General features: G+C 35.8%; 7 protein-coding genes and 3 long non-coding RNA genes across 15 annotated transcripts; 5 read left to right on the forward strand and 5 right to left on the reverse strand.

Moving 5' to 3' along the window:
* Positions 1-34,587: 34,587 nt before the first annotated feature.
* LOC123874917 lies at positions 34,588-172,986 on the forward strand. 2 transcript variants are annotated; one of them, XM_045920480.1, is made up of 18 exons: positions 34,588-34,797; positions 55,597-55,599; positions 91,625-91,764; positions 118,868-118,986; positions 122,511-122,644; positions 123,897-123,994; positions 126,031-126,168; positions 157,059-157,247; positions 157,519-157,657; positions 157,729-157,964; positions 158,044-158,619; positions 158,712-158,939; positions 159,087-159,291; positions 159,370-159,552; positions 159,670-159,908; positions 168,568-168,681; positions 168,782-168,879; positions 169,857-172,986. In XM_045920480.1, exons 1-18 carry the CDS (start codon positions 34,626-34,628, stop codon positions 170,020-170,022), a joined length of 3,177 nt encoding a protein of 1,058 aa, XP_045776436.1. In that variant the 5' UTR covers positions 34,588-34,625; the 3' UTR covers positions 170,023-172,986. The 2 variants fall into 2 exon arrangements, with proteins under 2 accessions (XP_045776436.1, XP_045776437.1); XM_045920481.1 differs by lacking the exon at positions 55,597-55,599.
* LOC123874922 (alcohol dehydrogenase class-3 chain H-like) lies at positions 46,135-46,994 on the reverse strand. The gene has a single exon (XM_045920490.1). The coding sequence runs from the start codon at positions 46,858-46,860 to the stop codon at positions 46,135-46,137; it is 726 nt and encodes a 241-aa protein (XP_045776446.1). The 5' UTR covers positions 46,861-46,994.
* Positions 68,600-89,789, forward strand: LOC123874923. Its single transcript, XR_006798034.1, has 5 exons — positions 68,600-68,997; positions 69,049-69,322; positions 72,832-72,833; positions 77,924-77,933; positions 89,780-89,789. It is a non-coding gene; the product is annotated as an uncharacterized LOC123874923 (long non-coding RNA).
* On the reverse strand, positions 69,173-80,461 carry LOC123874926. Its single transcript, XR_006798037.1, has 3 exons — positions 80,447-80,461; positions 69,476-69,511; positions 69,173-69,271 (listed from the first exon to the last, which is right to left on the reverse strand). It is a non-coding gene; the product is annotated as an uncharacterized LOC123874926 (long non-coding RNA).
* Positions 172,987-180,288: 7,302 nt separating the features above from the next.
* Positions 180,289-184,705, forward strand: LOC123874925. The gene is made up of 3 exons (XR_006798036.1): positions 180,289-180,299; positions 181,544-181,545; positions 184,138-184,705. It is a non-coding gene; the product is annotated as an uncharacterized LOC123874925 (long non-coding RNA).
* Positions 181,239-196,261, reverse strand: LOC123874919 (dolichyl-diphosphooligosaccharide--protein glycosyltransferase subunit STT3B). 3 transcript variants are annotated; one of them, XM_045920484.1, is made up of 15 exons: positions 195,956-196,261; positions 195,652-195,870; positions 194,822-195,065; positions 193,956-194,154; positions 191,859-192,030; positions 190,098-190,276; positions 189,414-189,598; positions 188,701-188,891; positions 188,245-188,347; positions 187,632-187,874; positions 186,725-186,822; positions 186,167-186,295; positions 185,443-185,527; positions 184,734-184,757; positions 181,239-183,350 (listed from the first exon to the last, which is right to left on the reverse strand). In XM_045920484.1, exons 1-15 carry the CDS (start codon positions 196,135-196,137, stop codon positions 183,276-183,278), a joined length of 2,328 nt encoding a protein of 775 aa, XP_045776440.1. In that variant the 5' UTR covers positions 196,138-196,261; the 3' UTR covers positions 181,239-183,275. The 3 variants fall into 3 exon arrangements, with proteins under 3 accessions (XP_045776440.1, XP_045776443.1, XP_045776442.1); XM_045920487.1 differs by having other exon boundaries at positions 184,722-184,757; XM_045920486.1 differs by lacking the exon at positions 184,734-184,757.
* A 400-nt stretch (positions 196,262-196,661) lies between these two features.
* LOC123874920 (BTB/POZ domain-containing protein KCTD3) lies at positions 196,662-206,689 on the forward strand. Its single transcript, XM_045920488.1, has 13 exons — positions 196,662-196,835; positions 196,979-197,292; positions 197,539-197,695; positions 198,301-198,377; positions 198,931-199,024; positions 199,437-199,654; positions 200,034-200,246; positions 200,793-200,909; positions 201,521-201,660; positions 202,237-202,411; positions 203,302-203,398; positions 203,677-203,885; positions 204,511-206,689. Exons 1-13 carry the CDS (start codon positions 196,789-196,791, stop codon positions 204,648-204,650), a joined length of 1,998 nt encoding a protein of 665 aa, XP_045776444.1. The 5' UTR covers positions 196,662-196,788; the 3' UTR covers positions 204,651-206,689.
* A 756-nt stretch (positions 206,690-207,445) lies between these two features.
* Positions 207,446-212,723, reverse strand: LOC123874921 (CAAX prenyl protease 2). Its single transcript, XM_045920489.1, has 6 exons — positions 212,479-212,723; positions 211,341-211,585; positions 210,942-211,109; positions 210,519-210,587; positions 210,338-210,400; positions 207,446-210,228 (listed from the first exon to the last, which is right to left on the reverse strand). Exons 1-6 carry the CDS (start codon positions 212,592-212,594, stop codon positions 210,026-210,028), a joined length of 864 nt encoding a protein of 287 aa, XP_045776445.1. The 5' UTR covers positions 212,595-212,723; the 3' UTR covers positions 207,446-210,025.
* A 1,386-nt stretch (positions 212,724-214,109) lies between these two features.
* LOC123874918 (F-box only protein 11) lies at positions 214,110-232,558 on the forward strand. Of its 2 annotated transcripts, none has more exons than XM_045920482.1 (14): positions 214,110-214,530; positions 217,911-218,151; positions 219,786-219,953; positions 222,714-222,918; positions 223,495-223,672; positions 224,041-224,265; positions 224,392-224,636; positions 225,224-225,550; positions 225,931-226,125; positions 226,444-226,749; positions 227,359-227,539; positions 228,135-228,282; positions 228,971-229,069; positions 229,650-232,558. In XM_045920482.1, the coding sequence occupies exons 1-14, from the start codon at positions 214,434-214,436 to the stop codon at positions 229,777-229,779; spliced, it is 2,745 nt and encodes a 914-aa protein (XP_045776438.1). In that variant the 5' UTR covers positions 214,110-214,433; the 3' UTR covers positions 229,780-232,558. The 2 variants fall into 2 exon arrangements, with proteins under 2 accessions (XP_045776438.1, XP_045776439.1); XM_045920483.1 differs by having other exon boundaries at positions 223,498-223,672.
* Positions 232,559-235,894: 3,336 nt separating this feature from the next.
* Positions 235,895-243,430, reverse strand: LOC123875220. Of its 2 annotated transcripts, XM_045920936.1 has the most exons (10): positions 243,135-243,430; positions 242,870-243,052; positions 241,955-242,085; positions 241,274-241,373; positions 240,986-241,126; positions 240,074-240,194; positions 239,120-239,264; positions 238,982-239,038; positions 236,995-238,564; positions 235,895-236,362 (listed from the first exon to the last, which is right to left on the reverse strand). In XM_045920936.1, exons 1-9 carry the CDS (start codon positions 243,246-243,248, stop codon positions 237,022-237,024), a joined length of 2,535 nt encoding a protein of 844 aa, XP_045776892.1. In that variant the 5' UTR covers positions 243,249-243,430; the 3' UTR covers positions 235,895-236,362; positions 236,995-237,021. The 2 variants fall into 2 exon arrangements, with proteins under 2 accessions (XP_045776892.1, XP_045776891.1); XM_045920935.1 differs by having other exon boundaries at positions 235,895-238,564.
* Between the last annotated feature and the right edge of the window lie 378 nt (positions 243,431-243,808).

Genomic DNA, 243,808 nt, shown 5'->3' on the forward strand with positions numbered 1-243,808 from the left:
GTAAAATCATGGCTCAATACGCATTAAAATTCAAGCCCACGCGCGGCACGCTCCGTGTAATTTATTCACAATGTTTTGACACACAATCAAACTTTTATTTCCTTAATCTGTGAAATACTGTAAATTGCGATCGGTTTGTTTTTGTTTCCAATACTAAAGTGAATTACAAAGCAATTTGTTTTAATGGATAAACAACAAAGGTAAACAGCAATAAATTAATTAAGCAATAAACTAATTTAGTTTTACCTACATAATAGAATCCATATCTATATTTTAATATTATAAATGCGAAAGTGTGTCTGTCTGTCTGCTACCTTTTCACGGGTCACCCATTAAACCGATTTAGACGAAATTTCGTACAAAAATAGCTTGCATTCGGGGAAAGACATAATGTTTTGGAAAAAGAAAGATTAAAAAAGCTGAATCTACGTTTATGAAATCAACTATTTAGTATAGAGAAAGCTTGCAATCCGAAGACAGATAAAGGCAACTTTTTATCTCGGGAAATCAAAGTGTGCCCACGGAATTTTTTCAAACAGAAATTTAAGCTGACGAAGTGGAGAGCATTATCACTTTAGAAAAAGAAACTCACTGCCTAATATACCAACGTACAATTCAAACTGCTGGACTTAGGAACTGAGATTTTGCATATACTTAGGTACTTTATATCGGAGACCCCTCCAAAATGATTTTGCGTAATAACGGGATCATTAAAAACCTTAATCCACTCTGACGAAGTCGCATAGAAAGCTAATAGTTTTATGGTAAAAAGCTGTTTTACACTTAACCTTTGCACTTTTATAAATGTCCGTTTTTAGCGACCTGAGATTAAAATGACCTACGTAGAGTAAAGCGACCGTCGAATATAAAAAGTGTGCCCGCTTAATTATTCATAAGGTTTCCCTGTAATCCCCTTGCGAAGTTTCGCCAGCCCTGTCACGGCCTTGAGTGACAAATTACAAGCGAGATCGAAGCAGTTTTTTTATATAAAAATTAAATTAAAAATTTAAAAAACCCCCGACACATAAACCTCTAAAAAGTAAAAAAATAATAGGTAAGTATGTATGGGCCCTTTAAGAATAGTATAAATAGTAAAGTTTTTATCCAAGCGTTCGTTACGCCAGGGGACCGCTACCTATCATAAACTATGAAAGTCATCTGTTGTAGAAAGAATAGTCTTTAGCGGTCCCCCGACGCAACGAACGCTTGGATAAAAACTTTACTATTTATACTATTCTTAAAGGGCCCATACATACTTACCTATTATTTTTTTACTTTTTAGAGGTTTATGTGTCGGGGGTTTTTTAAATTTTTAATTTAATTTTTATTTCACGCTTTTTAAACTTTTATTCATAAATTACCGTTTATTTGTGCCATTCTAAAACCCAATTTCTATAATAATATAAATCCAATAAGGCAGCTAATATCTCTTCAAAAGTAACATCAATGTTATGTTAATTATATGTTCCATGAAATATTTTTGACCGAACATCACTAAATCAAGAATTATCTAAATGACTCACATAGTTTAACATGACCAACACGAAATATCTGTTTCTAACATGTCGTTGCTTTAAAAATGTACCCATTTTACGTAGTCGTATAATAGTTCGCTTTTCAAGATATACCTACGATTAAATTGAAATCGACTTTCATCCGATGAAATAAGGAATAAAGTGGCTTGTATTTCATTTTGTTTGTTATTGTATGTCAAATTTTTATTTGACATAACTTTCAAAAACCGGTCAAGTGCGAGTCTGCCTCACACATGAAGAGTTCCGTACAAGTTTTTTTTATGTAATGACAATTCAGTTGTCGGATTTTACTCTTTACTTGGGCCACAGGAGTAGAGTGCTTGGGCTATAAGATATTGCTACCTGCCTTTCATGATTCTACGTAAACGGGAAGTACCCAATTTATAAGTTTTGATTCTCTTGAAAGATGACACACAGACAGACAACGAAGTGGTGAAGGAAAACACCGTCAGGAAACCTGCATGCTTGAGAGTTGGCCATAATGCTCCCTCAAAGGTGCGTGAGGTGTGCCAATACGTGCTTGGCCAGTGTGGTAGCTTCTCATTCTGAGAGGAGACTTGTGCTCAGTAGTGAGCTGGCGATGGGTTGATCCGGATGATGATGAATTTTAAACGTATTTTGTCAAAGTAAATAAGCTGAGTTCAAACAGATAAAATAAAATAAAGGGACTACGATGCGGGAACCTCAGCCGCGCGGAGGGTCATCGCCTCCTACGATATTTAATGGTGCCATGCACACCTACGCGTCTACAACAGTCGAGGCTACAACATGTTTTTTTTTTCAGATACCTACTGTACCCTAAAAATAGTTTGACTATGGTTTGGGTTTGGGTTGATTGTTCGTGGCCTTTGGTTGACTGTTGGATATTATAATTGAATTGATGTTTTCTCGTTTAACTGTGATTATAATATTTTATAAATTAGAAACTCCGCGCCTACGATCCAAAGTATCGGAGTTTTCCAAAACATTATTTTCAAATAAATAATTATGTATCTAGGCAACGTCCATCTTGACAGCTTGACATTTGCCAATTGACATAATATTATGAACCTCTGTTACAATAGTGAAAGATCCCAGGGCCACCAGCCGTCACGTATTTTCTGACGAATGAAATGTGGACGATTGAGTAGTGTTAGTATGTACTAAGAACGCCTGCCTACAGACCTGCTAGCTTGCTTAGACGGCCAATTTTCAGGTATCAGGTAATCAAGGTACATAAAAACATTACTTACCTCGCGTAAATTCTCCAATTTTTTTAATTTTTAGCTGATTTTTTTTTAATATTAATAATTAATTGACATAAGTAAACTATAAGAGAGTGAGAGAGAAGTCAATATATCCTAATACATGTCTTACTCAGTCTCATGCGCGTAGATAATGATGCCCTCGCGCTCAAACCCACAGAGGAATTAAAATTTAATTTAGGGGATGAATGGCCCTCTGGATCGGTCTGTCTTCTTGTAAAAGGTTTTAAAATAGTTGTCTGGTAGACATATATAAAAATGGAGCATCAGAATTTACGTGCAGTTAAGTAATTACTTATTTTGGGAGCTTTAAAGCGTCTGCAAAGCAATACGGCCGACGCGGGAAGTGTCTGAGAGTATTGGCGACACATTTTAAAGGATATTGCCTAAAATATACGTAAAAATCAGTTTGGAGAATTTACGTGTGGTAAGTAATGTTTTTATGTACCTTGATTATCAGATACCTGAAAATTGGCCGTCTAAGCAAGCTAGCACGTAGGCTAGGCATGCTTTCTTAGTACTTACTAACACTACTCAATCGTACATATTTCCCGTGTCAGAAAATACGTAACCTCTGGTGGTCCTGGGATAAAAGTAATAAGAAAACCAGAAAAGAGCTGATAACTTCCAAACGGCTGAACCAATTTTTTTGGATTATAGCTAAGAACACTCTCGATCAAGCCACCTTTCAAACAAAAAAAACTAAATTAAAATCGGTTCATTCGTTTAGGCGCTACGAGGCCACAGACAGATACACAGATACACAGATACACAGATACACAGATACACAGATACACAGATACACAGATACACACGTCAAACTTATAACACCCCTCTTTTTGGGTCGGGGGTTAAAAAATATCCCACTTTTATCTCACCTCACTTAAGTTGTATTTCTGAACGTTTCCCACCGAATTGATGGATAGCTGTTCGTACTTGGACGTCAAGATAAATACGCTGTCGTCGACAAAGCTCCGAAGTTTGAAGTAAAATGTTCGAGTCATTTGAATGAAATTTGAAATGAATAATTTATATTTAAATTATAAACACTACGTTCAGAAAGCGTTTATTGTCAACGTTACTTGAATTTTAATTACGGTTTTTCATCAAACAAAAATATTTTAATTAAGAATTTCAATTTGGGAAGTTACATTGCTGCGTATCTAGAACGATTAGCTACGCTAGCTAATATACCTACTATATTTTTCCGATTCAAGACGAATCGTAAAATCAAGACGAGTTTATAATGGAGCGTGTTCCAACCAACGTGGTTTGGTTCACATTTGAATATTACCTGAATCAAACCCAATATTATGTAGACAGATAAGTTCTAGATATTAATCTAGGTATCTATAATCTATTGTTTTTCAGACATAATTGTGTAATTTCAAACTAACACTGGCTCAAATTATACATGATACATTTTTAATTTTAAAAGAACCATACTACGTTTGTATGAAGATCGCTGCGAAACGCGCTAGGAAAACTTCTCTTAATTGTCTTCTTTTATTGACTTAATATTATATTCACGTATGATTCATCTAGCCTGATTCGTATAATTCATTCTACGTTACGCTCTGACGAAAGAATAATTGTCTGGAAAAGCATACCACACTCACAATGGAAAAGGGTTTCAAAGAAAAAAAATATTTGACGTGAATAAAAACATCGCGAAAATAAAAGGCTTTGTGTTGTACGGGATTTGGTACGACATGGCCGCGAGGTGAGCTTATCGTATCGGTGTGTCGCGCCCTTGTGTGTGTATTGTGTATGTATTGTGTGTGTGTGTTGTGTATTTTATTGTATTTGGATGTACTGTACTAACAAAAGAGGGAGTTTTACCTGTCTCTTTATTGTGTAGGTACCTATTGGAAAACGTTAAATTACATATTATTTTTAACCCCCGACCCAAAAAGAGGGGTGTATAAGTTTGACGTGTGTATCTTTGTGTCTGTGTATCTGTCTGTGGCATCGTAGCTCCTAAACGAATGAACCGATTTTAATTTAGTTTTTTTTTGTTTGAAAGGTGGCTTGATTGAGAGTGTTCTTAGCTATAATTGAAGAAAATCGGTTCAGCCGTTTGAAAGTTTGTAACGTGGTGGAGCAGTCGACGGTTAAACGGCAACTCCGCCACGTGCATTGTTAGGAATTTTCCTATCTAGATTATTACGAAAAGGGAATTTTCAGGAATGAAACTCAAATCGACTCTATTATACAACCAAACTATTTTTCATAGCCTATTACAAATTGTGGTTATCAGCTCTTGTCTAGTTTTCTTATAGAGGTTTTTGTGTCAGGGGTTTTTTAAATTTTGAGTTATCGCATCTCTTTTTACCTATGGCTGTCTTGTCAATATGCCTTTAATTGATCTACAATTACTTACTATTCAATTTCCAAAACTTAGATGCTGTTATTAGAAATTGACTGTTAACTATTTCTTTACATTTTTTTCCGTACTTTTGTGTACCTATAGCAAGTACCGATATCAAATGCGAGTATATCAATGTAAGAAGAATCCTACTATCTATGAATGCATCATAAGCTGCATAGACCAACTTTTTTCTATTCGCCTTCTTCTAAACGCGACTAAATCGGTCCTCGTGTATTAGGATTTTTAATATTGTGGAAACTTAAAATCTTTTCTTAATGTTAGTTGAAATCTCAAGAACCTAGAATCAACAGTTCTACCTGTACGTTAATAGGCCGTCAGTATTTTTTTCCTTTTCGTAATAAACATTGAATTAATTTTATTCGTTACGTTATTAAAAATCACAGCAAAAAGCTCTCCGTAAATAAAGTAAATAAAAGATAAAAGCAAAATACGCCTTTGTGCCAAACTGTTGGATTTTACACGTAACCGCGAGGTGGGCTTATTGTATCACAAGTGTTTATGTTGTATCAGTTATCACTTTATATCTGTGCCTATTGTACCTTCTGACAAAGGAAAAACTTACGGAATCGTATTGTATGCTTACACGCCTTAGCTATATACAAGACTAGCTTCTGCTCCCAAATTCTTCCGCCATGACTACACAATTTTCAAACCTCTATTTTACCCGTTTAGGGCTTGAATTTAAAAAATCTTTCTTAACCGATATAATAGCTATCTGCATGCCAAATTTCAGCCCGACCCGTTCTGTAGTTTGAGCTCTGCGTTGATAGATCAGTCAGCCAGTCAGTCAGTCAGGCAACTTTTCCTTGTATATATTTAGACTAAAAGTCTTTACTTTTAATCTAAATATATACGTAGAGATACCATAAGAAGTTCGGTATCACGTATTCGATCAAACAATGATTACATTCATTTCGTTGATAATATACCTTATGTGTAACGGATAAGTATCACGATTGGTTCGGTTACTTACTGTTGACAACTGCAACTTCTCAGCACTGCAGTGACCGGTGTCCCTTTGTGATCACAATCAATCAATAGTACGCGACAGATTGAGATGGCAATCGTAAGTTTGAGTGGCAATGAGGCGGGGGAATGCTCTGCACACCAGCACGATACCCGCGCTATCCCGCACCGGGTTACCGCGGAGGCTATGCGGGTGTGCGGGGCGTTCCCACCCCGATTGCCATCTCGACCTGTCGGTGACTATAACTGGGTGTAATCAGTTGACTGATTGTTCTTCTCTTTAAATACCTACGTCAGATAAGTGTATATTTAATGTTAATCAAAATATAACCTCTTAGAATAGACTTGAGTTGAGTTGGTGTTCTTAGCCGGTTTCTGATCATGAAAATACCTTTCATGATATGAAATGACTCAAGACGCGTCTCGTCGCGGCCACGTTTCGAATGCTAAGTACGGGTTTAGCCCCCACAAATTCCCCCCCTCACCCCCGGCTCTCATGGCTAATAATAAGCAATGATGAGGTCTAAGTTAAAGCGCGCTTGCCTTGGAGATGTCTCCTCACTCTTGCCTTAAAAGTATGCAGGTTAGACTTGGCAGGAAATACGGACGCCGCCGGAAGGGCATTCTACACCTTCGATTGACTTTTCGACGATTCGACGACGGGCATCATCGGTAGGTTTATCATACTATTGGTGTCACTCAGAAAAGCAGGTATTATTTAAATATTTTTATCGAATTATTGGAATGTCCTCTCAAAACCAACACAAAAAACACAAGTTCAATGTGTAAGGTTATCCGAGAGTTTTAATCTAAACAAACTAATGCCAAAATAAGTAACTTAATTAGAGCGTGATTGCTATCACAACATCTAATTATCCAGTTCACAAATCCAAATACCGAAAATATGCGATATCGCTCCGAATCTCAGAAGGAGACTCCACTAAAACGTTCAAAACACCCGTATTTATGCAAGTTCAATCTTGTCGGCCTCCTAGTAACAGATTGTATGACATCGAATGAGCCAAATATCGATTTTATCAAACTACCTTCATCAGATAAATTAATAATTTTATATTATTTTTGACAACTCGAATCAATTTTTAAAAATAACCTTACAATACCTATATGTTTAACACATTCTCTTTTAGTTTACAGAAGTTTAAATTTATTATATAAGACAAGCCCATACAAAGCAGGGTTAAATCAGCTAGTACTAGTAACTTAGATGGCATAACAACACTTACTTTAACAGCTCGTTTCCGTAAATAGAATAAAGAAAGCTATTTGCGAAAGCCTGTCGGATATAACGTCCTACGCAGGACAACTAAGGATGTCACAATATAAAGATTACTGCCAAGATATCACGTCCTAAACACGCTTCTCAAACACGCGCTTAATATCCGCTTACGTTTTGGGTACATAACTGAAAAATACAAATATTGACTCTTTATTACAAATGAATAGAGTTTATTTTGGAACACATACCCCTTTATGACACAAAAAAGTAACCTTCGTATATGTTTCTTTTCTCAAAATACAAAATAGTTCTTGTAGCTTTAGAATAAAATTAAGTTTTTCTACTTTAACGGGTTTGAGGAATTTCGAGAGCGAACCCGCCAAGTTTGCTTTATTTATCTTTGGAGTAGTCTCCAAAGATAAATCAAGCAAACCTTACCTTAGTTAGTTAGATAGTTACTTTGGTATCAGTTTTGCTACTCAATGATAGATTAGCAGAGACATACCTACGTCTTCTAAATTCTACTTAGAAATATAATAGTGAAATTATTAAAATATCATAATTAGCTAATAAAAATAACAGCAATCTTGTTTTAGAAATGGCAGTGATTATGGTAAAAGTCAAACCTCAACAGAGTTTAAAAAAGAATTCAAATAATAGTAAAATTAAAATAAGATTAAGAATAAAAAAATGTTTATTTTTCTAGAATATGGTACATAATTTACATTGGTCTTTAAAGATTAGGTGAAATCGCATGTGCGTGCAAAATTTATTGAATTTAGTCCAGCATTACATCCAAAATCTATTATTAGTTATTATTAGATCTTTGACAGAAGCTTGAAAGTGCTGAAAAGCAATCTTGTCAGCATACAAATTCACTAGAAGCACAACAATAAAATCGTTCTTTTCGAAACTGTCTAACTTTGATCTTAAACCTAATTAAAATGAGCAAACAAAAACAATTTCGCAGATAACCCCAGGCATCCGACATTGTAATACTGCCATGCCTGTGCTCGTACTAAAAGCCTATTTCCATACTAACCAACCGGCTTTTATGACGGGAACCGATATTTGCATTTAAATGTCACTTCAACGCACCCACGTACCTACTAAAGTTGTATAGTACCTACAGCTACATAGAATTGCTACTTCTGCTTGTCTGTACATGTAATTACATTCATGATCATCATCATCACCCGCTAGTCATCCACAGCTGGACATACTCGTAGGTCTCTTGTAGGGACTTCTACAGGCTACGGTCTTGCGCCGCCTAAATTCAGCGGCTCAATGCAACTCGTTTGATGTCGTCCATTCCACCTTCGAACGCTGCATGATCCGGGGCGAAGCCGTCATTCTAGTATTTTGAAACCCCAACATCTAGCGATATTTCGAAGTGTACCCTACATATTGCCACCTCAGCTTCGCAATCCGCTGATTTCAGTTACTCTATTTCTCCTACGGATCTCATCATTTCTGATTAGATCATGCTCCAAGCATAGCTCTCCGCATCGACCACTGAGTGCCTCTGACATTTCCTATGAGGCCCATTTTATAAATTACATTCAAGTCTTATTGCCTTTGTCATTATTTTGACAAACATGACTGCTAAATCTATAAGTGCATATAAAAAAGAAACTTAAAATGCACGCAAACCCGCACGATTAAGAGAAATTCCCACGGGATTCTTAAAAAATTTGAATCCACGCCGACGAAGTCGCAGGAATCAACTTACTAGCTGATTCCTATGACTACGATTATATTAATTATTGATATGATATAGTAAAAAATACCTCGCACTTTTTGCCTGATTGAATTTTTTCCAGAAAATGTAAAACCGGTCGACCTCTAACCGGTGTGTAAATTTCACAACTACAGTAGGTAGGTATAATATAATCAAATGGTATCTGAAAGAAAAAGTAATCTTTTACAAGAAGTAATATATTTGAGTTTTCTAAGTTGCTTTAAATAAGTCTCGAAACTAATTAATTAGAGGGCTCACAAAAGCACCTTTCATTACAATGTAACCAAGCAACAACCTTCAAGCGTACTCTATGGGGCAACTTCAAGGTTTTTATGTCAAAACTACCGTATCGGGCGGAATCTTTTGTTACCATTTCACCGTGGGAGACGCTGTCGTATTTGATATTCCAGTTTCTTGGAATCGATCCAGCGGCGTCGTTTAGGATAAAAATGCTCGTAAAAATAAAGTGACTTGGTTAGTGGAACGAATTAATTGAATTGCTAAACTGTAGGGATGGATAAATAACTCGTTTATCTGTTTTATTAGTAGGTAAACTAAATAATAAATTGTTTTTACATTTTAAATCTAAAGATATTAAAAAAGAGAAGTCTTGACTCGCTCAAACCATTGAACCAAGAAGGCTGAGATTTTACACATAGGTTCTTTTTATATCTAATATTATAGACGACATAAGACCAGATTTTATTCACAATTTTATTCAGGTAGCTTGTGATACCTACTAATGTTAACTGCAGTTTACAAATATGGCAAACTAGCTGATGGCCGCGACTTTGTCCGAATGGATTTAGGTATTTCAAAATCCCGTGGGGACTCTTAGATTTTCCGGGATAAAAAGTAGCCTATGTGCTAATCCAGGATATTATCTATCTCCTTTTCAAATTTCAGCCAAAACCGTTCAGTAGTTTTTGCGTGAAAGAGTAACAAACATACACACATACATAGACACAAACTTTCACCTTTATAAAATTAGTGTGATATGGTTTGTACTGATTTAAGTATGTATACATTTGTATTCTTGGACAGCTCATGGTGGTAACAGAATACTTCATGACATTGGTGAGATGCTGCAATCTGCCAACTAATAAAAGGAACAAAGCAAAGAAAGAAGAAAATACTTCATAGTACGTGAAGATACCGTAAGATAAAACACTATTCTTTAAGTAAAATTTGGCAGCTTTACAAAGTCATAATTGGCTTACCGTTTTTCCTGTCAAACTGCCTTATATCAACCTGAATCCCTTCTTATCCATCGGTTTACTAGTTCACTTTCGGGATACTGCCGTTTCTTGGACTCAATCCAACAACTTCGTATAAGATAAAAACGTTCATGAATTTATAGTGTCATGAATAGTGGATTAAATAGGTAGATACATTGGCTTGCCCACAGTTTGACAAATAAAATATGGCTCGTTAATCGTTGGATGTTAAGTATCTAATTCATATAGGCGGGTTCAGATTTATGTAACGTGTAATTATGTAACCTGAAATGTAACGCGAATAGTCTAGATGGCACATGAACTCAACACGAATATGTAAAGTCCCTTGTATTCCAGAACTGTTCCACTCAGTTGAACCGATAGCCGACGGATCAGTGAAAACACTGCGAACTACTACGAACAATACGTAGGTATTGTTCGTAGTAGGTACAAATCACGCGCAGAATTCGTATTACATTTCACGATACATTACATGTTACACAAATCTGGACTCGCCTTATAGCACATCCTAGTCCCGCAACAATTTTTGTATTAGTATCTACAGAATATGAGAGTGACGGTAAACGTAAATTGCATGATTAGAGGTAGCCCAATGACCTCATTGTACCTCTAATCTTCTCATCTCTTTTCCTCTTCTTCAGCGTTTCTTCGATTCGCCCGATGTAGCTAAATTTTGCTTCTGACGTCACATAATATATGCACCTCTCACGGCTCTGGCACTCTTGCGCCTCTTGAGGCTCGTTTCGTGATATGCGATCACTTTAACATGAAAACGGAAAAATCTCGAGATGTATAATAGTAATTTTATGTACGTGTAATACTTGCTTTGGGAAGCCTGTTATTGACATATTTCCTGTTGCCGAACATTGATAAAGAAGAATATTGATGTTGTACTATTAAAATAAATATTCAATATTGAGATGCTCGGATGTAATGTAAATAACTTGACTTTTGTATCGAAAAATGCTTGTGATTTCAATTACGAAGTTTTCGGGAACCGAATCCAAATAAGAATGTAATAAAAGCCTATTTTATTGCAATATACAATATATACATACAATCTATCTACGCTATATAATATCTATAAAATATGTCTCTTTATACGATCAAATCAGGAATGATTAGATCCAGGAGAACCAGGGTAACTGACTGGGCTCAACGGGGCGCGAAGCTGAAGTGGTAACGGGCAGGGCACATAGTTCTAAAACCCGATAGACGTCGGGCTCTCAAGGTACTGGGATACTGACCTCGCAGTGGAAGACGCAGCGTTGGAAGATTCCCTACAAGATGGACAGATGACGTTAAATGAGTCGCAGGGAGCAGCTGAATTCAGGCGGCGCAAGACCGTCTCGTGGAGTTCTTACAGGAGACCTATGCCCAGCAGTGGATGCATATCGGTGACGGTAATAACGGTGATGTTGCCTGTTATTAAAAAAAAAACTTCAAGCAATATTTTTTAACGTTAAAATATAATTTTAGCACCATTTTGCTAATTTCCTGACCTCGATCTCGTATCTGAGCTCAACGATGCAGCTTATGGCTTAATAGGGCAATTTAGCATAATGAATGCGGTCGCCGGGAGTCAGCCATCTTTGAACCGTTTTATTTTAAAGAAAATGTTTTTTTAGGGTCCCGTACCCAAAGGGTGCCAACAGGAGCGTATTACTATACTAGATGATGCCCGCGACTTCGTCCGCGTGGATTTAGGTTTTTCAAAATCCCGTGGGAACTCTTTGATTTTCCGGGATAAAAAGTAGCCTAGTGCTAATCCTGGATATTAACTATTTTCATTCCATATTTCAGTCAAATCCGTCCAGTAGTTTTTGCGTGAAGGAGTAACAAACATACACACACACACATACACAAAAAATTTCGCCTTTATAATATTAGTGTGAAGCCTCTGCTGTCAATCCGTCTGTCCGTCCGTCTGGCTTTTAGCGGGTTATATCTCATGAGCCGTAATAGGTAGAGAGTTTAAATGTCCACAGAGTGTGAATTTTGTCAAGTGCGAGTCTGAGTCGCAACCGGAGGGTTCCATACCATCGTAAATGAAATAACACTTTTAATTTTTTTAAATATATTTTCATGGCGGCCATTTTCGAATTTTTATTATTACACATTCTGTGAAAATTTCTCTCTACCTATTATGGTTTACTAGCCTACTGACAGACAGACCTATGGACGGACGGATAAATAGCGGAGGCTTGGTTGTCACCCATCCGATACAGAACCCTAAAAACAAGATGGCAAATTGCAAAAATCATTCCATGCGGGCATGACTTGTATATTGTTATCATCATGGTCAAATCGCTGGTTCACTACAGAGCACGAGTCTTTTCTTTGGGAAAGGGGTTGGCCATAGTCCACGAGGCTGGGCATGTGCGGATTTGCAGACTTCACACACCTTTGACAACATTATGGAGAATTCTCGGGCATGCATGTTTCCTCACGATGTTTCACTTCACCGCTAGAACAAGTGATATTTAATTGCTTAAAACACACATAATTCTGAGAAGTTCGAAGTGCGTGCCCAGGATCGAATCTCCAACTTCCTGAATAGAAGGTGGGCATCTTAATCACTGGGCTATCATGGCTCAAGCAGGATCACATCATCTCTTTAAAAGTTAAGTTATATAATAAGTATAATACCTATTATAAAACTTTACTCAAAAATATTATAATTTTCGCTAATTTTGTTATCTGACCTTAATTTTATCTGAGCTCAGCGATGCAGTTTTTGGCTTAATGGGTCAATTTAGCATAATGAACGCAGCCACCGCAAGCCAGCCATCTTTTGGTCGATGTTTAAGGCAAAAATTTCAGCCAAAAGGTGCTAACTAGCTGCCTGTGAAAAGTTCCGATTCACTGCAGCTTTATTAGTTTAGGTATGTATAGGTATTTTTCAAACAAGATTTTTGTTCTTTTTCTTTAGGGAACTGTCATAGAGATCACAGATTCATCCCATACTAAAACTCACTCTTCAGTCAGTCATAAAAACTAGCAACATGAACTTTTTTTTATTCAGATTGTTCTGTACAAATAACAAACTTTTTTTTTATTCTGAATAAAAAAAAAGTTTGTTATTTGTTGTAAAGTTGTGTGCCCTTGACTGCAATCTTACCTGGTGGTAAGTAATTATGTAGTCTGAGATGGAAGCAGGTTAACCTAGAAGGGGTATGAAAATGGTTTCTACACGGCATCGTACCGAAACGCTAAATCGCTTGGCGGCACGGCTATGCAGGTAGGGTGGTAAAAAGCCACGGCCGAAGCCTCGTACCCAGACAAAAACTACTCTTTATTCATATTAAATGACAGCATTTACGTAACTAATCTTCCTATTTAAGCTATATTAAGCTTTATGAGATTATTTTCTTTTAAAAATGTTTCTCATAAAGGTGCCGGCTACATCAATTACGGCAAGACATTATGATGGAACGCTACAAGCGCTACAAGGACGTAATAAAGCCTAGTAGTGGCGCTATATCCGTTACAATCAGGACAGATGGGTCGAATAACGAATCGTCGAAAAAGGGAGAAAAACGTGAGGAGGTCAAGTTATTGCTGTCTGACTATATGACCTGTACACTCTTTCTAAACTTCTTATTGCTTGTATAATATCTATAGTCTATACCTACTACTTAATATCTAATTAATGCAAAAGTGTGTCTGTATGTTTCACGGCTCAACCGCTGGGCTGATATTGAAGGATCATGGTTCATTAGCTTAAATAGCTTACTAGATCTTCGTTCAGTATATTCAGCCGTTGACTCTAAATCCTGAATATTCAGACCTGGATATTCAACAGTATCTGTGAGTTTTTTTAAACTATAAATAAAGGCTACATAACTAATATTGATATTAACCCAAACTATTTACATTATTATTTTGTCTCTTCTTATAAAAACATTTTTTTAATTATCGTTATACTAACGATCTATTTCAATTTTTTTTATGTTCTATTGAAAGACCTTTATCTGTGCCTATTGTCCTTTGTCGAGAGTACCATTTTGTCGTAATTATTTGTTTTAATGTAACTTGATTGATACGACAGCGACCGCTGCGTGATAAATTGTTAAACGAATTAAAGAGAAATAGGTCGTGTGGAATAATAACAGAAAATAAATTAAATTTATACCAAGTAATTTGCTATGGTTCAATTGCTATAGAATCTTAGTGGAAGTTTTGTTCTTAGCTGGAAAATCTTTACCTTTTTGCCAGGATTTCCTGTAAAGCCTGGGATTTTCCTTTTGTTAAGGTCCACTGCAATTTCCTACCTCTACTTGACTTTCTATGCTTTTCACTACATTCTCTAAGTATACCAACAACCTTTATGAAAGCATAAAAGTAAACCTATACCTGAAAATATCATATAGTTACCTTGCATAGCCATACTTATAATATTCAAGCAATTCCCAACTAAAGGGTTAAGAGTCGGATTAATAAAGGATACCTTTATAAGTATAAATAAGTACCTACTATGTTATTTCGCCTATATACGGCAACACCTGGGAAGAGGTCTCACTAAACGCGCGCATAGATGTGTACGATTTGTAATAATATAAGAAGTTGAATAAAGGTAGACTTCCAAGGCACGCGGCCGAAGATCAAGCGACGCGCGTGACTGACCCTGAAGCTGATGTGACAATACTAAACACTATAATTAACGGAACCCTAAAAATGTATGGCGCTGGTTCGAAGCCCCTCGCATCAGACGCGTACGGGTGACGCTACACTGACAGCGTGTCATGACGTCAACATGGCATAGAAAGCACTTCCCATTGCAGTGCGCGTCAGCGACGGCGAAGACTGCTCCAAGCAACGCGGTCAAGGTGCTACTTTGAATACAAAAACATAGTATTTTAAAAAATAAATTATATTGAAAACGGTTGCGCAATGTATGTAAGGCTTTAAATAAGCAGTTATGGTAAAAACAAACATGCAGAGGAAAGTACAAACGTTCCTTTGCACGTTGACACCTTTTTATCACACGCACACATTGTGGCATAGCATTTTGCAGTAATATCGCCTCGATTGGGTCGTAGCTCACCATAACGAGGCTTTACTGCCCTCCCTTGGCTTGTAAATTTTGCACACTATTCTTTTCCCAATAGGATTTCCAAAATTTATTCCGTCGACGCTGATAGTCGCATTTATTTTCACTTGACTTAAACATAGTGATATTGTAGTAAATTGTTTAAACTGCCTTATTTATTTTAAGGTCACTGTTTTATCAGCATCATCATCTCAACCCATCGCCGACTCACTATGTTTTGAGCGTGGGTTTCCTCTCAGAATGCAAAGGATTTATGCTACAGTCTGCCGTGCCGGCTAAGTGTGGATTAACAGACTTCTCTAGACATAGAATGAAGATCGTTGGATAGCCCGAATCAGCTTTGCATCTTCGCTAGAAGTACAACTCTTAACATATTATAATTGTGTGGTAATTACTGAGTTGGTTCAGCAACTTTAACTTCATTCGGTAACTGGATGGGTAGCCACTTATACTTATAGGTTACAGTGAATGGCTATCTTCACGCATCGAACTATCAACGACGTCGTTATTATTTCAACCCATCCGTTGTTAGAGATAGGTTTAGTATTGCTTGTATTCAACAGTTTCTAACAACTCGCTTGATATTGTCTATTCGTTTTCTAATCCGAGGTCGGCATACTCTTTATAATTTAAAGTAGTAAAGAAGACTTAACAAAAATTGTATCTATTAATATATTCAGATTCACCATTTGGTAACGTTGGTCTAAGTATAAAACTATATAAAATACTTATCTTAAAAATTTCCTTGGCAACGCTTCATTCCATGTAAAATAATGTTAACGCTGCCGCCAGCTAAATCAATCAAGCTCATGCATTCTAATGAGGATAAAAAATACTGAACGCAGAAGCAATTGCCTTGCAATTTTTCGCTGAAGGGATATTTACGCGAACATGCAGATATTACTTTCATGCAAAAGTTTTTAATGTTGCAGATTCTGACCCAGAAGGCCCGCAATTTTTGCACATTATCTCATCCCCGTTGTGGCCATTAAATTCATTATCCCTTTTTAGTAATGATTTTACTTTATACTTACTTTGCTTCTCACTCATCAACAGAGTATGTACTAAATGTAGCTATGCTCTCCCATCCTCTCAAGGATGAGTGAATTGCAATGCACTGCAGTATGTGATCAGCATTAAACCGTTATTTAGAAGAATATTTCTATTCTGAGTTTTTCAAAAATTGGTACCTAGATAGGTATAGGTATATTTGTTTGTAAAACTACAACTCTTCAATATTTTACATTGTATAATAATACTAATAATACAAATAAAAAAACGTTAAAATAAGTCACTTTACGCTAATTACTTGACGAAGTAATATATATGTCGAGTTGCTTGTAAATCAAGTCGTGACATTTTTATTTACGGACTCGGATGCCCTAATTAAGACGTGACCCTACTCGAGAGGGTCCCGAAATACATTAAAAGTCCTTTCATTAACAGAACGCCTCCATTTTTCCTTCCTAGTGAAACGAGAAAAATCTTTAAGGTAAAAATGGCGTTAAAAGAAAAATTATAAAAAACAAGGAAAAATTACAGAACGAGGCTCTTTAAAAGTGGAAATAAATTAAAAATTAAATAAATAAAATTGACAAGCAACAACAACCTTAATTCGCTACATTAGCAAATGATAATATTATACGAACAAATCAGTATGGTACCTACAATGTGTAACATGCGATATGCCAGCCTTCCCACTACTAAACATGCAGGAAAAGTAAGCAACCAAGCAACCACCACACTAAAACATCTAAAACACATGACATACTTTTCACTCCGACACTGAAGGAGAGAAGCAGTGAACGTTGGTCTCCTTCTGTGGTCGACCATGCAATCTACTTATACGAAACGTTTTTGCTCTAAGTTAGCTCTAAGTACCGATAAGATGTAGACTGGCCTTCCGGCTTCGTATTTCCTGCCACGTAAGTGGTGACTTAAATATCTTCAAGATAAGGGATAGGCATCTTCTAATCAAGACGTGTTCTACCGCCTAGGCCTCATCATTGCTCTTCATTAAGCACGATTGACAAGCCAATCTTGCAATTAAAAAAAACCGGCCAAATGCGTGTTAGACTCGCGCACCGAGGGTTCCGTACTCGGGTATTTTTCTGACATTAAACTATTATGCTTAAAAAAAAAACTGTTTTAGAATGTACAAGTAAAGCCCTTTCATATGATACCCCACTTGGTATAGTTATCTTACTTTGAAAATTTAAACATATTTTAATATTTTTTTTTAATGATGTAACCACAAATTCACGGTTTTCGGATTTATTCCTTTTCTTGTGCTATAAGACCTACCTACCTGCCAAATTTCATGATTCTAGGTCAACGGGACCCTATAGGTTTTCTTGACAGACACGACGGTTGGACGGACTGACAGACAGACAGACAGACAGACAACAAAGTGATCCTATAAGGGTTCCGTACCTCGAAAGGAAAAACGGAACCCTAAAAAGATTTTTACAGTAGTTCCTTGTATATCATGGACTACCGCTAAGTAACACCTATTTCTATCAAACAATCAAAAATCTAAACTCTATGAGCCAATATCGCTAAATCTTCTTGCAGACTGTGTCGCGCCATGTTCTTCACTCGTCACTCTGCAATAGAGCATCGTGATAAGTACCTAATACCGAATTTCCTTCCCCGTTTGTTATCGAAGAACTTTTAGTACCCAAACAAACAACATGGCTAACACAGCCGCTTCATATTTTATCACATCTCCGTAACATACCATTGCACGTGCCTGAATTGTTTTGCCGTGGATTCTGATGGTAATAGAAAACGTTTTTGCTTTGCCAACGACAATAGCTTGGAACAGTTCCAAATCTGCGAGTTGTCCTTTAAGACAAAACATCCAGAATGTTACGTAACGCTTAATGTTATAACTGGGAACAGCAGACGTGGAAATGCGATAAGATTATTTGATCCGAAGATTTGTAGCAGCAATGTAGCAAACAGGTGAATTAAGATAACACAGATTGAAGGTCTTTTTCTTCATTCATTTGGATTACTTATAGGATCTTGGAAGACGTAGATACATTAATACGATATTCCTAAGTTAATAATATAAAGTACATATACTTGAGGATGCACGCGACTTCGTCCGCGTGGATTTAGGTATTTAAAGATCCCGTGGGAACTGTTTGATTTTCCGGGATAAAAATTAGCCTATGTTCGTCCCCGGGACATAAGCTAACCCTGTACCAAACGTCAGAATCGGTAAAACTGTTGGGCCGTGAAAAGGTAGCAGACAGACAGACAGACACACTTTCGCATTTATAATATTAGTATGGATTATTTTGTGTAGTACTCAATCTAGATCCATTCTATAAAAAAATAGACTTAAATGTATTTAGAACTTACAAGATGGTCTTTACAGCGGTTGCTTTGATTTTTTTGCATCTTAATTGAACACCAGCGGAGTGCTGTAGGTTCTGCTTGAATCGTTTATCACACACGTGCCATGTTCAGATATTTACCTTTTGTCATAGAAGCAATAGTTGTCTCAGTTGGTTACCACGTGTAATTGACCTAACAGTTTACTCTGGTAAAATCACAGCGATAAAGCAAACCTAACATCTTTGGACCCCTAGAGGCAGGTCATAATATTTCAGACATGTGTGTCAAATAATATGTAACCCATGCAAAATTTGGGAACACTTTTAATTTAAGGTCGGGATTGGTATTTATTTGTATATCAAGCCATTAAATGTCACTTGCTTTAAAGGTAAAGGAAAACATCGTGAGGAAACCTGTACACCATAATATTCTCAAAGGTGTGTGAAGTTGCCAATCCACTCTTGGCCGATGAGGCGGACATAGGACCTTTTCATTCTGAGAGGAGACCTGTACTCAGTAGTGGACTGGCGATGGGTTGCTCACAATAATGATGAATGGTATCTGCACCAAAGCACAATAACACTTAATTTTTTATTGCAAATGATATGAATGTACTTTGAAAGTACTTTCAGGCAGTGACCGCAATAAATTCAACCCTGTAATTGAATCAAATTGTCCTCGTGACAGCTTCCGCGATAATGGACGATTTATGATCCGCATTGTCTTTCTCTAAAGCCTATGGCAGTGTTACCTTTGTATCTTCACTTTGGTTTTCTCTATCTGTTGCATTATGTAGGTATATTTATATTAGTGTAGATTAATATAGGTTAGGTCTGAATCTGAAATGCAACACGTTTTATTAATAAGACCGAAAAAGAATCAGGATGTTTCTTTTTCGGTCACACATTCTTGACACAATATTTAAGGGTCCCAAAGTACAGAATACATAATAGTACAGGTACCCGAAGTCACTAGAATAGACTAATATCCAACTTTTATCTTCATCACGGACTCTCTTGCAGCCACGAAAAAGTTTTTCCATTTATAACAGTTATAATATATCAATCCACGATTTAAATCTGTCCTATACATTGAAAAAGCTTAAAAGAAATGATCTCGGATTTTTTTCAGTTCCTTCCAGCAGACTCCCAGTAAGCAATCAGATTATGGTCTCCTTCGATAAATAAGGTTTTCACATAATGTCATGTAGTAGGTATACGTGTACTTGAAAGACTTATACTTTTTTATATTTACTCTGGCTGATGACCGCAGTTTTTTTGCTGTTTGCAATACAAGCGTAAATTAAAAATGTATAACACCCCCGACAAGTGAAGTTTACAGTAATTGGAAAAGAGCTGATAACTTTCAAACGGCTGAACCGATTTTCTTGGATATAGCTAAGAACACTCTTGATTAAGCCACCTTTCAAACAAAAAAAAAAAACTAAATTAAAATCGGTTCAGTAGTTTAGGAGCTACGATTCCACAGACAGGATACACAGATACACACGTCAAACTTATAACACCCCTCTTTTTGAGTCGGGGGTTAAAAATGTTTACTATCGAGATAGTCAGTTGTCACGAAAAATCTAGTAGGTAAATGAAGATAGAAAGTAATGTTTTATGAAAAAGCGATATGAAGACATTACACATTAAATCACAGCCCGAGTGGAGTATAATAACTCAAAGAAATACCGCCATAACTGTCCCAAGCATCTCAGGGGTGATTCACGCAGTCGTTAATATGAATGATGATTTCCTGTTGAGGTGATATTGCACGAGACTACATGCAAGAGGTAGGCGAAGCAACTTTCAATAATGAAGCAGCATCGGCTGCATCGAAGACATACTGATGACGGGAATAAATAGCGACTGTTACGACGCAATAAATTGCAATTCAGCTTGAACAGCGCTGCGGCCCAAATTTAATAAACGCCTCTCCTTCTATCACGTAACTTTAATCTCACGTATATCTCCCTCTCTCGTAAGAGGTAAGAGTTATGCGAGTCTTATCGAAGGTGTGCGCTTCCATAAGTATAATATTTTTCAGGTTACGTGAGCATGTTCCTGTTCCTATCTATATATTCGTATCACATATCTATGTTCGTATCTAACACTATACTTGATCATCTGACAAAATCATGACCTCGCCACGTCTGCGCTACTTGTAACTACTATATAAATCAAATAGGAGTAAAGTCATAAATAAGAAGCGGAAGTGACCCTAAATCGTCACAATGTCACATGTAGGTCACCGGATGAAGCGTCAAATCCACAAAAATTAGACAAGCGGACAGCTCAGTCCCGAATTCCCATTCCCATTCGCACGGGCCATTTAGCCAATAAATTTGGCCCATTACCCGTGTCCAAGCGGCACCATAAACCGTTTTAGAACGGCCGTGTCGTTTTGAAAACTCGTTACACTTTTTTGGCGAAGACAGCAATGAAATTAATTTTGTATAATTGGCCCATTACAAAACGGTTGGACGCCGCTTTGTCCGCGTAACGAGTCATTAACCCAGTCACACACAAATGTGGTAACTTTATTACAGTTTGTTGCATCGGGGAGATTACTACTGTATGCTTTACTGAATGCGGGAAAAATGAAAACATTAGCGCCACTGCAAGTGATTTAATTGGTGTAAAATTATTATCATTCTCTGTCACATGTAAACTGCACTGCACACGATCTCGTACATTTTATAATAGTGAGAATATTGCTCTACCATAGGGTACATTTAAGTTCCATTCCAGCTGAAGAGTAAGGCCAAAAATACGAGTACAAAACGCATGAGAGTAAAAAAGATAGATATTCGAATGTGGTCCAAATATTATAGTTATATATGCCATCATTTTAGAAGCATATGTATTTTACAAAATATCTTAGACCACACATTTATGGAAATAGATTAAAAACTTTATTGTTTAAAAAGCACTTTTAATAAAACGCTTTTGAACATAAACCTACTTTTTTATAATTTAGAAATTTCTAAAATAGCGGAACTGGCAGGTTTCGAACCCAGAAACAATTTCACTTGACTCAAATTATTACCTTCAGTACAAAACTAAAGTATTTGTTACCTTCTACAAAACTATAAATATAGCAAAATTTTTATACAGAACAAACTATAAAAATCAAATCATCACAGTAAAAAGTGGGCAAGTTACAATATAACAACAATTCGTCATCCTACACTAAATAAATTACATTTTCAATTTCACATAATCAATTTATAGAGACGTCCTCTGTTTTTCATCGAATTAGTTTTGTTTTGGTAGTTTTGTAAATAATATTATTACAACATTTATATTCAGCAATATTTAAAAGCGGTAAATGAACCGAACAATTAGCCCTAATTCACACGAGCGTTATAAAAGCGTTGGCGGGTATTAGCGTTGTACGCGTTAAAAAAGCGTAGATGTGTGAACAGATACTTGGGAATGCATTTGTTCTATTTGAACGCTTTTTTACCGGACGTTAAAAAACCTCTCGTATGAATGAGGCCTAACCCTGCCCATTGACACGACTTCTGATTCGCAACCCATTGAGGTATTACATACATTGATGATGATGAAATGATCCTATGTTTTTATTCAGCGAACCGCATGCACTTGCATACATATGCCATGTAAATGTAATATTAGTACAGTACATTCAGCCTATGTCAATATCATTATTTGTCGGAAAACGTATGCGATAAAAATATTGCTTGTGCAAGTCAAAACACATGGTAAATATGCAACAAGCGGTGGTAACGAATAGCCAATAAGTGCATGAACTAAATGCGTTGTGCTGTATTCATCAAATGATTTTTATTTTTGGAATGGGCGTGATTAAAGGATTTTGATTTTCGTACGGAGACTATTTTATTACAGTAATTGAACATTTCTTTTGAAATGGACACCTTGAACAGGATGGATAACCGTGTAGACCATAGTTTAGACGATGATGATTTGATAAGATTCAAATACCCATGCGATACAGTTACAGGATAATTTCTTCTAATTAAGCTTTTCCTATTTCCTATATCTATGTATCTGTGTATCTGTCTGTGGCATCGTAGCTCCTAAACTAATGAACCGATTTTAATTTAGATTTTTGTTTGAAAGGTAATATAGGAAATCAGATACACAGATATAGGAAATAGGAAAAGCTCATACATACGAATGTATGAGCTTTTCCTACCTAGAGTTATCTATGTCTTTAAATCTGACATAGATCTTTGAAGATGAAACAGATGATAGGTATAATGGTCAGTTCAGTTCTACAGTATGGTTTTACAACGACCTATTTGAAGAGACAAGTAAGTACTAAAGTTTAGTTTTGTGAGAGATTCTAGAGTTCTAGAGTCTCTGGCGAGAAACTCACGGGTAGTTCGAAATGAACGTGTAACTTTGTGTTATAAGACTGTATGTGCAGTCATCCGACTTTGCAAGTTCCTTCATTTCTCAGCAAATTGCAAACATTCGGTTAAGTTATCTATGTGGGTTTGTTTTCCCATATATGACTCGGACTAGAATGGAACTAGCATTAGCTACCTACTAACTTACTAATTCACAAGTGTAAATTAAAAATTTATAACACCCCCGACAAATGAAGATTACAGTAACTAGAAAAGACCGAAAAGATCTGATAACTTTCAAACGGGTGAACTGATTTTCTTGGACTATTCCGCGCCTACGATCTAAAGTATCTGAGTTTTCCAAAACATCATTTTCAAATAAATTATTATGTATTTAGGCAACGTCCATCTTGACAGCTTGACATTTGTCAATTGACATAATATTATGAACCTAACAGTTATCTAACCTTCTTTTGTACAAGAAAACTAGAAAAGAGCTGATAGCTCTTAAACGGCTGAACCATTTTTTTTGGATTATAGCTAAGAACACTTTCGATCAAGCCACCTTTCAAACAAAAAAAACTAAATTAAAATCGGTTCATTCGTTTAGGCGCTACGATGCCACAGACAGATACACAGATACACAGATACACAGACACACAGATACACAGATACACACGTCAAACTTATAACACACCTCTTTTTGGGTCGGGGGTTAAAAATGTTATCAGTTAAGCTTAAAACTTTTAGCTAGAGCATTTAATTTAAGCAGATTTTAATGATATTATTATTTATAGATACACTTCAACTTCTTTAATATTACCAATCACAGCAAGTATCGTATTGTTTATTTTCGTAACTACTTATTCCCTTTTGTAGACTGCAATGACATACCTACAAAAAACTACAAGTGTTTGTAAAGCGGTAAGCATCTATCTCTTCATCTCGTGCGGGCGTATCTTCTATCTTACTCATCGCCAAGCACAAATTTTATACGCCATGTAATGTAAACGCCGAGATTGTGAACGCAATATGTCTATGGGGTGATGTCATTGAATGTCGTCAAAAACTTAATAAAAAAACAGCACAAAAATTTCATCAAAACTCGATGCTAACATCAAAGGCAACTAAAATCAAAGGTAAAAAAAAAATGTATAAAAGTATATACCATCAGGCAACCAGAGTTGGTAAATAGAAAACATTTTTTGACTTACTGGAAAACTGACGAGTTATTATTTACATTCCCCCTCGTATCATGTATCTATGTGAGCGGAGCGTAAATATTGAATAGTAAATAATGAAACTTCGATACGGGGAATATTTTGGTAGAATAAGCCGCGTGTATGATGGAAAAAGGATTATCGCTGGCCGAAATTCAATAACCGCATAAAGTATGCATGGATGGTAAATCAATATTTAAAAGCCTACATTTTATCCCTACATTTAAAATACCTTATACCTAATCCCTCGTAGATAGATACCTGAATATAATATAATACGAGTATTACATGGTCCCCATGACTTCATCCACGTGGATTCATGTTAAAAAATAGGTCCTGCCTTGTAAAGATAAAACCATCGCGAAGATCTCAAAAATAATTGGCCTAGTATAAATTATTCAATTCTAGTCACTGTAACCTAGCTAGCCTAGCCTAGCCTAGCTACCTTACATTATAGCCTAGACGTTGGCTACCTAATCCGGAAGTCCGACTTCGATCCAGAGCACGCAATTCCAACTTTTCGGAGTTATGTGCATTTAATGTCACTTACTTTAACGGTGAAGGAATACATCATAAGGAAACCAGGATACCTGAGAGTTCTCCATATAATATTCTCAAAGGTGTCGGAAATCTGCCAATCTGCACTTGGCTAGCGTGGTGTACCATGGCCTACACCCTTTTTGTTTTCTAAGAGGACACCAGCGGGATGACTCGCTGACTAACAATGAATGATAGCTTAGGTTGGTTGATTTTACACTGCTGCTTCTCTGGGTGATATTTAAAAAAAAATCGTAGAAAACCTTCGATGGATTCAAAAATGAGCTCGGTGGCTATTTTTCAGTTTTAGAAACTGAGTTAGTGAATCACTCCGCTGGAGACTCGTGCCCAGAAGTGGGCGGCGATAGGTTGAGTTGATAAAAGCAGAAATTATTAATAGTTATTACTTAATATAGTCTGAATGTATAAACAGACTGTTAAGACTACGACTGTGTAACTTCGCTTTCCGGCTTTCATAATACAAAATCAATACAGTAAGCTTCAATTAATCGGTACCTTAAGCCGGAACTGGCAATGCTCACAAGTCTTCCTCGTCTTGTGTTTGCAATTTCCTATTCTACCTAAAGTGCATTATCTATGTATAAGATTTTAGATTATGCAATTCGAAGTTGTTGGTAGTTGCCTTGATAAGTACCTACCTAAGTATGCCTTATGGTTCTTTGGGATAATGTACGAATAGTCGTATTGTCGTAAGGTCTACACTTAGGGTAACCGTAGGTTAGCGCCTGCTCCTAGGACTGCAAGCTGAAGACGTTCGGAGCACCCACGTCCGAAAATCGGTGACTGATTTTTTGGTGGCAAAAAATGAAACATACGGATCGCAATATTGGAACGCACACGTCCTACAAAAAGTCGATCGAAAATCTATGTCGGTCATAAATTTGAAATTATTGGCCCGATTAAGTATGGTACCTGCAAAGAGTCTGACGTGGGCGGAGCGCTTAAAGCTGCTTTGGTAGAAAATGGTTCATTATGATCAGCTATAAAGCCCTCACTATGCATCCTAACACACTTCTAATGTAAAGGCAGCTTTAGTCTTGGTAAGAAAGAAAATGTGGATTATTATCAAATTTAAAAAAGGAAGCAAAATGTGGACTACGTTTTTGGTAGCTTTTCGTTAAATATAAAGAAGAAAATTAAAAATAGAGAAGAATAATTTCTAAACGAAAAAATCTATTTTTAATTTTCAAAAACAATAATTTCGTTAATACCGTTAAGTGCTTACGATATTAAACTATGTATGAACTTGGTGTATGAAATTAAATAAATTAATGCAAATCAATTAGTGCCTCTGTGATAATGACAAAAATCAATCTTCGGAAAGTTTCGAAAGCCGGTTCTATTGAACAAAGCCGGCAAGAAGATTAAAAATGTTTACCGTAAAGTTTGTATTAAATTAAAGTCACTGTGAGAATTAAGTAGCAGGCATCGCATACTTCACACTAATATTATAAAGGCACAAGTTTGTGTGTATGTGTGTATGTTTGTTACTCTCTCAAGCAAAAACTACTTACTGAACGTATTTGACTGAGCGGAAATTCAGAATGGAGATAGGATATACCCTGGATCAACACATAGGGTACTTTTTATCCCGGAAAATCAAAAAGTTCCTACGGGATTTTGAAAAACCTAAATCCACGCGGATTCAATCAAGTCCCGGACGTCGGCTAGTCTTTTTTTTAAAGAATATTAGCCATGCTAATCATGACTAATACTCCCCTTTCCCCCCAATTAAGCGTAAAGCTTGTGCCAGGAGTGGGTACGACAATAGTGCAACGGGTGGGGTTTGAACTGCCGACCTTTCGGAATTCGGTCCGCTCCTCAACCGTTTAGCTATCGAGGCTCTTTTATATAAAGCATATCCTTAATTTTAACATCTCCCCTTAAATATTAATAATCCGGGATCAGAAGTAGCAATTAGCAGTATTTTATCGTAAGTCAATAGCTGTTAATCCAATTTGTCCATCCAGCCGGAAACGAACGGACATTAATTAGTGGAAATATCGTATATTTGTTGTAAATTAATCTCTCACGAGCCTATTGATTACTACAACGCGAATATTATAGGTTCGCTGATGTGAATTGTATTACTTTGATTAGTAAATATTATTAGCACCTACAGGGATTTTCCATAAGGTTCTCAAAGGTATATGAAATCTGCCAAACCGCACTTGGCCAGTGTGGTGAACTTGGGCTGCACCCTTCTTATTCTGACAGGAGACCCGTGCTCAGTAGTGGGTCGGTTATGAGTTGAAATGATGATGACAGAATAACAGGAAATTTTTAGTTTAGCTTATTTTAGAATTTGTATTTACTCGTACCTACATCCTGATGCATAAAAGCCTAACTTTTCATAATAATAATATTATTATGAATCCAAATGATCTTGTATGTATATATTGTGATATGAGCTGGAGAGTAAACATTGAGTAAACAAGGCTTTGGCTGTGCCATAGAAAATGATTCCTATAGGATGTTGACGACATCGCAGGCCAAACTAGTTTTTTGATTTTTCAAGGTCTTTGTTCACCTTGGTCCCCGAAAGAGGATCGTGGTTAAAACACTCCTGCTGATAATAAATCTATAATCTGTACAATATTACAAAAGTACCACTTTCGATCTTCAGAAATTACTTTTGTAGTATCTAGGAAAAAAATACCTACAAAAAAATCATTCAAAAAAATACTTTGAAACAATTATTATACTCCACGCATAGAAAAATAGATAATATCGAATTTTGTTAAAAACTGCACATGACAAGCCTGGTTATGTTATGTTAAAAAAACAAATGAAGCTCGCCGAATCAACAGCGAAGGGAATTATGTTTCCATTAAAAAGCTCATGCGTTGGAAAAAGCGAACTCGCATCTATGATTAATTGAGGCTTACTGTATCGATTTTGTATTATCTATCCACAGTATAAAAGCTCATGTAATATTTTGTGTTTTGTACCTGCAAAACTGTTGCACCAGTTTGATATAATTTTAAAATATATAGGTTTTTAACTAGATGATTTAGGTTTTTTTTAAATCCGTGGTACCTCTTCGGTTCTTTGGTGGTTTAGTGGTGGTTCTTTGGTTTTCCGCGATACAAAGTCGCCTATGTTCATCTCCAAGATTCAAGCTATCTTTGTACCAGGTTCTGTCAAAATTGGTTAAAATAGACCGTGAAAGTGTAACAGACTGACACGCTTTTGCATTTGTATTTATATTAGTAGGTATGGACTATATTATATGTAATTATATTTTATCTACTCTCATATCTTAAATATCTGATTATGAATGACTGCATATTATACTTACTCGCATAACATACTATACTATATTATGCAAGTGTAAATAACGATTATAAAAAAATACATAACAAAACTTTAAACAAAGATCATAAAAAAGCAGAAATGGTCGGCTTGAGACTAATAATAATTTCTTTTTCGTCCAAAATGGTTCTTTTTAAAAGCATAATGAGTTTTATATTATAATTTTGGTTAGGCTTTTATAAAAAATGTGTTCATATGTTTGAATTTTTACTATAGGTTGAATTTTACTTTATGCACCTTTAATATTAAAATCACTTCACATTCAATAAAAAATAAAAAATAATAGTACCGTGAAAAATGAATATCATATGAAGAGACTTATCCGTTAAATATCTGTCAGTGGAGCCACTCGTCAGTTTTTTAAGGGAGATGTCCTATTTCTAGCGATTTTTAAGCTTATTTCGTGGTTTTGAGAGGGGTTTCTCCGTCACTGGCTTCGTACAAACGTAGTTCCAATTTCATTTGAATATTAAGCAACCAAAGTCCATGAAATTTTGCAGACATATTCTAGAAACTAATATAATATGTCTGTGGTTTTCCAGATTTCCTTTAAAATATTCGGTTTCAAAGTTACGCGGTCTTAAAAATTTACATACAAATCTTTGAGTCCCTGTAATTTTAAAACTACATATTTTTAGAAAAATCTAAAACACCACAGACACAGATATTAGTTTCTAGAATATGTCTGCAAAATTTCATGGACTTTGGTTGCTTAATATTCAAATGAAATTGGAACTACGATTGTATGAAACGAGTGACGGAGAGAGCCCTGTTAACGACATTATATATTGTAGATAACTCGTGTGTCGGAACACATCAAAGCGGTTAAAAACAACGATCCTCAAAAGTCTATTCTAAAACCAGGCACAAAACATTGGATTGAACTTTTTAGATCCTTACTATAGTTTTATATGTTATAGGTAATTTTATGGTTACCCCATATCCAATATAATGCAAACAATTTCACATCCACATTTTAGTGCCTATAAAAAATATTCCTATATTTTACGGCATCATGGAAATTTTGGCGATTTTATTTTTCATGCCTCACTGATTTGGTTTTGTCCGATAAACGGACAGGACATTCCGGCAATGATGTCCCTTTCACATAATCCTACATAAATATTTCACTGTGCGGCTTGTATTAAAATAGCTCTACTTAGAGTCTCTACTTTTATTTTAGTCTATCTCCCCCATTATATACAATTTGGAATTTTAAAGACATTGTGAGAATTTTACTGTCGTCATCGTTATCGTTTCCATAGATGATTTCCACTGGACGTAGATTTCTTGCAAGAATATATGCATTATGCAATATTTCTATTATATATTTTATAGTTGGCCTTGTCAAAGCTAGTACTTAACAATATTAGTAGTATACTTACTATAGCGTCTATACACGCAAAATGATTTCCTTTCCATACATAAGTATAAGTTCGGGTAAAATCAAAGCTCGTTATTCAAAATGACGAGGGTCTATATTGTTTGTTATAGTCGTGAGTACCAAAGCATAATAGGGTGTAATTATCCACGCCATTATTACTCATACTCATGTCAATAATACATAGAACCACTGGAAATGAGGTCAAACGTGCGAAAAACTTGGGTAAAATTAGCTGAAACATCAAAGCCCAACCAAAGGATTACAACCTATATTAAATATGTATACTATTATCACAGTTTATTAATGTTACAGTTAAATAAACGACCAAGTTGTGCAAAACATCATTTTCTGAACAAGCTCCTTTGATAATTCTAAATTAAAAAAACCCCCGACATAAAAACCTCTATAAGAAAATTAGAAAAGAGTTGATAACTTTCAAACGGCTGAACCGATAGCTACAGGACAGATACACACGTCAAACTTATAACACCCCTCTTTTTGGGTCGGGGGTTAAAAATAGTCACATGCGTCTTTAAAATGTCAAAATACCGGTTTGGTGGCGGCATGATGGTGGCAATGGCCGGGATAAAAAGCAATGCTCTACTGTATGGTTGCCAAACTATGACAAAATATATAGTCATGCCTACCTGGTACACTAATGAACATCTGAACTCAATTGGGCGATACACGCAGTTCGATTAAAATCTACGTAAGGTAAAATGATCGCTGTTCGTAATCGCATAAGGATCAAAAAAGCGTGCTCGGTTGAAACAGGACTTTTAGTCCTAGTGTGCCTGTATACATGCACTGTTATATATTATGGTTGCCACGGCGGGGAGCCATTTGCGAACAATAGGTGAGCTTAATCACACACGCGATGCTTAATATCATGTTTACGGCTTGTACCGTAACGAGAAAAAATAAAAGAATATAATATATTTAGATATACAAGAACGTAGATAAAGAAATATGTACCGTAACGAGAAGAAAATAAAAGATAATATAATATATTTAGATATAGGTAGATAAAGAAATATCTATTTCTGACCTTTCTATTTGATATTTTTCTGACCAAAAAAGTACATTTCTAAACAGTAACCATAAATCCAAAACAAAAATTAGGTCCTCTAGTTTGATTAGTTTTTAGTCTAGTTCATCTCTCTGTCACTCATTTAATTTTTAAAATGCACACTTTTACAAAGTCAATGCAGCAGAATAATTTACGGAGTTAAAACCTAGTGATATTTGTTTACCGTAACTTAAATGCGCCCTTGTCTGATAATAAGCCCATAACCAATTCGGCAGGTTATTAATTTTAAAAATATTTACCTATCAATACCTCCTTTCATCTTTAGGTACTTTTATAAATAGGAGATAGGTTTGTATGCAATATTTTTGATAGATTATACCACTACTAGCTGATGGCCACGACTTCGTTCGCGTGGATGTAGATTTTTAAAAATCCCGTGGGAACTCTTTGATTTTCCGGGATAAAAAGTAGCCTATGTGCTAATCCAGAGTATAATCTATCTCCATTCTAAATTTCAGCCCAATCCGCCCAGTAGTTTTTGCGTGAAGGAGTAACTAACATACACACACACACACACACACACACACATACAAACTTTCGCCTTTATAATATTAGTGTGACCAGCGCTATGCACCACTCTATCTGAAATATCTAATTTAAACCGAAATGTCGGTTCAATAGATACAGTACAGTGACCAGATATAATTAGATCATGAAGCGGTATGCACTTCTATGATCAATTTAGTGCTAGTAACATGTCAAACTGTAACTGTATTCCCACTTGACATTCCAGAAAACAGAATACTTCGGATCTGTGTCGTATACGGTCTAAGTAGTCTGAGTCAAATCAACTCAAATAGAGTTGAAAGGAATTTCTTTTGGACTTCGTCTCTGTGATGGCGTTTGCTGGCGCGCGTGCTGTGCTTGTTTGGAGTGTTTTTTTTTGTTAAGAGTGGCTGGTTTTTGTGTTAGTTGGTGTTTTTTGGTGGTGGAACTGACTGGGAAGCGCTCTAAAGGGGCGCCGCGCGTATGTCGGCGGGCGCCGGCGCAGACGGAGTCCATACTTGTATAAATTCAATAACTTGAAAATATCACAAACTTGACATTGGCTAATCAGAGTAAAGCCAGATTTAAAGAAAAAAAAAAAAAAAAGGAATTTCTTCTCTAACTTGCTAAATGAGTACAAATTGCTCACTAGATTTTGCGTTAAATGTTAAAATTGGTCGTTTCAACTAATAGAAAAGCATAGATGGACATAGTAACTAGGTCTCCTACAAGGTCATATCCAAGAATTGAAAAATAGTTATATGCCTGACTTGACGGGGTTCCTCGGCACTAAAATTTTGCCTTACAATAAGATTTTTAAAAAAAAGATTCCGACGAATTGAGAACCTCCTCCTTTTTTGAAGTAAGGTAAAATTCAATAACAAAAGAAAACGCAAGTGCAGCGAGCTGAAACAGTTCTGTTTTAGTACAGAATAAACAGCACTGTACAATACTGTACAGAGTATAGTAGAGAGAGATCTCTGTTACACCAAAAGTGATTTATTTCCTGTGGAGATTGCAACTTTCTTTGTGAGTAAGTATATCCATTTTGCAAGGGGAAAATAGTCTGACGAATGACCGTACCACTCCAAGATGTACCACCACCACCTGATGTGATACCACCGTACCACACGCGGTGATCGACCACTGCCACCATTTACATGTGTAAGCGAATCCCAAGCTAGATATTAAGTACCAACATACACTAGTGAATGGTCAGCGCAGAAAGCAAAAAAATCGTTCCCGAATCTGTTACCACATACCTACTTTGGTATTAGACCTGCAATTGAAAATTAGCCTGCAGATGGTTTTACAGGAATTTTTTGGTTTGCAATTTTTATTTTAAGTACATACTACTTATTACTCAGAAAGATTATATTAAAAAAACTGTTTCCTTAATATTTCTTAGTAACAAATAACTCGCAAGTAGTATTGTATGAAACTGCTGTTTATACAGTTAGCAAATGAATATTACATAGTATTGTTCTATTACCATCTACGCTGATGGCACTATTCCCATTTCCGAGATTAGCGTAATATGTGTCTAATGACATTGTTCCAAATGTATGATTATATTACTCGTTCAATAATAATTTGACCTATCTGACGGAACGAAATTAGTAGCTATTATGACGTAGATGTCCGCTTGGAAAGTATATTTGAAAATTCAATTCCCTAAGGGGGTAAAATAGGGGTTTGTAATTTGTGTTGTCCACGCGGACGAAGTCGCGAGCATAAACTAGTTAAAAAATAAAATACTAAAACTATTTAATTTTCAGCTGCCATGATAGTTGCTCAATTACCGACCCATAATTGCTCTGATGGTTAACGAAGTATGGGAATATATTCTACCTGAAAACATATCTGAAACTCTATCCCTCTTGTTTTAAGAACTGATTTCGCGTGAATTAATAGACGCGTCACTCGAGCCCCTATAACAATAGTTTCCATTTACCGTTGTGTTATACCAAAAATTGCAACCCGTCAAGCGCTTATCACGCTGTACTGGTATTGATCGAACATATTGACTTGGAACATACAATGTTTCTGAATCATTTCGATGACAGGCAATCTTGACGATATATTCTAAATTCATTTCTGATAAAAGAGCAGTTAAGTTGTGAATGAATTTCTTAAAATATTGTCATGATCAACCTATCGCCAGCGCACTACGGAGCTCGGATCTCCTCTCAGAACAAGAAGGGTTTGACCATAATCAAACATTACACAGTTTTGAAAATATTATGGAGAACTCTCAGGCATGCAGGTTTCCTGATGAGGTTTTCCCTGCACCGTTAAATCAAAAGATATCTAATTGCTTAAAACGCACATAATTTCGAAAAGTCAATAGTGCGTCCCTGGACCCAACTAGGAGGCTAACGTCTTAAACACTAGGCCATCACCACTTTCTTATCATCAGTCCTAGAGCAATTCCTACTAACGCTGTATTAAGCCTGACTTCATTTCCGAATCCAATGGTTATGGTAAGACACAAAATATAGGGTCCTCGTACGAAGCCTTCCATCGATGCTTCCAAAGTCGATTGACATGGCGTACTCTTCTACGTGACCAGAAATCATTTACATAATACAGCAAGGCTAACATAGAAGTTGTGCAGAGATATGGATTTCTCGTAACATTCACGAAATCACGCAATATCTCAGATTATTTTTTATTGCTAGATTTTACCAATGGCTCTCTGTCACACAAACTCACAGACACCTGGTATCTCTTTTCAGAACAAAATATTAATGATTTCATAAATTGACTTGTTTCCTTAACTCATGAATCATGATAAATGGTAAAATTAATTATTCTGCGTTTCCAATTTACTTCAACTGACTTACTCTTGCAAATCACAATCGAAATTGATTTATTATATTAAGTTCCTCGTTTTCAAGAAAAATGGTTCTTATTTACAAAGAAAAACATTAAAACGAGAGTAAAACTGCAAAATGGGATATTCGCAGCTTTGCAGCGCCCATTTTTATTTTAGACATGCAAAGAGGTGTTTGCAAATGCATATATTTTAGAAGTACTGTTAATAAAATAAACAAAAATGTGGACTCTTAAGATTTTACACCTATTATTATCAGTTGTTAGTGATAATAACTCTAAAGTCGGTCATCTATTCACTTACTAATCGGTAAATGTCGACGTCGCCTAACAATCTCAATCAACTCATACAACTAGAGGCCTACCACCCATTAATTTTGGCCTAGTGCCTAATTTTCGTATCTTTTTTGTCGCAGTTGACGGCAACGCGGCTGCCAATGCCGGCGTTCTCGTCGCGCGCCGTGCTGATGTACAGCGCGGCGGTCGGCGGCGAGGGCGTGGCACTGCAGCTGCGGGAGGCCACGCCGGCCGAGATCGACGAGCGGCTCGCCATCGCCTGCCACGAACCCGAGCTGCTCGCCGACCTACTACACGCCGCTGCTGATATAGGTAAGCTGTGACGACCGGCAACGCGGCTGCCGATGCCGGCGTTCTCGTCGCGCGCCGTGCTGATGTACAGCGCGGCGGTCGGCGGCGAGGGCGTGGCACTGCAGCTGCGGGAGGCCACGCCGGCCGAGATTGACGAGCGGCTCGCCATCGCCTGCCACGAACCCGAGCTGCTCGCCGACCTACTACACGCCGCTGCTGATATAGGTAAGCTGTGACGACCGGCAATGCGGCTGCCGATGCCGGGCGTTCTCGTCGCGCGCCGTGCTGATGTACAGCGCGGCGGTCGGCGGCGAGGGCGTGGCACTACAGCTGCGGAAGCCCGAGCTGCTCGCCGACCTACTGCACGCCGCTGCCGATATAGGTAAGCTGTGATGACCGGCAACGCGGCTAATGATGCCGGCTTTTCATCACAGTTGATATTTCTGTCAATTTGACTAATATGCCGTAGCTAATTGCTACGTATTCGTAGCATCTGGCGTAGCATACGTTAAAAACGAATTTATCTGTATACTATGCACATTACAAAGGCGTATTTGTTATTTTGTGAGTGTATATGGGAGGAGCATAATCTCCGAAACTAATTCTGAAAAAAATGTTTATAGATAGCCACATTATCCCCGAGTACTATAAATACTATAAATTTATATCAAGAAGACGAAGTAGTAGGCAAATGGTAATCAATTATAATATTTCCATTACCTTCAAAAATATCATGTACCTAAAAATAAGCATATTTACCTTCTTTTAATTTTTCTTACAAAGAAAGTCACTATGATTGGACGCAAAAAGTACAAAAAAACGTCTAAAACAGAAGCCGTCCCACGGGAAAAGTGCTGTCAACAAAATTGGCATCTAGTTGGAGTTAAACCAACTTGTTTTATTTGACTACGGCCATACTACGGCAGAAAGAATAAGCTAAGCCGAGAGCTGGTGAACAATTTTACCACAATGGTCTCCTGTTCCTTTGCGGCGTGATTGAAGGACCAACAAACACTTTTTCTCATTTATAGTATGGGTAGTGGTTGCAGCATTGCAACTCCATACAAAGTTATGACTGGTATAATTTCTTCTCTGTTTTAGTGTTTAAACTATCGTGAGTCGCTGCCTATGAATACCGAATCCGGTCAGGTCTTTAACTAGTTGGGCATAGGTACTCCGATAAAAAGTGGGTATGGACCGATCTTCATACCTACATACAAATATTAATTATAATTTCTCCTCTTTGTCTTCTATGGTTCCTGAGTCCCCCTTTCGTGAAACGTAGACACTATGCCATGCCAAGCCAAACCAAGCGCTAGTCTATAAATTAAAAAAATGCCTCTCGATTGCGACCTCTCAGTGGACATGCGTTTCATCTGCATTCAGCTCCAATCTCCAAATCTTATCTTCTCCATTACCTTTATTACCGCTACAACCAAGTGCGGATTCATCGAGATTGTTCTGAGTTTTGTGTTTTCCCTGAGTTCAAGTATAAAGTTTGTCCGGAAACGTGGTCTTGCGTCAGGAGGCCAAATCACTTCGAACTCTGACCAGTTTAAACCCTTCACACATATCGTTCCCAAGCTCTCGGGTCTCGAGTAGTATACTTCCTGGGATCCGGTATGCCGGGTGTTTTGAAATTCAAATCAGAAATTTTGCATTTGAAACTGGCGTAGAGCATCGCGCGTTTTCCGTACAGCATTACCATTTACTGCGGCCGTTTCGGGATGACCATCATTTTTATTGTTAACTGTATAACTGATTGTATGCTGTCGTATATATCGCGAATTTTTGTCTGAGCAGATATTTGACAAGTGTAAATTAAAAATTTATAACACCCCCGACGATCCAAAGTATTTGAGTTTTCCAAAACATCATTTTCAAATAAATAATTATGTATTTAGGCAACGTCCATCTTGACAGCTTGACATTTGTCTATTGACATAATATTAAGAACCTAACGGTTATCAAACCTTCTTTTCTACAAGAAAACTAGAAAAGAGCTGATAATTCTTAAACGGCTGAACCAATTTTTTTAGATTATAGCTAAGAACACTCTCGATCAAGCCACCTTTCAAACAAAAAAAACTAAATTAAAATCGGTTCATTCGTTTAGGCGCTACGATGCCACAGACAGATACACAGATACACAGATACACAGATTACACAGATACACACCCCTCTTTTTGGGTCGGGGGTTAAAAATAGTTTCGACAGAGATTCTATTGCTTCTATTGCTTGTCATGCAAGTTGCAACAGGATCTTAGAGTTTGATCATGTCATGTGTTTTAGGATTTGGTTACTGCCCCAAATAAATAAAACGCGTTCTCATATTATTAGAATGCCAACCAAAATCATGAAAGTACATCATTTAACTGTATCAATATGGTAACTTAAAACCCTCATTAGTCGTTTGTAATGTTGTCAATGCAAACTAGTATTAATTGCATTGAAACACTCAATGGAAACCGATAAAACAAAATTACTAAACCTAATGATTTGTGCGAATGCATTATTTCAATTTTGATCTATGTACATGTTCGTGCTAATTTTACTCTAAGCAAAATCTATATTTCAAATGTATCTAATAGCCATGTTTATACTACTAGCAGTGGCAAGCGTTTTCGTTCGCGTTGTATGAACAATGATCGGGTTAGCCGTAGGTATATCAAAATCCACTTATAAGTTTAGAAGTTGTAAAGACAGAAACAAAACTGGCCTGCTATTTTGCATTGAAAATCCTGTCAGAACTCTTTGATTTTTAGGGATAAAAAGTGGCCTATGTCCGTCTTCCGGATGAAAGCTATCTCTGTAGAAAATTTCTTCAAAATCAGTTCTACGGATAGGTCATGAAAAAGTAATAAACAAACGGACATAATTTTGCAATTTATTGAGTACTAGCTATTACCCGCTGCTTCGCTCGCGTGACTCAAGGTTTTAATAATAATTGAGGTTTGTTATAATATTTTTTGGTGCTAGAAGCTTAACAGGGCTCTCTCCGTCACTCGTTTCCACTCGTTTCATACAATCGTAGTTCCAATTTCATTTGAATATTAAGCAACCAAAGTTCATGAAATTTTGCAGACATATTTTAGAAACTAATATCTGTGTCTGTGGTGTTTAAGATTTTTCTAAAAATATGTAGTTTTAAAATTACAGGGGCTCAAAGATTTGTATGAAAATTTTTAAGACCGCGTAACTATGAAACCGAATATTTTAACAGAAATCTGGAAAACCACAGACATAGATTTTAGTTTCTAGAATATGTCTGCAAAATTTCATGCACTTTAGTTGCTTAGTATTCAAATGAAATTGGAACTACGATTGTATGAAACGAGTGACGGAGAGAGCCCTCTTAAGTTATTTTATCATGTGTTAAAGTAAGCTATCCTGCGGGAACTGTTTGTTTGTTTTGAAAGAAAATTACCCTATATCAGTTCTTAAGTCTATGCAAAAGACGACGTCAATACATAGGCTCTGTTGCGGCGTTATTGAACGACAAATGCGTGAAAGATACAGTGCTATCCCGCGGAAACTGTTTGTTCAACGGTTGAGCCAGTTGACAGACAGACAGATAGACACACTTTCGCATTATAATATTAGCATGAGCTGTAGCCATAGATATGTAGCAACAGCTACATATCTATGGCTACAGCTCATACAAAAAGCTTCAAAAGCACCTTACGAAAATATACGTTCGTAATAATTCGTTCAAAACATACGGGTACAATGTAGTTTATCAGTTTAATATGCAAGCTATTCAGGCGAACGCTGGAATCAAAAGTAGGTTACATGGTGGCAGCGAAACCCGCGGAACTTCGGTCATCCATTTAGTTACCGACTGCAAACTAGTCATACCAGATTTAATGCAATTTGAAGAACTAGCACAACGGGCGCAAGAATGCTACCTCGCGACTATTTCATGGATTAAATCAGCTTTGTATAGACTTATAGAGACAAACAGTTATTGTTTATACATATGTAATGTATACTGTGTCTTGTTAGCTATTACAAGTATGCGACAGTTTGACATGGCAATCGGGGTGGGGACGCCCACGCACCCATACATCCCCCATGCTAACCCAGTGGGTGTGCGTACCCCCCTGCCTGATATTCCGATTGCCATCTCGACCTTTTGGGTCACACATTTGACATGAATGTCAGTAGTTTGTTATGTCTATATCCTACCAAGGATACTAAAGTCGCATTGCATCTTGGTGGGTTCCGCTTTTCTACATTTCGCCACCCACTTTGTCCAGTCTTGAGTATCCGATTTACTGAGTCTATTCCCTCTCAGGTCTGGTCACGACATCCAGCCAGAGCTTTCTTAGGTGAACTTGAAAAGCTCCAGGGACGGCGATGTTAAGACATCTTTCACCGACGTAGCTTTGTAGTTTTCGTGCTATCGTGAAATCTTGGAACTTGTCACCGATGCTGTTCGATTTCTGTGCGGCATTAAACCGAAGCGCTATACCGCTTGGCTTGGTCTTTGCCAATGGGATGGTAACTAGCCACGGCCGAAACCTCCCACCAGATCCAACCACAGACAATTTAAGAATAGTGAATTCCTAAATTGCCTCTGCCAGGAATCGAGACCACAGTCTTCCACGTATAAAACACAGCGCTCACCACTACGCCAGGAAGTCATCAAACATTGTTAGATATGCTAAGTAACCTTTAAACGTACCCATTAAGTAGTTTTAGTAACTATATTAATGACGTATAATATTCATCGATACAACATGAAGCGTATTAATTAACGGGCCCATACAATAGTTTTAATATTTTAACAAGTACTCACGTACTCAATTAAGCACATGATGTTACGTTAATACCACTATAGTGCGGGTTGTAGGATTAGTGGGACTAATATGTCCTGATACAAATCATTACGTCTCAAGTTTAGGATTAGAATTAAGCTAGAATGTATAATAAACAAATATATAATTATATCTACTACTAATTATATTGAGCGAACTAATTATAGGAGTATAAAAAAGTCTTTGCGCTTATTCTTGTCTAGCATTCAGGTAGCTAATTTGATTGTTTAAACAATATTTTTCCATGAGTATTTCCATTGGTTAGCAGTGAGTTTTTAACGATATAGACTTGCGCTATCTGCCATCACACCAGTAGATAATGATGCAGCCTAAGGTGGAACACGCTTGCCCAGAAGGTGCTTAGATTCACTGTTCTTTTGAAGGTTTTCTTAACTTCTCTTTTTCTCTAGCTAGGCAGAATACTTCTCTGCTTGTTTTTGTTTTAATTTACGCCCTTGTTTCATAGACGTGACTTCTTCCTTATTACCACTCCTCCTTTTGCAACCATATTGTTTGAACAATGCGTTGATCTTGTGCATTACTCAAAGATTAAAAAAAAATATGTTTAAATACTTTACTAAAATTATTTGGTGAAAAATAGATAGGTACCATTAGTTGAGTCTACGCCTTATGGTACGGGGCACACGGGGCAATCTTGCAACCTAAAGGTCCGTTCAATGTGAACGTGTTTCGAGATTATTTTGACAAAGCAACGTTCGAACAATGCCGAGGCTTTGACTTATTTAAATTACTGACCGGTCATTTGACAAGCCCTTTTCCACTTGCCATGCACTTGAGACGACATAACCTAATAACTATAAATAAATAACTCTCAAAAACCTATTACAAAAGCTGATTAGACTCTTAAAACAGCCGCCTCCAGTCTTTCATTAAAACCAAAACGCCAGAGGCCGTGCCGCTTGTCAAAAATACCGCCGACTCTCGTTACGCTTAAAAATGCTAACTCATGCAAACGAGCTACGAAGGCCTCTAATTTAATTAGATTTTCTCAAGTAAACGATGAAATATTCCCCTCCATTATTGGACTCAAATTGAAAAGATCCAACTGTTGTGCATTTCAATCGCGAACTTGTTATTTGATTTAAAAATGAGAAGCGGTAGTGTCGAAATTGCGGAAGTTTTGTCGAGTAATCTCGGGATGATGCTTTTCAAATGTCACTCCAATTATGTATTTTTATTTGGTAACTCATAGTCACTCAGCGGGTGATAGAGATAGCTGTTCGGAGTTTCTCTACGTGATCAAGTTAGAAATGAGGAGACCTTTAGAATAACCAAAAAACCAACACAGCTCAATGAGTTGCGAAGCCGATTAATTAAATAATCCTTTCCATAGAATAGGATTTTTTTATATACATTGTTTTCCGATTTCCTCTTCCATCCACTTTCCTCTACTAAGCATAACTCACTGCTTAAAATAACGTGGCCTAAGTAGAATTATCCCTATTAGTCTCTTTGCCATCTTCTGACAGGTTCTTTTTTCTTTCATTTATTTCTTAAAAAGGGTAAGATTAAAATACATACCTACATTTTTTTTTATGAGTATTTGTTATTCAGTGAGTGAACTTTATGTTATCAGACCACTGAACAACCCCGAATATAATAACCACTGAGGGATTACAAAATGTTAGGCACATGTTAATTAACCACTCTCCAAGGGGCACCTTAATGGAATACCGAGTATTTGCTTACTACGATAGCATTCCGGTAGCTAACTAAACAGTAGATGGATTTAACGCACGGGAATACGAGTATGTAAAGTTTTATTCAGTTTTGTCGGTGCGAATGGATGCAAGTTTACTTTGTATAAAAAGCTAAAACAAACGCTTTAGTTATAACTGTAGAGACCGGATTATATGCAACATAAAAAGCTTAAAATATACACGAAAAGTGACAAAAAATGCAACATTAAATAATAAAAAGTTGTGGTATTTTTTGTTTCAAAATTACTATTATTAGTTAACTACAGTAATATACCTACTGTGTATTTTTTTTAATACTTTATACTTTTGAAAACGTTAACAATCAGGTATTGTATCAAATGTTCGGTAATGAGGTGGTGCCTTCGATCACTCAAAATGTTTAATACAAGTTGAAAAAGATCGTTCCACAATCAGGTGAGTTGACTAGGCAGTATTTGAACTGAGGTGTTATGTCGGGTTATTGTAATGTAACTGGTTCATTAACTTATCCTGCCCTGAAATATTTGAAAAATAGCGTAGATATGCATCATCACAAGATTTTTGGTGAAATATGAAATAATCTATGAAGATAGGTCAAAAATGCAAATGCATATGCAAATATGCAGTTGCATATAATCCGTTCTCTAGTTATAAGGATTTAACGTTCATATACATTGTAAAAAAACACAAAAAAACTTTCTATTTATAAAGATTTGTTTTTAGTCTTTATTTATGTTATTCTTTGCCATGGTAAATCTTTTTTTCTGCTTCAGTTGATTCAATTCTAGGCGTTGTTACGTTAAAAGAAAAACAATCAACAAGCCGCAATAAAAACCGTAGCAAACAAAATAAAATATAAGTAGTTGTATATTTTATGCAGCGGGCGGCGTAAAGCTCTCACAAAGATGAATTGTCACTCCGTGAATTGTTTCTAAGGCGGGCTTGAATCAGGGACAACGATGGCCGACGGAGAGAATTTCTTTAAAAAATAGCTCTTTTATAACTTATAAGAGCAGCTTTTTAAAAAGTTTGCGCAGTGGGAAATTGACTTCGATGAAAATTAAGTTTAGTAAAGACCATATTTTAACTAGCATTTTCATGCAGCTTCACAAGTGCCAAGTTAGTTTTATTTTCCAGCAAACTAAGAACTAATGAAGCTCCGCGCAAAAAATAGCTAACCTTAAATTAAGGCGGCACCTACACGAGCGAGCACGTCGTTTTGTCGTTGAATAAACTGTACTTCAGTTTATGAACATTCATCTGTCTTTATACGTACCTACCCACCCAGTTTTTCTAGCACTGAGTGATTTCCCAGAACTAAAAGAAGTTACAACACTAGCAAAAAATATTAATTAAAACTTTAACTCGTTCACAAAAACATTGGCTATATGTACTATACTATAACATAGTATACTATAACATAGTGTTGGCTATTGTAGTAAACAGTAAGGATAAAATAGTTCATTTACCAACATAGAAAAGCATTTTATCTATGGAAAATAGCTACATCGTATTATAATAATGTATAGATACAGCTACGCATTCATTTTGTATTTCGCATGCACATTTCAGCTTTCCCATGTTTGTAGAAAATGCCTATTATAGTAATCGATGTTTATAAACGTCAACTTATGAAGAAGTAAAATTGAACAGCTGCGTGAAGATGCATATACCTACACATGTGAATTCAACTGTTCAACTGTGAGTGCAGATAAAAGGATAAGATGATTAGAGACAGCGAGTTACATTCTCTTTTTTCTCCATCTGTATCCAAGGTATAATCTATCTCCATTCCAAATTTCAGCCAAATCCGTCCAATAGTTTTTGCGTGATTGAGTAACAAACATTCAAACATCCTCACTTTTATATTTATAATATAATATTACTAGCTGATGGCCGCGCCTTCGTACGCGTGGATTTACGTTTTTCAAAATCCCGCGGGAACTTTTTGGTTTTCCGAGATAAAAAGTAGCCTATGTATTAATCCCCCTGGATTAATCTATTTCCATTCCAAATTTCAGCCAAATCCGTCCGTAGTTTTTGCGTAATTGAGTAACAAACATCCAAACATTCAAGCATCCACACTTTCACATTTATAATATTATAGAATATTAGAATTAGGATAACAAAAAAATATTTTCAGTTGCCGTATTCTAAAATTGATCATCATCATCTGAACCTGCACGGGTCTCCTTTCAAAATGAAAGGGTAACCCTTCTCATTCTAAAATTAATGATCACTAATGTACTTGTTATCTAAAATAATTATAGTATTCTCTAATAGCTCACTGGAGCGTCACATTCTCGCTCTTGCGCGAACCTACTCACACAGACGAGACTGCACGCCTCTATTCAATTACCGTGGAAATCAGAATTCGACGCGACGACGTCTTGAGAATTATTAGATGCAAATTCAATTAATCGGATTATGTATAAATTTTAATTAGACGTGAGTTATACATAGTTCTCTTAGATCCCAAGGGCAATGTGGTTTAGTGCCGATAATGATTGCTTCTTATTAGAACCAAGCAATGCAGCGCTGCCATTTTTTGAGGCATGCTCGAAGGTATCGTTGACACCTCGAGTACTTAAGAGGGGTCTCTCCGTCACTCGCTTCATACAAACGTAGTTCCAATTTCATTTGAATATTAAGCAACCAAAGTCCATGAAATCTTGCAGACATATTCTAGAAAATAATATCTATGTCTGAGGTTTTCCAGATTTCTGTTAAAGTATTCAGTTTCAAAGTTACGCGGTCTTAAAAATTTACATATAAATCTTTGAGCCCCTGTAATTTTAAAACTACATATTTTTAGAAAATCTAAAACACCAGAGACACAGATATTAGTTTCTAGAATATATCTGCAAGTTTTTGCTATTAACTTGTCTAATTATTTTTATTATTTTTTAAATTATAATATCAAGGTGCCATCAAACAGTTTATTTAAAAAAAAAAAACAAAGCTTAGTTATATTTTAGCGTTCAAACTATCGTGAGAGACAGAGTACAGCCGGATTCTTCTATATTTATAAAGGCTTAGTTTCTCAAGTTACAAGTAGGTTAACAAAAACCTTATCCTCCTTATGGTGCAGTCGGATAAAAATATACAGCAATTACACAGGGGAATCGTTCTGCTCTGTAATTAATTGTTGTGTATATGGCATGTTTTATCTCGCAGCGATAAAAAAAATATATAGTTTTACATGTCCAGTTACAGTAAATAGCCAATAAGATTAGCGTACGTCGTAATTGGACCCGCATAAATTCGCGAGAGGTCGCTTGTATTAAATTTTACGACAAACACGGACCCTCATATAACTTTGTTATTACGGTTGCGAAATATTGCAACCAGATGCGAGAAACTTCCTATTTTGGGTTTAAGATGATACTGTTGTTCTGTGCTGTTGTCTATTTATTCAAAATCACGATTTCTCCGTCACAGCTCTGAATTTCTAAGCAAAAATCCACACATGGTCTAGGTGAAAGGTGTAATTGGCTGTACCAACATCTTGTCGGCCAATAATTTCACTTTTTTTTTATCATTGCATGATTTGCAGCTTGCGTTATAGCGGCAATAGATATACACTATGAAAATGTCAACTCTCTACGAATTACGGTTCATGAGATACAGCCCGCTGACAAACAGATGGACGGACTACGGAGGCTTAGTAATAGGGTCCTATTGGTGCCCTTCGGGTGCGGAACCACATAAAGCACTCTGCTATGGCTGCTGATGGAATACCGATTCCCGCCGAGCGGAAAATAATTCATACTAGACCTTCTAGTCAAACTATGCAACAACAAATCCATACTAATATTATAAATGCGAAAGTGTGTCTGTCTGTCTATCTGTCTGTCTGTTACCTTTTCATGTCCCAATAGTGTAACCGATTCTGACGCAATTTGGTACAGGATTAGCTTATATATCCCGGGGATGGACATAGCCTACTTTTTATCCCGGAAAATCAAGCAGTTCCCACGGGATCTTTAAAAACCTAAATCCACGCGGACGAAGTCGCGGGTATCTACTAGTTTCTTATAAAAATAAATTTTGTAGAGACTGTAGATGTAGACCAAAATCTAAGTGCTTTTTTACAAGTTTTGTCGAAAACTAGTATGACAACTTGCTTATTAGTGTAAACTAGGCTTAAGATATTAATTGGAAGAAATAACGACTTGGTCATACAATTATGCCAGTATGGTAATAAATGTGGGAAAACCTCTTACCATACCAGACTTAGACTAATTTGCAAATAATAAATTGACCCATCCTGGTGAACCTACAGAAATAAGCGAAATTCGCTTTGCCAGTGAAGCAAAAGCAAATTAAAAAAAATGAAAATGCAAAATCTCCGTATTATCTCTTTTCCTAGCGAATTTTAATGAGAGAGATGGAGAAAAAGGATTAAAACTTACTCATTGCTGTGTGAAACAAAATGTTGACGCAACTAAATTAAAAGGCTTTCCCGGTTTCTTTTGCACCGTTTCTAGTTTTATTCTCTTAACTTATCTCATGTAGCTTTTCAACTCTTTCGCGTAATTTTCTGTGGGTAATTACAGTTAACATACGCACGTATAATAAACATAGCCTTTTACTAAAACATTATGTTTTATATTGCTTTAAATAAAAACATTACCGTTACGCGTATAACTTTACGCGTACTTAGCTAATTCCATATAAATATGTCTCATTATTCTCTCATGCCACCTATTTATTATACTTTGATGGTACCTATTTATTATATTATGTGATAAGTACCATTGGGGCCACTAAAAATTGTGAAATAAAAAAGTTTCAAAAAACTAAAACTGACTTCAATAACCACAAATTACAAACTTCATACACTTTATACATACATTACACAGAACAAACAAAAACAAAACAACAATATAAGAATTATTATAATTATTTGTTGTTATTGAAGTCGATTTTAAAGAAATTCGCTTCGATTTGCTGCTAGTAGGTATAAATCGACCCTAAGTAGGTACACGTCTACACATATTCATAATTTTTAGGTTTCCGTACCTCGAAAGGAAAAACGGTCAAGTTACACCAAATTTCCTAGTTGCATATTCAAATTTGTCCGGGTTAGTATCCACACCAATTATGCGATTAGCACCAGAAACTTTGCAGCCTAAAGCGACAGCCAGACCGACGGCTCCTAGACCAAATATAGCGCAGTTAGACCCAGCTTCAACCTTTGCCGTGTTCAGGGCAGCTCCGTAACCAGTGGTTACTCCACATCCAAGCAAACATACTTTTTCAAGAGGGGCCTTTTCGTCGATTTTGCATAAGGAAATTTCATGAACAATGGTATATTGACTGAACGTTGAGCATCCCATGAAGTGGAACAGCTCCTGACCCTTGCAGCGGAATCGCTTGGTACCGTCCGGCATAAGGCCTTGCCCTTGCGTGACCCGGACTTTTTGACACAGGTTAGTTTTGGGGTTGAGGCAGAACTTGCATTTTTTACACTGCGGGACATATAGAGGTAGCACATGATCACCTGGCTTCACTGTAGTGACACCTTGTCCAATGCTTTCTACGATACCACCGCCTTCATGGCCCAAAATCACCGGGAACACACCCTCTGGGTCTTTCCCCGATAAAGTGTAAGCGTCGGTGTGGCAAACGGCGGAGGCAACTATCTTTATCCTCACTTCTCCAGCTTTCGGTAGGTCAACTTCGATTTCTTCGATGGAAAGTGGTTCCCCTGCCTTCCACGCCACCGCAGCTTTGCATTTTATCACTTGACCGACTGTCGACATTTTCTCACAATGTCTACACGTAATTTAACGAAATGCAATCAATTCAATACTAAAAACATTACACCACAGTTTTATAGCGATAAAAGAATAACGATTATAATTCCCAATAGTAATAATACGAACCGAAACGAATGAACTTGACCTTGAAAATGATAAAATATGACATCAGCAGCTCGATTGCGCGTACAGTGTAGTAACAGAGAAACTATATTTGGTTTCCTTGTTTTTGCTCTACAAATCTAGTAAGTAATAAGATACGAACAAAAAAAAACAACTAGGCATATAAAATATATAGAAACCATCATGGGCGGATCACTAAGGTGAACGCACACTTATCCGAGCCGACGATAACGAACGAGTCGAACAAAACGTATTCAAAAAGGTTTTCAAATCGTCGGATTCTTTTTTTTATGTAAGGTCCCCGATTACTCGAAGACGCCTGGACCGATTTGAATTGTTTTTGTTTGAAAGAGTATACTTTCCAGGTGGTCCCATATAAATTTCGTAAAGATCTGATGAATATCTTCGGAGATGGAGAACAAAACTCCTTAATAAATAGGAGCAAATTGCTCGCGATCAGTTTAAGAGCTAAGTAAACAGTAGGTTCTTAACTCTTTATCTTAACTTAAAGGTTAAGAGCGTAAAACGCGCGCATCGATAACCTATACCTAATAATTGATGAGCATATTATAATTAGAAATTATTATAATCAGGTCGTTGACACAAATATTACTTTAAACTGACCGCTTATAGCCAAGAATGAGGTGAACATTAATTACAAAGTGAACTCAGCGGTCCAGTTTCGCCAATTCTCTTTGTCGGTTTATTCAGCTTAATTAAATGACACTAAGTAAATAGCGGCCACGAATTCCGAGCACAATTGTACGAGCACTTTCCAAGTTTCAGCATAAGTCGAGTGGGGAGCAATATAACGTCATTTGCAATTTTATCACAGAACATTTTCTGCAGGCTCTTTGACTTTATTGGCCTTTCCAGGGTTCCGTAGAAAAACCAAAGATATTATAAAAACTCCAGAAAGGCAAAGCCCATACATTTGCATTTTAAAAAGTAATGACAAATTCGTACGCCTGTGTATGTGATATAATCTACGCACAGACTACATAAATATATGTGTGGGGTGTATATATCTCTTGACATCTACGAGGGTGCTTCAAAAAATTGCCACCCGTTAACAGGGTTGAAGAAAACTATAAATCCGTTACAGTTTCGTCCAGTCTTGTTCGTTTGTCCATCAATCCGTCTGTGTCCGAGCCATTCTAAAACCTATAAGAGCTTTAAAATAATGCTTAGCACAGTTAAATAAATCTATTACAGCTACACAAAGATATATTATAATTATGAAAAATTACATTTTCAGAATCCTCAATAAACATTAAATTATCAGGTTTCATAGACAGTTTCTGCAAAAAAAAAAAACAGTTACAAAACAATGACGCTAAAGTTTTTAGCAACTAGCATGGCTACTGAACTGCTTATACGTGTTCTGACACGCACTTGACCAGTTTTTAGGGTTCCGTATCTCCATAGAAAAAAGGGCCCCTCCTAGGGTCACGTCGTTGTCTGTCTGTCTGTCTGTCAAGACCCGTCAAGGGAATTAAAACCTATAGGATACTTCCCGTTGACCGAGAATCATGAAAGGCAGGTAGCAATTTCAGCACAAGTAAATGAAAAATTTTAAAACCGTGAACTTGTGGCTACATTACAAAAAACTGTTTTTTCTTGTACTCTGGTACGGAACCCTTCATGTGCGGGTCCAACTCGCACTTCAGCGATTTTTATGAAATATAGAACTACTCCTACTTGGAATCTACATTTTCCTGGAGATAGAGCAGCTAGAATATTCACGCCTCTCGTACACAGGTGCGATATTTTGGCTCAAATTTTCGTTATGCGCCATTGCAATATCTTTTCTTGATACTTTTAACAATATTCCTATAGTTTTTGTCTTACCTGGTAAGTATATACAATTCTATATAATTGGTCAATTTTATTTTTGGATTCTTAAACTATAAAGCAATTCACGAGTATATTAATGTTCTAAAAATATTACTAGGCATTTTTAACATGTTTCCACTTTTCCTACTAACTGGCGTTGTGCTACAAGTTAATATGCCCATATTCCAGTGGGTGGGATTTAAACCTAAAACATTTCTGATTTTTATCCGCTACTTAATAATCCGTTGAACCATTGAGGCTTAAGATGCCCACGCACTCGAACTGAACTGCAGCTGAACTGCGCGTCGCGGCAGCGCCCCGCACGATATTCTCTCCAGCCGCGACGCGCTGCAGTGACGCGCTACGCGGTACGCGCGTCGCGGCGGGAGACAATATCGTGCGGGGCGCTGCCGCGACGCGCAGTTCAGCTGCAGTTCAGTTCGAGTGCGTGGGCACCTTTATTGTTCCGGGATTATATCCGTCTCCGGGTTGCAAGCGGTAACAGACAGTCAATGTGTACCCATGGAGGAACGATGTGTACATTGTACCAAAAAAATAATAAGCCTCGTAGAACAGCTTCCATGGGAGATAATGTGAAGACATAAAGAATTTGTGTATAACTCCAATTAACAACCCCCTAAATAGCTGATCGTGAAAAAGATCTTATAAAAAACTCCTATGAACTCCAAGGACCGTTTGAATATTTTGTCAAGTAGCAGAGACAACAAAAGATTCTGTGGCACTAACTATACATTTTATACTACCACTTTTGTCAAGTTATATGGTTTATCAAACACGTTATATTTAAGTCAAGGGACAGTCGTAATTAATTATTACATTTTGAGGTCTGCATTCCAAAGCCAATTCGTATTGTGTATCAGCACAAATCGAATCGTGTGCGATACTGCCTCATTTGCAATTTTATGACTGAACATTAGCCTCGGATAGTGTGTCGTCGGTCTCCAACGATGCTTTCCTTCCATTCTCCGTTATTATTGATGTCACAAAGATCGTTACGACTATGTACGAATATAGACTACCTATATACACACACACTATACAAGGAACCAAAAGCTTAATTTTCTATAACCCGCTAAAGCAAACAAATCTGTATGGTGCAACATGCAGCATGCGACATGCACCGCCCGCCCTTCCACTGATAAACATGCAGGAAAAGCCAGCCACCAAGCAAGCCATACGCACCACCACCACGCAGCACCACACAAATCTCAAAACCACTTGACGCACGTTTCGTCCCGACACCGGAGCATCCTCAGGAGATGTAGACCTTACAATACCTAATTTTGCAATTGTTCCTTGTATATCATGGACTTCCGCAAAATAACGCCTGCTTCTATACTACATATAGACTGTATATTATAGCCTAGTGGTTAACACGTATCTAACATCCATATCCATACGTATCTCTCTAAAGCATACAAGGTTGTGCTTCGCGAGCAAGTGCTTTATTACTTCATTTACAACTTTATGACTGCGGAGCCTTATCCTACGTCTTATAATGTTGCCTCTTCATAAGATAATTGAGTTTTAAACTGTAGCTTCGATATTACAATGCAGTGTTAGGGCTAGCGTCCACCATTGCAACATATAAATCCGCCATAAAATGTAGTACTGAGTAGATATGTAAAAACAGACCAAGTGTGAATCGAGCCTCACTCTTAGGGTTCTGTACATAGTAACGAAAAACATTATTATTTTGGGTGTATGAAATCATTATAAGTATAATTTGGGTGTAAGGTCATTTCCAAGCTAGACATCGCAACTTACCGTGAAAGAAAATCCCAAAAATGTTCAGTTGTTTTGGTCACAACCATAATAAACTGAAATTCCAAAACTAACTAGTTTCATTTTTGAGATAGACCCCATCACATAAATAGTCTAAAACTGACAACTTGACGGCCTCCTCATTTCTTTATTTTTAAATATAAAAAGTAATAAAAAATGAATTCATACTCTACTCAATGAGTTCTATACAATAATACCTCACAAGCTAGGGTAAAAATAAAATTCGACTCCCTTTTTATATACGGGAGCCCCTTGAAAAATAATTTAAATGAATAATTCTAGTTTATGTAATATTCGGTTTTGGGTCAACATTCTACACCAAATATCAAAATTTCAGAGCTGTAACTCATTTCGTCCACGAGTTAGAGACCTGTGATATGCGGACAGACAGATAGACAAACAGCAGATTGACACTAATAGGGCTCCGTTTTTACTTTTTGGGTACGCAAAACCACGCACCGAAGCTACCCGTCTTTAGTGGATGCCTTTCTTATGGTACAATTTTGACTTTTTTGCTTAGTTTATAAGTATTATCAGAACACACAAGCCTCTAATGGTCGACTTTCACGAGGTCAGTATGTGACTACACAACAAAAAGCCCTATTACTATATTAGGAAAAGAAGAACTACAATAACTTTTTGCATTGACAAAGGCGCTTTATATCTTCTAATTACACGTACTATGTATAGACACTATGTATCTAGAAATAAGTTAGGATGACCACACCATCCGAGAGGTCGGTCAACATTTCTAAGTAAACTCTACGACGCCAATTCACTTTGTAGGTTTATTCAGTTTAATTAAATGACTCTAAGCAAATGACGGCCTCAAATTCCAAGTAGCTGCGAGCACATAGTCATAGAGGCACTTTCCCAGTTTCTGTTCAGTCGAGTGGAGTGCAAATATTAGGGTTCCTACTTCACTAAGAGATGCCCGCGAGTTTAGTACTAGAAATGTTCTGATTCTCACCACACTTCAAATTTTTACCCGACTACCGCGGCAAAGCCAAAAGGATGGGTTATGAATGTATGTATGTATGTATATATGTATGTATGTCTGTATGTATGTTCGTATCCAGATTCTGTGTGTTCCACCGTAGCGACTAAATAACTGGACCGATTTGGATGAATGAGGTGTCAATTAATTCTTCGTAAAAGTCCGGGTGACATAGGCTACATTTTATACGAAAAAAATTGACCTAACGGATGCTACATCAAAAAGTGGGGGTCTCCAAAATATTTTATTCATTAGATGTCGCTATGTTACATGAAGATATGGACACCGAAACTTACTATGAACATTTCGAATAACTGGCATAAAATATACACGTAAATTCAGAAACATTATCCAACGTTTATTCAAGCAGCTTACGTGGGCATTACATTTGAGATGCACTCGAATTAGATCGTATCAGCAGATTTGCTCGCTTATCCGCTTATTTTCCGCATGCATTTATTCGATAAAGTTTGCCAAATAATAGGGTTGCTACTATCTGTTTTGTAAGCCGATTTACTATCACTTTACGCCAATAATAATTTATTTTTGATCTTATACTGTACAACATACGCATACCTTTTTTTTTTCTTTCTCGTCTGGCTTTACAAAGATTAGCCAATGTCAAGTTTGTAGTTATTTGTAACAAGTTAGTTAAACTATACAAGTATGGACCCCGTCTGTGCCGGCGCTCACCGACATAGTACGCACGGCACTCCCTTAGAGCGCTTTCCAGTCAGTTCCAAAAAAACACTCCAAAAAGGCAGAGCAAGCCCGCCAGCTAACACCAACACTGACGAAGTCCATACGAATACCTACACATTATTTTGAAATATGTCAAAAATAATAATATGTACGTGAAAAGCATAGGTAACTAAGCAAATTACAACTTCTGTGATTTGCACCTATGGCAGAGTAAACTAAGAAACTACTACAATGTTTAATCTGAGAATATATTTTTAAAGAGAATAATTTGCAGGATATTAGGATATGACAAAACAATAAGGTTTGGTTTAGTAGACACAATCATAAAAACTAGGCTGATTCGCACACAATTGACAACCCTACGTGTAATCTGCTCGCGGTTGCATAATATAACGGACAAAATGTTCATTTTTAACCCCCGACCCAAAAAAAGGGGTGTTATAAGTTTGACGTGTGTATCTGTGTATCTGTCTGTGGCATCGTAGCTCCTAAACTAATGAACTGATTTTAATTTAGTTTTTTCTTTGAAAGGTGGCTTGATCGAGAGTGTTCTTAGCTATAATCCAAGAAAATCGTTGTAGCCGTTTGAAAGTTATCAGCTCTTTTCTAGTTACTGTAAACTTAACTTGTCACGAGTGTTATAAATTTTTAATTTACACTTGTATTATTGTTAGTTGTTACCTAGTTGTTATATTTGTGGCTGGTGTAGGTACGTTAAAATATTAAGTAAGTATATTGATATTTTCCTTTCGAAACCGTGGAAGATTTACATCAAAAGTAGGTAGGTGCTCATCAAAAGAACCCGCGAAATCACAAAAAAAAAAATAGATTTAATAGCTCACTTTTCGTCGAGCGTTAAAAAATGAATTAATTATAACATGAAAGCTCCCGTAAAGATCAACAGACTAGGCTATTTGAGTCTTACTTAATTATAAAATGGCCGCCGGCGAGACTGAGAAAATATCTCAAATACCATAAATAATTTATAGGAATTTGAAGCTGCTGAAGTTTTGAGAGCCTTATGATATTTCTAAGAGAATTTACTCACTTTCTTTCTTTAAACAGACGTTTACCTTTTTTTTTTTTAAGAAATAATATCGGCAATTAGAATATTCGTAGTAAAAACACTGCAATGAAATAATATTTTAATGCATAATATGTACATCTAACTAGTTTTTCAGGTTCCGTACATCAAAAGGAAAATAGGAACCCACTTCGTTGTCTATCTGTCTGTCATGTCTGTAAACCAGGGCAATCAAAACCTATAGGCCCGTACTTCCCGTTGACCTAGTATAATGAAATTTGGCAGGTAGCAATGTCTTATAGTAGAAGTAAGAGAAAAAATTGAAAGCCGTGAACTTGTGGTAACATCACAAAAAAAGTATTTGTTGCCAAGTAATTAGTTTACTAAATGACATCATAGATGGCGCTGTCCGTCATTAACTTGCAGTGTTGTACAGCTGTTTGAGCGATATTTTTTTTATTGTGCACCGGAAAATCTATTTATTACCAAAAAAAGAATAAGTAGGTATGCTTCCGCAAAACCTCGAACGGAAAATCTTTTTTATTTCCATGCTCATTAAAATGCCATGTATTTGGAAGCCGAGCATTCCCCGAGTGATAATTTTCCGCACTAATGCTAATTTCTGTGTAGACAGCTAACAAGGGTAATTTCGTTTTTTTATATTATTTTTCTAAAAAGCTTCGGAAGTTCGAAGCGTGGAGTTCTAAATATTCTGTTTTATTTCCAAAAAAATGTCTAACTTTTGCTTTATTAACACTATTTGAATAGTACCTAAATCAAATTAGCTATGGCTAACAAAGGGTCATCTATACACGTTTGCCTTGCAATCACACTAATATTACAAAGGCGAAAGTTTGTATGTGTGTGTGTGTGTGTATGTTTGTTACTCTTTCACGCAATAACTACTGAATGGATTTGGCTGAAATTTCGAATGGAGATAGATAATATCCTGGATTAGCACATAGGCTACTTTTTATCCCGGAAAATCAAAGAGTTCCAACGGGATTTTAAAAAACTGAAATCCCCGCGGGCGAAACCGCGAGCATCTTCTAGTTTGTAATATTTTGCGTAGCAAAGTTAGAGACAGATTTAGGTCGGCTACATATTACTCGTACTAGAATTTTTTTGTCAGAAAACTTTCTGTCTCAAACATTTTGGGAGCATCAGAAGCTGTACAGCCGAATCCAGAGGATCTCATACTTACACTCCGGCGTTCATGTTGGTTGTTCGTCATAAGGCAGGTCATAGGTAGAGGTCTTATAGCACAAGTAAAGGAATAAATCTGAAAACCGTGAATTTGTGGTTACATCACTGCAAAAAAAAAATTAAATGTGTTTTAATTTTTAACCGACTTCCAAAAAAGGAGGAGGATTCGTCGGAATCTTGGAATCTTTTTTTTTTTTTATGTATGTTCCCCGATTACTCAAAGACCCCTGGACCGATTTGGAAATTTTTTTTTGTTTGAAAGGGTATACTGTGCAGGTGGTCCCATATAAATTTGGTGAAGATCTGATGAATATCTTCGGAGATGGAGAACAGAACTCCTCAATGGATAGGAGCAAATAGCTCGCGATCAGTGTAATAGCTTAGTAAACAGTAGGGTTTTAACTGGGCATAGCATATTATAGTACAGTGGGGCCACTAAAAATTGTGAAATAAAAAATTTTCAAAACCACAAACACTAAAAAGTAAAAAATAACTTTTGTTTAGCTACACTTGTAATGTGCCTAGGTATGAAGTCGGGCCAGCTTCACTCTTGGATTTCTAATTTTGTTTCAATATGCTCGCTCGACTTCATACCTAGGCACATTACAAGTGTAGCTAAACAAAAGTTATTTTTTACTATTTAGTGTTTGTGGTTTTGAAGTCGGTTTTATTTTTCTTTTTAAAATTTTTCAAGGTAAGATAACTACACTAAGTGGGGTGTCATATGAAAGGGCTTGTACATTCTAAAACAGATTTTTATGTATTAATTTAAACACATTTTAATTTTTTTTAATGATGTAACTAAAAATTCACGGTTTTCGGATTTATTCCTTTACTTGTACTATAAGAGCTATCTACTTGCCAAACATGATTCTAGGTCAACGGGAAGTACCCTGTAGGTTTTCTTGAAAGACACGACAGACGGACGGACGGACGGACAGACAGACAACAAAGTGATCCTATAAGGGTTCCGTTTTCCTTTTGAGGTACGGAAACCTAAAAGTAGGTTTTACGGTACTTACTGTCGTATATTTATTGTTAACAGACGGTGAGCACGATGGTCTAACAGCACTGCTGGGGGCATCCTCCCCTGATCTAGCATTCGCGTCAGACGCCTCAGACAGCCTACCACTGCCAGATCATGATAACGGTAAGGTGTCCATTGTTTGAGTTCTGCCCCGTGTGAAGATGGCATCGGAAGTAACACCAGCAAACCAATACAGGACATTGGGAAATTTAACATTATATTTAACTTGAACAAACACTGTCTTTTCTGGAATGCGCACGTTCTCGTCTGTCTCTACTCTACAGTATTCTCCAGATCCATGTTCTCCAAAATAACTTCAAGAACTTTTGATTTATATGGCTCATCAAGGTAGCGTTCAGCTTTCTTCTAATGCAGATATCTTTGCCCACCCGAAACATACCTAACCCGAAACCACTCGTATATTTAAATTCCTTCACAGTTACATCAATCAGGTTATGTAACTGAGAACGTACGACAAGCGCCGTCTTTAAACGTTATTAAGCTTCATGTACATAAATAAACACAAAAAAATGTCAGAACCCTTCTATGTAATGTAATATCACAGTCATTTATTCGTAAGTATTAAGTAGGTATGTTTCTTTTTAACCCCCGACCCAAAAAGAGGGGTGTTATAAGTTTGAAGTGTGTATCCTGTGTATCTGTGTATCTGTCTGTGGCATCGTAGCTCCTAAACTAATGAACCGATTTTAATTTAGGTTTTTTTTTTGTTTGCAAGGTGGCTTGATCGAGAGTGTTCTTAGCTATAATCCAAGAAAATCGGCTTAGCCGTTTAAAAGTTATCACTCTTTTCTAGTTACTGTAACCTTCACTTGTCGGGGGTGTTATAAATTTTTAATTTACACTTGTCTTTTAATTCATTCACTCGATCTACGCACTGTTTCTATCACCCTGTACCCATCAAAGGTTCACTGGAAGAGAATACTTCCAGGTATTAAGTCCGCTTATGTTACATACTACATTATATGCAACATTTTTTAATGTTTAAAGTATAACTTTAACAAGGGACTTCGTCTGTGGTAGTGTTTGCTGGCGCGCGTGTTGTGCCTTTTTGGGGTGTTTTTTTGTTAGAAGTGGCCGGTTTTTGTGTTCTGCTGGTGTTTATTGGTGGTGGAACTGACTGTGAAGCGCTCTAGAGGGGCGCCGCGTGTATGTCGGCGGGCGCTGGCACAGACAAAGTCCATATTTATACATATAGTTTCCGTAACTTGTAATTAACTACAAACTTGACATTGGCTAATCAGTGTAAAGCAAGACGAAAGAGAAAAAAAAACTTTAACATGTAATTTAGCAGGAAACTAAGCGTTTATAGGCGTTAACACCTAAAATACAGTGTAGCGGAGTAGGTATTTACTTGCTACCTCGTACCTCTCCGAGAGTTGTTAGAGTCAGCTTTGTAACTGTATATGCAAGTGACAAATACACAGTGCCACTCGGCTCTCGAGCCTTACCTACTGAAGAAGGCTCACGTGTCACTAGTAGGTACAGTAACAAACGATTTACTCGGCTTGCAAGTGGAAAATTCTTGGCAACGATATTTTTAAAGCTTGAAATTTATTTAAAGTAATTATTTTGGATACTTTGGCAAGTAATGAAGCACAAATCTTAGTAAGCATTCACTTCATGATTTATTGAAGACTAGAGGATGCCCGCGACTTCATCCGCGTGGATTTAGTTTTTTGAAGATCCCGTGGGAACTTCTTGATTTTCCGGGATATAATTCATATGTCAATTACAGGGACGCAAGCTACCTCGGTACCAAATTTCATATAAATCGGTTAAGTGGATGAGTTTTTAATAATCCCGTGGGAAACTTTAATTTTCCGGGATAAAAAGAAGCCTATGTCCGTCTCCGGGATATAAGCTAACCTTGTACTAAATTTCGTCAGAATCGGTTAAACTGTTGGGCCGTGAAAAGGTAGCAGACAGACAGACAGATAGACACACTTTCGCATTTATAATATTAGTATGGATTTTTTCATGAATACTTCACAATAAACCATGTCAACTAGAGAAGATATTCAATTTTTTCATGTGCACAAACTAGAAGAAAACGAAGGAAGGTCCACAAAAAAAAAACGTAAATTCATTTAGTACGAACAGACATACGTCGTAAGTTGACATCTACATGCGAAGGTAGATTAACGTCCCTCCAGTGAGACATTTTTAACCCCCGACCCAAAAAGAGGGGTGTTATAAGTTTGACGTGTGTATCTGTGTATCTGTGTGTCTGTGTATCTGTGTATCTGTGTATCTGTGTATCTGTCTGTGGCATCGTAGCGCCTAAACGAATGAACCGATTTTAATTTAGTTTTTTTTGTTTGAAAGGTGGCTTGATCGAGAGTGTTCTTAGCTATAATCTAAAAAAATCGGTTCAGCCGTTTAAGAGTTATCAGCTCTTTTCTAGTTTTCTTGTAGAAAAGAAGGTTAGATAACCCTTAGGTTCATAATATTCAAGTGTCAATTGACAAATGTCAAGCTGTCAAGATGGACGTTGCCTAGATATACATAATTATTTATTTGAAAATGATGTTTTGGAAAACTCAAATACTTTGGATAGTCGGGGGTGTTATAAATTTTTAATTTACACTTGTATAACATGATTTGCACATAGGGTACCTACTAGTATAATATATTATTTAATATACCAAAAGCCTTAAGCTGCCAGTGTTTTTTATTGCGAGATAGGCTTGCGCTTGACAACAATTGTGCTTAACTAGAGGATACCCGCGACTTCGTCTGCGTGGATTCAGATATTTATAGATCCCGTGGGAACTGTTTGATAGTCCGGGATAAAAAATTGCCTCTTTCGATTACAGGGACGAAAGCTACGTCGGTACCAAATTTCATACAAATCGGTTTAATGGATGCGTCTTTAGGAATCCCGCGGGAACTCTTTGATTTTCCGGGATAAAAAGTAGCCTATGTCTATCCCCGGGATATAAGCTAACCCTGTATGAAATTCGGTACCGAAGTAGCTTGCATCTCTGTAATTGACGTAGCCAACATTTTATTCCGGAAAATCAAACAGTTCACACGGGATCTTTAAAAACCTAAATCTACGCGGACGTAGTCGCGGGCATCCTCTAGTAGACAATAAAACATGCGTTTACTTTCAAATTGCCTGAAATATCTCTATTTACATTTGAGCATAATATGCTCAAATGTAAATAGAGATATTGCGTGAGATATTATCTCACGCAATTTCAGTTACAAACTCAAAAGTTCTTCTCCGAAACGGAAGCGACAAACATGGGCGTCGCTGCGTGAAACTCATCAATCTCAAACTTGTGGGGTTCAAGGGGAGACAGGGATCCTACACAGAACCCGACAAATCGTTCCATTTGTCACAACAACTATGACTGTATACAATCCATTACAATAAGGCTGTGCTTATTCTTTACCCTTATCGAGGACTTGTTTCATACGATTAGTCGTAGGTTGTAATTAGCTTTCAATGTATATTCTACGAATTTTGTCTTATTAAGTATGTATTAAGTTTTCAAAAAATATACAGTCTGTACCTATACTAAGCTTTTGAATCGTCAAAAGGAATAATATTCCCAAACATGACTGCCCAAAAAGTAGTGTAATATTTTCAGCGTTCATTTACCTACATTTATGTAATATGTACGTTGGTAAGCATATATACTTATGTTCCAACATAACTTTTAAATTCCAGAACAGTTTTTAATCCCCGACCCAAAAAGAGGGGTGTTATAAGTTTGACGTGTGTATCTGTGTATCTGTCTGTGGCGTCGTGGCGCCTAAACGAATGAACCGATTTTAATTTAATTTTTTTTGTTTGAAAGGTGGCTTGATCGAGTGTTCTTAGCTATCATCCAAGAAAATCGGTTCAGCCGTTTGAAAGTTATCAGCTCTTTTCTAGTTACTGTAACATTCATTTGTCCGGGGTGTTATAAATTTTTAATTTACACTTGTATTATATTTTCATTTGTTTACTAAACACACATTAGAGATAATGAAGTATGAATATTGAAGTGAGAGCCAGACTACGTTTACCTTGAACATGCTACGAATAAACCCCTTTTAATTATTGGAAATTAATCATGATTTAATTAATGTATGTCGCTTCAAACTTAAACATTTGCAAACAATTATGAGTTTGACTTCAGTCTTTCGTGCAGCAAAATTTGAAATTAAAACTCCGTAAAAGTGGAACCAAGCGCTTTGCTTTGGAACTCTGTTACTAAATTAAATAAAGTGAAAATTAAACATGCAAGATAATAATATTATAATTCCGTATGTACGGTACGGTGGTTTTGTACACAAAGAAAGTAAATGTTCCCATTCAGTAACAAAATGCTTTGCTTTGCCAAGATTCCTATGCAATATTAATATAACATTAACAAATATAGCAGGGTGATTAACCCTACGCTTTATTGCATTGTTCTCATAACAGCGTATGTTACTTTTTAATCCCCGACCCAAAAAGAGGCGTCTTATAAGTTTAACGTGTGTATCTGTGTATCTGTCTGTGGCATCGTAGCTCCTAAATTAGTGAACCGATTTTAATTTAATTTTTTGTTTGAAAAGTGGCTTGATCGAGAGTGTTCTTAGCTATAATCCAAGAAAATCGGTTCAGCCGTTTGAAAGTTATCAGCTCTTTTCTAGGTACTGTAACTTTCACTTGTCGGGAGTGTTATAAATTTTTAATTTACACTTTATTTATCTAATAATACGTATACTATTTGAGTAGTTTGCATTTTCTTGCACTAAACATTGTGTTAAAATGGAAACGGTCAGAGAACCAACCGCCGCAGTTTACCAACTACGCAGTGTGACGATTGCAATCACCTCTGAGTGAACAATTGAGATTGATTGATCGGCAACAATGATTGATGCCGCTTTTCCGTAATCGATCAGCTATTTTCATGATAAATTCACTTATGATTAAGTGTTAATTTTGTAGTTTAACCATTGATAAGGAATTTGATCATGTCACTGTGTTTAGCGACTTAAGAGGGGTCTCTCCGTCACTCGCTTCATACAAACGTAGTTCCAATTTCATTTGAATATTAAGCAACCAAAGTCCATGAAATTTTGCAGACATATTCTAGAAACTAATATCCTGTGTCTGTGGTGTTTTAGATTTTTTTAAATATGTAGCCCTGTTAACTGTGTGTAAATCTGTCATGTATAGAAATTAAGTGTCGGCTAAAAGGCAATTTTTAATAACTCTATACAAAATGTCAGATCTTCAGTTACAGTTAACTTTATGACAAAAAAATACAAGTAACTTTTACATTTTATATTTCTTTTTGAAATATCATAAAGTATAAAATGTCGACACATTCCACAAAACCGCGTACAATTGTCTAAAACACTGAAATGTTCGGGTATGAAAAGTGTGCCAACCGTTCTGTCGTCCAGGCCGCTGGGCTTTATTCATGTGAGCGGACCGCCCGCCGCTGTTAAGTTGCCAAAAATGAAAGGTTGCCATTAAAAATTTAAGCCCCTAACACCCGAATGTACACAACGGTGCATTTTCTGCTTTAACGGGTACTTTTCTATTTCAGGAAACTATATTTTTACTGTTATACCTATTATTCTATGACTATTAACTTTTTCGGTTTATATACCGACTAGATGATGCCCGCAGCTTCGCCCGCATGGACTTAGATAGTTAAAAATCCCGTGGGAACTTAAGACCAGTTCTTAAATCCCATCAGCTTTGGTGGTTAGGTCCCCTGCAGCATCAGGATTGAGGAGTTGGAATCCAAATTGTTTATGGAACAGTGTCGCAAAGTTTTTCTATCGATTAAAAAAAATACGCAAATCGGTTCAGAACACTCGGAGATTTGGTGTAGTGTAAAAAACGCAACTCCTTTTTTTGAAAGTCGGTTAAAAAGTAGCCTATGTTACTTTTTGTTTAATCCTCTACTTGTCTGTGACAGTCCCGTCAAAATAGCTTCAGCCGTTCCGAAGATTAGCCCGTTCAAACAGACAGACAAACAGACAAAAATTTTAAAACTTGCGATTCAGTTATGGTGCTGTTCTATGTGTCTGTCCATACCTACTAATAATAAAGACACATTTTGTCATTTACCGCAAAACACATTTATATAACGTTAATTAAAATTTATAATGGCTTTCGGTTGCCTTCTCTGAAACACGCATGAAAATATACCACTATATTTTATAGTGGTATATTTTCTATTTATAACTTGAATCTAGCATTTTTTGTGTGCCATTTTTCGAATAAATAAAATTAAAGATGATTTAAGTACATAATATTAGTAGGTAGATGTCTTTGTTTAGCGCTTGACTGTGTCAAAGTGATGACACAAGATCCGCTTGCTTAGAAGATTTCACGCTTATTTTGTTTGAAAGAAAAAAACCTACACGCCAACCTATTTTTCATTCGTATCCTATTCGTACCAAACGTCCCGCAAACAATATTTATAACCTAGAAATGAAACATGCATGAGTCCGCCGCGGCACCCGTGAGATTTTAAAAGAACTTTATGAACACAATCTATGTACAAACCTTTGTACGTATAACTGGTACGGCAACTATGCATATGTCAGGATGTTATATTAAATGCAGGTGTACAAGTGTATGGTTTATAATGTAAGGAATCCTGTGAAGCACGCTACAAAGCAAGGCGAGGGAAGTGCATGGCTCTGCCTGAATTTCAATGTGTAAACGCCTATAAGTTCTTTGAATAACAATTTCTTAGAGCCGCGTTGATCACGTTAAATCACGTCACGTTTGATCACGTCTCGTTCCTTAAGGTAGGGTAGACCTTGAACTACGACACCAAGATGTGTAACGATGGCACGCCGCTCTTAAAAGGTGATACTTACTCTCTGTGTTATATAGAAACTAAGTGATGCCCGCGACTTCGTCCGTGTTTATTTAGGTTTTTAAAAATCCCGTGAGAGCTCTTTGGTTTTTTTGGTCTAAAATAGCTTATGTCCGTCCTCGGGATCTAAGCAATTTTGAACTTTTATCAAAATTGGTTAAACTCTTGAGTCGTGGAAAGCTAACAGATAAACAGACACACTTTCGCATTTATAATACAAGTATGGGTTTAAAGTATTTGAAGTGAGCGACTGAAACACAATACATTTAGCCATAGATATCAGTTAGACGCGCGACACAGTATCGTGTGACGACGCTGTCGCACGTGGTGGTCGCATAGCGCAAAGTCTACCTTTACCGTCTTCAGTGTGTTTCACGCTTTTATGTCACTTAAAATGTAAAACTGAGTATTCAAATCGTTTGTAAACCTCGTGTAATTGTGTTTACACTAAACAAATCCAAATCACGTTACTTGATTTCGCATACGCCAAGCAATCTGGTAACATTGTTCCAAACTTCAATCATGACAACTTTTGCGAGTTAATATTTTGCACAGGCTCATACCTACACGTAACTTTGCCGGCGGCAATTTTGGGAACTAGTGTGTCAAGCTGGGAAATAAAGTTCAAAATGGCGGAGAAATTGTTAAGCAGAAACAGAGAGATGCTTATTCTAGAGCCGGCGATGTTCCATAAAATGACCTCCTCCTACAGGTGGCCAAAAGGATCAGTAGCTTCTTTTTGTCTTTCAGTAGACTGACCCTCCTGAGCTTATAAAAAAACTTACAAAATCTCACATTTGTAGACCCTGTAGTTTAAACTTTTTACTGATACGACCCTATATATAGATGGATATAGATGGATTTAGTTTTTCCTGGGTGCACTTTTTTATGGCTGATGTACATGAGGTCTGCAACTCTATGGTCCATGCTCTATGAACAGATGACATCAAACAAAGCTATCCTCGCCAACAAAGTTAGATACCTATGCATATGGAACTGATTTGAAGTGTTAGTACGCTTACAATGTGGCAAACGCGTGCTACAAATTTTACAGCTTTCGATTTTATATCATTGTTGCTTACGATCCCTGAAAGTTATTGTAACAAAGTTGAAATAAGTAATGTAGTTCAAATTAACGTGTTGGACGGAATATAAAGTTCATACTTATAAACTAGGTTCTAAAGGATAGTCTTACGAGGCTGTACCAAAATAAAATTGTATGTGACAATTTTTTGGATTTTTTCCTTTACTTGTGCTATAAGACCTACCTACCCGCCAAATTTCGTGATTCTAGGTCAACGGGAAGTACCCTATAGGTCTTCTTAACAGACGCGATAGACGGACAGACAGACAGACAACAAAGTGATCCTATAAGGGTTTTCCTTTTTAGGTACGGAACCCTAAAAACCTACCAAATTAAGAACCTGTTAAACAAAACCAATGCATATGACGAACGCTGCTGTTTCGATTTTTAGTGGACTGACATGTCAATTCATAAATACTAGTAGAAAAGAAACTATTTTGGATTTTTTAATTAAGGCTCTAAAAGTAAGTACTTATACCAGTTAGATAATTTTATAATTTATATTTCGTTAAATCAAAAAGTCCCAGGTTCTTGCAATTGCATAGCGTGAAGTTTGCTCACAATTTTTTATGGCGCACGCGATGCTGTTGTTATCACTCATTTATTCTTATCTATGTAGGTACATATCTTTGAGCTTCCTGTGAGCTAATTGTGACTGTGAGCAATCGCCTTAAATTCGCACGGGCATTTTATAATTTATATTTCGTTAAATCAAAAAGTCACAGGTTCTTGTAATTGCATAGCGTGACGTTTGCTTACTTATGGCGCACGCGATGCTGTTGTTATCACTCGTTTATTCTTATCTACGTAAGTACATATTTGAGCTTCCTGTGAGCTAATTGTGACTGTGAGCAATCGCCTTGAATTCGCACGGGCATTTTATAATTTATATTTGTCACAGCCTGAACTGTCTCTTACGTGAGAGACGCTGATAAATGGCGCAACAAAAGGCGCTATGACAATCCATTACTTCCATTAGCCTAATGGGTCTTTTTAATACAATGTACCTAAGTGAAAGGCTTAGAGCTTAAACCTCCACCTGCCTCAGGTAGGTATAGAATATGATCCTGAAATAGAAACACAAAGAAAAACTGTTTTTCTCGTACACGTTTCTCTTTCGGTTGAGCGGATTATAGCAAAACAAGCTTGTTGTACCTTGAGTGTCATGGACCTTTCAAAAGTATAACGCCTACGCCTATCCATGAAAAAATGTTCCGAACCAATGGTATCCTTTGGTAGCGACTCTATCACGTGTTTACGCAGACAAAAATAAATTAAAATGGACTAACAAGACTAAATTAAAAATTGATAACACCCCCGATAAGTGAAGGTTACAGTAACTAGAAAAGAGCTGATAACTTTCAAACGGATGAACCGATTTTCTTGGATTATAGCTAAGAACACTGTCGATCAAACCACCTTTCAAACAAAAAAACTAAATTAAAATCGGTTCATTAGTTTAGGAGCTACGATGCCACAGACAGATACACAGATACACAAATACACAGATACACACGTCAAACTTATAACACCCCTCTTTTTGGGTCGGGGGTTAAAAAGAAAACTAGGCTTTTAGGCGAGCTACCTACGGGGCGGAGTGGATCGCAGCATCTATTTTAACTCAGCTTTATTTGCTTTCACATACAGTTCAAATTGGTTCGAAGAAAATAAAACACGAAAGAGACTCAAAACGCGGCGAGCTGGCACCATACGCCATTTTTTTTCTCCTTCAAGTTATTATCACACTATCACACTAATAATATTATAAAGGCGAAAGTTTGTATGTGTGTGTGTGTGTGTGTGTGTGTGTGTGTGTGTGTATGTTTGTTACTCCTTCACGCAAAAACTACTGGACAGATTTGGCTGAAATTTGGAATGGAGATAGATAATATCCTGGATTAGCACATAGGCTACTTTTTATCCCGGAACATCAAAGAGTTCCCACGGGATTTCAAAAAACCTAAATCCACGCGGGCGAAGTCGCGGGCATCGGCTAGTGTGAATATAAATTAAAAGTCCTTTTGCTTTATGGATTTCGGTAGTGCATCTTCAGGCTTGGGCCATCGATGTACCAAAATATACCGGCAGTATGTTTAAACCAACTACTTAGACTGGTGGCTAAAGCCACGGGCAAATATTGTTGTTATCATATCCATAGAGCTCTGTGTAGTGTATGAACAGTGTATTGAAATTGCAACTATACGATAAACTATTACGTTTCCTATTTGGTATAGGTACATAATATAACTTGTAATAACTTGTGTTTACAGAAGTAATTATCAGTTATCAGTGTACCCATAATATTATCCGGTAGAAACATTGAGACTTCAAAGCAAAATATGGACCTAATTAATATTAGGTACATCCGGAGTTCATGGAAAGGAATTTTCCAGTAGCAAACAAATAACGTCCCTACAAAGTTAAAGCTGAATACATGTGAAAAGAGCCAGTCTCCTCCATTAGCAAATAAGGCCAACTTAGAAAAGTCCGTGTTACAAAATAGAATCATTTGAACACGTAGACTGTGAATATATGCAAATGTCAGCAGATTGAGTTACCCTTGCGGAATTCTCTGTTATTCCAGTAATGATAGACTCTAGGGAATAAACTTGTTCTAGATAGTTCCATGTCATTCAATAGCGAAATATTAATTTCACTTTATTTTTATTCAACGCCTACCTACCTACCTACATCTTTGGAAGCAATACCTTTGTAGAACCCGTTTCGGTTCGTGATGACTATAATAATGACACATCGGAAAGAGATTGGTCGAAGTAATTATAATATGTTTCTAATGTGTTTCTTTCATAATATTAGAGATCTATCAAAAATAAAAGGATTCTAATTTTAATAAAAACAACTGACTTAATCTAATGCTAATATTTTAAATGAAGAATGTGTCTATTTGTCTGTAACCTTTTCACGGCCTATCCGTTTAACGTTTAAAATTTTGTAGTAGCTTGCATTTCGGGAACGAACGTAGGCAATTTTCTGACCCGGAAAATCAAATTTCCCACGGGATTTCTAAAACCTAAATCCATGCAGACAAAGTCACGAGGTCATGTAGTTTGACATACAATAATCACACTTTAATATTATAAAGGAGAAAGTTTGTATGTGTGTGTGTGTGTGTGTGTATGTTTGTTACTCCTTCACGCAAAAACTACTGGACGGATTTGGCTGAAATTTGGAATGGAGGTAGATAATATGCTGGATTAGCACATAGGCTACTTTTTATCCCGGAAAATCAAAGAGTTCCCACGGGATTTCGAAAAACCTAAATCCACGCGGGCGAAGTCGCAGGTGTGAGATTTTTGGGTTATATAGAGTGGGCTTAAATGATGATGACTAATAAAAGTTATCACCTATCTACCTATCTTTTATTTCAAATGTAGGTAGCTATGATTTTGTCAGGTAAAGCCTAAATGTTAAATCATTTAACAATTAAGATCAAGCAAAGCAACTACTGTATTATTTAGTAAAAGTAAGAATCCTAAACTGTTTTCTAAAATAAAATAAGTTAAAAACCTAACCTATACTTTCACTTCAATAGATAAAGTTAATTAATTACCAAGAGAGGGTAGGTAGTAAACACAAGAAAACCAACCAAGAACAATAAATAATTAATCGTTTATTCAGATATCTTTCTGACTTTAATCTTTATAGATCTATCTGTATTTTATTGTATTGTTCAGCATAGATCTATTTATTTAAAGATGACTCTACCGCCCGTTTCGCAAAGGTGTTTCGTCGTGTAGAAGAAAGGGCAAAGAAACTCCACGACACACGTCTTTTAAAAACCATTACCACATACAATAAATAGTTACAAAACATACTTGGTACACATTTATAACAATCAGTTATAACCAGCAAATAGTTATCAATTATATCAATATCAATTTATAATAAAATAATATAAGAATACTTAACTTTGGTATAACCTGCCGCCCTTGTTTGCTTTGGCATCAAGAACTTCACCGTTTGTACCAGACTGACTTTACTATTTGAATTATATCACAAGACTATCTTAGACTGAATTATTACACAAGAATGTCGTAGACTGAATTATTACACAAGAATTACGTAGACTGAATTATGACACCAGAATGACCCCCTCCGTCGAGGTAAGGGTCCTTTTATAAACTCTGCCATCGCAAACAAGGCGGGAATCCACTGTGTCGTCCATCTTAATCTTTATTTAAAGGTTGGTACAATGTACCAACCCAATACAATATTTAATTTAACATAATAATATTATTAGTAACACATATTTATGGTTTACATATTGTTAATTTGACAACAATAATTAATTACATAATAAATTGATGGTTTACATATTATATCACATAATAACTATTGACAACTGTATATTGAATCCAGCGGTATCATGTCAACCCTAGTATAGTGACAGTATTTAATTTACAATTAATAATTAGTGACATGTATCGATAATTAACATCATAATATTTTAGATATTCTCTTATTCCTTATTTTACATAATAACTATTGACTACTGTATGATAAATGTTAAATCCAGTAGTATCATGTCAATCTTAGTATATTGACAGTATTTATTTTATAATAAATATTTAGTGATATGTATTGATAATTTGCATCTTAATATTTTACATATTGTCATATTCCTAGATACCAAATTAAACGATGATGAATAATATAAGACATTATAACAATATCATACTCCTGTTAGATGGCAGCACATTGGCAGTGAAACTGTCGCGGAATAATAATGTTTCCGTTTAAAATATTAATTCAGAATCCAAGTTTATGATTGGGTCAATTTTAGCATAATAAATATCGACTCTAGCATCATAAAATTATCTTAATATAACACGGCCATACTGACAAGTACTTCGCTCCCGAAGTACATAGGGAAAGATAAATTTTATCATATTAACACAAACGTCATTCTGAGATGACATAGGTAAATTTTAAGCAAAAATATAGACACAAAAATCATTTTGATTGACACGTTTGATTGGCAAGTACTTTGGTCTCGAAGTACACAGAGACAAAGAAATTTTAGCAAAGAAATAAAAGTCATCCTGAGATGACAGATAAATTAAAGCATAAATATAGACCTTACATACATAGGGACAGAGAAAGAAAAGAAAAAAAAAATGTACCTAGCTAAATGCAAAAAAAAAATATCTGTGAGCTAAAAAAAGATCTATAAGCTAACAGCTAAACTATCAGTTACTGACCCGCTCTCGGTCCTCCCACCTGCTGTGCGTGAAGATCTAGACCGAGTGGGGCAGTAACCCAGCAGACTCTTGCCTCCGGCCTTTATTGCAGGGTACCTATTCCCCTGCTGGTGGGACATAACGGCAAAGCAACAGGGCAGGGCACCAGCAGCCTAACAGTCCCTAACTGGCTGCGTCCCCCATAAATGGGTCTTGTACTAGACTCTTGCCTAGTACAATTGTACTAGCACCGTCCGAACAAGTCGTCTAACATTACTAGTCCAATGTAATATTATATATAAATTTTATTATTATTATAAATTATAATTATTATAAGTTTTTTTTTTTTTTTTGCATTAGTACTAGTAATGATTAGTGCCGGCAGCCCTAACTAACTGGCCTAACTGCTGCCGTCCCCCATAAATGGGTCTTGTACTAGACTGTCGTCTAGGCGTTTAGCACTAGCACCGTCCGAACAAGTCGTCTAACATTACTAGACCAATAAAATATTCATTTTTTTTTTTAAACATTAGTACTAGTAATGATTAGTGCCAGGCAGCCTAACTACCCTACCTAACTGTCTGCCAGCCCCATAAATGGGTTTTGTACCAGTGGACAAATACTAGATCTAGATTGCCAGGGGGCAACTGGTCTAGCATTGTCCGCACAAGCAATCTAACATTACCCGACCAATGAAAAAGAAGATAATATCATTATTTTCCGTTTACATTTCGGTACTTGGTAATGATTAGCTCCAGGCAGACCTAACTAACCTAATCCCCTTTGTCCCATTCGGGAATCTTACCATTTGTCCCATACAGGAATCTTACCATTTGTCCCATACGGGAATCTTAATATTTGTCCCATAACATATTTGTCCCATAACATATTTGTTCCATAACATATTTGTTCCATAACATATTTGTTCCATAACATATTTGTTCCATAACACATTAGTCCCAAAAAAAAAAAAAATTTTTTTTTTTTCTTTCTCTTTTTTTTTCTTTTTTTTTTTTTCTTTGTGTGATTTAGCATTTAGGTTATTAGTATATTTTATATATTGCTCGGCCATTCTGATAAGTACTTCGCTCTCGAAGTACATAGGAAAATAGAACATTGTAGCCAGTGAGACTAAATCAACTGCGGTAGTAAAATACCGATATAAAAAAATATATAAAATGATGTTATTCGTAACAAGTTACCGACGTATAAAAAGAAATTATATATTAATACGATTGTGTCATTCGTAACACAATTAATATTCAAAGATTCAATGTCAATGTTACTGCCATGAAAACTATGATAGCTAGACGTCAGACCGAAATTGGATTATTATAGAATTTGTTTTATTTGTTGTTATAAAACATTGTGCTTATCTTTTGCTATGTGAATAAACATAGTCTTTTTTTTTTGTTATTGTATGTGATTTCTTCCTTCCTTCCTCTTTCAAAACAACTCGAGAAAACAAAAATTATAAAATGGTATAATGTAGTTGTTCCTAAAATAAAATGGATGTATTACTATTAGTAGGAAGACTTATTAAAATTAGATATCTATATTCTATATACTTGATTGGTTTGCTAAATATAGAAATAGTAAGGATATTTTATTAGTAAGATTAAAAATCTAACTATATTTAAGGGAAATAATTTTTAAGCAAAGTTGTTTGAAAAGAGACAAATGAAAATACTCGAGTGACAAAAAAAAAATACGTAAATTGTTTTAAGAGAGAAAAGAAAGTGAAGATAAAATAGTTTTTTTTTTAATGCTTAGGTTATGTAAATCATAATTTTGAAAATACACACAGCCTTCAGACTTTTAGCTGAAGTAAATGGATATGATAATATTCTTGAAAGCAAATCTATTGTTTTGTTCTTATTTGCTTTGGTAGAGTAATATAATTTTGTAATTACTTTACAAATACATTTTATATAAATCGTTCGGCCAATCTGACGCCTAACTAGCTTTGCTATTATCTAAGTAAAATTATCTTAATCTAAATTTGTCTTATTGACTAAAACTTTTGTAACCACCTTCACTAAAAAAATAAACACTAGAACTTAGCTGTAGCATTGAGTTTCACCAATGGAACGACGTTTTAACTAGCGGTGCTACACAAGCACCAAGTGCCACTGACGACAGGGTTGCCCATCGCTCTCTGGCCATCGGATCAACAGCACCAAATGCCGTTGACGACAGGCAGCAGCCTGTCGCTTCCAGGAGAAGCCGCATCCACGATTACTGAAAGCATTTGAAAAGTATTAGTATCTTGACAAGGAAAGATCTTATCGTATCCCACTTCTGATGTGAGATTTTTGGGTTATATAGAGTGGGCTTAAATGATGATGACTAATAAAAGTTATCACCTATCTACCTATCTTTTATTTCAAATGTAGGTAGCTATGATTTTGTCAGGTAAAGCCTAAATGTTAAATCATTTAACAATTAAGATCAAGCAAAGCAACTACTGTATTATTTAGTAAAAGTAAGAATCCTAAACTGTTTTCTAAAATAAAATAAGTTAAAAACCTAACCTATACTTTCACTTCAATAGATAAAGTTAATTAATTACCAAGAGAGGGTAGGTAGTAAACACAAGAAAACCAACCAAGAACAATAAATAATTAATCGTTTATTCAGATATCTTTCTGACTTTAATCTTTATAGATCTATCTGTATTTTATTGTATTGTTCAGCATAGATCTATTTATTTAAAGATGACTCTACCGCCCGTTTCGCAAAGGTGTTTCGTCGTGTAGAAGAAAGGGCAAAGAAACTCCACGACACACGTCTTTTAAAAACCATTACCACATACAATAAATAGTTACAAAACATACTTGGTACACATTTATAACAATCAGTTATAACCAGCAAATAGTTATCAATTATATCAATATCAATTTATAATAAAATAATATAAGAATACTTAACTTTGGTATAACCTGCCGCCCTTGTTTGCTTTGGCATCAAGAACTTCACCGTTTGTACCAGACTGACTTTACTATTTGAATTATATCACAAGACTATCTTAGACTGAATTATTACACAAGAATGTCGTAGACTGAATTATTACACAAGAATTACGTAGACTGAATTATGACACCAGAATGACCCCCTCCGTCGAGGTAAGGGTCCTTTTATAAACTCTGCCATCGCAAACAAGGCGGGAATCCACTGTGTCGTCCATCTTAATCTTTATTTAAAGGTTGGTACAATGTACCAACCCAATACAATATTTAATTTAACATAATAATATTATTAGTAACACATATTTATGGTTTACATATTGTTAATTTGACAACAATAATTAATTACATAATAAATTGATGGTTTACATATTATATCACATAATAACTATTGACAACTGTATATTGAATCCAGCGGTATCATGTCAACCCTAGTATAGTGACAGTATTTAATTTACAATTAATAATTAGTGACATGTATCGATAATTAACATCATAATATTTTAGATATTCTCTTATTCCTTATTTTACATAATAACTATTGACTACTGTATGATAAATGTTAAATCCAGTAGTATCATGTCAATCTTAGTATATTGACAGTATTTATTTTATAATAAATATTTAGTGATATGTATTGATAATTTGCATCTTAATATTTTACATATTGTCATATTCCTAGATACCAAATTAAACGATGATGAATAATATAAGACATTATAACAATATCATACTCCTGTTAGATGGCAGCACATTGGCAGTGAAACTGTCGCGGAATAATAATGTTTCCGTTTAAAATATTAATTCAGAATCCAAGTTTATGATTGGGTCAATTTTAGCATAATAAATATCGACTCTAGCATCATAAAATTATCTTAATATAACACAGGCATCGGCTAGTGTTAAATAAACTAAAATAATAACACAAAAGGCTGTGCAAGAGTTTAAAAAGTAACGAATCGCTTACTATGCATGACATAGTTCCCCGACCGGGAACTACAAAATAGCTAAAAGAACATGCAACTGTTCCTGCATTCGTAACATTAAAAAATGTTACTTGCAATTTATGTGATGCATGCGCGCTCTCAAGAGAAATAAGATGAATTCCCTCAAGCTTTATTCACACACATAAAGAACTTTCTTCAAGCAATTAGGAGTTTGAATGAAGGATTCACTAAGCATTTCCATTGCATTCAAATACCAATTCATTGCTTTAATCCTGAAGCTTCTTGAACCGCTTTTGTGGACGATTAAGCCCGCTTAGAGTGTTTAACTTGAGTGTTTATGCGCTCAATTCATTACAATTTTATAATAGGGATTAAGATTCATGTTTAGATATTATATTTGTCAAATAATCTCACTGATCTTCATGATTCACCAAATAGATACAATTTATTTCTTTCATACTTGTATGGGCTTGTATAATATGATTGAAGTCATTTTAAATGCTCCAGTATACCATGGTCCAACTCTAAACTAAACTAATTCCTAGTTCCACGGTCCAATTCGCTCAGCAAGTGTCAACTGGTGTATAAGTGATGTTTCCGAATTGCGCCAAGATCCTTTGATATTTATTTCAAAATCCACAAAAATCGGTAAGCCGGCCAACGCTGTTCAAACGTGATAAATTGTTTTGTACATCAAGTGGCATTATTTCTCATCATCATTTCTCTTCCAATATAAAGCAGATAATGAAATTTGGTTTAACACGAAACTCAATTAAATTAAATGCACAAACGATTTAGATTCAATTATTCGAGATTTGTAACTTCTATGCTCAATGGGCCCATGTGTATTGAGTACCTTAGGATAGTGACATAAAATAATACTCACGAAACAATGTCATCAGATTTCTCTTCCAATATAAAGCAGATAATGAAATTTGGTTTAAACGAAACTCAATTAAATTAAATGTACAAACGATTTAGATTCAATTATTCGAGATTTGTACTTAACAAGTAACAACAATTTGTAAGCGTTCCAAAAGTTGTTATAAATCTCACGGCGTGGAATACTACATCCATATTTCATTTCTATATTAATTTTATGTGTGGACTTGTTAAGAGAACATTTTACAGCGTTGGATTTACTTTAAAGACTGTTTTACGCCTACTCTATTTTATAATATGGTACTACCACTTAGAATCAGTGGCGTGCACAGGATTTAAAGCCAGGGTAGATGAACTTATTTTCTGGCAGGTCATAATGGAAAATAAGTATTGATTTATTACAACTAGGGTAGGCAAGCCCCTGCTTAGAATGTATGTTTATGTAGTAATAATTTTTTTAACAAGCTTTTTTTTAACTTGCCGTATTTATTATGTAGTCAAAACAAAATAAAAAGGCAATTTAAACAAATATTCAGTGTTTTATCTCTTCAAAGGCAGTATCGTCATTCAAAATGTTCCTTCAAGCGAGGATAAAGGTGTGTGAAGATTTCGCACATTTGGTACTATGCGGTGAGTCAGACCAACTTTTTCTTATACTCCCTTAGGTACACAAGGACAAGGTCGCCTATTGTACAAAAATCTATTTTGTTATTTATACATTCTTGTCTTTCATGTCTTGGCGTACAATAAAGAATATTTAACTTTTACTATAGGAGGATATTATGCCTGAGGATATTACATCTAATTTGACCACACAAACATTGATTTCTTCAACCCCTTCAGATTTCAGTCATTACTAGAGTAGATACCTAATACCCAGTGTCTTTACATCTAGTTTCGGCTATTTTTGTTTAATCTAGGTATTACGTCAGTTAAAAAAAAGCCCTGACTTACTGATGGACTGATCCACGCCAACCCATTCCCTTGGACCTAAAAAGCGGAAGTAGGTACATAATGTAGACAAGGAAAAAAAATTCGAAATTTCCACGGGATAGGAAATTAAGAGATTTAAGATGCCAAGCCAAGCTGAAGGCGACGTAATATTAACTTGTTTCATTGTAATAGGTACTTGGTACAATACTTTGTCATGGTTTAGAAAATAGAGCTTTAAAAGATATAACCTTATTGCGCACTCGGCTATTCAGACTTTAAAAAAAAATCCGTAACATAATTTGGAACATTTAAACAGAAATTTCTACCTATTTCAAAAGCGCAATAAACATCATACAACTTCGTTATGATATTACTGTATACCTATGTATCCAGTACACATCAGTAAATACTAATTACGTCAAAGACCCTTGAGATGTGCTCTAAAATATTATTAAGTAAGCTGAAAGAACGTACATACACTTTCAAAGGACCAATAACACAAAGTCAGCATAGAGCGTACGTTTGCATAATATTATGTATGCATTTCAGTTTGTCTTACTTAGATATTAATATACCAAGGGAATTCTAGCAAAAGAGTTTAAATTAAGTTTAGTAAACGTTTGCTCCAGCTACTTTAATCGGGAAAACATTTTACCATGATGTGAAAATTCTCTATGAAAATAAGGATGTTTTACACGACTGTCCAGAAAGAGGAGTGTAATGTTTTCAGTGTTCATGTATGTATGTTTGTATGAGTTTCGTTATCAGTTAGATAAAATTGATCTGGTGGTTGTGAAACAGAGTAAGATTCAAGGAGTCACAATGATTGTAGTTAAGTACCTACACGAAATAGTGATCATTATTTACCCATTAATGATAATGACGCGGATACCGTCTCACGTTGGCAGCTCTGATAGATCGCAGCGCCCTTTGTTTGCGAACCACGGAGCCGCAAGCCTTTAGTGTTCCAACTTGGTTCATAATTTATGGCGAGTTCAATCTACGAGTAAAAATTATTTCTCTTCTTTAACAACTTAATAAAATGTCCTACTTTAGCGTTTAAATTATCGTGAGTGATATCCATTACTAATACTCATTCCCACTTCGTGGTTAGTGGTTAGTCGAAGCCCGACTGGTTTCGAACCCATCTGGGGTCCTTTTTCAAAGGACACCTGCTCACGACATGGCACGAATTAGACTTACTTCTACTAACCACGTGAATCTAGCCGGTATTCGCTAAACGTCCTACTATTCATTAAATTATTATCAATAACAAGGAGCTAGCAAAATGGTGTAATTACACATGTGATCAAAAAAAATTCTTTAATTACCACGTTTTGGCCCACTGTATACAAATCTGAACTAATTTCCAAGCAGAATGGCGTCACGTGATATGTAAGGATTCTAATGATACACCACACATCCAAATCTGTTCAGGCGTTTAGAAGTTATGATGGAATAAAGAAAATCACATACATACAATACATACATGAAACCTGAAAACATTACAACCCTTTTTAACCCCCGACCCAAAAAGAGGGGTGTTATGAGTTTGACGTGTGTATCTGTGTATCTGTGTGTCTGTGTATCTGTGTGTCTGTGTATCTGTGTATCGGTGTATCTGTGTATCTGTGTATCTGTCTGTGGCATCGTAGCGCCTAAACGAATGAACCGATTTTAATTTACTTTTTTTTGTTTGAAAGGTGGCTTGATCGAGAGTGTTCTTAGCTATAACCCAAAAAAATTGGTTCAGCCGTTCAAAAGTTATCAGCTATTTTCTAGTTTTCTTGTAGAAAAGAAGGTTAGATAACCCTTAGGTTCATAATATTCGTGTCAATTGACAAATGTCAAGCTGTCAAGATGGACGTTGCCTAGATATACATAATTATTTATTTGAAAATGATTTGTCGGGGGTGTTGAAAATTTTTAATTTACACTTGTTTAGGGTAGTCCATCGTGTAAAAAGGTACCTGTCATTTTTGTTATAAGGTGTAAACCAGCGGACGTAAGTTGAAAAATGTTCTTTCAACCAGAACATGGCATCGTTGGAATGAATAATGAAGCGAGTTGTAAAGTTCTTGCCCTTCCTGCGGTCTGCGGTCAAAGGCAGCTAACAAAGGATGCTGTGATCTATTAACCTCGTCCGCATTTGTAGGACGACACGGGGCAAGAGTAAACAATGTAACATAATGCCTTAAACTAACACACAAATACAAAAACGGCTTTGAACATTTGACATCAATTCTGACAAAAAGTTTTCGCCTCAAGTGTTAAAAGCGTTATTTTTAACTCCCGACCCAAAAAGAGGGGTGTAATAAGTTTGACGTGTGTATCTGTGTATATTCTGTCTGTGGCATCGTAGCTTCTAAACGAATGAACCGATTTTAATTTAGTTTTTTTTGTTTGAAAGGTGGCTTGATCAAGAGTGTTCTTAGCTATAATCCAAGAAAATCGGTTCAGCCGTTTGATAGTTATCAGGTGTTTTCTAGTTACTGTAACCTTCACTTGTCGGGGGTGTTACAAATTTTTAATTTACACTTGTTAATGTAACGATAGGTCGCTTTATTATGCAGGTAAAAAGCAAAATTATTATTCCGCTTATTTGAATAAAAAAAAGATACTTCCTTAGTACCATAGATAATACACTAGTGCTTAATACACTTTTACGGACGATTAAAGTAAGCAACAATAAACGAGAGCAATGTTCCATATTCGAAATTGGGTCGGCAAAAGGTTTTAATTATCATGCAATAAATATATAATAGTGTTATGGGATTAACTACTCGGTACTTTAAACCACCTCGATAAAAGATGGCGGCCACAGAACAAATGCCCTGTTTGGCGGGAGTGATGTTTGAACGTTACTTCCGTCTGAAAAAGATCTGAGTTACTCTAAAGTCGCGGCTAAAGAAATTTTACTTGAAATGTTTTCATTCCCTCGCTAGTCGCTGCGTCTATTTCAAGATGTTAGTAAGTTCTTGTCAAAGCATGTTGCATTTAATAAACGAAATCAGAACTATCTGCATTGCTCGTGTCACTTGTACGGAATAGCTGGCTTGGGGGTTATTTATCAGTCACGTCACGTGTGCTGCTAAATTTATCGCGTTTTAGTAGAATTTCGCCCGCGTCGGGCTTGACTGTTACACGACGTGAAATGTACATTATAAAGTACCCAGAAAGCCCGCTAGATTAAATGGGTGACATTTTGTATAATACTTTGTCAGGTATCAACTCTCGGTTTAATTCGAAGCCAAACATATTTTTACCCGATTGCGGCAAGGCCAAAAGGAAGGGTTATGATTTTAGCAGTGTATGTATGTATGTTTGTATCCAGATTCTGTGTGTTCCACCGTAGCGCCTAAACTACTGGGCCGATTTTGATGAATGAGGTGTCAATTGATTCGTTGTAAAGGTCCGGGTGACATAGGCTATTCTTTTATACGAAAATCCATGAAAATTGGTTCAGACGTTTAAAAGTTATCAGCTCTTTTCTAGTTACTGTAACCTTCACTTGTCGGGGGTGTTATAAATTTTTGATTTACACTTGTAAATGTATGTAAATAATATGGAATGTATATATAATAGGTCGTATTTCTAAATCGTTCATGAAAATTTCGGAGCCCGTGTTATGATCGATGATTGTTTGTTTCGTCCTACTCGTATGTTGGACGCTAATATTTACATTTTTATCATTTTGTATTCAACACGTATTCAATCTTGTTATGATACGGTTACATGTAATTTTTTTGTTTGTAGGAGTAGGATGGATGTGAAACATCACTTTTTTATAAAGTGAACATTGGTTTTATCTTTTGTGTCCGGAATATAGATAGAGGACCCAACCTCAGGTTACTTAAGTCCGTGTCATTTTACTGATCTTGTCAAAATTTAGAACGGAGATTGCTGGCACCCTGGAGACATGTTCCAAATTTAAATTTTGTCCTACCTATGCCTATAGTATACAAATACAAATGTAGGTATAATTTAATAGGTCACTTAGTAGAACTAATTAGGAACTAAGTAGGTGGAATAGATTATAGATTAAGGAGGAGTAGTCTTAAGTTGAAATACTCGAAAACTTAATTTCAAAATTCATCTAACCATTAAATAGTTGTTTAACTAAAATATTCGAACATCTGAGACCAATCCGAGAATAGTTCTTGTAATTACTGTTGTTGATTATAATATAGGTCACTTAGCACAACTAATTAGGACATTAATTTAAGCGTTATGTAAGACATTACCTAGATTAACTATAACTTGATTCAAAGGTGATAAGAAACATTTTAATAACATAAATTATGTAACATCAAAGATATTACTTATTTCGCCGGCTCAGTAATCCAAAAAATAATCAAGTGCCTGACGAAATACGCGTAAAGGAGGATTCTGTAGCTATGCTAGGTGCCAAAACTTTGCCGGTCGTTATTTCATAAATGGTAGTTTGTTTATCTAAAACTCATGATTTTGCCATGGACTACTGGAATCACCTTTTTTTTCGTTTTTAACTTTTTAGGTTCAGATGTGTTCAGGGGATACTTACCCTAAAAAAACTTTTTTTATTTCGTTATGCCTCTGTGTAACTGGTTTTTATAACTGTGCCAAATCAGCTTTACAGCCCTTAATTTTAAAATGGCTATGACACAAGACATGGACTGGACGTAACTAATCGCATAAGGATTCTTTGTTTTATTACGGAACCCTAAAACGGGTTCATCATTATCTGAAGGTTTGCAGGTCTTTACATAAACTTCGACTATCCAGCGAAATCTGGGGCATTTCAACTCCCAACAACGTATAGGTTCTTTCTCAAAACGCGATCCTCTCCTATCCCATTTAGAGTTCAAGCCACTAGAGTCACTATCACGCCTATTTATTTAGTCTTTCTCATAATATTACAACTCTACCCGTTCTTTATCTCCTGGTTCTTTCTCTACCCTAAGCCTTGCGTTTAAGGTGCAGTTAATACAGAAATGAAGAAGTGAAAAAAAAAACGTGGTGAACAAAATTCTATTTTTATCTAATTCTAGTATTTAGAATACTAGAACAGACAAATTCAATTCAAAACAAAGTCATATTTTCATTACAATGCACAAAACAGTCATTGAAACTTCGAACCAAAAGTAAAACGTGATAGGTACTCCGCATATCAATTACGGGGTCCAAATGCAAATGAACAGCCCAAACTCACCCAGTATAATGTAATGTGACAGTATAGTATTGTAATTCTAAACACTTGCAGGAATATCCATTGGTTACGAAATAGATATAAGTTTCCAAGTGCCTCAGGGCGGGAGGCGACCCCTATGACGGGACCCGAATATGAATAATTCGCGACCCAAGTTTTAGGTTTCTTACACATCGGCAACTCTGTAATATTCTTGAATATTTGTAATAGTTTCGTGGGTTTCTTAGTATGTAAGTTTCTACCAACGATCAACACGTACGTTTCTACTTTTACGGCCGAAATTAATAATAATAATTTAATTAATCAATCTTGTACCTAATCTAACTGTCGCTTTGTACTTTGTAATTGGAACTGTTTGTACATTGGAATTGTAACTGGAAACTTTGTAATTTGTCAAAAAAGACCATACAATTTTTGACAAATCGCAATGATAACTTGTCGATAGTTTTCAGATAGGACTAATTTAATAAATAAATCCTATCTGTAATTTTTGATATTTTTTACTTAAAATTATAAATTAAAATCAATCAAATAGAACCGGTTAAGTGCGAGTATGATAAAAACTTGCCAGTTAATAACGGACTGCGCCATTCCTAGGTCAACGGGAAGCCCGAAGCACCCTATTCGTTTTGTTTTCCCTGAAAAACAAACAGACAGACTACGAAGTGACCCTTTATGGATTTGTTTTTTCCTTTTGAGGTACGGAACCCTAAAAATAACAATAATTTTTGATAAGATAGTTTGTTGCTGGCTTTTCAGACCAGAGTTTGAAGTTAACGAAAATATTTATTACTATCATCTCTTGTATACAATTGGCACCACAATTTTTTTTTTGACGCTATCTACTGATACAATAATTACGAACGATCTAAGTGAAATTGTTTGATAAAAAAAATAAAGCAAGTGTGTATTAGCTCTCTAAGCTACAATTGTTTCGTCTGCTCTTTGTTCAGAGACAATTTTATGGGCACAATAAAAGCCTATTTTTATGCAGCGTTTTGGCCCTCAACCAATAGCCGATTTTGGATTTGAACTTGTGACGTGTGAAATTGAGTTTATATGGTAATTTCCCACTAGATAGTGGAGATTTATTCGCGTTGTGTTTACGGATTTCCAACGATAGATATCCTTATTTATTTGTATTATTTTATAGAGGTTGTCGTTTGAAAAAACCATCGAACCAATTTTATTTCGCCTTCAATACAATCAATGTAAGATCGTTTTTCTTTAGTTTACTAAAAAGATAAACAAATCACAGAAATCTTCTCGGAGAAATGCGTAAGCGACGCTATTTTCCCGAAACCTTCTGGGTTCAGGCCTCAGGGTTCTCACTCGTACTTACCAGTATAATGATTTTCATTGTAAGTTCGCAGTAAGAAGATCGTATAGGCTGCGTCTAGAGCGCCTCTTACGCATTTCAGCGAGAAACTACTTGTTTATCATTAAAGTAAGGAAAACTAGAGTATAGTATTAGATGCTGTTCGGGAATTTGTCCGCTTGGATAAAATCTAATGAGTACTTTTTAATTTACTGGGATAAAAAGTAGCCTATGTCACTCTCCATGTCTTTGACTATATTCATGGCAAAAATCAAGTCGACACCTTGTTGGGTGCGATGTGATTGAACGACAAACCAATAAAAAACATTTCCATATTTAAAATAATATGGTGGTAATGATGGATATTGTGATTGTTTGTGGGCTCTTTGATTTAACTTTTAATATTTTACTTTAAAAATCTTACCACTAGCTTGAGTGATTTTATTAACAACAGTTATAAAATCAGATTCTAAGGATACAAATCCATACTAATATTATAAATGTGAAAGTGTGTCTGTCTGTCTGCTACCTTTTCACGGCCCAAAAGTTTAACCGATTCTGACGAAATTTGGTACACGGTTAGCTTATATCCCGGGGACGGACATAGGCAACTTTTTATCTCGGAAAATGAAACAGTTCCCACAGGATCTTCAAAACCTAAATCCACGCAGACGAAGTCACGGGTATCCTCTTGTTAAATATAAATACCAATGGATTTGAAATATTTCTTAGCAGACTAATTTTGACATTTGCCGCTTACTAGATCGATAGAAAAAAAGTTTCACTCTTCAAAGCTTGGCCGCTCAGATGATATTGAGGTCAAATCTAAACTATTTTAGCAAAAGAAAAGAACGATACACCGACATAATTCCTCTTAGGTACATGTTAATCAAGGCCTTCGGAAGTCCCCGAGGAGCGTTTTCATTAAGTCATACAAGTTTCGCAGCTCCCTCGTTATATAAATGGAAGGCGAACTTTGGTGTTAGACCTTAATCTACGTCACAATTACTAACGTTGACCCTTGGTCTCTAACAATGGTTAGTAATTGACAGACAATATTCCCAACCCTTTTTAGTTCTATATAGATCAAAGTTTGTGAAATATCCCTTTTTTAACACCCGACCCAAAAAGAGGGGTATTATAAGTTTGACGTGTGTATTTTAATTTAGTTTTTTTTGTTTGAAAGGTGGCTTGATCGAGCGTGTTCTTAGCTATAATCCAAGAAAATCGGTTCAGCCGTTTGAAAGTTATCAGCTCTTTTCTAGTTATTGTCACCTTCACTTGTCGGGGGTGTTATAAATTTTTAATTTACACTTGTCATGGAAGCTTTTACATTTGATCGCTTGTTAAGGTTCCGTACCCGAAGGATGCGAACGCGATGTTATTACTAAGCCCGTCCATCTGTCAGCGGCCTGTATCTCATGAACCATAATAGATAGAGAGTAAAATGTTCACAAAGTGTGTATGTCTGTTGCCGCTATAACAACAAGTTATAAAAAACCAAAATGGCTGCAATGCAAATTAAAAGAAATCTGAATTAATCAAGATACATAGGTTTATATTATTATCTTCTACGGGTGGTACGGAACCCTCTTGTGCGAGTCCGACTCGTACTTGATCGATTTTGTCCCAGTTTACTGCGTCAACCTTTGTTTCGACGACAACTTTATTAAGTGCTTATCTACGATCACACCTGATGGTAAGTGATGGCAGCCTTATAGAAGCGCACTACTGGTTTATCTCAACCTTCTCAGAAAATATTGTTGTGATCCTCTTGTCAATAACAAGTGTAAATTAAAAATTTATAACACCCCCGACAAGAGAAGGTTACAGTAACTAGAAAAGAGCTGATAACTTTCAAACGGCTGAACCGATTTTCTTGGATTATAGCTAAGAACACTTTCGATCAAGCAACCTTTCAAACAAAAAAAACTAAATTAAAATCGGTTCATTAGTTTAGGAGCTACGTTGCCACAGACAGATACACAGATACACACGTCAAACTTATAACACCCCTCTTTTTGGGTCGGGGGTTAAAAACAACCAGCTACCATCTCAAAATTAGTGACTAATACGGTAATAATGTCTTTTAGTCCTCACAGAGAGTTTTCATTAACTGATACAAGCTCTCACATAGCTCCCTCGTTGGTAGTAAAATTCACGTTCGAGTGAACTTAACAGTCCATGACAAAGCGTTTTTACTGAAACAATTCTTTTAATTAAATTATTTTGTAAAGTTAAAATAAGTCCATTACTCGGTCTCCACGTGTACCTATGCCTGCTTGATGTACATTCAAGTTCATTCAAGCAAAATCGAATGTGTTTTCGCTACGACGAGCATTGCTCTACAATCAACATTATAAACCATCTTTTGCATGGGACTATATCCACGTGGATTTAGTTAAACAAGAATGAGCCTCGATAGCTCAACGGTTGAAGAGCGGACTGAATTCTGATAGGTCGGCGGTTCAAATCCCACCCGTTGCACTATTGTCGTACTCACTGCTGGCACAAGCTTAACGCTTAATTGGAGGGGAAAGGGGAGTATTGGTCATGATTAGCATGGCTAATATTCTTTAAAAAAAATATTGATACCTATTGTTTTCATCAAGCATCTCAATTAAAAACATTTCAACGCAGTTAAAGTAAACAGTGATAATTTTGCTTGTTCTATCTCCTCTGTTCCATGCAATTCCCTACCATAAGTAGCTATAGAATTGACCTAAATAATTTGGTCCTAACTTCATGAAATGTATTCAACGAAACAAATGAAAACATTTGCTATTTTAAATGTACCTAAGTACTTGTAAATAAATAGCTGTAGCAACAGTCGTCTCAATCCTCGTCACTCGCTAATCCGGGCTTCCTGAAGTCCCTGAGGAGCGTTCTCATTAACTGGTAAAAGCTTCAGATATCTCTCGCTATACCTTAAAATTTTACCAAAACTCACCATAAATAGTTTCAGTTTCTTATTCGAAGGAATTGTTTGATTTTGAAAGTAAGGTTTTGATTTTGAACCCTGATTTTAATCTCTTAGCATCTGATATCTAAAGTTCATTCAAAATATACCTACTCTTTTTGTAATGCTAGTGTGCAAATAATTTTAAAGACGAGCGTCGTTTTACTCTATATTCTTAATTTAAAAGAAATATTATAGCATAAAAGTTCTAATATTTTCTATTTCCATCCGATAGAGCGTCATTAATTTTATTTTCAACTAGCTGATGCCCGCAGCTTCGCCCGCGTGGATTGGTCAGATCCCCTGCAGCATCAGGATTGAGGAGTTGGACTCCAAATTTTTTATGAAACAATGTCGCAAAGTTCCTCTATCGATTAAAAAAGAAATGACGCAAATCGGTTCAGAAATCTCGGAGATTTCGGTGTACATAGGTAGAAAAACACAACTCCCTTTTTGAAAGTCGGTTAAAAAAGTAGCCTATTTTACGCCCTGGTCAATCCTCTACTTGCCTGTGAAAGTCCCGTCAAAATCGGTTCAGCCGTTCCAAAGATTAGCCTTTTCAAACAGACAGACAGACAGACAGACAGACAGACAGACAGACAGACAGACAGACAGACAAAAATTTTAAAAACGTGTGATTCAGTTATGGTATCGTTCAAATAACCATATGAGCTTAATATGAGGTAGTTATTTCGAAATTACAGACAGACACTCCAATTTTATTTATTAGTATAGATAGGATTCGGTTGGATCCATAAACTTTAGTAAAATATATTGCTCTATTCGCTCAGATTTGATCATTCCGGTGAATTGATTTACCCGCATTATGTTACTCTATGTTAGTATAATATATTTATTATATGTTACTATGTATATATATATATATTATATGTTACTATACTAAATATATTATATAATATATATTATATGTTACTATAGCTTACTGTCGAAACCGTAGCGGCAAGTCACATAAAAAGATTTCGGTACCTACTTATTCCCTTATTTAGTATTCCCCCCAGTCCCTTTTCTATCCTAAGCGCAAAGCTTCACTTCACTAAGTAAAAGTTCAACAATATTTTAGTCCGTCCTTTTACAGAACGGTCGGTATCGAGGCTTTCATTGGCTTATTATGATCGAAAAATATGTGGTTTCACGTATAATATAACTTGAGTTTAAACAGGTTTCGATCTTAGGTAAGAACTTCTATAATTAAAACAAATTAAAACTCCAAATTAAATGGAATTTTCTGGGAATATATTTATGAATATGTTTAACCTCTTTTGTGTGAATTCTACCAGGTTTAAATTAATATCCAACGTTGAAAATTAATAGCAGCGTAATTACATTCACGGGTAGTTATCAAATTTGCCCTCAGTATCGAAAATATAGTAATCGAATCGCTTTATTTAAATCTAGGTAAAGTTTGGTACAGTCAGCTACAGAAAAGAGTGAGTTAAAAGAAACTAATTTATTTTCAATTATTTACCTAAATTTACTGTCATTTTGGTGTGATATTTTAAATACAGATAAATGATTTCAACCATCAACACAGTAAAAATTGCAATAACAGCTTATGGCAATAAAACTGTGTAAAAGTTGTAATGAGAAGAAGAGGCGAGGCGCTCAAACTATCTTCATAACACAAAATTTAATAGAATAAATTTTCATCATTTTCCATAGTTAGTACAGCGTAATCAGTCATCAAATTCCGATTCTTCTCGGTACTATATACTTTCTTTACCAGTGGTTAAGTACTAACTATTATTCGCCTGTAATGTAAGTCCCACTTTACTTTACACGTATAGTATAAAAATGTTTTGATAATACATTTTGGTTGTTACTGTTGACGAAATATTTGGTGCTGCCTGTACATCGTTATGTAATGTTCCATTGTTTCCATTGAAGTCATAGTGGTAATCTCTCTATTTACGGATTTTCGATTTGTTAGCGAATTAACTGTTATTGCCCGTGTTCCCATTATCCAATTTGGTATTAACTATGAATTATTCAAATCTATAATAATAATTGGAACACTTTCCACTTTAACACGTGATAAATGATAAATATACGAATACTTTCTAGCAGCACATTTTGTCACATGAAAATATACGTTTTTAAATTATATTAATGAATGTACTTTGTAATAATACTTATAGCTTAGATACCTACTTAAATGTAATCTAAACTATGTATTACAAGTATAAGTTTGACCTGTGGCTGCTCCCAACTTTCAAGAAAACCGGCATCAATTTCTTTATTTATTTACTAACTACTTAGTTTATGCCCGCGACCTCGTACGCGTGGACAACACAAATTTCGAACCCCTATTTTATCCCCCTTAGGGGTTGAATTTTCTAAAATCTTTTCTTGGCGGATGTCTACGTCATAATAGCTATCGGCATGCCAAATTTAAGCCCGATCTGTCCAGTAGTTTGAGCTGTGCGTTGAAAGATCAGTCAGTTAGCTTTTCCTTTTTTAACCCCCGACCCAAAAAGAGGGGTGTTATAAGTTTGACGTGTGTATCTGTGCATCTGTGTCTGTGGCATCGTAGCTCCTTAACTAATGAACCAATTTTAATTTAGTTTTTTTTTTGTTTGAAAGGTGGCTTGATCGAGAGTGTTCTTAGCTATAATCCAAGAAAATCGGTTCAGCCGTTTGAAAGTTATCAGCTCTTTTCTAGTTACTGTAACCTTCACTTGTCGGGTGTTATAAATTTTTAATTTACACTTGTTTAGATGTGTTTTACTCTTAAACCAAAGAAAAGATAAAGGTGAGTGGAATGTAATAGCTATAAGTACTTTAGATTTACATTTTTAGTAGCATTATCTTAACCCATCGCCGGCTCACAAATAATCACCAGTCTCCTTTCAAAATGTGTATGAGAAGGTTTAAGCCATAGTTACCACGCTGGCCACGTACGGATTGGTATATTTAGTCTTCATACATCTTTAAATAACTTATGGAGAACTTTCAGGCATGCAGGTTCCCTTACAATAATTTCCTTCACCGTCAAAGCGCGTGACAGTCAATTGTTCAAAATGCACATAAGCCTGTGAACAGATACTTGGGAATGCATTTGTTCTATTTGAACCATCGATGTATATGGATAGGCCCTTCGAAGATAAAAAACGCGCTCAAAAAGTCAATAGAATTTGCAAAAGTCTTACTTACTTTGTCAATGACTTTGCAAAAGTCTATTGACTTTGTCAATGACGATGACGTAAGATTCAAGCGTATTTTTGCGGACGGGATTGTATGGGAAAGGCTAATCCATATACATCGATGATTTGAAAGCTTATTTAACGGACGTTAAAAAAGCTCTCGTGCCAATGAGGCCTAACTCCGAAAAGTTGAATTGCATGCCTGGGGTCTCCTCAACCTCGGACCCCCTAAATTGTTAACTACTAGGCTATCAGCGCTTGAGATAAGTATCTACTTATATCAGCGTGATATTTATATAACAGGACAGCGTAGGTATATTATTTGATTACCAACGTTGACCAAAGTTGGTAGTCCCTTAGTGGTATATGAACTTCAATTTAAGGAGGCAAAATTAAAAAATTGTTAACAAAAAGGCTTGTTACCAAAAAATGTTTACCAGGAACTCAGTAATTTATAGGTAGGTACATACCTTTGCCAAACATACACCATCGACGTATACAAACTCATATCTCATGCGTTTGTGTGCGATTAATCAGAAATAATTATGGCGGGCGAATATACATGCAAATCTGATAGATAGCGTTCAAGCGGCTCTGAAAGCGATATGCCTGAACGCACAGAGACTGGCTCTGAGCCTCAAAGATATTAGATGGCTTAGAAACCCATACATAGGCTATGGTATAATATGAGACGAGGCATCGCCTTTGGCCTATTTTTATAAAGTTAACGCAGTATAGGTACCTAAACTTTTAAAAAACTGACTCCATATACTTAATTTTATAAAACTTATTTTTTTTAAAGGTATGTCTATCTGTCTGCTAGCTTTTCATGACCCATCTGTTTAATTGATTTAGACTACTGGTACAAAGATAGCTTGCCTTCGCTTGGATGAAATATCTGAAAATACACTTAGAGTGGCAGTCTATGCCTACCTCATAAAGAAAACCTACTTACAAAATAATATCAAGTTTCTAATCTAAACCCAGCGGTTCAAACTAAATATGTTGATATGTCAGTCAGTTTATTTTTTTCATTAATATATTTTGATTGACGTCAAAATATTATTTAAGCATCTGAAGCATAAGAAAATCTGTTAGCATAGTAGTTTCTCTTATACGTCTTATAAAATTGCGATAATTTATTCCTTACTTCACTTCACCAGAAACCAACGCGAAACCTTCTCAGTTCGCAAGTACGTAGCTTTTAAAAAATGATAGAAAAGACAAATTGAAATCTACAGTTCCCTATTACCAATTCCATACGTGTATTTACAAAAGCCATTAACTGTAGTATATATTTACGTTCCGCACATCATTCCCGTCCGTCCGAGTCCAATGACCACTAATGGAATGGACGAAAAATGACATACTATCACATTGGTAGGAGCCAGGCAAGCGTTACTGAGTGCCTTTCACTGGCACCGTGATAGATGTGGCCGCGTTGGATCCTTGGAGCCACAAAGAAAGGCAATGGCTTTTGATATTACGACGAAACTTTTAAGGAAATTGGGGAATGAATTTCGGGGGTAATTTATTTAGTAATAATTGTAAAAAGCTTCTTTGATAAAAAAAAGAAAAACTAAGCTTTGATCTCACAGTTCTAAGATTCAGAATTCATTTTCAAACCACTAACAGGCTGATAAACTGTCAAATCAGTAAGCAAACAAATACAATAATAATTTCTACTGCTTTTCACTGACCTCTATTATTATAAGTCCATTTCAGTGATTGCTTTTGGATCGTCAACTATTTCCTTAACGTATTTGTCTTGAAATGGTCCGTTTTTAACCCCCGACCCAAAAAGAGGGGTGTTATAAGTTTGACGTGTGTATCTGTGTATCTGTCTGTGGCATCGTAGCTCCTAAACTAATGAACCGATTTTAATTTAGTTTTTTTTTTGTTTGAAAGGTGGCTTGATCGAGAGTGATCTTAGCTATAATCCAAGAAAATCGGTTTAGCCGTTTGAAAGTTATCAGCTCTTTTCTAGTTACTGTAACTTTCACTTGTCGGGGGTGTTATAAATTTTTAATTTACACTTGTGATAACGAAACTTAGTCGAAAACTTACGAATATCAAAAAGTTCCCACTGGATTTTAAAAACCTAAATTCACGTGGATAAATTAGCGGACATATTTTACTTGATACATATAGATTTATATTAGCTTAGTATGCATAAGGCTGCTTTTTTTCCCGAAAATCAAAAAGTTACAATAGAAAAGAAGTTAGAAAAGTTAGAATAGTTCAGTAGAAAATCAGAAAGTATGCAATTAAAAAAAACTATCAACGTGGACGATGTCGCAAGCATCGTCTCTAGTTATATACCTACGCTCAGATTACTTATTATTATAATAGATAGATTAATTAATTAATTATTATTGTACAAAGCAGAATCCAAATAGAGAGTAATTTTTTATGTTATAAAATAAGTAAGTGGTTTATTATAGAGTTATATTTTACGCAATGAGTACACTAGGTAGGTAACAGGTATGTATAATAATTATCAAAACTGAAAAAAAAAACCGCCATAAAATGTTCATATATTATTCACAACTGCAGTAGATACTTTTTAAACCGGGACGCGGAATTCCGAAATGAAGTTAATAACGAATTTTCCGGAGTTTTGCTTAAATATTCCGTTTTATTATGATGAAATTTATGAGGAACATTCCATTTGCCGAACTGCATATTTACCAAACAAATAATGAACGGCATAGGTAAATAATGCATTAATTACTTGCAATTTAATTTAAAATACTAATTAAGTCGCAGTGGTCCGATTTGTTTGTTTGGACAGTGAATCGTGTCAAATTGTTTTTGTATTTAAAATATTTTGGGAGCGGTCTTTTCATAAATCATTTCCAATAAGTTGTTTTTATACAGAAAGCTATAAACATCAATAATTTGCAAAAGGCCGTTAAGAAATATTAAATCTATTAGATAAGACGTCCTTCACATACATGTATCTAATGATCCTGAAGGAATTCTTAGATTGGTTTTCTTGGTACTCTATGATTTACCGAGATAAAGTAGCCTATGTGCTAATCCAGGGTATAATCTAACTCCATTCTAAATTTCAGGCAAATCCATCCGGTAGTTTTTGCGTGAAGGAGTAAAAAACATACACACACACATACACACATACCTACCTACTTACACACAAACTTTCGCCTTTATAATATTAGTGTGAAGTGTGATTGGTGGTGCAATAAAATGAAATAAAAGGTTTATTGCCATCTTTCCGAACCGGCGCGGGGCGCGGGGATAGAGTCTTGATGTATCAGAAGAGACAAGCTAGAGCCATAAACTGATTACGGCCTAAGATACTACAATACATTTTTAACCCCCGACCCAAAAAGAGGGGTGTTATAAGTTTGACGTGTGTATCTGTGTATCTGTCTGTGGCATCGTAGCTCCTAAACTAATGAACCGATTTTAATTTAGTTTTTTTTTGTTTGAAAGGTGGCTTGATCGAGAGAGTTCTTAGCTATACTTAATTCAAGAAAATCGGTTCAGCCGTTTGAAAGTTATCAGCTCTTTTCTAGTTACTGTAACCTTCACTTGTCCGGGGTTGTAATAAATTTTTAATTTACACCTTGTAGTTTTTGAATATAAATCAAAAGGTATGCTTTTCCAAACGAAATTAAAGAAAATAAATAATGTAAATATAAAATAATATTTTCATCGTTAAAGGTTCAAGGCTTACCATATTTTGTGTTTGACAAATAACCTACGTGTTACCTGTTTGCCAGTGCGAAATATTTCGCGTTGAAAAATGTTGATGATTTGTTTAATCTGCCAGTTTAGAGTTCCCTACGTGGGCGGGGAGGGCAAAGGACGCTTAATATCGAGGTCGCTTTTGCTTGCGAAAGGAAATTTTCTACTTACGGAATTTAAACATTACCTACTTACTCTTACTAACAAACACCCATAATTCTTTTGATTTACTTCTTTTTTGTCTGTTTTTGGTGATTGTTTAGCATGAACGACACAGTTGGTACACATCGAACCTGTCAAAACTGACCAATAAAAGATAAAAATCGGCAAATATCTTTTTTAACTAAGTTGTTATTTGTGTACAGATCCAAGTTTTCACATAGATGAACGCGGAACGACTGCAAATTTTTGAACTCAGAATTCCTCAGAAGACTGAGAGAGGCTGTGAAATCGATGCCTTAATATTCAATAATCAAAAGTTTAGAGATCTATTTTTTTTTTTGCAAAATATTTACTCGAATTTTTATTTACGAATTTTGTTTCACGTTATTAAAAAACATCCACTCAAAGAAAACTTCCTGCTGGATTGTTTTCTATACTATCCTTACTTCTATGCTAATACATAATAAAGAATTCAAGTTTGTTAGATTGTTTGTAGAAAGTAATATCTGGAATTACTCAACCAATTTTGAAAATTCTTTCAACAGTAGAAAGCCACATTATTCCTGAGTGGCATGGACTATATTTTAATTACAAAAAAATTAGAGATCCCTGCGAAAATTTTAATGAGCGAAGCCAGGATAGGTTGCTCCTATAAAATATATTAAAGAATAATTTGTCCACAGATTGTACAACATCATCATCGTCGAGCCTCAGCGGCATCACCAGGGTATCGGTGGCGGTAACGGGCATAGAACGGCCATTGGCAAAGAAGGTCCGACCTAAACCAGCTTCGCCTAATCGACAGGGACCTCAGCAATGTCAAGTAAGATGCTTTTTACGCGACCATACACCGAATACTGCGGCTGCGGCAAATCACCTCTGATTGGTTGACGCTCGCTCACCATTGGCTGCAATGCATTGTTGCAACAAGAATACCATGAACTTAATATTTAAGTCTAGCTACCTACCCTCAGTTGAATATAATTATCTTTAGGTTTTTTATAAGAGCTACGGCAAACGACCATTTTTATGTCACAACGATTTTGTCTGATAACAGGCGATTTTAGGCGGAAAACTGGTGTGTGTACACTGTCTAGCAATGTATGATAAGTAGTAAAATATCATTTTCAATATTGCTCACATTTTTCGCACCAAGCTATTATCGTTTGTCTGCACAGTCACCAAACAAACCTTTTTGTGGTTTATTTGACGCCTATTTACCCCTCATTTTATGAGATACTTTTACATAGCGCATCCTACGTTAAAAAGCTCCCAGAATGAATGGTATGAACCTAGATATTGTTATTCAAAACAAAATGTCAAAAACCTCCATCGAATGCCGCTATAAATTTACACGGGTTCAAAAGTCACCCGTAAGGTCCTTCGCGAAATGTCTGTAATTTTTCCGAAGTTGGGACTGAAAATTGTTTGAGTTCCTTGGGTATTACATACCTACAGTATTTGGTCGTAACTTAGGTATTAATCAACGCTATTTATGCTTATGCCGACTATTCAAAAATAATATGATATCCAGCAAAAAAGATAATGTTGATGAATGACACCATATCCATAAGAAGACATACGGTTAGCAAGGGCGCATAATAATTTATACCTTATTAAAGAAGCTTTAAGATCTTTATTTGTTAGATAACAGTATCGAAGAAGCATTATAGGAAAGAAAGTCATATAGATATTGTATATAGGTGTTCCGGTTAGTTTCCGTCCCGTTACGACCGATAGACCATGGCGATTGCTTCTATTTGTCTTGTGACGTTTTGAGCAATACGCACACATGCGTGAAACCCCTTACTCACACATTACTACTATAGTATAATAGTATAATAGTATATTATAGGTACATAAATGTGTATTAGTTATAGGTAATACCCCAAGCATCGATATCGAGGTATAGGTATCGAGTATCGATCAACCTAAGGGTGGTATTAGAGACTCTCATATCAATAAAGGGCCAATGATGCTTCGTCTCAATGCTTAAGCAATTTTAATTCACCTTACACAAGACGATCTCCGCGACTTCGTCCGTGTGTGTTTGGGTGTTAAAAAGTAGCTTAGGTATATCACTCTCAAAATTTTTAGCTATCCGTGCAAAAAATCACATCGATCTGAACAAACAACAAACTAACAGACCAATAAACACACTTTCGCATTTATAATATTTATTACTAGCAACCCGCCCCGGCTTCGCGCGGGTGCCTTATTACAATTTTCATATCTCTATTTCTTTTTAACCGACTTCGAAAAAAGGATTTTTTATTTATTTAAAAATACAGTATAGCCTATGTCACTTCGGAATAATGTAGCTTTCTAATGGTGAAAGTTTTTCAAAATCGGTTTAGTAGTTCCAGAGATTATTATTTCCTACAAACAAACTTTACCTCTTCTTTATAATATTAGTAATATTATAAGTAGTGATTGCTAGTTATCGATTGCGCTTGATTTTAAAGGCACATCCCACACTACACAGTCTAAAATAACATTCTTTGAAATCTCAAACTTATGCAACAAAAACACACCTAATCTCTACTGAAGAGATTCCTTGTAGTAAATAAATAACTTTAAAAAAGTGATTTGAGCAACTTTAACAGCTTTTCTGTTGCAAAACAAGTAGGGACGCATTTATGTACCTAAAATACTCATGAGGACGTAGAAAGGACAAATCATTACTGGAAGAGATTCCATCTAACATTAAAACTAAGCTTCCATATAACTTCAGAAATCTAATCTGAATTACTGACAGCTCATCCCTAGCAAATTTACAAGTATGTAAATATATAAATCGAGTAGCTATTCGGGTTGAAGCCGTTCGAACGGACGTAACTATTATCAATTCTGACGGTACAACGGTTAGTACGCGCGAAGATACGGCTGGAAGTGCTTGCTTTTATAGCTATTGATATTACCCTATCAGGGTTAAATTAATTAGTTGGCAGCTACTAACTACGTACATAGGTATTTTGCAAAATGAGCGTATCGCTTTTATGGTTCCGACACACTTCACAGGATAATAATACGGAGTTTATACTTACTTTAAAAAATACTGTTACCTTCAAATGTCACGCAAACAATCGCAGTGGTCCATATTACATACATTAAAAAAATATTAAATATTTATCTAAAGTGAAGACATTTGGGTCTAAAAGCCTATTTACCTATTAGAGCGCTATCTCTTTTATTCTCTTGTGTTCTGTATCCTCTGTCTTACTTGTAAGTAAGCAATATATCTATATAATATCATTGAAGACAACGAATTCGGTAGAAAAATAATAGAAAGTTGCAATAATAGAAAATAATAGAAAGTGAATAATGTGATAAAATTATCATAAATTATTTCTAGGAGAGGGAAACTTGCAAGGGGGGAATCGGAAAGTTAGGACAGCTTCGTACACGAGCTCAGACAGAAATGGATTTTGCCGGATAGGGACATACTTTTAACATCACACTCACCCGTACCCCAAGACTCGCGATACGCGTAGATATAAATACAATATAACAATTTATTTGAACAGAAATACTTCAAACATTCGGCAGCTGACATAATATACGATTTTTGCAGTGTCAAAATCTAGTGTCTCCAATAGCAACTAATATCTAGCGTTAAAACAAGATAGACCGTCGTTATTTATTATCGTCAACGAACGTTATATGAGTAGTATACCGAAAGCTGATTTAATGATGTATGCAGACAATACTGTAATATTGTTCCATGACACCTCCATGGAGAATGTACAAGAGACAACTGAGAAAGGACTGTGTACAGTAGGCTCCTGGCTGGAGAACCACTTGCTAACACTAAATACACATAAAAGCTCATACATGTGTTTTAGTAATAGCAGACCCGGCGCTGCAGCCACAAAATTTAATATCCAAATACACAATATATCTTGCAGTAGTCTCAATAAACCTCAAATCTAAAAAATCATCAATCAACTCATTGTCATTGCCACTTTAGGCGCCTAGTTAGTAACCATGTCATGAGTTGTCAAATCACTACCTGCATTTAGGCGTTCATATTCATTGACAGATTTACGCCTACTTCAATGACATGTTCATTGACTAGTAACTTATACACCGGATTACATGGCATAAACTAAACCTACCATGATTTGACTGAAAACTCGGTAGCGTTTTTCAAGTGTGTTCAGCCCCTAAGAAGTGAATTGAGAAACTGTGTTTATAGGTCAGTCGAATACGATCAAAAGGCTGCTAGGGGATGCCAAGGGTGACGTCACCCCTTTCGAATCACAGAAATATATCCCGTTACGATTTCCCCCTTATTTTACAGTAATGAGATTGTTTGGAAGGACACGAAATTTGATAACATTTCAAGGTCCGTAATTCTGTTTGTTAAAAGCAATCAAACCGAGACGGATAAACAAAACAATCATTTTAACAAAGCTAATCTTAATCGGAGTGCTGAGTTCACAGTAGGTATCTAATTAAGTATTATTTTGTTTTATTACAATATGTATACATTTCCTATCCGTCTGGCGTATTAGTCATCCTTAAAAAATATGTAAAAATGCAGCAGCGCCCATCTAATTGATTTTATCATCAAATGAGACTAAGGTGAAAAGCAAACCTTGTAAACAATAGAAAAATTATAAACTAGTGCAAAAACTATCCCCTTTAATCCTATACATGTACGAATCCCAATAGTTCACAATCCTAATACTTTATAAGCTCGCATCGTTAAAAATATACCCAAAAGTTGAAATTCAAAGTATTAGCAAACTCCTTAAATCATTAACAAGCAATTCAATACCCCTTTTGTATCCCAAACGTCAATTTTCATTTCATAACTCCAAGCCAAACCAAACTTACAAAGGCCCATAATAAAATTAGATACCAAACTGGCTTTTCTTAGTGATGTGATTCAGATTTTATACTCGCTACAGTCCTATTCGATTATTTGGTTTTATCTCGATTCACGGGAATGATTCAAGGGGAAATTATCGTGATTTTCTTTAAATAATTTTATAATACAATTTATTTTAGTCTTTATTTGACTCTCCATGGTATAACATACTGAAGATTTATTTGACACTAAGTGTTTTGTTGTTGATCAGAATTTGGTTTGCAATAAAATAAACCATCACAAAAACAAAACTTTATTTTGATTGAGCTATTGAAAAATTGAAAAAATGAGCTATTGAAAATTTACAGAATGGTCCGTATTACCCCACTAAATTGAAACGTTATTTCGATAAATTTTATTGTTTTCCTAATATTTCGTATTACTCGAATCGATTAATTTGCGAAACACTGCCACGAACTGACTCACTACCACTATGAAAGACTCGACCCATCACTAGTTTTTATCGTCGGAGATTCGAACTGATACTGCTAATTGGTGGGCTAATAGCCTTGATGGTCGTTGGCAATTAAAGCTTATTGATGTCGCCGTGGATCTCCGACCCTCGTCTTGTTTTAACCCCATCTCGCTTGCCTAATAATTAATCAGGCAATTATCCGCTGATCGAAAATATTTCCATTAAATAATACGAAATTATTCAAAGTAAACTATGATGTTATAAAAATGACGCTCTTTCATAAGAGCGACCGAACGAATGAATGCCAAGTATTATATATAGTATAATAGCTACTGAAACATCCCAAACGCTTAGACTATTTTTTAATACTTTGTTGTGTAAACAAAATGAAAATCAGGGCCTATATTTCAACGCCGCAAAGCCTTAGGAGACATGTCAGTATTCGAACTTAGGTACTATAGAAAAGGATAAAATAAATCACTCCTAAGATTAATATGTTCAGTTATGTATATATATTATTAACAGTATATCTATGTATAAAAGTAGGTATCATTTATTAAGGAAAATTAGCCCCTTTACATAGACCCTTCATATACAAATACAATCAAGGTCTTTCCGTATAGTAAATCGAATTTGCTGATATCTTCATTTTTCATTTGAGAAAATCATAGCTGATTCTTATTTCATTTAACAGTCCGTGAGTTGGTCGCTGAAAGCCTCGGACGCATGTCGAATATCCAATGCTATATTTTTAACTAATAAAAATCTGTACCTTGTTCCTACTTACAAGATATTGCGTATTTTTGCGCATCGAATAATCGACACGACAGCTAATAGTATATTTAAATAAAGATAATAAAGAAGTATCTTGAGACGCTACGACGACGCCCAGGTCGGGCCATGAAATTGATTTTGCTGAACTATATTTTATTGGTCTTGATCTATCTCACCCTACTTAAAGGAACTTCAGTCTAAACCACGCACCAGACAGACAAGCAAGTATATATGTTAGTCTCAAGTCAGGACTTCTAGGTCTGAGGTTGCTGCCATACAAATTCTTATGAGAAGTTTTCCTATCGCGCTTTCATACAATGTAATTTGGTCTCATTTGAATTAATAATAATCAATCAAACTCAATTACGTTGTAGAAACAAATATCTATGTCTGTGTTGCCAGATCTTCGTAAAAATATATAAGTAGTTATACAGGCTCAAAAATTTGTTTCTTTGAGGCTAAGTTACTTTAAAACTAAACATTTTTAAACAAATCTGAAAACCATGGACATGGATAGTTGTTTTTAGAACGTATCCACAAAATTTCTTTGAATTTGATCCAGACTACGTTTATTTGGAGTGTGTTAGGAATAAACTCAACACTTTCATGCCTCTGCGGCCCACAACAAGCCTGGAACTGGTTATAAAATAAAAAGTTCTTAAATCACACTTTATTCCAACCTACTTTCTAAATCCTACGTGATTGGCACTACCACTGACACAATTCCCAAAGTTTCTAAGACATAGTTAATCTAATGTTGGACAAGTCTTATCGGTTGGCGTACACCCAAGCCTGCGCTCATGCCTGGCTTTGCGTCAGACCACGGCTCAAGGCGGGTAACTTAATACAACCACATATACTATATTACATAGAAAAGTAAGTTTAAAGCAGATGCGGTTTTCTGCGACGCAAGCGTATATATAGACATTAGGTAGTCAGATTGATAAAGTTTTAGAAGACAAGTTTCTCAAAATAAATTAAAACTATACTGCTGTTTACTGTTTGTTAGTTTGTAAACAAATTCTAACAGGTATATCTCCATGTCAAATGAGAATTTAATGACAATAAGATATTTGCCACTAAGTGCTTGCTCTATCTACTAACCGATTAAAATAATTTTAGACGCAATACATTTACTTAATAATTACCGCCATTACCTACTGAGTGACAAATTCTGTAACGATTTGTATTTTTATTTCATTTATCTTTACTATATTTCTACTTCAATTAATTAATTGCTATTTGATTGAAGATGCCTATATATTTTGTCAAGTTTATCGTATTATATCAAGTTACCAAATAAATAACGATCAAACTTATTCCTAACTTCAGTTGCCAAAAAGCTAATTTTTATGTCATAGAAGCCTAAAAAATATTTTTACAAATAAATGTTTATCATTTTTTAAATCCTTTAATTACACAACGACTTCTCTCAGATAGAATTCCTAAAAATCGTTATAAAGAAAATTATGCCAAATGTCAAATTTCTATAAACCCACACCAAGCAATTAAAGCTATAGTTATGTCAGTCAATCATCGTTTATTTAATATAGTACTTTTAATCTTGGGTTTATTCTCTTATGTACTTAAGGCTATCCTTGCCAACGATCCCCCGTCGATTTCCTACGTATGATATTATTGTTCTTATCTCTATCTGCCCTGGTTCGTGCATTCTCGGTTCCTAGATCGGTACATTTGTGATAACCAAATTTCAAATTGCTGTGATTGGCTGAATTTACCATGTTCTTGCTGCGACAGTGAGTTTGAGCCACTAGCGGAACAATGTTAGCCGGTCAGAAATGATTGCAATTAGTCAACCTGTTTGACGTCCGTGTTCTATTTTCGATTACAAAAAAGAAAAAATTGTTGTTGCAATCATCAATTTTAGCAAATAGTGAAAGAGAGTCGGCCAATCAGAGGTCACAACTACCGTCACACTTTCTGTCACACTATGGCAGTAGGCATACCGAGTAATGAAAACAATTTTTCATTCTGTCTAGGTCGAAGTAGGGTTGCCACCTGGCTCTTTTTGATTTACAGGCTACCACCATCAAAAATACGGGGTTTAGATTTGAAGAAATTTGAAAATTTGAAGTATTTGAAGAAATAGGCGGTGGTTCTCTCTGAAATGCATGGAAAGCCTATTTAGATATTTCAGTTTATTTATAAGTTTTATATTTTTTCTCTGTATGTTGCTGTATCTTGATTGGTGAACTGTGTTTGCAATGTGGTTTTAAATAAAAGATTTATTTATTTAAATAGCTTTTAAAAACTCTTAGTGTTGTAAAGCAAAATGTTATACATTTGATGCATACAATCTTCTGGACAGGAACTGAATCCTGTCATGAGGAAAAAACATTCGCTCAACTTTATGGGCTAATTACCTGGTTAGTGGAATTTCGCCTTTCAATTTGACAGTGAGATAAAATACAACAATAAAAAAGCGCGAGCGCAGTGAGCGTAAGTGTTTTTGGTTCAATACAGAAAAAATTAAAGTGAACGGGAAACGAGTGTAGCCATAGCAAGATTTTATTTTTAAAGCTTCCTATCCATACTAATATTACGAATACGACAGTATATCTATTTGCCTATCTATTTGTTACCCTTTCACGGCCCATCTTCTTTACCAAAATTTTGGTACTTACTATTCAGAGGTAACTTGCATCCCAGACATTTTTTTTAGGCGGCTTTTTAGCCCGGAAAATCCCCCACGGAATTTTTAAAAATTTAAATTCATGCAAACGAAATTGCGGGGTTTACACCAAGTAATAGAAATTCAAAGCGCGAGTGAAGTGAGCGCGAAATGTTTGATATATTTCCAAAAAAAAATTGGTAAGCAAATGCAAGAAATAGTGTAAGTATTATTTTAGGCTTAGGTTTTTGACGGCTTCCCAGGCGCAGTCGCCATTTCAAAATTTCTGGTCTGGTGGGAGGCTTCGGTCATGGCTAGTTATATGGTTAGTATGGCCCTAACGGCCAAGAAATTAGACTGCATCATCACTTACCACTAGAATAGATTAAAGTCACGGGCTAACTTGTATAAAAAAAGGCTTACATCCTCAAACCAAGCCCCGCCGCCTTGGCTACGACCATGATCAATATCGAGTGGGTTTCGGCTACGCATTGCCGCAAAAGGAAAATATTCTTTCTACTGGACATAACGTCAGTGTTTGATTTCGCCAGCCAGCTCCTACTGAATTTGTAAAAAACAGGCCAAGTGCGAGTCAGACCCACGCACCGAGGGTTCCGTATTCGGGTATTTTTTCCGACATTTTACTCGAGAAATCAAAAACTGTTATGCATTAAAAAAATATGCATAAAAATAAATAAAAATCTGTTTTAGAATGAACAGGTAAAGCCCTTTCATATGATAACCCACTTGATATATGTAGTTATCTTACTTTGAAAATTGAAAATACTAATATTTGTTCATGAACACATGACAGACGGATAGAAGGACAGATGGACAGACGGACAGACGGAAAGACTGACAGACTGACAGACAACGAAGTGATCCTATAAGAGTTCTTTTTTGCTTTTGAGTTACGGAACCCTAAAAATATTTAGTTTTATTTGCCCCGTATTTTATTTTCATAATTACAGGTTTCTGTATCCTGAAATACGGGGTAACCAGTAAAATACGGGGCCTCTGGCAACCCTATTCGGAAAACACTGTCACATTCAAGTTAATGTCAAATATTTTGTTTTCAATTACAGAAAGCTGCATCAATCATTATTACAATATTTTCTTTGTTGTGATTGGCTGAATTTTTGAGTTTCAGCCAATAAACAGACTGTTTGCCAATTAAACGTCATAACAATATAAATGCCAGAAAGTTTAACCAAATAAAACAAACTTAATGAGAACCTAGTGAGAATGCAAACGGCACACAATTTATAATACATATTATGTTAGTCGTATATAATAGATATTATAGTAGTCGTTCACTTTGGTAATAGTCAGATTGTCATCAGTAAAATTGATATTGGTTGATGTATCGTAAATTATTGTTTACGTGACAAATATTTTTATTATCTATTTATCTTTGAACAGAATGGAATAGAATGAAATGGAATGGAATACAATGATAAATTTTTATTCCTGTAAACTTTTAGGTAAACTTCAAAGTGTTTTTGGATGGTCAGAAAAATTTACCACTGGTTCGGAATGCCGATCCTACGTTTTCTAGGGTTTCGTACCTCAAAATGAAAAACGGAACTCTTATAGGATCACTTTGTTGTCTATCTCTCTGTCTGTCGTGTGTGTCAAGAAAACCTCTAGGGTACTTCCCGTTGACTCAAAACCATGAAATTTGGCAGGTAACCTAACTGCGTAATTTTGGGTAGTTTTTTTAATCGATAAAGAAAGTTTGCGACATTGTTCTATAAAAAACTCCTCAATCCTGATGTTGCAGGGGACCTGACTACTAAAGCTAATGGGATTTAAAAAGTGTCGATTATTAATTGATATTGAAGGTATCTATACCAAGTAAACACTTTGTCGTTGACCTCAACCCTGATGCTGTAAGAAATTGCATTCCTAAATCCTGGTGATCCCTCGGGATTTGAAAAGGATCATCCGTTTAAATATTCTTACGTGATACAGAAACAAGTTGCATCCCGGGGACGGGCTATTACGGAGAGGCAACTTTTGTTCTGGGAAATGAAAGGATCGGGATTTTTAAAAACCTAAATCCACGCGAGCGAAGCTGCGGGCATTAGCTAGTTGTAAATATATTTAGAAGCTACTATAAGATAATAGATAAGGTACTTATTTCCTTATGTTTTTATTGTATGGCAGCGCGCGGTTTTAAATTATAAATTGCACGTCCTGTCCTTTTCTGTAATACATTTTTTTCTCAATATCTACCGCTTTATCTCATAGCAAGAGTCCGTAAGACATAATACAGTGAAAATAGGCAAAATATACAATTTTTGCAGTTTCCACGTCAGTACCTGTCGAATTTTTCTAACAGTGTAAGCAGCAGAGCTGAGTTTACCATCTAGTGTTGATATGTGGGTGTTCCATAGAAGCTTTGCATCTAACATTATACCGAGAAACACGGGGTTCTCCTTTATTTTCAACATATGATTATTTATCAATGAATTTATGACATTTAAGGTCCTGGTATTAGGCAGTGTGAATTCAACACACTTAGATTTCTTTGCATTTGGAAGTAAATTGTTAGCAATAAATCAGAGAGTGACCTGTGATATGGCATTACATATAGTATACATTGTCAAAAATTATAATATTAAAGCTGTGCGTATTGCGTGAGGAATAGGTTGCAAGAGAGTTGCAACTTGCAGGGTTTGATGCATGCGCTATTGCCAGCAAACATGAGACATATTTTTATCTACAGGTAACGTCTGAGTAGGTAACGCATACGTCTAACGCAAGTTGAAATGTACCAGTGTATTTAGTTAGACCTATCGACAAGTTTGGAGTTGGGTGCAGTCTAAATGTGGCCCGTGTGTTTAGACTGTCAGTTTCTGTCAGTTTCACGTGTCGTCCCCCGCACTTCACCACCCCGCTTGCACAAATCGAGACAGCACGAAATTTTCAAGATTTCTGGGTGTAATTTCTGGTTTTCGTAGTTCCCACATAATTATAACAATATAAAATATATAACGATAATTTTTTTACTACATAACATTCATTAAATTTTCTAGGTCTGTGGTTTTTCCAAATTTCATTAAATTGCTTCGTTGTCTAGAAAAACGAGCACAAAGTTGGGCCTTTTTTTAAAGAAAAATACAAATCTTTGAGCCCCTGTAATTTTAAAACTACATATTTTTAGAAAAATCTAAAACACCACAGACACAGATATTAGTTTCTAGACTATGTCTGCAAAATTTCATGGACTTTGGTTGCTTAATATTCAAATGAAATGGGAACTACGATTGTATGGAGTAAGTGACGGAGAGAGCTCTGTTAAAGTAGTATGGTAAGTCTATGACCTTTGCACAGATACGTACCTACATCTGACACAATTTAAAACTACTAAAATTGTCATAGTACTAGCATAAGCACCCCAAACTAAATTTTAAGCTATAAAGTTAGGATATAGGCCCACTTCTGTTCGTTAGTAATTACATGGAATGGTTTTGGCTTGCTGCCGACGTCGTTTATTGGGCCGCTTTAATATCAACCGAGTAGCATTGGTCACCGCTATGTTAACAGACTTCATGAAACACTTAACCCGATTGGAAAGATTTTTCCAATAACCCATTGAACTAGATTTACGAATAGGTAGGTACCTATACTTATAAAGAAGTATTTACCTACTCAGTTTTGATTTTTAAGATAAAGATTTCAAGTTATTTGCTTTTTCCTTCAGCTACGTGTTAAGTTTGTACTAAGAATACAAATATCTACAACTGTAACTGTCCGAGAATCAGGGATATCAACCTGTGACCAGACCTCAGTTTGCCTTTAACTAAACTAAATCTTAGCACTACAGGCTAGGTAATTAACTGAGAACTTATTTAGCTGAAACTTAATTGAACTCCATTTATTTCTTATAATAATAGTTCTCTATGCCTCTCTCTATGGTTAGATGGCTTTCAATGCTAAAATGTACCTACAGTATAACATTATCAAAATGAAAATCACAATCATTTATTCAAATCACATAGGTGCCTACTATTGTATACACCTTTTGTTGGTCAGTATTTTAAGATTTGTAAGACGATATAGTGGTGAAAATGAATTACGTAAACTTTAAGTTTAACTAAAATTACAAACGTTCCAAACGCGCCCATACCTGAGAAGAGCCCACAACAAACTCAGCCGGGTATTCTACCGGGTATCAACAGTCACCGCTAAGTTTATCAAAACAAAAAATATGTTCGTTTAAAAGGTATAGCCTAAATTTTGAACGCTAAAGTTTCTTAATACGACCACGGCCGTTCCCTCGGAATTACCTGAACTGGTGTTGGCTAGCTGCCGACACTATTTATTTGAAAGCTTTAATATAAGTTGAGCTACGTTTCATCCCTTTGTTTAAGCTTTGAAGGAAGTATAGCGTTCAAGTTATTAAAATTTTAGTACATTTATATAATTTTATAATAGTTTCCTTCGAAAAAAATAAGCAATTGCAATTTATATCCCATACTAGCTTTTTGGAATTAAAATGGGCAGTGGAGAAATGATCAAGATATTTTAAGCACATGACCTTCTCGTGTTACACCCATCTCTAGCATGAAATGAGCTTACACCATATACAGACGTAAATCGAAACTAATCCAGGCCCAGAATTAGGCGCCAAATATGTAGAAATATGCCACGTCACACTCAATCCGTTACTGCCTGAAAGAGATGAAATCACCTGTTAACGCGTCAAGGCCTACGCGTGATTGATGAAGGTAAGCTGGAATAAATTCTGATAGCAAACGTATAAAAGAACCTTTCTCTTTGAGGTGTTTTATTGTTAAGCTTTACACGGATGGAGTTTATCCTCGCAACTCGAACGCACGCACGTGGCGCCGCAGGTCTTAAGCCCCCAATAATCTCGGCCTACCTCCGAGACGCTCCCGTATTCCTAAAAAGGTAAACTTACTCCAATCTACGAGGCGTTGGATTATCTTGAAAAATTCACGTTATATTCTCTCAATTGTCCATGCGACCGTAAAAGAAAAAGGTCAGTTTTTATGACGGGGGAAATGTGTTACGGTTAGTTAAACAACGAGAATGGACGTTTGTTAGAAAAATAATGATACATTTGATGGCACTTCGTGTAAGTGAATTTGACGAACATATTGCTTTAGGATATAACAAAATGGATGAGTAGAAATTAAATTACTGAAACTTGTTGTTTTTGAAGCAATATCGATTGGCTAATTCTTATAACAGAGCAGAGAGAAAATATTTGTTTTAAACTTGTTTAAACTATATGAAATAGCGTGAACGCTATTTGAAGAAGATAGCTCAAAGCAAAGGAAGCGGCAGGCAAAAGCTGTGAATAAAAGGATTGATTAACTCATTCTGCAGTACCGAAGTGAAAGAAGCAAGAAATATGAAATACATATTATGGATTGCAGATTTCTTTCTTTTGCAAGGAATACACGTAGACACTGAAGTGGAATTTTTGAATTTCAAGTTAAATTTTTTCGGACTGGTGTCCAAAAACCTAACTTTTTTTTCAAGTTAGCGCTAGGAGATCTCATGGTGGGAATCATCTTTATTGATCAAAACTTGAAGCGCAATAGCCTGGAAGGGATACATGATAGTTTTATCCACGTGATATCTTTAATATTTTACTCGTAACTGTATGTATTAGCGCGGTGGCAACCGTTTAAGAGGTTGGTCTTCTATCTGGGAGGTCAGGGATGCGATCCCGGGACGCACCGCCAACATTGAGTAAGGTGCGTTTTAATAAATAGTTTAGATAATACTTTTAGGTCAGGACTTACCGAATTTAACTTTAAACACAAGTTAAAATCATACTTTCAAAACAAATATTAACAATTCCCATTTTTGAAAAATTAAATATAACAAATTATTATCTTGTAATGTTCCCTAGTGCTTCTATAAATAATGTATATTATTTATGGAAGCACTATACCCAAAATCTTTTAATGGACGGAATGATAAGCAACAATACTAAACCTTAGTGGTTTTTTTGTTGTGTTAAAAGCATTTGTTAAACGTTCAATATTTGATAGTTAATAAAAAAATAAAAAAAAATAAAAAAAAAACAATAAATATCACTTTATTAACCCCGGACCAAAAAAGAGGGGTGTTATAAGTTTGATTTGTGTATCTGTGTGTCTGTGTATCTATGTATCTGTGTATCTGTCTGTTGCATCGTAGCTCCTAAAGTAATGAACCGATTTTAATTTAGTTTTTAGTTTTTTTGTTTGAAAGGTGGGTTGATCGAGAGTGTTCTTAGCTATCCAAGCTAATTCAAGAAAATCGGTTCAGCCGTTTGAAAGTTATCAGCTCTTTTCTAGTTTCTGTAACCTTCACTTGTCGGGGGTGTTATAAATTTTTAAGTTACACTTGTGTAACGGTGAAGGAAAATATAGTGAGGAAACTTGCATGCCTGAGAGTTCTACATATTCTCAAAGATGTGTGAAGTCTCACATGTGTGTAAATCATACATAGTTTGAGTTTCCCACATTTAAATGTAGGTATTTAAACAGCGCTGCCACAAAAATTATATAAAAAGACTTTTTATCCCTGTAATATTCCCGAGCTGTTTTTGTTGAAGGCTTTTGAGCGGCAGCCATTTGTCAGGGCGGGCGCTTTTGTGTCCATTGTCTAGATTTTATCTTTACGATGTGAAGCCTAATTAGTTTTTGATGGTGTTTTCTTAAGCTCGAAATACATTTTGAATGTTTTAAGGTAAATGAAGACTTTTAACTTTATCTAAGATAAAGAATTTACTTCACGATATAGTGTTGGCGTATCCTGTGGGTGGTTAACTTTTTTGAAACGATTTTTAAAGAAATAATGTAAAGTATAACTAGAAAATGATAAACTTTAAAAAAAACTCTCTCATAACACTATATAATAGGACCTACTGCCTGACTCATCAATACCCTTAACCCAGCCCAAGCCGCTGGACTCAAAAGCTTTAAATTATCACAGAGATTTCCTTTATGAAATCCACTTAGACATGGATTAAGGCTGGATTTGTCAAAATTCAGTGGACGAAGTCACGGATGATCGCTTTAACATAACTCGACTAATTTAACTCTACGTATAGTGTCTAACTAAACGTCAAGTAAGCACATTTGTGCATAACGTCCATTACTGAAAATAATTAGTTTATGTACCTACATGGAACAATTTTAACGCCTCAGGCGCACTGGGCGACCATGATGGCGACTATGGTCGACTCGCAAGACAAACGTTATACGAAATTATATGCAACAACCAACATTATGTTTTGTAACAAAAGTTTAAGATTAATAACCACCCTGTTACTTGGAAGCTTATATCTTATATAATAGCTACTCATGTGATGAGAAATGTAAACAAGGGGAAAAAATGTTCAAATATTTGGAAGGGAAACTCTAAAAGTGTAAAAGAAAAAACTCGTTATTTCTTTTCCTATTTTCAGAAATAAATGCTAACACACTCAATTCAGTGTCGTGCATGTTTGATACTGAATGAAAATTTGGTCGCGACGTCTCGTTGACGCTCGTCTTTCCTTGGTCGCGCAGAAGTGACCCCGGTTATGACCATAGTAGTGGCTTCCCAATGCGCGGGAGGTGTTAAGGTTAAACAAGAGACGAATTAATTATCTTTATTAACTTTGCTACACAAAAAACTACGCAGTAAAAAGACAATGGCCGTAACGGGATTGACAAATGGCAGCGCGCCGGTGAATAAAAAAGGCAGTTGGAGCAAAACATCTGAGAAAAAATGTGCAACTGAATGTATCTACTTTTTGTACTATTTATATTTTCTTTCACCACTTGTTTTTGTATTATTAAATTGCAACCAACATGTTTAAACAAAGGAGGGGTGTGATTTAAGACAATTTACCTTGTACCCATTATGTACAAAAAATGTAATATATATTTAACTAGCGAGCCAACACGGCTTGGCACGGGTAGCTTATTACAATTTCGTAGGGATCCCAATTTTTTTTTTGATAATGAAATATAGCCTATGTTACTCAGCAATAACCTAGCTTACTATTTGTGAAAGAATTTTCAAAATCGGTTTTAGTACCACGTTCCAGAGATCACTTACATCCTACAAACAAACTGAAAAAGTTTACCAGTTAGTGATATTATAGTTTAGATTAGTTTATTTTTGTGGTAAATGACTTTAAGTATTTTATACTATCTAGAGAGGTATAACATTGAACAAGGTGTATTCACTCGTATGAAATAACAAATATCATTATTTCACTTGGGCCAACATGTTTTATTTTACTCATATGCAAGTTAACTTTTGACTGCAATCTCACCAGTAAGTGATGATGCGGTCTGAGATGGAAGCGGGCTAACCTTGAAGGGGTATGATGATTTTCATGAAACCCATACTCTTTTGGTTTCTACGCGGCATAATACCATAACGCTAAATCGCTTGGGTGAAAAGGGTGGTAACTAGCCACGGCCGAAGCCTCTCACCAGCCCAGACCGGAAATTTAGCAATTATAAAGTATACGACTGCATTAGGAAGGCTATCAAAAATCTGATACAAACTATATCAGATACAATATTGTTTTTATTTAACTTTAGAATGAGACTGAACTGAAGTTGTTTTAAGCTTTAAAATAAAATAAAATATTTAATACTTAATACTTATATTGAGAATCAAAATCAAAACTTTTGCAAGTACTTGTTTGTGTGATTTTTTGAAAAGAAATAATATTTTATTTATTTTCAACCAATCACATTAATTTACTAAACAAATTGGAGTATTGATTTAGTTACAATAGTTTCGTGACTAAAACAGAGCCACAACGGCAAGAGAAAATAATAATAATTAACATTTATTTTTTACAACAAAATCCTCGGAGTAAGAAGACAAAGGCCGTGACAGAGGTGACAAATGGCGGGCGTTTACGAAACAAAAAGGGAGGTGAAATCAGAGCGTAGCAAACTGTAAAGAAATGTGCAACTAAAACAATTGCATTGTTGGGTTGAATCTTGTTTGTTTTAGAAGTAGAAAGTTTTTCTTTAAAGTAAGTGATTAATATATAGCCAATTTTTTGTTAATTTTCTTAAAAGGTTAACAAATCGTTTCACGCAGAAAAATGTAAGTGACTATCGCATGAAATTTTTATACCATTAATTAGCAATGAAAGCGTGTTACAAGTGAAACTTTTGGAGCGTTTAAAACGTCAAGCAAAGCGCGCCGCCTTTCTCTGAAAATTTTCCTTCGAGTGCCTTCGATTTACGTGACTTGCGGCGTAGCTTCTGCTTACGTCACGCGTGTGTGCTACGCAAGTGCTACGGCCGATAGCTACAATAAAAGCTACGGAATTAGGTATATTTCGCGATGCAAAAAATGGTAGTGAGTTTATCGTTACCATAATTACCGTACATCGATAGTGTACAGAAATACGCTCTAGAGACAAAATGCATTAGCTAATTTTAATGAATCTTGCATATTATTAGTATTTTTGACTAAAGATAAATTTAAAAAATAGTAGCAAACGGAAAATTCTTTGAATTAGTTTTATCTTTTAAGTAAATGGCATAAATTAAAAACTTAGGTTTAATAAATATGACAAGATTTATATTTTTGCCTAATAAAGCCGCGGGCGGATGCTAGTTAAATAATTATAAACCTAAAAATCACTGATTTGCAATATTCATTTGAATAAACACAATGATTCGGTACAATGAACTATTAAACACAAAAAGTGGAACAAAACAATCGTATTCCCGATCCCCAACCGAAGAGATATCAATAGCTTTTAATTTAACTCGAGGCAACAGAAGGACGGACGCTCGCGTCATCCAATTAACATCGGGCAGAGCCTTAGGTCAGAGCTATGAAACGTGAGCAAAATAAGACGTGCCGAATCAATAACTTTGCTATGTGCTCACTGCAAAGAGCCATAATATAGAACTGGAGCAATTTGATCTGAAATAGTCGACAAATAAATAAAATACTCTGGTAGGAAGTATAAAATAACTAGTTTGTTCTAATTCAATAGAATATTTACTTATCAATAATTTTGAGAAAATCCCATAGGATCTTTAAGAAACCTAAATCCACGCAGACGAAGTTACGGACATCTACTAGTGTTAGCAAAAGGGATGTTGTTTATCAAATTATCGAATTTGATGAGCTAGACAGATGAGTAATGAAACATTTTTTCCGTCAAAACAGAATCCGTAAACAAAGGCCACTCATCCCATTTTCGATTCAATCCACGAAAGCAGAGACGATGCCGCCGCTATCGGAAAAACGAAAAGGGAAACTTTTGGTTGCCAGGCTTACGTACTTGGATATTATTTTATTACCAGACTACAAAAGGGTTATGAGCTTAGTAGGCTATAGGGTGAGTAGTTTGTACCAGACTACAAAAGGGTTACGGGCTTACCAGGCTATGTTTGTTTGTAAATTTCATTTGCTCCGGCGTTTCTTCCAAAACACTACTGAAAAAATTAAAGATTAGTGTCATTTCACGAAACGCGTTGAATCATTGTAATAAATTGCGAAATAATTCAATCATGTCAGTGATACTGTTTTCAAAGTAAAGTAAATAAAGATTTACTCCGCTAAATCTACTATTCACTTTACTTTGTTGAAATTGAAGCAATTTTGTTAATTATTTCTCTTTTTGTTAGTTAAATATATCTTCAATGTTGCGTGTTAAATAGAATAACCCATCCTATATGAATACTTGAAAGATGACGTGAATTATTCGCAGTAACTAAAGTGATCATCAAAGCAAAAGCGAAAGCTAACATAAAATATTTTTATTCATCAAAACTGAATCCATAAACAAAAGGCACTCGTCCCATTTTCAATTCAATCCACGAAACCACAGCCGCAATCGGAAAAACGAATAGGGAAAATATTGAGAGATTAGGATAAGGACTAGTAATTGGGTTTATCTATTTTGTTTGACATTATTTCGTTTATGACAGTTGTTATTGGGAATAAGATTGCTGTTCTGTTCTTCCAAAAACCGGCCAAGTGCGAGTCAGACTCGCGCACTGAGGGTTCCGTGCTCGGGCACAGGAACAAATTCGCGGTTTTCAGATATATTCCTGTACTTTTGCTATAATACCTACCTATCTGCCAAATTTCATAATTCTAGGTCAACGGGAATAGGTTTCTTGACGGACGAACGGACAGACAGACAGACAACAGTGTCCCATAAGGGTTCCGTTTTTCCTTTTGAGGTACGGAACCCTAAAAATGGCAAGATTCAGCCAGTCAATAAACATACGCATTCATATTCGTATTCCAGCCAATTTAACTATTAAGTATTGACCTCGTGTGAACGAGTAAATAGAGAATACTGTAAATGCGGTGCCTGCCCTGGTTTTGAATCAGTGATTCGTAGGCTGGACGTACATTCGTTGGTATCGATTTTACATATCTGGCCTTACTTCGCACAGAGTAAAGATATGATATTACATACAAGCAGACAGAGCAATCGTGTGGTAAGTGCGGGATAAGGGAGCCACCCCAACTGGCTTCTGTAGTTAGGGCCCTATGTTAAAGGGTTATCGTGGTCATTAACCACAACATCACAAGCGTCGGACTATTGGGTCTCGCTTTATACTGTAGTATTATAGTGCGTTTCATCGAATAGTACCTATGGCGTTATGTTGGCTCCCCTGTCTGTCCAAGTCATTGGCACGATATTTGCATAAGAAGACGCAGATTTTGTTTATTTTTATTTGATTTTCCTGAATGAATGAAATGAAAATCAAATGAAAATAAACAAAATCTGCGTCTTCTCATGCCAATATGGTGCCAACGACCACCCAACAGTCAGGGGAGCCAACATAACGCCATAGGTACTATCCGATGAAACGCACTATAATGCCTAAAGGAGTTTAGTTCTTGTCTACGACAACTATACCTATTCAGAGAGCCTGGTGCACTGTGACCTGACCACCCATTGTGCCATTTTGTATGAACCAACTCCCTTCTGCGGTGTTCCCACTAGATTTCAACACGGGGCTATTCGAAGGCTGGATAAACAAATTCCTAAAAACTAGCGGCGTATTGGCTGTTTCTCTGGTGCTGCAAACGGTTATGAGCGGCGGTAATTACTTAACATCAGGTGATTCGCTGCTTATTTACTCGCTATATTATATCGTATAAAAACTATGAAATGGTCAAAATTCTATTCAGCTCTCTCTCAATGGAAGCCTAAGCTGATAAATACTAGCCATTCAGTTGTAGAAAAGAAGCAATATCACCAGCGACAGTACCTAGCCAATCGACATCTGGTGCCTAATTTTTATATGAATTTTGTAGAGCCACACTAAAGCACGCCATTTAGCAAAGTCAGCTTTTATTAAATTTGTTTCTAGCGGTTAATGTTCAGCCATTTTGTTTCATAAGCTCGACCTAATTCCCAACTCGTGACCCACATTCAGAATGCATGTAAAAATCGCGCCCGTGTTGTGAGTCTTCACGATAATTTTTCACTTGACATTGTTTTCAAAGAACGCTTTTCATTTAGAATTTTTTCCATGTCTCGACGCTCCTAATTTGCATTGTACGTAATTTTATAAAATGTTTACTTCGAAATCACAAAATATATTCAAGTATTAAACAGCTTAAATAGTTAATAGTTAATTTTTTATCAGTTTAGTGAATTGACGCAGAATTCCAGTGACCAATAGGTACCTAAGATTCCACGTGGATATAATATATATACCTATTTAATTTAGGTTTCCTAAAAGAATATAAATAGCAATTCAACGTAAGGTATTTTAGTATTTTTTGATTGAAATTAGCGCTTACTGACAGCCCTTGCAGTTTTTTTTCTTTATCCTATCCAGTAAAGTCACATTATAATCGCGAGGGCGAGGAGCAAGTGCAAATGCCTAAGCAATACCTACGCGTCACAACAAATAAAGTGCCAGTTTCCATCCCAAGATCCATTTTGACGTGACACAATTTCCGCAGTAACGCGAGTCGGTGAGGGATCATCGTAACATTCAGGCTAAGGCGAAGAATCGAACAACACTCACGTATAAAGTGTTTTGATGCTTGATGTTGGTCGCACACTACGAATTATCCGCACGCACTGCTACCGCCGCGAAGTTCTTATCGTCGCAGGCGCGAACACAAATAGTGGCTCAACGAGTAGAAGGATCGCGTTGGTTTAGCTTTAGAACCGTAAACAATTAATTTTTCATTAGTGAAACTTCAATTGACGCCAGTAGAATGAATCAGATGTGTCCAAGACATTATAGACACACGCCGCAATTATCACACACTAGCTGATGCCCACGACTTAATCCACGTGATTATAGGTTTTTAAAAATCCTCTGGGAACTCTTTGCTTTTCCGGGATAAAACATCTACTCGTACTTTGTCTACTAGGTATTTAACTATACCCATGCAAAATTCACGTCGATCCGCTGCTTCTTAGTTGATGTGATTGAAGGACAAACCAATTAACAAACGCACATTCGTGTTTGTGATAATATTCTCTCTTGTGAACGCACTGTTGACATAATTCGTATTTTCTGTTCTAAATTATACATTACGTGCGGTTCGTATGGATCGTGTGGCATTGGCTTCTCGATCTACAATGTGCGATCAGTATTAATCTTTGGATTATCCTCTTTTGACTTCAAAATCATTGATCAATATTTTGACAGTATAGAGGTTCTTTGGCGTTTTGAATTTAACGCAACAGGGAATGGAATGATAAACAAATATTGTCTTGCATTTTGGTTGACTGAGCTTATTTGCATACAACTATAGAAAGCTACAACGCCTACACTCTACAGCCACCCATAACTACGAATATATTGGCAAAACAAACGATTCCTTGTCCAAGTTATACCGTAGAAGCCACTAGAACAACTACTTACCTAAGTTATCTAAGTAAATACTGCGAGATATCGCTATTCGCTTCCTTATTTGTGGAATTACAGGCAAGAATAAACGAATCCTGTCTCCTCTATCTCTGAAAAGTATTATGAAAATTTGCTTTCCGTGTTTATTAATTAAACTTCTTTGTAGATTTCATTGCCGTTTACACCATTACTTAGAAAATTTTACGAGAAAGGCTTCTAAAGTACATTCATTAATATTTAGGTGTAATATAATACATAGAAATAGAAAAATTGTTTGTGATTTTTTATGTAGGGGTAATCTCGGGAACATTTCGATATTAAAAATTCTTTCACTATTTTTTTTTTTTTTATTATTATTATTTACATTTAAAATATACTATATAAAAATATTAGATAACTATATTATCCCCGAAAGATATTACTAATAGATTATGTAGGGCACGTTGACTAAGTTGTGGGCAAAAGCTAGAACAATTACTACTCTGTGAAAACTCTGTGAAACATAATCTCTGTAAACATTTAATGAGTAGTTTGGGAGTCACAAAGAAACATATTACTACACATGATTAACGTGGTTAACAGGGCTCTCTCCGTCACTCGTTTCATACAATCGTAGTTCCAATTTCATTTGAATATTAAGCAACCAAAGTCCATGAAATTTTGCAGACAAATTCTAGAAACTAATATCTGTGTCTGTGGTGTTTTAGATTTTTCTAAAAATATGTAGTTTTAAAATTACAGGGGCTCAAAGATTTGTATGAAATTTTTTAAGACCGCGTAACTTTGAAACCGAATATTTTAACAGAAATCTGGAAAACCACAGACATAGATATTAGTTTCTAGAATATGTCTGCAAAATTTCATGGACTTTGGTTGCTTAATATTCAAATGAAATTGGAACTACGATTGTATGAAACGAGTGACGGAAGAGCCCTCTTAATGCTTTATTTAAAAATACACACTCTCCCATAACCATGTAAAAAGATATTAAGATGGGCTAAAATTCATATAAAGTAGGTACGACGATCGACGATCGACTATAGATAATATCTGTCGTAGCAAATAAAGTCACTGTCAGTATTTGATCGCAAAATCTATTTCACCGTTCAGAATTTCCTCAGAAATAGGACGCGATGCGCCATCAGCAAAACATCAGGACTAAGTTGGGATATAGAGCAGCACTTACGCATCGATTTTCGATACTATCCTCTTTGAATTGTATTTTAGTTGAACCTGTAATACAAAATGTCACATGAACATATGAATTCACATGTATAATAGTGTGACAATGCCCACGACTTCGTCCGCATGGACTGAGGTATTCAAAAATCTTGCGAAAAGTCTTTCAGTCAGGATGCAAGCCATCTCTGTAACAAACTTCGTCAAGATAGATTAAACTTAAAATCTTTTTGTTTCTACACTTGTCATCAAATCGTTTTCCACTTTTTCCCCCAAAACTAAATAGACTTAGAAGATCGTAAATTACTTACTCCGATCACTATCAATCTCAATTTGAACAAAACTGACATTCGTAGTAACAAGTTCCCGTTCCACTTACCTACTTTATTCCCCAATAAAAACATTCTACGATATAAACGTAGATTCACCCGTGTGATACGTTAACGGCCCCTGCATTGTTGGGGTGACGTCGTTGCATCTGTAATGCAGGACAACTTTTTAAGCTCCTTTGACCAAATTAAGTAGTCACACTAATATTATAAAGGCGAAAGTTTGTATGTATGTGTGTGTGTGTGTATGTTTGTTACTCCTTCACGCAAAAACTACTGGACGGATTTGGCTGAAATTTGGAAAGGAGATAGATAATATCCTGGATTAGCAGATAGGCTACTTTTTATCCCGGAAAATCCAAGAGTTCCCACGGGATTTCGAAAAACCTAAATCCACGCGGGCGAAGTCGCGGGCATCGACTAGTGGTTTAATAAGTAGTTTCTGAAAAATATGGGTTGGAATCGTTAAAAAAGGTTTTACTTTAAAAAGGTAAAACTTGTCGGAGTTATGTAAGTTTTAAGCAATAAAATATCATTTACTTTATTTAACCGTGAAGGAAAACATCGTGAGGAAATCTGCATGCCTAAGAGTTCTCCATAATGTTTTCAAAGGTGTATGAAGTCTGCTAATCTGCACTTGGCCAAACTACGAGCGAAACCTTTCTTATTCTTAGACTTGGTAAGCGTGTGGACTATGGGCGAAACCTTTCTTATTCTGAGAGAAGACTCGAGGTCAGAGTGAGCCGGCTATGAGTTTATGATGATGACGTCTTGTCAGACTACTGTAGTTATTAGGTGCATGATGAGTAACACATAGCAAATGTGATCTTGATACTCGATAACGAGTGACTCGGGCGATAAGAAACACTACATTTTTATTTATTTATTATCGGCAATTAAATACTACTTACTCGGCAAAAAAAATGGTTCAAGATCAAAGTACACGGCTACATATTCGCTCATTGTAATTAAAATTTCAAAATTTATTCAATCAATCCATATAAAATAGATAGATAATATATAAATACAAGTGTAAATTAAAAATTTTCAACACCCCCGACAAATCATTTTCAAATAAATAATTATGTATATCTAGGCAACGTCCATCTTGACAGCTTGACATTTGTCAATTGACACTTGAATATTATGAACCTAACGGTTATCTAACCTTCTTTTATACAAGAAAACTAGAAAAGAGCTGATAACTCTTAAACGGCTGAACCAATTTTTTTGGATTATAGCTAAGAACACTCTCGATCAAGCCACCTTTCAAACAAAAAAAACTAAATTAAAATCGGTTCATTCGTTTAGGCGCTACGGTGCCACAGACAGATACACAGATACACAGATACACAGACACACAGATACACAGATACACAGACACACAGATACACAGATACACAGATACACAGATACACACGTCAAACTTATAACACCCTTCTTTTTGGGTCGGGGGTTAAAAAATAAGATCCAAGTCAAAACATTAAGTTGGTAAATGAAAAGGGGACAGACAGGACATTTTGTATGGTTACCATATTGCGGCGGGAAGCCATTAGATATTTTTATATCTCTTTTGTATGGTATGGATATTCATTGAGGATATATTTTAGGGCTAACGCACGTCCCATTGGAAATATCTATTGTAGTGAAGGACATTACTTTGTACGGTCGAGATACGCTATATAGAAATATCTTCTATCTATCTATAAATATAATCGCTATAATGGCTCTAGTAAACCTCGTATTTGTAGGTTTTTCTTATATTGATTAATACAGAAGTAAAAAATAGACGAGCAATGTTATATTATTTATAGCTCGATTGTAGAAGAGTGATAGTTTCAACGAGCTCTAATGCCTTCGAAAATGTAAATACTTTTTCAAAAATCTTAAGCTTATCATCAGTTCTTAGAACGTATAATTACAATATTACAATATTACAATGAGTTTGATGCGCAGTATCATAAACACCCTTTAATAGCTTTCACGTAATAAAAATTAAGAATACATTGGCCTTTTAAAAGGCCGTAGCTTGTAATTGATTCGGGGAAAGTGTTGTGTGGTGAAAGTTTGTAGGTCTGACTTGACTGACTTCCTGGTTGATTCCTGTCACTAAAGTATTTGACAGTAAGATATAATTTAACGACAAAGAATAGCACGAGCACAGCGAGTGCGATTTTTTTTTAGTGCAGAAAAAACTTTTTTAAAGCAAAATAGAAAGGAGCACAGCCTTAGCAAAATTTCATTTCATTCAGCAATTTAACAAGAACGAGTACGTATGGCATGAAGCAAAATAACGCTTCGTTTCAGGGATTTTACGTGAGTTTGAATCCCCAAAATTTCTACTTGCCTACAGCCAAGCCCTATCATACCGCACTACCCTCATAAATTATCATAAAGGAATGTAAATAATAAAAACCTTTTCGTAAATATAGCATTAGCGACTAGAAAGGCTATAATAAAAAAGGGTGACGTCAAAAGATTTATATTTACAATAATAATGTTCTAATACGACGTCACCGAAAGTTTTATAAATTGATCGCACACTGGCTGTAGATACATTTTCAGAAATAAAAATTCGAATAACTTCAGGAGCACGAGTTGAACGTATCAAATAGCCTCCAAACTTTTGTTTATGGGTGCCATAACTGACTAACTGAAAAAAGTATTACAAGCATATACAATGCATTTTTCAATTATGTAATTGGAGCCGCATGGGAATGGTTAACGTTGGACATAAATTCAAAAATTTGTAATTGTATCTACTTACTTTGTATTTAATTTTTAAATTGTTATAAGTAACTGTTACTACTAGCAACAATTTTATTATTGTTGCTACACAATATTATAATTAAGTACTGATTGCTAATGTTCTTCGTATTTGATACGCATAGCACTTACGTCTTCTTCAACACGTCCCACGTGGTGGCAATATTAGCATTTTCAGTTCGAAACCAATATTGCGTGCGGCTCTTGCACCTCTTGCGGCTCTTACGGTTGTAATATGCGATCAGCTTTATGGTGTAAAATATTCAAATGCCCCCGATAATAATATTGAAGACAAAGGCATCGAGGTCGGAATATCGCGCAATGCTTTGACTCGCATAGACATTTCTATTGTGTTTTTATTCAATCCTCGGATATCATTGTTCTATTCATATAGGCTTTCAGGTTTCTGTTTTTTTTTGTAAAATCGTGCTCGATGTAATATTCTGCGGTAAATAAAAATCTCTCTGTAAAGAGTTTTTTTTCTTCTTATATCTTCTATCTGCGTCCAGACCTTGGACTATAAACAGATTTGTGGTCCGTAAATGTTTTAACAATTTAGGCTTTGCACATCCAGCGATGTATCTTTCTGCAAAGATGAAAAGAAAAGGTCAACTGTCAAAAGTAAATGTTTCATCTCACTTAGTTTACAGTAGCTTATACCCGCGACTTCCTCCGTGTGGATCACACAAATTTCGAACTCCTATTTTACCCCCTTAGGGGGTGAATTTTCGATTTTTTTTTCTTATTGAATGTTTACGTTACAATAACTATTTTCGAACTCCTATTTTACCCCCTTAGGGGGTGAATTTTCGAATTTTTTTCTTATTGAATGTTTACGTCACAATAACTAGCTTACATACCAAATTTAAGCCCGATCCGTCTAATTTGAGCTATGGTTTATTAGATCAGCCAGTCAATCAGTCACTTTTTTATATTTAGATTTCATGATATTATCTTAAAAAAAAAAAAACAGTTGAGTTCAGGTGCTTAGCAGAACTGCATTCCAAAATTTGAGCAAGGATTATTGTTACCTTCTCATGCTCGATGCTTAATGATTTAAGTAGCTAGGTCTGAAAAATTTGTTTAAAAACGATTACTTTTTTGTTAACAGGTATGCAACAAGGTGTTCGGGAACGCATCCGCTCTTGCGAAACACAAACTAACGCACAGCGACGAGCGGAAATACGTGTGCATCACTTGTGCAAAGGCATTCAAGAGGCAGGACCATCTGTGAGTAGATGTTGAGAGAGCCAGCGCGTGCCAGACCTTCGTTATTTTATAAAAACTGAAAGTTTCTCCGCATTCTGTCCCCAACACAAGGTGCCACGATCAGCGACTATGAAGTTTGGATCATGGTGGATTTGAATGTAATGAACATGGTTGTGGCTGGGAGCTCTGATATATGATCTCTGACTATAATACATCAGAGTTCCCAGGGATCTTTAAAGAATCTAAATCCACGAAGCCGCAGACAACATTAGTTTGCAACATTAGTTGACAACGTTAGTATGTTTAAAACGCGAGGCAATATATTATAACCACAACTTAGCTGTTAGTACCTGCGACAAAAGCCAATAATACATACGTATGTAGGTACATATGTAGGTAGGCTATAGAAATACCGAATTCCATGAATGTTACTCATGCAAAACATTGAAACTGGGGTTTAAATCCAGTGTCACAATGAATTAATAATCGTATGGTTGAGCACATTAAGAGAGTTCCATGAATATGTAATATGTATCCCACACAATACGACCATGTACGTAAATTCCCGACAACTGCTATTGAGTGTAAAGGCGTATCCACAATATGACTGTTGCTTTTCATTTGACGTGATCATTAACACATCATATTAGAGACCTACACTTACCTACTAAAAGACGTAAACCTCGTTTTCTATTATACCTGTATTTTCCTGATCAATCAATCATTTATTTCTTTAATAAAATTATTATTGGTGATCAAACGAACTTACCTGTGAAGTTCTATCATAATCATATGAATCGCTTTATTCGAAGGTACGTATATTTTTTCACTAAGTAGTCCCAGTAACTTGTAAGCAAGACCGCACGTTTTAGAATTATAATAGAACTGTACCATCTCACGACTATCTCCAGCTCAGGCGTTTCGTCTTGCTACGCCAAAGAGGTCTTCAAATCAGTTAATAAGTATTAGGTACACGGACTTCATACGGCTCACGAGTCACGTCCATCCTGATGCTAAGCATAAGTTGCCCCTTAAATGGTGGCAGTTAAAACGCTGTATGAATATTAATGTGATTATGAGAGCGACACATTCATATCGCGTGTGTGGACTTGATGTAGGGTGACCGGATTTTACACTTGGCTTTCCAAAAAGACCGCAGGTTAGGTAACATAGGTTGATCGCAAATCGCAGTACGCGACCGCCCATCAGATAAAGGAAAAGTATACCTTTCGTGCGTGCTTCAATGGGACACTGGGAGAGAGCTTCTAAGTTTAACTGTCACTAAAACTAGTGACTAAATAAACAATTCATACTATACTTCCTACATTATATTATAAATTATATGATACAGGGATCTAAAAACCTGCATAGTCACACAAGAGAAAGAACACGTATCTATAAGTAGGTACATATTGCATTTTGAGGAGTAATTTAAATTCGAACAATAACTCGAAAATAATTCGAAATTCATTGCGGATGCATTTTCGCGTTGTGGCTAAACTGACCCGAACTGATTTTTTTTTGTTTTTATTCAGATACAAGTTAGCCCTTGGCTGCAATCTCTCCTGGTGATATGTGATGATGCGGTCTAAAATAGAAGCGGGTTAACCTGAAATTGGAATGGCAGTTTTGATGTGTTACTAATTTGCGATCATCCTTAACGTAAACAGTTGTATCTATTTAAGTTGATACAGTTTTTTGTTTAAAAAGAAAAGCATACGAGGCATCACACTAATAAAATATTAAAAAGGCGAAAGTTTGTGTTTGTGTGTGTGTGTGTGTGTGTGTGTGTGTGTGTGTGTGTGTTTGTTACTCCTTCACGCAAAAACTACTGAACGGATTTGGCTGAAATTTGGAATGGAGATAGATAATATCGTGGATTAACACATAGGCTACTTTTTCCCGGAAAATCAAAGAGTTCCCACGGGATTTCGAAAAACCTAAATCCACGGGGGCGAAGTCGCGGGCATCAGCTAGTGTGAAATATTACTAAAATAAATCTTAGTTTTATGTCTTCTAGAGCTTAAAATAGAACGAATTTAAGAGTATTTCCGTTCGATTAAATAGCTAATTTTTTACGTGCGTCGTAAACTTTGTTTTACGACACTTTTGGTCCTAAAATACGGACCGGTACTCTAGTTTACGGAGCAGAGTTTAAGTTTTTTTTTTCTAATTTCAGGTAGGTACCTAACTACTTATAGTATTAAAAGGAAAAAAAAATGATATAGTTTTTGCTAGGCTACAAACTTTCCCAATTTTTTAATCTCCTTTAAAAATATAGAGATTTCCTTTTCCAGATTTCTAGTCTGATTTTCGCATTTCTTTTTTTTATTAGGGAAAATCTCTTGCTAAGTAGGTAAATTCGAGGAACTGATATTTCTAAATGCTCCAATAAGGTAATAGTATAACTAAGTTGGTAGAATAAGTAGCCACGCTTTAAAAAAAAAAACTATTTAAAAATAGACTTCCAATGCAAAAACCGAGTGTAAAAAAAAATATGTAAAAAATATGTTCTAAAGTATATTGGAAGTATGCTAAAGTCAGGTAAGGGTCTGATTTGTATTCCTTTTATTCAATAAAAATAAAATCCTGAAGAGAAATACAAATCAACGCAACGTACGATGCATAAATAAAAGGTGCACTAAAATGTCGCCGCGTTTACTCTCTTATTTCATATAGTCCACAGCAAAAAGTCCGAAGCTCTCTCTAGGGACGAAAGTTACGAGCGTAAAATTCGAAACAGCCATTAATAAGTTGAATGTACGAGCCTGAATACATTCTCGCCGGTTTTATAGGGTTCCGTACCTCGATAACGGAAACACGGAACCCTTAGACGATAACTTTGTTGTATGGCTGTCCATCTGTCCAAATGGAAATGCCCTATTTCTGAGAAACGTTTGAGGAGTTTAAGAGAAAATATCGAATTCTTTATATTATCTTTAGTATAAAAAAGTTAAGCTTTCTCATGCAATACAATATGACACTAGCGAAGTGCTTAGCGCTGATTTTACACCACTCAAAGCCAACAAGTAAAGGATAAAAGGAAGAAAAGGTGCAGTAAAAAAGTACGGTTTTTTAATGTAGGTACCTGATCTTGCGAGCTTGTACAGAACAGTCTCAGTTTACAAGTGCTACTCGCACTTGACCGTCTTTTTTTACTTTGGATAAAACAGACACGTTGAAAGTTCGCTGAGACTTTGTGAGGACGTGCTTGTTAATGAGTGTATGGATCGTTAGCAAGTTCGCAGGTTTTTGTCGCTTTTTTATCGATTTCTATGAAATATGTTGAAAAAATTTCTTATTTCACCGTGTTTCACTTCATATACTATACCTATAGGTATCATAATTTTACGAATCATTACAGGACGACCATCGAAATAGTAAGTAAATGCAACATTATTTTACTTTCAGCATCATTGTCTCTATATTGAATGTCAAGTACATAAATAAGTATATCAAGTCAAGAGTGAATAGGCATCTTCTAGGCAAGCGTTCTCCACCTTAGGCTACATCATCACTTGTATCAAATTCATATTTTTTTACAGGAATGGGCATATGCTCACGCATCGGAACAAGAAACCGTACGAGTGCAAAGCTGATGGTTGCGGAAAGTCGTACTGCGACGCGAGGTCTTTGCGACGGCATACTGAAAACCACCATCAACCCCCGCCTGAAACAAGTACTTATAAATCATTAAGCCTCGTATTCACTTGGGGACAAATATCCCGTTAGGCGTGGCGATAGACATATCGGACGACGTTGGGCGATGTTGACTGGTGTTGCCAGTCATCTTATTTTTTTTTATATCCTTTATTTATAGGCTTTTACCAGTCATCTTATCTGGCGACCTTTTTCGTCTACATTATTATGTTAGTTATTATTTTTTCTATTGTGCAATGTCGGGCAAAATCGAATGACGTTAATAATAATTGCCCCTAGTGAATATGAGGCTTCTAAGTTTGACTAAAGTAGGTATAGCTAAATGTATTATAACTATGACGTGTTAGCAGACATGAAAATAAAGAATGCGAAAAAAAAAATGTGACTATGTTTAGTGTTTCAAATGAAAGGACTCATACGAGTATATATCAAAAAATAGTTAACTCTTTGACCAGTGTGATATTTTTGACAATAAGTAGTCTAGTTTCATAGTTTTTGAATTTAATCTTGTTAAGTTAAAATCCCGTGTACGTATACCCACACAAAGTTACAGGTATTGGTCGGTATAAAATAATTGAGTGAATCAACTAAAAATAATTTCATTTATTATGTTGGTCGCAACGTGAATGAACCCTGTTAGTCATAGAGAGTCGATTTTAATAGAAACAGGAAAACAGGCGAACAACTCGGAAACTAACTTTTTATTGAATTTTCTTGTTATGAATACGAAACTATACAGAAATGGCAATCGATTCTAGTGTTCCGAGTTTGTTAGGGAAAGTTTTACATTCATTACCGAATTCAAAGCTAGTTTAATGAAGCGTAATTATGCTTCTGAAATGGAATATTGTCTAAGCTTGGCATTTTGCTTTGAGTATCATTTTATAGAGTCCAATTTTAGAGTTCAACGCCAACGGGACCTTATTACTAAGCCTCCGCTGTCCGTCTGTCTGTAAGCGAGCTGTTTCTCGTGAACCATAATAGTAAATTGTATTTCTATTGCCACTATAAATACCAAATAATAAAAATTAAATAAGTATAAAAATAACAAATCAAAAACATCATCCAAACCACTGTTTTACTGAATTTTTACACATAGTATTTTTCATTTATTCATGTACAATTACAGTGAGAGATTTCTTCCAAAAAAACAAGAATTCGGGAAAACTAAATATAATAATGCTGAGAAGGCAAAGCACCCACTTAATTATTTATTATGTTTAACTTATTTATTATGCACCCACTTAATTATTTATTATGTTTAACTTCAGAAACTGCAAGCACAACGGAACCAGCCGACCGAGACGCAAGTTCCTCGCGACTCTCTTCCCCTACATCACCGTCACGCACCAGTTCCACGAATTCTGATGTAAATACCTCCATAGTCTATACTTACAAAATTTTATACAGCTTAAAAAATTAAAAAAATATGATTTCCCTACCACAAAATGTAAAAAAAAACACAATTGAAAATGGCTGCGATACTGCCGCCATATTGATTTTTTTTTTTCAAAAAAATTATAACTTGGTATGATATACTTAAGGATTCTAAAGATCCAAGATTCAAAAAATATAAGTCCATAGCTGACGGCTACTTGCAGTCGGCTATGGACTTATATTTTTAATCGTGAGTTTGTGCACACTTTAGTCATTACTCACTTCTATCAGCTCTATAATTAATTGAAATGGAAAGGATAGAAGGATCAAGAACTAACTTTCTTTGAGAAAAATATCTGTATAAAATAGTGTAGGTAATTTCGCACATAATTAGGTGTTCAATCTCCCATTTTTAATACTGGCAACGCTCCAACTGACCGCTCCGCCTGTAAAATTCAGCCCCAGTCGCCCCTATTAATTAACCAATTAGCCCAAATCCGCGTTGTTCTCTTTTAATTTCACACAAACATTACAAGGCTTTGGGGCGGCGGAAAAAATTTAGAAATAATGACGGTCGTGTTACCCAACAATTAATTTCACAGCGAACAAAGTATATCGGCCAGGCAAATCAACGGGAGATGTTTTGTACCATAGAGATATTTAAATATCACTAGAGGCACTAACATAATCATTCAAAATGGCCTCAAATTAACTGTTTTAAAAGAATTGTGTTTTAATATCGTTTTTTGGTCATACAGTAACTGGCACTGGATTCACTTTTACTATGTTTTTTCAAATGAGTTGTCGTCGTCGTCATTAATCGATAGACATCCACTGCTGAACATTAAGTACTGAACATCTTGTAGGGACACACACCAAGGTCTTTTGCGTCCCCTGCGTCCCCTGAATTCAAAAGCTAGTTTTTCAATAGTATTGTCATCTTTATAATATTGCATTATATAGAATAATACTCGTAATTCTTACAATAATATTCTAACAAGAGTAAATATAAGACATAATAATTAATATCTCAACTTTAACGTGTCGTTCAAAGCCTACGTAATTGTACGAATATTCCTTTGGTGGGGGCACTTTTTTGACGCCTGCTGTGATTGCTCCTCCAATTTTTTTTAAATCCATGGCCAGGCAAATCAACGGGGGATGTTTTCTCCCCGAGTTTTAATAAGGGAAAACGATTTAAGTTTTATATTGCTTTGAGTGAAAACGCTCCTTTTGTCGGGCTGAGTACCTTTGGTGATTCGAGCATCTCTCAGCGGTTTCTTTTCGATAGCTAAGTTACTTCACTTTTAATGAACCGATTTAATGATTTTTCCCTTTGTACATTTTTCTGCTTCTCGTAATCTGAAACTGGTATTCGATATTTTGTATGGTTCATATACCGCTTCGATTTTGCTTTTCTATTATACCCTTTGTGTACGTTTTTATAACTCTTCTTTAAGAATAATTGTAAGTAGATATTTACTTATATATCTATATCGATAATTACACCTACATATATTTTTTTTTCTGTAGAAATAGATGAAAAAAATTACGGTTTACGATAGTTTATTAACTCTAAGTAAAAGGTATTGGTTATGGGTTCTATTCTATTTAATTTTAGATTTTGTTTATTATTCTGATCTATTTTAGAAAATCGGTACTTTTTTAAATGGGCCACACTCTATACACAATAGATGCACATTAAATGTGGGTTAAAGCGTAGGGCCAACATCTCGTGCGCGATCAGTCCGACACATATACTCGTATTTCGAGGCTTTTGTAATGCTTTGTCAATAACGAAACCATATGATAACTTTGTCTCTTGTGCTTTGGCGGCTGATGTGGAAGCCAGATCGAACCATGGCCATGTCCAAACTCTTGGACCTAGAGAGCACAAGGAAAAGTTTCGCACGGAGATTTCCTTTATAATATAGACAAGAAATCAAGAGGATTTATATTTTGACCGAACAAACCCGTAGGCGATTGATAGTTTCATATAATATTTTTAACGATAACTTGTTTTTATAGTCGAGCAATGGTTCAGACAAGAGCGGCCCACATTCGGGGGACAATAGCCCGCCCCGCACGCCGCCCGCACCGCCCACGCCGCCCGCCCGCCCTAAGCCTAGCAAAGCAAGCAGTAGCAAACCCAAGTCCAACTCTAATGTAAGTACATTTATGTAAGCATTTTTTCTTACTTTAGTTCGGCGACTATGATATTATTAACTTCGGGGAGTGAAAGTCATAATTCATTTAATATTAGAAAAATCTGATTAAAATATGGTCTAGGCTCTAGGGAATCGACAAAAGGATTATCATTCATTAGTCAACCAAATGAAAGTGTTAATTTTCCTCCATTTTTTTCAATTTCACACAAAGGACAGTTACACATTTTCCATGTACTACGTTTGCTTAGACAATGAAATAACAACAAACTAGTACTTTTATTGATTTAGTCATATTCTGAGTTCTACCCGTGATTCTAAGTTTATATATTTTCACATGCAACAATACAAAGCAACTAAAACCCAGTTCTATTTGCTTTAGTAGCAATAGATAAATGCGATAAATTCTCATTTATAACCTATACTATACCAATATGTATAAATATAAAGTTTATTATGTGATTCTTGTGAAAATATTTATTCACTCAATATCGGGCAATTGTTTACTTCTATTGTTATGGTTACTAGTATTTCGTAAAAAAGATCATGTTTGAATTACAGTGATCAATAGAAAATAATGTAAACACATTTAATTTTAGATTCCATTATCTGGTCGGTATTAAAACGCTTTTGTACTTAGAAAGATGTACACACAAACAGGTGGCACTGAGTACCTATCCACGTTAATCTAGTATTTGTACTGCATTAGTTACGCTATTTACTGTCACCTACACTATTTACTGTTACCTGTTACTATACTAAAGGCACCACAACCTTTGTCGTCTAACCTCATCCCTACATAACATAAAGTAAAATCAGCCAGCCGCATCGGATGGGGTAATTTCACTCTTACTTATTTTATTTGTAATTTTTGTGGTAGTTTTTTACCTAAACTTCGAGGAAATTTCTAAATAATATTAAATACATATTAAAACATTGCGGAACCAACAGGATTCAAACCTGCGTCGCTCTTGGGTATCGCGCCCGGAACGCCTTAGACCAGTCGCTTGAATACTGTTTAAAAATATTGGTATCATCAAATATTTCAATATTGATCGGAAAATATATTTTCTTCTATATTAATACTTAGGCCGTACAAATCCAGGACGACTCAGATAGTAATGACCACGAAACAATTTATCCTGGAATTTTTTATGTAACAGAAATACATAGAAAAATTTAGTGGTTGCATATCCAATCAGAATCTTTGACTAGATCCAAACATAATAAATATGTCATTATGAGTCATCAAAACAACTTAGTAAGCGTAGAACCAACGTAAGCGCTACGCAAACTGCTACGTAGGTAGTTTCGTAGCAAATATAACTTGGACGTACTCGTATCTATGGTTCTACGAATTGGGAATACATCGTATTTGCCAGAACTTGCAAAATCGGATAACTACTAAGCTATAACCACATTTATGTACAACCAGCAAATACCGGATTAAGCAAGATTTGTCTTAAAACGAAACATTCAGAATATGCTCATATCTGTAAATCATACTAATTGGGCTACCTATAATATGATGCGAGCTCGTACGTATTAACCAACCTTTCTCATAAAAATTTTCATAACGGAATCACAGGCAAACGCGATTTTTTTATTCCATTATAAGTCAGCCCTTGACTGCAATCTTACCTGGTAGTAAGTAATGACGCAGTCTAAGATGGAAGCGATCTAACTTGGAAGGGGTATAGCAGTTTTATTAAACCTCTTCCTCAATTTGATCCAGGGCAAGCACCTTTAACTTTTATGTGTCACTTGTTTTAACGGTGAAGGAGAATATTATACAAACAACTAAATGAGAGTAAAAGAACCAAAATGCAGCAGGTAGATACTTGCATTAACATTTTCAAAGAGTTGACTTTGTGAAATTTCAAAGTAGTATTGGTCCCGTTCCAATACTAGCTACTACTACCTACGTGCTTTGGACTAAAGCGGGACAGTAAAATTTTATTATTTCTTTTATAAGGCAGCCATTTTCAATCGCAAAGTCCCCACTGCATTGTTTTCACCGGGATAACCGAATTAATAGTGCTATGTTTTGTTAATCGAACTCTGTGTGGTAATAAGCGAGTTATTTCCAATACTGAAAACAAAACAAAGCGAACATGCCACGTTTTTGGCGTTATTTTAAAACAAAAAACATTTTGTATTTGTGTTGAACAGTGTTTCATTGAAATCATTTTATTGTGAAATCAGAACATTGATGCTAGAAACTAAGCTGAAATAAATCACCTTTGTTGCTTGAAATAAATTTTTATTTATTAATATAACTGGGTATTCGTTTTATATTCATTAACCCCCGACCCAAAAAGAGGGTGTTATAAGTTTGAAGTGTGTATCTGTGTATCTGTCTGTGGTATCGTAGCTCCTAAACTAATGAACCGATTTAATTTTGTTTTTTTTTTTTGTTCGAAAGGTGGCTTGTAGGAGAGTGTTCTTAACTATAATCCAAGAAAATCGGTTCAGCCGTTTGAAAGTTATCAGCTCTTTTTTAGTTACTGTAACCTTCACTTTTCAGGGGTGTTATAGATTTTTAGTTTATACACTTAAATACACTTGTGCTTTATATAACATGCGAAATTTTAGAGATGCTTGCTCGGCATCAAACTCCGGACCTCCCAGAATAGGAGGCCGATGTCTTAATGATTAAATGATACCGCTACACTATTATGAGGAACTAGCACCAGTCTCAATACTGGCAAATTTTATCTTGACACCTTACATTTATTTTAAAGAACTAAAACTTAGAACTAAAATCTTTGCGTTGGACCTTGGGCAAGGTCTATTAATGAATAATTTCTTTGCATCAAAGGCTCTGAACTTCAATTTTTTTTAAAAAAACGTGAGATCACAATCTGCTTTTGTATAGAAATGTCAAACCACGACGTTTACCTTTACGGTAAAATAGTAAAATGTAGTTAAAAACTTTTGAATTAATAATTTTAATAAATACGTGGAAATTTTCATTCCTTTTCACCAGTCAATTGAGATCATTGTCAAGCGCAAACATTTTATTTATTCACTCCACGAAACGCATGCTAGGTGCATGCGTTTCGTTTCTAAAATTTGATAAATAAATTTTCATTTCATTTTCATTTCATTTCATATCATTTCATTTCAACAAAATACATAAATAGTGCAAAATTAATGAAAGCAAACGCAACGAACTTAATTCTCATTCCCACAGAAGCTAGACATTGTATAAATAGAGTATCAATGGGACAAATGTCTAAGCGCAACACAAAACAAAATCTGATTCATGGGAAAGAGATTATCATGCAAATTCTGATACATCGCGGACGGGAGTGCGAATGTCCATTGAATTAGTTCGCTCATAAATCAGTAGGGATTCCCGTAACTCACCTGAGCACCCTAGCTTCGTATCGAGAATGACAGCACTCTCTAGCGCCAACTATAATCTTAAATGAACGAGCAAATGAATTTACTGACTTGTCCACGCTTTTTTTCCACAAATGTGCAAAATTTTCTTCATACAATTTTACATTTTTACTTTAATGTTGGGATGGGTACTTGAGCTAAGCAAATTCTTATGGTGGAAGTCAAAAGGAAGGTTTGTTGTTTACTTAAAGTAAAAGTAAAAAACGTAAAAGTTTACTTGAATAAAAATATATTCTATTCTATTCTTAACCGAATCTTTTCATGTGAAAAAACTTTTACTCGATTTGACGGGGTAAATACCTGGTTGATTAGTGGAATTTTACCTTTCAATTTCACAGCATGATCGAATACAAATAGATGTAGCGCGAGCGTAGCGAGCGCAATTTTTTTTTTTTTTTTTTTGTTTAATACAGATAAAAAGCGAAAGATGAACGAGCTCAAAGCTCGACGACCCCAAAATGTATTTTAAGTAGGTAAGTATAAACGTGGTACTAAGCATTTCAATCTATTTAAAATTTGCATTAGGTACTTACTTCTTACTTAGAGCAAGTATATGCAATTGCAATTATAATGCAATTTATCGTGTCGTGTTAAAATTTGTACGTGTCGCGCAATCCCATCGCAATCAGATTAGTTTTTAATTTGATATATGAACCCAGTATCTACTATTTGATTTTTAAAAATCATTCAGTCCAATTGGTATACCTAATTGAATTTTGAAACGGACTGTTGTCATGAAATAGCCCTCAAAATTCGTTAATTTTTTTAATTCTTTTTTTGGGTTACGCAAAACCAGACTGCGTAATATGGGAGCCGTCACCTGTTCGCGGATCGCCACATGTTCGCGACCCCGACACAACATTGAGCGCCCCTTTGATTGAACTAGCAATAAAAAGACTCTTTAATGAGATATACTCTTAATATGCATAGGGACAGATTTGCGCTGATCTATTTCGCGTGAGAAATCTCAGAACCGCACCTGCTGATTATTATTATTATTCTAAGCTGCTGCTATAAGTATGTATAACGACCTTTCGGGTGGTGCGTACTGTTGCCTTTAAGGGGCATGAGACGGGCCTGCCCGCGAAATTCTTAACCTGGGCCCTTTCAAGTAAAGATTTTTATATAAACCTGTGAGGATGATACTGCCATTGTCGCAATTGAAAATGTCATTTAGTCGACGTTGTCGCATTAGTTTAAAAAATGCGAAAAACCAAATTAAATTTTAATTTCGCGGGCAGGCCCGTCGCTTCCACCTTAAGTGGGGAAAGTCGGGTTCAATTCCCGTCTAGATTAATTAGAGAATTTATAATTGTTTAAATTGGTAGTCTTGTCTTATGTTAGGCGGATTTAGTCATGGCTTGTAACTCTAGAAGTAAAGCCGTACCACCACGATATTTAAAATTCCAGTAAGATTCCTAGTGGAAACTGTTAAAGGTATGGGTTTAATAAACATACATACCCCTTTCAAAACAGTGCATCCCCTTTGACTGCATCGTAACTTTGCAACATGAAGCGAAAGTGGTTTTGTCAGAAAAAATCCGAATGAACACTGACCTCAGTATTTTTGGTAATTATTATAAAGCAAACATATTTAATTTTAATGACTACAACACTTTTAAGTACATGCTATAGAACATTTAGTACATGATACTGTCTTGAAGTTTTCAAAAGAGCAATCTCCGAATTTCTTGTTGGTTCTTTTCGGTGGGAAGAGCATTCCGAATTAGTATCAGCCAGTGATAGAATTCACTTGACGATTCGAATGAACTTGTAAAAGTTCATCTATTTGAATAAAAAATCTTTCCATTTACTTATACTGTATTGTCGTTAGCAAGCTCGACAGTAACTATTTGTACTAATATTATTATAGATAGCGAGCGCACAGCAATAGCTTATGCAATACACAGGTTTGCACTAGAACCAATCTCAGCTAAATGATGATGCAGTTTAAACTGAAATTCGATAACTAGGGCAAGCTTGCTTTCTCTATAGCTGCGACTTGTGACCTATAGAGACACGAAACTCTATTTACCTAACACCATGCCTCACACCTAGTGTTCAACATAGCTAGGTCTCGTGTAAAGACTTGTATAATCCATCTAAACTAAGATATATTTCAATTTAATATTATTCAATATACTATACTACTTACTAGATTTTGTAGTTCTAAGACAGTTAAATAATGTTGAAAATTTCGTTATGCGACGCACTTTTCTTGCAAACCGTGGTGCCTATAACCGACTTATTCCCATTTCAGTAGAGCCTACCATCATAGACAATAAAAATCACCTCTGATTGGCGACACTATCTCACTATTGGCAATTTTGCAGAAAGAACACCTTATATTCAGTCAATCACAGTTACTGAGATTGTGGCAATGATTCATGCCGCTGTCTCGCTAAGTATTGACCTGGGAATCGATTACGGTAAAATGACATCTACATTGTGATGATCGTAATCACCTCAGAAATCAAACAAAAATACCATAAATTCAGCCAATCACAACAATTGCGATTGTCATTATGATCGACCAGAAGCGTTATTTTTTTGTGACAGTTGACAGATATTATTATAGGTCATTGCTCTCCTATTCGTTGTTTGGATGCATTGTACCACTTGCGTCCGTTTAATGTTTGGCCAGCCACCTAGTGGGCGCAATTCGTGAAGCTATACGTAAATTCTTATGAGAAACCGTAGAGAAATAAAAATTGGTTGTCTATAAAGTCGGTTTACTGACGATAGTTGAACGTGACAACAAAGGCCGATTGTGCTTCTTTGTCGCTCGTTCCGCGCTCTCGCTTGCACTTCAAGCCTTACATGTAACGCCTCAGAGCGAGGTAACGCCGCATGAGTCATGTTTTTCGTGCGTGCAGCCAGCTCTATCGAATTACAAGACGTTGTCACGTCAAAAAATTAAAATACTAACCCATGATTTCTAAATTTTATTTGCATAGAAAATGCTTAGTAGATCCATCAAATAACTCCTAATTATTATTCGTCACACTTAGCTCCACGTCACTCCACTAAAAGATGAAGTCGCATAAGTAACGCATCCTTAATTATGTATTGGAGCGCTCACAGTGAAACTCTACGCACCTGCGGCCTTGTCGCCCTACATTATAAATGACAGGATCAACCGTGTGCGACCGAAGAATTATGACCTTTATTCAGAGAGCAATAAGAGCTATTAAACACTACAAAATGTACTTTACTTGATGTTTAGTTTTGTGAGAGGAAATTGGGTCGCTTGACGTCACTTGCCACAATCGCCTTACGGCTGGTAGAGCTTAATAAAGTGAAAATATAAACATTTACCTACACAAAAAAGTCAAGAAGAAACCTTTTAACACAACCTAAAAAGGAAGCAATTTAAGAGTCTAGTCTAGAACATAATGTTTTTGCAGCTTCTGTGTTTTGAAAGTTTCGTATCTCACAATTTATTTCTGTTTTCAGAACGACAGTATTGTAGTGTAATTATTATAATGTACTTGAGGGTATTTGGATAATAAATCAGTTGTTGGTCGCCTTGCCTTGTTTTATTACATGGTGGCAGCGGTGGGATCAGCGGTGGGTGGGTGGGTGGGTGGGACAAACTTTTTGATGAAACGGTTGATCGTAAAAGAAACTATAGCGCTATATTGAAACATCAACAAAAACAAAAAGTATACTATGATAGGTCTGCGAAAACCCTTCCACCGCTTCACACGAATGATAAGGTTGTGATAGTAGACGGCAAGGAACGCAAGCTCGCAAAAGTGGTTCAGCAGACTGCGGAACCTAGGTCTTATGTTGTAGAGGATCAAACCAGGCGTAAATATCGGCGCAATAGGCGACACCTGGTAAATAGACAGGGCGAGCAGGCGTCCGAGGGAAGGCACAACGAATGCGAGACACGTTCAACGGAAAATAGTACAAATGCAGGTGAATCCGGTACGGTTACAGATACTGATCTCATGAGTGCGGGCTCAGCCGGAGCAACGTCGAAAGACGCTGTTCCACCGCAGGATTTTGCCTTGCCTCGTCGCACGAGAAGGGCTTGCCGTCTATATGATAAAAATAATTCAGAATAGTGTTGTTGCGTAGGTTGTTAGTGTAAACCATTGTTAATTTATCTTATTTTATTTTATTCAATGATGAATTTTAGAAATGAATTATTTTAATTTAGTATAGGTACTACTAATAATTTTATTTTGTGTTGTGCATTTTTATTTTATATTGGAATATGTAATAGAATGGTTTTATAGTTTATACAGTAACAGATTTTGTAATATGATGAGATGAATAGAGATATTAAAGGATATTAATTTTTATGCATGTCTCACACATCAATTGTTTTTCAGTATAGAAAAAGAAAGATGTAGTGTAATTATTATAATGTACTTGAGGGTATTTGGATAATAAATCAGTTGTTGGTCGCCTTGCCTTGTTTTATTACAAGTATTTTTTACAGTCGCGCGCCGAACGCTGTCAGTAGCGCTCGTTTTGTTTGTTTATTTACCGTTTGCCTATTCTTTTATACAAGGTACCCTCAAGTGAATAATAGGTTGATGTCGTTTTGTGGAAAGAACGTAGGCGGTGATGAACAAGTTCAAACATGTTCAAGAGTGGAAGACGATAGTTTAAATGTGATTTCAAGTATGGAAGTAATCGGAAATATGGAGTGCGAACAGTATATGGAGGGTAATATTACGCCGAAAGGAACAGAAAAAAGAAGACGGCCGAACAGTGATGTAATAGAGGAAAATGACATAGATGATGGATTTATTACTGTGCGTACTAGACGTTCGAAACGATTTGCTAGAAACATCACAAAACATAGTGACTTTCACAAGTCGAATAATAGTAACTTAGAAGAGCAGTATCAAGTGAGTATTACATCTAAAGAAGTTTTGCCAAAACAAATAGCTTTTGCTAAGCTTTTAAGAGCAGAAAATATTACTAATATTCTTAGAATAAAGTTCAGGAGTCCATTCAAAGTACTCATACAGTTTGGATGCAAAGAACATGCAGAGAAATTAATTCAGAATAAGAAGTTAAGTGATATGGGGTATAGGATGCAATTAGTGGATGAAATAAATGTGTCTTATGGCATAATTAAAGAAATTGATTTAGATGAAGAGGAAAAAGAATTGATGGAGAATCTTCAGTGTGACCATGAAATATTGGCTGTGAAAAGACTTAAGCGCTTATCAGACGGAAAATGGATAGATAGTGAGACTGTAAGAATATCTTTTAAAAGTCAGACTTTACCTCCGTACGTATATGGGTTTGGTTGCAGATTTGAAGTGAAAGCATATATGTTTCCTGTAACTCAATGCGCGAAATGCTGGCGGTTTGGTCACCAAACCCGTCTCTGTCCAATGAAAAAAATCGTATGCCCAAAATGCTGTTCAGATCATGAAAATTGTGAAACGACAGAATATAAATGCGTTAATTGTAAGAATGATCACATGGCAAATGACAAGACATGTCCAATATTCCTAAAAGAAAAAATGATAAGAAGAATAATGCTTTTGGAGAATTGTACTTACCGAAGAGCTCTTGAGATACATCGGAATAGCAAAAATAGAAATGAAGAATATGACAAGAGTGAATATGACAAGAGTGAAAGTGAGTGTGAAAGTACTGATCAAGATGATCATACAATGAAAGGCACAGATTTCTTGAAAAGGACTTATCGAGATATTTTGTTGACTGAGGCAACAGTACACGCAGAAAAGTCTGATACAGATGACAATATGAATAACGAAGAAGGTTCTGTTGCTAATACTATAAAGTCTAAAAATAAAAAGAAGAAAAAGAAACAGTCAAAGACAAGACCCTCAAATGAAGATCGGTTTAAGCAGAGTTCACAAGATAATGAAGAGCAACCCAAACAACATACAGAGAATGAAGCATCAAAAGAATGTAAGAATAATATATATGAAGGTAAAATTACTCTTGCATTATTTTTAAACAAAATGAAAGAAATTATTATGTCAAATAGAAAATTAGAAGAAAAGATGGTAGCAGTTGCGGAGTTTATTTTTGAAATTATTTACAAATTTATTTTTACATATTTCGAGAAGATAGATATTTTGAAGAAAGTAGTGTCACTATTTAAAAATGAGTAATTTAAAAGATTTTGTGTTGAATATAGTTCAGTGGAATTCACAAAGTATTAAGCCTAAGGTGGCAGAGTTTGAGTGTTTATTATATCAGGAAAAGGTACACTTAGCTCTTCTGAGTGAAACGTGGCTAGAACCAGATTCAGCATTGCGTATTAAAGATTATAATATATGTAGAAAGGATAGGTATGATAGTTATGGTGGAGTTTGTATTATAAGTCATAAATCTATTAAAGTAGAAGTATGCCCAATATCTATTTCAAATTCAGGTATAGAAATAGTACATATTAAAATATTAAATGTCAAAGATTTGCTTAATATAATATCAATATATTGTCCTTCAACTGTTTGTACCACTCAAGCAGACTGGGATGAATTATTTTCTAGATTTTCTCACAAAACTATTATAGCTGGCGATTTTAACGCCCATCATTCAAATTGGTCGTGTAAAGTTGATACTAGAGGTACACAATTATTTGATTCCTGTTTGGAGAACGGTTACATATCTATCAATGACAATAGTCCAACCAGGGTTAAATTAGTGAATAATAACCTTCAGCAAACATCACCTGACGTTACTTTTGTCTCGTCAGATATCGCAATTAATTTTGAATGGAAAGTTACAAACGAAAATTTGGGGAGTGATCATTTAGTCATAAAATATTCTATGAACTTTTGCGATAATTATAGATGTACAAAACTTCGTAATTTTAAAAAAGCTGATTGGAAAGGTTACAGTAATTCTGTCGAACTTTATTTGAATACTTTCTTTCAAAATAATAATGATAATAATGGTATACAACAGAGATATAATAATTTACTAGAATGCATTAATAAAGCTGCTGATGAAAATATCCCCATCATAAAAATTTGTACTAATCCTTCAGCTAAATTTCGCCCAAAACCATACTGGAATCCATCTATTTCTAAAGCAATTGCTGAGCGCAGATTAGCGTTAAAACACTTTAGGCAAAACCCTACCCCAGGAAATCTTACTGCATTAGAAGGAAAAATTATGGAGGTTAAAAAACGTATTCGACAAGCTAGTTCAAATAGTTGGTGTAATTTTTGTAGCTCAATAAATGAAACGACGTCAGCTCCTGAAATGTACAATCGCATGAGGTGGATCAAGGGATACAAACGTTCTAAGGTTTACTTCTCGTCCGAAAAAAATGAACAACTGTTGTGTAGTCTTTCCCCTGACTCAGTATCGTCTAAATGCCCATCGTTCGAGTCATCAAATTCATTAATGGAATCTATTTTTACTTTGGATGAATTGTACCACTGCTTAACCAAAACCAAAGATACCGCCCCTGGCGATGACAACATAACTTATTCAATGATTTATAATATTCCAGAAATAGCTAAATTATACCTTCTCGAAATTTTTAATATGATATATACATCTGGCTACATTCCAGTCCAATGGCGTGATATCAAAATAATACCAATACCTAAAGCAGATGGTTTAAAGCTTAGACCTATTTCGTTGATCTCATGTGTTTGCAAAATCTTTCACACTATGTTATCTAGACGCATAGAGTGGTTCGTGGAGAGCAATAAAATTTTGACTCCTAACACTACAGGGTTTAGAAGGTCTCAATCTTGTTTGGACAATGTAGCCCGGCTTGTGACGGAAGTACAGATTGGTTATACAAATAATCATCCCACTTTGGCTTGTTTTTTGGACGTAGAGAATGCGTATAATAACGTGACAGTTGAAAAAATAGTAACAAGCCTTGATGAGATTGGTGTAGGTAGAAAAATATGTATGTACTTTTGGAAGTTTCTTAATGAGAGGCATTTAAAAATCGAAGTCGGTGCTGATGCTGAGAAGTATATTTGTAGATGGACAAATAGAGGTTTGGCACAAGGTGATCCTATATCCCCTTTACTTTTCAATATTGTTACAGCAAATATATGTAGACAGGTCCAATCTGTACGTATCTCACAATATGCAGATGATTTTGTGATATATGTAAGTAGCTATAATCTTCTAGACTGCGCTAGTAAGATACAAGCAGCTTTAAATACTATTGTTATTTTATTGGAAAATATTGGTCTAAGTGTGTCTGCAGGTAAATCTAATTTTGTAATTTTTAGTAGAGGTTTAAGAAGACAACAAATTGTATTAACTATAAGGGATATAGAATTGACAAGAACCGAGTGTGTTAAGTATTTAGGATTTTGGCTCGATTGCTCCTTACGATGGAGAAGACACATCAATGAAATTTGCGGGAAAAGTGCGAAATTTTTGAACCTTCTTAAAGTATTAGCCGGGCCATCTTGGGGGATTCATCCCAAACATTTAAGACGTTTGTACATTTCCATCGTAAGAAGTAGACTCGACTTTGGCAGCTTTTTGTTCGATAATAGTTCTCATGTTAACATTTCAAAATTTGACAAAATCCAAAATCAAGCATTAAGAATAGTGGGTAGTTTTATTAAAAGTACACCAATACATGTGATGGAGTCTGAAATTGGTGTTCCTCCTTTATTTCTAAGAAGAAGATACCTTGGTATTAAGTATTGCTTGAAAGCAAAGTCTACCAGTAATACTCAAACCTTGTCATTGCTTGATGAACTACATTATCTCTGCCAGGGTGCATATTGGAACAGGAAAAAAATACCTTTGCTTGTTAAAGTATACAATGAATTAAAAAATGAAACTGTATCATCATCAAATCCTATTGAAATCTTCTCTTTAGACGTTTGGACAACTAAAATTAAAATAAAGAATGTTTTAGAGGATAGTCTTTTAAGTGTTAATACATCTAAAAAAGAATTTGACTCGGCTATTAAAATTAATATTTTAGAAGAACTTAATGCTCGGTACAAAGGGTGGCACATGCTTTATACGGATGGTTCTAAAACTGTTCAGGGTACGGGAGCAGCATATTTTGATCGCAAAAATAATAGATATGGCAAGTTTAAGACAAATTCTAATGTTTCAATAATGACCGCAGAACTGTTAGGAATTTTGGAGGCTTTAAAATATACTAGCACAATTGAAGAAAGCAAAATAGTTATTTTTACCGATAGTCGAAGTGCCATTCAGCATTTAGCTCGATGCGCCTCTGGGCACAGAGGTGTTGTGATAGCTTTTTCTATTCTTAAAATGCTGAATGACTTTCAATGTAGAGGTTCGAACATAAAAATTCAATGGATCCCGTCTCACATTGGTCTTGTTGGGAACGAGCATGTGGATAATTTGGCTAAGTGTGCAATAGAAGACGGCATTGATGTATTGATTACACCGTCTGTTTCGGAAATATTACCAAAGTTTAAAAAATCTTGCTTTGTTTTATGGAAAAATCATTTTGATAGTAAATCGGTTGAAAAAGGAATATGGTATAAAACTGTTCAGAACTTGCCTTCTATTATTCCCTGGTTTACTCATTCCCGACTGAATCGTCCGTATATCGTTGCTGCTTTGAGGTTGCGTTCTGGACACGTTCCATTGAGAAAGTTTGCATATTTGATGAAAAAAGTAGACTCACCAAATTGTTTGTCTTGTGATAAGTTGGAAGATATGCAACATTTGTTAATGGAGTGTGTTCAGAATAGTGAGTTGAGAGAACATGCCTGGTCACTATTAAATATTAAAAGCTATGAAGTTGGATTCATAAATAGTATTTTGGCCGAACCGGATTCTGTTTCGGCTAAAATCCTATTTAACCTTTATATAAAAAGTACGAAAAATAGATTAGGTACTATATAATATGTTTCAAGTTAAGAGATAGAATATAGATTAGTAATAGGTTATATAAAATTTGATTAAGTCAATTGTTAATTAGTTTAATCTAGGTTTAAGTACTATAGAACTGACATGTACAAATTGTATATAAGTTCTTTAAAATAAATAAAGATTAAAAAAAAAAAAAAAAAAAAAAGTATTTTTTACTGTAAATTTTTATGTGTTTGATTTTCTGGATTACCATGGCTAACCTTTTATGACTAATATTTTATAGACTAATTAATGTAAACACATTGAAGTACTTACGAGCTGTTATACTTAAAAGTTAGAATGGGGTACACAGACAAAGGCGGATTGCAACTTTGTTTCATATTATTTAGAGATAGATCAAAGATTCTATTATAATAAAAACCACTAAACTGATACTAATATCTACTATAATTCTCAGTTCAAAAGTATGAGTTAAATACCTCTAAATAATATAATCCAAATCGTTGCACTAAAAATTTGAAAACACCTTGAATTAGAACTCGAGGCTTGATAACATCTGTAACTGTATATAAATAGAATATCCAAAAGCAATAAAATTTTGTGTTTTTGATCATATTTCATTACTACTTACATATTAATTATTTAACTGTATTCATTAGATAGGTAGGTACGCCCGGAATACATCAATCAAATGCGCCTTCATTTTATTACTTCTATTTCTAACGAAGATTTTCTAGACGACCTTTAATCCCGAATCTTACCGATAAGCTTCTTTAAATGTTCCAAGATTTATCTCCAGCTATCAATTTGATCGGAAAAAGTTTAACATATTTTCCCTCTGCGGGCAGAAAGTATGACCCCGATAAATATTCAAGCGCTGCTGACAGTTGGAGAATTTGGACGTCAAATAAGTTTTTACCGACGTCTTCGTATTTGGAAACTTTGTGAGACCCCAATTTTATATACTTGCCTCTAGTTTTTGGTCGCATTGATTTATTAACTTTGTTTTATTTTTAACCTCCGACCCAAAAAGAGGGGTGTTATTAGTTTGACGTGTGTATCTGTGTATCTGTCTATGGCATCGTAGCTCCTCAACTAATGAACCGATTTTAATTTAGTTTTTTTTTTTGTTTGAAAGGTGGCTTGATCAAGAGTGTTCTTAGCTATAATTCAAGAAAATCGGTTCAGCCGTTTAAAAGTTATCAGCGCTTTTCTAGTTACTGAACCTTCATTGTCGGGGGTGTTATAAATTATTAATTAGCAATTGTTAAACTAGGTAGGATACCTATCTATAGGTATAACAAAACTTTCTATTCAAAACATTGAAAATTGTTCACGTTCAGAGAAGATTGTATAAGCAAGCTGCACTTGATATTATGGCCCCGGCAAGTTTCCACAAATTGACTTTTCACCTTTTCACGTGAGGAAACTTTACGATTTTAATACTGTCAGTGAAATTTATAGGCGCTGCAGCGAGCAAGGCGGGAACGTTACCGCCGCAAATAAATTCTAATATTTTTGATGTCTTAAGATGGCGGCAAATGCAATTTGCGGGCGGGAAACAGAAATTGCAATACGGAATACCACATCGCGGTCCTGCTCAATCTGTTATAATTTTACTTTATTGTTTTTGGGCGTGTTTTAGCGGTATTCATATTAACAGGGCTCTCTCCGTCACTCGTTTCATACAATCGTAGTTCCAATTTCATTTGAATATTAAGAAACCAAAGTCCATGAAATTTTGCAAACATATTCTAGAAACTAATATCTGTGTCTGTGGTGTTTTAGGTTTTTCTAAAAATATGTAGTTTTAAAATTACAGGGTCTCAAAGATTTGTATGAAAATTTTTAAGACCGCGTAACTTTGAAACCGAATATTTTAACAGAAATCTGGAAAACCACAGACATAGGTATTAATTTCTAGAATATGTCAGCAAAATTTCATGGACTTTGGTTGCATAATATTCAAATGAAATTGGAACTACGATTGTATGAAACGAGTGACGGAGAGAGCCCTCTTAAGTGTGAAGTGAAAGCCGTGTTGTGAAGAGCCGTGATAGCCTAGTAGGGGAGATCAGATCCGAATCCGCACCTCTTTTTATCCGACTGGGGCAAAGCCGAAAGGAAGGGTTATGATTTGAGCAGTCTATGTATGTGCGTGTGTATGTTTGTATCTAGATTCTATGTGTTCCACCGTAGCGCCTAAACTACTGTACCGATTTTCATGAGTGAGGTGTCAATCGATTCATCGTAAAGGTCCGGGTGACATAGGCTACATTTTATACGAAAAAATTGACCTAACGGATGTTACATGAAAAAAGTGGGGATCTCCAAAAAAAATTTTTTGGAGATGGAGATTTATTTTTTGAAGTGGGATGTCAAATGAAAGAGGAAAAAATTCTGAGTTTATAAATGTAAATGTACTACAACATTAAAATATACCAAGCGACAGAAAAACAATTTTACTATAATATTTCAGCGTAAGACGATCGCAGTCGGGTTTTAGTTTTTAGAGTTATGTGCTTTTCTAGAAATTAAATAAGTATCACTTTCTTTATCAGTGAAGCAAATAAAGAGGGTTATCACTGCAAATCCTACTAGTATTACAAACGTGAAAGTTTGATTGTGTCGATGGATGAATGGATGTATGTTACTCTTTCACGCAAAAACTACTGAACGAATTTGGCTAAAAAGAATGAAGATAGATTTTACCCTGGATTAACACATAGGCTACTTTTTACCTCAATGAGTTCCCACGGGACTTTTAAAAACCTTTATTCTCGGGAACAAAGTCGCGGGCATCAGTTAGTATAATATATTTATATAGGTTCTAATATTTTTGTATTTGAGTCGATTTTGATTTATTGAGACGGTCAATGCAAGTACATACTAGGTAGGTACGTGAAACCCAGATTCTTCTATTAATTTTTTCACCTTAGAACCAGTATGCAGACAAAATCGTTTTATTTTTTAGTAAACAGTAATAATTATATCTATACTAACTCGTGAATAACGCCATTCACAAATAAATATGTTTAATTTTTAGAGGATAGCTGGTATCCATTTGTTATTTTCAAAGTCAAAGTCAAAGTCAAAATCATTTATTCAAAGTAGGTACAATTGTACTCCTTTTGATGGTCGAAATTGTTTTTGTACGATATAGTGGTGATAAAATTAATAACGTAACTTAAAACTAAAGCTACGAGGGTTCCAAACGCGCCCAAGTATTTTCTTTGTAAGTTATTTAGAACAGTAATAAAATAACCGATTAGGTACTAAGAAACATATCCTATCTTATAGCTAGATAAATAGCTCATGCAATTGCAATATCACCATATCTATCTAAGTACCTAATGCATTAACCTTGACTGACGCGTAAGTGCTATCCGTATCATTATTACATTGAGATCAAAGCTAGAATTTAGCTGCAGAATATTATACCGTGTAACAATATCTGACAAAGCCTTTGGGCGGAACGTCTTGATGTTATTGAAATGGTACCTATTGTATTGATTGTCTTAATTATTACCTAATAACCAATAACTGATGAAACTCGAGATTCATCAAATTTAATGAGAATTAATTTAATTTGCTTTGTGAAAGCTTTACGAAAGCTATCTATATAACAGCTAAACTTTAAACAAAATAGGCACTTTAGGAAAATTGTAATGGTTTCAAATTCTTATAAATACCTACTAGCTGATGCCCGCGACTTCGTTTGCGTGGATGTAGGTTTTAAAAATCCCGTGGGAACTCTTTAATTTTCCGGGATAAAAAGTAGGCTATAAGCTAATCCAATCTATCTCTATTCTAAATTTCAGCCCAATCCGTCCTGTAGTTTTTGCGTGAAAGAGTAACAAATATACACACGCACATACATACACATATAGGTACACACATACACAGAATCTTTCCAAAAAACCACTGGATGGATTGATTTGGCTGAAATTTGGAATAGTATTAACACATAAGTTACTTTTTCTCCCTGAAAATCAACGAGTTTCTACGGGGTTTTCAAAAAACCTAGATCCACGCAAACGAAGTCGTGAGTATCAGCTAATACTTTAAAAAAAACTTATTCGCAGCAGTACTTAAAAGATTATAATTTAAGCGGAGGGCGTTTACTGACACCTTTTGCTTGACTTTCTAAGTAGCTGACCTGTGACCTCTGTCTACTGCCACGTGTATCACCCCTTTAAATATTAGATGTGGCCCTTGTCCCTGACTTATGCATTTTTCTCGGTACGAGATGCATAATGTATTTAACATGCTACACTTTTAGAATTATACTTGAACTTAATTTGCCACATTTGAGCGTAACGATGATGATAACCCCATTAAAAATAATATCAGATGCTTACAAAAACAATGATGTCCTGATCATATTATCCCTGTGACATATTTGCTGACAAATGGGCTGACCTCATAGGTCAGAACCTGCACTTTTGCGAGAATTTGTAGTTTACTTATTAGAATATTGACGTAAGAAATTTATTTTTAATTGTGTAATTTAATTAGTGTAATTGGACTGAATTGTCCGTTCTAATTAAATAAATAAATAAAATAAAATAAAATAAAATAAAATAAAATAAAATAAAATAAAATAAAATAAAATAAAATAAAATAAAATAAAATAAAATAAAATAAAATAAAATAAAATAAATATTCTTGCAAGCGCAAACATAGTATTATCGATTGATTCCGGCTATCGTCTTTGCGCAATTTAGTGATTTTTCAGTGAAAATTTTGACCGTTTCCGATAATCAAGCTATTTCTGTGCCAAATTTTATCAAAATCAGCTTAACAGATGAGCCGTGAATAGGTGGTGGGCCGATAAGTTTCGTATTAGTAATTACTTAATTAGCATAGGTATAAATAGTGTGGATAAGGAGAGTCCGCAATTAAGTAAAATACTTATAACACCTAATAATTAAAAAACATAAGAATTTTTATGTGTTTTTTTTAAATTCCATAACCAATATGCTTTTTTTTTAATGTTCTACTATTACCTACCTAACAAACAATTTTGTTCGCGTGCAACGAGACTCACGACCCCTTTAACGCACTCAAGGGGTGCTTCTACGCTTTGATTAAACTCGAAATATTACAAAATAGCCTGTTTAATAAGATTTATGCGTAGGGTCAGATTTGCGCTGATCTATTTCGCGTGAGAATTTTTGGACGCAAATACAAGTAGGTACTCTGCGCACCTGCTGATAGTTTGTTAAGCTCTTATAAAAACTTCTGCTATTTATTTAAAAAAATCGGTCCAAAAACCTCGAAAAATCAGTGTCATATACATTAAAAAACGGGCTTAATTGAGAACCGCCTTCGTTTTAGGGTTCCGTACCTGGAAAGGTGATTGAAACCCCTTATATACGTACGTATATCGGTTAAAATACAACTATAGTATAACTAAATATAAAAACAACCCTTAGAATACGTTTCTTTCCAAAGAGTGGAACCCTCGATGAGCGAGTCTGTTTTAATTTGAAATCGCTTGAAAATACACATTTTTATTGCGCACTTTTGGTTTGGCAAGGCATTACAATAAAACTACTGAACAGAATTTGTTATAGAGTTTACACTTGAAATATGGCAGGCCATAGATGGTACGACAGCGACAGCTTTATTAAAAGCACTCACTTTGATCGCACTGATTCGCTGTCACCTGCAGGAAGTAATAAAGGCCGACACAAACGCTGTTTCATAATTACGAACGGAACGGTGCGGCTGTGGTTACCAGACAACCGAAATTTTCCGGACATATAATATAGAATTATATAATATTATATAGGATTTATATATTATAGGATTTGGTCAATTTGCCCGAAATTTTAATTTCTTTTTATTAATTACAGTTTAAAACAAGCTTTTCTGTATGGTTAACAAAAACATTGTCTATATAATTATATACTTCTTTTGGAGTGTAATTTTCTATTTAATAACTACTAAGTAGAATATTATAATTGCTTGTAGATATTATTTTGTTGCATACGTGTGAAAGAGGTAAGACTTCTTGGGTTTATATCCATAAAATGCTCCAGCAGTTTCCTTCTTTGTGATTTTGAAAGAATTCAGTCTAATAATATAATAAATAGCAGAGTTTCAAAATCACATCCACTTTTCAAAATTGTCAATTTTGAATCCTATTATCTTAATTTCTAAAAAAAAAGAATATTTGAAATATACCTATTACCTACTAATAATAATAAGTCATTAAGATAAAATTCAAGGCGAATCATTGAAGGCGGCGCGTGCGGCGGAGTTACCATACTCGTAACTTCCGCCACATGAGATAATTTTCATGGAATCACCTCCATGTGGATACCTACGCGCATAAAGAAGGTTCACTTCAAAATTTTAATCTACCTATGTGTTCACAAATAACTTGTTCACCGTAAATAATAATCCTACCTATGTGTTCACAAATAACTTGTTCACCGTAAATAATAATCCTACCTATGTGTTCACAAATAACTTGTTCACCGTAAATAATAATCCTACCTATGTGTTCACAAATAACTTGTTCACCGTAAATGATAATCCATATGATATTATAATTTTAACAAAATGTCTGCAATTTTTCCAAGTAATCAAATCAGATTGTATCCCAAATTCTCATATTTGAGTTTAGTACCCCTAGGCGCAGTTTTGTTCACAACATATTGACAGCGGAATGCCTTTGTACGAAATAAATCTACTTTGAGTCACTTCATTACGGGCCGGGATTGCTGAATTTGCGTACATAATTATGGAATAATTAAATTTTAGCATCAGACATTATTTGACAAAGCTCTCGGGCTTGGATATTATTCTCTAAATTCTAAGCCTTAAGCTAAAATAATATAAGATACCTTCGTATAATGCTTATAATAATTGTCGTTAAAATAGTAAAATTTGAATTTGATTCATTCAGCAATTTCGTTTGGATTTATCATTTAAAAATTAATAAAGCATTTTGAATACTCGTTACATAATAGGTGCGTAAGTATATTATTATTTACTTTCGAAAGGTAGTAAGTAAGTTACTACTACTAATGATTATAAAAAGTAAAAATATTTGTAATAAGTACGTGTATATATACTTATTAGGTATTTAACTATATTTTATATATTAGAGGCAGCCTTTTATTATTAAAATCAATTTAGTTAGAAGTGTAAGCGTGTGTGAATGAATAATTTATCCTACTCCAAATATGCAAAAAAAATGATTCTAACATACTTAGGTAGGCAGGTACCTACACTCACAGGCCATAGCCACTTGCCGTAAGATACAAATTGATTCTAATAATAACCATTATTTTAACCCCTAATATAATTAATCTGCATATTAATAATTTATCTACACAATTTACATAAGTAATTTATTGATACCTAACTCAATATTCCTTAAGTCCATAATAATTCAGTCATAATCACTTGCAAACACAAAGCCTGATCTTAAATGAGGTAATCACCAAAGAATTCTAGGGTAATAGAAATGATTTTCAATATCGGTACCGAATTTTCTCCGATTTTTAGCATATCTTTATACATATACGAGTATATTTCATATTTTCACACAAAAGTAAGTCGAAAGACCGTTTTTAGTCAAACATCTAAAGCAACTGTAACGTCATGCAAATACGTCTATTTTTACCAAAGCCCACTAAGGTAGTGATTTTGTGTCCAATGCACACAATTCAGTTGGAAGTTATTAATTTTACTAAACTAAATTGACAGAAAAATTCGTGCCCTTTCCATGAAAATAGTAATGTTCTATCTAATTCTAACAGGATAAAGGTTTAAGTAAATCTATCAGATTAGTTTAGATTTTTTGCACAACTGAATTGGCACCATTATCGGACTAATTGGCGCTACCATTATCATAAACCCATCGCCGGCTCACTACTGAGCGCGAATCTGAGATGAGAAGAGTTTGGTTTGGCCACAATCCAGCACGCTGGCCAAGTGCGGATTAGCAGACGTCACACATCTTTGAGAACATTATTGAAAACTTGTTTAAAAATCGCATTTAAATTGGAAAAGATATAAAAAATCTAGCTAGGATAGCCAGTCCTTGATCTTGCAACACTCAAAATTGTATTAAAAACTAAGTTATCTTACTAATTGTATATGCTTACAGTTCACTTTGTTGTAGGTACTTAGGATTGTAGGTATTTAATAAGATGTTTTAATTGTACTTAGTTATTAATCTTTTTGGAAATAAATTATTTGTATTTGTATTTGTATTAAATTGGAAAAGATAGAGGTGCCTGCATGGGATAGAACCCCGACTGCCAAATAGGAAGCTTTTTTTTATAAAATTCTCGCTCTTTGATAAAAACACGAAAATAAATAGAAAAATGGTTGCAATTTAGCTTCTAAAGAAGATATTATATTCAATAAGAGCAGATTGGCCAGAATCGTGCTGTGGCAGTTCAATTTCAGCTTCACACCCCGCAAATTGCATTGGCCGCCATCTTAAGGTTCCGGGCGCGTCGAAAATATTGCAATTTATCAGCAGTTGTAAATTGTAAAGCTCACCTTTGTGTAGTAGATTTTAAATTTCATAGAGAGTACCCAGATCCTTAGATAGAGATCCTTGAGACCTTATCTACATTCTAAGATATATGAAGTTCTCTCGCTGAAAAACGGTATAGGTAAGTAAATAAAAAGCCCAATTTCAAACATAGCGGATTAGGATCATCACATTTTATTATTATATGATTATATTGTAGGTATGTTGTAAGCGTAATCTACATAATTATTTAGTTAGTTATCAACTTAACTAATATTGCAGTTAGTTGTAGTTTAGTAATAATAATTGTAGTTAGACGAAAATAAAAATTCTGCACCATTGACGTATTTACGAGTAGGTATACCTAATGTATGTGCTGCTACACACAATATCTGGACAACAGAACAAAAAGTTTGGGAAAAACCGTCTGAGACCTTACAATAGGGATGATGACTACTAGTCAAATCAGCGACTTTTTATCAGACGTCAAAACACTCGCTTAGTAAGGGAGCTTGTATGAAATTCACAGATGTGACGTCATAACATTTGACGTAATTTGACGTATTTTTTTTGTTTAAATCGATAATTTAAAATGGTTAGCAAACTTAAAACTTACATCAAATGTGGATTTTACGAATTTTGGAAGACACTCTATTTAATAATTACTAGGAAATAATTTATTTTTGTCATATTCATCATCCCCATCACAATTTTAGCATAGAGCTATCAAAACATCCTAATGATTTAACACTTGTCCCTTGACATTCCTGACGTACCTACCTCGAGTTCGTTTACAGTGTCCACGTTTATCTCGAAATCGCTGGCGGCGAAGCTCTGAGGGACAGATTCGGAATGCGAATCAAAGAAAACATTATATAAAACGAAAATGTAGGATTTGAGGCTTCTCTTTGATTTTACGAAATGTATTTTAGTATATTTTCGTTGTGTGGTAGAGTTTATTTAATAAATCTTTAGGATAAAGCCTCCTACAAATCTTTCCAGAAATAAGTACTACTTATTTAGTCTGTGACAATAACAGTTCGTAGGTAGATCTTTCCAGTGTCTGTCCTAGCTCCCAATTCATTTAGTAACTGTCAACATAGTTGTGATGTTACGAAAGAAGAACGTATTATTAACTGCTTAAGAACAAGTGTAAATTAAAAATTTATAACACCCCCGACAAGCTGATAACTTTCAAACGGCTGAACCGATTTTCTTGGATTATAGCTAAGAACACTCTCAATCAAGCCACCTTTCAAACAAAAAAACTAAATTAAAATCGGTTCATTGGTTCAGGAGCTACGATGCCACACACAGTTACACAGATACACACGTCAAACTTATAACACCCCTCTTTTTGGATCGGGGGGGTTAAAAAGATAAAGATATATAATACAGACAACGTTAACACGCAAATACCTGTAAGTATAATACAATACGCCAATATACACGGCCAAAGGAATGGCTGGGTCACTTTACCAATTAATCAACTTGCAGTACGAGTAAGTGATCAACTGAATGCCCCATAAATCACACTACTTCGTGAGAATAGTAGGTATTGATCTTACTACCAACCTACCATAAAATCGTGGGTGAAAACCTAAAATTCAATTCGCTGCAGCTGCTAGCATCGGCTGAATATTTCATTGACGCTGTACTACCTACTTAGGTACTTGTCTACGGGCAGAAAATATGCTGAACTTTTTTGTGACCAAATCGAAATTCGAAAGATTGAAGCAAATCACGAACCGCTTTTGAAGAGAGGTTGTATTTGAAATGAAAAAATAACAAAAGCAAATGGTTTGAGGGAATAGATATTCAGGGACTGTATAAATAAAAATTGCGTAATTTTACGATTTTTATGGCTAGAAAAGATAAATACCTACCTCTTTATGACCACACGATCTTAAACTACATTATAACGACTTTTTAGTAGGATGGATAACTGTGATAAATGAAAAAACCGGCCAAGTGCGAGTCAGACTCGCGCACCGGGTATTTTTTCTGACATTTTGCAGTATAAATCAAAAACTATTATGTATAAAAATAAATAAAAATCTGTTTTAGAATGTACTTTGAAAATTTAAACACATTTTAATTTTTTTTTTTTATGATGTAACCACAAATTCACGGTTTTCGGATTTATTCCTTTACTTATGCTATAAGATCTGCGTACCTGCCAAATTTCATGATTCTAGGTCAACGGGAAGTACCCTATAAGTTTTTTTGATAGACACGACGGACGGAAGGACGGACAGACAGACAGACAACAAAGTGATCCTATAAGGGTTCCGTTTTTCCTTTTGAGGTACGGAACCGTAAAAATCCCTGCAGAATAATATACCTAACCAATATTGCCTAGTTGCCTACTAGCATCAATTTTTTACATGATATTGAACCATTTGATACGATCATTGATTGATGACGAACGAATTTTATGGAGGCCTTTTCCATCGATTTCATATTGCCCTTTAAACAAGGGTTGTTTCACATGGTTGATCCCACCATCAATAATAATTTGGGGTGACAAGGCTGCAGGTGCGGGGGTCTCCGTAAACACCACGCTGCATAATTTAAGACGCGTCGCATGTCTTCGCTTCCAAGGAGCCCACACATGGCCCTAAGTGAGATAGATGATAAAGAACTGCTATAAGATAATATGGAATGCAGAGTGACCTAGTTACCACAAAGTTGTATCAGAGTATATTCTGTATTAGAATATTTCTTTCCCAGGCTAGTATAGACATATTTTTAGGACTTCAATAGAAATAGGAAGATTTTTTATTTAAATTGAAAACTTTTACAGGCGCTTTTGAATCGTCAAAAAAATCTGCCATTGCACTGGTTCCGAATGTTTTTTCTAAGAAACTCGATGGATGCTTTTTTTCAAATATTCAATTTACAAATAATATTATGTCAAATTGTTTAAGTGATTTGCATAGCGGATATTTTGAAAATATTATTTGTTGTTATAGCGAGAATAGAAACTCACACTGTGAAAATGTCGACTCTAAAGAGTTAGAACCTCGATAGCTTAGCGGTTGAGGAGCTGGCTGAATTCCGAAAGGACGGCGGTTCAAACCCCACCCTTTGTACTATTGTCGTACCCACTCCTGGCACAAGCTTTACTCTTAATTGAAGGGGAAAGGGGAGTATTAGTCGATAAGCATGGCTAGTATTCTTTTAAAAAAAAACCTATTACGGTTCATGAGAGCCACAACAGACAGACAGAAGGATGGATAGATGGACGGACAGATGGACAGCCAGACCGACGGACAGCGGAGGTTTATAGAGCATGGCACAATTGCCATGGATCTTACAAAGTACCTACGTAGTTAAAACCTACTTAATTAATTATTTTCTACACATAGATAGATAATAATAGAAACATTAATTCATCTTTTATTCACAATATTTTGTCACAGAATCAAAATAAAATTTGCTTCGAAGATTTACATGTAGAGATCAACTCGTGACATTTCACAAGAAATAAAGATGATATTATTTTTTTCTAAGAACACGTACCTATTCTATAAAATGTACGCTATCAAATGACACCATTCTTGCTAGAGTTGCTTGCCCTTCTGCGCGGTTGACCTGTGACCTCTGAGTCTGACTGCGACCCCATAGGGGTCAATTTCATCAAGGTCAAAGCTTTAAAAGTTGATTTGATTTTCTGGAAGAAATCTTTTTAAAGCTTATGATGCCATGATAGCTTAGTGGTTATGATGTCCGCCTCCTATTCGGAAGGTCGGGGGTTCGATCCCGGGCACACACCTCTAACTGTTCGGAGTTATCTGCGTTTTAACTGATTAAATATCATTTGCTTTACTAACGGTGGAGGAAAACATCGTGGGGAAACCTGCATGCCTGAGAGTTCTCTATAATGCTCTCAAAGGTGTATGAAGTCTGCAAATCCGTACTTGACCAGCGTGGTAGACTATGGCCAAACCCTTCTCATTCTGAGAGAAGACCCATGCTCAGTAGTATGGGCCGGTGATGGGTTGAAATGATGATGGCGACTTAGTGCTACTAGCAAAGATAGGTTGCCAAGCAATTTAGCGGTCCAGTACGACGCGGCGCAAGAACCGATAAATTGTCCCGCTTCCGTCAGACTGCATCGTCACTACCACCAAGTGAGATCAGTCATAGTCAAACACACACATACACACAAATTAAATAAAAAACTGTTCTTTCATTGAATTATCTGTTTTTGTAGGTTTATTTCTACGAGGGCAACATCTCTTAGACACAAGATCTTTATTAACGTAATTGAGCAAGCAATGAAATTAATATTCCCTATCTATTCGCATTGTATAGACATATGCAAATGAGTCTTATACAAGCTGACCATACATTGTTGTACGACTGGTCAATTCATCTTACGATTAGCGAGTTCCAAACATCGCAACCGAGGGGTCATCCTCTTCGATACCTTTCCCATACATTGTGCTATCATTATTTCGTGGACCGTGAGATAAACACCACATGCAGAATCGGGCATGGCATTGGCGCCATTTTAATCTAATTGTTTCTTTCGTGTGTTTGAAAAGTGTTGTGTTAATGGATAACTGGATCACGCAATTGTTCCAAGCGCCGAGCTTTCCCAAGCCTAGGGTAAGAATTTTTATCGCTCAGCTTAGTACACAGACTAAATAACTTTTTATATTCACCTTGTGTGGACATTTCTTTGATTTTTATTCAGTCATTGAGTTTTTGCCCGCGACTTCAAAGTTCTTGTAAAAAGCACCTAAACACATACCATTTATCATACTATTTGCATTAACGGTACTCAGTAGGTAGGTAGAGCTTGACTGGTACCTAGTTTCCCTTTGGGGAAATGGTTATAGTAGTGTATCAATTTTAAACTAAGTGCACAACACAGCCTATGAAATATATATCTGCCTGCCTAGTGCCTACTCACACCAGCAGTTGAAAATTAGGTAGAGCGTCTATTTTGAAATGACGCGCCCCACTACATAATTTTGTGTAGTAGTGATGTGTAAATTGCGGTGGTGGGGCGCGTCATTTCAAAATAGACATTGGACGTGCATTTAGTATGTCACCTACCCTTTATATGAAGCGTGAATGTACCTAACCGAGAAGCAAGAATGTACAAGAATGATACATGGCTAAAATAGCAGTGAGCAACGAACATCTGCTCGCGCCGCATTAACCTAACGAGCTGCCCTAATGGCGCAGTTAGGGTTGGCAAAAACCTTTTATAAATTGCTACACTTTCAAACCTTTACGCATTAATCATTCAGAAAATGCCGATTTTGTTATCCACTCTGTGATGATTACAAAATTTTAAGACTTAAAATAAGTAGTTATTTAAAGTAAAGTAAGTTTTAAGACTTAAAATAAGTAAAGAAACGAAGCATTCTGTAGAGAATGCTTCGTTTCTTTAAAAATAAAATTCGTGAACACTGAATAAGAGCTAGTGCCTGACAGTGACAAGTGACAGCTAGTCGACAGAAAATTTGACGCTCACTACGCTCGTGTAAACTAAATTTACCTTTTATTAATTAATTAAATGATAATTGTCTCTGCAACCATATTTGGAAAATACATAATAAGAAATGAAAGTAGTTACAAAAATGTTTAAAATTTTATATGAATATTTAGATTTAAGTTCACCCTAGATCTGAAACCTCACTACCTGGAAATATTCCACTCAAGCGCATCTAGATTCTAGACATTGATTAAAAGAATTAAGACAAGTAAACAGCTCTACAATTTAATACAAATTTTAATATCAAACGACTGCTTGTAACCATCTAGACACTTCCTAATAATATTACTCTTTATGCTTAACTCTACAAAAAAAACCATTTAAATTCCAAAAACATACCCACAACTTTCTGATTGGCAACATTAACTTAACGAGTTACACTAATGACGTGGGTACGCCAGTGTTGCCTCGCAAAAAAACTCAAATAAATGACTACCCACTTTCATGAGTCCCGTACATATTAGTCACCAGTCTTATCTGAGGTTTGGTACATTCAAATGTTGTACCTAAACCTAAAATGTCATGCTGTATATCAGATCAACATTACCTAAACGATAAATCTGCTCGTAAATATATTAGAATCATTTCTAAATCCAAGCCTATGCCGATGAACCTAAGTCGAGGTTTTTGTAAATATTAATTTTTAAGTGGTAAGTTTTTAAGTTTTTTGTGTGAACTGTATGTCATGTTAAAGTGTATATTAGGTAATAAATAAAGGTATGTTTCGTAGTGATCCATAAAATACTATTACTAAACTAAAGCCTTATAAAAGATTTTCATATCCTTTTGACAACAGCCCTATCGAATACAACGGTAGGTTCCTGATATTAATTTTCCACAGGAAAATGTATTTGTAAATGTTATTACGTATGTACATTACGTAGGCAAATATTTATTATTAAACTACATGGTTGAATATTTTCAGAAACTATATTAGACCATTTCCATGTGCCATATCTTCGCAATTTACAAAAAAGTGTTTTAATATCAATCTTTATCTCGTACCTACTTATCTTGTGAATGTAGATTAAACTGCACGGTTAAAATGAGTAAGATAAGTTGATATAGATTTACCCAACAGCATCGTTTGGTTGACTGAAATGTACCTACTTGGTAAACTATAGACAAGTGAAACTACAATGTATTCTGCCTTAGCTGATCAAAAAGGAATACAATTCGATCCCCGCAGACACGCATAAAGCTCATTTCAGACTATGGGATATCTATACTAATATTATAAAGAGGAAACCTTTGTATTTTTGTATGTTTGTATTGAATAGGCTCAAAAACTACTGGACCGATTTCCTTTTACCATTACTTAGACGGATTCTTCCGAATCCGTATAGGCTATATTTTATCCCGGAAAATAGAAAAAATAAATGTCCACCCGTGCGAAGCCGGGGCGGGTCGCTAGTAATTTATATTTTGGGATACCTATAATATATATTACGAGTACATTCCATAGTCTGAAATGAGCGAGTAACGTTGCGTACTACTGACTACTGACCAATAGCAATCGCTTGTAATGTAACAGCTCGGATCTGAGCGTTCCATCTATGAGTACGTCAAGCCAAACAAAACACCGTCTTCTTCTTCGTCGCAACACTCTTGGTAGAGCAGTCGTGGTCATCACGAAGCAACGTCTTTGAGGGCAGATGTTATTCGCCTCACGAGCATTCGCCACTTCTCCCTGCTGGCTGACAGCCTGGTATACACGTGCAAGGTGAACATCACATTGCCTACTTTTATAATGAACTAGCTTGGACGTGGACGCGTGGACTACACTTTCAAACTGCTATTTTACCCACTTAAAGGTTGAATATTCAAAAATCCTTTCATAGCGGATGTCTACTTCATATAGTTATCTGCATACCAAATTTCAGCCTGATCCGTCCAATAGTTTGAGTTGTGCATTGATAGATGAGCAATAAAACCGTAATACAAGAGAAAATTCAAAACTTTACAACGTCTTTTGGTTTCGATTTTTCGCATTAACGCATTTTTCCAACACGTTTTCTACGTTTTATCTTTTAAGGATGCGTTTGCAATGTTTTTAACATGTTTTCTATGTTTTTTGCAATGCTTTTATGTTACAAATATGATAGTTTTTCGGTATTATTTGTAGTTAAAGTATAGTAAATAAAATGGGACGACAGATTGATAAACATAAATTGGTCCTTTATCTTCAAACGTATGTTAACTTTTTGATGAAAATCATTGTTTATGTGTAATAAGGGTTATTTTGATATTGCGCGGTCACTGTTTGATTTCAAAATTATATCAGTGATCATACAGTCAGCGCTCAGCCGCTCATTTTTAACCCTCGACCCAAAAAGAGGGGTGTTATAAGCACAGGTTATAAGTTTGAGGGGTGTGTATCTGTGTATCTGTCTTTTGCATCGTAGCTCCTAAATGAAGGAACCGATTTTAATTTAGTTTTTTTGTTTGAAAGGTGGCTTGATCGAGAGTGTTTCTTATAGCTATAATCGAAGAAAATCGGTTCAGCTGTTTGAAAGTTAACAGCTCTTTTCTAGTTTTCTTATAGAGGTTTTGTGTCGGGGGTTTTTTTAATTTTAAGTTATGCAAATACACTTTTAAGTAAGCTAAAGAAAAATAGATTACAGTGCATCAAACAAATTATTCTATAAATATTTAGTTAACTCTGTGTACAGGTATATTTGTACAGATATTTGATGTATATATAGCGCCGTGTTCTCTACCAGGGTAGAAAGAAAAACAAAAAAAATGAACACTAAAAAATATATATTATAATTCACAATTTAAAGTTACAATTTCTTTGGAAACAACAACACGCTACAAGAGGCTAGGGGCAACTAACCAAACTTGCTACGGCTCACACGGCGTAGCTCGAAAATGCCTATTTACTAGTGCCTCTACACTCTGTAAAGGAAGCGTTCGCACGGTGGCACCGCAGCGATTTTCCCGTCCCCGGATGTCCGCAACTAATTAAAATTCTACGTGAATGAATAACTGCACTGCGCTGCCGCTTTGTGGCAAATTATTTTAATAAAACATTGTAGATTTTACTCATACAAACTCGATCGAAGTCTTCTTACGTAATTGCCCTCATTCCTCCGACTGTTTCCTGCGCGGGATCAACTTGACAGGGCTCTCTCCGTCACTTACTCCATACAATCGTAGTTCCAATTTCATTTGAATATCAAGCTAACAAAGTCCATGAAATTTTGCAGACATATTCTAGAAACTAATGTCTGTGCCTGTGGTGTTTTAGATTTTTCTAAAAATATGTAGTTTTAAAATTACAGGGGCTCAAAGATTTGTATGTGAATTTTTAAGACCGCGTAACTGTGAAACCGAATATTTTAACAGAAATCTGGAAAACCACAGGCATAGATATTAGTTTCTAGATATTGACTGCAAAACTTCATGGACTTTGGTTGCTTAATATTCAAATGAAATTGGAACTACGTATGTATGGAGCGAGTGACGGAGAGACCCCTCTTAAGTATAATTACAAGTTCCCTCTTAAACCAACGGAGATTACGGCCAGTCTATCAAAATCCATTAATTAACTTGGAATATTAACGAGCTACTCCGAATCGAAAGTTTATACCTTGAAATTACAAAGTACGTAATAGGTTCAAAAGTCTTTTGAAGTTGTACAAAGCCATCGTGAAATTCACAGACGCAGCAGAGCAGCCCAAAATGTGGGAGCGGTGGCAGTGCGAGCGGGCCGAGCAACGCCGCCGCCGGAGCGGGGCCGGCTCGCGGCAACGACGCGAAGCAAGTTGAGTGCAACCTGTGTCATCGCAAGTTCAAAAACATTCCTGCACTCAACGGTCACATGCGTTTACACGGTGGATATTTTAAAAAGGTTAGCGTTTTGGACATTTTTATACTTATAATATGATAAGTGTAACTGGGCAATTGCTGTGTATTATTGTGCACTTTGGAAATTTATTTGGAGTATTGCAATCTCTATTATTGGTATATTTGCAGTTTAAAATAGTAATTTTTGTATTGGCCTGATGCGCGTACAGACAGACAGGTCTGTCCAAGTATCAGGCCGGGGCGGATCGGTAAGAATAATATAAACTTATGGAAATATTTATTTCTTCCTCAAATTAATAGTGTGCTTTCATCAGGACTCGGACAGCAAGAAATTAGATAAAAAAGAGTCAACGGGGCCACCATTACAAACAGCTTCTGTATCCGTAAGAGCATTGATTGAGGAAAAAATTATAAGCCGCCGAGGTGCTACCGTGACGTCATCACCGTCCATAGGTATTTCAGTATTCCTTTTTTAAAAAAATACCTTTAACAGTTTAGAAAATAAATGGGATTTGATTTTTCAGGTACAAATACAGATATTACCGTCACGTCTCGTTCGGGATTTATTGCCCCAGCTCCACCGCCTTTGTCAACTATTAAGACTTCTGGTACAACAGCGACAACAATTTCTCCATCTACCCAATTCGTTTCACCACGAGCACCACCTGTTGTTCCAAACGTTACTGTGACTACATCTGGAGGCGTTGGTGGACCAAGGGATTCCACGCTAATAGAGTTATTAAAAAAAGGTAGTTCAAAGGTACGTACATAAAATTCATCTTATTTATGTTGTTTTATGAAAATATTGCGTATTTAACTAAATTTTATTTTCATTCAAGGTTGTAAAGCGGTCCGCATCAGACCCAGGTCAAGCTTCACCTCCCCAAGATTTCACATTTAGGCCGGAATTATTTGGAGTATCGTTTAATTCTGACGACGGATATTTTTCTCCTGCCTTAAACGAAGACACGTTTCAATTCACCACAACATCTGACCAACTAGATGAGCTAGCGTCCTTAGAAGATTATGCAACTGTAGCCGCATCGATACGAGAAAGATCACCTGTTACATACCCGTCCAGTAGAAGACTCGCTGCCGTATTGAACTCGCCACTTCCGGAGTCTTTGGCCGATTTTGGTGCCTGTCATGGTGGTTCTCCCGTACCATCCCCAGGTATCGGGTATAGTGAAAGCTCTCCAGGACTTTCCTATACAACAGGGGATTCGCCCGGTTTAACATATGCGGCATCATCACCTAGTGGAAGTTATTCAACACAACCAGTACCATCACCAGGCCTAACTTACCCAACACCACCGGCATCTCACGATGCCCATTCGCCTGCACACACGGTGCCGCGTGCATCGTCACCGTTATCAGCTGCCTTTTTTACGGCTACTATGTCAAGTCAAGAAGAGGTACATAACTAATCTACTTACTTTTAGTGTTTTAAATCATAGATTATTGAAATACATAGCGTCGCTGTACTGTTTTATTTTTCAAATTATAGGTTGAAGAGGCATTGGAAGAAGTTCTTCCAGAAGAATGTCGATCACTTGACGCGTATATATTAGAACCATCTACTACTACACGAAGAATAATGCTTAATTCTGAAGATCCGTTATTATCAAGCAGTCCTAGAGATTTCCCACATCAACGTTCTGTTCGTCGACAACATCGACTATTAGCTCCTATAACAACACCTTTACAGCAATGGACTCACGATAACACACTTCAGGTGAATATTTTTTATGGTACTGCAATATTTTTATATTACATTATTTTGTATAACTTTAGTATTACAATTTTGTATTATAATTATTGTATTATTTTGTATAACTTTTGTATTGCAACTATTTTGATAATTCAATAATTTTGTATTCAGGTTTGTGTAGAAGGCCGTGACGCATTGCCAGCGGTATTTCTAAGCCCAAGTAGTGTGCCTGCGTCACCACAACGACGTAAAAGGCGTGCTTCTCCAGCGGGTCCTTACCGTTCGCGGATGCGTCGAATGGTTAGCCACTACACACCTCAACCAATCCTCCCACCTGATAGAGAAGGCCCCGGTTTAATTATGGAACTGTTAAACGGTATGTTCTAACTAACGAAAACTTTGACGACAATTTTATAACATTCGTAAAAAATACAACTCAAAGTGTCAATTTTAGATCTGCAAACAGACGCAGATGTACTGTCACAATTGGAAGAGCCCCGTCTACCCCGCATTAATATTGGATCAGATCATCAAGCAGATTTACCAGAACTATGTCATGACCGTATCGATCTTCATCGAGCACCCGAACAGCTTTTATGGGACCCTGGCATCAACGATGCACTTGATGATAACGAAGGTAATCAATAATACGATGGTAATCGTAAGCCACTCGATCACTATTAAGTATTCATAACTACCTTTCTACATTGCAAAACCTTACCGATTGTAATGATTAAAAAATACTTTTTTGTAGTTCGCATGTTCATGGAGCTAGCCATGTGTGCCGCAATGCCAGTCGGAGGACACACAAGAGAGTTCGCCTTGCAAACTCTGGGTGAATGCGGGGGCGATATTCGAGCTGCCACCTTACGCCTTATGTCCCGTCCTGCTGCACCTTCACAACATGAGTCTCGTTGGACACCAGACGAAGTAGAAGCCTTCTTGGCCGGGCTAAGTCAGTACGATAAGGACTTCTTTAGAATCTCACAAATGGTAAACAAAAAAAACTTAATATTTATTTATATATCATAAACTAGTGTTTTGCTCGGTGCGCGAGCTGCTAAAGCAGCTCTCGTGACGTAGTTAGGTTTATGAGTTGTATTAAACCTATTTTTTTTATTAAGATACACTAATTACCCCGAAAACCCCATAAAACGACACCTATATCAATTTTTTTCTTAAAAAGTGCACGCCCGCCATCTTGGATTTCAAAATAAATGTTGTTATCAAAATTAGCGCTCTGGAAACCTCTGAAAACGACATCCATATCATTTTTTGTAAAAACGGGGTTGTTGAGGTTAATAAAGTAGGGTGCGTGAGTGCGCGGACCACTAAAGTGGTCCGCGAGCATGCAGAGTTTGTTCCACCGAGTAGACCTTCAGACCCTGATCATCTTTTGCCAAGAAACCACTCTTCCATCTTTTATAGCCTCCGAGATAGACACCGACGAAATTTGTACGGCGGCCATCTTGTTTTTCCAAAATTTTCCACTTTTTCTATTAATCGTTTGGTACTTTCTTCAAAGATTGTGAGTTTCAACGAAATCGGTTGGAAAACAAAAGAGTTACAAAAATCATATAGGCCGCCATCTTGTTTTTTTAAAATGTCATAATTTTTCCGTACTCATATCGCGCATCCGAACATATCTCCCATACATCAATGTATCGTTTCTTGTCTCTTTCTAGGAGAATGAGGCATTCAATATTCGCCATACAAAATGTATGGAAAATTAAATTCCGCCATTTTGAATTTTTTTTCTATTCATCGAGTAGACCTTTGGATCCTGATCCTCTTTTGCCAAGAAACCGCACCTCCATCTTTTATACCCTCCGAGCTGGACGCCGGCGAAATTAGTATGGCGGCCATCTTTTTTTCGCCATTTTGAATTTTTTTTCAGCTTTTTGGCAATTGGATGACGTCATGAATGACATTTGCTCGAGCACCCCCCACCTATCTTCAATACCTTAAGCGGGCCCTCCACCCGTCTCCGAAACCCTCAATCATCAGCTCTCTCCATAATTTTGGCTTACTAACTTTTTGTTTTCTATACGACAACATCAGTGAAAAAAAAATTTTTCATACAAAATTTTACAGGAGTTTTCTAGTTGAAAATCTCGAAAATCTCCCCAAAAGTGGCAACACCGGTTGCATATCTCCATACTGCAAGCCGAGATACACAATCGATTCATACATTCTGACTTTCCAAAATGTTGCCAACTGCCTCAAAAACGTGATCAAAATTTCGAAAAGTAAAAAAAAATACAAAATGGCCGCCAACTCCTTTCACAGAAAAATTTTACACCGTTTCATAATTTTCCTATTAACTACAGGATATACCGCTCCCGATGACGTTTCAATCTTTCCTCTCGCTCGCACCCACGCGAAAGGGGATACCGTGAAAAAGACCGTGTCGAAAATCACTTTTACTTTGATAAATTCCAGTGTTGCCAGTCTCCGGTGACAAAAATACCCAAATGTCATTTGTACGAGCAAAACACGTAATCGCTCATACTCGGATTTTGCGAAAAGTCCGTATTTCGATTTTTTACAGTTTCCCGAAAATCTTGAAATTTCCCGAAAAATGGGGTAATTTTTTTCCTCCAATCTATACCTCGAGCCTATACGTACAATCGCTACATAGAAGCCGAATCGCTCCGATGTTGCCAACTTTCAGATATTTAACTTTTAAAATTGCGTTTTTTCGTACCTCTAACAAAACGGCCGCCACGACAGCCGCCATCTTGAATTTTTAAAAATCACTCCCGTTTTGTCAAAATACAGGATAATTGTGGGCGAAACACGAAAAAATAATTATCCTCGACTTCTCCGTCTTGGATCAGTGGCGCCGCGGTTAGGGATCGAAAAATGAAAATTTTGAAAACTCTCCAGCTCGGCCGCCATTTTGTTTTTCCAATTTTTTCTACCTTTTCTATTAACTGTTTTTTACTTTCCTAAATAGTTGCGAGTTTAAACAAAATCGGTTGGAAAACAACGGAGCTGCAAAAATCACCTCGGCCGCCATCTTGTTTTTCTGAAATGTCATAATTTTTCCCCAGAGGGTTCCCGAAACCGAACACATCTCCCCTACATCATTATATCATTTTCCGTCTCATTCTAGGAGAACAATTATGTCAATGAGTGAGTGAGTCAGTGAGTGGTAATTGAGCTATATATAGTATAACTAGTGTTTTGCTCAGTGCGCGAGCTGCTAAAGCAGCTCGCGTGACGTGGTTGGGTTAACTTTATTATACTAAACCAAATTTATTTATTAAGATACACAATTCACCCCAAAAAACCCACAAAACGACACCCATATAAATTTTTTCTTAAAAAGTGCATGTCCGCCATCTTGGATTTTAAAATAAATGTCGTTATCAAAATTAGCACCCTGGAAAACCCTGAAAACGACATCCATATTATTTTTTGTAAAAACGGGGTAGTTAGGGTTAATAAAGTAGGGTGCGTGGGTGCGCGGACCACTTAAGTGGTCCGCGAGCATGCAGAGATTATTTCACCGATAGACATTTAGATCCTGATCATCTTTTGCCAATAAACCACTCTTCCATCTTTTATAGCCTCCGAGATAGACACCGACGAAATTTGTACGGCGGCCATCTTGTTTTTCCAAAAAATTCCACTTTTTCTATCAATCGTTTACTACTTTCTTCAAAGATTGTGAGTTTCAACGAAATCGGTTGGAAAACAAAAGAGTTGCAAAAATCACGTCGGTCGCCATCTTGTTTTTCTGAAATGTCATAATTTTTCACTACTTGCTTCCACCAGCCAAACACATCTGTCCTACATTATCGTATCGTTTTCCGTCTCTTTCTAGAAGAATGAGACATTCAATATTCGCCATACATTTTCTATGGGGAAAAAAAATCCGCCATTTTGAATTTTTTTTCTATTCATCGAGTAGACCTTCGGACCCTGATCATCTCTTGCCAAGAAACCACACTTCCATCTTTTATACCCTCCGAGCTGGACACCGGCGAAATTTGTATGGCGGCCATCTTTTCTTCGCCATTTTGAATTTTTTTCCAGCTTTTTGGCAATTGGATGACGTCATGAATGACATTTGCTCGAGCACCCCCCGCCTATCTTCAATACCTTAAGCGGGCCCTTCACCCGTCTCCGATATCCTCAATCATCAGCTCTCTCCATAATTTTGGCTTACTAAGTTTTTGTTTTCTATCTGACACCATCAGTGAAAAAAAATATTTTCATACAAAATTTTACAGGAGTTTTTTAGTTGAAAATCTCGAAAATCTCCCCTAAAGTGGGAACACCGGTTACATATCTCCATACTGCCAGCCGAGATACACAATCGATTCATACATACTGACTTTCCAAAATGTTGCCAACTGCCTCAAAAACGTGGTCAAAATTTCGAAAAATAAAAAAAAATACAAAATGGCCGCCAACTCGTTTCACAGAAAGATTTTACACGGTTTCATAATTTTCCTATTAACTACAGGATATACCGCGCCCGATGACGTTTCAATCTTTCCTCTCGCTCGCACCCACGCGAAAGGGGATACCGTGAAAAAGACCGTGTCGAAAATCACTTTTACTTTGATAAATTCCAGTGTTGCCAGTCTCCGGTGACAAAAATACCCAAATGTCATTTGTACGAGCAAAACACGTAATCGCTCATACTCGGATTTTGCGAAAAGTCCGTATTTCGATTTTTTACAGTTTCCCGAAAATCTTGAAATTTCCCGAAAAATGGGGTAATTTTTTTCCTCCAATCTATACCTCGAGCCTATACGTACAATCGCTACATAGAAGCCGAATCGCTCCGATGTTGCCAACTTTCAGATATTTAACTTTTAAAATTGCGTTTTTTCGTACCTCTAACAAAACGGCCGCCACGACAGCCGCCATCTTGAATTTTTAAAAATCACTCCCGTTTTGTCAAAATACAGGATAATTGTGGGCGAAACACGAAAAAATAATTATCCTCGACTTCTCCGTCTTGGATCAGTGGCGCCGCGGTTAGGGATCGAAAAATGAAAATTTTGAAAACTCTCCAGCTCGGCCGCCATTTTGTTTTTCCAATTTTTTCTACCTTTTCTATTAACTGTTTTTTACTTTCCTAAATAGTTGCGAGTTTAAACAAAATCGGTTGGAAAACAACGGAGCTGCAAAAATCACCTCGGCCGCCATCTTGTTTTTCTGAAATGTCATAATTTTTCCCCAGAGGGTTCCCGAAACCGAACACATCTCCCCTACATCATTATATCATTTTCCGTCTCATTCTAGGAGAACAATTATGTCAATGAGTGAGTGAGTCAGTGAGTGGTAATTGAGCTATATATAGTATAACTAGTGTTTTGCTCAGTGCGCGAGCTGCTAAAGCAGCTCGCGTGACGTGGTTGGGTTAACTTTATTATACTAAACCAAATTTATTTATTAAGATACACAATTCACCCCAAAAAACCCACAAAACGACACCCATATAAATTTTTTCTTAAAAAGTGCATGTCCGCCATCTTGGATTTTAAAATAAATGTCGTTATCAAAATTAGCACCCTGGAAAACCCTGAAAACGACATCCATATTATTTTTTGTAAAAACGGGGTAGTTAGGGTTAATAAAGTAGGGTGCGTGGGTGCGCGGACCACTTAAGTGGTCCGCGAGCATGCAGAGATTATTTCACCGATAGACATTTAGATCCTGATCATCTTTTGCCAATAAACCACTCTTCCATCTTTTATAGCCTCCGAGATAGACACCGACGAAATTTGTACGGCGGCCATCTTGTTTTTCCAAAAAATTCCACTTTTTCTATCAATCGTTTACTACTTTCTTCAAAGATTGTGAGTTTCAACGAAATCGGTTGGAAAACAAAAGAGTTGCAAAAATCACGTCGGTCGCCATCTTGTTTTTCTGAAATGTCATAATTTTTCACTACTTGCTTCCACCAGCCAAACACATCTGTCCTACATTATCGTATCGTTTTCCGTCTCTTTCTAGAAGAATGAGACATTCAATATTCGCCATACATTTTCTATGGGGAAAAAAAATCCGCCATTTTGAATTTTTTTTCTATTCATCGAGTAGACCTTCGGACCCTGATCATCTCTTGCCAAGAAACCACACTTCCATCTTTTATACCCTCCGAGCTGGACACCGGCGAAATTTGTATGGCGGCCATCTTTTCTTCGCCATTTTGAATTTTTTTCCAGCTTTTTGGCAATTGGATGACGTCATGAATGACATTTGCTCGAGCACCCCCCGCCTATCTTCAATACCTTAAGCGGGCCCTTCACCCGTCTCCGATATCCTCAATCATCAGCTCTCTCCATAATTTTGGCTTACTAAGTTTTTGTTTTCTATCTGACACCATCAGTGAAAAAAAATATTTTCATACAAAATTTTACAGGAGTTTTTTAGTTGAAAATCTCGAAAATCTCCCCTAAAGTGGGAACACCGGTTACATATCTCCATACTGCCAGCCGAGATACACAATCGATTCATACATACTGACTTTCCAAAATGTTGCCAACTGCCTCAAAAACGTGGTCAAAATTTCGAAAAATAAAAAAAAATACAAAATGGCCGCCAACTCGTTTCACAGAAAGATTTTACACGGTTTCATAATTTTCCTATTAACTACAGGATATACCGCGCCCGATGACGTTTCAATCTTTCCTCTCGCTCGCACCCACGCGAAAGGGGATACCGTGAAAAAGACCGTGTCGAAAATCACTTTTACTTTGATAAATTCCAGTGTTGCCAGTCTCCGGTGACAAAAATACCCAAATGTCATTTGTACGAGCAAAACACGTAATCGCTCATACTTGAATTTTGCTAAAAGTGCGTATTTCGATTTTTTACAATTTCCCGAAAATCTTGAAATTTCCCCAAAAATGGGGTATTTTTTTTACTCCAATCTATACCTCGAGCCTATACGTACAATCGCTTGATAGAAGCCAAATCGCTCCGATGTTGCCAACTTTGAGATATTTAACTTTTAAAATTGCGTTTTTTCGTACCTCGAACAAAACGGCCACCATGTCAGCCGCCATCTTGAATTTTTAAAAACCACTTCCGTTCTGTCAAAATACAGGATAATCATGGGCGAAACAAAAAAAAATAATTATCCTCGATCACCCCGTATCGGATCTGTGGCGCCGCGGTTCGGGGTCGAAAAATCAAAAATTTTAAAACGCTACGGCTCGGCCGCCATCTTGTTTTTCCAATTTTTTTCACATATTCTCTTAACCGTTTACTACATTCTTTGATAATTGCGAGTTTGAACGGAGTCCCTTAAAAAACAAAGGAGCTGCAAAAATCACATCAGCCGCCATCTTGTTTTTCCGAAATGTCATAATTTTTCCCCAGAGGGTTTTGGAAACCAAACACAACTCCCCTACATCATTATATCATTTTCCGTCTCCTTCTAGGAGAACAATTATGTCAATGAGTCAGTGAGTGGTAATCGAGCTATATATAGTATAACTAGTGTTTTGCTCGGTGCGCGAGCTGCTAAAGCAGCTCGCGTGACGTGGTAAGGTTAATTTTATTATATAAAACCAAATTGATTTATTAAGATACAAAATTCACCCCAAAAACACCATAAAACGACACCTATATCAATTTTTTTCTTAAAAAATGCATGTCCGCCATCTTTGATTTCAAAATAAATGTCATTATCAAAATCAGCACGCTGGAAAACTCTGAAAACGACATCCATATCATTTTTTGTAAAAACGGGGTAGTTGAGGTTAATAAAGTAGGGTGCGTGGGTGCGCGGACCACTAAAGTGGTCCGCGAGCATGCAGAGTTTGTTCCACCGAGTAGACCATCGGACCCTGATCATCTTTTGCCAAGAAACCACTCTTCCATCTTTTATAGCCTCCGAGATAGACACCGACGAAATTTGTACGGCGGCCATCTTGTTTTTTCAAAATTTTCCACTTTTTCTATTAATCGTTTACTACATTCTTCAAAGATTGCGAGTTTCAACGAAATCGGTTGGAAAACAAAAGAGTTGCAAAAATCACGTCGGTCGCCATCTTGTTTTTCTGAAATGTCATAATTTTTCCCTACTCGCCTCCCCCACCCGAACACATCTCCCCTACATTATCGTATCGTTTTCCGTCTCTTTCTAGGAGAATGAGACATTCAATATTCGCCATACAAAATGTATGGGAAAATAAATTCCGCCATTTTGAATTTTTTTTCTATTCATCGATTAGACCTTTGGATCCTGATCCTCTTTTGCCAAGAAACCGCACCTCCATCTTTTATACCCTCCGAGCTGGACGCCGGCGAAATTTGTATGGCGGCCATCTTTTCTTCGCCATTTTGAATTTTTTTTCAGCTTTTTGGCAATTGGATGACGTCATGAATGACATTTGCTCGAGCACCCCCCACCTATCTTCAATACCTTAAGCGGGCCCTTCACCCGTCTCCGATATCCTCAATCATCAGCTCTCTCCATAATTTTGGCTTACTAAGTTTTTGTTTTCTATATGACACCATCAATGAAAAAAAAAATTTTCATACAAAATTTTACAGGAGTTTCTTAGTTGAAATTCTCGAAAATCTCCCTAAAAGTGGCAACACTGGTTGCATATCTCCATACTGCCAGCCGAGATACACAATCGATTCGTACATATTGACTTTCCAAAATGTCGCCAACTGCCTCAAAAACGTGATCAAAATTTCGAAAAATTCAAAAAATTACAAAATGGCCGCCAACTTGTTTCGCAGAAATAAATTACATCGTTGTACAACTTTTCTAATAACTACAGGATATACCGCTCCCGATGACGTTTCAATCTCTCATCTCGCTCGCACCCACGCGAAATGATCGTCCCTGAAAAAGACAAATGTCGAAAATCACTTTTGCTTCGATAAATTCCAGTGTTGCCAGTCCTCGGCGACGAAAATACCTAAATGTCATTTGCACAAGCAAAACACGTAATCGCTCATACTCGAATTTTGCTAAAAGTGCGTATTTCGATTTTTTACAATTTCCCGAAAATCTTGAAATTTCCCCAAAAAATAGGGTAATTTTTTTTCTTCAATCTATACCTCGAGTCTATACGTACAATCGCTTCATAAAAGCCGAATCGCTCCGATGTTGCCAACTTTGAGATATTTAACTTTTAAAATTGCGTTTTTTCGTATCTCTAACATAATGGCCGCCACGACAGCCGCCATCTTGAATTTTTAAAAACCACTCCCATTCCGTCAAAATTCAGGATAATCGTAGACGAAACCAGAAAAAAATTATTAGTTTCAATTTCCCGTTTCGGATCCGTGGCGCCGCGGTTTGGGGTCGAAAAATCAAAATTTTGAAAACGCTACGGCTCGGCCGCCATCTTGTTTTTCCAATTTTTTCTACTTTTTTTATTAATCTTTAACCAGTTTCTTTAAAGATTGCAAAATTCAACGAAATCGGTTGGAAAACAACGAAGCTGCAAAAATCACCTCGGCCGCCATCTTGTTTTTCTGAAATGTCATAATTTTTCCCCAGAGGGTTCCCAAAACCGAACACAACTCCCCAACATCATTATATCATTTTCCGTCTCTTTCTAGGAGAACAATTATGTCAATGAGTCAGTGGTAATTGAGCTATATATAGTATAATATATCTAAGTATCCACATATATTTATATTGAATCTTCTTTTATAGGTTAGAACAAAGGACTCCAAACAATGTGTGCAGTTCTATTACTTTTGGAAGAAAGTAACTAAAGACTACAAAACTTTGTACTTACGAAGTTGGCACGACTCACAAGCAAACCAAGTAAGCACCGCTACGAACACTGGCCTACATTTTGTGTTCAGGTTCACAGAATAGTGATAATAAAATAGGTTGTTAACGCTATCGAATTGTTTACACCCAGGGCTCGGTAGGGCAGAATTCATCAATCGCGTCGACAACGTGCTCGTCACCACCGACCCCATACGAAGGAGAAGAGTTTCCCTGCAAGATCTGCGGGAAGTAAGTGCCAAGATCCGGAATACGCAGCATAGCGCTTCCATTTTTCGGCCTCAACAGCAAATATCCGCAAACGCAATTTAACTTGAATAGTTTAAAGTTTACATCATTTTTGTACATCTTTTTTATAAAACTATCTAATGTTTATAAAAATATCTTTGACTTAAATTGCGTCTGTATAGAAATGATTAGAGAATATTTAAGTCCATATATTGATTGATTCAGCTTGGTAAACTAACGAAAACTTTGCAAAGTTTCATAGTATTATGTTCTTTATTAAGTTAACATTGCTGTGGTTTAGGGAGTGTTTGTGCTGTATAGAATGCTGTTTGTTTTTAATGCTACATTATTATTATTGAACGAATAAGATGTATTTGGTATAATATAATTGACAAGAGGTTCTCTGTTCTTAATGTCGATTGCAAGTGAAGCTAATGTTTTGGTATTCAAATTGGAAATAATAATACCTAATCAGTTGATGAAATAAATTGTAAATTATTTAATTAGACATAGAAAGTTTCCTGTGACAACTTAGTTTGTTATTGAATGCGCAAATGTGACTCAGTTTGATGTAAACTCATTTTCGTAATGAATACATGATGAGATTCCGTTAAATTTGATTTGCGGTTGCGCGTTCATAGAATTTTAATAAAATCAATATGTTGCCACTGTCTCAGGGACCATACTATGTCAAATATTTTTGTAAATATAAAAGAAAAATAGTTTGAAGTGAATACCTATTATGTCCATTGCAAATGACATTGATGTTACATGTAAATTTTATTTACTGCACTCGAGGGTTATGAAAATAAATGTGTATTGATGTTGTATGTAAATATTATAGTTTTACAAATCACTAACTATGAAGTATAAATGCCTTGCTTAGCTTGTCTGCTTTTTTCACAATTTAACATTTTGTTTCGCTTTCATTCTTTTATCTTCCGTTGCTGTTTCTTAATGTGTACCCTATTATGTTTCAGAGTATTTAACAAAGTAAAAAGTCGTAGCGCACACATGAAGTCGCACCGGCCACTCGACGCCGAGCCGAAAAGGCCTAAACTCGAAAAGCCTTATGAAAAGGTCGAGCGATGTGACGACAGATCACAAGCGACTGCTGAATTCCAAAGCAAACCGCCCGCACAGTAATTACTTCTAGCTCACTCATTCCGCTCGCGCGTCGTGCTGTGCTTCTTGCGACTAATCATCGTAATCTGTTAAATGTTGAATCACATTGGCCTAACAATATATACGAGTCGAACCTGTCCGTTCCATCGCAATCGCTTATGGCGTGCGCCGTACTCGCCCGCCTTCACTCGCACCACGCCCGACTTTTTGTAATAACGAATGTCTAGATACAAATTCAAAAAATGCTAACCGTATGAGCATTTATTATGGTTACAAAATAGTTTTATAGATTAAAATGAAAGTGACTTAGACGAAGCAAACTAGTAAATAGTAGCTAGAGAGATTAGATCTTGGGTAAATAAACGAAACTTTACTAAAAAAAAATAGGTATTTCGAAAATTTCATATAAGGCTAAGCTACATGAGATCGCGTAAAAATATTTTGTATAACGATTGATAAATAAATAATAATTAATTATAGGTAGGTAAGGCCTTCGTAAAGTTTTTATATGACAGACTTCTCAATGTGACTTTGCAAGTGTGATGTTGTAAATAAATCAATAGTTCTTGAAGCTACGGTTCAGATCGGCGGGCAGCTTATCGAGATAATATTAATCTATATTTCTATTACATTACAACTACGTGTGATACATTAAACGTAGCTCGTGTAGTAACTACACTACCTCTATTGAATTGTTCGTTTTTATTGCGAGCCCAGCTCACTATTTATTACATTAGCTTGTTTGCTCATTCTCTTGTTGTTATTTTGTAGACAATATTTTTTGTTTATTTTTATTTTTCTAGTCATACTAGATAAATATATGGGAGGCGTACTTGAAATGCGCGAATGTTTTAGACTTAAATATAATTTAAGAGAACGGAATTCAATTCGTTATCCGTACCGTAAATTAGTGACATATCGACGCAGTTTTAGAAAAATATTGACAAAAGAATAATATTGATAGCCGCGCGTCTGTGAATGTTTCGTCAAATTTATTACAGACCTATCTAAAAAAATATTAATTGCGAGTATTTAATTAATCATTTTGTTATTTGGATTAAATCTTCATTTGGTAAGAATGAATCAAGTGCCACATAAAAATACATTAATTAATTTTTGCAATTTCTTTTAACACAGGTCTTAAACAATTGTATCTTGAAAGATTGACGCAGCATCATTATTTTTTCCATTAAATTACTTATTATAAAAATATATTTGATCCACATTCACAGATGCTGCCGAATTAAATAAAAATAACAGTATTTTTTTACACAAATATTATCAAAATGCTCAAAGTACCTATATACTTAACTATATTTTATGTTGGTAATTTTATTAAGTATATTATGTAGTTCCTTGTTGTTGATTGCTCTGCGGTATCTTGTTTATTAATAAATAATTGATACTCGATGTGTACTTACTTAATTTTCGAAAGTACATTATTTTTAATGAATGTAAATTGTATGTACTTAACTAATTGTATGCAAAGATTTAAATCCGTGATATGTGCTGACACGAAAAACTGACATCTTTTTCTATTCTACTTGATAACTATGAATAGGTAGGTACATTTTGCACACTTGTAACGGTGTATTTACACATTCGCAAAAGAGGGCGTACCTAGTAGCAACCGAGAAGCGGAACAAGTAGTTCAATCTGAAATTGCAACATGGCGGATCGCGCAAGCCATAAATTAAAATCTGTTTTTGTACAATGCGCAATCATACGCCTAGATACAGAATGAACTTGAATTCCAGCCTCGCCTTGCAATCACTTAGTGGCAACATCATGTGCGACATACGAGTAGCGTGCGGCGCGATGCGTTCGATTGCGAATAATATGTAAATACAGGGTAATAGTGGGCGATAACGAATCTAACGATTTAAATCTTTGGCTTTATGTACGTGTACCTTATACGTGTTGTGATAATATGTAATGTTTATTGTTTTAAATAAATCGGTGTATTATTTAAATAGAATGTACAAATCGAGCAATAAACTGTTGCTCAATTTATATAACGAATCTGCCAGTTATTGGAAATTTCTGCTGCCAATATCGGAACCCATTAAACTTAATAAACGTATTCTACGGTTGTGAAGTTTCTTAATCAGTAGTTATGTATTAAGAACGCATTAAATGCCAAAAATTGGTATAAATAGGCTTGTACACCACCATACAACCATTGTGCCAAATGGTGGAATTTCACTTGGTCATCAGCCCGAATTTGAGTTACCAAATAAAGGTCTTCACACGAATTCGGGCACCCAACACGTTCTTTAGATACACTGTCAGCCATGTAGGTAGGTACCAATTATTGTGTTACGTTAACCCCCTGTATTAGATTCCAATTCGACATTGTTGATTTACACTAGATCATTGTCTCTTATTCAAAGGCCTGAGAATTTTAATAAGACCAAATGTAATTCCACCAAAATCATATTATTAATAAAATAAAAATCGGTTTACGCGTGTCATAAGTTACTAATACATAATTCCTGAATATACTTATTATAGAGCACCGTTTATTTGGACTTGCTACCTAAACTTCTCTACCATTGACTAAGTACTAAGTAGGTAGAGAAAGAAGTTCTACTCAATGGGTAGCAGGGTAGATAATATATAGCCTTTTTATTTTAATATTGACGGATAAATAATTCATTTGCCGCGAATCTTTCACTACATTAGTAAGAAATCAATATGGTTTTCTCAAAATTCTTAAAGAGACCAATATTTGCAATAGGGGGCAAATTGTTTGGCGCTTAATCCGTTTATACATAACTCTCGAATTGACCTTCGTCTTCCGATATTATTGCTAACTAGATATTTATTTGGACAGTATTCCTAGAAAAAGACATGTTTGTAATTTAAATACCTATATATTTAAAATTTTACTGTTTTAAGTTAACCCTTAGGTTAATTGCATGAAACTCTAAGCAAACGCGTGTGGCACTTTAGGTGTTAGAGACGTAAAGGACAGAGGATTTTTTTTAAGCAAGCCACTATATAAGCTGGAGGCATACGATATATTGTATTTGTTTCCTTCCATCTGTACCTGAATGAAAATCTGCCAAAACGTAATGATAAAAAATAGTAAGATAACATTGAGGTAAGCTGTCTGCTACGCAAGCCTTAAATTTAAAAAAGCTTGGATGATAATATAATATATTACACAGCACAGAAGCACAGGTATTAGTTTCTAGAATATGTCTGCAAAATTTCATGGACTTTGGTTGCTTAATATTCAAATGAAATTGGAACTCCGATTGTATGGAGTAAGTGACGGAGAGAGCCCTGTTAAACAGCTTACCTCAGTAATACCTGTCTCAGTAATGTGTGCTTCAGTGCAGTTCTGTCAAATCAACATAAGGTGGCGTCGTCGTACACCTTTGGTACCTACGCTCTAGAATTTTAGATGATATTTATTAGTGTATATTTTAAGATAAAATTGAAATATAAATGCTCTATGTATTTGTAAATCACTAACTTGTGTGATTATTTGGTTGTGTTTTTAACAAACTAGTCGAGGTTTTACGGTAAACTGTTAATTATTATTAATTTTTCAATCAATATGCCAAATAATTGCCAAATAAAAGATAAATTAGAATGCCACGTTTAGAAAACTGCGGAATTAATAAAATAGAATTGATTACGTTAGAGAAACATACCTAGAATAAGATGAGGCATTATCTAAAACTCTAAAAGATTTAGTGAAATTATAATTAATTAGTGCTTTGAATCTGCTGAAAATAATACCTACGCCATTCGTTTTAATTGTAGAAAAAATTAATCGATTTTAAAAATCATTTTAATATATTTCTTATAAAGTAATAATTGACCATGGTAAATAAATGAACGATAGTAGGTAAAATTTTTATAAATTATGAAAACTTTGCATAGACTAATATTATGATTTGATTATTTATATTTACTAATGTAAGTATATCTATTATAATAATTCGCAACAATACCTATAAGTACTTGTAAATCGTTAAATTATTATAATTGTTGTCAAAATTATTTAACATTATTTGTTTACCATGGTCAATATAATAAGTATTTATAGTATTCATTTTTGTCAACGTTCAGATCGGAATTATTTTCATAAAATAAATAAATCTTACGTAAACACTAAATATATTTTCAAATAACGATACCGGAAGTAGGTCTACGTCAATGACATACGATTTATGGAAGACAAGTCCCTCCAGAGATATATTTTAACAATACTCTTAGCTACTAAGACTGAAAGATACACAAAAAATTTATTCTGCGAGAAAATAATGATTTTATCTTTTTGAAGTAAGAAATACGTTACCGTTCTCCCATTCCACGTGCCAAAGTGACGCTAGTCAGGGTATAACTTTACACATACCCTCATTGTCTAACATCCGTTTTATTTACCTACTGACGATATGAAGCGCAGTGCCTTTTTTTCCTCTCTCTTCTGGCTTTACAAAGATTAGCCAATGTCAAGTTTGTAGTTATTTGTAACAAGTTAGTTAAAATATACAAGTATGGACCCCGTCTGTGCCGGCACTCACCGACATACGCACAGCACCCCTTTAGAGGACTTTCCAGTCAGTTTTAACAAAAAAAAAAAACACTCCAAAAAGGCAGAGCACGCCCGCCAGCTAACACCAACACAGACAAAGTCGCGCAGTGCCTTTATACCTATTATCCACGAATATTTATCACGAAAAAAACGTCTAGGACAGCATCAACATGGTAGAGTCAATGGCACTTGAAACTTACCTAGACCGCCTTCATTTATAAAAATTGAGGCCTTAATATATTTCAGTATATAGTACATAATTACATCCAATCAGAAACGTGATTGAATCATCGATGTATTGAATATACCTATAACGAATGCCTACTAAATAATATGCATTTCACGTTACTTTTAATGTATGGGTCTGCAATTTGGTGCTGCGCTTCGATGAATTAATTACCTATTAATCCTAAACTCAGAACTCTCAAAACGTGGCCGCTAGATTTATTTAGTCTATTATAGCTGGAATAATTACTCACGGACGCTAATTAATAAATGAGTGTTAAATGATGAGATTTGGACAATCTTATTTCAATCTAAATATAGAAGTGCCTTACGATTTTATTTTTATATACTTACTGTTGTTTTGTTATTTGTTTTATTTTTAAATCAGATTCGATGAAGCACTGGAAATTGCATTTATTTGTGGTTCGCTACGTCCACTCTGAATGAACAGAGTAGCCGTGCAGTGAATCAGTATTAGTTCAATCGTTGCTAGTAAATTAATTATTTTACGTTTTATCTAATTTATTTTTTAATATAGAGACAGTACGGGCTAACTAACTACAAACAAAGTAACAATATTATTGTCGCTTCAACGGATAAATAAACTACTCTTTTCAAAGAACGGACAAAGAAAAATTGTAAAGAGATTCAAATATTAATATGAAATTAGCCAAATAAGTTCTTTTAAAACGAGAATGAATTACGTAAAGAGTTTTAAGCGATGATTAATAAATAATAAATTATTTTGTAAGCCATGCCTACCAACATAAATCATCGTTGATGATATTACAGAGTGACGGCTTAAAATAATACAATAACTACAAGTCAATTTAACGAATGATGGGAAATCTACGAAAGTGAAAAAGATAATACAACTTATACTGTAGCATACATTATGCGAAAGCAACAATGATTATTAAGGGCCAGCGCACATATGGGGGAGCGCAGCGCAGAGCATTTTTCAGTCAAAATATTATCGACATTGTCCTCATTGAAATAATATCGAGCCTCAATAGCTCAACGGTTACAGGAGCGGACTGAAATCCGAAAGGTCGGCGGTTCAAACCCCACCCGTTGCACTATTGTCGTACCCACTCCTAGCACAAGCTTAACGCTTAGTTGGAGGGGAAAGGGGAATGTTAGTCATGATTAAACATGGCTAATATTCTTTATAAAAAAAAACTAAAATCAATTGTGCATTCGTGCGGATACTCGCGCATCCGCGCGCAGGCCTGCGCGTGCTCGCGCATTCTCTGGTAGAAATTCGCGTAATTTGTCACGCGACTAGAAAACTTCGCAGGCATGCTCTACGCTGCGCTCCGCCATATGTGCGCCGGCTCTGAAGCAACTAAAATAAGCCGTAAACGTTTTGTAAATGTACTTACCCCTATCGTGGTGTCAACTATGGATTTTCCTCTTTCTATTTTCTTCCAATTATGTGTTGTATCCAAAGAATTGAAATTGTATATATCCTTATTGTATTTGTGTCAACACAATGTTATTATATACTATAGTATTATTATTAATATTATGTAAGACTAAGTGGATAATATATTCTTCTAATTTTGTATGGAATAAAGTATGTATGTAAGAAGTGATAGGCGGGAAATCCGTCTGTCACTGAGACCGGCGGTAGGTACTACCACGACATCATAAAGATTTTTAATCCTATTTATATCATTTTATGGTGCATTGGATAACATTTAACATTTACCTTTTGCATTTTGAGTAATAAAATTAGTGTAGTGCGCCCAAACCAGTAACCCACCTAGTCCAATTTGAACTTTTAAAGTTGCAACATAACGGTTTGTGCAGGTCATAAACTAAGGATTAAATGCACAAGAACGGCTAATAACTTTTTTGTAAAATGCGCAGTAATACGCCTCGTGTTCAAATTGGACTAAGTACTCGTTTTGCGCGCCCTACATCGACAACCTTGCTATCCTTTTCAACTCGCAACGTTAATCTATCAGTTTATTTTGCGTATTTTTTTTTAAATAGAAGTTAAGTACTTTTTTTGAATTTTCTATGCTGCATATTGATGAGCGTGGTAGTACAAGACGGAAGGTCATACGTACTTTACTATTATGTAACCGTAGAAGTAAACTGACGCGTGCCAAATGCACGATAATTTGATATTACACTCTGTGTTGTGATTTTGAACGTTCTGTAAATTACAAAAGTCTTTAAAAAATGTAGACACCTCTTTAGATTAGCACAATTCTTCGCGTAGTCACGTTAGTTCATTAATGGTTGTAAGCATTTAGATTAAACAGTGGAATTAGATAATCATTGAAAGGTGTAAATGTGTTACTTATAAATTTTAGATTCATTGTTATATTCAATGTGATGATCGTAAGAACAACGACTATTCTCGAGTCCTGTCCCCCGACTCTTCACAACTTCGCATATCCTTGAAACAATAAGTAATAAAATAAAACTATATGTATATTGATAAATTTATTAGGGTAAATAATTTTTTAAGACAATGACTATTACGTGATCTTTTAGATTGTCTTTATTAATAATAAATATATGGTGAAGTTTTTGTCAATTTGTTTTTTCTTTTGTCCTAAAAAATACCGACGATGTTTAAACACATCTTTGGACCACGCTCACTTTAAGAGGGCTCTCTCCGTCACTCGTTTCCACTCGTTTCATACAATCGTAGTTCCAATTTCATTTGAATATTAAACAACCAAAGTCCATGAAATTTTGCACATATATTCTAGAAACTAATATCTATGTCTGTGGTTTTCCAGATTTCTGTTAAAATATTCGGTTTCAAAGTTACGCGGTCTTAAAATTTTCATACAAATCTTTGAGCCCCTGTAATTTTAAAACTACATATTTTTAGAAAAATCTAAAACACCACAGACATTAGTTTCTAGAATATGTCTGCAAAATTTCATGGACTTTGGTTGCTTAACATTCAAATGAAATTGGAACTACGATTGTATGAAACGAGTGGAAACGAGTGACGGAGAGAGCCCTGTTAAGTGAACGCACACTTATTCGAGCCGAACGCGTCGAACAAGTCGGACGAAACGAATTTTAGAATTCTGTATATGAAACCTCATGAAACCTCGCACTCTTACGTTGAATCGTCCGAATCGGAAGTTTGCGTGGTTTCATGAGATTTCATATACAGAAATCTAAAATTAGTTTCTTTCGACGCGTTCGGCTCGGATAAGTGTGCGTCCACCTTTTACGTGCATTTTCGTACGAAATTCGGGTCTAGCTAAGCCGCCATAATAGGTGCTATGTACCTACTGATAAAATAAATAGATTAGGTACATATCAAAATAAAAACACAGAGATCCTTTTAGCAGTTTATTTTAAGAACATTGTATACTACAATGAGACCTTACATTTCGATAAAACTCTGTTAGAAAATATGTAAAACAAAATAGTGCTGTGTAACAATAAAATTAAAACACATAACATTTTTACCCATGGGACACTGAACAAAACAGTCAAAATGACATGAGAAAACAATTCTCTAACTAATGCATGAGGACGTAGACCTACTTGTATATTGCTGGTCAGTACTTGGTGTTATGGATAAAATGATTCAATTTTTTTACGAATCACATAAGAGCAAAGGCATGGAATAAGAACAGCAAGACATTACAGTTAACTATAGAAACACGATAAACATTGTGGTCCAACTTCCCAAGAAAGACATTATTTATTTTCTGGAAACAAACTGTGTGGGATGGAGTAGTGTTAGTGTAACATGCGTACGTTTTTTAGTGCGTACGTATTTGCTAGCTTTTGTTTCTTAGAAAATAATTCGATAAAGTCTAGTGGTCCTGGGATTTTTTTTTTGGACCAAATTGTGCATAAACTGAATTCCAGTTAGAATCGTATCAATTGTGGATTTTGGCGATCAGCTCCATATTTATCTAGTTTCTAGTTATAATTCAATATAATATTAAATGAAAACATTGATCGCGTTTCTAAGGTTACCCGGTTTAACTATTCTGATCCAATTCAACGCGGCATTTAAGTTTTTTTGTATTATGAAAGCTAGTAGTTTATGCCATTTAACCACGAATGCCTAATCTGGAACGCTAAACTAGGTATACACAAATTCACTGACCTCTACTTAAAAGCTAGTTCACACAGGCTTCGTAAGCGTAGACGTAGCGCGTACCATTGCGTTGTAATGTATGGAACTGTATAAGACATGGCATACCGCTTGCGTGGCGTGAACGTTCACGTAGACGTAATGCGTGCAGTTATGTCTACGGATTCACGCGCGTCACTACGCACGTGTCACGTATGCGTGCTGCATACGCAATTGGTGTGAATCGGCCTTAATACAAGTACGCAAATGGTTATAAAGCATACAAGAAACTTTTTAAATGTTAAAATGTTTTTATTAATTTTTTCAAGTAGGTAACAATAGAAGGAGTACAAATTGACCAGCACGTATTTAAACTTTGGTGTTTACTTTAAAAATTAGTTCAACAATAATATAGTCCCAAAAATATTATTGCATTCTTTGATATACTTAATTAAGCTATGCACTAAATAGTAGTTATACAAAACATCACGAGAGTCGTAATCTGATAAAAATAATTGTGATAAGTACTGTTGACATAAGGCGAGTTATACCATCGGTGTTGCCAGATAAACTCAACATGGTACTTACTACTTGGATGAAAATGAAACATTTTTACTGTTAAACTAGTAAAATAACAAAAAATCTTTCAAATCGTACAATTAGCAAAAATGTCTTTACTCTGTCCAATTGTACAAATCTATTTATATTCAATTACCATCATATCTGGCAACAATATCCAGACCAAGTTCAAAATTCAGAACAAACACGGCGCTTTAAAAAGGACAAAGTATAATAATTTCTAGTACATTAATTATACTATTTAAATATACAAATGGACGTAGTAATTACAAACACGATACCCTCTTCGAACAATAATTTTTAAAAACACCCTTACATGGACAGAAGGCTTTATCTAGAAAATACGTTGAGAGCCAATTTTACTCGTAGGTAGAGTAATCGGCAAACATTATGACTCCTCTGAACATAGCCGCGTTTCGATGTGCAGAACGCCACGTAAGATTTCAGATAAAGCGGGACGTAGACATTCCCTCCCCCCTTCCGAACATGCGTTTACTATGCCTAAACTCATCGAATGGTCGATTGACTCGATTCAGATTTCAGAGCAGTTAGAAAGATTGCCATACAATACCCAGGTAAGTGTATTTCTTTATTGCAGTTCGAAATATATTTTGATATGTGGTGCATGAGGAGACCTATCCAATTAAAATGAAGAAGTACCTACTTTGGTAGTTGACCACCAAATGGCTGTGAGTCAGAATGTGCGAGTTGAATCAAGACTTGTATGAGGAGGTAGCGAGAACTTGTGTGTAAAGGATCACTTTATTTTCATATCTTAGCTTATCATAGCTCTGGTGGGAAAAAGTTAATTAATGAGCTAAACTAGTAAAGCTATTAATGAGCTAAGTGTCTAGCTTGGTGATCAATATAGTTTAGAAGATTTTCGTAATAAAAATCGCAGTAGTTAGCGTTAAAATACTAGTTAAATACAACAAGTATGATAATAATTCATCCGAAAAGACAAGGTCAATGCATTGCAACCACTTTGTTCATCACAAAGGGACCGGGAAGTCACCACTTTCCTAGTAAACCCTAGCTTGAGGACTCTTTAAATATTAACTATATTATGGGTCCAGAACCGGACGCCAGGTGGAGGCCGAACTAATTTGTACTGATTGTAAGGAGATAACCAAGACAGCGTTAACCTCTAAGAAGAAAGTTGGATGGTAAATAGAATCACTCATTGCATTGTTTACTTAAGAGCCTGTTCACGGTAGCGGCAACTATTTGGTAGGTATATTGCTATTTCGACAGATGAAGGAAATAACGTTATCGTGTCATCATTTCCCTCTAGCCTCACCTCACCCCGAGAGAGGCCGGGTGAATGAATTTTGCTTAAGATACAAGATTTCTTAGTCAAAAACGGCAAAGGGAAAATTCTAATCGACTTTTGGAATTACGCTTACTTTTCCCAAAAGAAGACATTTTTTACACAAAAAGCCAAAGACATATTTTGAAATTATTATAAAGTAAAATTGTGACATGACTTTGTTAATTTTTCAATTTTCTAGTTTATTTACGAACAAAGTTGCCTCAAAATTTGCCCTAATATGGAGATTTTTCAAAGGTCATAACTTTCAAAATAAATATATTTTGATTTTTATTATTTTAGGGCATAGATAATGGAGATATAAATCTATATGAGGCTTAGTTACAGATCTAGAATAACAAATAATAGAATAATACGCGTTTGTATGAAAGTTTGCGTAAGAAACCTTACGTGGGTGTTTCAACTTGAGCATTATTTTTAGTCTATACCACATTGAGTGGTACAAAATAATAATGCTTTTACACAATACACTACGTATTGTGTAAAAGCATTATTATTTTTGTGGATTATGCCAGTGTCCATGCAAGCATGTGTAAAATAATTTAAATATAACCTTCTAAAATTCAAGAAACATCTCTAACAGACTAAAATACACAAAGGATTGGTGTCAGTCATAGATCAAATACTCCGTATCAGTGGTAAGTATGCAGCAGTGTTCAGAATAACTCGGTACGAGCTATCACGATATGTTATACATTGTACAGCGTATATAAGACATAGTACATAACATTTGGATATAAATAGTAAGTAACTTAGATTCGATTGACTTTTTAATTATTTATAGCCGTGTTAACGAGAGCTGGAACGTACAAGACAATATGTAGTGTCTATAAACAAACCTATGCTAGAGCAAGTCCGTGCCTCGGACAGGTCCTGGTACAGTTTAGCATGAATCAACCTTAATTAAATAATGCCGGTTAGTAGAAATCATATTTATTATTTTTAACCTATCTTATAATATATTCATCACTCGAATTTAATATTTACCGACCGGCATTATTCGCGATGTATTTTATATTGATACCATTTACCTGCACATATTAAGTAACTTGAACTGTAGACGTTTAATTTCACTAAAGTTGCATTAAAGTTATTAATGACTTCAGTAAACTTAAAAATGCCTTAAAATATTTATATCGCCGTTCAAAGGTTTTTATAAGTTATTATGCATAATATAGTATTATTATTGTTGAACGTTGAATCAAAATAATGAAACAAATGGGGTCGTTTGCTTAAATATATTTATATATATATATTAAACTAAAATAGTATATCTATTGTATATTTTGTATAATAATCAGCTTAAAATAAAGGCGCTCTGTTAGGCTTTTTAGCCTAACTTGGGCGCTTTATTTCATACAATCAAAAACGTAACAGACAAATCTACTCGTAACAAACTGAATGAAATATTAAGCACAACATTCTCACTTGCGTTATTATTTTCGTCAGAATTACTCTTAACTATGGAACATAAAAAAAAACACTGTTATCTATGGTATAGGTTACGCAGAACTTCTGTTAGGTCGAACTACACTTTTTCGCTTTCAACTTAGCGCATGCGTCAAACGCTCTGGTGCACGCAATAACGCACGCACTCATGCATTCTCTCCCTCGTTTGTGACGCACACGTAACACGCTCAACTTTACTATAAATTTATACTAAGCGTAGACGCATTCGCTATGGCACGCATTGCTTCAGTATCTTACATGAAGTATACCTCTATGCAAGTTGAAAGCGCATCTGTGTAGTTAGAACATTATGCTGTTTGAAAACGAGTGAGTGGCGTATTATAAGACAAATTCAATAATTTTTAGCTTGTCGACATCGCGTAACAGCAATTATACATCAAGGATCTACTGTTAATGAAACAATTATTATTATTGGCAGATAGGAATGCAGTAGAATAATTATAGTACGACAATTTATCGACTACTAAAAAATGTTTGCGGGCTGCAACTCGTTTTTGCTTGCAACTTGATGTCCAGCGCCATACTAATTTTGACAGCTTCATAGAACATGATTTTTGTTTAAAATAACTCTTATAGAAGTAAAATAAATGTACCTATAGGGTAGGTACTAATTTACTTCAATGGACAAGTTTAAGGGGCATGCAACGGGTCTGCCCGCAAAATTCAAATTTAATGTGGTTTTTCGCAAATTCTAAACTAGTACGAATTTGTACAAATTAGTCGATACTAGAGCAAATTTTTTAAACTGGACCGTTTCAAATAAAGATTTTTATATAAACCTGTTAGGATGATACTGCCATTGGTGCAATTAAAATGCCATAAGCCTACGTAGTCGTATTAGTTTACAAATTGCAAAAAACCAAATTAAATTTGAATTTTGCGGGCAGAGCCGTAGCATCCACCTTAAAACATCCCACTCACTCCGAGAGAACTAGATTTTGACGCACTTTATGTGCTTTATACCATAGACTATCACTCAAAAGAAGAAAACTGCATAGTTACCACAGATATGATTATATCACTAGGCCGCGCGCTCAATTGCATCACTACAACTTCGTCACTTTTTTCCCCTTCACTAGCGTCGGCTTGTTCTTCAGTACGCCTTTTCTCCTTTTTGAGGTCTGTTCAGGAAAAAAAGTTATAATCAGTCAGGTCAATAGAACAAAACGAACAAAACCGAACTAGACTACAGAATATATCCATCCTTCCGTACTTATAATATTTTATATCCGAAAATATGTCTATCTGTTTGTAACATTATCATAGCCTTGATAGCTTGTATCCCGAGAACACCCTTAGGCTACTTTTTATCCTGGAGAATATAGAATAGAATAAAATAAAAATTCGTTGAAACCGACACATAAACATAGTATTACAAATAATGACGCTTATACAAAACTAAAAATAAAAATAAAAAAAATAAAAAAAAAATTTGTTAACCCAGTGTTTAGAATCCTGAAATTCTGATTTATTTATGGATTTTTTTTAATATCATCTAGTACAAAACACTGTAATCGATATTTTTCCCCACATTTAACCAATATCCTAATGCGATGTCAGCACGAAAGAGCAGTAAAAATAAAGTAACTTCTTGATAACGTATAGATATATCTTAATTGAACCAATCGCTTCTGAGGAACTTAAAATACTTCTAACTACAGGTATGTATTATAAACTAGTAACCTAGCAAACTCACACAGTAAATTATATTATTTAACAACATGCATGCACGGACTATGCCTTGGAATGTGTCAATTCAAAGTTAACTTTATTTTATTTGTATTAATAATTTTAAGGTGGGTTTTACAAAGTTAGAAATTGAGTTAAAGAGCATGCGCATATACTACAATTCGCAATCGTTTTAGTTTGTCGTCGCTTGACATTTTATATAAAAATTATATGTAAAAGTATAGTGCATACATTCTGAGAACGCACACGCTATATTTGCTCTATGTATCAACTTTCATGTCGAACACTTGTCACAGATCAAATACGGCGAGTGCGTTCTCAAAATGTATGCATTATACATTTGTTTTAGATTTAAATTTCAATATCGTCGCTTAAGTTCTAACACCACGTAAGCCAGTTTTGATATACCTATTGATGCGATTCATTAGACTCTGCTAGAGAGTGGAGAGATGCGTCGTTTCTGGCAACCAGAAACAAGAAAACATCCAATAGAAGAATAAAAAGTAACTGTACGGTATACATCAAACATTCCAAACCTCTGAATAGCAAGGTTTTGTGACTCTCCTGTAAAGATGCTAATTTTGACTTACGTAGTGAACTTACCGACGAATCATAAAGAGCCAAGCAACGACAACTTTTTTAATACAGATTAACTAAGAACTAATGCAATCGTAAATGCACAATCAGTTAAATTTTAAAAACGTTAATTTAACTAACTAAAATTGATTAATCCGGTTAGCTAAAGGTTAAAAGGACTATGCTATTGAATCACGACATCAATAGTCAATAAAAGTAATATATACTTTGTACTATACCATCGATCCTACACCGTAAGCAAGCTGCAATCAAAACAATGTCTCAGTTCCCTGTATTATGCAGATATAACAGAAAAGATAAGTAATTAAAAATGGACTCTTAAATCTATTCTTATATCTTATTGCTCCAAGCAATAAGGCCGCCTTTGCACACAATTGTTTTTTCTGTTTTCTTCTTTCTGTGTTGTGATCCTTTACACGTATTTTTGTTTGCAATAAAGTGTTCTATCTATCTATCTATCTATTATGTAGAAGTAAAGCGTGGAGGTAATAATAAACTGAAGAAAATAATACCTTTCAATAAAAATATCTCAAATTATAACCGGAGTTCATAATTTAGGCGCGACTTTCCCAAACCTTACAAAATATACTAAACCTTATATCAGGCTTTGTTCCAGGCGTACGAGTCATTCATTCTCTCTACACAAATATGAACTTTAAAGGGTTGTGATAAGGTTCAGATTTCAGTATACTTGAGAACAATTTTGAATAGATGCCTCGCTTTGCTTCGAATTTGCACCAATGCGGCCTTGAGCCTTTAAGATACGACTGCCAAGGAATCTTTCAATATCTCCTCACAATTGTTGAACATCAAGTAGCAGTGATGAGGTAAAGGTGAGTAGCAGCGAATGCAGCTTTGAGCCATTTAGCTTCTAATATGTAGATTGTATAAACTAATATAAATAGAAATAATACTGTTATAGCATACCTTTTTGGACATACTATTGCTGGTTTGTATCGTCCTTTTCGCCAACGGCAAACGAGGCCGGTTGAATTCTTCCGGCTTTTTCACTCTGAAAAAAATATTACACTTAGACGTTTTTATGTACTATGGTAATGGTAATTAAAAAAAATATGCTCTTTTTACGGAAAAGTATTTCTTTTAACTAAGAACTTGAACTCTGTCAATCAAGGTTTGTACTCGAATAAGAACGAAAGAAAATATGCTGACTGAAGTTGTTGAGCTGCCGTGTCAGGACAATCACGTATATTTTAAAAAAAATGTCAAGTGCGAGTTAGGCCTCGCTCTTTTAGGGTTCTGTACATAATTATTATGTACGGAACAAATCACATTTTGGATGAATGAAATATTTCTTTTCCGTGCCAGGACATCGCAATAAACCATGAAAGAAAACCCAAAAAAAATCGTTTGTTTAAATTAATCGACTAATAAAATAGCTTGTTAGCTGTCACAGCTTACAAGCTACTTTATTAGTCGATTAATTTATTAATCTAAGTCATATCTAAGTCATTGGCACCATATTGGCATGAGAAGACGCAGATTTTGTTTATTTTCATTTGATTTTCATTTCATTCATGAAATTAAAATAAACAAAATCTGCGTCTTCTCATGCCAATATGGTGCCAATGACTTAGACAGACAGGGGAGCCAACATAACGCCATAGGAACTATTCGTTGAAACGATCTATACCTGTATATTCTGACGAGCCAATGCTCGGTAGTGTAAGCCTCCTCAAGGTAAGTAAGCTTAAACCCGCGGTTGCCGGGCAGCGCGCCGCGCGTACGGTCGTAGCCCGGCGGACTGCCGCCGCTGTCATATCTGTCAAATAAAATACAATGTAATAATCATCATCATCAGCCTGTGGACGCTATTGCCGCTATAACAAAAAATAATAAAAAACCAATATTAAATAATAAAAAAAACCAATATGGCAAACTTCAAAATGGCCACCATGCAAATTAAAAAAAAAACCAACAGGTACAGGTCCAACTCACACTTGACCGGTTTCAAGACTACATAGTAAAATTTCAAGGCAACTCTTTGAGATCATATTCAAACTCAAATTTATTATTACTTTCAAAATTAAACTTATAAATTGTGTACATTCCAGATTCCTTCCAGGTCAGCCCGCTTCCATCTTAGACTGCATCATCACTTACCACTAGATGAGATTGCAGTGAAGGGCTAACTTGTATAGGAGTAAAAAAAATCAAAACATATTTATTCTATGTGGTTAGATAAACTCACCTATAATAGGATAATTTGTACATTAGACAGTTTAACATAGTTTTAGACGCTTCTGAATCTACTCTGTACTCCCCTTTTTCCGTGAAATAGTCTGCTTCCTGGTAAAAAAAAAACATCAATATGTAAATAATTTCTTTGGCCAAAACTTTTAGCTGCTAACTTTTGTAATGAGCGTCACGAAAGTTGCAATACACTGCTGCAGCTTTCGTGGCGATCACCACAAAAGTCGATTTGGAGTATTTTTATTGCAATACAGGCTTGCCCTTGACGACAATCATCCATACTATAATATTATAAATGCGAAAGTGTCTGTCTGCTGCGTTTTCACTGCCCAACCGCTGAACCGATTATAATGAAAATTGCTACAAACTTGGGATACATCCCGGGGGTTCCTACGGGATTAAAAAACCGAACACCAACCGGAGCGAAGCCGCGGGCATCTTCTAGTGCTTAATAAAAAGCAAAGGTGACGTGTAGGTTCGAGCAAGCTTGCCTTCTAGGCAGTGTTAGCCTTTGAATTTTGCAAAAATACCATTGCAGTTTGTACATGTTTGACAACGGTAATAATAATAATTGAACAATTTTGCCAAGTAAACCTAGGAATTATTCTGGAAATTAAAAAAATGTGAAAACTTATAAAAACGTCCACACTAATTTTCATTCGCGCCAATCACACCGTTACCTTGTTTTATTTTTAACAAAAATAAATGCATAGTCAAAAACACCTAATTTTAATACACTTAAAGGAACCCTGCTAGCACAAATAAGTCCAAAAAAAATATATTATTGTCATGTTGGAAATTGCTGACGTGTTATTTCGTTGCGTACCGAAAAGACCTGATTGACGTTGTTTTTTTTAATAATGAAGGAATTTCCGAGCAAGTGGAAGAAAAGTATTAAAACTTACATGGATATCTTTAGGATGCTCTCCCTCAGCGATCCGCACCATCCATATAAACTTGTTGATATCATCCCCAGAGTAGCCGATAGCGCCTCCAAATATAACCAGCACATAATCTACATCCAGCATGGTCATTATATCGTACGCCGCCGTCTCATTACTGGCCATAGCTTTGCCGACCAGTGCTATGTGAGAGTTATTCCAAGTATTGTTATCTACTAGAGTCGTTCTGTTGCCCATTCCCGCAATCTAACACAATATTAAACTATTTTAGCCTTTGATAGCACTCTTACTCATATGAACATCTCTGTATTTTATTAACTACGTATTTTTATTTATTTACTCTTTATTTAACAGGAAAATAAACTTTACATACAACTTCAAAATATGCTGAAAGTCTCATGAATTTATGTAAACTGTTGCACCTTTTTCTTATCCAGTTAAATAATAATTATGAATTCTTATACAAACACCAGTGGATGTAACCACTCACTATTGTAATAAGCTCAAACATAATATGTTGAATCATTGTCTTTGAAGGTTAAGGATATTGACCTATCAAAACGAACAAACACAACTTGAAACAGGGTATTTTTCTGAGATAAATAGAATATTTTACCTGATAACCATAATCCCACCAGGACATAACTCTAGCATCTTCAGCTGTATTTTGCGATAACCAGCCATAGGCTTCTCTGAAGTCGTCTAATATTTTACGTGATCTGAAAAAAACATTGCATTACAAAACGCAATATATGTATTAAGTTCTACCGCATTTAAAATAACCTTAATCCTCATAGTAGGATGCAACAATTTCTCACGATTTCTACAATAGAGGCAGAGGATTTTGGATTCTCATAACAATAATAATCTGACGACAAGTTCTTAAGATTTCTGATAACAAGGTAAAGAAATATGTCGTTACTGGTAATAAGATAAAAGATCTGATTAAGTTACTGAAGATTAGTGATGATGAGGTGAAGGATTTGTTTTATTTACTGGTAATGAATTAATAGAGAGTCTAATAAAGTTACTAAAGATTTCTGGAACTATAAAAATGTATCTGTCAACTCACCCATCATTTCCATAACTGGCCAGCACAATACTAGGGCTGGAGTAGGCATTGGATGTAGCCCAGGTGCAGTGCACAGAGAATAACATTAGCAAGATCATGAAGGCAATGAGGACACCCGATCGCACGTTCATTCCGAGACCTGAATCCGCTTGCGCTGTCGGTTCTGGGGCACGCTTCTTTACTTTACCAGCCTGCGATAATTGTAAAGATTTGAGACATTTGCAATCGTATCTTTTTTATACTCTGATCATCGTGTTTAGTTTGTTGTCTCAACTTTTGTCATACCTAGAATTTAGTCTTTTGTCTGGAATTATCGTCCGAATCTCCCCTCTTGTAAGTAACATACCTCTCTTGTAAGCTGTGACAGCCTAGTGGTTAAGGATATCCACCTCCTAACACTCCGAGGTCGGGGGTTCGATCCCGGGCACGCACCTCCAGCTTTTCAGAGTTATGTACGTTTTGAGCAATTAAATTTCACTTGCTTTAACGGTAAAAGAAAACATAGTGAGAAAACCTGCACACCTGAGAGTTCTGCATAATGTTCTCAAAAGTGTGTCAAGTCTCCGCCCTTGGCCAGTGTGGTAGACTATGGTCAACCCCCTACTCATTCTGAGAGGACATCCGAGCTCTGTAGTGAGCCGGTTCTCATTCGGAGAGGACACCCGTTCTCTGTAGTGAGCAGGCGAGGAGTTAATCATGAAGAAGTAACATACCTTGTCATAGAGATTCTTGTCATTAGGCTCCACAGGCGCAGTGGGCATTTCATCCTCCCGCAGTACGAGATCGAGCAGAATGGAGAAGGCTATACCCGACAGCACGCACACAACGGGGGTCAGTGTTAGCATGAGACGCACCATCACGCCCGCAAAGTACACCGCACTTAACGCGTATAAGGCCACTGGAAATAATATCATGGTGTTATTTTGAGAAAGTTGACTCTAAATACTACCCATATTATGAATCCAAAAGTGTGTTTGTTATTTTGTCAATTTATTGGTATGTAAATTTGTCCTTTAAGCACATTGCAATGTAGTTTTTTGCATGAGTATAGTTAAAGATTTGAAGAGTGACATAGGCTACTTTTTATCCCGGAAAATCAAAAAGGTTCTCGCAGGATTTTCAAAAATCCCCCTATATGTTTATTCCATCCATAAACATATAGGGGCACTTACAAAAACTCTCTCATCGTTAATATTCTTGACGCAGTATCTTTCAATTTAAAATTCTATTTCCGTCCTTTTCTAGCAATATCAAAAAGAAAAAGATGCAACAATCTTTTATACTGAGATTACGATTAGGGATACTATTTCCATTACGCCTATAGAAAATAAGTTTGGAGTTTTGGTAAAAATACCATCACTATTGTATGCCAACGATAAACACATAGGGTCACTTACCAAAAACTCTCTCATCGTTGATATTCTTGATGCAGTACCACAGCCCAACAGGGAATGTGCACACAAGCACGTGGAGATCAAAGAAGAAGGACGACCATGTTGTAGGCTGGTGCTCTGATACTGAGGCTATGATTGGGATATGGATCTTTGCGTATGCTGTGTCCCATAGGGAGTAGAATCTGTGGACAACCATTTTGACTTTACTCTTCAAGATTTGCAACATAGAGCTGCTGCTCGATTGCGGTAGAATGACACTAAAATATCACGATCGCAATCACCTCTGATTGGTTGACACTCGCTCACTATTGGCTACAATGCATTGTTGCAACAAGAAAAGCCTACATTTAGCCAATAACAACATTTTTGCCCTGTGTATTGTATAAGTTTCATAAATATAAATAAAATAAATATAACAATTGCGATTGTAATAATGATTGATGCAGGTTTTACAGAATCTTCATAATTCACATATTGAAAACAGTTCATACTGTAATAATTCTGCTAAAAAATCAGGTTTCGTAAATTTGAAAAAAAAAAATTCAAGGTACTAATTTACGTACCTACAATTTATATACCTACCTATAAATTACATAATTAAAAAAAGTATTTTAAAAAAAAGCAGATAGATCTAATATAGCAGACGATACTGGGCTATTTCTAGTCTCTAGGACAAAGTAATTAGCATTTCCATAGTAAAATATCAGTGCATGTAATAACATGTAGCGCCTATTGAATTGGTTTGCACAGGTGAGGTGTTTTACAAGTATAATTTTGTAATAAGTAATCCAAGGTTTTATGATAACGCCTACGCTTATTTCATACATCGAAATAAATATACATTTTCCTGTTAGTTTTATTAAGTAAATTTTATGTAAATAAGAGAAAAACAACATAGATTTCAATAAATCGCAATTCGCTATAGGTAAAATAATATTTAGTTAAAGTGGTTGCTTTTCAAATATTCAATTCTATCCATACTAATATTATAAATGCGAAAGTGTGTCTGTCTGTCTGCAAGCTTTACTCGGCCCAACAGTTTAACTGATTTTGATGGAGGGTACAGAGATAGCTTGCATTCCGGAAACTAACATAGGCGACTTTTTATCGCGAAAAATCAAAGAGTTTTCACGGGATTTTTAAAAAACCTAAATCCACGCGGCCGAAGTCGCGGGCAGCATCTAGTGTCTTCATAAACTTCAAATTCTAGCAAGGACAACCATGTCATTTTATACTAAGAAAATTATTAGATCTTAACACAATAAAGATAGACTTCGTCTGTGTTTGGTGTTTGCTGGCGCGCGTGCTCTGCCTTTTTGGAGTGTTTTTTTTTTTTTTTGTTAAAAGTGGCTGGGTTTTGTGTTTTACTGGTGCTTTTGGTGGTGGAGCTGACTGGAAAGCGCTTTAAAGGGGTGCCGCGGAGTGTGTCGGCGAGCGCCGGCACAGACGAAGACCATACTTATATAGTTTCCCTAACTTATAAATGACTACAAACTTGACATTGGCTAATCTTTGTAAAGCCAGACGCAAGAGAAAAAAAATATATATTTTTTATGTACCAAAATTGCAGTTACAAAGTTATGATAAATTAATCTATGTACAAAGGAAATGCTTATCTCTAAACAGAGATTTCTTCCAGCTTCCCCGAACAGGTTGTGTGTGAGTAAGGTGCATAAATACGTGGAATAGGTCCCATGGTACTAGATTTATAAAATGGTTAGTACAAGATATAGATATGATGTGATTTCATTTGAAATAGCTTACCTGCCACTCCATGGCGCAATGACACCCATATACGTAAGCAACACAACCATGAGGAATACCAACGCTGCAGCAATCAACCCACCAACTATGAGCAGCTGCTTCCATTGTCCCTTTGGATTCAGACTGTGTAAGTACTTTAGAGCACCGATTGCCATCAACAGTGCAAACACCCCTGAAACAAACAAGTTGGCGATAAATCACAACTTTACTAAATAGGAAAAAATTAATACTAATCCTTACTAATATTGTAAGTGTGTCTGTCTGTCTGCCAGCATTTCACAGCCTATCCATTTAAAACTTTATGACGAAATTGGGTAGACTACAGATCCATAAATATAATATAATCCATAAATATAATATTATAAATGCGAAAGTGTGTCTGTCTGCTAGCTTTTCATGGCCCACCTATTTAAATGATTATGACAAAATTCTGTGCACAGGGATTGAATCCCTGGGAAACACATAAGCTACCTACTTTTGGTCCCGAAAAATCAAAGAGTTCCCCATGGGATTTTTTAAAAACCTAATTCAGTAGTTGCGGGCATCATCTACGTAGTTATAATATATGGTCACTGACAAAACCCAAACAATTATAAAGCTATGATCTTTCTTTCTTTCTTCTCTCTGGGCTGGTTTCCGCACTTAAACGTTTCCGCACTTAAACTTTCTTATCAAGATGATAACCAACCACGGCCGAAACTTCCCAAACCCACACTAGTTTAGAAATTATAAATTCCCAAATTGACAGAGCTGTGAATTGAACTCATAACCTCCCAATAACTATAATGGCGACAACGCACACCTCTGCACCCATGAGGTCGTCAAATACGTAACTATACTGTAACGTCATAAATATATCCACATATTCAGTCATTTAAAATAAGACTCATAATCAGAAATGAAGACAGTATAATAATTACATATTTCTATTTGAAGTTCTTCCTATTGAAATTCGAAACATCTCTGTGGTAGGTACAAATGTTTACAAGCGTTCATTGTTGAATGTGAAAGATATGCATATGAGTAGATATCACCCATACACTGTTCAGATTGATAAGGTTAACTAATTAAGCCTTATCAATCACCCAATACCCTATTAGAATTTTACTGCAAGCCAATTAATACACATATGTTGGTTGTATAGTACTAAATACAATTTTATTATTTCAAATACTATGTTAAAAATTTCATAGCACTTAAATTGATGTAAATATAGTTTATTGAATAATTGTTAATAAAACTAAGTCATCATAAAATATTAAATGCTAGTAAAAATTATGAAAACAAACACTGTATTTTTCACCACCATGTTATTAAGTAATTTTTCAAAGTCAACATATTTAAAAGTTAACAAATACTGCTATTATTTCCAAAAAAAAACTTTCATATAAAGCTGAGATCCAATAGAATTTACATATTTGGGTCATTCATGGGACCCTTGATGTCTGTGTGGTGATGTCAATTATTTGCTCTATGCATGGGATAGTGACCTTAACATTAACATAGAAATTTCATCAAAATTAGTTCAGCCTAAATAATGTTTTCAGTTGATAGTAGCCAATCTATTAAAAACTCTGACTTTATTTAAAGCTAAAATGAGATTTGTCTCATTTTAAATTTAAACTGTCTGAGTCATCTATCAACTATCAAGTCTGAGCATTTGAGATCTTATATGGAGGATGCATAGCATGCAAAACCTACCAAAACAATATCTGCATTTTATAGTAAAAAATGTAGAAAATTATGCTCCTGAAAAAGTATATTATACAATCGAAGATTATGTAAATGGTAAAAGCGTGTGGATTTAACCTCCAGCTCTCTCCAACAATGTGCAGGATTTCAATTACTTTTATACATGGCTTTTACTACTTTCTTTTTAATTATGTGCATCAAATCTTTGAAAGAAGGATCTCCAAATTTCTTGCTTCTCGGGAGAAAGACATTCAGAACCAGTGGGAGATGCATTTGATGATCATAAGTACTGATAGAAATTAATAAAAAATATTATTTTTTATTTTCTTGTGGAAGGGTTGCAACCCTCAGTAGACTCAGCAAGCATACAACAAAGAAAGAGAAAATAACAAAGGATAATATTACCTGATGCAGCCATATGTTCACTGGTGCGGATTGGCTGGAATCCAACAAATGGAATTTGCATGGACAACAGCAGTCCCACAATGTAGAACACACTATAGCTGACAAACAGCCTCTGAGAGAATCTGCCCATGATGAGCAGCACAAACACATGCAGAGGAATCAAGTTGATGATGAACACATAGCCACCCCATGCTGATACCTAAAAAAATTAAATTAAACAAGTGTAAATTAAAAATTTATAATACCCCCGACAAGTGAAGGTTACAGTAACTAGAAAAGAACTGATAACTTTCAAATGGCTGAACCGATTTTCTTCAATTATTATACCTAAGAACACTCTCAATCAAGCCACCTTTCTAACAAAAGAAACTAAATTAAATTGGATCATTAGTTTTGGAGCTACAATGCCACAGACAGATACATCAAACTTATAACACCCCTCTTTTTGTGTTGGGGGTTAAAAAAGGCTCCTTTCAATAAATTTAAAAATTGATAATGCACTTATAGTTAATTTCTGTCACAACTACTTACAATAAATAAATGAGTGTCTATCCATAATTTACAACAAGGATACTTTACTGATTAATAGATTTAAATCTATAGTAAAAAATAAAAATCTAACCATATATTTACAAGTAACAAGTCATTTGCATAGTCTAAACATAAGTCCCCACAGTTAAAGCCAGTTTTATAACACATTTTACATATTTTCATTAAAGTTCCACTCCATAAATACTTACAAATAAAATATAGGCTTGCAACATATTATTATTTGATAATTATATACTTGAGCATATTTTTTTACTTTAACTTTATGTGAAAATGTGTCTGAGTTACATACAGAAAATTTTATTATTCTTACTTACCATATAGAAATAAGAGAGTGCTGTACATATTGACCAGAAAACTGAACCACTCTTTAAACTCTTCAGCCACAAGAAGTATGTGAATTGTAGAGCAAATATAGCAATTCCCTCATTGTCGTAGCTGCCTGCTACAGACCTGCTGCTATAGCCAGGCACAATGGCTATGAAACACGCCGCAAACAGACCAGCTCCACGCGACCACAGCTCAGAGGTCAACAAATATGTAGCTATTGCTGTTAGACCACTAAAAAATACACACTAATTTATAAAAAAATTAGAGGCCATGGTGCAAATTTTGTTGATTCTGTTTTAGTATATTTTTCTCTAAACTAAATTGAGAGTATCTGCATCTTTTTCTTTTTAATATTGCTAGAAAAGGCCAGAAAATGAGTTTTAAATTATTTAAATTAAAGACTAAATAGTGCTACTTTACTAATTTAAACAAGACTGGTGGTAAAGTCACGAGGTTTGACAGTTCTAAATTAAATTAAGTTTGTCTGTCTTTTTTATATTATATTGGTAAGAGAAAGATGCAAATACACTAAAATTTAGTTGAGATCAGAATAAGTCCCAATTTGTGGCTAATTTTGTTGTTTGCCACATTTAAACTAATATGACAGATCTACTAAGTATTATATTGCTATCCCTTTCATAATGCCACCTGGGAAAAAAGATACCTGGCAATTGATTTAGACCCTTCACTTAAAACACTTTACATAAATATAGTCAATGGGATTTTTCTCATACCAAGGTATCTTTAGAAGATTTGATAAGCACACAATCAAGATAAAACTACACTATGCCACCCAATATAAAAATTTAATAAATACCTGAACACTGGTGCGAGGAACACACAAATATCTCTTATATGTATTGGAATATTCAGGGCATGAAGTAACCAATGTATTGACCCTGATGTGATCATAAGACCAGGGTAAACTGTACCCCCCACGATGCGCCCAAGCGGGTACCACGCTCGCTCGTCGAACCAATTTAGAAAATTATAAAACCCATGCTGCACCATGTACGCTGTAGATCTGTAGTTGAACCTGAAACACGTTTACAAAAATTATAAAAGAAACGCACCGGGAAGACATATCGTGACCGTGTCATGGTGAGTGAAAGGTAACTTACCAAGGATCGAATTCGTGAATAATACTTTCGAAACGAATAACAGCGAAAAGCCGGGATGCGAAACCGGCCAACCAAGCTAGAGTCAAAACTGTAACCGTGATCAATGTACTAAAGCCGGTCATGTTGTTAAATATCCCTTTGTTGCGGCCATTGCCCACTGTCGGCTCTACCGACGTCGTCATCTTGGAGAGGGATTAAATTTTCGCCTATTCTAGATATTCAATAATTTAATTCTCATACATCAATTTCAACAATACCTACTATTTCTATTGAAATTGATTGACTTTTGGCTGACTGACACGTCTCTCTTTCAAAATACTAGTTGCCAGTTGTAAATATGTAAAAATAATGTGTTCAAGATTAATAAATAAATAAGAATTTCAAGTTCTGTGCACTACACCGTCCATAGTGTCTCTTTTGATGCAGAAGAAGCTTATTTTACTAAAATAAGATAAAATTTTTGTAGATCTGTGGTAAAACCGAAGAAAATTCAATAAATCACAAAGACCATTCATTCATTCACAAGGACCATTCAAGTCAAACTTTATGTGCCTTTAAAAGGACATTCTTGGTACCTACCCACGCTTTCTTTTGGAAAACTAGGTACTCGACCGTGTGTAGTGTAACCATAGACAATTCCTACGAACTGTCAACTGTCAATTTTAACATTGAAATTGACACTCTGTGCTTTCAAACAATTCCAAGCCCGTCAAGTGTAGTGTCGTCAAGTTTGCGAATTGCGATGAAATATTTTGGAAAGTCTAAATAAATTCTCTGTTAATCAATTAATTCGCATATAAAATCACTATCCAAAAGCTCTGTTTATATTTTAAATGTCTAACTATCAAGAAATTGTTAATTTAAACATCGGTGGTACAAGGTATGCTAAATAAATTCGCACTTCCTTTCGTTACATATTGTGTTTACCTTTTACTTAGTCTCCAAGGGACTTTCAATTTAACTTTTGTCGATATTTAATTGATCATTCTTCAGACTGTGGTATAATAGCGTGGTTTTCTTTAGATTTTCGACGTCATGGCACACTTTAACATGGGTTCCGGATACATTTTTTACGGCTCTTCTGAGTGGTCGCATACCCACGGTGCGGGATGAAACTGGAGCCATATTTATAGACAGGGATCCAAATTTGTTTGGTCTTATACTGAATTTCTTGAGGACAAGAGACATAGACCTTACTAATGTGAATATAAGGGCGCTTAGACATGAATGTGACTATTTTGGTATCACTCCACTGAGCAGGAGACTTGCATTGTGTGATGAAATGAACCATTCATCATGTGGGGATGTATTGTTCTATGGTTATCTTCCACCACCACGTAAGTATTTAATCTTAACTTTTATGTATCATTTTAATAGATTAATTGAATTAAGTAAATTCAATTAAAGTATTAAAATGTTCTAAGTCATTTAATATTCTCTGAGCGTGCAGCAAGTACAGCAAACAATTTGTATATCCTGAGCATCTATTCCTGTTGTCAGATACAAGAATCAATAATTCAATTAATCAGTAGTTAAGTGGTATATAAAATGGAAAAATAAATTATATTTAAATTGTGTTTTAGTTAATGTAGCAAATACTACTGGAAGAAATGGCAGTAATGTATCAAGAAAAAACTCAACATCCTCAAACACAGATGTAGCAGCTAACAGGACACATTCTAGAAACTCCTCTCTGGACCTACGCACAGTGGGCAGAATACCATCACAAGACCAGTTGAGGTTAGATTTCTTTTTTAATACAAAGTGTAATATGATAGATTTAAAATATAAACTCCTTTCCCATACTCTTGAATGTTAAAATAAAAGCTAAATCCATGTAGATGAGGATCCCAGCCCAGGCATCATCTACCTATTTCATACAGAGAAAGCTTGCATCCTGGATATGGATATAGGTGACTCAGAAAATCAAAAAGTTCCCATGGGAATCATAAAAATCCTAAAGTAACATGGACATAGTTACAGGCATCATCTAGTATTTAATAAATTATTATTCATTTATTTATTAAATATTTAATAAATATTTTACTAAATTTGGACATTAAAAACAGTAGGCAAAAAGCATAAGCTTTCCTTATTATAATGCCCAAAGGAAATAAAGTTAATTGATGAATCAATTGTGTGGTGGCAAGATACCTACACTGTAGAACCTCTCTTAGATCAATAAATGAAAAATGAAAAAAAAAATCGTCTACTGAACCTGTACATTCAGAGTCAAGTTTTATTTTTTATTTAAAGTGAAGGTAAACTGACCAAGCTCAAGTAATGATTTCAAAACGGAGTTTACCCTGTGTTTAAGCTTTTAATTTGAATGTTGGTTGTTTTAGCCGATGTGGAAGAGGCCATTCAAGGGCAGCTTCTCTGGGCAATACAGAGAGTCACAAAGGATTACGTCCACCAGAAAGTATGTTGAGTTTGTCTTGTCTATAACTTGTCATAATAAAATATCTTTAATATCAATTTTAACTACAAATATGAAACCTTCTGCTCCTTAAATATAGAATTTAGTTGTATTGTATGACTTTTTAATTTGCAATCAATCATAGTGACAATGAGGGAATCCCTAGTTTCATCCAGTCCATATGTCTGTGTCAAAGCCATTATAAAAATAATGCTGTAAGGTTGAAATTTGGTACAGTAGAGATATTACAGAGACTACACAAAGCCAAAAATTGTGTGAGTTGAGAAAAAAATTTACTTGACTTCCTTGAGCAATACCTTGTAAATTAAATAAGTATTTTAATAGTATTATGAGACTTCTGACAGCTTTGGAAAAAAACTATTGCTACAACTGCCAAAGTTTTTAGCTATGGGACCTTATATGTGTTCTAACAAGAACTTGACCAGTTATCATAACACACATTATATACATTTTTGTTTGTTATGTATATTTGTGTATTTTTTATATATTATGTTTTAATGTCTTACAGCTTTTATCATAATCTTTTTTTTTTCAGCTAACACCTGGCAGGAGAATATGAAAGTACAAATAATAAAAGCACATCACAACTGGGTTGCTGTAGCATACACACACTTCGTGACAGGTTACAGGTAAAATAAAAGTTTTTATTATTCTTCTAGTATATAATTTGCTGTATATGCTTCGCTGACTTATCTTCTGCTCATACAATATTTTGATATTGGCTACTGTGCATATTCTACATTCATGGTACAAACTGTATGACTATATTCATGTGTAGTGTTCAATAAATATCCAGAAGGTCTTAAAATTAAATGTGCTAGCTTAGTGGTTAATATGTCAGTTACCTATTTGTGGGGTGTGGGGTTCAATTCCAGTCATATGCCTCTAATTTTTCGGAGTTCTGCATTTTAAGCAACTAAATATAATATACACTTTCTTTAATGGTGAAGAAAAATATAGTGAGGAAACGTGCCTACCTGGGAGTTCTTCATAGTGTTTTCAAAGATGTGTGAAGTCTAGAAATGATAATTTTCTTTCCAGATTAACAGACTCGTGTGGTTGGTATGTAGTTTTCCAATCGCCAGTCCAAGACTCGGTTATTGAAAGGATAGCATTAAACGCAAAAACCGGTGGTTCAGCGACATCTAACGGCAACAACTCTACGGGCACTGATGTCATGCTGGGCATAGCTAGTGGGCCTCTTGTTAGGTTATGGGCTTTCTCTACACATACAGAACCAGTTCGACGGACATTGATAGGCAAGTTGTTTCTGATAATATCACACTTCACACTAATATCACACTATCACACTAATATTATAAAGGCGAAACTTTGTGTGTATGTTTGTTACTCATTCACGCAAAAACTAATGAACGGATTTGACTGACATTCGGAATGGAGATAGATTATACCCTGAATTAACACATAGGCTACTTTTATCTGGGACAATTAAAGAGTTCGTACGGGATTTTGAAAAAACCTAAATCCACGCAAACGAAGTCGCGGGCATCAACTAGTAAATACATAGTAGTGGGTAGTAATAGACTAATATATCTATATCTAAGTTTTAATTCTGTCCTTACTAAACAATGTACCACTATTAAAACAACTGTCTAATTAAATTATTTTCTCTTGTAGGCACTTTCAATTTAGGCGTGCGCGTGGAATATCTACTATTCGTAGGTCCACAGTTAGTAGCGCTGAGTGGCGCTGGCAGTCGAAGCAAAGCCGGAGTATGGCACACGAGTACCCAGCACTGGCAAACGCAAGATGTGGCTCATCTCACCACTTACGATACAGCAGGCTCCTTCCTTCTGCTTGGCACTGCCACAGGCGCTATTAACTATATCGGTGAGTAGTGCTTGGTTGTAATTGAACCTACTTATAATACTTTATAGTGGAAACAAATCTACTGTATTAGGTACTGACAAACGCAAGATATGGCTCATCTCACCACTTTTGATACAATGGGCTTGGTTCTATTGCTTGGGACCGCCACAGGTGCTATTAACTATATCCGTAAGTAGTGCTAGGGTGTGGTCTCTAGAGTGCATTCTGACTTTGCTTAAACTTAAGACAGAGTTAAAACGTGACATATATATCTCTCACATAAATCTGTCTCGTTTTAGTCTGAGCAAAATCAAAGTATGCTCTATAAATCCCACACTAAGGCTACGATTACACCTGTAAGTTTAATTCACGGTAATGTTCGTGATTAACTTTCGACAAATTTATTGATGTAAACACTCTTTTAAGTACATTTTCATTAGTTTTGTTGTAAATTACTTACCCTAGCTACTTATACGTTAGAAAAACTTACAGGTGTAATCGCAGCCTATGTAAGTCTTAATATTGATTACACGCAAAATATAAGTCATGGTATATTTTAAATTTCAGATATGCAAAAGTTTCCTCTAAGAATGAAAGACAATGATCTCTTGGTAACGCAGCTATATAAGGATCCGAATCAAGAACCAATCACAGCCATTTCTGTATACCTCACACCAAAAACAAGTAAGTAATTTAGGTCCCTATATACCTAATGGGTTGTTTATTGTTTAAGCTTCTTTCTATTTAGAAGAATCTTTTATGTTAATCTATGTCTCAATCTCAATCTTCTCTTCTTCTTCTTAAAATCTTTAGAATTTGGATTCAACCAAACTATCAACAATACCAATAATAAATACCACCTTCACCATTCAACCACAGAACAGCGAGAAACCCTGAACGTTGGCATCTTTGTGGTCGATATACAATCCACTTACCAAATACGAACCGCTAAGATGTCGAATACCCTGCTGGCTTTCGTGTTTCCTGCCACATATAACATTAATGCCTTCAAAGCAAGAGTGAATCGGCATCTCAAGCAAGCAAGCTTCAATAGCACAACAGTTATAGGAACGAACTGAAATTCTAAATGTCGGCGGTTCAAACCCCATCCGTTGCACTATTGTCGTACCCACTCCTAGCAGAAGCTTTACGCTTAGTTGGAGGGGAATGCTAGTAAAAAAAAACTTTGAAAAGTGCAGTCCAACCCAGACATCATTGTTTTTTGTGAAGCATAATTGTCATCAAGCGCAAGCCATATAGTACATCTTGCAATATTAAAAAGAAATGTTTTACAGATCTATGCGGCAACTGGATAGAAATAGCGTACGGTACTAGATATGGTTCGGTACGCGTCATCGTGCAGCATCCAGAAACCGTGGGTCACGGCCCACAGTTGTTCCAAACGTTCACCGTGCATCAGAGCCCAGTCACTAAGGTGAGATCTTAATAATAAATTACATACTGATAAATTAAAACATTATATAAAAACCTTTTCAGGATTCCGTGATTTGAGTTACGGGTACCAATGGGATCCTATTAATAAGCCTCTGCCATCCGTCTGTCTGTCTGTCAGTGCGCTGTATCTCATGAACTCTCCATCTCCCACGGCAATACCAACTTCTTGGTTATATGAGCCGAATGACGGGAGGGTGCCCATTCGGTACTTGCTCTTGGTGTTTTCCCGTGGCGCCTTCTTGACTCCATACATATTATTTCTTTGTATCTCATGAACCGTAATAGCTAGATGGTTAAAATTTTCGCATAGTGTGTATTTCTAGTGCCGCTATAACATCAAGTAATAAAATAAAAATGGTCGACAAGTTAATTAAAAAGTTCATATTCACAGGTTCATTTTAAAAAAACAGGTGACGTCACCAATAAACCTAACCTAAGCTTGTTAATGTTGTAAAATAATATTAACTAAGCAATAATTTATTATTGACATAGGCAACATCCCTATTTCTGATAATAATATGCGGCCGGCCTAAAAGTGTAAACACCGCTTCCACAGGTATCTCTATCAGAGAACTACCTAATATCAGTGTGCAGCGAGTACAATCACGTGCGATCTTGGCGCGTCACTCGCTTCAGAGGGATGATCTCCACTCAGCCGGGGACCACGCCCAAGGCAGCTTTCAAGGTCTTAGCTTTAGAAGCACCCACGGCACAGCCTCATAACGACTGTGGTAAGAAAACATCTTTAAAATCAGGTTAAAGAATTTATTTCTCTCAAACAACACAGAATTCACTTACAGAGAAAACATAATATTTACAATAGGTATTCGTTTGTTCGGCAATCATATACATACAACATCATATACAATATACATATATACAGGGTGGAATTTTGTAATAGAAAGTAAGAGGAAGTACTCTTAATACTGCAATTTTGACTTTGACTGAGTAAAATTTTCTATCTACAGTATTAAGAGTACTTTCCCTTCAGGTAGCATTACAAAATTCCAAACTATACATACATATATATAGAACTTAATGAATCCACATCTCACATAACATTTAATTTAACAAAACACTTCGTCAACCGATAGACGGACGGTCGGACTGGAATTAGATCTCTTGAAGGGACTTCCACAGGTCACGGTTTTGCGCCGTCTGAATTCAATGTCTTCCTGCGACTAGATGTTGTCTGTTCACCTAGTGAATGCTGCGCTTTTAGGTGCGAGGTTACCATTCTAGCATCTTGGGACCAAAAAACATTAATAACATTTTTAACATTAATATGTGATATTATGTAATAGAATTTTTAAAACTAAATCGGCATAGCTATCTTCAAGACTAGCCTGTGGAGAGGTTTTGTCCTCCATCTCCATAGATCTATGGAGTAGAAAAGTTAACTCCGTTAAATGATCTTGGAATTCCACTTGTTTATCTAGCTAGCAAGATTATTTTGTTGGATTTGAAATGAAAATGTGCTGTTTAAAATCTTATTGAAGGGCGAATATTATTTCAGCATTTATAGGCAGAGTACCTAAAGAATCCTCTAAATTTGCCCATTTTCATAAGATTGATAGGTTATTTTATAATATATTTAGTAACAGTACACTTTTATTTCTAGGTCCGTATGGAGAGCAGGATGAAGAACAAATATTTATCCAAAAAGTTGTGCCTGATACGGATACATTGTATGTTCGACTTGCTTCCAACGGGAAAAGGTGAGTGCCCTTGATGAATGTACTTGGTTCGAAAAAATTTAATATCCACTCAAATCATGATATTTTTCCTACTATTTATTGTATATTTATCTTGAATCTTTGTCGAGGTGATTTGGTTTGCTAACTTTGTCTTGATCTTTGACTTGGGTTCCATAGCATCTCAATTGTGTTTTTCTAGGTGTTGATTAAATAAAGGGTCTACATAAAGTAATCCCACTATTAAGTCTCTTATTTCTGCTATAACTTGTTCCATTTATATTACGATTTCTCTTTGACAGAGTATGCACGATCCGTTCAGTAGACGGCTCGGCGGTATCTTGCTTCGTAGTCGCAGAGTGCGAAGGCGCTTTACGGCCTCGCAGACTGTTGCTGTGCGGTCACAGGTCTGGCGCTACGCAGATGTGGGACCTCACGGGGCCCATCGACAAGGCGGCCAAGACGCTGCAGGCCGTAGCTAGCGCCACCACTAGCAGTGGCAATGGCGGTGGTACGTACATCTCTTATAACTCGAAAACTTTTACTATGCGTCACAGGTCCGGCGCGACGCAGATGTAGGATCTTACAGACCTCATAAATTTCTAAATAGCCTGGAACCTAGAATGTCTCGTTTATAAGACTGCAGTGCTACCACAACCCCAACGCCGAGACGTCATCGGTTCCGTACCATTGTACGAGAAGCAATAATAATAAAAATAAATAGCACTTTATTGTGCGTTCTGGTGTTAATATTTATACACTGTGATAATAGGGGCTACATCTAGCGGCTAACTATAGCACTAACCACTAAAATAGAGGTTCTTGATTGTGCGGTCGATCCCGCAGTGCATGGTAGTTTTCTGAAGCTACCCTACCCTGTATGTACCCTGTTTGTAAGTAGGCAATAGAAATAACATTCTGTGAAAATTACAGCTCCCACCTATTACGGTTCACGAGATACTGACAGACAGACGGATGGACGGACAGATAGCGGAGGCTTAGTGATAGGGTCCCGTTGGCACTCTTCGGGTATGGAACCCTAAAAATCAACCTCATCAAAAGGAGCAGAGCATGTTAATTCAAGAACAGGCTTACCCACGAATGATTCCTTGATCAGCATTACTTTTTTCACACAGGTGAAGGTGAAGAATCTCCCGTACCAGACGGCGGTCCGACACCCGACGAACTGGTACGATTATTATCCGCATGCGACTTGGACGCGACGCCCGCGCCCGTCGTCGTGCCGCAGTCGCCCAACCGCCCCATACAGCCGTGAAGCTCGGCCCTATGCGACGTCATACTACGAGTGTACTCACTAGTTGTAGATTAAACGAATTTATTGCAAAATCAACTTTATCACTACGGTATTAATAACTATTTTGCATTGTATTTAAATAAAAGAAACAACCTTCTATTTGTTTAAACAACTTGGGAAGTTAAGTTGTAGATTATTCCAAAATCGACTTTAATTCCAGGGTATAAAGACTATTACTGTATATATTACTGGTCGGTTCACATTCAAGTCACTTGATCCAATCTATTACTGGTATTCAAGCCATTTTCAGGCCATTGAGTTTCCAAAACTGGATTGAGCATCTATACAATTCCAGTCAAGCTTGACTAAAAATAATTAAGACTGTTAAGTCATTTACTGGACTGAATATAGTGAAATAGGTACTGCAATGAAATCTATATTCAGTTTTATTCTTGTGACAATACACCACTAGAAAAAATCGCTGATCTGGAATATTACTAAAATGAAATGAAACAGTATTTATTTTCGGCGATATATCGATGTATAAAATCTGATAATTTAAAATTACCTTAAACTACCTTAAAAATCATTGATATTGTAGATAAAACTTTACGATTGTCTGAGGAACTTTATAAATGTTTATAGAAAAAGAAATCTTTGATCTAAATGTATTTGTTTTGTTTGTAATAATAATAATTATTATTGTCCTTGGTGTGTCCTTGGTAGTTTTGAGCTCAATATTCTGTATAAAATAATGGACTATTTGACAACTTATACTGTAAATAACGGGTAGGTACCTACTAGGTACAATGATTTTGTAATATCACGAACCACGAAATAAGTCTAAAATCATTATTTGATAACTATATAAAACCCAATGACTTTTGTCTTTCTAAACTCCAAATAAACTGTTTAGATTATTATCATTTTACGATATCTCTTATTATAATCGCTAATTAATATTATAATTTAACTACAGGATAAATTTCAAAATATCAAATGTATTCCTCCGTTTACGTTTATCTGGCGATTAAAAATCAGCCCTTTATGAAATTGATTCACGTCTTAGAATAATTTTCTTCATATTGTGGTGTCAAATAGCCTGTTAATTTTATCATAGTTTAATCATTTATCTCTGTTACTCGTCTCTTGTCAAATGGTGGGATTAATATGTATGAAATGTATGTAAAAATTTCTTCCCCAAACCATATTCATTATTTGATATTATAAAAGTGGGAGCGCAATTTTAACATAGAACATTTTTGCTGTATAATAAACATTTAAGTACTTATGTTATAAATGTAGAAATGACTGAATTGACTATTAGATTTAAATTTTATAATGTAATATAGTGAATTATTTTTGTTATGTCGATGTTGCGTAGGTATAAATAATTTAAAATCATATACTTAGATATATTTGGCTCACTAGTACGTTGGAGTTGTCTAAATATTTTAATGATAGTATATTAAAATAAATATCAAAAATAACGCGACGGGATTCAAAACGTCTGACCTCAGATTTCACTAAACAGTTAATAAAATCATAACCCTTCCTTTTGGCTTTGCCGCAGTCGGGTAAAAAATGGACGAATATAATACGAAAGTTCGCATGTTAGAATCTCATTACGTTAGAAAAACAGTAGAAATAACTTTTTTACAAAAAAAAGGTACAAGTTGAATCCCGACGCGTCATTAATAATCATAATTCTTGACATTATGTAGGTATTTGAGTCGTTCAATTTTTAGGGTTCCGTACTCGAAGTTTGATCTTATTACTAAACCTCCGCTGTCCGTTTGTCAGCGAGCCCTATCTCGTGAACCATAATAGGTAGAGATGAAATTTTCACAGAATGTGTATTTCTATTGTAAACATGCCATAACGTTTGTTATTGTACGACAGTACGGAACCCTTTGTGTGTGAGCCCAACTCGCACTTGACCGATTTTTTATCGACGGGTGTAATTCTGTGTTGGACTAGCGGCGGGGTGATTCACTAACTCGGTGTCTAACACTGAATACCACCGAGCTCATTTTGTAATCCATTGAGGGTTTTCTACGCAAAAACATTTTAATACCACCCAGTGAAGCAGCAACGTAGAACCAACCAACCTCAGCGGGTTTTATTCAGTGTTAGACACTGAGTTAGCGAATCAACTAGGTACTAGTTATCAACTAACTAGTTCAGGATTTATTTCATATTAAGGTATAGTTTCCTGAGATAGCGTTGTCGTCACATAGCGGTCGCTAGAAGCGTTTTTTGATATCTATGTTATGGTGTCAAAAAACCGGTCAAGTAAGAGTCGGACTCGCACACGAAGGGTTCCGTACCATCGTACAAGAAATAACACTTATTTTCATAGCTGCCATTTTGAAATTTCTATTATTTGTTGTTATAGCGGCAATAAAAATACGCATTGTGTGATAACTCTCACCCTATTACGGTTCACGAGATCCAGCCCACTGACAGACGGACACCGTAGGACAACGTTTGTATTGGTGTTGAATGTTCCAAATTTTTGCACTTTTTGCGTATTTTATTTTGAATCTAAATCTGTTATTTGTGGTAATCTGGTGTATAGATGTGTAAGTTTATATTATTATTATCCCAATGAATTATGAGATGAATTCTATAGAATAAAAATAAATATATATTTCTGAATTAAATCATACCAAATCTTTTTTATTTGAATTCCTTTTATAACGTATTTGAAGTGTGCCACTGCACAATGTTTTAGGTTTTGATCTGCCAGTTTGTTAAAATCCTAGAAATTAAATGGAAATGGATTGAACAAAAAATAAAAGAAATATACAATATACATGTAAAATTAGTTTAATGACTTGTAAATTGACACTTATAGTAGATTAGCACAATTTTATCATGGTAACCATAATACAAACATTATCAAGTTCTTATCATTATGATTCAAGCTATAATAAAAACCTGCAACTTAAAGTTAGTATACGATAATACAAAGTTACATCAATTGACTAGTTACACAAAATGTTGAAATAACGTAAGCTTCTTCGAAGTTACATTTTAATCTAAATTAATTTTATTTCTTAGGTCAAACCCATACAAATGACAAAGACAAAAAGTCAGTGGGCGTTAACCATTTTGAGTGATTAACCAATCACAAACGAACTTATTTTTTTCGTAATATCTATTTTCGTGGATTGTACAGAAAAAGGTTCGTTTGTGATTGGTTGGTTACTCAAAATGGTTAACGCCCACTGATTTATTTGTTTCTGCCAGTAAGTATGGGATTACGTAACACAGAGAGCGCTATATTAACTTCTCTCCGTGGATAGAGTATAGTTTTATAGTACATCTCTGTCACACGAGTACAAACGATAAAGACATACTATTGTATTTAGTGACGCCATCGTCAGTTTGTGCGGTGTAGGTAACTCTCTGATTCAATCATAGACGTTAGAATTATTCGTCTTGACCAAGTCCTTTTATAAGGATTTTCAACTGAGTGCCGAAAAAATTTAACGAATTCAGAACCCTTTTAACCCTTCAGAACCGTTATATTTTATTTCTCAAACAATCAGCATGATGGGTTTTTATTCGGTACAGCTTGCCGAGTTCCCACAAAATATTAAAATTGCAACTATCCTATTTTTAGCAAACAGAAGTTCAAAAGATCAGTTCGAATGCATTAAAAATCATCCCCTTAACTTAAAAATGAAGATATAAAGCTAGAATTCGGCGAACGCACCTTGACGTGAGGTATTCGGTTCGCATCATTGTTGTACAGGACAAGTGGTCAGATGATTTAGTAGCAGGCTAGTGTAAAAAGGGTGTGATAATTTTGATTAAACCCATAGGTACCCCTAATTGAAGCAGACCTTAAAAGAGTGGGACTGGTGGAACTATGTCAAGGCAGCAGCCAAAGATAGGAACACATGGAAAACAATTATTGCAGCCCGAAGTTCCACGAAGGAATAAAAGGAGTCCATCATCGTCATATCCCTAATTGGTTTCTAGGCGTAGACTAGGTACGACCGAAGCCGCCAACCAGACCAAACCAAGCTAGAAATTATAAATGCCTAAAATTGTCCCTGCTGAGAATAAAACCAGAGCCTTCATTAAGGCCACAGCGCTCAAAGAAAACAGTACGCAAGTTTCGCCACTCTCGCGTTGTGGTCCCATTCCATTGCCTTCCTTTACGGAATACAGTAATATAATACATATACCTATGATATTTTATGGCACAAACACATGAGGCTTTCATATGAAAGTGTACCTACGAAAAGAGTAGGTACAATTAAACTTAAATTACATAAAAGCTGTACAGATATTGAGCAATGAATACTGAACAATCAGTAAGTATAGTTAAAGTTAAAAGTATAGTTAAAGTTAGTTTAAGTTATAAGTTCAAATACACGGTGAAATTTTAGAGGTTTTAGAATCGCCTTACAGTACTATCTATTTTGACGACAGCCTGGCTGAGATCTGTTTTTGTACAATGCGCAGTCATACACCTCGTATTCACTATTGGACTATTAGTTACTTTAGGACTGTACTATAGGACTGGACTATACTATAGGACTAGACTGTACTCTTATCTAGGACTGTTGGACTCGTGTTGGACTATTTGTTTTGTGCGCACTAATAAAGTCACGTGTAGATTTACGAATTCACAATGGCAGTAACTAACATTTACATAGTATATTGACCTATACAATTATCTCTACCACGCGTCTTTTCGCATGATTGTTCTTTCAAAAATTAATCTTATACTTAAGACTATGTATTAGGAGAATGGACGTTGAGTTATAAATAAGTTACATTTATTACGTATAAAACATGTTAAATAGCCTAAAGAATTCTACATAGTAACATAATAAGCACACCCTGTATTTTTACCGGGAAAATGAAATCAATAACAGCGAAACATACTTAATATGACGTGACTGCGATCAACGATTATACCTGTAAGTTTTACTCACATAATAAGTACATAGTACTAATTAATTGACAACATTAAGGTAAATGCTTTGAGTAGATATCAAATCAATAGGTATAAAATAAGACTGTTTCCATTAGTAAAGTCGTAATTTAGTATCCGCGGCCTTATAAGCAAATCTTCTTACAAAGGTAGGTACTTGTAAAAGTTATAAATAGTAAGAATAATAAGATTTTTTAATTTATTTAATGGGAATGAATACTCGTATAGTAAAAAAGCGTGAGAGTGAATCGTTGTTACTAGTTCTAAATCGCGTCGTAACGTGTAATTTTGCTCTAAATTATGATATATATATATATGGTATGTTTCTGCCTTAACACTTGCGTAAAAAGAAATCGTACAACACTGGTCATATGTAAACGAAAGTTTCGTTTGCATTTTTGTAAAAAAAAACATGCAACCGGTACACAGACTAATAAAGTCAAGTTAATAACTCCAGTCTATTGTCATAGATGTAGGGGCTGGTTAGAGGTATGAGCAAGTAAATCCAAAGGAAAAGACCTAGGAAAAAGTTCAGTATAATAAGAATTCTCTGTAACATCGGAAAGTGAAATACTTCAAAGAAATTTGGAAATCCTAGATGATTGCAAAATATGTGGGCGACCAGCGGCGCGAAGAAGTGACCTGAAATGAAACAATTATTATTATAATAAAGCCATACTGTTTAGCACCTACTCTATGGATAAAATAAAACTACTAAATATAAATAATATAAAACAATTTATTCACTTACCAGTTCGTAAAAATAAATAAGCTGAATAAGCACCAAATACAGTCGTAAATGAGAATTGAAACACTGAAAAAGAAAAAAACATCATTATGCTCATTTTTAATATCTAAATATCAATAAGCGCAAAAGACATCAATTTGTCTAATCTATAATAAACTTTATTTTATTTTCAGAGTATACTTACAGGAGATAAATAATGCAGATTTAATTGAATGCCCTCCAGACAATAGTTCGTGCAAGTGATGGAAATGGGCTGAAAAAAATATAATATGTTATTTTACCATGAAATTAAGTACTTCTATTTATTAATTTGAAGGAAAAGGCATCTATGATTTAAAAATTACAGTTTTGATGAAGCAAAATATTACGAGGACCTTCATTTTAGAAGAAATGCTGAACTGAAAAACACATCTACAAATATTTCAACACAATTCAACATATTTTCCGAAAAATATTCCAATCCTTATGAGTTTTTAATTGGACATGATTATTCAAGTCAAAATAAAGATATTATTATGAGCTAACTATTAAAATTAAAACAATTACTGCAAAATGACATGTTGCATTGCATAAAAGAATATCTTGATGGTATCCAATTAAAACTTACCAATACCAAACAGGAATGGCCCTGTGAACACAGCAGTGAGTGGATCCAAACACTGAAGCAGCAATGGCATCATACAAGACCGGAACACCCACTCTTCACTTATAGGAGCCATCACATGGTTGCGCAACCACACTAGATCCTGAAAACTTGATATCCAATACAGAGGATCTGAAATATAAACTCATAGATAGTACACAAATAAAATACAGACAGAGTTATTTCTCTACATTGAACGGCATTCCAAACCAGTGGTAAATTACATATTTTGACGATTCAAAAGCACTCAGAAGACCTGGAGAGAGACTACTTTTAATCCCGGAAAATCAAATAGTTCCAGAGTAAAGCTTAAAGTAAATGATATTTAGTTTTTCATAATGCACATATCAATTATGACCATACCTGCATATAATTTCCAAGTTCCAGCTATAAAATGCATTGTCAATGGTCCCAAAAATAAAGTGGCAGTTAGAAGCAAGGGGACAATTAATGCTGCAATCATTCCAGACATTCGGAAACCCATGTACTCATAGAGGCTCCCTCTTTCCAAGGTCTCTTCTTTCAGAAGTGTGTATGTAAACACTGGTGCCAGCAGCATCATACAAAACACACTGAAAAATCTTCTCTTGATAGTTGTTGGGTGATCTCTGTAACATAATGATTTATCCACTCTAATAATCCATACTGGTGTTATATCCATACTAGTATTTTTCATTTTATTTTTATTTATTTAGATACAAGTTAGCCCTTCACTGCAATCTCAACTGGTGGTAAGTGATGATGCAGTCTAAGATGGCTAACCTGGAAGGAGTATGGCAGTTGTCATTGAACCCATACTCCTTTGGTTGCTACACAGCATCATACCGAAACGTAAAATTGCTTGGAGGTACAGCTTTGCCAGTAGGGTTTGCCACTAGGACAGCCAAAGCCTCCACCAGACAAAATGTGAATGTTAAAATTTGTGAGTAAGTATCTGTGAAATAGCTTTTTACTGCCTATCCTTTCAACTAATTTAGTAGTTAGCTTACATCCCAGGGACAGACATAAGCTACGTTTGTCGGTTGTTTGTTGATTACTAGAAACCTGAAATCTCATAGAATTTGCAGTCCGTAGGCACCATCTATTGGGTACAGAGATAACTTGCATCCCGAATATGAATATAGACTACTTTTTATACCAGAAACTCAGAATTCCCATGGGACTTTTAAAAATCTAAATCCAGGTGGACGAAATCAAGGGCATCATCTGGATGCAAAAACTTGTCTTTTTATCTATCTGCTGATTTTCACGGCTCATTTGTTTAACCAATTTAAATCAAGCTTGTCACATGGGGCAGAGTGGGATATTTTACTTTTACTTAGTTTAATCCTGAAATCAAAGACTTACAAGAATTAAATCGAATTTCAAAAAACTTGTAAATATTTGATATTTAGTTAAATAAACCTGCACACTTTGCCTGCACATTTATATCATGGTGTGATTTAATTTAAATCATTTAAACACCGCAAATATATGGCACAGGCAAGTTAAAAATAAATACCTGTTTAATTTAGATCTCCAAATGTATAAACTGCCAACGTAAGAAAATGTTAAAAATACACACGCCAGTCCCGAGTATAGGCAGGTATTTGGATCAGTTAGATCAAAAAGAGACATGATAACGTTTTAATATTACGAACTTCAAGAAATAACACCAATTTTGCACCAATTTCTGAATCTGAATTCAGAACAAGGAACATTTATATTCAGAATTTCTGAATCTCCGGATTCGTGGTCTGTGTTCTGAATCTGATCTGAAGTCAGAAGCACAGACCACGAATAGCAAGCGTGTCAAAGAGTATAATATAATCACTATAGAAGTATGTTATAGTGATTACATACTCTTTGGCAGGACTTCGTCTGTGTTGGTGTTAGCTGGCGGGCGTGCTCTGCCTTTTTGGAGTGTTTTTTTTGTTAAAACTGACTGGAAAGCGCTATAAGGGGGTGCCGTGCGTATGTCGGCGAGCGCCGGCACAGACGGGGTCCATACTTGTATAGTTTAACTAACTTGTTAAAATAACTACAAACTTGACATTGGCTAATCTTTGTAAAGCCAGACGAGAGAGAAAAAGAAAAAAAAATCTTTGTAAAGTCAGACGAAAGAGAAAAAAAAAGATACTCTTTGGCATGTTATTTTATTTTAATTTTTTTTAACTGGTTTTACGTCTCTGGATTCTACTTCTTTTGAGCTTATTTTTACTCGACTGCGTCGAAGCCCAAAGGAGGGTTATGTGTTTGCATGTATGTATTATGTCCGTTTCTATGTCAGCTTGTTATAGTTATGGTTTATACCAAAGCCACCACACTACCACCACACGAGCTACACGAGTACTTTCTATATGCACACCCGACTTTTACCCGACTAAGCCAAAAGGAAAAATCATGACTAGCAGTCTATATGTATGTATGTAGGTTTGTATTTATGTGCATTCCACCGTAATGCCTAAAGTACTGAGCCGATTTTTATGAATGAGGTGTTAATCGATTCGTTATTACGGTTCGGGTGGCAGCTACATTTTATACGAAAAAAAATCGACCTGACGGATATTGCATCCAAACATCCAAAAAAGTGGGGTCTCCAAAGTCCAAACTCTTTTTTTGCTAAATTGTATCGAGTGGTCTAACAAAATGAAAGAGGAAAAAATTGTCATTTCATAAATGTAGTGAAACTCAAAATTTAAAAAACCCCCGACCATAGATATGTACCCCCGACACAAAGCCAAGAAAACTAGAAAAGAGCTGTTAACTTTCAAACGACTGAACCGATTTTCTTCGATTAGAGCTAAGAACACCCTCAAACAAAAAAAAACTAAATTAAAATCGGTTCATTCGTTTAGGACACGAGCTACGATGCCACGGACAGATACACAGATACACATTTACACACATGCACACGTCAAACTTATAACACACCTCTTTTGGGGACGGGGGTTAAAAATACACCGAGTGACAAAAAACAATTTTAGTATATCTATCGCTATCTAACGGCAGTTCGCGGGTAGTAGTCCGGGTTTAGCACTGTTTAATTATCATTATTAATCGATTCGTCAAAAGAACAATAATTATTTTGAATGCATTGCATAAATAATACAAAAAAGCTACCGATTTGTTTTTTTTTGCTAGATGGCACTAGTATCGCCCCGCCATGTTAATTAGAAATCCGCCATATTTTTCTTACAGGAGAGTCGCCCTTTGCTTTTAGGGTAGTGTGAATTTTTATCGTAATTTGTTAAATAATGATTTTATGAGTTATTAATCATTATATTTAGTATTAGTGGTTAGTGCAATATTTGTGAAATAGTAAAATAGTCGCCTAGCGGTGACTGATGTGGTACAATTTGGATTTCCTGTTTCGGTTCCCCAATCTATTCTAAACAGAAAATGGCCGACGGTATTGGTGCGGGTGTCTCCTTTGTTTAGACTGAATTCTAGTGAAAATAAGAAATATAAGAAATAATGCCTAGTGCCTCGTTTTCTTCTTCGCGTTCTTACGTCCGTAGATCGCGAAGAAAAGGTGGACATCGGATACCATTGCCTTCCAGGACCCAATCGAGTAAGTTATCCGGGTCGTCTGCTGTCGCTCCAAGTCCAAGTATTACAAACGGCTCAATATCGACATTTCATTGATGTGCAACTTTATTTAGATGTGCGATTATATTTGCCTTTACCTGACGTATGAGAGGAAACTGCAAAGTGTATGAACATTTTGTAATATTTGAATTAATTTCGTTACGTTTGTCGAAGCTTGATATCAAATTCATCATTCATTGAAACCGCTGAAACTTTGAACGCTAAGCGTATGGTTTGTGAAATTTTAAATTTCCAATTATCGATAATATTGTATAGCGCATTTCAGTGACATTTTGCGCAATATGAGTATTGATTTGGTAGATGAAGACTAATTTTATACAGCATGACGAAACAGCTGTTCGCAAACGATGGAGGAATATCTGAATGCATTCAATTTCAAACATCAATATTTGTACTTTTATATTTTGTTGTACTTTACTAATGATTGACATGATTCATTGTGGTGGGCTTTATCAGCAGATATTATACTGATATTCTCTAAAAGTCTAAACAAAAATGTTTCATGAATAGTGTATCATAATTTTGGAGTCAAAATTTGATTGTAGTGATGTTGTATTTGTTTCATGTGAGAAATTTAAGTAAAACTTATAAAGTTGTTGCCAAATTATCAGTTTGAAAAGGATTGCACTTCATTTTATCTCAAAAAACAATAAAAATATTGTACTGTTTGCTTTAATAAGAAGGCAAAATGCACTATGAACTCTTTGTTTTGAATAAGAAATCAATATAACCCTGTCACTTGTATATCTGTCAAGTTTGTTACCAGCAATAAATATTTTCTTTCACTTGGTGATTATGCTTAAAGAAGATTTACATAGTATAATCATCATCATAACCAACTCGTCGACGGCTCACTACTGAGCACCAGTCTCAATTCAGAATTTGAAAGGTTTAGCCATAGTCTACCACACTGGCCAAGTGCAAATTGGCAGACTTCACACATCTTTACACAGAATACAGAACTCTCAGGCATGTGGGTTTCTTCACAATGTTTTCCTTCACTGTTAAAGCAACTTATATTTAATTTCTTAAAATGCACAACTCCAAAAAGTTAGAGGAGTGTGCCCCAGGATTGAACCCCTGACCCTGACAAAATAAGGCGGACCTCTTAACCGCTAGGCTATCACAGCATAGCTTTCATCTCACAGCTTTAAATACTTAAATGAAAATCTAGAACAATTTTATTTAAAAAAACTGTCAGGACAGATTATACATAATGGCACAATACAAACTACTGGATTTGAAAGTTGGAAGAAAACTAAGTAACTTCAATTCAGTTTTGTTTTTATGGCTTGTAGCTGTACCCGATGGGTACAATTTACTTTGTCAATGACATGTGGAAGAAACATACTAGAAAATGGTTGGTGATCGCTAGAATTTTAGGAGCTATTTTTCTATTTGGATATGGATATGGATTTATAATTGGCAGGTTTTTTCAGTGTATATCTGTGACAAGATGTCAGTAGTTATAATTATCTTTTTAACATCTATTACTCTTTACACATGTGGTGCTATAGCCATGACAAATTAGTTCTCAATGACACCCATACTGTTCTAAACAGAACTATAACTAACCCAGTGCCATTCAATGTTTACTAGAGTAATAGTTTTTTATAAAATCAATGTGCAGTTATATTTAAAATAGAGTTTAGTACTACAACATACAATTCACTAGCTAACTTGACCTGAAAAGTTGACTGACAGAAAAACACAATTTTGCATTCATAATATTATTATAGACTAGCTAGATGATGCCTGCAGCTTCACCTGCGTGGATTGGTCAGATCCCCTGAAGCATCAGGATTGAGGATTTGGAATCTAAATTTTTTATGCAACAATGTCGAAAGTTCCTCTATCGATTAAAAAAAATATGCAAATCGGTTCAGAAATCTCGGAGATATCAGTGCATAGATAGAAAAGCACAACTCCTCCATTTTTTAAGTCAGTTAAATAAGTAGCCTGTGTTACTCCTTGGTTAATCCTCTACTTGTCTGTGAAAGTCCCGTCAAAATAGATTCAGCCATTCTGAAGATGAAGATCAGCCTGTTGAAACAGATAGTCACTTAAATTTTATTTATTAGTATAATAGTATAGATGAAGTACTGACTGAAGTTGTATCAATAGTGGTTTATGCAGGACTAGAGGAAAGATTAAATAAATAAACCCTGTGATGTTGAGATCTGTTTTTGTACAACCATGCAGTCATGCCTCATATTCAGATTGAAATACTTGTTTTGCATATGCTGCTATTCATCACTGTAAAAATTTTACATTCCATGAAACATATTTTTATTTATTATCTCTTGTCTAAGCAAATATTACAATACAATATTGTCAATAATCAGGTTAGTAGGTTAAGAACTGTTATGACAATAATTTTGCATTGTCGCATGTATAGCACAATGATACAATCCTGACTGCTATATCAGAAATTGTTTTTGAAGTTTGCATCTACCACATCATCTCAATTTTCTTGTTTAAAACTATTGTACCTACTAAGCAGTAATTTCAATAGACATATAAATGCATCTCCAACTTAGACCTCATTATTGTGTCCAATCAAGTCCATATAGCATTAAAAAAGCCCTAGATGTAATCCTTATAGTATTCCACAATTTATTACAACTTCTCTTTATAATGGAAGAAAAATGTATGAAAATGTCACTAAGAAAATTTTGTAGAAATTCCATCTGAGCTAGGCCAAAGCATTGATCTGCTTCACCGAGTGACTGAGAAGGTCAACTCGTGATAAAAATATTTGCAAAGTTCAATCAATCCTAAAAAGCCAAATATGTCTAATTGAGTTAAATATAGCTATTCTATTGCTTGCTAACCATGTCATCATGTAAATAATATTTTCTTACCTTTCTTTAAGATTAAATTGCCTCTTAAATAGGTCAAGTGTTTTGGCAACCAGTCAAGATTTAGTCTAATATAAGATTTAGTTGAACAATTAGGTAAAAAAATGTACTGACACAAGTACATCATTTTTATAAAATAACAGACAATACTAATAAAAAGTTGATGCAGTCAATGTCAATCTTTTCCTCTGACTGAGACCCTTCAATTACTGTTTTAACAAGTACTTAGTTCTGGGACAGTAAATAATAATAGCAATTTTTGACTGCTATACAATAATTAAATTAAAGGTGCTTGAAAAGCTGCCTTTTCTGGTTATGAAGTCCTTGAAATCTGATGTGTATCGGTTTGTCAAACTGTGTGTCCTACCCATTGTCACTTCAGCTTCGTAACCCATTGAGCGATGTTCTTCACTCTGGTTCCCTACGGAAAAACTTCTAGTTCTCCTACAAAAGAATATATAGAAAGTATTTTCATTTATAGGTGAGCCATGTGAATCAGTGCCGTGTCCTAATAACGTGACAGGGAGCGCAATGGCGGCCACTGCCTGTGCGGGGCCGAGCGGCAGCGGCGGCGGTGGCTCCCCTCCCGTGCCGGCCGCGGCCGCTGCCACTACCGCGGGCCACCACAGCCCATACGACCTGCGCCGCAAGTCGCCGCCCGCCTACCACGAGCCCGGCCCCTCGGGCGCCTGCTCGCTGCCGGCCAGGAAGAGGCCCAGGACGTGAGTTACTTACTTTTCAATACAGTTGCTCGAAAAATCCACCTTCAATGGTAATGGTGAGTTAAATTTCCAACACTAGTGCGATTTTTTCTGTTTTTTCTTAATTCGGTAAGTCTATAATATTTCAAAAAGTTCTAGCAAGGAGTTTTATATAATTTCTGATATTTTGAATGAGGCAGAAATCACACAAAACAGTGATTTGCCACCAAAATCTACAGACGGGTATATTGTGGCTTATGATAATTTTATATCATGGATGACACATCCTCACATCTTCACATATCAAGTCCATTTAGGAGAAAGATTTGACAGGTTTTTTTCATAAATTGAGCAGCTGTCCTCATTTATGGTGGATTTGTACTTACTTAATTATGTATTTTTCATTTTAATAAAAAATTCTGTTTGTTTTTAGAACTCTAGTTGGGCTCGTATCACAATGTACTATTTTCACCCACTTGCTTTGAAAATAGTAATTGATCCATTCATTTTTTTTGTAAATAGAATATTAGTCATTTTAATCATGACTAACATTCCCCCTTTCCCCTCCCCTAAGCGTTAAGCTTGTGCTACGAGTGGGTACAACAATAGTGCAACGGGTGGGGTTTGAACCGCCAACCTTTCGGATTTCAGTCCGCTCTTAAAACCGTTGAGCTATTGAGGCTTAAAACATTATTTAAAACTAGCTGATGCCCGCAGCTTCGCCCGCGTGGATTGGTCAGATCCCCTGCAGCATCAGGATTGAGGAGTTGGACTCCAAATTTTTTATGAAACAATGTCGCAAAGTTCCTCTATCGATTAAAAAAGAAATGACGCAAATCGGTTCAGAAATCTCGGAGATTTCGGTGTACATAGGTAGAAAAACACAACTCCCTTTTTGAAAGTCGGTTAAAAAAGTAGCCTATTTTACGCCCTGGTCAATCCTTTACTTGCCTGTGAAAGTCCCGTCAAAATCGGTTCAGCCGTTCCAAAGATTAGCCTTTTCAAACAGACAGACAGACAGACAAAAATTTTAAAAACGTGTGATTCAGTTATGGTATCGTTCAAATAACCATATGAGCTTAATATGAGGTAGTTATTTCGAAATTACAGACAGACACTCCAATTTTATTTATTAGTATAGAAGACATCAAATGGATTTTTTCGCAAACTTCATAATGTTATAAAGATAGGATTATTGGCGTCACTCAGAAAAGCAGGTATTATTTAATTATTTTTATCGAATTATTGGAATGTTCTCTCCAAAACCAACACAAAAAACACAAGTTTAATGTGTAAGGTTATCCGAGAGTTTTAATCTAAACAAACTAATGCCAAAATAAATAATTTAATTAGAGCGTGATTGCTATCACAACATCTAATTATTCAGTTCACAATCCAAATACCGAAAATATGCGATATCGCTCCGAATCTCAGAAGGAGACTAAACTAAAACCTTCGAAACACCCGTATTTATGCAAGTTCAATCTTGTTGGCCTCCTAGCAACAGATTGTATGACATCGAATGAGCGAAATATCGATTTTATCAAACTACCTGCATTAGATAAATTAATAATTTTATATTATTTTGACAACTCAAATCAATTTTTAAAAATAACCTTACAGGATATTAGGATAATATAACTTGTTTGTTGTAGATCTCTGTCCCAGGGCGTGGACGTGTGCAATGTGTCGCAGTACTTGCAGTATGAGCTGCCTGATGAGGTGCTGCTGTGCATCCTGTCGCACCTCACCGAGCGCGATCTGTGCCGCGTCGCGCAGGTGTGCAAGCGGTTCAACACTATTGCCAACGACACTGAATTGTGGTAAGCCTTATTTCCACCATAAACTAGCGTTAGTTATTGAAATGGACCAATCCTGAGAACTGAAATGATTGCAGAAATTATAAAACTTTTTTTATTTGATTGTCTATGGTTATTAGGTTTTGTTTTGAATACTGCAGTGTTAATTTTTCCTTCCACTTGCTGTGAAATCACGCATTATTTTTCTGTCCGGTTCCAAGCAGTTTTCAACAAGGCGATAATAAAAATGCTAGAATGAATCAATGATTTATGCAATAAAATGTAGGTACGGTCGACGTCGAAAGTCCATACATAGCTTAAAGGCTAAAACCGTGCAGCTAGGAATGCTTTGAATCACTCGCATGCTCACTCACACAAATAAATATTAACTGTCAATAATATTATCAACCTTAAGTAAACTACATAAGGTTCAAACGATTTCAGTTCAATACTTCCATCAAATGTCTACAATATCAACCTTAAGACAACAACCATTAAGTTTAAAATAATTTCTATTCCTACTCGACCTATCTACTGACTTTAGTGATTGTTTATTTCATGTCTCTGCGTATACTTACTCTCAGTGTCGTAGTAACATAGTCGGCACACAATGCATTAGCTCAAAATGATCTAGGTTCGAATCTCTTATTGCATTTTTTTTAGTTTTTAATAAAATGACTTTTTGTTTATATAATTATTGTTTATTGATATTATAAAAAGAGTAAATAAGAAAAAAAACACTTTTTACTAGATAATCGACTTTATTGTGATTTTTTCATTGTTATCTTTTTACATTTGCTAAAAAGTAATAAATAGATAATATTAACTATTTTTTTTTAAACTATTTTAAAGGTTATAGCTTAAGTAATCGTTTTCATAAAGAAAAGAAAATTGAAGCTAAACCTTACAAAAACTAGTAATCATTCGGCGGCGCTGCTTTTGTTGTCTGTTAATTTTAGTAAGATATATTATTAACATAATATAAGTTAAGAAAAGAAAATACTTTATGTTCTATGTTTAAAGACTTAAAAAGTAAAATGGATATAACTTTATAAGCAAATTGTTTAAGTATTTAATATAACCTCCACTATTTTCAATAACAGCAAGCAAGCGCCACCGCATGGATCCGACTATATTGAAACAGATATTATCCATTCTTCTAATATTCTCCCACACTTCCATATAGTGAGCCTCTAATTCCTCAGCAGTCCTCTCGTTTCGTATATCCCGTCTGGTGATCTTGCTGGCCAGGGAATAATAGTTATGTCTGGGTTTTCACTAAGCCAATCACGCACTATATGTGCTCGATGCATAGGACAGTTATCATGCACAAAAGATAGTTGTGGCATATTAACAACTGGATACACACACCACACAGTCGGCAACATGCTGTCACGTAACACTTCCACATAATGTGCAGCTGTGGGGTGCCCTGCAATTGACACTAGTTCACCAGGTGCAGCGGCACTCATCCAGCCCCATATATTGACAGATATCCGTCCAGATTCCATGTTTGGGACAACATTTTCATATTGTTCGACCATAGATCTCCGCTGTGAATCATTAAAATGACGCGGGTGGCCACTTCGCGGTCTAGATGTTAAATTACCTTCTTCTTCGTGGCGCGACACCCCCAACGCTTTTCGGTGATCCACTAAAAACCAAACAGTGAGATTAATATAACACCAAATAAAACAACACTTTAACCTACTAAGTATCTTGTCTAAATTTTATGGATATTCCTTCGATCACTTACTCAAGTATTCGAGTATTATTTACTCACAAAACTTTATGTAATGCTATGTTTATGAACACAATTTCTTAACCTAATACACGTTATCTAACAATAAAAACAATACTCACGGTGAAATCAGTTTCATTGCAAATGTTCAAAATCAGTTTTATCAACAATACACATTAGTCTGCATTATTCTTGAAGACAAGTAAAATAAAACGTTTTCAACACTCAAGAAACAACATGAATTAATGATGTAGCCATTGCAAGTAACGACTGTCAAAATCTTTTATCCGTCGGTACTCAGTGACCATATTTTATCTAACTTCGTAACTGCGATTTTTTTAACTACCCACTTAAGCTATTATTAGTCTAAACGTATCATTTAAAAAAATAAAAACAGAAAAAAGCTTACACGGACCCGAGATTCGAACCAGAAACCGTCGCGTTTGCAGTCCGGGTACCCCCGCGCTGCGCCATTCAACTCTTTTGCTTTATATATGAAATTTTTAGATATTACTCAGGCTTACAAATTGAATGACTTGTATAATATTACAGTGCAAGTGTGTGCGTGACAGAGTGCATGCAAGGCAACTTGTTTACTTATTCTATATGGACTTTTGACGTCGACTGTACAATATGTTGAAATAATGTCTGATGAGCCTTATACATTTATTTTACCACTATAACTAATGTTTGAATATTACCTTAAATCTAATTAAAGACAGTAAATTAAAGAAAGATAGACAGTTTCATACTGCTAGCGAGATTCTTTAATGCACACTAACATATATTAAATTGACTTTGTCTGTGTTGGTGTTAGCTGGCGGGCGTGCTCTGCCTTTTTGGAGTGTTTTTTTTTTTTTGTTAAAACTGACTCGAAAGCGCTCTAAGGGGGTGCCGTGCGTGTGTCGGCGAGCGCCGGCACAGACGGGGTCCATATTTTTATAGTGTCCCTAACTTGTTACAAATAACTACAAACTTGACATTGGCTAATCTTTGTCCAGACAAGAGAGCAAAAAATTATATGTTAAATTGTCTTTGAACAGGAAAAGCCTGTACCAATCGGTGTTTGAATACGACACTCCGCTGATGCACCCCGCGCCGTGCCAGTTCGAGTTTGTGGCGGCGGACGAGTGCGACGCCGACAACCCGTGGAAGGAGAGCTTCCGCCAGCTCTACTACGGCATCCACGTGCGCCCCAACTTCCGCCCCAAGAAGGACTCGCGCATCAAGCACTTCAACACTATTAGGGTTAGAATAGAATAGAAATACAATTTTTAGAATGGAGTAGAAATATTTTTTTTTTCAAAAAACTTTTACAAGTACACTTTTGAATCGCCAAATATATCTTCCACTGCTTCCGAATGCCTTTCCTAACAAGAAAAATCAGCAAGAAAGTCGTAGGTTAACATCGGTTGACGAATTGGGCCACCCACTTAATATAAATGCGCCCATAATAATCTTTGGGTTTGTTTCAGATTCATCAATTTCATGAAATCTTCTCTTGTAAATTATTTTATTAAAAACAAAAATTCGCAAATCGGCCCAGAAACCTCGAAAAAATCGGTGTACCATATATTTTAAAAAAAGGGCTGAATTGAGAACTACCTTCTTTCCTTCTTTTTAGAAGTCTGTTAAAAAATAACGAGCAGGCGGGTCACCTGGTGTTAAGTGATTACCGCCGCCTATGACCATTTGCAGCTCCAGAGATGCCGCCGATGCGTTGCCGGCCTTTCAGGAATTTGTTGGTCTGCCCCTTGAATAACCCAATGTTGTAATCTGTTATAACAATACTCTTAAGTCTTAATATTATGTTTTCATTATAAGCAGGCCTCTCTGGAATACGTGGAGGAGCGGGGCGGCGGCGGCGCGGCGTGCGCGTGCGGCGCGGGCGCGTGCACGTGCCGGCGCGCGGCCGCCGCGCCGCAGCCCGCGCTCGTGTTCGTGCACGCCGGCCTCTACCAAGAGGAATGCCTCGCCATCGATACCGACGTGCAACTCATTGGTGAGACCCAACTATTATTATAAAAATTAAAAAAAAAATTGGTCACAGTTTTTAATTTTTTTGTGATGTACTTAACCACAAATTCACAGTTTTCAGATATTTTCCTAAAAAGGTTTATGTGTTGTGGTCTATAGTATGATGGTTTATCAAAGGCACAGCAAGGCATTGCAGGCTAAGAGCTTGGTAACCAGACCAATTTTTTGCCATAATCTATTCATCAGAGATGACACAATATGTGAATAAGCCTTGTAACCATTACACTACTTTGTGAATGCAAATGAATGTGTGGTAGATCCACAACTAGAAAGTACCACGTTTACTTTGTTCTCAATATATATAAAGGCCAATATTAACACTACATTTTCCAGGTTGTGCCCCGGGCAACGTAGCAGAGTCTGTTGTCCTGGAACGTGAAGCGGAGTCGACTCTCACCTTCGCGGAGGGCGCCAACCGCGCCTACGCGGGCCACATGACGCTCAAGTTCTCGCCAGACGCTACCAGCACCATGCAGCACCACAAGCACTACTGCCTGGAGGTCTCCGACAACTGCTCTCCCACCGTCGATCATTGTATTATACGGAGCGCCAGTGTTGGTAAGGCATTCATTGCATAAACATAGCATTGATTTAAATAACATAAACAGATCATAGACCCATAGACTTGTATAAGAAAAAGAAGAACCAAAATGATTTGAAACAATTATTATTTGTTGTGTACAGTGGGTGCGGCTGTATGCGTGAGCGGCGCGGGCGCCAACCCAGTGATCAAGCACTGCGACATCAGCGACTGCGAGAACGTAGGGCTGTACGTCACGGACTACGCCCAGGGCGCCTACCAGGATAACGAGATATCCCGCAACGCGCTCGCCGGCATCTGGGTCAAGAACTTCGCCAACCCTATCATGCGCCGCAACCACATACACCATGGACGAGACGTCGGTATTTTCACCTTCGAGAATGGCTTGGTGAGTTTTAATGCACAAGGTTTATGGTTAGAACGTAACAGACTACGCCCAGGCGCCTACCAGGAAAACGAGATATCCTACAATGAACTCGACGGCATATCTGACTTAAAAATTTCGCCAATCCTATCATACACCACGAAAGAAACATCGGCATTTTCACCTTCGAGAATGACTGATATTTAGTGCACAATAGCTAACATCACTGTTCAAGGATAGACTCGGAAGATTTAAATAAAACAGATTTATTTAGAGAGGTTTGTCTCGTTTTTACTCTGAAGTCTGAGCAGAGTTAAAGTATGGCTATAGATCTCAGCATCAGTTCTCTCTAGGATGTGAAGAGGGCAGCGTCGCAATCGCAAGTTCCTAGTCATAGTCTTCAGGCGCGAACGATGGTTTTCTTATCCTTTTTGTGCCAATGTCATCAAAGACTTGACATTAAAAAATGAAAAATCTTAATTATAACTCTTTACATTGCCTTAACAGTAAAGTACGGTAACAACTGAGTTAGTTACAAAACTGTGTTGCAGTTGTTAGCGCCCACCTCCAGATTTATAAAAAAATGTTTTATGTCAAAATTTGATTTTTAGGGCTATTTCGAAGGAAACGACATCCACAACAACAGAATCGCCGGTTTCGAAGTGAAGGCCGGCGCGAATCCCACCGTAGTACACTGCGAGATCCACCACGGACAGACCGGGGGCATTTACGTCCACGAGTCTGGCCTCGGCCAGTTCATAGACAATAAGATACACTCCAACAACTTCGCGGGCGTCTGGATCACGTCCAACAGCAATCCCACCATACGGCGCAATGAGATCTACAACGGACACCAGGGAGGCGTGTACATATTTGGCGAGGGCCGTGGACTTATTGAGCACAACAACATCTATGGGAACGCTTTAGCAGGCATACAGGTTAGTGATGTGATCATTATGCTGCAGAAACTTTGGAGCAGCGAAAATATTAAATCAACGATTTTACATATAATCATTAGTAACTTCATTTATTTACTCAGAGTTACTGAGAAAAAATATACATCTTTATCACAACTTTCACTAGTATTTTGTTTGGGGGGCAATTTTTTTTTTCATACTTTGTCAACATTTTTATAAAAAATTTCACCCATATTTTACAATAAGTTGATTGCTTGTCGCAAATAGAATTTTATTGTGTTAGTAATCATAACCACCAGAGTACTGAGAAAACTATCCAGGGTCCATATTGGTAAATAATAGTTATCCTTTTCATAATGATTGTTTTAATCATTTCATCTCATTGGAGAAATGATTTTCAGATACGCACAAACAGCGACCCCATAGTGAGGCACAATAAGATCCACCACGGGCAACACGGGGGCATTTACGTACACGAGAAGGGCCAGGGGCTTATTGAGGAGAATGAGGTCTACGCTAACACACTGGCCGGCGTCTGGATCACTACAGGGTCCACACCTGTGTTGCGACGCAATCGAATTCACTCAGGAAAACAGGTCAGTGTCAAACTTCATCTAGAAAAAGTGGCCCTATTTATAAGAAACTACGATTACGATTTAGGTTTTTAAAAATCCTCTGGGACCTCTGATTTACCAGGGTAAAAGTAGCCTATGTCACTCTCTAGGTCTTCAGCTGTTCTCATGCAAAAAATCACGTTGATTCGTCTCTCCGTTGCGACGTGATTGAATGACAAACCAACAAACAAACACTTTTGTATTTATAATATGGGTAGTAATATAAACACGAGCATCCACCATGGGGTACGTGGGGGCATGGTTTACCTGTACACTAAACAGTTATTCCTACATCCACAGGTCGGCGTGTATTTTTACGACAACGGCCACGGCAAACTAGAAGATAACGATATATTCAACCACCTATACTCAGGAGTACAAATAAGGACAGGGAGTAACCCTGTCATCCGTGGCAACAAGATATGGGGCGGGCAGAATGGTGGCGTTCTAGTCTACAATGGGGGTCTAGGGTTACTGGAGCAGAATGAGATCTTCGATAACGCCATGGCCGGTGTATGGATAAAGACTGACTCAAATCCCACGCTCAAGAGGAACAAGATTTTTGATGGGCGTGATGGTGGCATCTGTATTTTTAATGGTGGCAAGGTGAATTTCTTTTTGACGGCTTTATTAGGTACAAATTCTAATGACTGCAAATTATTTTTTAATAGAAACTTTAATAGTATTTTAGAAATAATAGTATTTTATTCATTCACTCTCAATGAAAATGAAAATTTTTTCAGCCCTCGCCAATCTTTATGGTTGCCCTGTTGAACATAGCTGCGTTTCAATGTGCAGAATGCAAATTTCAGGTATTACAGGAACTTAGCTGCACCTTTTTGGTCAGTTGAACTCGCTGCATGGTTCGGATCAGAGCAGTTATACGAATTGCCAAGGGCTGTCCCAAATTAGACATGTTTTTTGAAAAATCCTCTAACCCCAATCAAGACTGAATGCAATATTTATGAATTAACTCAGTGATTTCCAGTTGAGCACCTCCAATAACATGACATGTTGAATCTCAAAAAAATTACATTTTGCTCAGCATAATTAGGGATTATATTAATCTAAGATTATATCAATCTCAATTTTGACATGATCTCATGGGTTGGAAAGTTTTCATGAAATAGTCCAATTATAGAGTAAAAAAGGAACCTCTATGAAATGCACACTCTGTTATGATACTTTTACACTGAATGACTTTTTCATTTCCAGGGTGTACTGGAGGAGAACGATATATTCCGCAACGCACAAGCGGGTGTTTTAATCTCAACACAGAGCCACCCCGTGTTGCGACGTAACCGCATCTTCGACGGCCTCGCTGCGGGCGTCGAGATCACCAACAACGCGACAGCTACCCTAGAACACAATCAGATATTCAACAATAGATTTGGAGGTAAGGGGCCCAAAAAAATAATTTATCGTGCCACAAAAACCACAGTCGGTTTTACCAGTTTTTAGGGTTCCGTACCTCAAAAGGAAAAACTTAACCCTTATAGGATCACTTTGTTGTCTGTTGGAAAAAATACTGGAGTACGGAACCCTCAGTGCGCGAGTATGACTCGCACTTAGCTGGTTTTTTTTATGTTTGTTGCTCATATCCTAAATGAAGAATTATTTATTTCACAGCCAAGAAGTTTGCACTGGCATTGATTTTGGACATTTGCATGTCTGTATTTGCAGTTATATTGTTTTATGCAACAAATTATAGAATGGCTCTTCTGAACAAAAATTGTGTTTATGAAGTAGTTTATTTGTGTGTGTGATTAGTATGACACTGCACACAAGTCCTTGGTTTTATGAAATGTACATACTTCTTTATACTAAGATTTTAATATAGAGAGTTCTCATATCCATTCTCATTTAGAGAGATCTTAGAAATGTATGTCATGTCAAGAAACATAATAATCATTCATCAACTTGTTCAGGGACGCATTTTTCCCTTTCATATATTATTGAACACTGGTAATATACGTAATTGGTGTTTGCAGGTTTATGTCTGGCATCGGGCGTGTCGCCGCTGGTGCGCGGCAACAAGATCTTCAGCAACCAGGACGCGGTGGAGAAGGCGGTGGGCGGCGGACAGTGCCTCTACAAGATCTCCTCCTACACCTCCTTCCCTATGCACGATTTCTACAGGTAACTACTTTATCAACAAACTAGCTGATGCCCGCGACTTCCTCCGCGTGGATTTAGGTTTTTCAAAATCCCGTGGGAACTCTTTGATTTTCGGGGACAAAAAGTAGCATATGTGCTAATCCAGGATATTATCTATCTCCATTTCAGCCAAATCCGTTCAGTAGTTTTTGCGTGAAAGAGTAACAAACATACACACTTTCACCTTTATAATATTATATTAGTGTGATTGTAACAATCCCTATTATTTTTTAAAAATTAAATATAACAATCACATAACATTACCTAGTGTTTCTATAAATCATGTATAAGAATTATGGAAGCACTATCTTACCCTATTGACAAGTAGATGGAATGACACACATGTAAACCTTAGTGGTTTTTTCGTTGTGTCAAAGTCAGCCTTACTAAACATTCCTTATTTTTGATATCACTACGGGCGTAAAAAGCACAACTTCTATAGGTACATACGATTGATTAATTCCTATATAAACAGCAATAGAATAAAAATTGTGGGTACAATTGGAAATACCATTAATCATCTTTTTCTCTGCAATCGTGACAAAGCGAACAAAAGTAATGATTCTTCCACATCTGAATCACTTGACAACTCCTTAGTGACGAAACTCTTAGTGGTCTATGGTATGCTCTGGAAAATATTGGATTGTAATATTTATCTAATGTGTTTTAGGTGCCAGACATGTAATACGACAGATCGTAACGCCATATGTGTCAATTGCATTAAAACCTGCCACTCGGGACACGATGTGGAGTTTATTCGCCATGACAGGTTAGAAACTCTTAAATTTTTCTGTATGATTAATACCTATTAAGTGATTAATATAGACTTATCGCTTTAAGTTGTGTGTTGCCTATCAGTCAATCACATTACTGTTTTTATTTATATTGTATTGTATACATAAATTATATAGTTATGTTTATTTCTCTGGAACACTTATTTAACGTATTTTTTACTCTTTTAGGGTTAGTAATTCTTTATTAGATATTTGTATATTTTCGACTCGAGGACTGGGATAATATCACTGCTGGAGCAGGATGGCCAATACCATCAAAAGTTCTTATTGAAAGATGTTACAATTATTAAGTATCATGATTCATGACTAAGAAAATTTTATCTATTTTTATTTTTATTTTTGACAAATTACCAATAAAAATACCAGTTTTTATTGGTAATTGGTATAATGTCAGATTATTCATTAGATAAAGTTTATCAGGAAGTTGTGAAACAGGCCCTGTAACAAATCAAGATTTTGTATTCTCCACATTTAAGTCAATACAGCTTCAAATATTAATTTATGAAAATAAAAGCTAGCAATATGTATTGATTCTAGATCTGTACGTTGTTCCAGATTTTTCTGCGACTGTGGCGCAGGCACGCTGTCCAACCAGTGCCAGCTGCAGGGCGAGCCCACGCAGGACACGGACACGCTCTACGACTCGGCCGCGCCCATGGAGTCGCACACGCTCATGGTCAACTGAATAGTACCACGTCCGAGCACTGCCCTCCATGTGACCAGCCCACAGTGTAACTAATGCAGCGTGCAATGCTCTAAGCCTGAAAGACAGAATATTGAATCTGTGCTCCCACTGCGCGTATGTTAAGGATGGGGAGCTGTGGAGTGTACTTTGACTTTGCTCAGGCTTAATACACTGTTAAAACTAGACAAATGAGTGTCAGACATAAATCTGTCTCGTTTTAACTCATTTAGACAAAGTCAAAGTACAATCTATTGACTTGACATTTCGTTCATACAAAAGTGTCAAAAAAATCACCTAGAGGGCGAATCCACGCAGGACACGGACACGCTCTACGACTCGGCCGCGCCCATGGAGTCGCACACGCTTACGGTCAACTGAACAGTACCACGTCCGAGCACTGCCCTCCATGTGACCAGCCCACAGTGTAACTAATACAGCGTGCAATGCTATAAGCCTGATCGGCCGAATATTGGATATGACCTTTATGCAAGAGAACAAGCACTAACGCATCATACACAACTGATGAATGGCTCATGCATCAATCCAAACAGAAAACATTTTCCCCAGCCTAGGCTTCAGCGTCTCCGTGTGGCCGCTAGACTGCGGTACTAGGTATTTCTAGCAATGTTCCTTGATAAAGATTAAAAGCTTACATTTTTGGTATTAAAACAACTCTGCTTCGCTACCGACCGAGTCCATCTCTGTGTGAATTGACCCTAATAGCTCGTTCACATAGGCTGCGTAAGTGTAGACGTAGCGCGTCCCATTGCATTGTAATGTATGGAACTGTATGAAACATGGCACACCGCTTGCGTAAAGCGTTGACGTATGCGTCACCCGGTGTGTCAGGGGTCTACGCACGTGTCACGTGTACGCAATTTGTGTGAATCGGCCTTAAAGCTTTCATACTGCGTTTTGTCACCCGCCGAATGTGAACGATCGTTGCGCAGCTTGCCATACACTAATTAATCTAATATTTATAAAATTGGACTTGTATATATTTTCTCGTAAGTAGAATGCGTTATCGCATCCAGTATTTGACTCCCTATACTATGTTTATTTTTAAGTTCTCATTAGGCTATTTGGTGAAACCAAATTTCGTTGGCATTTGTCATAATCATGTTTAAGATCAAAACAGAATCATAAGCACTAGAAAAAGCTAAGGTGGCGTTTAAACTAAAGTCTAGCTTTCTTATTGATTTTTACTGGAATTTCACATCAGTTTCTCAACTGTTTTTCTGTCTTGGTTTACTATTAGTTTGTACGCGGCCTTACTAGTGCGTTTGTATGTAAGGGAGTGGAAAAAAATATTTTTTTAAATTTAACGGGCATTGCACGTGGTTGCATTAGTTACAGCGTGCCGGTTCACATTGGCCGGAAGCCCAACAGTCTACTCTAGCAACTATTTTTATTACCTAAAACTTCGCATTGTACATTCACGTAAGTCGCTGATATAATATATGTTCGTCGTATGGTAACATTTAATCGGTTCAATTATGTATTTTATCGATGTACTTTATATAGGATGACGAAACAAATACGCTATTTGTATATGTAGGGGGCGTTTTTATCATCGGTACTTAAATAATGTATTTCGTTGTGTAGAATCATGCATTCCCAAATTGTAATCACCCCACTTTCGGTGTCACATTTATATATTTAGAACGTAACATTTGTTTTATAAGTAATACCGAATAGCGACTATATCGTAACGTCTACTATAGCTATCGTAATCATGGAGAAGATGTCGTTTAATTTATCTCGGAAGGAAAAGTCATAATTAAGTTACGTGATTGATTCGAGCCAGCGGCTGTCACAGTCAGGTTAGCTAATTGTATTATAAATAACCGTAAGTATTTTTTAACTATTTGACTTTAATTCTTTTTCATAGGAGCACTTATTATTTAGCTCTCCCGATGGGGGTGATCGTTCGCGTTTTCGTTTTAGTTAATAAAGATATTTGACCAGTTCGTTTCGCGTTGGGGTGGAACAGTGATTAGGAGGCCGACTCGCCTAACTACTCCTAATGCGCTTTGTAAATATTTATATCACACAATAATCGAAAAAATTTAGCAATTAATGTAATTTGTATCATTATATTTTTATTATTGATCACAACATGTATGTTTAATTAATTATTACGGAGGAGTACGTACGTTATGTTCGGAAGGAATCGTCGCGCGTCGCCGATGGCTCCGGACTCCGGAGCCCTTGTGTATATTAAATGCAAATGAAGAACGAGTGTGCATATTTAACTGGAAAAGATCTTAGGTACAATTGATATTTTATTATATTGTTAATTTAAATGTGGTATTGATATCGACGACAAGCAATGTTGAGCCGGGGCCGCTCGCGGTCGGATCGCGGTTAGTCGTAAGTTAGCCGATAAGCTATAATGAAAACCTAAATTACTCAGTAATCACTATCGCAATTTACGAATTGTTAAATTCTCCATAGCACGGTATGTTCTGTGTCTGCTTTTTTATATCCTCAATCTGTGATCATCGCTAATTACATAAAATATATGTAAGAGAAGTACTTTAATTTTCCGCGTACAGAATAATGTGACTTTAGTTATTTGTAAAAGCAAAATTTGTCGTGGCGCCGATGCTTTAATTAATTTGAATTAATGTGAAATTGTTATTTATTGAATTGTCAGTATGTTTAATTTATTGATTATAAAATATCTGGATAATATTTTCTTGATACCTGAGAATACCACTGTAAAAGCCGTGATATACATCATATAATATTATAAAATTGAATTTTATTAATTACTCCCCCATTTTCTTTAATTTCTTATGAGTGTGTAAAATTATTATCATTTAACAACTAAACGATAGAGTCTTCGAGTACGCTTCGTCCAAGGGGTAACTCGTTAGCGGGTGGAACCTAAAATAGTGCTGTTTCCACAGGTGACGGAAACAATGTTATCTGTGCGTGTCACCCTTCCCTCTAACTGCACCTCACCACGAGAGTGGCCAGGTAAATGAATTTCGTTTGAGATTAAAGATTTTTCAGTCAAAAACGATAAAGTGATGACTGCTATCGACGCGCGACGTTTGGAATTACGCCTCTATTTTTGGCAAAAGAAAACGTATGTAAACAAACTAAAGACATTTGAAATTATTATGAAGTAAATCGTGACGTGAAGTTGTTTGTTTTCCAATTTTCTAGCTTCACGAAGTTGCCTCAAAATTCGCCCTAGAATAGAGATTTTTCAAGGGCCATAACTTTTAGAATAAAACAATATTACTATACTAATTATTATTTTAAGGCATAGATAATTCGATACTGGCTTAGTTATAGATCTAGAATATTCTAGAACAAAGAATTAGAATTCTTCCTTTGGCCGTTTTTGACTAAGAAATGTTGTATCTCAAGCAAAATTCATTCACGTCTCTCTCGGTGTGAGGTGCGGTTAGAGGGAAAGGATGGCACGCACAGATAACGTTATTGCCTTCATCTGTAGAAACGGTACTATACCTACCAACGAATTGTCGCTACCGTGAACGGGGCTCTTAAGAGAGGGCCACCAGGCGGGCCGGGTCGCATTGCAACGCAAAAATTCGCAGTCTATAACATTTTATGACACCTTTGTCGCGGGACGTAATAATAATAAATACCATAAAAAATGCTCGTCGCACGGCCCTAGTGGACACCTTTGGAAGTTTCATAGCTGCAATACGGCCCGACCCCCGATGGCCTGGTAGACGGACGCCATCCTTTACACTACTCTATCCCCTTCAGGTTCAAAATGTTGAATTTCGGAATTGTGTTGAATATTCACAAAAAATATTTGCCTGGATTTGGGGGGGGGGGATGAACGCCCCCCCCCCCCCCCCCCCCCCACCCAACATTCACCTCTCGTTCGTTTAGTTTTAGAGGTATCCCCCGTCACGAAAATGGTCTAAAACTGACAAGTTTGACGGCAAGTCTTTTTTAAGGTGGAAGCGACGGGCCTGCCCACGAAATTCAAACCCACCAAAAACATTTCATGTAAAATATTGCCAAGACTCACAAGTTCATAATGCTTTCACTGTTAAAAAGTTATGAGATCTCTAGTAGAGCCAAGCCCCTAGCTGAGCTTAGAATTTCGCTGCCCATGGGACCTATCCCAAGTCCAAAGTATATAGCTCTTAAATGCTCTTGAGTATATCACATTATAACAATAAAGAACAAATAACTCTACTTACAAGCTCTGATTCTACAAACCCTAAATCTTGGTTAAAAAAGGACGGCTTGGCCGTTTAATGTTCGTGGTACTTTTATCTGATATGATATTTAAGCCCGGAATAGCTTGTGCGACAATCATGAAGTATAATACAAATTAGTAATTGTCGAACAAACTATTCCTTATGACCATAATATAATATGTTATGTCATGTAATAGTTTTACGAACATTAAACGGCCAAGCCGTACTTTTTTAACCAAGATTTAGGGTTTGTAGAATCAGAGCTTGTAAGTAGAGTTATTTGTTCTTTATTGTTATAAATGTGATATACTCAAGAGCATTTAAGAGCTATATACTTTGGACTTGGGATAGGTCCCATGGGCAGCGAAATTCTAAGCTCAGCTAGGGGCTTGGCTCTACTAGAGATCTCATAACTTTTTAACAGTGAAAGCATTATGAACTTGTGAGTCTTGGCAATATTTTACATGAAATGTTTTTGGTGGGATTTCATTTCTTTTTGGCAGGTGCCCTAGATTTTTTTTTTGGATCTATTTTTTGTAGGTACCTACATCATTTTCATGGCCCGCTCTCTATCGTTACCTCTTTTTTTAAAAGCTTTTATTCCACTTGCAATGTATGTAACTATGTTTGTTTGAGTGGAATCTTGCAACTCAATTTTAAAGCAGATATATCAAATTTTAGTCTTTTAGGACTTCAGGAAACACATTTTTTAAATGTACAGACTGGGAAAAGTTTATTTTCCTGTTGTTTGAATGAAATCCCTAGCCTACATAACAAATTTCAGTCTTCTAGGACTTAGGGAAGTACTTTAGAACTTTTGACTAAAGGGGTTTTGAATGGCAATAAATCTGAAACCATAACAGGTAGACAATTGATACTTGGTAAGTTTGATAAGTCTGTCAAGGACATATTATCCTGAAAATATCAGCATTCTTAGCGATAGACTTTATAAATAATTTGCTTCCCCCATACGTGGGAGTGGAGGGGGAAAATTTTGAATTTCTTAATTTTCCTGTAGTTTGTATGCAATTTATAGTGTACACACCAAATTTCAGTCTTCTAGGACTTCGGGAAGTACCCTAGAATTACAGACTAGAAGTTTTGACTGTCAATAAATCTGAAACTATAAAAGCTAGACAATTGATACTCAATGCGTTTAATAAATCTGCCAAGGACATCTTATCCTGAAAATATCAGCATTCTAGCGACAGAATTTACAGATTTGCTTCACCCTTAAGAGGCGTAGAGGGGGGGCATTTCCAATTTCTTAATTTTCCTGTAGTTTGTAGTCAATTTCTAGTCTACATACCAAAATTCAGTCTTCTAGGACTTCGGGAAGTACCTTAGAGGTTTTGAGTAGAGGTTTTGATGATCATCAGTGAGGGACGAAATCGGCGTATTTTAGGTATCAATAAATCTGTAACCATAAAAGCTAGATATTTGATACTTGGTATATTTGGTAAATTTGGTGAGGACACCTTATACTGAAAATTTCAGCTTTCTAGCGTCATCCAGACCGAAGTTATGACGGGTCGAAAATACGGCGAAACACTTCGAGAAAAAGGTACGTAGCGCCCCGGCCGCCGTTTGGCTCGTCTTGGCGGGGGCACTGCCGTGCCCCCTGATTTTATTTGGTTTTTCGCAATTTGTAAACTAATACGACAACGTAGGCTTACAAATTGCGAAAAACCGAATTAAATTTGAATTTCGCGGGCAGGCCCGTCTCATGCCCCTTATGTCAATATTTTAGGACTCAACATTTTGCAAATTCATAATGAGAATTCAACATTTTGAACCTGAAGGCTCTAGCCTGTATATTTTTTTCTCAGAAAATAATTAAGGTCTGGTGGTCTGGTCTGGCGGTTCTGGAATCTTGCCCTAAAAGTATTTAACTATTAAATTAAAAACAAAATACAGAATATTTTTCAACAGATTTTCATTTATTTACAAAAATTGATTTAATCACAAGTTTTCAATTGGTTACTATATTATACAAAGTTTAAGTACGTCAAGCCTTAACATTTTACATTGACAATTGGGATAATGCCTACATATCAAAAATATATTATTTCTTAGTAATTATTAAATAGAGGGTCTTCTAAAATCCACGTCCACTTACTTTTAAGTGAGCTAACCATTTTAAATTGCCGATTTTAAATGGCTAGCTTGCCATGCAATTGTATGGTGGAGTGCGACGAAAAGAAGAGAAAGTTATGACGTCACATCTGTGTATTTCATACAAGCTCCATACAAGTTTGATAAAAAGTTGCTGATTTGACTAGTAGGCATCATCCTTATTTTTATCCACTTTAGGGCCAAAGCAGATTATACAATAGATGTAAGTTACGAACGTTCGCATTCGCAAGATATTATACGAGTAAAAGATTCTGATAATTATCCGCATGAATACCTACTCGAATTTATCTCAAAAGATGCGAATATTTTACGAATGCGAGTGTTAAAGGTGGTAACCCACCAGCGAGGTGTGGATTCACAGATGTGACGTCATAAATATGTGTCATAATTTAACATACTTTTTTAGTTAAATCGATAGTTAAAAATGGTTAGCAAACTCGGATTTTACGAATTTTGGAAGACCCTCTATTTAATACCTAATTCCTAAGAAATAATTTATTTTTGGCATAGACATCATTCCAATTTCATCGACACATCGCAATTTTGCGCTGAGCCGCGGTCTCTCCCGCCGACCAGCGCCGTCTCATCCTATATGGCGCGCCTGCCACGTATTCTATTCGCATTGCATAAAAGCAACGTATGCTTCGGCCTTCGGCCATCAGACGGAGAGAAACCGGGCGGGACCTCGTTGGCCAGTGCGAGATTTGTGTATCAGTTCTGCAAAGTAATACATTAGTACCTACTCAATTCGATTCATCCGTGCAGCAATCGCCATGCTAAAAGTATCGCGTGACTGCAATAACTTTTCTAGTTACTCTCCTTTCATTACTGTGATGAACAGGGCCTTTATATTTTGTCACATTAGGTAAAAGTATAAATATCAAATAATAATTTATTATTACGCGTAAATTCAGTTATATGTGCGCTGTATCTTTTGCCGTGGCGATCTCCTCGGTGAAATGTGAACGGCTCTCATCGGAGTATTTGTTCGTTTGAGGTCGTTACCAGAGGCGGGCGTTCGCAAACTTCTGGGTGTGCATAAAGGTTTCTTTAAAGCTGGTGGTTGAGGGGTCTTCATTAAAACATTCGACTGTGGGGAAACTACCTTTTTGACTGGAGTAACTTTCCTGTTTACTCTGAGATTGATTCCTTCTTTACTGTGATGAACAGGGCCTTTATATCTCGTCACATTAGGACCCAAATCTTTCGTATTCAGTGGCCCATTCGTTTTTAGTGGCCCATCATTAGTCACGTACGCTTGAAGCCTGGATTTAGGATGAAATGACATTTTCTGTGACTGTGATTTGATTTGGTTTTGGTTGGTAACTCTTGGTTTCCTAGCGAAACCGGCATGCGCGGCCTTCTCCTTCGCTTCGGACGACTTGTCGGAGCTGGTTTCGAAGAGTTTGGCTTTGGCTAGAACTGCTCCAGCGTTTTGTCGGCGTAGTTTGTTCACGGAAGGTCTTCCAGTTTGACCGTTAGATTCGAGTTCACCTGTTTTGTTCATAAAGAACGCTGCAGCGTTCCTCCACTTATGTTGACAATTTACGGGACTATCTTTTCCTATAGGATTATTGCGTATATTTTGGTAGCACTTCAACTGTGCAGATTTCCGTATCTTTTCATTGGAATCTAAGGTATTGTTGGCCGAGTTTTCAGATCCCGTCTCATCCCAGTTGTTTGTCGTTATATTGAGCGATCGACGCGGCTGGACTTTGCCGATAGTTTTGTTTAAGCCGAAATCCGGTGCGAGACTGATTCTTTTGCGTTGATGATATTTTTGACTAGAGTCAGATACGTTGATCGATTGTTCTGAAATTGAAACATCCCAGTCTGCTGTGCTATCTCTATCATCTCTGTTCGGTTTAGCGACGCTGGTTCTCTCTCTCCTTGTGAGTCCAACATAAGGGTAGAACATATCCATGGCATTCCAAGATTTGTGCCTAACTATTTTGGTCAAATTTTCTTTCGAACGTCTTCTTATGGATCCTATTTTTCTCGCGCTCGGCGATCGTATGATTTTGGCTTCTTCCTTTGGTCTAATCTTCAGTTCTTTGCTAAGACGACGCGCTAAATGCTCGGAACCTTGACAGTTTAACATGGCCACCTCTTCTAACGTTTGCTCGTAAACATTTTGGACCTGCTGTAAAGGCTGAACTCTAGGTATGACGTCAGTAAACTCTCTGGAGAGTCGGTTCTCTATAGCCGATACCCTGCTTTTTATTTCTTCATATTCCTGTTTAGAAATTCGAACATAATCTTTTTCTTCTTTCATGTCTGAGGATAAGTCAATAGTGTCATGTGCACTAAACAAGTTTTCTGAGGAGGTTAACAGGTCTTCACTACTAATACTGGTTTCAGAGTTTTTATGAGAGTTAAAGTCTGAGTTGGTGACTGTTGTACTTCTGGCATCTACGAAACTAAGTCGTAACCGCTTCCGATCAGTAACGCCCCTGCAAAATGAGTCCTTATTAATTCATCAATATGCAGCAATCCATTTTTTGGTGAAAAAAAAAAATTGTATAATCTTTACGCGCAGTTGAAGTAAAAGTACTTAAATGTGCGCAGAATCCATTTTAGAAAATGAGTCTATGGCACTCAAGATGAAGTCGCAATTCAAAACAGATCTAAAGGTTCTTTGAAATTATTTCGTACACTTCGATAAAAGATGGCTACTTCAAAACAGCTGGTCTGTTTGGCGACCATTTTTGGCGAAAGTTATGTTTCGACGTTACTTCCGTCCGAAAAAAGATCCGAGTTACCGACTCTCAAGTCGCGCTTATGGAAATTTTACTTTATATGTATAGAGTTATTTAAGGATATAAAAACAATGCCGCATAGAAATAAAAGGTAAGAAACTGTGGACTTACATTTTCATAGGCGTAAACGACAGTTCTTTCTGAGGAAGGCCTTTTGTGATTTCTTTCCTAAAAACAAACAAATAGTAAATAGGTACCTACAATTGATTTCAAATGAGCTCTTGTAAGGAAAATTCAAAGACAACTCACTTTGTTTTCGCAGAAAGTCCTTCGTAAGAGTTAAACTTCCGTTTAGCAGCAGATTTGCTGAGGACTGGTGTTTTGCCGTTATCTCGAACGGGAGCGGGTGTGCTTGGATTCCCCGATACCATTTTGCGTAATCCATTTAACATTCCTATTAATAAAAACAATTAATAGACAGTATATATTTGTGCTACGAAATACATCAATCTACAATAAAATTGAATTGATAAATGAAAGACATCTAGGTACAATACAACATAATATTTTACTTTAAAAAATCGTAGGCAATCGCTCGCACGAACAAGCGACAAGATAAAAAAAACCGGCCAAGTGCGAGTCAGACTCGCTCACTGAGGGTTCCGTACTCGGGTATTTTTCCAATGTTTTGCATGATAAATCAAAAACTATTATACATAAAAATAAATAAAAATCTGTTTTAGAATGTACAGGTAAAGCCCTTTTATATGATACCCCACTTGGTATAGTTATCTTACTCTGAAAATTTAAATACATTTAAAAAAAAATTTAATGATGTAATCACAAATTCATGGTTTTCGGATTAATCCTTTACTTGTACTATAAGACCTACCTGCCTGCCAAATTTCATGATTCTAGGTCAACGGGAAGTACCCTATAGGTTTTCTTGACACGACGGACGGACGGACGGACAGACAGACAGACAGACAGACAGACAGACGGACGGACAACAAAGTGATCCTATAAGGGTTCCATTCTTCCTTTTGAGGTACGGAACCCTAAAAATCGTAGGCAATCGCTCACACGAACAAGCGACACGATTAAAAAAATGAACTTATCGCGCGAACATCAATTGACTACTCGATAGAAATAAGAAGATATGAATATTTTTGAACGCGATTTCGTATAATCAATGCGATGCGATGCAGTTACGTAGCTCTTACACCACAAAAGGGAGAAAACTAATAATCATTTAAAACTTACTATTAAGAGAACCACTTCGTCTCTTCTTCCGTCTGGAGCGACTGACATCAGAATCGTCGTCTAGTTTCGTCATGAGATCTTCTGATAAAAGTCCTATATACTTTGAGTTTTCTATAAATATCTGAAACAAACAGGTGTATAAAACCCAACTGGGTTTCTTTTACAACATTTCTTTATTTTTCTAGTCTGACATCTGTTATCGTCTTTTTAACCTCCGACCCAAAAAGAGGGGTGTTATAAGTTTGACGTGTGTATCTGTGTGTCTGTGTATCTGTGTATCTGTGTATCTGTCTGTGGCATCGTAGCGCCTAAACGAATGAACCGATTTTAATTTACTCTTTTTGTTTGAAAGGTGGCTTGATCGAGAGTGTTCTTAGCTATAATCCAAAAAAATTGGTTCAGCCATTTAAGAGTTATCAGCTCTTTTCTAGTTTTCTTGTAGAAAAGAAGGTTAAATAACCGTTAGGTTCATAATATTATGTCAATTGACAAATGTCAAGCTGTCAAGATGGACGTTGCCTAAATACATAATTATTTATTTGAAAATGATGTTTTGGAAAACTCAGATACTTTAGATAGTAGGCGCGGAATAGTCCAAGAAAATCAGTTCAGCCTTTTGAAAGTTTCTAGTTACTGTAACCTTCACTTGTCGGGGGTGTTGAAAATTTTTAATTTACACTTGTTTCTTCATCCACTTCATCAATATCAACCAATACATTTCCATTGTTGGACATAGTCTCTTGTAGGAACTTCCACTGGCCACAGTCTTGCTACATGGACACCTGAATCTAGCGGTAACTCGTTTGATGTGGTCTGTCCACTTCAAGAGGAAGGTTCATATGATTTCATTATAAAATTACAACTCTAAACACCCATGCAAAGCCAGGGCGGGTCGCTAGTAAATATAGTTACCTTAACTAAGGCTACATGGTGCTCCAGTCTCTGCGCGGAGGCGGCGGCCGGGAGCGGCATGACGCTGGGAGCCAGCACTATGGCGAGGTTGGACGAGTCCATCAGATTGTCTTTGTGTTTGGATGCTATGAAATGTAGTAACTGGAATTTTTAAATATCATTTTAATTTCCGATTCTTAATAAGGGTGGTGTTTTGTTCAACGTTTTTGATATATTATGGCATGGTTCACCATCAAGGGCAGCATCAATAATTACAATTATTTTGATTAATATGTTAAAAAATAATACCTCCATGATATAATGCAGAAGGTGCACATGTAATACTGGTAACAACAACAAGGTGTTAAACATAGCCTTCAGTCCCTCTTCACCGCCCGTCACTCTACACCTAGAATAGAATAGAATATATTTTTATCCAAATAAACTTTTACAAGTGCTTTTGAGTTGACAAAATAATTTACCACACGGAATGCCATTCTAGAAGAACCAGCAAGAAATTCACTGGTTGCTCTTTTCAAATGTTCAATTTACAATAATATTATGCCATACAGTACAAACAATTGCAGCCCATAGCTGGCGCGAATCAAATCCCATGCTTTTTATCATTTACTTAATATTCTATTGATATGTTTTTATAGGGGCATATTTTTGATAATTTTCTAAACTTGTGTAAAGGCAAGTCTAAAATTGACTGTGGAATCACACTAATATTATAAAAGAGAAAGTTTGTATGTGTGTGTGTATGTTTGTTACTCCATCGCGCAAAAATTACTGGATGGATTGGGCTGAAATTTAGAATGGAGATAAATTATACCCTGGATTAGCACATAGGCTACTTTTTATCCTGGAATTTTTTTATCCCAAAGAGTTCCCACGGGAATTTTAAAAACCTACATCCACGCGAACAAAGTCGCGGGTATCAGCTAGTCTTATTATAAAATACTACACTTATTCCAAACAATAACTTACCTAAGTAGCAAGTCCTGCACCTCTGCACTGATCAGTGGCTCGGGCAAACAGCGGAGGTAGAGTTTCAAAACACTAGCTACATCTATGGGATGATGGCCTTCTGATACACAACCACCAGCATCTAGTAAACGCTGAAAATTAAAAGTTCTTACAGGCCACCTGGTGGTAAGTGATGATGCAGTCTAAGATGGAAGTGGGCTAACTTGGAAGTAGTATGGTAGCTTCACTAAACCCATACTACTGATCGGTTTCTACACAGTTTCATACTTGAATGCTAGACCACTTGGCAGCATAGCTTTTAAGGTGGTAACTTATTACGGCAGTAGTATCCCACCAGATTGACCAGTTCTAGTGAATATATTAATAATGTCCACGGCAGCCTATTTATAGAAATTAGCTATCTGCATGGGAAACATTATAGCATATAAGTGCGTGCACAAATATCCTGTACTCTCTATTCCCTCACTATAACAGACAGAATCAGAGAGCAAAGAGTTTATCATCATGTCATATAAAAATCAAGAGTAATCCATGTTAATATTATAAATGTGAAAGTGTGTCTCACTGTATGTCTGCTAGCTTTTCACAGCCCATTAGTATGACAGATTTTGATGAAATTTGGTACAGAGTTAGCTTACATCCTGGGGATAAGTGTATGCTACTTTTACCCTGGAAAATCAAAGAGTTCCTACAGAATTTTTAAAAACCAAAATTCCCATAGATGTTGAAGCAGCATCATCTAATATTAGATTTAAAAAGGGAGCTAACGGTTGAACTCTGAAAGATAGCTCCTTTGTACCTTATCTTTGCTTTATCATAGTACACACTACACACCCCACTCCATAAACGCAGTTGGAGGGAAATGGAAATTAATAAACTAAAACGAAAATATTTGTAGTATAAGTGCTTGTTTACCTTGATATCTTTTTGTCGTGTTTGCGATCCGGCCTTCCTGAACAGACCTTCGATATGAGCATTGGCTCTCAACACCGACGACATCTCAGTCACTACAACTGGAATACTCAGAGTGCTTCCACAACAAATGACACTGCACGACGGGACTTTTATTAGAGGCGCTCCGAACACTGTTTTATGATCCTTTGGAGAAGAAAAAGCTCATACTTATAAAATACGTCCAATTTAAATTTTAAAAATACTTTGATCTCACTATAAAACTTACTTTGACATTTTTCATAATAATCTTTTTCAGGCGATGCTTTAAGCCCACCTTTTTCAACTCTCCCACTATTATAGACTGTAATTTCCCATGATTGATGCCGTCCGATATCAACATTTCGTTAATTCACCTTTTCATGAATTTCATAAAAATAATTAGATTTCGATCCACCTACTTCCTCCTACTTTTCAAACCGCAATTTTTCGTTAACTAACGCTCCATTTCACAGTTGCAAGAATGACAACAGGTTATTATTTTAATCAAATCAAAAAATATTTCAAGATTTCCTCTTGTATGACTTAAAATTTTAACATGGTAAAGCATTAATATAATGTAAAATGATTTTGTTTTAATTTGGATACCAATACAAAATGATTGTCAAAATCATTATTTTAGATAAGCCATAAGTGTTTTGTGTTATGTACCGTAAATTGAAACAGTTTCCAGAGTCGGTGCTTCACGCTTATGGCAAACAGCAAACCAAAGAGTATGTAATCACTACGTTCAGCAAGCTTCGGCAAACACCACAGGTGACTTGCCTGCCTATCGGAACTCCCAGAGCGTTGACAAGCAAAGCACGTGCAAACGTTTGCTGTTTGTCACAAGCGTCTGGTGCAGGCATAAAATACAAAAAAAAACTATTGACAAGAACTTTCAGTCTGTGATATTGCCATTAC

The sequence above is a fragment of the Maniola jurtina genome, chromosome 19 (assembly GCF_905333055.1).
Source record: "Maniola jurtina chromosome 19, ilManJurt1.1, whole genome shotgun sequence".
Classification (NCBI taxonomy): domain Eukaryota; kingdom Metazoa; phylum Arthropoda; class Insecta; order Lepidoptera; family Nymphalidae; genus Maniola; species Maniola jurtina.

Coding starts and splice junctions, on each gene's coding strand:
- LOC123874921 (XM_045920489.1), bottom strand. CDS start 212,594: ATGTCTCTTTTTGATCTAACTGATCCAAATACCTGCCTATACTCGGGA. Junction 210,588..210,941: donor GCCATTCCTGTTTGGTATTG/GTAAGTTTTAAT, acceptor TATTTTTTTCAG/CCCATTTCCATCACTTGCAC. Junction 210,229..210,337: donor TTATTTATTTTTACGAACTG/GTAAGTGAATAA, acceptor GTTTCATTTCAG/GTCACTTCTTCGCGCCGCTG.
- LOC123874918 (XM_045920482.1), top strand. CDS start 214,434: ATGCCTAGTGCCTCGTTTTCTTCTTCGCGTTCTTACGTCCGTAGATCG. Junction 219,954..222,713: donor GCCAACGACACTGAATTGTG/GTAAGCCTTATT, acceptor GTCTTTGAACAG/GAAAAGCCTGTACCAATCGG. Junction 225,551..225,930: donor ACGCTTTAGCAGGCATACAG/GTTAGTGATGTG, acceptor AATGATTTTCAG/ATACGCACAAACAGCGACCC.
- LOC123875220 (XM_045920936.1), bottom strand. CDS start 243,248: ATGTTGATATCGGACGGCATCAATCATGGGAAATTACAGTCTATAATA. Junction 241,374..241,954: donor GTGCAGGACTTGCTACTTAG/GTAAGTTATTGT, acceptor ATTCTATTCTAG/GTGTAGAGTGACGGGCGGTG. Junction 239,039..239,119: donor GGACTTTCTGCGAAAACAAA/GTGAGTTGTCTT, acceptor GTTTGTTTTTAG/GAAAGAAATCACAAAAGGCC.
- LOC123874919 (XM_045920484.1), bottom strand. CDS start 196,137: ATGACGACGTCGGTAGAGCCGACAGTGGGCAATGGCCGCAACAAAGGG. Junction 195,066..195,651: donor TTCCTCGCACCAGTGTTCAG/GTATTTATTAAA, acceptor TGTATTTTTTAG/TGGTCTAACAGCAATAGCTA. Junction 184,758..185,442: donor GCAATAGTATGTCCAAAAAG/GTATGCTATAAC, acceptor TTTTGATTGCAG/CTTGCTTACGGTGTAGGATC.
- LOC123874917 (XM_045920480.1), top strand. CDS start 34,626: ATGCCGGCGTTCTCGTCGCGCGCCGTGCTGATGTACAGCGCGGCGGTC. Junction 122,645..123,896: donor TCAACCCCCGCCTGAAACAA/GTACTTATAAAT, acceptor GTTTAACTTCAG/AAACTGCAAGCACAACGGAA. Junction 157,248..157,518: donor ACGGTGGATATTTTAAAAAG/GTTAGCGTTTTG, acceptor TGCTTTCATCAG/GACTCGGACAGCAAGAAATT.
- LOC123874920 (XM_045920488.1), top strand. CDS start 196,789: ATGTCTAACTATCAAGAAATTGTTAATTTAAACATCGGTGGTACAAG. Junction 198,378..198,930: donor AGGATTACGTCCACCAGAAA/GTATGTTGAGTT, acceptor TTTTTTTTTCAG/CTAACACCTGGCAGGAGAAT. Junction 201,661..202,236: donor ATCAGAGCCCAGTCACTAAG/GTGAGATCTTAA, acceptor CCGCTTCCACAG/GTATCTCTATCAGAGAACTA.
- LOC123874922 (XM_045920490.1), bottom strand. CDS start 46,860: ATGTCGACAGTCGGTCAAGTGATAAAATGCAAAGCTGCGGTGGCGTGG.